Source organism: Camelus dromedarius, chromosome 32 (assembly GCF_036321535.1).
Source record: "Camelus dromedarius isolate mCamDro1 chromosome 32, mCamDro1.pat, whole genome shotgun sequence".
Classification (NCBI taxonomy): domain Eukaryota; kingdom Metazoa; phylum Chordata; class Mammalia; order Artiodactyla; family Camelidae; genus Camelus; species Camelus dromedarius.
In genome coordinates, this window is record NC_087467.1 from 21,645,446 (window position 1) to 21,933,803 (window position 288,358).

General features: G+C 42.2%; 5 protein-coding genes and 1 long non-coding RNA gene across 19 annotated transcripts; 4 read left to right on the plus strand and 2 right to left on the minus strand.

The window, feature by feature from the left end:
• Positions 1-335: 335 nt before the first annotated feature.
• NDUFV2 (NADH:ubiquinone oxidoreductase core subunit V2) lies at positions 336-22,687 on the plus strand. The gene is made up of 8 exons (XM_031439177.2): positions 336-478; positions 7,680-7,745; positions 9,170-9,232; positions 9,319-9,435; positions 12,690-12,858; positions 14,116-14,225; positions 17,399-17,475; positions 22,532-22,687. Exons 1-8 carry the CDS (start codon positions 425-427, stop codon positions 22,623-22,625), a joined length of 750 nt encoding a protein of 249 aa, XP_031295037.1. The 5' UTR covers positions 336-424; the 3' UTR covers positions 22,626-22,687.
• Positions 22,688-26,512: 3,825 nt separating this feature from the next.
• Positions 26,513-133,332, plus strand: ANKRD12 (ankyrin repeat domain 12). 4 transcript variants are annotated; one of them, XM_031439178.2, is made up of 13 exons: positions 26,514-26,814; positions 54,469-54,606; positions 64,961-65,108; positions 72,475-72,543; positions 76,553-76,699; positions 80,051-80,251; positions 82,714-82,856; positions 92,676-92,823; positions 113,939-118,647; positions 124,620-124,718; positions 128,863-129,006; positions 130,667-130,762; positions 131,381-133,332. In XM_031439178.2, the coding sequence occupies exons 2-13, from the start codon at positions 54,520-54,522 to the stop codon at positions 131,564-131,566; spliced, it is 6,177 nt and encodes a 2,058-aa protein (XP_031295038.2). In that variant the 5' UTR covers positions 26,514-26,814; positions 54,469-54,519; the 3' UTR covers positions 131,567-133,332. The 4 variants fall into 4 exon arrangements, with proteins under 4 accessions (XP_031295043.2, XP_031295038.2, XP_031295039.2 ...); XM_031439179.2 differs by having other exon boundaries at positions 26,514-26,688; XM_031439181.2 differs by having other exon boundaries at positions 26,518-26,658.
• An 11,177-nt stretch (positions 133,333-144,509) lies between these two features.
• On the plus strand, positions 144,510-165,587 carry TWSG1 (twisted gastrulation BMP signaling modulator 1). 2 transcript variants are annotated; one of them, XM_064481607.1, is made up of 5 exons: positions 144,510-144,645; positions 146,063-146,219; positions 159,871-159,970; positions 160,996-161,262; positions 162,571-165,587. In XM_064481607.1, exons 2-5 carry the CDS (start codon positions 146,097-146,099, stop codon positions 162,750-162,752), a joined length of 672 nt encoding a protein of 223 aa, XP_064337677.1. In that variant the 5' UTR covers positions 144,510-144,645; positions 146,063-146,096; the 3' UTR covers positions 162,753-165,587. The 2 variants fall into 2 exon arrangements, with proteins under 2 accessions (XP_064337677.1, XP_031295044.1); XM_031439184.2 differs by lacking the exon at positions 144,510-144,645 and adding an exon at positions 144,959-144,978.
• A 9,321-nt stretch (positions 165,588-174,908) lies between these two features.
• On the plus strand, positions 174,909-212,875 carry RALBP1 (ralA binding protein 1). 5 transcript variants are annotated; one of them, XR_010378713.1, is made up of 11 exons: positions 174,909-175,063; positions 194,660-194,956; positions 196,736-197,164; positions 200,132-200,481; positions 202,075-202,236; positions 202,939-203,070; positions 207,637-207,744; positions 209,814-209,935; positions 210,029-210,149; positions 210,353-210,730; positions 211,238-211,378. XR_010378713.1 is itself a non-coding variant. In XM_064481609.1 (11 exons), the coding sequence occupies exons 3-11, from the start codon at positions 194,713-194,715 to the stop codon at positions 211,445-211,447; spliced, it is 1,878 nt and encodes a 625-aa protein (XP_064337679.1). In that variant the 5' UTR covers positions 174,925-175,063; positions 186,677-186,928; positions 194,660-194,712; the 3' UTR covers positions 211,448-212,875. The 5 variants fall into 5 exon arrangements, 4 of the variants coding, with proteins under 4 accessions (XP_064337678.1, XP_064337681.1, XP_064337679.1 ...); XM_064481609.1 differs by lacking the exon at positions 210,353-210,730 and adding an exon at positions 186,677-186,928 and having other exon boundaries at positions 174,925-175,063; positions 211,238-212,875; XM_064481608.1 differs by lacking the exon at positions 210,353-210,730 and having other exon boundaries at positions 211,238-212,875.
• Positions 202,114-219,386, minus strand: LOC116148805 (uncharacterized). 3 transcript variants are annotated; one of them, XR_010378715.1, is made up of 4 exons: positions 218,781-219,386; positions 213,110-218,213; positions 207,229-207,348; positions 202,114-206,217 (listed from the first exon to the last, which is right to left on the minus strand). It is a non-coding gene; the product is annotated as an uncharacterized LOC116148805 (long non-coding RNA). The 3 variants fall into 3 exon arrangements; XR_004132392.2 differs by having other exon boundaries at positions 213,110-214,564; positions 215,670-219,386; XR_010378714.1 differs by having other exon boundaries at positions 213,110-219,386.
• Positions 219,387-221,654: 2,268 nt separating this feature from the next.
• On the minus strand, positions 221,655-269,201 carry PPP4R1 (protein phosphatase 4 regulatory subunit 1). 4 transcript variants are annotated; one of them, XM_031439186.2, is made up of 20 exons: positions 269,114-269,192; positions 268,976-269,020; positions 252,936-253,071; positions 252,038-252,144; positions 247,020-247,162; positions 246,442-246,588; positions 245,788-245,895; positions 245,595-245,660; positions 244,770-244,928; positions 244,177-244,304; positions 237,426-237,928; positions 232,279-232,451; positions 230,938-231,033; positions 230,017-230,202; positions 228,186-228,347; positions 225,927-226,027; positions 223,965-224,085; positions 223,750-223,884; positions 223,332-223,473; positions 221,655-222,698 (listed from the first exon to the last, which is right to left on the minus strand). In XM_031439186.2, exons 1-20 carry the CDS (start codon positions 269,118-269,120, stop codon positions 222,535-222,537), a joined length of 2,829 nt encoding a protein of 942 aa, XP_031295046.2. In that variant the 5' UTR covers positions 269,121-269,192; the 3' UTR covers positions 221,655-222,534. The 4 variants fall into 4 exon arrangements, with proteins under 4 accessions (XP_031295046.2, XP_031295047.2, XP_064337682.1 ...); XM_031439187.2 differs by having other exon boundaries at positions 252,936-253,020; positions 269,114-269,181; XM_064481612.1 differs by lacking the exons at positions 268,976-269,020; positions 269,114-269,192 and adding an exon at positions 253,563-253,802 and having other exon boundaries at positions 252,936-253,020.
• Positions 269,202-288,358: the final 19,157 nt, after the last annotated feature.

Below are 288,358 nucleotides of genomic sequence, written 5' to 3' on the forward strand. Positions count from 1 at the left end.
AGCTTCAATCCTGCCATTCATTAAATACGAGTTACAGGGGGTTGCAACGGAATTTTTTTTATAAGCAACCATAATTAAAAAGGAGGTGGTTAAATAAGGTTCTCCTCATAAGGCTCTCCAGGAGGGACGCTCCCCTCATAAATCCAGGTCGGCAGAGCCCCAGGCGCTTCCCGGGACAACGCCCTTCAAGGCGGGGACCCCAGGCACCGTCCATGGGACCCGGCCTTCTAGGGCGCGGGCAGCTCCTCGCCCCGCCCCGCCGCGCCCCGCCCCGCCCCGCTCCGGGAGTCTCCGCCCACCCCGCCCTCGCGCGCCCCCGCCGCCCTGGGCTCGAGGGCTGGGCTCCGGAGCGCGCACGCCGTGCGTCCCGGCCGCTCGGGATTGTCGCCCGGCGCGCCCCGGAAGGCCCGCAGTTCGGCCCGCCATGTTCGTCTCCGCGGCGCTCCGGGCCCGGGCGGCGGGCCTCACCGCCCAGTGGGTAAGGAGGCTCGAATGAGCGCGGGCGCTGCCGCCGCCCTCCCCTTCTCTCTGTGCCTCCTCTGGCGGCGGGCACCCTGGAGCCCGGGGCTCCAGACTGGCCTGCGGGCGGCGGCAAGGACACCGCGGCCTTCGACCGCTCCTCAGGGAGGGTCGGCCGTGCGGGTGCGAGGCCTTCCCTCGGCCGGGAGTGCGCTCTCAGGGCGGTCATCGGCCGGAGGGCTGGCGCCGGGCGAGCTCTGTCCCGGGGCAGCGCCGAGCGTGGGTCCGGCCGGCGGGGGAGTCCGCGGGCGTGTCCTTGGGCCGTGGAGGGGCGACCCCGGCGTCCCGGTGCCCGCGTTGCCCGCACTTGCCTTGTGTGCCAGGGGCTCGGCGAACAGCTGTGTCGCTCGGCACCCGAGGACGCAGAGCCCGCGTGGGCCGCTGAGCTCCAAGCTCACCTCGCTGGAGGCAAGGACGTAGACTCTCAGGTGGAAACACTCGTCCTCCTTGACTTAAAAATGCACATTCCAGAAATGACGGAGGGCCCACGGGGCATTTACCAGAAAGAAAGAAGCCTTTCCCCCAGCGGTAAAATAGAAAGCTTGAGTCAGTTCTCAGCAGGGGCGAGGGAGGCGGTGTGAGCTCACGGCTCTGCAGTTAGACCTGAGTTTGGATGCTGTCTTCACCACCTTTTTGAGTTTTGTGACTTAGGGCTTTTATGTTTCTCTGTTTCCTCAGTTGCAAAATGGGGATATTCCGCTTTGCAAAGTTTAGTCTTCCAATGAACATATGAGGTTCTGTTACCTGCTGGGCTCCAGGTAGCAACGTGGATAATAATAATGATAGGTAACATTCTGCGACTGCTTTCTAAGTGCCAAGCACTGCGGTAGGTAGTAACATTTTAAATCTAGTTTATGAGGCTTGTACTATTACTTCCCCATATTACAGTTAAGAAACGTATTTAGATGATCCCTGTTCTTGTGGAGTTGATAGTCGTAATAGGACCTTAAAATTAAATTAGTGAACAGTGTGAAAGTACAGTTGGCCCTTGAACGGGTTTGTGCTGAGTGGATTCACTCAGAGGCGGGGTTTTTTTCCCAACAGTAAATAAGTACAATACTACAGGATCCGTGGTTGGTACAGAGGATATGGAGGAAGCTCATATTGGGAGGTCCGGCTGTTGTAAGTTATATTCGGATTTTCAACTACTCAAAGGGTCCATGCCCCTAGCCGCTGGTGTTCAAAGGTTCAACCGTACAGTGTTAGAGATATGAATAGGGTCATCCGATTTGGTTTGGAGGTAGTGTAAGATTTTTCCTGGGAACAGTTATGAACCGACTGGGGATGGGGTCAGATGAACTTGGGAGACGGTATTCTAGGTGGAAAGGACGAAATAAGAAAAACATTAGGAACAGCAAATAGAGTAAGTTTAAAAAATAGAAAACCCATAGTTTTATCAAACTAGAAATGACCATAATGTTGACATTTTAATGTCTGCAGTTAAAAGACCTTACAGAATTTTTTTTGGTAAAAATCAGGTGGTATTGTTCACACTGCTGTTTTGTAGCCTGTTTTTTTTCCCCCATTGTACATTTTGAGCAGCTTTCCTTAGTAAACGTTTCTACACTGTCATTTTAAATGCTGCATAGCATTCCATTGTGAGGAATATTCTATAACTTCTATAACCAGGCCCTTCTAACCTTTTACAAACAGTGGGAAATCACAATGATTTAGCAAAAATAAGGAAAAATGTGAGTAGAGGTATCCCTAATAAAGTTCCTTTCCTGAAGGAGAAATCTTCAAGGAAATTATTTACATTTTCAAAGAAATTGCTTATTTTGTCATAATTTCTGCTTTATTAAGCTAGCTGCCAATTTCTTCAGCCACAGGGTTTTCAGCTCATCGTTGCTTAAAAAAACCCAGAATTTAGTGCTGTGCCTGGAAGACACTAATTGTGTGACTTAGAACCATATTTCTTAATCTCCTTAAACCTCATTTTTCTTTTCTGTAAAGTGCAGTGATACCTTATTGAGTGTCAAAGAATTGCCTAAAAATTGTGAAATACAAAGCAATAGATACCCAGAAAAGGTTTACTTCTCTCAGTGGTTGCCATGACTTTCTGTAAGGTTGACCCCACTTTACAACCCATCGCTGCCTCACTCCCTAGCCACTGTAATTAAATACAGTGTTTTAAGGGGTTGAGAGTGGTATTTTCAAGGATTGTGTTTTCAGTTTTAGAATTTTTTTTTTAATTTATAGTTTTTATTTCTATCTTTTCATTCATTGAAGCTATTTTTCTTTATGTCTTTAAGCCTGGTTGTAGTAGCTTTGAAATTATTGTCTGGTAATCTCCATTGATTGTCTTTTTTCTTCAAAATGGGTTGTTTTCCTTTTTAATTTTTTTTGGGGGGCTATATCGGGTAATTTTGGATTATATCCTAGATGTTGTGAATGATGTCAGTGACGCTCTAGATTTTGTTAATTTCTCCAGAGTGTTAACGTTGTTGCAGGCAGTTAACTTAATTGAACTCACACTGCAGTCCAGCTTCCTTATGGGCAGCAGCTCAAGTATTGGTTCAGTTCATTTAGCTAGGCTGCTTTGAGTGTGCATACATGTTTTGGGGTCAGCCACGGAATTGGGCATTTCTCCCAATTTGGCCAAAATTTACTTGTTAATTCTTTCATAATGTTAGTAAAATCTCTTATATTTCTTTAATCCTAACTGACACTTTTAATTAAATTATTGATGGAAATTTCTTTGGAGAATATTTGTAAAACCTCCATATGTATATTTGAAAGTATAACAAAACTTAATTTTAGTGGTTAAGGCATGTCCTCAAGTCAGGAAAACCTATGTTTGATTTTTCATATATTTAGCTGTGTGATCTAAGGAAAGTTTTTTCCTTCCTTTGAGCCGTAGTTTCCTGTAAAACAAGGGGTGATAATAATACCTATGTGGGGGTTGTTGTGAGGAGTAAATGAGTTACAATATTTGTTAAGTTTGTAGTACAGTATTTGACAGAGAGGTAATAAGCATTTTTATTTATTATCATTATCCTTGAAATAGATTGCACAGTTACTATTAACTCATCACCTACTTTATTAAACTGAATGCATTGAAAATCTTATTTCCCAAGGATTTTTGAAGTTGTAAAAATACCTACTCTGAGTGTGCCATGGGCAGAGACTGGGAGGAGCCTTTGGTTTCCTCTGCATGCCTTTGCTCTAGACAGTAGGAACAAGTGGCCTTTGCTTGAGCTGGCAGTGGAGGAGGCTAAGGTAATAAGCTAGTAGGTATTGGTGAACAGTGAGAAGAAAGTACAGAGGGAGCCGACATCACTTTTTCTTCACTAGGAGATATTTCACGCGTGAGTTGTGACCCCCTGTGCAGTTGCACACATTTATTGTGGATTTAATCTAAATGTTTGGGGTAGTATCAAAGGTATATTTCTTTTCTGAGTTGGTTGCTAATAAAGAAAAAGTGTTTTTCAATAGCTTGTCCTTAGTTCTTTCTTACTAATTAGATTACTGATTCTGTCAGTTTTGTTTTACAGCTTCCTTGTCTTTTATTAAGGTGCCCTGTCTGGATGTGGCCTTTTATAATGCACATGTCTGATAGAACTGAAAAGTGAACAGAGTTAGATACTTCTAATGTTTGAGCAACTCAAGAAACTTAAAAAAGAAAAAAAAAAGAGTAGAGCCCGTGAAAGGTCCTATTCTTGGGGAGTGGGTAATAGAATGTAAAATTGTAATTTCTGTCATTTTTGAGCTATTAGTATTGTAAATGATGATAAAAGACAAGGGCTGGTAGAAAACAGAGGACTTAGATTCAAAAGGCTTGGGCTCAGAATGCATCTCTGTTGCAAATTGTGTAATGTAGTGCAAATTTCTGTTTCTGAGCCTAAGTTTCTTTAAAAGCAAAGTGGAAATACATAATAGTAACTAACTGTAGATTTTTGAGGAGTCAGTGAAAAAAATGTGTTAAGTACTTAACACAAAGCCAAAGCCACTCAAGGTTATTTGAATCCAAAGAAAGCAGTGGCACTATTTGCCTGCTGTAAGTCTTCTCCCTTCCTTCTGAAACATTCTGAAAAAGGAGTAAGCTAGAATTGCATCCCACTATTAATTCTTCACTATCAGATTATATTCTTGTTTGTGAAAAAAAAAATTACTTGAATTTTCTTTTGGAGTTCACTGAACTCAATTGGAATTCACTGAACTGTAGACATTTTCAGAGTCTAATGAGAAATGACTTTAGTCTAATGAAAAGCCTAGATCTAGTCTAAGGGGGAAAACTCAGCTTACCCTTCAAATCGGTCACGCCTAGCTAAGCTGTTCTTTTCCAGTTCTAAGACCAATTGGTTCTGGAATGCCTTTTTATTCCAAAGTGAAACTGAATTCAAATGGCCCATTAACTAGGGTAAAGACTACTTACATTCAGACTTTTCTTTTTAAATTGAAGTATAGTTGATTTACAATATTTTATTAGTTTCAGGAGTACAACAAGGTGATTCAGTATTTTTTATAGACTATACTCCATTTAAAGTTATAAAATATTGGCTGTATTCCCTGTGCTGTACAATACATGCTTGTAGCTTATTTATTTTGTAAATAGTCGTTTGTATCTCTTAATCCCCTACCCCTGTCCTGCCCCTCCCCTTCCCTCTATAATTCAAACTTTTAATGTCTTATTTATTCCTTTGCTGAAAATGCCTGATGTTGAAAGTACAATGAGTGTGGTAAGATAGGTGACGTTCTTAAAGATATCGAAAAGCAGGGCAGCTTTGAAAATGACCACATGCTAACTTGCTATGAATAACAGTGTATGCCAGTTGAAAAGAAAAAGAGGGCTAATACTTATCAGTTTACCATCACTATTTTGCTTACTTTTGTTTTATAAACAAATTGAGCCCTTTTTCTACTATTTTGAAGAGGTTGACTTTAGACATTGAAATTAAGTTGCTGAAATGCTGTGCTAATGTATATATATTTAGGTTTTCTGTAGGAACTGTTTTGTTCCATTTTGTTTTTTAGAACAGTTTAAAAGAAAACACCAGTAAATAGCTTGTTTGAAATAGGGAACATACATGCACCCTCTCTCTAAGTAAGAACTCTGTGTGCGGCAGGCTTTTTCATTTCTAGCCTGTCTCCCTGTCTGGTTTTCTTCATTAAACTCTGCTTTCCTAGATATACTCTGGTTTCTTCTCAGAGCTGCTTCTAGAGCTCTGATATCATCAAATAGTTTAATTCAAGTGGCTAATAATGTCATGACTTTTGTAGTCATTAGCTGTAAGAGCTAATGAGAGTTCTCCCACATTAGACATGTGACCTTGAGAGGTTTTTTTTTTTTTAATCTATTTTCTGGAAATAATACCCACTTTTCATGCAAGTTGTATAAACTAAACAACATGTAAAAAGCTTAGTGCCTGTCACATAGTACTTGTAATAATAATAGCTGATGGTAGGTAATAGCTGATGTAGTTCTTACTACTATCCAGGCAGCACACTAAACACTACATGAATTATCTCTTCTAATCCTTACAACAACCCTTTGTGGTATCTGGGGTTGTTATTCCAATTTTGCAAATGAAGTAGCTCTAGAGCTGGGCTTTTAACCACTTTGCTGTGTTGTGTCTCTGCACATGGGGTATTTATGAAATATTAGATATCAGTGATACATTCCAATTTCTGAGATGTTAGAATGTGAAAAATGCGGTTTTTAGGAATGATGAAATCGACATTCTTATTTGGTGTTGGTCCTTTTTCGTATCACACCCACCATCAGAAGGACAGTGTTTCTAAGATTAGTTTGGTTGCATTAGACAGCATGGTTTGGATTGGGGAAGGGTCAGCTGGAGAACGGTAAATGTCCCGCCATGAGAGAGTGGGTAAATGGCCAGTAAAGTAAACAGAGAATACTAGGGTTCAGAAGTTTGAAGGATTGAGTACTTCCCTACAGTTGAGTTAATGCTTCCTTACTTTATTATGAAATCCTTTGTTTTCTGTCAGAATTTAGTTAAGTAACAACTCACTAATGTTAACTCAATAAAAATTATTCTTTGATTTAAAAAATGTATCTTCTCAGCTAAAGCGGTGGCAGGGACTGACTTGTAACTTTCAGTTTCAGTTAATTTTTTAAAACTTTATGCTGATATTGTTCTTATAGTGTTATTTGGGAATTGTGGCTTTAATTTTTTGGTTATCCCAGTCCATGTTCTGGATGGGCAAATTAGGGATACAGTCATGACCTTGTATTTAGTCACAGGTTGACTCTGAGGCAATTTAGGAGACATTGAATAAAAGTATAAGAACATAAACTATGTCCTTTGTAAGTGTTGCACTTATTTTAAGGAAAATTTATAATATATCTCAGACACAAGAAAGCAAAAAGAATATAATAAACACTGTATCCATAACTTGCTGCCTGAGAAAGAAAGCAAAACCAGCGCAGTTGGAGCCCCTGATGCACCGCAGCTGGTCAGATGCCCCCTCCCCCTTATCCTGGCGCGTATTTTACACCTGTGTTTCCCATTCTGTGCCTGGGTCTTTTCTTGATGAAAGCAAGTGTTCTGTATAAACCTATTTCCTCAACTGAAATGCTATTTGGATCTAGGGAAAAGTTACATCTATGACTGTGTTGTGTTACCGCTTTTATGTCCTTCTCTGCTATGTTTGCCTGTGAACGGTCTAGCTTTCTGCCAGTTCCGTGCTTGGTTTAATCCAGTGTTCTCCCGTCTGTAGTTGGTAGAACTCAGAGCGTTTCTGAACAATAGTTCACTTGCTTTTCAGGAAGGGTAGTAGAGAAGGTAGGAATGGGGGAGCAGCTACAGGGCAAAGAGAAATTAATGCGATTGGAGAGAGTAATCAAATGGATTCCTTCCCAAACAACTGAGTTTGGTCAGTCTGCATAGCATCATAAGCAGCTTTCTGAAAGTACTTTTATGGCTGGAGTTTCTAAACTAATTTAGTAAAGAATTATAAAGGGAGATACAGTTGATTCAGTTGCACATAGTATATGACTCATTTGTATAGAATGAAAACATGTTTATGAAGATCCACATTAAACGAGAGCTGGCAACCAGCTTGTTTCAGACAGAAGTGAAAGGCAGTAAGTTTATGGTACATTAGCTCTGCAATTGCCTGCCAAAAGCATGTAGTAGAAAGGATACCCTTCTTCCATTGACTCTTGTGTGTGACTTTAAACTTTCTTAAAATTTTAGGGAAGACATATAAGAAATTTGCATAAGACTGCTGTGCAAAATGGAGCTGGAGGAGCCTTATTTGTGGTAAGTAATTAGATTTCTTCAGAATGGAAAGACTTGGAAGTTTGGGTAAATACAACGTATCTTAAACACCAGTGTCTTTGGTATTTGCTGGCCATTGTGGTAATTTAAATATAGCTAATTGAATTCACTGCATTTCAGAAGGTTTTAGCTGAACATCTCAAGTTTAAATTGGGACCAGGGTATCTTTGGAAGTGAGAATTTAGGTTATTCCTTGGTGAAATAACAGCCCTGACCTGATTTCTGGTCACACTCGGTTCTTACAAACCATTCACGTTGTCTTACTGAAGATGCTGAGGCTAGAACTTGGGGAAATCCCCAAATGGCACTAGTTTGAAACTAATGGATTTTAGTAATACAGTGAATATTGGCAGTTGGCCTTTGTGGTTTTGGTTTCCAGGGTTTAACTGCAGGTAGAGGTCAACGAATTCCCCAGTTTGGTTGCATAATTCAGAAAAGCTAAGATAACGTATCCCTTCTCTGCGACAAGATACATTTCTCAGGATTTAATCTAGTGTTTAAAGGCAATTTAGTGGACTTGTACAATGATTCAGTTTGTGATACAGTTTTGGAAAATGAAATTCCTAGGCTGAATCTTAATAAATGAATTAGCCATACTATTAATAAGTAGATTTCTGCTTTGTATTTTATCATCTTCATCTAAAAACATGAAATTTGCCACCTATTTGAGATCATTGCCCAAAGTTTCTGTTTTCTTTCCTCTTTTATGTCCTTGAAAAAGCAGAACTCTGAGACTTAACATATTAAGGGGTTCAGTTCTGTGTTTACCATACATACAAAACATTGATTGATGTAGGTGTTAATCTCAGTGTGACTCATTTGATTTCCTGTTGACGTGCCATTTCTTGTCAGTATTTGAAGAGGGCATGCTCTTTTTGGAGAAGAAATGAAGCTAGCTGTTGGCTAGTTTCATTTGTGCAGGGAAGAGATGGTGCTTTTGTACCTTTCGTAAGGTAGTAGTTTGTTTGACAATCTGATACACTCCTTAGGAAATGCACATATTTTCACACTCAAAATTTCATGTCTTAGTTTCATAAGGCTTCCAATAATTGGTAATTTTTGTAATTAAATTATATTGGAAGATCCTATTCTCTAATCAAGTTGGATAATGCTTTTTTGGTTTTTTGATCCTAAAATTACTTCTTATAACCTATAAAGGGTGATTTCAAAAACTTTTCTAAATTTTTTAGTTCTGCTAACATTTTGGTAATCATGCTGATCAAATGTGTATTTATTTAATAATGAGTTTAGCTATTCGTTTTGATGGAGGGGTAGGTTGATACAGATCATGTTGGATTAAAGTGAAGAGGTTAAACAACTGGTAGTGGTACAGTAAAGTACAAAGTTTTCCACACTTTTGAGGGGACTTTGGTAACTTTGGAAAACATTTTTTTCCCTTTATAAAGCACAGAGATACGCCTGAGAATAACCCAGATACTCCATTTGATTTCACACCAGAAAACTATAAGGTATGACTAAATTAACATTATAATTAATTACAAAATACTTAGTGTCTTCCAGATATATAAAAGCAGGTGCTTTTTCTTTGATACAGAGGATAGAGGCAATTGTGAAAAGCTATCCAGAAGGGCATAAAGCAGCAGCTGTGCTTCCAGTCCTGGATTTAGCCCAAAGACAGAATGGATGGCTGCCCATCTCTGCCATGAACAAGGTACTTCATTTTTGCGGTAGTTTGAAAAGAGGAGAGATTGTGTATGGTAACTCCCTTATGTAGAAGTTCCTCTGACAGTCCTTAATGTCATAATCTAGGAGTGTGAAGCCCTTGAATCATTTATATGTTTCAGGCCTCAATTACGCTTATGTTTTGTTGGTTCCCGTAATAATGCAGAGAAGAGGAGGGTAGAGCTTTTATCCTTGCAGGAAATAGTAAAGGCGTTACAGTGGAAGAGGTTTTCTTTTTTTTCAGTCTTTGAGAGAAATGGCCATAATAGTAAGATAAAATATTCCAAATATGTATAATTTGCTGTAAATATACCCTGAAAATGAATGTACTGTTTAAACTAAAATTAGAGAAAAGGATCTGCTCACAGCTAACGTGAGTCTTTTAAATATTTTGGCTACAGTCTTTAACAAAAATCTATATAATACATGATATCTACAACACTTGATTATGGCACCTTGCAGTCAACAACCTACAGAAATCTCATGGGTGATGCATTTAAATAAAGTTAGTATATTCATGCATATTTTAGGATTCATTTTTTTAATAGTGTTTTTCAGCAGTGATCCAAATTTCAAGTTTATTCATATCCTATTACTATAATTACAGTTGTGTATGGTGTTACATGTTATAGTGTATTATTTACAAAGTAGTGTACAGAACCTTTTGTTACTTGATTCTTTGGAGAATCACACAAGTAATAAGCCAGTGTGATATAATGGGAAGTATATTTGGTTTTGAAGTAAGAGAGCTGGTTTTTCTCTGGACTGACTCCCCGTCTGCTGTGAAGATCTTGAACTAGAAGAGCTCTTGCAGTTACTATGTTGTAATTTCTAAGTGGCAGAGCTGAGACTAAGTCATTCCAATTCTGTGCATTTTTTACTTGACTGTTGCAGAGATTCTGCTATACTCTTTGTTTCTTTTCATTTTCTAAATTTTATTTAGTCTGTTATGTTAGACCATTATTATCTTTCTTGGAGTATAAGAGTGTCCTCAGTTTATCTAATGGAATCCCAGATGCAGATTTGAGGTACAGCTCGTTGACCTCTTACTTGCTTTGTATAGGACTCTAACACCGTTGTGGACCCATAGTGTTTTTTTGATTATGGAAAATGGTATAAAGCAAGTGTAGTTACTACAATACTTAGTAAACATAGGTGCTTTCTTTGTTTTCAATTAATCACATGTATGTTTGGGAGTTTTCTAAATTACATTGTTTTTATAATAGCCAACTTTCTAAATAATGATTTAGATTATGTTTCTAATCATAGATACTGTTTTTGCAAAAATTTATGTTTTTAATAATGGCAAGCTTGTTGAAAGTCTTGCTGAGTGGAAAGCTTAGTAGAGCAAAATAAAATAAATGAAGAAACTAACGTGAGAACATTTCAAAAATACTGTCCTGTTCTGTCTAGAATTACGTGTGTGTGTGAGAGGCAGGAAATAGCTTATAGAGAATAGAACCAAGAGTCTTTTCACTTTACATTTGAAACTTCTAATGTTACTGTTTCTTTGCTCCAACCTCTCTCACCCCTTAAAGAAAAGCCCAACCTTAACAACAAAAGCAAAATCCAGAAGCTCATGCATCATTTCTTTAACCATCACTAAGGCGTAGGGAGGTATGCAGCAGCATCCTGGGGGAGCTTTTTCAAGTTAGACATCTGGCTCTTACAAGCTATTCCAGTGGTAGGGCCCCAGCGTGTATTTTGAGAGAGCTCCCCAGATTCCGAAGTATAAGCCTGGTTTATATCACCAAATTAAATTCATCACATTTACTTTATCTTTCACAAGTCAGCCATGATTAGATGTCTTTTGAGAATACATTTCCTTTAGAAATCTTGATATGAGAAGGTTTAATATATTTCTCATTGGAAATGCCATTCAGTGAGTTATTTTTTTATGTCAAAACCTGGATATGTGTATAATTTTTAAGAATGCCAAATAACAAATCTTAAAACCTGATAGGTTAATGATATTAGATCACCTAAAAGATGGTAGCCTGGATTATAGTCATGATAGACAGTGTGTGGACCAGTCTGAGCAAACAGCTAAAAAACCTCGCTTTCTTTAACAGACTTGCCCTGACCAAGAAAATTGTACTCAGATAGAATCTTCCTTGGTCCTGAATTTCAATATGTCAAAACAAATATTTTCTGTAAATAACTTGACATGAAGGGTTGGGAAGTACTAGTCTAAGATCCAGCTTTTGTAAAGAGCATTGTGATAGGAAATAGAAGTAGTCTTTTGGATTGTTCTGGAGAGCTGTGTGTGGGGGTGTGTGTGTGGGTGTGTAAGCACGTAGGTGTATAAACCAGTACAGGCTCATAGGTGAGCTTTGATTCTCAACCCTCGTTGTGTCGCCGTATTATCTGCGTGCACTGTACGTCACCAGTAACATCAGGGACTTTTTGAAAAAAATTGATAAAAGCTTAAAAAGGTATAGTTGTTTAATATTGCCATTTTTTGCCATTTAGAAATTTTAAATTACAAAATATGAGTTGAAATGATCAAAGTAGAAATTCTTAATAGTGAAAGACAAATGTTTACTAGAGAAAAAGAAGATCCTTTTGCAGAAACGACGAGTGGGGTAGAAAGAGGAGAAGAAAGTGCTATAACCATGAGCTTCTAGGCTGTGTGTGATTTAGGTGTAAAAGTTAAAGGATGATACATTTTATGTTACATGTATCTATTATAATTAGTACTTCATTTAGTGATGTGTGCTTATTTCTCTAGTAAGGAAATCTCCAATTCCCTTAATTCAGAACAGTTTCATTTCACTTTCACTCCTGCAGTAGAATTCGTCTTCCACTCCAGAGCCTGTGAGGATTGTACAGATAAGAACACAATTGTAGATCAGGTTCAAGCATATCAAATTGTTTATTACATTGCAAATGGAGAAAGGGTTGAAGTGGGAAAACTTTTCCTATAGGAGATGGAATTGGGAGATGCTGCTTAGTGGCAAGGAGGAATCTGGGCAAGAGACAGATTAGGAAATATGGGAGTGTCCATATGAAATATATCACCTTTAAAAAACAAAATCTGGAAAAGAAACAAAAACAAAACAAAAAGCGTTGAAGGATTTATACCTTGCAAATATCAAATACAGATATAGTTTCTGCTTTTGTAGAACTTTTCTAGTTTTTACCAAATTGAAGCAGTGTTGAAATTAGGCTTTTTACAATATACATAAAGCTCAATTAATAAACATTGTAATCATAGTATTTTAAAATTTCCTAATATTTTAGGTTGCAGAAATTTTACGGGTACCTCCAATGAGAGTCTATGAAGTAGCAACTTTTTATACAATGTATAATCGGAAGCCAGTGGGAAAGTATCACATTCAAGTCTGCACTACCACGCCTTGCATGCTTCGAAACTCTGACAGCATACTGGAGGCCATTCAGAAAAAGCTTGGTATGAGACATTATAACTTTTATGAAAAACAGAAGTGACTTTCTAGATTTGGCTTATTTCTGTGTACATTTTCCAAGTTTTACCATCATTCTGGATCTGTATTTCACAGGTAAATTTTTGCCTTACTGTGTTTACCCACCATTATTTCTTCTTATTTTTAGTTTTTCTTTGGTTCTTAAGTTTCTAAGCTGAGTTTTCACCTTTTCTAATCATTGAGTATGTCTGAGAAGCTTCTAGAAGTTTTAAAGCTTTCATTGTTTATACAATTAAGTTTCACTCATTGTATGGTAGCATGTGGCACATAAAGAAGTGACCGTATTGTCCTTGTCTTCTTCCAAACAAGACTTAGGAGAAATAAGATATAAGAATAGCAGGAATGCTTGAGGAAGGAAATGTGGAATAAGGCGTTTTTCTATATGAAACTGCCTTTGCTGCATTTATCACTCTACAATATCAAATGAAGTAAAAGGAAGTGTCTTAATTTTGTTGTCTCTGAATATAAAGTACTTGCATGTTGTAAAAATAGTTGGGCATTATAGAAATACATAAAACAGAAAGCTGAAGTCTGCTCAAAGTCCCATCCCCCAAATCTGTATTGTTCTTCCTGAAACACAGCACAGATTAACATTAAACTTAAATAAAACAAACTTAAATTAAAAATGCCCCCTAAAAGGTACAAATTCTGGTAATAGTTGAGTATATTAGTTTTAGGTTTGTATTTAGTATTGCCTCAATTTTTCTGTTGTTAAGTTATTCTGCAGTTACTTTCACGTATACCTATCTTTGCACACGGGTCCAGTTGTATACTAAGGTTGTTTACAAGAAGTAGAATTGCTGGGTCAGACTTTACTGTATTTTGTCAAAATACTTTTCCTAAAGATACGGGAGTATGCATTTCCCTCACATTCTTAATGACCTTTGATATTAGCAGTTTTCAAAGTCTTTGCCAATCTGATAGTATGACTGATTTCAGTAGGTTGCTTTTCACAATCAGAATGAAGATAATCGTCTCACGCGCTGCTGTGTATCAGTAAACGGCAGTGAGTCCCCTGAAATTTGATTGTTTTTAAGGAAACCACTTAAGAAATCTTTGAATGTCCTATGATAATTATACAGAGTTTTGTTTAATTTAACAAATTTAATGCCTTAAATACATTTTATGTATCTCTGTAGTATGTTGGGGATTTTTTTTTCTTCTTAAACTGTATTGCTATTAAAATACAATCTGGGCCTTACAGTGATTATTTATATTCTTAGGGATAAAGGTTGGGGAGACTACACCTGACAAACTCTTCACTCTTATAGAGGTGGAATGTTTAGGGGCCTGTGTAAATGCACCAATGGTTCAAATAAATGACAACTACTATGTGAGTATTTCACTTCTACAAATTAAAGTTGTATGATGTCATATGTAAAATATTTTAACTATTTGGTTTCCTGTCCTCTGGATGTTGGTTTCTGAATTATTTAGAAGAAACTGTTGGCTTAAATATCTAGAAGGTTTTTTCTGGTTTCCAAAGTTTATTAAAAATCATAATAGAAAAACTTTACATAAAAATATGTCAGTTTTAGCTTCCACACTGTTACCTACCAGCAGGTTTTTTAAAAAATCATTAAGTATTTTTGCACTTTTCTCCAGGGCATAATGACATATTTTTAAACCTTTTAAATAATGAAAAATTTAATAATTTACATATAAGTACAAAAAGTAACCACTAAGACTTAATATGTAATAGCATTTTGTCACACTTATTTCAGGTATTATTTTTATCATTATTATTACATGTAAAAATAAGGTATAGATGTGGGTATACCATCTCTACATCCATCTAAAATCCCATTCCTTTCCTTTCCTTTCCTTCCCAGAGATAACCACTATCATAAGTTTAGTGTGTATACTTCCTATGTTTTTTAAACTTTTACAATCTATGTATCCAGGCATACTAATACAAAATACTATATTGCCTGTTTCAAAAATTTTGTAAAGATGATATCATACCTCTAAGAATTGGTTTAGCTGGATCTCACAAGTTTTGATATGTCATATTTTTGTCATTTAGTTCTAAATATTTTTAAATTTCTGTTTTGATTTCTTCTTTGACCTGTTTTTTGAAAGCGTTCTTAATATCTAAGTGTGTGGAGTTTCCTAGTTATCTTTTTAAATTGCTTGCTACCCTAATATCATGGTTTTGATTCATAATATCTTGTTAGCTCACAGTTCTTGGAAATCTGTTTTTGGAAAGTCTTTTAGGCCTGCACTGAAGGTGGATCCTTCAAGAAGGGATTCACTTTGCTTCTCTCTTGCTCCTGGAAATATTACTAGCCCCTAGAAAAGCTCCTTTACCTACACCCTCCTCTCTTCCCTCAGTGTGTAAGGTTCTGGAATAGCAGGGGTTTTTTTTTTGAGAGAGAGTCTTAATTTCTAGTTTACCATTATATTGAGGGTATAGCTTTTTGGGGTCTTAACTTCACGTGGTTTGGATGATCTCCTGTGGCCTGGGCATTGTCCCTTTCCCCTCTAGGCTATGAAACCTTGAAGCCAAATTTGTTTTGGTCGTTCCACTTGTCTCCCTGGGTTTTCTTTGCGTTTTTGGCCTCTGGGTATTTTATTCTTGTCAATGTCTTGATGGTGATAAAATTTTTAAGTTTTTGTTTTTTATCTTACCATTTTTAGTCGCTACAGCAGGACATTTAGTCAGGATAGCTAGCCTGCCATAATGCCTAAAATGGAAATCTACAATTTTTTTTTAAATGAAGATGAAATTTTATTTCTTTGGCCTTTTAGATTTCTAGGATTTTTCATTAACTATAGTGATTTTCTTCATTTTAATGATCAGTGATTGAAATTTCTTACCTTCTCTATTTCTCATGCTTTTAAAAAAGGTCCTTTAAAAATATGGCAACAATCTTCTCTTTTCCCGCTTTTCTGCATTTTACTCATAATCATGAGGCTCTTGATTTAAGCAGGAATTAGACAGTCAGGGCTTTGTATTCAGCATTGTAAGTTTAAGTATAGTAGCCTATGGATTTATGCAAGAGATTCTTTTAGTTAGCAGTGGTATGGTCTCTGGCAAGGCAGTTAACTTTCCGAATCTCAGTTGACCAGTGAATAAAATGAAGTAGTCGCATAAATGTTGACTGGATCCTGATTAGGAAAAAATATCAAACACATTTTGAGGATGGTTGAGTAGATTTGAATATGGACTTGACATTTGATCTTATGAAGGAAGTATTATTGTTTAGTTAATTGGGTGTGGTAATGGCATTGTGTTATTTAAGAAAATGTTCTTGTTCTTCGGAGATGCCTGCTGCAGTATTGGGGTGAAGTGTCATAATGTCTGCAACTTGCTTTTAAATGATATGGCAAAAAAAAAAAAAAAAAAACCAACCCAAGAGACATCTGTATACATAATTGAAATATGGCAAAGAATACGGTTATTCATGCATAGTTTTCAAATTTTCGTAATAAAAGAGTTGGGGGATAAAATCATTAGATGAGTTTGAAGATTCCAGTTTTGAGATTCTGAATGTCTGTTGAACCCTAAGCAGTTTGAAGCAGCTTATTTTTATAAATGTTTAATTATTAAACAAACATTAAAGCCTGTGTGGCTAGGGACTGGAGATACCGTATTGAATCACGATTCCTCTAGCATGGTACCAGGGTCCTAGAAACATTTTCTTAAGGACTTAACTGTTTTGGAGGGGGAGAGGGGATATAATGTAATTTAGGCATTGTTTTCTCTTACTTTAATCTTGCCCTATTCTGTTTTGTCTATCTTTTGATTAAACCTAGGGTGCAGCTCGGTGCACAAATGTGTTTTAATTGTATTATTTTAAATAACAGAACACTTGCTTGAGGTAAGAATTTTACACAGGTGAGCAGTTTACCAAATACAGAGCTTCCCTGGTTGAAATGGGGATTGTAGGGTCAAGATCACTAAAAGAAATGTGTCAAAAAAGATTTTTTTTTCCTTTTCCGTTTGAAAATTAAGTGAAGTTTGAAACAGGGTGAATTTCACCTGGGAAAGAAAGAGGGTATCACTGGGGTATTAGATGTTTAGCCTAGGGATAGATAATTCGGCATCTGTGTTTAAGTTCTGTGACTGCTGCTGCTAATTACTGTTTGACCCTCACTGTTTCTTCAAGGACATAGGATTTGTTGAGCATGTGCATGGCACTGTTCTTTTTTATGTATTTTCTCTTTTAATCCTCCAAACACTCTGAAGTAGGTTTACCAATGAAGAAACAAACTTGGGGAAGCTGAGTAACTTCTAGGATTACTAGTTAGTAAGTGTTGGAACTTGAACTCAAATGCAGCGCTCTTTCCTGTCAAAGCACTGCTCTGTATTGCCTCTTCAGCTGCAGCTCCTACGGCACACTGCAGTTAGCAGTATATACCATATATGGGGGTGACTCTGTTGCTGCTTCCTTGGTAACTAACTTGTGAGCTGAGACAGACAATAAACTGATACTAGGGATTTACACTGATTTCAATAGTAGGATGTAGTTTTAATGTGACTATTGTACTTTTCTCTGGTAGGAGGATCTGACACCAAAGGATATTGAAGAAATTATTGATGAACTCAAGGCTGGCAAAATCCCAAAACCTGGGCCAAGGTATCCTTTTATTTCTTTTTAATAAATTTTAATGACTTAACCTAAATTAGTCTTTCATGTAAACTTAATTAAAAAATTTTTATACCCTAAGTTTGCAGATGTTTTCAGGAGCCTTGAGTAATACCTAAACCAATTTGTCATCTAAAGTAAGGATTTTTTTCCCCCTCCCAAACCCTATTAGATAATCATCTGCTATGTACATGAGTATTTATAGAGAAGGGAAATTTACTACAATAGAAATCTGTTCCATTGTTTAAAAGTTCATACTGCCAGAAGCTTGACCCAAAATCTGTCTTCCTTCTAATTTCCACCTAAAGGCCCAAAGGTTCTATGCTTTGAACAAACAGAAGATAATTTTTATACCTCTTCCAAATGCTCTTTATTACATGAAATAGCTGTCTCATCTTCCCCTCTTCTTTTTCTCAGATTTAATATCCACAGTTGCTTCATTGTTTTTCCTTATGTGACACAGTTTTGGTCTCCTTCCTTTATAAGTCTTCTGGTTGGCTAATGGCTTTCTTAATGTGGTGTTTAAACTAATCATCATATATGAGATCCGTACTGAGCAGTGCAGAGCATTGTGGGACTGTCTTCTTTTTCCAGACATCATGCTTGTAATGCAGCCTAATTACATCGATTCTCACTTCACATGCATTACACCATTAAATTGTACTTATAGTCATTTAGAATGCCTAGATCTTTTTCAACTTGAACACTGTTTATCCAGGCGGCTCCATCCTGCAGTTGTGTTAAACTAATTACTTTTCTTTCAATTATGAACCTGAACTTTTACTGCTAAACGATCCCTCCCATTCCTTATCTAAGTGTTCACATTACTTAAAATTCTTAATACTAGCAAATATTTGCATGGTTTTATACAGTTTTAATCCCTTAGTGTTTTTTCCTGCTTATGTCATATAAAATTGTCCTTCTCAACATATTTGTAAGTTTTAAAGGCCATATAGTATTCCAGTGTATTGAGAGAACCATAACAGGCTGTTTATTCCCGTTTTAAAATATGTTTTCCTGCTTTCTGTTATGAACAACAATTCCCTGAGGCTGAATTGCTGGGTCAAGAGGGTATGCATGGTTCTGTAGTCTGCATTCTAGAAGTACTCGCTCATTGCTCTGGCCAACGAATAACTCTTCCTGATCAGAAAGAGAGGTCAGTTCAGGATGACGTAAGTTTAGTAAAAGGCAAGCTGGACCCTACTGACTATTAATTTCTTTTCTAAGAAACATGTACTTCTTTCAGCACTTGAATTGAATTTGCTTAAAGAGGTTTGGCATTCTCTTCCTAGTTTCTCACTTTATTGGGCTACCCTTAAAACATTTTTAGGAGTAAAACATTTCCATTGTGAAGATCATTCTCCTTTATGGAGGCTATTGAAGTGAAGCCTTTCGTCATTTAATATTACAGTATCTATCCCTTACTTATTCTTGCTTCAGTTGTAGCTTCTCTCCACCCCACTCCCGAAAAAGAAAATGTTCATAATATTTTCTACCAACTTCAAGTTGTTTTTAGGCCCTAAATGTTTTTGAATAAGTTCATGTCACTCTTGTGTTTGTTCTTAAACCCTTAACTTCTTTCAACTTTGGGGACTTGTTTTCATATCTTAGATGCAAATTTCCTTGCGAAATCCACTTGGTTTCTTTAAAAGTCTTCATTTCTTCTGATTAGGTGCCGTTTATAATTCTGTAGTCATACTTTTGCTATCTAGAACCTCCTCTTTCCCTTCTGAACTTTGTGATGTATCAGTGACAACAGTAATTCAGCATATCTCTTGCCACACAAATAGACAGATAGTTGCTTTGTCTGTTGCATTCCCTCAGCATTCATTTATTTCAGAAACATTTCTGGACGTGTGCTTTGTACTTGGCACTATTTTAGGTTATGCCTGCAAATTATGAACAAGGTAAAGTTGTCATATATTTTATAGTCTACTGATAGAGATAGACAACTAATGTAATATCTGAGTAGTAAATACTATGAAGAAAACATAAACATAGAGAATGACTGGAGGTAATTAAGTCAGGAGAAGTCTTTCTGAGGTGGTGACTTAAAGTGACCTGAATGATACGCCCAAAGGAACCATGTACAGATCTGGAGGAACAGTGTTCAAGAGGGGGAGGAGAGGGTGAGTTAAGATCCTGGAGAAAAAGTAAGATGATAGTATGGTTGCAGTAAGGTGATCAAGGAAGAAACTGGTGGGAGGAATCAGAGAGTTAGGGGCCTAGTAATTTGGGTTGAGTCCTAAGAACAGAAAGCTGTTTGGAGTGTTTTCAGTAGGGGATGATTTTGCTGATATTATTGTCCTACTTGCTGTGTAAAGAATAGCTTAAAATTTAGTGGATGTTGTGGGACAGAGGAATTATGAGTGATTTCTAGCTTTTTGATCTGAGCACCTCAGTGATTCCTTAAAAATGGGGATTTGGGGTAGAGCAGGTTTGGGGAATAAGTCACTTTGTTTTGGACGTGCGAAGCTTGAGGTGCTACTTAGACATCCGTGATAGTGTGCTGAGAGGTAGGTAGGAGACTGGGACTTAGCCAGTAGATTAGGGCTAGCAATCTGAATTGGGGATTCATCAGTTATCATAGGCGGTATTTAAAGCCACGAATCTGGATGAGATTATCAGGGGTGAAATTAGAGTTTGTTGTTGTTTTTAATCTGGGAGATACTATAACATCATTGTAGTTTAACATTAATAAACAGGAACTAAGCACAGTTAAGCATTTTCAACATCTAATAATAATAGGGATGCTGCTTATCAGTAATTGTAAATAGTTCTTCAGTAAGATTTTTTTAACAGTGTTCTAGACTTAAGCCAAAGACTTTTGAATTATTGGTCTCTCAACCTATTTTTATTTCCTACTTAGCTCCTCTTATTTAAAAAGCTGAGATAAATCTACTTGGTTTTCAGTAATTGCGGAGCATCCATCAGTGGTGTCATGTAAAGACTGTATTTGCACATGGTAGTTCTAGGCTTTCTCCCCAGCGTAGGAAATCAAGAACTTTCCCTCTTCTTCCCCAAGTTAATTTCTTGGATAGTGAGAGAGATTTTGATTACAGTAATAACCAAAACACAGTTTTAGTTATTCTTTAAATTAACCAAAGCTGGTTAGTTCTTTTCATTAGTATTTTTATAGTAAAGCTCTGTGCTTAAATATTGACAGAGGTGCTAGTTTTGAGTCTTTGAGTGATGAGAGAAATTAAACTGGTTCAACAGTAACTGATTTTTGAGTACCTCTATCAGGTATACACTGGCCAAAATTAGTAAAGATTGCTATCTCTATATAGTAGATTAAATTAAGTTTGTAGGCTTTACTGCAGGATTTTACAGCCTTTGTAGTATTTTAATGTGCATTTTGTGAATGGTGGGGGCTGGAGAAAGTTTGCAGACAGGCATAACAGAGGACTGGAACCCCACTTTTTCCCCTAAAGTATGTTAGACACTGTAATTTCATGGAACAAACTTTAGGAAACTGGACCAGATTATTCTTCAAATGACTTTCCTATATAAAATTCCATATTCTTGTGGCAAGCTCACGTAGTATATGTGATTAATTCTTTTTATTGTTCCAGAAACTTAAGTTTTTTAAATCTTCCTAAAATTGGTCCTTTGTGTTGGTAAAGATGGTAGCTGAGCTTAATGCACAAGAGGGGAATCTAGTAAAGGAGAAGAAAAGTCCTCCAAAAGTGATTAATTGTATTATTTTATCAGCAGTCAGAGAGCAGCAGGTGTACCTCTTACCACTTAACATTTAAAAAAATTTACAAAGCCAAATACTGGTTTTTTTTTTTTTAAACTTAAATATTATTTTGCCACTTACCTTACAACTTTAATTTTAGGCTCTGACAATACGTGGTGACTGCTTTTTTTGATCTGTTTTTCATAGTGAATTTGTAATGCAAATATGTTAATTTCTGACTTTGTAGGTATTCTTTGTCGTAATACACTACTTAGTTTCTTACATTATGTAATGCAATAGTTTGAAAGATCTTATAGATGATTTTGTGGTATCATTTTCCTGTCCCCTCAACAAATGATTTCCTAGGGCTCTAAAAATAGACTTATAAAGATTGATGACAGAATGTGAGAGGCAAAGCCAGAAGGAGTAAAGAGATTTAATTGAACAAATTCTTCAGCTAAAATCTGCGGCAGGAACCAGGTAAATGAACAAAGCCAGGGAATAAGAGGGTGAAACAGGAGTAGGTGCCGAGTTGGGCTCCAGCAGCAGAGGTCAGACAGGGCAGAGGCTGAACTTGAACGATGACCTGGGAAAGTATGTGTGGGAGTGAAAAAAAGACAGACAGGTTTGTCCACCTCTGCACTGCCTCTCTTCACAGAACGACACGGAGACCTGTTCATGTTTTCTTTGTGGCTGTGGTAGCCACCCTGGTCTAGAACCTGTTTTTGAAAAATTAATACTAATAATTTAGCCTTTAAAAACATATATAGTCTTCACTACTTATAAGGGACAGCTTCCAGTTTCTCAAGGAATCCAGTTTCTGTTTCCAAATACAATGTATAAGTGTGTGTCCCTGTGACAGTGGATCTCAGTCAAGATAAAATTCAAATATAAAAAGAATAAATGTAGTGCTCTGGTTTATTAAAACATGATTTAAAAACGTGCCCCCTGGGGTTGGGCATTCTGCTGTGGTTCTTCGCCCTGATGTTGGGCACACGCTGACTCTCCCAAGCCTTGGTTCTGCATCTGTGAAACACTGTGGTCAGTTATCACTTGTCTCATGGTGCTGTTGTAAAGATGTAATGAGCTAGTGATGTATGTACGCTGTTTAATATGGGGGGACTAGTATTACTGTTATTTTTCTATTTTTCATATTTCATATTTTTATGTCTGTTTCCATGTTTAACTTTAGGAAGAAAAATCTTGCAGCAGTTGTAACGTTTGGATTAAGTAACCCATGCTAGTTCTTGGGTGAAAAATGTTTACTTAACTGGATTGTTGTGAGATAACAAGTATAATTTTTTTAAGCAAAGATTTATAAATGGTAATCATTAATAGTCAATTTAATGTTACTTTTCCTTTTAGGAGTGGACGCTTCTCTTGTGAGCCAGCTGGAGGTCTTACCTCTCTGACTGAACCACCTAAAGGACCTGGCTTTGGTGTGCAAGCAGGCCTTTAATTTATATTCACCTGTAAATATGTCACTGGAGAAATAAAATATGAATCTCCTATCTGCATAAACTTTTTATATTTGTTCATTTCCATCTGTCTACACCTTGGTGATAACCTAGCAACTTGCAGCTGTAAGTACCCTGTTAGAACTTCAGAGCATCATTTTAGTCTTCTGCTATCTTTGGCTAACTATGAAGACATTATTCCGTAATCTAGTTAACAGTTATTCCAACATCACCCATTTTCAACTGCCCTGCCACTTTTATCAATAATACAAGATTATTATGAAGTAAAAATTCTGTCCAATTTCTAATTCCTTTTGCGTTCCCATCTTTAGCCATAGCCAAGTCTTAAGTTAGTGTGATCTTTCTATAAACCTTATTTGTCAGTACTCTTTTAACATTTTTATATTTACAGCATGTAATTGTTACTTTATTTTCCACTGGTAAGTGGCAGGTCAAGCAGACTGTAGGAGTAAGGAGGATAAGGGAGTTGGCTCTAGAAGTACTATTTATCGTCTTCATAAAGACGGTATGAAACACTTTGACATTATCCTTGGCTATTCTGACCCTGCAGGTATACAAAAACTCATCGGGGGAAGAACCTGGAAGTGAGATTTGAGTTGGAAAGATCAGTGGCTACGCAGAGTATACTCAGTTGACTGCATATTACAACTTAGAAGTGGAATGCAAATAATAACTTAGAAGAAATAAAACCTCTCATTATTGTACCTAGTTGAAGAAACTAGCTATGAGTTTTGTAAGCTGGGAAAAAAAATAGCTTTAAGGCAGGGATAAATCTAAACTAATCCAGTTGTTTCAGGATTTCTCAAAGTCACTGTTTGGCCCTGGTCTTGTGACAGACTAGTAGTTACGATGGTTAAAAACATTATTTTTTAAGACAGCGTTTAAAAATTAGTTTTTGTTTTTCACCTGAGAAAGTAAACAGTAACAGTAATTCTTCAAGTGGCACAAAAAGGTAACAAGGAAAATGCCTCCCTTCCATCCTAGAGCCCTCAGACCTTCCCAAAGTCAACTACTTCTACCATTATTTTTCTCTCTTAAAAAAATAGTCTATCTTATCTTTGTTTAGCTGTTAAGTTTTTTATTTAAAATTATGAAAAAATACAGGTATTCCTTTAAATGAAAGCTACTACTGACTTGTAAAAAATGCCTTACACTTTGGTATTATTATTATTATTTTTAACTAGACAAAAAGTTAGGAGTGAGGAGCCTTCAGATACTGGGTGAAAAGAACAAGTCATGTTTAAAGGGTGGGCACTGGTGATTAATTTATGTACCATTTTAGAAATAGAAAATTAATTTTAGGTTGTTTGAGAGGAAATCTTCCTACTGCTATTTAAATTTTATTTCTATTGCAAAAATAAACCAACAAATAATTCAACTTTTCATTCTTCTTATTGGGCAAAGAATCTAATAACCTAGCTTCCGTTGTTTTTGGAGCGGCTACAGAACTTTGCTAGGGGAAGCTACCGATTGCTTACAATTACTTGCTGTAACTGGATGGAGCCATTGTTCTAGTAAATCCCACAGCACATAATAGCCGTAAGAGTATTCACTGCAAAGGCGCTACATGTATGAAGACTAAGTCATAAAAGCCACGACCTCAGATTATATTTTTCATTTATTACATTCACCTTCTTTAAATATGGCAGGATTTAATTTAGCAAAACATAATAGTAGTTGATTCGAAAGCTGAGAACTAAGTTGGAAAGAAATTTTGCAGATGGCTTCTAGTTCAGATATCAGATATACACATTTTAAGTGTCTGCTAGTAATAAACCTAAATAAATGTGATAAAACTTAGCTTTGGCTAAGAGTGATGTTTAATCCTTGGGGTCCCTGACCTACTGGTACTGCTAAGAAAACAGGTATTTTGCCCACTTGCTGAAGATGGGTTCCAAGACTTGAGCCAATGAAAGATGGGGCTATACAATTAAAAGCCTTCGCAACTTACTATTCAGCTAGCTGTGGATATAAACTAATTTTCTTCAGCTTTTTTTGAGGCCCTTATCCATAATAATTATTAATTTCTTGACTTACACTTCCGGTTTCACATTGAAAAGGAAAATTAGTTCCTTTTCCCTTCATAAGTTTCACTTGAACCTTTCCACTAACAGAATGTATCTGATTTATAATTTGCCACATATAATTTAATAGGAGCTTCATTAAAATTTTTCTTTGCAATATGATTAATTCTGCAGTGAATTTTGTGTTTCTATTCAAACACAGTCAATACAGTGCCCTGGATCACAACTGCCTTGTAGGTCTTCGATATATTCAGTGATTTTTAAGTAATAAGGTTATGCATACAGTTACTGCCATAAATTACGGTTATTTCGGCAAATTCAAGATAAGCTACCTTTCCGTTTTGACAGCAAATTCAAGATGAGCTACCTTTCCGTTTTGAAGTGAGGCTCTTACTGCTATGGAAATAGGTATTGCCGCTGCCATCCAGACTCCCTGTGACAGTGAGTCAAATGAGAACCAACTCAACGACCTCAAGTCAGGATTGTCAAATTCCATGCCATAAATATCCAAATTAAAGGTAATGGTGTTCCACTTCTAGCCACAAATGCTCTCTTACTATTCACTTTGAACCTAACGTTTTAAAGGTGGGAGAAATCAGGAACCTAGGAAAGGAACAAGTGGTGATCTTTAATGCAAGTTTATAAGCCTTATGTCGCTACGTGCTGGTTTTTGGCTTTCTCAAAGTCAAATACACCATCTGCTGATTAATGACGTAAATTGTAACTACACTCATTAAGTCACAAATGCGTGCTGTAGTTGAGGTCACGATGGGAGAGATGATTTCCCTCCAGTTACATAGCCCCTTTGGTGGTTAAATAAAGGCACGCACAAATTGTCGCGGATTCATCTCGATGTAAATGAAAGCGTCCAGAAGGAACTCAGAATAAAATGGTTTCCTCCGATTATGTAATCCCTTCGGTGCTTAAATAAGGGCATGCACAAACTGTCGCGGGGTAACCTCGATGTAAATAAGAGCGTCCGGGGGAAGTGCGTGCCGGCAGCCGGGCCGCCGGGCGGGAAATGCTCCACACGCACTCCTCCAGCTGGACGGCTCCCTGCGAAACCGTCTCGGATGTGGATAACGCGCTTAGATTTGCCTAAAAGGGTCATCCGGCGGTGCGGCTGTGGGCGGGCCTGTCGTGGGTCCGGGCCGTTCCGCGGCAGGTGCTCGTCGCTGTGCTCTCGGGGGCCGGGCATGGGCCCGCCTGGCGAGGGAAGGGCGCGCCGGGTCCCGATCCCGGTCGCCGTCCCACAGGTGCGGCCAGCCGGCGCGCAGGCGCACTGCGGCGGACACGCGCCCCGCCTCTCCGGACACGCCGGAGCCGCGCCCGCCGCCCGAGCTGGGCGCACGCCCGTCTGTGCCTGCGGCCGGGCCGCGCCGTCGTCCTCCGGTCCGAGCTCGCAAACTGGCCCACCCGCGCCCGCAAAAGTAGCGTGTGGATACCCTCTGTACACAGAGCCTCTTCTTCACCGCCGCCGCCATTTCTAGAAGTTTCCAGTCACGGCCACGGTCGCCACAGAGCGCGACTGCAGAACCTGCCGGCCGCCTGCGCCGCTCCGCCAGGGGCTCCGCTCCCCCAGGGGCTCCCCTCCCTCTGGGGCCGGTGACGGCGGAGGGAGGCGCGACTGCGGGCGGGGTGGAGTTCCGGCCCGCTCCCCCGCCCCCACTTGGTACGCGCCGACTCCCCCGCCCGCGGCTCGGGAAGCTTCTCGCGGAGCCGCCAAAGCGGCGGGCCGCGGGGGGGCGGGCGGAAGGGGCGCCGGGCGCCGGGGGCGGGGCGGTCACGCCGCCCGTCCCGTGCCCGCCGCGTCACGTGCCCGCGCCGCGGCCAATCGCCGGGCGGCGCCGTCCTGGGAGCGAGCAGGCTGTGGCGAGGGACGGCGGAGACCGGAGATGTTTTCGAGCCCAGCCTTGGCGGCGTTCGTGGCGGTTGCGGCGGCGGCGAGGACCACGACAGCGGCGGCGGCGCCGAGGCCCTCCCTCAGGGGGTAAACCCTCCTGCGCCGGCCGTGCCTCGGGTCCGTGAGGGCGAGGGGGGCGTGGCGACAGGCGAGGAGGAAGGAGGGGCGCGGTTTCGAGCCCTGGCCCCGGCGCCCGGGAGGAGCCCCTCAGTCGCGCCCGCTCCGTCCCCTCCCCAGAGCGAGGTAGGGACGCGCCCCGCCGCCCCGCCCCGCGGCGCCGAGCTGACAGGACGGGCGGTTGTGGCCCCGGCGCGGGCCGCCCCGCCGGGAGCCGCGGTGCGGCGGGAGCTGCCGGGCGGGGGCCGCGCCGCTCCCGGAACATGGCGGGGCCGGGGAGCGTGTGCGTGCGAGTGTGCGCGGCCGGGAGGGCGCCGCGGCCGGACCGCGGGCGGGCGGGGTGGGGGCGGGGCGGGGGCGCGCCCGGTCCGCGGTGGGGTGGGGACGGGGGGCGGCGGTCGCGTCGCGGGCGGGCCGAGCGGGCGGCGGCCCCGGCGTTCTGCGAGCGCCGGTTCGGGCCGCGTTCGCGCACCCTCGGGGCCGTCGGGTTCTTAGAGCCCGTTCGAGGGGAACCCGGTGTGACGCATCCTCGAGGATCCCAAAGCGTTGAGTAAACGGTTGTACAAAGAGGTTGCCGAAGCCCAGCTGACAGCTGCGTTAGCAATAACAGTAAGGGACGGTTTGGGACGGGAAGTTGACGCGCTCGCGCCGGTGGCAGCGTAGGAGACGTTTTAGGCGCGGCAGTCATCGGAGTATAAGGTCCACCGGGCACCCGCGCCTCCCCGGCGAGCGCGGCTGGATCGGCTGCGGGTCCTCTAATCCCGAAGTTGAAGTGAACCTGTTCTCAATCATGTATTCTGCCATATTTTAAAACGGTTTATGTAAGTTATAAAAGAAGGCGAACTAGGAAAGCAGCTATTTTAGAATAAATCGACTGTTTATTAAAAACATATGTTCAAGTAGGCTCTTAAAAATCTTGGGCACTGATCTGTTTCAGTTTCTTCAATCGTTGTACAAAGGCTTTCCTGGAGATTAGCTCAGAACTGGCAGAACATATGCTGTATTGATGCCAAGTGGCTTAAAAACAAAATGAAATAGTGTCGACTTTGTAAAATCAAGTCGTTATATTAACTAAACTTGTTGGGAAGTCTTGAATTTGGGCTAAACGCAGAACCTTGTAAACATTCGAAGTGTTTCCCCAGGAGATTATAGGCAAGCAGGGGAAGGTTTTATTACTTAAAAGATCTTTTATAAATGACACAAGCACTGACTAAATTTCTGAAGGTCTGCAGACGGTTGACTGAGGTCAAGCTTAACTATTCAGGCTGTGTGTTCTATTTTCGGGACAGACAAGGTGTTAAAATAAAGTGGAACCTAAATGTTAAGTGGTAATCATGGAAGGAAAAGAGTAAAAACGCAGCATGCCTGTAATGTTCTTAATCTCTGTGGTTTCCATAGTTATTGTTAGAATGGTTTTGTGAACAAACGGAGCTGGAAAAGTGAAAATCTCTCGGTGTGTAGTCATGAAGAGTATTTGAGGAACAGTAGAGAGAAAAAAATCAGATGACGAAAGAACTTAGTAGATGAAAATGTGTTGTGCTGTCTTTTGGATTTAATTCTTTAATATCAGGAAAGGGGAGAAAAGCTTCAGTTTTGTTTGGAGACAAGTGTTCAAATGGAATTAATTTAAAAGGAAGATGTTTTTATCAAATGCTTATATGTTACTTTTTTTCCCTGTAGAACTTGTTGAGAAATGTGACTGATACTCTTCTGAGGTAGACTGGAGAAATAGTAGTTAGTAGGAATATTTGGAAAATGCTTCACTGGAAAAGAGATTTTTATTCTAAAGAATAATAGTGATAATGTTCAGTTTCTTGGTGTTGGTTGACTAGTAGTTAAATTTTCTTTAAAGCATTCTTGTCTTTTAAGGGCATTATTTCAGTTTAAAAAAAATGATTAATGAGATTTATTATTTCCATCATAGTCTGTAAGAGGTGTAGACAGCTTTCTGTATGTAAACTTGATGCTACTGAAGCAGTATCTATCAGATGAAGAATTTATGCTGTAATTGCAGTAGGTTGCTTAAGAGCCATTGACACTACCTTCTGACTTGGAACTTGTTCCTGAGGCTGACATCAACAGGTATTTGTAAAATGCTCCTACTTTGTAAAGGGTACTGTCTTGGATATTTTTCTTGAACTGGAAAGGCCTCAAATTTTCTAATCAGTTTCCCTCATTTTACAGATGAAAATATAAAGATCTGGTAAGGGGAAATGACTTACCAAAGTCAGCACAGCTAGTTAAAATAGTCTGTGGTTTGGCCTAGAGATTTCTTTTTGTGAAGATACTAATTTGCCTCTTTAAGAAGTAGCTTTATGGAGTAGTGGAAAGAAGGTGGAAATGTAAGTGAGAACGTGGAGTTTAAAGTCTTCATTTGTCGCTTCCTAACAGTGATTTTTGACAAATCATATTAACTTTCAGAACCTTGCCTTTGTAATATGCAAAAAATAATTTTTCTGTATAATTTATAGGGTTGTTTGGTGGAACAAATGTGATTACATGTAGAAAACACATTACATATTATAAACTTCTATACATATAAAAAGTAACTATGTTATTTTTAAAATAAATGCAGTTCTTACTATATTATCTAAGGTGTTTAGATCCCTAGGTTTTTGCTTAGCCTTAGCTTCATTGTCTGGAGCACCTGCTGTTTTACAGATTATAACTCCCTGTAGATGCATTTTCTGATCCCTACTTAGTTCTAATCTTAGTAAAGCCTCTTACGAACATTTTAAATATTGCAGTTGTTAGAGCCTGACTTCCTTTGGAGAACATGAAGTTTCTTCATACAGCATTTAAAAGCATTCTTATATACACTGATGCATGCATAATCTGTTTCTTTAACAGAGTGGCTTTTTTAAAGTAATAGTGAAAGTATCTTAGTAGCAGTGTTAATTTGTCTGTTGCTAGTTTCCAGATAGGGCAATAATAGGAGGTAATTTCCTTTATAAACTCTGCTTCTGAGTAGTTCATGTTGAGGTTATCTTCTGGATCTAAAATATACGTGTAGAAATGTTAAGACAGAGTTTTTGTTGACTTTTGCTGTTAGATTTAAAGACCTCTTCTCCTAGTGCTTTAAATTGATAATACTAGGAACCAGTACATCAGTATTGTAGAATTGTATTATTACAAGCTAAAGGTTATGATAAACATTTGTTGAGCACTTAGAATACGCTCATATCTGTGTTCAAACTTTTAAGTGAAATATTTCAGATAATTTTCTTAACAACACTGTAAAACAGATACTATTATTATTCTAACATGTGGCTAATGAAGATGAGGCTTTGAACTGTTACATGATGTGTAGATAGTCACAGATGTAAAAAAGTAACAGACTTTGCTGTCCCCATTCTTAACCATTTCTATCTCTAAATAAGTGTTTAGCTGGTTTTGATAATTTTAAGGCTGTATTTCTTAAATTTCAGACTTCGTGAAAAATATGTGGGACCAGCATTCTACCTTCTACTGTGTTGGTTAAAAAAGAAAAAGAAAAAGAAAGAAAAGAAAATACCTTATGAGAATTGTGGAAGATAGGCTGGCAAGCCTTTTTATACAATGCTGATATCATTGTTGGGTTTTTTTATGTTGTCAACCAAATCATTCTCACCAGGTACAGAAGAACTACAGTTGTTACATTATAAGAGGCTGTCCTAACAGATTCCACCTGCTTTTAATGTTCATTGTTCTAAGGAAACATACTTTAAACAGAGTGACTGAAGAAAAAAGATAACCAAACTCATTTATGATTTTTATAAAGGAATAGATCCAGTAATAGTAAATAAGAGTTTGTCCAGGTTAGAAAATGGCAACCAAAACTAGGTTTTCTGAGTATTGAGACACTCCAAAATTCTAAGAAACACAAATTCAAACTTAAGTTCTTAGAAAATTAGGTTTAAACACAGAAATGCTTCCAAATTGAGGTAAGTAGAAGAGGTAAATTATGAATCTTCAAGTTACAGGGCGGAAATCATTTCTTTTTCTTCGACAATTAAAAATTGCGTCTTTGGCCAATCCCTTAGTATTTGTTTATTGCACTAAAATCATTTCAAAATATGTAGTAGTTAACATTTCTGGTTATCAGTTGGTATTTGGGCCACAATTAGGGGAAGTGTCACAAGTATTAGTGATAAGTACTGTATTTTTGAACTACCTTATTGCTTGAAAGAGTTGTTAGTCTTGCATCCTTTTACATTTCAAGTTGTTGTTCTTTGTACATAAGGAGTTTTGCTGGCAGTCTGACTTAATAGAAAACAAAAATCGTGCATGCTTGGCTCTGTCTTCCTAGAAATAGCTATATTAACTCACAGTAAAAGGTAATAATGGTACGTAAAAAATTATGGTGCTTTGTAGTTCATGAAGTACTTTTTATCCCATCTCTTGAATTTCAGAACTACTCAGATCAGCAAAACATCCACTAATCTGATGATATTGAGCCATGGATAGGATCCAGGTTGAAATTCTCTGGAGTAATGCTAGACTCCTTTGAAATTCACTCATGAAAGAGAAGCATTAGCAAATCTAAAGGAAGAGGAAAGAAACACCTACTTTTATTCTCTCTTCCGCCAAAGCCACATTGTACACAGCTTTCTTTCCACTCTATTTTACTACTTCTGAAACTTAAATAATTAGGGTAGAGGTAAATGCTAAAAGCATCCTTTATACCACCTTGCTAATTAATGGTGGTGGTTAGTGATGTCAGTTAGATGAGAGATTTAAAGTTTTACAGAATATTTCCTACCATAATTTGCACAAAAATATTATAACTAGGAATAAAGCCTTGGCTTGCATTCCAGTGTTACATACTAAAGTCTTGCATCCTGTGAGTTAAAATAAGTCCTTATTAGAGTTTAATTCTGATTATTTGGAAATTACTTGGTGGTCAAAGTAAAGAACTTTTGTACTCTAGGTAGTGTTAGATACTTTCATATGTGTTATTTTAATATATGATGTGAGTAGGCATTTTACATATCCAATTACCAAAAAACTTCAAAAAGTTGTCACTGAAATGTCTCCAACTCTAGGTGCTATTACTCAAGAACTAACTTGAAATTTGTGTTATATATATATTTTCCTATTACTTTGAAATTTTTTCTTAAGATCAACCCAATCCATTTATAAACTGATAGTTTAGGTGATCACTCAATAGTGGTTATTCAACTTTCAGAAATTAATCCGTCTTCCAGGATTCATAAAAACATCCCAAGAATGAAGACGAGTGTTCTCTTTAGGCTGCAATTGAACAGGACAAAAAGTACCTCTTTACCAAGCTTCTGTTTGTCCTCATGCTATTGAAAGTAAACAGGAATGTTTGAAAGCAAATTGGCTCACGCACTCTTCCGTTCCTCTGTCCTTTCCGCTCCTTGGCCCCACCTCCCCCTTTGAGCACTGTTGCTCTCTAGCTTTGCGAACACCCAGTGGAATTAAGTCTGTACTGTTGTTGGCTAACAATTTAACTTCGTGAGGTTATATTACCTACTTTTATTTTACATCCTAAAGGCTTTCATCTGTAATTATGGTGTGACCGTATTTGATTTTAGCTGTAGAACTTCGATCATTAGCTAATACATGGGGAAAATAATCATTTATATTTTCTCTTCTGTGAACTGATACTTCTTCATATCCTTTGGTCAGAGGAGTAATTACAAATGTTCTGTGATTCGTAATGGGCTCTCCACATAGCTTTTCATTCACTCCTTATCGTGACCTTGTTAAGTTTATCATAGTCCCATCGTATAGTTGAGTTTAAATCAGTGACTGTATTGCTCCCTTACAAAACTGCACCTTCAAAGAGGTTGGTATTAAGAGAAAAAAGAAGGATAAAATGATAAATTTTGAGCCTTTGGGGTGAAAATAGTTATTTTGGATTATGGATTATGGATTTTTATAAGGAATGAAAGGTCTTGAGTGATCCATTTTGACAAAGTGATAGATTATTTCTCGGTATGGAATATGAAAGTAACTGGATTTTTTTTTCTGAAAATAACTGGAATTTTTATCTTTTTTGTCTTTTCAAGTTTTGCTACAATGAACAAGTATTATGGGTGTATAATCAAGAAGGTTTTAAATACTGCCTGTTTATTTAACAAGTTTTAAATAAATGTTTCTATGAATGGTATTGCTTTTAGTGTTGTTGAAGTAGAAGTTTAGGAAAATACAAGTGAAGACAGTGTTATAGTCTTTTTTTTTTTTTTTAAAGAGTTTACACTCAATGGACAAAACATAGGCATGTGAAATAGAGGGACAGTATTATTCTTTAATCATCCAAATTGCTTTCTGGTTGGTGTAGAAAGGAACATGGTGAGCCCTGCAAGCATGTAGATCATGTCTGCCTTGTTCACTGTTTACCCCAGATTCCATCGCACAGTAAAGGATTGCCCAGTGCTAATAAGGGAGAATGGTCTGACTGGCGTAAGAGGATGAACTCGGACTAAGGGAGAAAAGATGGATAGCAGATGAGAAAAGCCATGATTGCGAGGATGAAGGGCTTAATAAAAATGAATTTCTAAGATGGGGAATGATGTAATACAGATTTTCTTAGAAAATAATTCAAGAGGTTGTATGAAATTCATATAGGAGACTTTTTTCAACATTTTTTATTGACTTATAATCATTGTACAATGTTGTGTCAATGGAGACTTTTTTTTTTAAGCACATAAGTTAACTTATTAATTTTTGTTTTAAGAGGCAGGGACCAGTGATTTATATATCTCTCGTACTATTAAAAGTGGGTGGAAAGGAAAATATTATTAAACTGAAAAATAGAAAGTATAAAAACCGCATTTTATAGTATTTTACTCTTTCATTTAGAAAGTCAGATGTAAATCATTTCCAGAAATAAGACTTACCACTCCTAGAATCTGGAGTCTAGGTAAATAAACACAAACTTCATCTATAAAATGTGCTGAGGGCAATGTTGTCAGCAAATTGCGTGGAGGGGCTGGGGGTTTTGAGGGGCAGGACCCTGCCTGATGGGGCAGCCCGCCTGGGTGTCCTGAAGACCCTTCTTTGTGGCTGCTGGAGCCTGTGCTTGAAAAGGTGCTTAGGTTTTAAGGTTTTAGGTGCCAGTGCTAAGCACATATCTGAAGACTTTCTCTGCTTGTATGGAGCTTAAAATTGAGCTGAAAGAGATAATTACTTAGAATAAGGATCCATAATTACAGAGAGGTTCTGTAAACATTTTGAAGTTACGTTGCAAGTTCTTTAGTGAATATGTGCTCAGGGGAATGGACCTATGGCTTTTAGGCTCTGAGATACGTCTGTCCGAAATAGACTAAGAATCACTGACTTGAAAATTTGAGTTCAGTTTTTGATGTATAACTGTTACATTCTTAAATAGTCATAAATTCGTGTTTTTAGGGATTTATTTTTTGTAGTATATTTCCTTTGATAGATAAAGCTCTTTAGTTTTGGTATCATCAGTGAGATTTGCCTTTTTACCCCCCGGTTCTTAACATTTGTGTGGTTATATATCAGGAAATGTTTCACTTCTAAAATAAAACCAAATATACATGTATTCTTTGCCTTTGGGGTTGGAGTTTTCACAGTACCATCCCATTCCTGTTTCTGACTTACAGCTATGAGAACACGGTGAATTTACTGTGCTGTAATCCCCTGTACCGTATTTCTCATCATTCTCCTCAGCGTACTTTGGCAGGGAGACAGTTCTAATTCTAAATTGCCCTGACTAAAAGAGCTACCAGTGATACCGAATGCTGCCAGTTCTGAGCTTATTTTCTTTTGAATGCCCTATATGCGGTTATCCTTCTTTTTTAAAATTGAAATATAGTTGGTTTACAATATTAGTGTTAGTCTCAGGTATACAACATAGTGACTCAATATTTTTATAGATTGTGCTCCATTTAAAGTTTGCAGTTAGCCTAGTTCTTGTGTGTAGTATAGTAAGTGGGCTTATGCTGGGGAGTGCACAGCATGCTGACTGAGGTTGCAGCTCAGGACTAAAGTAAGGCTCGGGCAGTCCAGGCCTGGTGTGAAGTTGTATGGAAGCTATAGTTTTGGCTACAGTTGACGTAGTGTTAATAGCTCGCGCTATTGTTGGGTCAGAGTGGAAATGGTGTGTGATGTGGATTGGAAATCACTTCCACAAGCATTGCTTTCTTGTGGGGTACTACTGATTTCAGCTACCTCTAACTCCATAGAGGATTTGGCTGTAAAGATGGTTTTCAGGATCTCAGGCTTATGTTTCAGAAGCCATGATTATTGTAGATTGTTCTGGATTTTTATGCCATGTCCTTTACCCCAAATCTTTTATATTTTTATGTGCTGCTGTTCAAACTACACCCAGCTATCTAAGCAATTAAAAGTCCTTTCCTTTCACTTAAAGCTAAAGCATGTGCCTGTCTTTTTTAAAGAAAGCGGTAAACGTGTGTTAGGACACTGTGTAGGATGAAACTGTGAGTGACACTGGGAATGGCACCAGACGTGTAGTATGTTGCATGTGTCGGCTGCTTGTCTTGTGAGGGGCAGAGTTAAAACACCAAAAATTTGTTTTATTGTGAAGTAGTTCAGATAGTTTAAACGGTCCAGAAATAGCATAGTCAGCATCTGCTGCCTATCACTGGCTTTAAGAATTCAACATCACAGATTCAGTGCAGCCCCCTGGATACCTTTCCTTGTTCTGTTTCCCCACTCCCCCAGGGTAATTCCTATCTCCCGCTTGGCACAAACTTTTCCCAACTGTGGCTTTTCCCTTTCCCTAGACCTGTAAAATTTGTTTCTTTCCTCAAAGTTCACTACAGTGACCTTTGCCATTTTAACTCTGTTGCATATTGTGTATAACAGTAAGAGGGGTATGACTAGGAGAGTTGAAAATAAGATTGTAAACCTGAGGTAGAAATCTACCTTAAAATCTAGTCAAAGGAAAGTTAGACTTAAGAACTGCGTTATATGCAGAACAGAATTTTCAAAGTAGGTGTCAGTGTAACCTAATGAAGTAATTTTAAGATTAGTCTGGTAGCAGTAGTGTGGAGCAGTGGTCGGGAAGGAAGTGTAAATTGCTTTTGTTTTGGCTGTTGTTTTGGCTGCCTTTTCCCCCTTCTAAGTACTCTGTTAGTGAGATTTTGTTCTGCTTCCAAACACTTGACTATTTTGCAAGAAGAGAAAGGAGCTGGTGGCAAAATGGTTAATTACGAGTGTTTCTAGTTTTCCGGAATTGAGAGATTACTCCTGCCCCCTTTTAGAATCTGTTGACAGTGAAGTAAATACATAGTGGCTATTAGATTTCTACTTTCTGTATTGGTAATTTTTCCACTTCCCAGTGCCAGAGATGCAAGTAAAGCCACCTGACCATTTTCTCTGGGCTGTTGCAGCCCTCTGCTGGTCTACGGAAGTTGCACAGTTTAGAACCCTGTAGGGCTAGAAAGAGGGTTAGTACAGCCAGCAACTCATTTTTAGCATCTTAAAGCCTTAAAAGTCACTTGCGGCAACTCTCTCCATTACAGATGAGTATTGTGTATATCAACCTTAACAATTCTGGAAAGAAATGTATATATGGCTATACTTAGATATCCAGGGCAAATAGATAATTGTAAACACAACTGCCTGTATTACTTTCTTTAAAAACTCTAAATGTATTGTTAGAATGTGGTCTTTTATGGCCCATCTTGACAATGTCAGAAAATCTTTTTGCTATCTCAAATGGTAGAGCACATGCTTAGCATGCATGAGGTCCTGGGTTCAGTCCCCAGTACCTTCTCTAAAGAAATAAATAAACCTAATTACCTATCCCCAAAAAATAAAAAGAAAAAAAAATAGAAAATCTTTTTGCAACTATTTTGTAAATAGTACCTAATGAAGTAATGAGAATTTTATTTTTTAAAAATTTGAGATATGGTTTAGTCATTACTGTTAAATTACTACTAGAAGGTACAAGCAACAGGTAAATGCTAATTGCTTCTTTTAAATTATTTTCAAAGCATTTTCACTTCTTGTTGCTGGTGCCAGACAGTTAGTTGTCATTCTGGCCTCCTTGCTCTTGTTTACTGTTCCTTCCCGCCTCCCAGTCTGGTCATTATACTTGAAGTGGTCTCCTTGTCTCTCATATAATTCCTCATTAGTCTGTTCTCCAGAGCTTCACCAACGACACCTTTGTAAACATGCTGTTTGAAATTGTGTCACTACCTTTTTTGAAAGCCTTAAATTGCTTTTGTTACCATGAAGATCAAACAGCACAGTGACAGGGTGCTTGTGGTGATCCCTTGCTCTTGTCTTTCCTCATTTTCTACCCTACTGTGCTTCTGTTTTTGCTGTCCATTCAGTGTTGCCTGCTCTCTTGTGTGCACTTGTGTGATTTCTTGGTCTGGAATACAAGCATCATTTTCCTGTAGGTAAATGTTACAGAATAGCTGCTAGAGAACGTGCTAAAAATCTACCATGGCTCACTTTGGGAAGGCGTGATAAAGCAAGCGTGAACTCTTGATTGTTTATATTTCAAGCAATTGAACTGTCTAAATATTGCTCTGTTTTATACCGTAGGTTTACCTTTGTGGAATTTTGGGAGTAATACACACATATAGGTAAACCGAATTGACCGTTTACAATGTATTTACTTGGTACAGCCTTCTGAATTCACTGCCGTGCTCAGATTCCTGAAGGGTATAATACACAGCAGCACCAACCTGAAGTGCAGGCTGGATTGAGCTTCTGTCCTGAATCTTTTGCTTCCTTTTTTATTCTGGTGGCTGGGTTAGAAAATGTAACACAAATAAAAGTACCTTTTACCTCTCTCCCTCTCCCTCTGTCTGGAGCAGTTCTCTCACCTCTCATCTCATTATTTTTTCCCCTTGGGTTCTAACCAGAACACTAGTTCTCCAGAGCAAACCAAGTGGAAGTCGACCTATTTTATTATTTTTAAAATGTTTATTTGCAGATTATACAAGTAGTACATGTTCATTATAAAAATTAATATAGAACTGTATAAAATAGATCATAAACATTCCTTAAGGACTTTAAAAAATAATTGTCTTAAAAACAATGTTGAAGACCAGTTTATTTTAAAGAATGTAGATGGTTTTCATCTCTTTAATGCTGTTGGCTAAATTTGTGATTTTTATGATACTGATTTCTGGGTCTGCATACAACCATTATATTCTTGAGGGAAAATGTTATGGAATAGCTGCCAAAAACCATTGTGGTGAAAATCTACCATGGCTCACTTTAGGAAGGTGCGCTAGAACAAACTCAGCCCTTTCCATAGAGAGATGTCTCACTTGAATTGTTTAAGTAGTTAAGGTGGGCATGGGGGTCCAGTCAGTATCCCAGAAACATTGCTATTTGCTTTGAGGTCTTCTCCATTATTTTTGTAAGATAACTTAATTTTTTTTGATTGAAGTACAGTCAGTTACAGTGTGTCAGTTTCTGGTGTACAGCACAATGTCCCAGTCATGCATATGCATATACATATATTTGTTTTCATATTCTTCTTTGTTAAAGGTTATTATAAGATATTCAGTGTACTTCCCTGTGTTTTACAGAAGAAACTTTTCTTAAAATCTATTTTTTATATATCGTGGCTAACATTTGTAAATCTCAAACTCCCAGGTTTACCCCTTCCCACTCCCTTTCCCCGGTAACAAGATTGTTTACTATAAGGCCACTTTTTAAATTTGAGGAAATTAAGCTTTTGGCCTTTGTTTAAGTAGGAAATACTTAGTTATTTATGTCTAATTTTTTTTTGCATGAGGAAACACAGAAATAAGAATGTCATAATTGTTTAGTAATTTAGGCTGTCATTTTTGTATTTGTATAAAAATAGAATGGAATGAAATAGTTCTAAACCTCTTATTCTGGAATCAGAATTTTGGGAAAATAAGAGATCTTCAGTGTTATCTAGCCTAACGTTACTTTCAAGAAGAAACAGAAATACTGAAAAGTGATGAAGGTCAACCAAAAAGTCAGTGGTAGATCTCAGAATAGAATGTTGGACTTCAGGTTCCCAGATCAAATCACAGATAAAATAAAGGTCACTTTCTTAACTGAATGACTCTAGTATCATTGAATCATTGCTGTGATTTAGTCTTTTGCTAGTTGTCTTTTTTTCTCAAAACAATTTTGGAGGAAGCATGCTTACCCCTAGCATAGCTCCAGCCCAGTGAAAGCTGGAACAGGAAGAAAAATGAGGAATTCTCATCCCATGCTACGGTTCTGTCTTTAGGTAGAATGTAAAGTGGGTGATAAATTTAGAAGGCAGCATTTTACTATTTTATATGCACCAACGACTATTCTAAGGTACCATTTTATTTACTTCTCGTAGCCTTATTATTTGAGCTTTATCACTTTATGATATAAATGAAGAAATTAAGTAATTTGGACTTTGTTTTCCATTGTATTTAAAGTACATTTTCTGAGGACTTCTGGAATACATGGCAGACTGGGGAATGCTCCCTTCTTTTTCAGTAACACATGAAAATGCTAGATAAAAATAAAACATTTAAAAAACACAGCTGAGCTTCAAAGCAAGAAAGAGGAATCTGCAGGTGCCTGAAATGGAAAAAGAACTCATAATCGGAGACAGAAATTGAAGCTCTGTCCTGTAAGGAAAATAGATAAGTTGTTAGTGTGCGAGCTTTAATGTGGCACTGTAATCCGTGGGCCCAGGGGTGGCAGGGAGCGGTACCCAGACCAGGAAGGGCTGAATTATTTATGCGTGGGGCCTACAGAAAAGCCTGTCTGCCAGCCTGGGGTTGTGTTTCCTGCTGTGTCTTCTGCTCTTTTGTTTTCGACCTTTCTGGTGTCCTTTTCTGGTCTCTTTACAAAGTGTGTTACTGAGTCTTGTTTTTGTCTAGCCTCAGAGTCCCTTATCTTTTAATTAATGAATTTAATTCATTTTCATTTATTGTAATAAATTTATTGTAATAATACATATGTTGGCAATTATTTACATTCTTTTTACTGTATTTCTGTTCATTTTCCATAGTTTCTTAACATATATATAACATTTTCTTTCCTTCAAACAAGACAAGTACTTTAACCATTTTCTCACTTTTCTCTAGTCTCCTCCACCCCATCTCCAACCCCTGCAGTGTCCTAGCAACCATCTTGATGTTTTGTAGAATTTTAGTTCTGAATTATTAGGGGTATTCTTAAAGCACCCATCCATCATTTTTCTTTTTATATGAAATACTAGGTTTATTAGGTTATTTACTCTAATTCCCATATATCACATAGTGTTCTCATAGATTGACTTCAGTTCTTATTTGAGTACCTACTTAAAAGCAATTTTCAAACAGAGTGTTTTGGGGAGGGAAATAGCTCAGTGGTAGAACACATGCTTAGCATGCACGAAGTCCTGGGTTCAGTTCTGCAGTACCTCCATTAAAAAAATGTATAGACGTAATTTAGATGTATAAACAATAGCAACAATAAGCAAACTTTTAAAAAATCCTTGCACTTTCTTTGTCTAGGGTGACTCAAACAGGATGTATACATTCTAAGGCCTTTTTATGCCTGAAAATATTGTTAATCCTCACCCTTAAGTTATAACTTCCTTTGATTAAAGATTTTTGGTTTGAAATTCTTTACCTTTAACATTTTGAAATATTACCACATTCTTGCCTCTGATGTTGCTTTTAGGAAGTTCTGATGTCAGATTGATTTCTTTTCCTGGGTGTGTGACCTGTAGTTCCTCTCTAGAAGATTTTGACTTTTTTTGTTTATCTTTTTCAGTTTGTAGTGTATCTGAGTGTAGTTCTTTTCTGTCTTGTTTGGCACTTGGATTCATAATCATTCATCCATCCTTTCATTCAATAAATACTTACTTATTGGGAGTCTGCTGTATGCCAGGTTGTGTTCCAGATACTTTAATCTGAAATCTTTGATCTTTCCTCATTTCTGGAAAGTTATTGGTCATTTTTTCAAATATATTGTTTTCTTCATTTTTTCTTTCTTTCTGGGAATTCTGTTACATGGATTCTGTCACTTCTAACTTCTCCATATCTCTTAACTTTAATATTTTCCTTTAAAAAAAAAAATCCCTTCCTGTTGCCTTCTGCAACTATCTTCTACCTGATCTCCTAGCTTACTAACTCATTCTTGACTTATCCATTGTATTATTTATCTAATCTGTAGGTTCTTTATTTTCGGTCACTTGTACTTTAATATTCTGTATCTCTTCTTGATTCTGTTTACTCCTGCTGCATGTTATCAATCTTTTCTTACTTCTTTGAGGATTTTATATGCTTTAAAAAATTCTTATGTCTATTCCATTAATTCTGCTTCATATAGTATATAGATGGTTTAGTTTGAGTTTAGATCCAGATGCCAACATTTTTTAGCTTATCAAAGTTAATCTGAAATTTATTTGGTGAGAACTGGCAAGATAATTTTGAAAACGAAAAATGATGAGACACTAAAATTTATTATAAAGCTATACAAAAAAGTCTAAAAAATAAAATATTCAAATGCAAAAAAAATCCAAAGCAAAATGGTATAATATTGGTATAAGAATGAAAGACAGAGTAGAGAAACAGACTGGAATGCCTAGAAACTGATTTCAGTATATAAAGAAATAAGATTGTTATTAAAAACTGGCATTACAGATAGATGAGAAGAGTTAAATGTAAAAAGAAGTTAAAGGGAATAAAAGTGAATACATTTTGTAATCTTGGAGTAAAGATGGTATAAGCCTAAAAATGAAGAAAGGATTTATGAAGAAAATATAGGCATAAAATGTATTTTTGATTGTACATTGTACAATCCATTGTACCCTTATGTTCATAGCATTGTTTGCTGTGGTCAAAAGGTGGAAGCAACCCACGTGTCCATCAGTGGCTAAGTGGATAAGTAAAATATGGTATTTACATGCAGTGGAAGGTATATTATTCAGCCTATGAAAGGAAGGACACATACTACCGTATGGGTGATCCTTGAAGACAGGCTTAGTGAAATAAGCCAGTATGAAAGGACAAATGTTAAGTAATTCCACTTATATGAGGTACCTAGAGTAGTCAAATTCATGGAGACAGAAAGTGAAATGGTGGTTACCAGGGACTCAGAAGAGTGGGAAATTATTTAATGGGTAGAGTTTCAGTTGGGGTAGATGAAAAAGTTCTGAAGATGGATAGTGATGACGGGTGCACAACAGTGTGAATGTATTTAATGCCACAGAACTATACACTTAGAAGAAATAACAAGTGTTGGCAAGGATATGGAGAAAAAGGAACCCATGTGCACTGTTGGTAGGAATGTAAATTGGTTCAGCCCCTGTAGAAAACAGTACGGAGATTCCTCAAAATATTAAAAATAGAATTCCTTATGATCCAGCAGTTCCACTTCTGGATATTTATCTGGAAGAAAATGAAAACACTAATGTGAAAAGATATTATTTATAATAACCAAGATATGGAAACAGCGCAAGTGCCCATTGATGGATAAATGGATAAAGAAAATGTGATGTGTAGCTCTATCTATATATGTATGTGTACACACGTGTGTACACACACACACACACACACAAAATGGAATATTATTCAGCTATAAAAAGAGTGAAATCTTGCTGTTTGTGACAGCATGGATGGACCTCAAAGTGCATTATGCTAAGTGAAATAAGTTAGACAATGGAAGACAAATAACATCTGATTTCTCTTATAGAAGGGATTTTTTTAAAAAAAGTTCGTAGGTACAGAGAACAGATTTGTGGTTGCCAGAGTGAGGGAGGGGTGGGATAGAAATGGGTGAGAGAGGACAAAATATATTTTTTTTAATTGTGGAGAAAAAATCATGGGGATGTGAAGTACAGCATGGTGACTATAGTTAATAATACTGTATTGCATATTTGAAAGTTGCTAAGAGACTAAATCTTTAAAAGTTCGCATCACAAGAATAAAGGTTTGTAACTGCACGGTGATAAATGTTAACTAGACTTATTGTGGTGATTATTTTGCAATATACATATGCCAGATCATTATATTGTACACCTGAAACTGATATAATGTTACATGTCAGTTATGCCTCAAAGCATGATTAAAATGGTAAATTCTGTGTACGTATATTTAACTACATTTTATGTGTGTGTATGTGTGTGCAACAAAAATGACAGCATAGTTTTTCTTTTACAAATCAATAGAAAAATGATGATTTCCACAGTAGAAAAATGGCTAAGGATCCTAGCAAAATTCGGAAGAGGAAAAACGGAGAATAAGTTGTTGAAGTAGGGTATAAAGTTTTTTGATAATGAGAAGTCACCTAAGGGATCAGAGCACGGAATGGAATATGGACATGAACTCTGAAGAAAGCCAGGATGGGGCCAGGATTTTGATGTAGAGATAAAGGCTGTAAGTGACAAAGTTAGTATTTAGTGAAGTGACTGGCAGGTGTGTGGGTGCTTGCTGTGAAAAGGGTAGGGGCAAATGTTGCTTAATGGTTCCCAAGCCATTAAAATTACCTGGGAACTTTTTTTTTAAATAACCTATTTACTTCAGAATAGTACTAGATTTAGAGAACAATTGCAAAGGTAGCACAGAGTTCCTGTATACTTTACCCCAGGTTCTTCTGTTTTCAGTGTCTTAACTTTAGCATGGTACATTTGCCATAACTGATAGACCAATATTGATACATTATTATCAAGTAAGTCCGTACTTTATTCAGATTTCTGTAGTTTTCACCAAATGTCATTTCTTTGTTCCAGAATCCTATTCATAATACCACATTACATTTAGTCATCATGTCTCCTTAAGCTCTTCTTGACTGATAATTTCTCAGATTTTCTTTGTTTTTGATGACTTGACAGTTTTAAAGAGTGCTGGTCAGGTCGTTTTGTAGGGTGTCCCACTCCTGGAATTTGTCATGTTTTTCTTATGATTAGACTGGGATTATGCAATTTGGGAGGAAGATTACAGAGGTAAAATGCCATTTTCACCACATCTTATCAAGGCTACGTATTATCCACATGATTCATTACTGTTGATGCTAACTTTGACCACCTTGCTGAGATATTACTTGCTGAGCTTTTCACGTTCTTGTTTTCCCCACCTTGTTCCATGTTGTGTTCTTTGGTAGAAAATCACTCTGTGGCTTACACTTAGAGAGTGGGGAGTTATGCTCCACCGCCTTGAGAGCAGAACGTCTACATAAACTGCCTAAAATTCATGAAAATTTGTCTTCTCTCTTATTTTTTAATTTGTTCAATCACTTATTTACATCAGTATGGACACATGGATATTTATACCTTGGATTGTAACCCAACCCTCTTTTACTTACTCTGTTGCTCAGAGTAGTCTGACTTTGCCAGTGGGGACCTCTTTCAGTTGATACCTGGTATCCCTTTGACATATTCCCATTGTTGAGTTTATATATTTATGTATATTTTTTGAGCACTTTCTTACTCTGGCAGTACAAGAGTCTCCAGACTCACATATATTTTCTGCCTTAGAATCAGCCATTTCTCTAAGGAACTCAGGTTCCTTTCACTGGAGTAAGGTACTCGTAACCAAGACCTTGGTGTTAGGTGTGCTCCTTGTTACTGACGTCTGTTGCTTCTGGGCTTTGAGCTGACAGGAAGGAAATATATGTATGTATACTAATTCTGTATATACATATCTATAAATACTTCTGTATGTAACCATCTGCACCAAGCAAGACATGAGTTCATACTGATGTCTCAAACAGTGATCCATTCCCACATTGCAGCCTCCTCCTGACTTGCCCGTCTGTAACCTCCTACTCCAACGGTGAGAACTGGCGCCCACCATCCACTGTTCATTTACCCAGGTGTCTGTTTCCAGAATGCACGTATGCTGATTTCAGAATTGTTAATGTGTACCACTAGGGAGCTTTTTTCTTGAAATAAAATTCACATAACATAATTCACCATTTTAACCACTTTAAAATGTACAATTCACTGGTTTTAAGTATATTCACAGTGTTTTGCAACCATCATCACTGTATAATTCCAGAATATTTTCATCATCCAAAAAGAAACCTTGTTCCCATTGAGCAGCCAGTCCCTGTTTGCCTCTCCCCCAGCACCTGGCAGCCACTATGGGGGCTTTTAAAAAAGTGGTATTTATGTTACCTCCAGGTACACTGATTTAGTAGCTCTAAAGTTGAAGCTAGAATATGTATCTTTAAAAAAAAGGATTCTGCTTTGCTTTTGATAAGGAAGTTTGAATTACCAAGTGGCATGAGCCTAAAAGAACAGCATATTTCAAGTAAATTGAAATGTTGTAGAAGCAATAGTGTCAATCAAGGAGCACCTCATCAAAGCTAAAAGCAAGGCCAACACGGGTGATTTTTAATTTAAAAGTCAACTTAGGGTTAAAGTTGGGGAAAGAAATCATTTTATAAACTGTCAGTTTGTCACATCTGTGTTTATATTTCAGTTCGGTTTTAATCTGTGTAGTCTGTTTCATCTATTACCAAGTTTGGTGTCAGTAACTTTGTTCTGCCTGTTTTCTCTTGGGGGTTTTGTTCTATTTTGTGATTTTATTTTAAATTTCTGCTTAGCCTAATCATAGAAAGCTACCTTCTTCCTCTCCCCACTCCCTTGGTAAAAATGCACTCTTAAAGGAGGAGTACGAATTGCCAAGTAGCTCTGGAGCTGTGGTAAAGCCAGGTATATCTGATAACTGAGTTGGGAGACTTGCTGACACACTAAGTTTGCTCTCTTGGTTTGTAGGTGGAAGCTAAAGACAAGTACTTAGTGTTTTGTGATCCCCTATGCAGAACTTTTAAGACAAACTTACAGTTCGAAGATAGAGTGACTAGAGCAAACAGAATAAAATCACATTTAAAGCATTGATTCTGAGGGTCCAGTGCTTACTAAATGCTGAAAGACTATGAAGTGATCTCAAAATACAGACTTTCCCTAATTCTTTTTTTTTTCATTTTTCAGTTTTATTAGGTAGAATTGTTACAATTTGATTCACATACAATATATTGCTTGTAAATACATACGTACAATATACTACACATTCTTTTAGTTAACATATATGTACTGATTATTGTTTCTAATGACAGTTTAGAGCTTTAGCTTTTTAAACTTAACATGGTTACCAAAGGAATAAAGCCAACCACAAAATAAGAATCAACAGGAGACTTTTCCTAATTCTAAGAGGAACATTTCTGGAGATTTTCACCATAGCATACAGCTTCACAAATTTATCTATTTCTATTCTCCAAAGTTCTCTAGCTATATAGTCAACTAGAGGTATTTTTTCCTCTCATTCCCATCTTGCAAATAGTCTACCAGAGTCTTCTCTCCTTTGTTTCCCTTAACCCTCTCTCCTTTTGCCACATTGGGTAGTTATTCCCAAAAGGCATGGTCCCAAGGCTTATTTCCTTCTTGAGTAGCTCTCCAAGGTTTCTTCTTAACACAGTGTGGCCTCTCCTAGTGCGCAGTTTTGTACTCTCTACTAAGAAGATAAAATTTTCTCCAAATTGTTAGCCTTAGGATAAGTAGTAATTCATAAACAACAACAAAAATTAGCATATTAATGTTTCCTGAAGAGTCAATTTAGTTACTGTACTAAGAAGTCTGACCTGCAAGCAAGACCTGGCATCCTTGCAGTACCTTAGCTTTTAAGAAGGATGCTTACCTGTGTATGTCACCATTCTTGTCTTGAGTTAGTTGTGTTCCTTGAGTTTGCTGTTCTTGCTATTAAATTATAATTTAGCATTAGTTTAGTGGCATTTAGTGACATCATTAAATTTGTTATACTTATTTGGTTAAACTTTATATTGTAGGGTGGTGATGTACATTTTTATCAACAGTAGTATTTGGCACATTTCCAGTGCCTGGACTTCTTGGGCATACATGCATTGCCCCCCACCCCCAAATGAATTGTATATTGTGTCTCAAAAATGAGTTGGTCAGGCTCCATTTGCTAAAGCAAGTGCATGTATAATCCATGAGAATTTGCTTGTAGAATGATTTTTTTCCTCTAGTGGAAAGAAGGATATGGTAAGGTAAATAGACAGTGGGGTCTTTTTCACCACCTTACACAAGTGAAGAGATTTGAGATACAGTAGTTTTCTTCCAGTTGTGATTACCTCCTCCCCCAGTGTCAAAAGTAGTTTCTGGAGATCCCAATAAAGGAGGCTTTGAAAAATCAGTTTAGAAAATACCGTTTAAAGTTGTATTTAATTGTAAAGAACTGGTAAAACTTAAAACATTTTCTACTTAATAATATGAAAGAAAAAGAAATACAAACACTGGTTTACAAGCTTCTATTGAGACTGTTTCAAACTTAAAACCCTACAGAAGACAGTAACTAAGAAAATTTTTCTGTCTAGAGTGGAAGAGAAAATAAACTTCCAGAGAAGCCAGTGTTAAAGGTTGTAATTAATAGGCCGTGGCATGAAACTAATAGTTGTTCTGTATACTTCCCAGAAAAAAAGGAAACATAAATCTAAAAGAAAACTATGGCGTATTTATGGCGTATCTGTCAGTAGAGTGACAGACTAAATGTGAGACCAGTGTTTGCTCTTGAGGATCCTTTTCATTGTCAGTGAAAGTATTCTCCCAAAGAGTTACTGTCCTGTGAAGATAGGAAGTGACAGTAAAATGTTTTGTTTTGTTTTTAATAAGACTCTTAGGCTGCCTAATGTGGTTATTTTCAAATGAGTTGATACCCCACATACCCACACACATGTACGTTGTGCTTAACGTGGTAGGGAAATCCCGTATTAATAAAGTGGCTGTGCTACTTTGCATTTCTTCCTAACCCTTGGCAGTGTATCAGAGTTCCAGTTCCTCTACATCACCAATACTTGATCTTCCTTACTTGTTCTGATTTTAGCTGTTCTTGTGGGTGTATAGTAGCATCTCATTATTATTTTCCTGATGACTAACAACTAACTTTTTCTGTGCTTATTTGCCACTTACTATATATTCTTTGATGAACTATCTGTTGAAGTCTTTTGTTCCTTTTAAAGTTGGATTATCTTCTTATTGATTTGTGGGAGTTATTTATATATTCTGGGTATAAGTCATTTATAAAGATATAATTTGCAAGTATTTTCTCCCTGTGTGGCTTGCTTTGCGTTTTCTTAACAATGTCATTTAAAGAGCAAAAGTGCTTTGTGAAGTTCAATTTATCCATATTTTTCCTTTTATAGTTTCTGCTTTTCATAGCTTATTTAAGAAGTCTTTGTTTAACCCAAGGTCATACAGTTGTTCTAACACTATTTGTATCTTTATAATGTACTATATCTTTATGATGAAATCAGGTAACGTATGTAAGTCCATGAATTTGGTTTTATTCTCAAAGTTATTTGGACTTTTTTAGGTCCTTACCATTTTTATATCCATTCTAGAGACAGTTAGTCAGTTTCTATTAAAAAAAGAAGCATCCTGAGATTTTGACAAGGACTGCATTACCTTAGAGATCAGTCTGGGGGAGAACTGACATTTTACTGAGACTTCTGATCCATATGAACATAGTATATCTCTTTATTTTGGTCTTTAATTTCTTTCAGCAGTGTTTTTTATTTGTCAGTATGTAGTCTTACACATATTTTGTTATATTTATTCCTAAGAATTTAGTATTTTTGATGCTATTATAAGTTGTGTTTTTAATTTCAATGTCAAACTTTTTGTTGTTAGTATATAGAAATATTAATTTTCATATATTGACCATGTATCCTTTGTCCTTCCTGTGCTTGCTTATAAGTTCTAGTAACCTCTTTGTAGATACTTTGCCTTTGTTTCCATAGGCAATCATTTCATCCTGAAATAAGACCAGTTTACTTCTTCCTTTCCAAGCTATATACCTTTTATTTCTTTTTCTTGCTTTATTTTACTACTTAGGGCTACCAGTAAGTATAATTTTGAATACAAGTGGTGATATCATCTCAAAAGATGCAGAAAAAGCATTTGACAAAATTCAACATCCTTTCATGATAAAAAAACTCTTTAACAACTTAGGTATAGAAGGAATATACTGAAACATAATAAAGGCTATATGTAACAAGCCCACAGCTAACATCATACTCAACAGTGAAAAGCTTTTAGCTTTTCCTCTAAGGTCAGGAACAAGACAAGGATGCCCACTCTCACCACTTCTGTTCAACATAGTACTAGAAGTCCTAACCAGAGAATTTAGGCAAAAGAAATAAAAGACATCCAAATCAAAAAGAAAGAAGTTAAATTGTCTCTGCAGATGGCATGATCTTATATATAAAAAGCCCTAAAGATTCTACAAAAACTGTTGAGCTAATAATTTCAGTAGAGTTTCCAGATACAAAATCATCATTCAAAAAGCAATTGCATTTATCTACACTAACAGTGAACTCTCTGAAAAAGAACTTTTTAAAATCCCGTTTATAATAGCATGACAGAGAATAATATACTTAGAAATACTTTAACCAAGTAGGTAAAAGATCTGTACACTGAAACATGTAAATGACTTTGATGAAAGAAGTTAGACATGAATAAATGGAAAGATACCCTGTGTTCGATAGGGAAGAGTTATTATTAAAATGACAGTACTACCGAAAGTGCTCTACAGATTCAGTGCAGTCTTTATCAAAATTACAGTGGTGTTTTTCACAGCAGTAGAAAAAACAATTCTAAAATTCATGTAGAACCAGAAAAGACTCTGAATAGCCAAAGCAATCTTGAGAAAGAATAACAAAGCTGGAGGCATCACACTGTCAGATTTCAAACTGTACTGCAAAGCTATAGTAATCAAAACAGTAGGGTACTAGCATAAAAAGAGACACACAGACCAATAGAACAGAATAAAAAGCCCAGAAACAAACCCACACATACAGTCAACTAATCTTTGACAAGAATGCCAAGAACTCAAAATGGGAAAAAGATATTTTTTCAGTAAGTGGTGTTGGGAAAAGTGGATATCCACGTGCAAAAGAATGAAATTGGCCTCATATATGTCATATACAAAAATTAACTTGAAATAGATTAATAAATGCAAGGCCTGAAACCATAAAATTCCTACAAAAAAAATACAAGGAAAAAGCTCCTTGGCATTAGTCTTAACAGTGGTTTCACGGACATGACACCAAAAGCACAGACAACAAGAGCAAAAGTAAGTGGGACTATATCAGATAAAAAATATTCTGCCCAACGAAGGAAACAAAATGAAAAGGCAGCCTATGAAATGGGAGAAAAATATTTGCGAACCATACATCTGAGAAGCGGGTAATATCAAAATATGTAAGGAAACTCATACAGTTCAAGCAAAACCAAAACAAAACAACAGCAACAACAAAGAAACGGTTAAAAAATGGGCAAAGGACCTGAACAGGCGTTGTTTTGAAAGAGGACATACATATATGTAAAGGTACATATAGCATCACTAATCATAAGGGAAACACAAATCAAACCACTAGGAGATAACACCACATACCTCTTAGGATGGCTGTTACCAAAAAGACAGGAGATAGTAAGCGTTGGTGAGGGTGTGACAAAAAGGGTCCCTTGCACACTGTTGGTAAGAATGTAAATTGGTGCAGCCACTTTGGAAAACAGGATGGAGATTCCTCAAAAAATTAGAAGTAGTACTGCTGTCTGATCCAGCAATCCTACTTTCAGGTATATGTTCAGAGGGAATGAAAGTAGTATTCTCTGTATGAACATTACCCCATGTTCATTGCAGCATTATTCACAGTAGCCAAAGTATAGAATCAACCTGTTGATGGATAAATGGATAAAGAAAATGTTGACCCTTGAACTGGGTGGGGGTTATGGACACCAGTCCTCTGTGCAATCAAAAATCTGTGTATAACTTTGCAGTTGGCTCTCTCTATCTGCAGTTCTACATTCTCTGATTCAACCAACCCTGGATAGTGTAGTATGTATTTATTGGAAAAAAAAAACCCACGTATAAATGGACCTTCACAGTTCAAACCTGTGTGTGTTACTCAAGGGTCAACTGTGTATATTTACAGTGGCATTTATTCAGCCATTAAAAACATGTATCCTGCTGTTTGCCACAACAGGGTTGAACCTGGAAGACATGCTATATAAGTGAAATAAACCGACAGATAAATACGCTATGATCTTACTTAGCTGTGGAATCTAAAAATGTTGAAATCACAGAGCCAGGGAGTAGGGTGGTGGTTGCCAGAGGCTGGGGAGTGGGTGAAATGGAGATGATGGTCAAAGGACGTAAACTTTCACTTGTAAGATGAATAAGTTCTGGGGATCTAATGTACAGTCAATAATGCTGTATTGTATCCTTGAAATTTGCTGAGAGTAGATTTTAAGTGTTCTCACTGCACATGCACAGAAAATGCTAACTATGTAAAGAGATGCATATGTTAATTAGCTTGATTGTGCTAATCATTTCACATAAATCATCTCATTGTACACCTTAAATATATACAATTTTCATTTGTCAATTATACATTAGTAAAGCTGTGGGTGAAAAGTGACAAGAGCAGACATCCTTGCCTCATTGTTGATCTTAGGAGAAAAAGAAAATACTCAAATTCTGTTTGCTGAGTTTCGTCCATTAATGGGAATATTAAATTTTATCAAAAAGCTTTTCCTGTGGTGTTGAAATGGTTATTTATTTATTTATTGCTTTTAGTCTTTTAATACTGTGAATTATATAGATTGATTTTCAGACATTAAGCTGACCTTGAATTCCTGGTATAAATCCCACTTGGTCATTATGTAACATCTTTTTTACGTTGGTGGATTTGGTTTGCTAATACTTTGTTGAGGATTTTTTGTTATATGATTATGAGGTATATTGGTCTATAATTTTTTTGTAAAAGACTATTCTGGTTTGGTATCAGGGTGTTGATGGTGTCATAAAATAGGTTCCTTTCTCTTTTCTTTTTCAGGAGAGTTTGTGTAGAAATTGGCGTTATTTCTTACTTACGTGTTATATAGAATTCACCATTGATGCCTTCTGGGCCTGGAGTTTTCTCTGTTTTTAAATGTGAAATCAATTTCTTTAGTGAGTTTCAAGTTGTTGAGATTCTGTTTTGTCTATTTCATTTAATTTGTTGAATTTATTTGTATAAAGTTTATAATATTTCTTTATTATCCTTTATGTATTTATGGAATCTGTAGTGATGTTCCCTCTTTCATTGTTGGTTTTGGTTATGTAGGGCTCCTCTATTTTATTTCTAAAAGATCTGGCTGAGAGATGTATATGTTTTATTGATTTTTTTTTTAAAGAACCACTTTTCATTTTCATTGATTTTTCTTTTTTTTAATTTGGATATATTCATACTATATTTCTATAATTGGTTCTGGTTTAACTTCTTTATTGTGTGAGAACAAACTCTGTATGATTTTAATTATTTTAACTTTATTAACATTTGTTTATGATCCGTGATGTGGCCTATCTTGCTGAATATTCTATGTGCCCTTGAAAAGAATGAGTATTCTGTTTGTTGTGTAGATTTTTCTATAAATGTCAATTAGATCCAGTCAATCTGAATCACTGGCATTTTTTTTAGTTCGTTTATAACCTTGTTGGTTTCTGTCTTACTGAGAGAGTAATTGAAGCTTCCAAGTCTTACCAGTTTGTTTATTTCTCCTGTCAGTTCTGTCTGGTTTTGCTTCCTGTACTTGAAGCTATGCTGCTAGTTGCATACACATTTAGTGAACTGATCCTTTTATCAGTGTATGGTGTGTTCCTCTTGGCTTTGAGATCTCTTTTGTCTGATGTTAATATAGTCCCTCCAGCTCTCCTCTGATTATGCTTGCATGGCATATCTTTTTCCATTCTTTTACTTTTAACCTACTCATACCATTATATTTGAAGTGAATTTCTTATTAGTAGTAGCATATAGTTTTGTCATTTTTTTTTTGACAGTCTCTAGCTTTTAATTGGTGTGTTTAAAGTATTTGCATTTTATATAATTATTGCTGTTTGCATTAGTTCTATCATTTTATTGCTGTTTTGTTTCTTCTGTTTTTTATTCCTCAGTATTTCTTTTCCTGCCTTCTGTTGGGTTATTTATACATTTTTAAATATTCAGGTTTAATTTACCTAATGTGATTTTGATTATCTCTTTGTGTATTGATTGTTCCAGTGATTACAGTATATATCATGGGCCCAGAACCTAATTATATACTAAATGCTTCCTTGACTGAAGTTATAGTTTTAAAATCCAATTGCGATTTCTGTTGTTAGTGCTGAAATTTTCCAAATAAACTCATTGAAAAATAATACAAGCTTTTTAAAACATACAGCCCATTAATATAAATTTATTGTCATGTATAATTTTCTGACGAAATACAACACGTCTTCATTCACCGATAACTTTTTTGCTTAATCTACAGAAGATAATGCTTTATCTTCATAGTCTCACCTAGGTTAATGCCTGTTGATAGTATGCAGCTCAGTTTTGCTTTTGAGTCTGAACTTTTGTGTTTATATATGACTTGTAACTCTAACTCTGTAAGCTAGCTCTGAGGACAGTGCTAAGTTTAAGTGATTCTGTTTATATGGTAATAGCCGAATCCGTTAAGTGGCTGTCAGGGAAACTTTGCCTTTTGTGTGTAGTGTCAAAAATTTCCCTTTGTTTCCTTGTTTCCTTATCTATAAATGGAAGATTTGAATTATTTAAAGTCTGGCAGCTTTTTTTTGTTGAAATATACTCTAATTTGGCTATATCCAGGTTAATTTAACCTACTAGTTTTTTTTATATTTTATCAATTAATTCAGTTTAGTTAAGGGATTTTGGTTTTGTTTCTGTTGAAACCAAACTAATTTTAAAGCACCAGTAGAACAATTTGAAGAGCATAGATTTTACTGGTTTTTTGTTCAAGATACCTGAGTTTTAATAATTCATATAGATACTAGAATGTAGCTTACTTAAGTCTGTAATACCCATTTATAGGAAATTTATAGCATGAAATAGTTAAAATTAGGCTTGCCAGTTACTCTGCTTGTGATTGTGGCTCATGTCACAGTCCCATTGGCCAACATCCTCAGTTTAGCCCAGTGCTGTGCTGTAGAGCGTTCTGGGGTAATAGAAATATGTGTCTGCACTGTATCATTTGGTAGCAACTTTAATTTAACTTTCAGCAACCACATGTGGCTAATAGGTCATCAGACAGCAACACAGGTATAGTCTCATGGCTTCCCCTTTCTTATGTAAAAGTCCCTTTTGGGAATTTTTTCTGGATCTCTCAAGCAAAACCTTCCAAGAAGTTCTTTGGCCTATTAAATCAGCTTGCAGAGCAGGAGACAGAAGGCTGAATAAGTTGGAAAGAAAATGATACATGAAGTGGTAACTATAGTACAGTATGATAAGGATTAAATCAACAGATAGGCCAGTAGAGTGACTGGATACCTGGGGATAGATGTCTGGGAGTTCGGTGAATGAAAATAAACCACTCTGGGGATTTTAAGTAGTAAGGACTTAATTAATTTAATTTAAAATAGAATTAGATGTTATAAAATTACTGATCAAACCTATCAAGTTACTGGTTGGGTCTTCAGAAATAATTTCCAGACCAGTGCAGAACTACTGCAGAATCTGTTAGGAGCTCCTGGCATTGAAACCATGCTGGAATGGCAAACACTTTGCTTACTTGGACTGCTGCTCGTTATCCAGGAAACTGATGTTAGATATTAGTCTGGAGAAGATGGGAAGAAATATGGAAGTTCTCTTTTCTTCTTTTCAGTGGCAAACTGAATGGACTTGAACAAGGAAGCTTTAATTAGAAGCTCAAATTGTTAAATGAAAATTTATTTTAGGCTTGATTAGCCTCTCTGAGAAAATTAATTATTTTATAGAGACATAGAGGAAATTACACTAATTGTGGTGCATAAACTTTAAGTAGGTTTTATTGCATATGTATACAAATAACCCTTCTATATCCATTCTTTACAGATCCAGGATGAGAAGACTGATAAAGGTGGAAGCTAGCTGAACAGCTGTAAGATGCCCAAATCTGGGTTCACAAAACCAGTTCAAAGTGAAAATTCTGACAGTGACAGCAATATGGTAGAAAAACCGTATGGAAGAAAGGTACATGAGTATGCTAAAGATCTGTTTACTCTTTGGAAATTATGAAAAAGACTCCTGATTAGTATTTGTGGTAATTACTCACAAAATAAAAAGCAGTATGGATGCCAGATCAATTCAGACTGTTTATCTAAGCCCCTTAGAGGTAAATTGGATTCCTAGGGATGAGATTGTTTTCCTTTCCCTAAGATAACATGATTATTAATATCGCACAATTACTTGAGAAGTAATCATTGAGCCAGGGGGCAGTGGGGGGGTGGGGGATCCAAGTCCTTAGTCATTTCTTCTCTGACCCCTGGTGGTGAAACACATATACAGTAGCTATTCAGTTTTCCATATCTGTAACTTCGGATAAATTTACACGAACACTTTCAACTTCAGTGTATCTCTCTATTAATAGACAGTAGAGCTTTATAGAATTGTTGTGACAGTGAAATGACTTAAGTATTGTACTTAATGCAATGCTTGATACATAGTAAGTGCCCAATAAATGTTAACTATTTTGTTGTTTTATCATTAGTCATTGCTAGTGACCCGTGATTCTCTCCTTTTACATCTATCTTTCTTCATTCCTACTCAATTTAGTACCTCAGAACCTTTATTTAGACTTTTGCAACTGTCTCCTAACTAGTCTCACTATCCCTAGTCTCTCCTTATCTAGTTAGTTTTATACATTACCTTTGAATTTTTCTTTTTGTTTTGTTTTCTTCCTTTTAAGTCCTTTTCCTCCCCTAAGCTATTTTCTTGTTGAAGGACATCTGAAATGTTTCCAGTTTGGGAAATATGAATAAAGCTGCTATGAACATCTGTGTACAAATCTTTTTTTTTTAATAGCTTTATGGAGGTATAATTTATTTACCATAAAATTCACCACCCATTTAAATTTGCAATTCAGTGATTTTTAGTAAGTTTATAGAATTGCATAGCCATCATCATAATCCAGTTTAGACCATTTCCATCATTGCTAAAAGATCCTTTTGCCCATTTGCTGTGTTTTCCCGTTGCCACCCCAAACCCCAGACAACCCCAAATCTGCTTTCATAATCAGGAAACATAAGTTTTCAACTTTGTTCTTTTCAAAAATCCTTTTGGCTATTCAGGGTCTTTTGCATTTCCATATAAATTTTAGAATTAGCTTGTCAGTTTTCACAAAAAAACTTGCCGGAATTTTTATAGAGATTGTATTGAATCTGTAAATTAAATCTGTAGATCACTTTGAATAGTATTGGCATCTTAACAATATGTTTTCCAATCCATCACCACAGAATCTCTCTCCATTTATTTAGATTTCCAGTTTTCTTGAGCAATGCTTTATAGTTGTCAGTGTACAAATCTTGTGCTTCTGTTGTTAAATTATTAGTATTTTATTCTTTTGGATGCTGTTGTGGATAATTTCTTTTTGGCTTTTTCATTGCTAGTATATAGAAACAAATATTTTTGTATCATGGTTGTTTATCCTTAGACCTTGCTGAACTCATTTATTGGTTCAAAAAGTTTGAGGATTCCTTAGGATTTTCTACATGTGGAATTATGTCTTCTGGTTGTGAAGATAATTGAACTTTTTTTCCAGTATAAATACTTTCATTTTTTTTTTCTTGCTTGATTGCACTGGCAGTCTCTGCTTTTGATTACAATGTTTAATCCACTCACGTTTAATGTAATTATGGCTAAGGTTGGTTTTTATCTCCCATTTTACTCTGTTCTTAGGTATCTCATGTCTTTTTTCTCTCCCATCTTTGCTGCCTTTATTTAAAAAATATTTTTCAGTATACTGTTTAAATTTTTCTGATTTTTTTAAACTATGTTTCTTGAATGATAATCTTAAAATGTTGATCTAGGGATTATAATGTGCATGCTAATTACCCAGGTTAATGTTGACTTAATTCCAGTAAAATATAGCAATCTTGCTCCAGTATAGCTACATTTCATTCCTGTCCTTTGTGTTACCTATGTAATATAGATTACATCTACATTTGTTATTCACCCCAAAACAGAATGTTATAATTACTGTTTTATACAGTCTTCCTAAGGAATAAGAGAAGAAAAGAGAAATATATATTTATACAGTGTTTTGTTTTTACCTATAAATTTATCAATTTTGGCACTCTTAATTTCTTCCTGTGAATTCAGAGTACTCTTGTGTCATTTCCTTACAGTCTATAAGAATTTTTCTTATTATTTACTATAAGACAGATCTTCAGCTGTGATTTCTCTTAGTCTTCATTGATTTAGGAATATCTTGATTTTGCCATTTTTAAAAAACAGCTTTATTGAGATATAATTCACATACCATACAATTTACTCATTTAAAATGAATAATCCAGTAGTTTTTAGTGTATGTTTACAGAGTTGTGCAGTCATCACCTCTTTCAATTTTAGAACATTTTCACCTGAAAAAGAAACCCTATGTACTCACTCCCCATTCTGTCCCCAAATCCCACAGCCCTAGACACCACTAAATCTCTTTCTGTCTCTATAGATACAGAATTCTTATTTGACTTTTCCCTTTTAGTGGATTGTCATCCCACTTCTTTCTCGCTTTAACTGTTTCTATGAGAATTCAGCTGTTAATTGTGATGATTTTTTTCGTTACTCTTCTCTTTTGCCTTTAAACAATTTGACTGTAATGTGTTCAGGATCCCTTTGTGTTTATCCTGCCTATGGTTTGTTGAGTTTCTTGTAGATCATTTGTTTTCATGAAATTTGAGGTGTTTAATTTACTGATTCTGTTTTTTTTGTTGTTTTTTTGCCATCTCATACCTGCTGTTGAACATACCTGATGCATTTTCAGTCACTCTGCTTTTCAGATCTTCTCTGTGTAATTTTTCTTTATTGATAGTCTCTATTTGATTAGTCATTATTGTCATACTTTAATTCTTTAAATATTATTTTCTTTCTTTCCTTTCTTTCTAATAGCTGCTCTCTTGACCCACTCAGAGAAGTTTCTGTTAAATACTTTTTTCCCTTGCTTTTCTGTCTTAATTTTTATTGAAAATTGGACAGTTTAGGTCAAACTATAGCAGCTCTGGATTTTCATTATTTCCCCCCTTAGAATTGTAATTGTTGCTAGTTTGTTTGTTTTTAGTAAAATGTCAGGCATTTTTCTGCAGATATTTGTCATTTTGTCATGACCACTGGTGTCCATTTTAGGGGGAGTTGTCTGTTTGCTTTTAGCCTTGCTTTCTAGGGGTTGCCCTGGGTCTGCATAGGTCAGTTAGCAGCCATCAGTTGGTCCAAGGTTGTGCACAAACACCATGAGCTGGTAAGACTTCCACCTTCCACTGACATACTTGCATGTGTGTTGGGGAGTGTGTTCAGTGTTCAGGCATTTTTCAAATCTGCCCTAATATTTACTTTCTTTTGGGCTTACCCAGGTCTTCCCTTCTGTGTGCGGCCTCCTAGTCAACTAAGGATGGTGTAGAGAGCTTGGACCTCACAGGTCTTCCCTGCACGTGCACACAGCGTCCCAGTGAGTGAGGGGTGGGTGCCGAGCTTAGTGTGAACACAACCTTAAGCTGGTAGAACTGTGGTTTTTTCCCCTCCATCCCTTTCCTACCCTCTTTGCTATTTTTAGCAACAGTGTAGCTGGGTGGTAGGTTTTTGGCCTCCTTTACCAGTTCATGTCGACTCTCTGGCAGCAAAGAAAGATGCTGGTTTTCATTGCCAGCCCCACCCTGGTACCACTTCATGCAAATTAAGCGTTGGTGAGGGAATGAGAACCACCCCAGGCAAGAATTCCAAATTCACTCACTGTTCTTACCTGTAGTTCACCAGCTTTTCTTGAAGAAAATGCTTCTCAGTTTGTTGTTTGCTTTTGTTCAATTTCTAGAGCCTTGAAATGGTTGTTTTTGACAGCTTTGTTCAGGTTTATGATTGTTTTCTTGGGGAGATAAGTAGCCAATATCTTTACTCCACCATAGGCAGAAGTTCTCCCCAGATGTATTTTAATATGCCAAATCTTAAGGAGAGTGATTCCGTTGACCTATTCACCTTATCCAGCAAACCTTATATGGGATGCCTGTTGTGTTATGTGCGTCTCCTGTGGCCCTTGGAATAAAACAATGAATGATCAAGTCCTAGCCTAAATCTTTTTTTGAGGACATGTAACTGATTACTCTACCAGTGTGTCTGGAATGTTTTGCTCTCAGGACCCTTTGATACTCTTCAACGTAACTGAGGAGCCCAAAGGGTTTTTTTATATGTGGACATGTCTGCTGATATTTACAATCCCAGACATTAAAACAAAAAATTTAAATGTTCACTAATTGCTTTAAAAAACAATAAAACTATTACACGTTAACACAAGTAATGTATTTCTTTGAAAAGCAACTATATATATATATATATATATACACCAACACAAAAAAAAATAAGTTAGAAGAGGGTTGTTGTTTTGAAGATATCTTCTATGTGTAGCTTAACAGAAGGTAGCCAGATTCTCATCTACTTCTGCAGTCCATATGTTCTGATACCACGTGTCATGTGATCGCTAGAAAACTCAAATGTACATTCTTTAGAGAATGGGAAAGATACACTAACATCTTAATATTATTGGGAGCAGATTTCTGACCTTGCAGATCCCCTGAAATGTTCTCAGGAACCATACTTTGTGGATGTCTGTGCTGTCGTCAGAAGCACACTAATGAAAGTATTCGAGTGAAAAGGAGAGAAGCAGTCAGTTCTAGGGTGTTCAGGGGTAGGAAAGGTGCTTAATCTGGATTCTCAAGGATAAATAAGTACGTGACCAGCAGAAAAATGGGGTTAAAGGGGCAGTCTAAACGGGGGCTGTGAAAAAGACAGGAGTGTGTTAAACTAGTGCATAAAGTTAGGACGGTTCATTATGGCCTTGTGTGCCTTGCTGAAGATCTTGAATTTTATCCTCAAGCCATTGAGCAGAAGGGAAGGGCCATGGTGGAGTCCAGAGACAGTGTTATTTAAAACCCTAAGGAAAAGGGAGTGTGGGCCGTGGCTGTGGGGATGCAAAGAAACTGGCAGATCTAAAAGACACTGAATTAATTAACCTTACTTGGGTCTGTAGAAAAAGTAGTCTGGGTCTACTCAGAGGTTGATTGGACTATTCCGAGAGGGCATTCAGAAAAAGGAACAGATTGTTTCGAGAAGAATGTTTGGTTTGTACTTGTTGAATTAAGTTGCCTTTGGAACATTCAAGTAGAAGTGTCAGTAGGCAGTTAGATATGAGTCTAGAGCTTGAAACAGCTAGACTAGAAGTAAATCCATGAGGATTTGTGGGAGAATGAGCCATAGGTGTGGAGGTGTCACCCAGAGGGAGTAGGACAAGAGTGGAGAAGAGTGTACCCTAAGGAACTCAAAGGTTTCAGGTGGAGTCGGGAGGGGAGGAGCAAGGAGAACAGAGAGAGAAGCCGGAGAAGTTACCCAGAGAAGTCAGAGTGGGTGTCTGTTGCCAGACGCCCCAGAAGCTAATAGGGAAGACGGGGCCATTGGATTTTATCCAGTGAGACTCCTTACAGTGACCTTGATAAAGGTCAGTTCAGTAGAGTTGTTAGAATACAATGTTGTTAGATTTGAGGAAAGAATTAAAATGTTTATTTCTAAATGTTTAAATGTAGTGAAGGTTGCATTTGTGAAATTACATCTGAGCTACTTGATGTCAGTTTTTTGGATTTGAATTTACAAGGCTAAGGTTGTTGAAGCTTTTATTCTTCCTAGGTACTTTGTATATTTTTGAAAATTGTCACTAAATATACAGTAGTCCTGAGCATTGCCATCATAAAAATGTGATTTCTTTAAAGTGTACAGGCAAGCAAAAAGCAAACTTTTTACTACTGTATTTCTATTAAAAACATTGCTTAGGAAAGTTAAGAATACTTATTAATCATTAGATATATAAAATAAACACGAAGAATAAATGCAAACTATTAAATTCCTCATTTATTAACATTTGGCCTATGTAAAAGGATATATTCAACTGTTCTCAGTCTCAATCATTCAGTAATTTTTCAAGACTACGTTTGTTTGGGTAAGAGTCAGAAGCTCTTCCAAGGCAACATGCGTGGTGCTTCCTGACATGCTTTGGGGTTTCCGAGCAGCTTACCATCAGAAGCTGTTGTTAGAAATAATTTTCTTCAGTTTTAAATAGATTTTTTGACTGCCTGTTTGCACCTTAAAGAGGACCATAATTTCCATTCCAAATTTCCTGCTTATAGACCATGTTATTACTGCTTCTTATGACAAAATATGGTTAGAAGGGACAGTAGGAGAGAAGGTAGCATGACTATTACTCATTTATTTGCAAAGCATATTTTTAGGATTGTCTTTTCTTAGTGAGTGAGTGGCCTTGAAGCCAGCCTCTAGCTTCTGCTGAGTTTTTTCTTCCATAAAATTTTTAGAAATGAATATATAGTTCTGTTAAGTAAATAGAGACCTTATTTACAGTTTAATGTGATACAGACATTGCTGTTATGAGATTTTAAATTAATAAGTTAAGCTGAACCAAAATTTAATTTCTTAAATGCATTTAAATAGACCATAGTTTTAAATAATAATTACATGCTATAGCAATATACTTTTTATATAAAGTGCTTTCATTACCTCATTAAATACTATAGTGGTCAGCGTTCATCAAAAATGTCTGCTCAAAATTCTTCAAATATTTGTCTTTTAACTGCTAATCTGTGGGGGTTTTACCTATTGGTTTTAGTTTGAAATTCTTTCCACTGAAGTTTTTAGCTATGAATTAGTATTCATAATTTGTGAAACAAAATCTTATAAAACCTCTTCTGATAATGTAAAATCTGGGTTAAACTCATAAACTATGAGAGTGGATCTTACTTATCTTTCTAAATAGCTTTGTCCTGTCCTTTTCATCATCAGTATAGTTCAGACCTTCATTAGCTTTTCTCCACATGATAATCAAGAAATTTTCTTTTATTATTTAAGTAATACGATACATGTTCATTGTAGAAAAATTAGAAAACATATGTAAGAATAATGAAAAAAGAAATTGCCTTACCAAAAACCACGAAGGCTCTTTTACCCTACCCTACTTGCACGCTAATTAGTTTCATGGATTCTGGCAGAAGACATGAGACTCCTGAGTCAGATAAAGGAAAGTTTTGTCATAGCAACAGCAGTAACCGTACATCAGCATTTGTGCCTGGTCTATGAGCTCTGTTTCTCACAGAGGGTCCCAAAGAGGGCCAAGTGACAACTACATATACAGCAGATTGTGTTACAGGAAAGGAACCCCAAATCTTTTATAATGGGCGATAAGTCTACCTGACCTTTGCCCTAATGGGAGAAATTATTTATTATAAAAAACAAAACAGATCTGATCTCCCTCTGCTCCAGAGGGAGACACTATCTGTGTCTTCCAAGGCTGTTCTCTATACAGATACCCTTGAAAAGACAGTCCAGAATAAAAGGATTTAGAGCATTTGCTTGCAGGACATGTGGAAATGCAGGGGAGCCATGAAGCGTTGTCCCCCAACACTGGTAACGCCGTTGCCGCAGACAGCCAGCAACGTTTGTTTTATATCCCTCTAGAGTTGTATGTGTTTTTTAAAATTTTCTTTTTTTCTAGGTAATTTTTTACCTCTTCATTTTTCTATCTTGCTGAGTTGATAAAGGCCACTAGCACATCATTTGATACCAGCAGTGATAGGAGGTCATTCTTGTCTTGCCATTGAAAGAAAAACATTAATATAAGTGAAAAAGACAGAGTACTTCAAAATTAAAAAGTGTGACTCTGTTAGGCATATTATGTCATCGATATGAAAGAAGAATGTGCCAGTGATTCCTGAATTGTCAGAGTATTTGTACCATTTGATAATACAGAAATTTCCAGACAACCACAAGTAACTATTTCCTTTGAAAGTTACTTTCTCTGGATCTGAAAATAATTTTTAAAGTGGCAAAAATCTCAACAAAAACACTTTGTTCAAGTAACACTTTCAAGGATAATTTTATTTTAGAGAACAGAGTAAGTTGGTAGCGGGTATGGATGCTCACACTGATCACCATATTCGATATTGCACAGGAGAGCATGATGAATATATTCTTGTGAACATTTTTCACTTAATATACTCTCAAGTTGATTTCTTTTATGGCCCAGAACAGTATCTTTATGTATGCAGGTGCAAGGCAGAAGGGACATCTTTATGTTTTTATTAGATTCTTTCGTTAATAACAAAGACTCATATTTCTAAGGCAAATCTCTAGAACCTTGCTGGTTAACCTTTTTATTAATCATGCCTTTTTATTTCTGATGCTTCGACATCTGGGGCCTTGCTGACCCTGGGGAGACTGCCCTTCCCAGGACTAGTCAGTTCTCAGAGACAGTGAACAACTCAGTTGGTACTACACCTTTCATATGCAAACGGACCTGTCTGGAGTCCATCTTATCCAGCTCTCACACTCTGGGCCACTGTCCCACTGCTCTAATAATCGTCTCAGAGCCAGTTACCAGACAACTGGAAAAACAACACCTAACCCCAGAGCCTGCTGAAATTATTCAAACTAGCCAATCCTAAACCTGCTTACTCTGCCTTGCCTTTTCCTTCCTGTGAAAACCACAGTGTAAGCTTTTGTTCATATTTCCTTCTTCTCCCTCTGCCTCCTGACCCTGCATGGTGCTTCCCCGTGTGGCATTGCCTCCTCTTCTTTGGAACTCTTGAATGACAGACTGTCTTCAGTGGCAGTGGTCTCTGATCTGTTGGCCTCACCATTCCAGAATAATAAAATCTACATTTTACAACAACCTTATAAGCAAAGGCATGCCAGTTAAGCTCCATTTTTATTAGCAAAACTGAAAAAACAAAGATTTTCATTTATAACTAGGAAATAAATTATATGAGGCTTTTATTCTTCAGTAATCTGTACCAGTTAAGATACATGGCAATCACGTTCTCTTCCTAATTTGCTAATAGATTTATCAAGAATGAATGTAGATCGATTCAGTTGTTATTGTCAACCTATTAAGATCATCATACGATTTTTCCTTAGTCCTTTGATACAATGAATTGTTGTAAGAGATTTTCTGATAATGAACTATTTTTATATTCTTTGGGTGAACCCTGCTTGGTTATGATGTATTATCTTTCTAAGACACTAAATTTGATTGAAGTTTATTTTTGCACTTACTTCATAAGGAATTTACGTGTACTCTTCTTTGGTGTTTGTTTTATTTTGCACTTGTAAAATGGATTGAGTAGCTTCTAATCTTATTTTTATGTTTTAGTATTGTTTATATGAAATGGGAAATATCTGTTCCCTGAATTTTTTATTAAAAATCTCTTGTAAAATCTTCTGGAATAGGTACCTTTTTAAACATAGTATCTATGGCTATTGCGTTTATTGTCTTCTGTGATCACTGATCTGTTCGGTTTTCTATTTTTTCATGACCAGTGTTTAGTAATGCATGTTTTCCAAGAAAATAATCCATTTTCCAGGCCTTAAGTTATTAATGGTCTAAAAATGAATACAGTATTCTTTAGTAACTTTAAAAAAATTTTGGCTATTTTTTTTAATATCCCTCTGGAATTGTATTTAAGTCTCAATCCCAGTCTTTTTTTTTTCTTGTTTTTTTCCTCTTCTCTCACATCTTCGTGATGAGACTCACTAAAAGTTGAATTCCATTGCTCGTTTTGAATCACCTTTTGGTTGATAAATTCTACTTAAAAAAAAATTCAGTATTTTTAATGCTCCTCCCCACTCTTCCTTCCTTTTATTTACTTTCTGTCCTCGATCAAAAGCTTAGTATCTTCTGCAGTCTGAGTCTACTTCTAGTTTGCTTTTGAAAAGTCTCTATAATTATGGTATCTGTCATTTATTATCACAGTTTTTAAACTCAACAGCTAAGGTTCTGTTGCTTAGTTCTTAGTATCTAGCATGTTTTTCCAAAGGGTTATCATAGCTCGATTAAATATGCTGTACCAATTTGGGTGCTGGATTCTAAGAGTGAGTTAGTAATTACTGTAGACCGTGAGGGTAGGATACGTTGTCTACATGAGTGGGCACGTGGTGTTAATAAAATGCAATCTGCTTATTGATTAAATCCAGAATTGCTTTTTCAGATTTAAATATTTGTTCACTGGTGATGTCTGTCTTATACTTAGACATAGATTTCTGGTATATTAAAGATACATTGTTTTATTGTTATTTTAAAATTATTAAGTAAAAGGGAATATGAAACAAGTTAGAAAAAAATGTTATAGTTGTTGAAAGTAGGTCTTGAGGACATTGAGGACAATGACGGTTTGTAATAAAATACCCTTTCTGCTTTTGTGTACATTTGAAAATTTCCTTCATGAAGTATTTTTCATACCGTATGGCTTGGCTAATATTGTTATAACTTTATTCATATTTGATTTTTTAATAGAGTAAAGACAAGATTGCATCCTATAGCAAAACTCCAAAAATTGATCGAAGTGATGTGGGCAAGGAGATGAAAGAGAAATCGTCCATGAAGCGTAAACTTCCTTTTACCATCAGCCCATCAAGAAATGAAGATCGAGATTCAGACACAGGTAGGGTAATTTGTTGTTTTCTGGTAAATTTTCAGTCATTCTTTTACTGAGATTTTCGTTATCATTCCTCTTGTACCCCATTTTATAGAATAACATTTGTATTTCAGGTTTATCATTTTGGGGTGGAAATTCATATATTCCTCACCCAAACATGATTTCTAATTGTAGATGAAAACAATTTGCTTTTTTTTCTTATTCTCATTGTTTATTAAAAACCTCTTACCATTTTCAGAACTAAATTTTTTGGGAAGCATTTCAATGATGAAAGTTTTACTCAGTGATATGGAGCATAGAATATGGTAGATTTGAGAAAAAGTTGTTGAGTTTTTGTGGCCAGATTATTGAAACCACCAAATAAAAAAGTTTAGCCACTTTAGATTCAGAAATGAGTCAGAAATACGTCCCTTCCAAAAACAAAAAAAATAATGAGGCTGCCTAAGCTCAATTTATAGTCCTTTTTTTCTCAAAACTCTTATACGTCAGGGATACTTGATATCAGTCAATCCCAGTTATGCATAATAGATCAGAACCTTATTACTACCGCTATCTAATAAATTACTAGACTGTATTTTAGCCCTGAACTACTCATTTCTGGAAACTAATATGAACTTGAATGTTTGTTATATATTTATCAAAATTATTTTATTCCCTGAATGAAATATTATTAATGAACTGTTTTTAAGAATGTTTTAGCGACACTCACAGAAAGTCAGTGTTACAGTCTAAGTTTATGTACAAAGATCATATCCCCCTTTTATCTTTCTAGCCATCTTAATGATCAGTATGGAAATAATCTTGACTCCAGAATTTGTGAAAATACTCTCAAGTCTTTTGAAATCCCCTGTGTTGACATAGCTTTAGAAATGCTTTATTTTAGTGTACACTTTTATTAGGTAGGTTTCCTTTTGTGTGTTTGGCTCTCTCTTAGCTTGAACTAGAAATTGTTCTTAAACACTCATGACATTTTTAAACCTTGAAAATTGCTTATTTGTAGTGATTAAGAAACTATGTGCTTTGTTCATTTTATGTTACACAGACTTCTTCTAACGGTTCAGAATCTTGTTTTTTTTGAAGCCTTACTCTCCTTGTCCCTAAGCATTGTTCTCCAGCTGTCACTAGGTCACTTGGCTGAGAAGAAGGTGCTTATGTGCCTTTAGCTTTGCAAGATTTAACTTTTCTCATGCTTTCTCCTTGGAAGTCCTTTTGTTCGTCATTTCTAAAGCAGTTATATTAACCAGGTTTTGTTTCCCAATGACAATGATATTCCTACTAGTAGTTTGAAGAAGGGACTTAGAAAAATTCAAAGAATATTTTTAGAAATAGGTAAGGTTTTAAAATAATGTACTTCTCATTGGAAGTTTTATTATTGGATCAGGTGGATTATTTGTCTTTTATTTTGCATGAAATAATGGAGAAAGGTTTAGTGACATGTGAACTTTAGGCAGTGAATAAACAAATCTAATTTATATTTTATTAATGGGATTATATGCTTTTCCCCCCGCTACAGTTTTTCCACTATTTGAATTTAATGGGATTTTTTTGCAGCTCTGTCTCTTTAAGACTGTTTCATAAAACAAGCTCTTATTTTTCTTTTGGAACGGTTACATGCTAACCTTAAATGAGACTTTGATGGACTTGAGCATATGTTTATATTTTTGGTAGTCTGAATTTATAACTTTTAGTAAATCACAGATGAAGGCTTTATTTTTGCACACGCACACATCCACACACACATACAAAGCATTAAGAATTTCACCAGGCCCAAAGCAAAATGTTTTATTTATAGTCAAGCTGTCTTATTTTCATAATTAAAAGAATAAAATAGAATCCAGAGTACTATTAAGTGATACTTTTCATATGAAAGATAATTATAGCTTTGGACCTCATATTTAACATTGGTTTTCATATGGAATGTATTATATTTTAAACAGTGAGCTAAAACTATAAAGAATAAACTTATAGAAGGGAGAAATATTTACAACATATATGGCAACCCTTATTTTTATTAGTGGTTAAAGTTCTTTTAACGTGAAGAGAAAAACATAAAAATGGGAGAATGAACAAAAGATAAAGGCAAGTAGTTCAGAGTAACCAAAGTATAGTTACCAAAGAAATATATGAAAAAAGTATATTAATAGTAGTCAAAGAAATACAGTTTATAATGATTAACACAATTGTCATTGGCCTAACTTAAAAACTGGTCCCTGGTTTGAAATAAGAACTTGCTTTTAGTTGGTCTGAATTACAGGAATACCTTGTTGGAGGTAAATATAACAACATATATTAAAAACTAAAAGTTTATTAACATTTGACTTATTCTTTTGGCATTTATTTTATACAGACAATTACTGATGAGAGTAAAAATCATCTTCAAGTATGTTTATCTCAGTTTTCTTTATAATAACAAAAAAAAGGAACATAGTTCAAGTAGTATAGAATTTGTTAAATTATAGTAAATTCAATGAAGAAATGATTTTTTACCCTTAAAAATAACACTGTGGAAGAATATGCAGTATGACATGGAAAGATGTTTGTAGTATACAAAGTGAAAAAGTAGGTTATGAAATGCTATGTGCTATTTGATGTTAAGTCGTATTCTTTACCTAAATGCATATTCACACAAGGTGTATATAAACACACATACAGAAAGATAAGATTATTTAAATACAAAGACTGTTTCCTTGTAGAACTAAGCCTAAACCTAATGGGCTTATTATGGCTTCTGGACAAAAAATGTAAACATTGGAAACCCTGACTTAGTGAAGAATACAAGAACAAAGAGGGAGGAATAAGGAAAAAATACTAATAGTGCTACCCAGCTTGACATCTCTTGTAGCAAGGGATTAACTGATAGTGTTTAAAACTGAAATAACATGGTTTTTTAAAAATTATTACTTAAAATTTTTTATCTTTCCTTATTTAAAATGCTTTTATCTGTATGTTTATATATATGTGTGTGTATATATTTTAGTATGTGATGTCTCTTATAGAGAAGCATTTCCTCTAGTTTTTTTTCATGTTGGATTAAACTAAAATTAATCTTACACATTTTTATTTAAAGATAGCACATATATATGATATTTTCTTATTGTTACTTAAATTGATTTCTCTTTCCCTCTGCTAGTTCATCTGTCATATATATACATATACATATACATATATATATAGAGAGAGAGAGGCTTTGAATGATGCTCACGAGATGTTTACATTTTATTTCCAGGATTTGGGAATGATTTGTTACTTTCTTCTTTGTATTCTTTTATATGCCTTGAATTTTTAAAGTAATAAGCATACATTATTTTTATAAAACACAGTCATTTCTTTTTTAAAATGACATTTATATTGTCCAAGGAGGGCTCAGTGGTCCTCAGAATCAGCAGTGCCATCAACTGGACGAGTCACTCCTAGTCTTCATTTTGAGATACCCCAGTGTATCTTCAACTTCCTAAATTCTTAATTTAATATTTTTTAATTTTTTGAAAGGTAAGACTTTCTAGAAAAGTAATTACTTGACTAGACAGATAAAATTTGGGGGAAAATTGCAGTGTAATTTTGAACTCATGCCAATGGGTCCTTATAGCTATATCATAATACTATACATTTCAACAAATCTCCAGTATATCTACTTATATCATTCCAGTATCTATCCCACATTGTCCTGTCCTGTCAGAATTCCCATAAACTTTGTCCATGAAATGTTGAGAGGCTAGTGTATACAGGGACTCATTGAGCCCATGGATGCATCTACATCTTACCTAGAAGACAAATTACTTCTTACACCTACTGCGTCAGCTTGTTTTATCACTTATTTTTAGCCTTTATTTTCAGTCTTCCCTCATGCAGAATCCTGACAGGATAAATTGCTGTAGCTGTAACAGAGGTAATTTATAGCATCATGTTTATTATCAGAGGCTTTGGAGCCTGACAGCCCAGTGTTGACTCCCTGCTCAGCCCCCTGCTAGCGCTGGCCAGGTAAACTGAGTTCATTATGAGTCCCAATTTTCTCATCTGTTAAAGTGCATATAATACCAGCTTCAGAAAATTCTGACCTTTGAGTGATATAACGTGAAAATCAGTTTGCAGTACGTTAATTAAAACAGAAACCTGGCTAGCACTGACTTAGAGGTTTTTAGTCTAATGCGGTGAGACCAAGCAGAGGCAGGCCGGAGTTGGTATAGCAGTTCAGTAATGCCTTCAGGGCCTGGGCTTTTCTCATGTTTCTGCTCTGCACCCTTAGCTCATCATAGGCTTTGTCCTTAAATATTTTGTCTTACAGTCACAAGATACCCTTCCTGGGCAGAAAGTAAGAGAGGAAGGACCAAGTAGAGAAGTCTCTCTCTCCCAGTGAGACTTGGCCTTTTTGCTGGTGAGACAGCCTTCCTAGGAACTTCAGCCCGTACCTCACGTTGGTTAGGCCTCTCTAGTTGCAGGGGAGTCTGAAAAGTCACATACTCGGAGCTGGGCGAGTTGTCACCCTGATCAGAGGTGGAGTATTCCTGGTGGGAGAAGGGGAGAGTGCATATTGAGTGGACACCTTACAGTACTGCTGCTCTATAGCACACTTTAGCGCAGTAAGTAATAACTGATAACTACTGTTACCTCGAATAGTTATTAAAATTTTACCTAAGTGAACTTTATTCCTGCACTATCACTCTTAAAATCATATTTATTTTCTTTCCTGATCTAATAGCATCAAGAGAAAGCCACAGTCCCTTGACGAGAAAGCACTGAACAGCTGTCTTGAGGCTGTACGTGAGGGAGTCTCTTCTTGGCCTCCAAACTAGACTTGCAATTATTTTGTTAAGAGCATCTTAGCAGATTGTATCTTTATTATACCCTGAATTATTTATTTTTTATTCATTCATAGGAGTAGGGTTACAGGGTTAAAAGGGTTAAAATTTCTGTGATGTTTCTCCAAAATGATTATACCTAGGTATAAAGCCTCCAGGAGTGTACCACTGTTCTTCAGCCTCAGATAACATCGGGGCACGTTTTCCTTTAGATGTGATAGATCTAACGTTCTTCAGGGTTAAACCAGTAGTACTTCATTTTAGTTTGCCTGTTTAAATAAGCAGAAAAATACAACATTCTTTACTTTTTAAAAATATTTGTTTCCTCTTAGTAAGCATTATTTATTTACTAATTTTTCTTTTGGCATATGTAAGTAAGCGTGGTATGAGAAAATCCACAGGGGCACAGTACGATCTGTTCCCAAAGTCCACGGTGGCGGTTGTTGAACACGTTCAAATGTTTTAAACTAAATTTCTACTGGCCAGCCTTAAAAGTTCTGTTTTCCTGAGGCTTCAGATGCCATTAAAGGATTTACCCTATTTAATATGACTCAAGCAAATTTGGAAAGGGAAACTTATATAAAAAAGGAAACATGATTTTTCTGGTAACTGTGTTAAAGTAGGAGATAAAATCAGTGCTTTGCTTAATAAGGATAGTCATCTTTTGGTGATTTTCATGGAGATTACTTATTATAGATTTAATCCCATCTATTCCCCCCTGTGTTTTATTATAAAAATTTTGAAATACCCAGTGCAAACTTTTAAAAATCATTCTTGATATTTTTCTTGTTCTCTTGCAATCCAAAACAGAATATTACCTTAAAATAATGGCTTTTACAAGAAGGATTTACTGTATATGGAACTATATTCAATATCTGTAATAGCCTATTATGGACAATAATCTGAAATATATATATACATATATATAAAACTGAGTCACTTTGCTGTACACCTGACGTCAGCACAATGTTGTAAACCAGCTATACTTCAATTAAAAAAAAAGATGGCTTTTAAAATACAAATATTGCTCGTCTTGCCTTGCTGCCAAGAACTTACTGGGGAGAGAGAATTGCTCTACTTAGTACTCAGTGTTTTACAAAAACCTCATAGGTAGCAATAATCTCATTGTGGTCTGGTCTCAGTAGAGCACTGAAGGAAGAAGTGGTTGAGTAAAAGGACAGGATATGGAAGTTTTAAATTTTCTAGCTTCTTAATTAAATTTTTATAGAATACACATTCAGATGCTCCAAATATAAACATACTTATTTGAGTAAGAGCCAGAGAGTGTTAAGGAGTCAGAGTGGATTAATTACTGCCAAAGGAAGGTTTGGATGAACTGTTAAACTACTTTCTTATATTAATGAATATAACCGAGAGTTCATTTTATCCCTCATTCTTCTATCTGTCACAGTAATATCTGCTCCAATAATCCATTTGATTCAGTTTGTTGGTGTAGCTTATTGATTGCCACTTTTTCTTTGCTTTCCAGTCTATGGAGGCCTTTTTAAATTTTTACTTGTCTTTAAACGAAATGTCAAATATTCTTCATGATATTCTTCTAGTTGCTGACTTAATGTGTTAATTTTGAAATACAAGTATTTATTGAAAGGCTTGTAATTCAGTTCATTTACCCATTTGCTCTAGAATTGGTCTAAATGTTATTAATGATTTCTCTTTCAGTTGAATGATCCTTATTACTAAACTTTTAGGCTTATCTTTAAATTTTTCAAATACTGTGTTTAGGGGTTACTTGTTCTCTAAATTGATTTTCTCCCAACATTTTTATTTCCTTACACCTAAAAAATGAATAATGTCTATAATAATGATCCTGGAGAGAAAAGTGTAAGCCAGTAGATTGAAAATGTGAAGATCAGAATAATATTGAGTTAAGATAGCTTATTGCTTGAAAGTAAAAGTATTTGCTCTGGCCTTATTGCCAAAAGTCAGTTCTCCATATTGTTGTTTGTCGTCTTCGTTGAGTTCTTAGCTGATAAATGTTTTGATTTAGACAGCTTTTTTTCTAAGAGGTCTTTAGTAGTGGTCAGTGTAGTAATTTCATACCATTTGAAATGTATATCATTTATAGAAAGGTTTGTGATCTGGAATGATGCTCTGGTCTGAAATGTTCTGTTGTCTTGTGAGTAGTTTTGGTATTCATAGAACAAAAAAGGATGATGTAAGTCCATTATTCAAAAGTCATTTCTAAAGACAAATTCTAAACAAAAAAACAGTGATGGAGTACTGGCTCTTTCATCATTATTCAGAGATTGAAAAAAAATATATCCTCAAAAGAGATGATATGTTTTAATAAGCAGCACCAGTGACAACTGTTATCGCAAGGTACATGGTTGACTTTCTCAACTTTAATATTCCAGTTAAAGAAACTGAAATCTTAGTTATTGGCCAAACCTGTGATTTAAATGTACTTTTGGCTTTACCTTTAAAATATAATCTTTTGGGAAAACCATGATACATCATTGACTAACTAGTGATCTTTTGAAAAATGTTGGTTTGTTGAATTCTGCATTTCCCTTCGTATGCTTTTTTCTTTTCTCCTGTCTCTTCTCATTCTGTAGATTCAGAACCAGGACATACAAGTGAAAATTGGGGGGAGAGACTTATATCTTCTTACAGGACATACTCAGGTAATTAGATTATCAGGGGCTCCTGTTTAGCCAGTGGTTTCTGTCACATTTAAAATTAATTATTGTGCTATAAACAACTTATTTTCAAACCAGTGTATAGATGTCTTTGTTTGGATAAGTGAACTATATGTGAATGACACGAAATTTTCCAGTTTTCTTTTGAGCTATCCGGTGCATCATACTCAAGACATGCCCTGTATGAACATTAAGCAGGACTACTGCATACTGCCACTAAGGTGTTGTGCAGTGCACTGTGGGGGCGCCACTCACCTAGAAAAGCGTGCAAGTCAGCTCCTTGGAGTTGTGCGGTGCAGTGACCCCTGTGGGAAGGTACCCGAGGGCCTTAGTTTCTTTGCTGTACTCCCCGACAAGGTATACCATGTGTATGGATTGTGGTAGGCAGTGTTGTCTTACTCTTAAATCATGCAGTGTTTTTTGTTTTTGTTTTTTTTAAAAACACACTTAAAAACTTTTTTGGTTGACCTTCTTAGTCTGTTGACTTCGCTGCCCATGTTGAATTTCAAAGTGGATCAAAACACTAGGTTTCTTGGAAAAATGCCATTAAAGAGTAAATATATTCTCTGGTATGTGTAAACTAATTAATTGTTTTGATTGTCTTTTTTTCCTTTTTAATGAGCTTACATTCTTGTCTCTGACTGTTTTTAATGTAAAATATTGTTTAGTCCTTGATTGTCCAGTTTTTAGCATATGACATTTAAGTCTAAAAACTGAAATAAATTTTCTGTTTCTGATGTACTTTGTATTTATTTTATAGATTTGTAGGGTTGGTATAAAACCAAATAGTTATTCGTAAAATTATCTTAAAAGCTGTTAAATTGAGCTCATAAGTCAATAATACTTAGTTATCAAAATTTAGGGGTGGGAATCATGTTTACAATAAGCATTAAATTGAAAAGACCTACTCTTGTGGAGTTCAGCGTTCTTTCCTAAAATGAGGCTCCTAAGTACCAGGATGCACCTAAAAGAGCTGTATGTGACGAAGCCATCCACGATCTGAGTATGACTGCTGGAAGTCAGAACAGGAAAGCCCCCAGCTGTTAGAGATTGTGTAGATATTTCAGAACGAAATAGTATTTGACAGCATTTTTCCTCAGAATTGAAGTATATACATTCTAAATGTGATTGATTTAACTATGTTCCTCTGTATTTGAGTTTTAGCTCCGTTGCTTCATTCTTTATACAGTGACTACTTTGTGGAAAACATTATATTCTTTAGTTTTTGAGATACTGATATATTTATGAACCAGATCCCCAAGAAAAACAGTTTTGTCTCTTCTCCTTAATATGCTTAATTGGGATGTGACATTGTTGAGCTTTCTATTTCTTCTGACATGACCTGGAAAGAAGGCACTGATTTTTGAGATTATAAGACTGAGACATCTCTGTTATTCTAAAGATCCTCTGAACCTTGAAAGAAAGAATGTTGGATTCTTGAAAAGTCCAAATATCTTTTTCTTTAGTCTTAAGTGAATCACTTGGATTTTTCTTTAAAAATCTCTTAAGGTGGCTGAGTGGAATTTCAAGTCTATAGTAGATTGTGCTGAATGAGTATGTGTGTCAGTGTTTCTGTGTTTAAATTTTAAAATTCTGACCCATTAATCAAATAAATAAATACATATTTCAATTACTAAAATTTGAAAAAGTACCTAACCTTTTCTAGTATATATAGTATATGATCATTCTTTACTTATGACAGGTCAGAGGAAACAAGTTCTTCACTGGATAGATCCCAGATTGTCAGAATTTTGTTGAATGCTTTAAACTTGAAAAGGCAAACTTTGCAACATGGTAGCCTAACATTTATGTTTTTGAAGAATGGTATATGGTTATCTCTAGTCTAGCTGTTCACTTATCTTCTTTTCCTATCTCATGTAAAGCATGAACTCAGATAACTAAAGTAACTCAGTTAAAGAAAAAAGTTCATTTTGGATGCTGATATCTAATTGAAATTTTTGCTTGAATATTTGGAGTATATCCAGTTAGTTTATTCTTCTCCAGAATGTAATAATTATCTCTTTGCTCATTGGCAGCATGGAATTCTAATAATGAATTTATAATTGTCTTACTATTTTCTATAAACAGTATATATCACTGTAGAGCATATTTTTTAAAACATTGTATTAAAATGCAGTCAATACCAAAAAATAATTATTTTGCAAATGAGAAAGTAAAAGACAAAATTTTTTCCAAAATTTTAGAAAATCTTTTAAGGATAGAGGTATTATGTGTTTTTTATTTTGCTTCCTCTAATTACTGAACTTATTTTCCTGAAAATAACTTTTCTCCTTTCTATAAAATTGTCACACTTAAATATTTAATTCTGGGTGAGAAGTACATTCATTACATTTAAAGATTTGTTATTCAAATAGAAAAGTATTAAAACAACAGCAATCATGGTTCTTCATTAAATATGAAGCATACAGAACATTATTAGGAGGAAGTACATGTTTCTGGAAAAAATAGGCCTGTTCAAAAGACCTGTTAAGGGCTTTGTGATTTAGTAGGCTAGGTGAAACACTGTGCTGAAACTGGATTTATACTAATTGGATCATTAATGATAATAAAATGAGAAACATGAAAATAAAAGAATATATTAGAACTATTAATATAGACTGACTTTTAAAGTGTTGAAATTTTTAATGTAAAATCAAATATCAACTAAATGGATATTTTAGGAACTATTGAATTTTGAGTGATTTGTGGGCAGCAGAGTTTAAATATTAAGACCTTCGATTTTTCTAGGCCATTAAGACTCCAGTTTATCCAGTTTATCCTAAATTAACTGATACATTGGAAGTGTTTATGCCTTAAATAATAATACAATAATACTTAAATAATATCAAACTTTTATTAGTTTCTTGAATCTTGCTAGATCAATAAATAATGACCTACTAGAGTAATCTAGCTGCTGGCCGTGTCTGTCTGGAAAAATACCCAGTATTGACTACTGAGCCGTCCCTTCTCCCACTCATTTTTGCTGTTTTACAGGGAGCTTCAAACCTGGATCAGTAAAGCCCAGATGTTGGTATAGGATTTCCCAGGAAATAGATGCCTAGACAGTTAATAATAGGCAGATCCTCTCAGGGGACTACCTGAATTAATTCTCAGGAAGTCCTAGAGGAAGAACAGACACCTGTGTGTCTTTGAGCTGTGAAGTCCACTTCCATCTGAATTTTCCAGCACTTAATGGGGAATTCTAGCTGCATTGCCAGAAGTTTTCCCAAATAGCTAAATCTGAGAGCTGACTTTTTGATGGATCTTTGAAAAACTCCTTAGACTTTTTTGAATCTTCGCAGATTCTCTGTTAACTTCCTCCTCCACCCCTACACACACACACACACACACACACACACACACACACACACACACACACACACACACACACACACACACACACACACACAATCTTTAATTTGCTCTGTTTTAACTTTGACTGATACTATGCCTTGTTCAACTATTCCTATGACTGGAATGAAGTGATCTGCTGCTTTTTTTCAGTAATTATTCTTTGTGATGTGACTTGTCTTAAATATTTGTCTCCTTAGAAGATTGTACAAATATTCAGTGGAATTAGGGAGGTAATATGAAGGAACATGGCTATTTAGGCTTAGCAGTAATTAAGAAGAATAAAATTATAATGAATGAAAGAGAAGTTTCGAAGATGCAAAACTAAGGAATGTTTGAAATATTGAAGAAGTTAAATATTAGTAGAATCATTAAAATACAAATTTTACACTGGCTGAATTTCCAAATGTTTCTAATTTTCTGAAAATTATACAATTAAAAGTATTTTTCAAAGCATTCACGAAGAAAATTGCTCATGTAATGGAAGCCTGGTGCTCTCTCGTCTGCCTACTGCTAGTTTGTTTGTTACACACGTTTCTCGTGTACACGTATAGCATCTGTTTTTAAAAAGTCTTTTTATGTTTTACTTTTGAGTGCTTAAATTTCTTTCAGAATCTTACACTTTTTTTTTTAATCATTCCAGAGAAAGAAGGTCCAGAAAAGAAGAAAACAAAAAAGGAAGCAGGAAATAAGAAGTCCACCCCAGTGAGCATTCTTTTTGGTTATCCACTCTCGGAGCGAAAGCAGATGGCACTTCTTATGCAGATGACAGCAAGGGACAACAGTCCAGGTGACACTTACCGTCACTGAGTCCATGTGTGTCCTTAGTTTTCCTCTCAGTGTGGCCTTATCTTACCAATTATTTTTAAGTACTTCAAATTTTTTTAGTTCTTTTCTGGATTTAATCAGAATTTTTTATAAGTTTGTAACTTTACATTTATTTGTGTGACAGTTGTTTATTGTCTGTATCCTCCACTAGATGAAAGACTGTACAAGAGTGGACATTCAGTAAATACTTGTCAAGTAGAATGCATACAGTTGACCCTTGAACAGCACAGTTTGAACTGTGCGGGTCCACTTTGTGCAGCTTTATTCAGTAGTAAATACAAAGTACTACACGATCCATAGTTGGTTGAATCTGCAGATGTGTGACTGAGAATACAGAGCCAACTGTAAATTGCACCCGGATTTTCAGATGCAGGGAGGGTAGGTACCCCTCCCTAATCCCCAAGTTGTTCTGAGGTCAACTATAATTTAGAAATGGTCAGCCAACTTGAGAAATCTGTTGCAGGACTGTGTGCTTTTACCTTGCTCCAAAGTTTTTACCCCAGGTTCTGCAAAGCTGCTTCTAGGTTTATAGTTTACTTTTCAGTTCATTAGCACCCTGCTGAAGGCTGATAATCTTATCACATGCATTTAGAAGCAAGGGTATAATCCATGTTTTATTAAGATCTACTAAAATTTATTTTAAAAGGAAAAATATCTACAGTATACTATGTAAGTTTATTTCATATTTCATTTCATGCTTCCAGTTAAGGTGTGGTTCTACGTGTGTGTGTGTGTGTGTGTGTGTGTATGTGTTTATTCAAGTACTTTACCTTCCATAAATAATTGAAAATGGCTCACCAGCGGGACCAAAACGAAGAGGGAACAAACATACCAACCTAATTTATTAAAAGGGCTTTAAAAGGTAGATAAAATTAAGAGAGCTGGGCCGAGATAGTAATTACTATTGAGCGTTGAATTTAGCTATACATTCTGATAGCTAACAACACAAAAGAAAAATTTTAAGTTTTATAGTTCTCATTGACCAATACAAGAAGAAGGTAAATCAGTTTTGTCTAGAGAAGAAAATTTTCTCTTTTGGCGCTGAATCGAAGGCCTCTTTATGTAAGACTTTGGGTAAATAAAAGACCCTGTTTAAATGCATTGAAAAGGACACAATTTTTCTAGTGAACTTTTCCTGTGTTGGTTCTTTTTAAAACAATGGGACAAATTAATAAAATTCTTACAGTTTCTTTGTATCATAGTTTCCATCAAAGCATTGAGTGTGTCTTACACCTTTCACTAATAAAAACATGTTAGGGCTTCCTGCTTTTTTACGTAGAGCATGTTGGTTTGGTTATTCTCCTGCCTTTTGACCCACAGTTTGGGAAAGATTGTGGCCAAATTAAAGATATTAACAGTGTTGAACTTTAAATTTTCTGTAAAATCTTGACCTTGAGTTGTATTTAAAGTTAGATGGGAAGACTTTTATTTTTCAAAACTGGTTTTTTAATACTCTGAACCTCTATCCTTAGAATAAAGTAAAAGAATTAATACAGTAAGGCAAAAAGCTAAAATCCTCTCCCATTTCCAGTAACCTCCCCCCTTGAGAGGTACCCACTATTAACAGTTTATCTTCTAGAGATTTTCTAGGTACAGACATGCAAATATATATCTTTTGTTGGAGTTTGTTTTAAATATAAATAAGATTACTATAATACTGTTCTGCAGTTGGTTCTTTTCATTAAGGGTACATCTCAATCATCTTTATCAACATATATAAAACTAGAGTGGAAAGCTTTTGAAATAAATATCAAGCTGTCTGCCAGCTTGTAAGATATACTTGGAGTTTAGGGTTCATCATTTTATCCATTACATAATTAATTTTCCATGTTTTGTTATGTTTATCTGGATTGCCATTATGGATAGCACTGTTATTTTGTGTGAACATTACTTTGGTATGGCGAACAAAATTTTGTATGAATTAATTCCTTTGAGTTGTGTGAGTTTAAAAATATGTCCTTTTTGCTTTTAAGAAGTTAAACTGCTAATTTTCTAAAGAAATAATTTGACTATGGAGATTATAATAAAAATCATGTATTCGTTCAACAAATATTACGTGAGTATCATTATGTACCAAGAAGTCTTCTGAACAGTCCTCACTGTTGTAAGAGTAAATCCTTCTAAGTCTTCTCGCTCCTCTGGAGTGTGCATTATAGAAATACATAGATAAGAGATGGTTACTGACACAATGTACTTTAAAATCCAAAAGGTAAATTTTAAACTTTTCTTATTGAGAAAAGGATGATAATACTTTAGCACTCTAATTATGTCAGTTTGCAAGGAAATTATTATATGACACTAGAAAATTATTTTTCATAGACTTTTTTCTCTTAGAGCTGTTATTTCTTTTAAATAGTTTAAAATTTTCAGAATTAATTATAAGCTCTGTACATATGTCTTGAATCCTTGATTGACTAAGAAACCAGTTTTTTTGTTTGTTTGTTTGTTTTCCCAGTTCTGAAACGGGGAGGGAGAGCACTTAGGGCATCATCTGGTTAACTGTCTTGCTTTTGATAGAAAATTGGAACAAAAGTCAAATGATGGGAATCAAAAAATTTTTTTCTCTTTTAGCGGTCCATTTTTTTTATATTGAAGTACAGCTTATTTACAGTGTTGTGTTACTTCCAGGTATACAGTTGTACATAACTGAAGAATAAGAATATGTCTCTATTCTTTTTCAGACTCTTTTCCTGTAGATTATTACAGGATACTGAATATAGTTCCCTGTGCTGTACAGTGGGACCTTGCTGTTTATCTGTTTTGTGTCTGTATCAGCCCACTTTTTAAGGACCTTTTTCCAGACTGTCCTTATTTCTTACAGAGGTTAACCTTCTTTTCATACTAACATCATCTATGACCTTAAATTGCACCTAATATCACAATAGAACTCCAGTACGTTGAGTTGGCGGTGTAAACTCTAGCCTTCAGTGTGATTTCATCTAGGTCTTAAAATAATATAACATGCCCTGAAAAGTACCTTTTGTTCGCAGTTTATCAAATTATTCATTGAGCAAACACTTACAGGGTATATATACTTGATACTTTATTATTGTTTTAAACCAACTTTCTGCATTGACAGAATAAAACTTTTTTTCTTAATTGGCTCATTCAATATTTGATAATCCTAAAGGAAGATCTACTCCATGTAATTGGGGCAAATTATTAATTTATCATCCAAGTCAAGTTTCAGATTGTTAGGTTAAGAAGATATTCCCCCTGTTCCAGGAAGTTAGCACATTACTTGTAAAAACCTTTAAATGAATATATAAAATATTCGGACTGGAACTTCTGTTAACTTTCTTCTTTCTTATAGAGTCCACACCAAATCATCCATCACAGACAACACCAGCCCAAAAGAAAACTCCCAGTTCCTCATCTCGACAAAAAGATAAAGTTAATAAAAGAAATGAACGTGGTGAAACTCCTTTACACATGGCAGCTATTCGAGGAGATGTGAAACAAGTCAAAGAATTAATAAGTTTAGGGGCAAATGTGAATGTAAAAGATTTTGCAGGTAAGAGTAATAATTAAAGATTATTAGTCAGAACTAAAATTTTGAATTTCTCATCTAACTAGATTCTGGTTACAATTTAATCTACATTCCTCATTCCTAAAGGTATACTTGACTACAAATCTATTTTTGGAGTGTGTATGTAAAACTGTGATCTCTGCTACAATTCCATGTCAGTAGTTACTCATATTTTTAAATATTAAACTTATATTTTAGTTGATATATTACCGTATAAATTTTTATCCAATGTAGGTTCTAGGTGAATTCAAGTTATATAATGTTTTCACAGTAGTTAGTTTATTTGTCTTCCAGGAACATGTATTAGCTTTTACATGAGGACTATAAGAGCGGCGATGCTTGTTTCACTTCGATTATTCAACTGTCATAGCAGTACATTCTCACCATAAAGAGATCAGACAGTGGAAGTGTTCAGGGGACAATACCGAAGTTCCCTTTAGTCTGACGTACTACATACCCTACCCACCCACCCCCCAGTTTCTTTCTTTTCCACAGAACTGTTAACAGTTTGGAGGTTATCCTTTCCGTGCACTTCGATTATCACTTATATTTTAAATGAATATTTATTTATATATAGACTTAAAAAAAAATCCCACATCACTCCTGTGTCTGTCAGCCCGTAGTCTGCAGTCTGCCTTTTGTGCCTGGAGTCCTGCAGACATTTCCGTCAGTGCATAGGGGCGGTTCTGCTTCACTTACCGCGGCAGCTGTGGGGTGCTGGGCTGCACGGACCGCACGGGCATGCTCCGGGGGCGCTCCTGTGCAGATGTGTCTGTGCGCAGTTCCAGAAGGCTTTCAGGGCTTCAGCAGAACAGAAACTGTTACATTAAAAGCTGTGTGTATTTAAAAAATTTTGAAATAGAGGCAGAAGGCCCTCCAGGAAAACTTTCATCAATTTACAGTCTCTGCAAGAATATATAAAAGAGCCTTTTCCCTTACACCTTCACTAAAACTGAGTATTACCAGTTTAATGATTAAAAGTCTGACAGATGAAGAAAAGAACTTATGTTAATCTGGATCTTCTTAATCAGTAGTGACAGTGGATATTTCTTTTTCGTACAGAGTGTAAATTTCTGCATGACCTGTGAATTGCTATACCCGGTCCCATGCCCATTTTTGTTACGGTTTGGTAGTATTATCAGTATGTAAGAGGGTAGATTGTAATTCTCTGTCAGATATGTAAAGATTTTCACTGTGGCAGTGTTTGAATTTGCATTACAGCATTGTTTATTATACGAAAGCTTTAATTTTTAATGTAATCATATCAGTTAATCTTTTCATTTGTGGGTTCTTTGGTCTTCTATTCAAGAAAGCCTTTTTTTGGCCTTTATATCATAAAACGATTCCTTGTTTTCTCTCATTTCCGAATTCTTTGTTTTATTTTTACATATGGCCCTATTAGAATACACCTGGAATTTATTTATCTTATTTGGTGTGAATGGGAAAAGGGAGACATACAGGATCTTTTTCAAAATTGAGACTTAAAATGCACAGCATTATTTATTCTAGAGGAAAACTTTATTTTATCTACCAGAAACTCCCCAAAAAATTACTTTCCCTTTTATCTAACAATTCCACTTTTAAGTTCTTACCTTAAATATTTAATCATGGATATGCATGATGATTTAGTTGATGATTTAGTTGTAAGGATATTTGTTGCAGCATTGTTTCTTTCTTTCTTTTTTTTTAATCGAAGTGCGGTTGATTATAATGTGTCAGTTTCTGGTGTACAGTACAATGTCCCAGTCATTCACTTACATACATATAAGCGTTTTCATTTTTTTCATTATAGATTCTTACAAGATACTGAACATACTTCCCTATACTAAACAGCAGAAACTTTTTAAAATCTACTTTTATATATTGTGACTAGCATTTAATATTTAAAAATTAGAAATAACCTAAATGCCTAATAATAGGATCTTGTTTAAATAAATTATATTATACCCAATCAGTGAAATCCTATTTTGAAGAAATGTAATGACATGCGGAATTACTTTAATTGTAATAAGTAGAAGAAGCAAATTAATTTATAAAAGTAATTGAAATGATAAATTTATTTCAGTTAAAATAAGTATTAAGTTCGGAAGAGGTTTTGACTTAACAGATGAAAGCCTTCAGCTTATTTTGCCTCCTTTTCCGATTCCTTTTCCGTAGTTCAGATGATTATTACAAATTATATGAAGTTTGTATATATTGGATAACCTTAAATGTTTAATACTTTTGTCAAATAATTTAGCCCCAGTGGAAATAATATTGCGAGTGACCTTCTTGTAAAATTGATGGTGTTCTTAGTTCTTATTTCCAGGAGCTTGCTTGTTACTCCTTTTTCCTTCTGTATCATGTGCATTTAGAATCAATATGTCACACATGGTTATGTATATAAAAAGCATATGTATTAAATTAGTAGAAGTGAACCATATGTTTAATTAATATTCTGACTTTAGGTTGGACACCACTGCATGAAGCTTGCAACGTTGGATATTATGATGTTGCTAAGATACTTATAGCAGCTGGAGCAGATGTTAACACGCAAGGATTAGATGATGACACTCCACTTCACGATTCTGCTAGTAGTGGGCACAAAGATGTAAGTATGACGGAAATACCAGTGAACATTTTCAAAATGTAAATTTAACCTGGAATAATTTAATTCACTGCTTTGTCATCTGATCTTATATCATATTTCACTCGTTGCCTGATTAGCTTATCTGTATTTTATTTTCTCTATTTTTGCCTTTTAACTGCTAATTCCTAACATAGATTTAGCATTATCTTCTTACAAAATCTACTTAATTTGATAATTGAGCCAACTTGTCAAATTTTTTTATTTCAAAGGCCATTCTACTGTCAGGTAGTTACTTGTAGCGGATAAATCAGATTTCACTTTTAATAAAAATTGTACATTGTCATGCTGCCTTTTCTTTTTAAGACTTACTAATACTTAATGATCCCTTTATACACAACATCTGTTTCCGAATTTTAGCTGACATGTATTTAATGTATTCAGATTTATGTGCAGAATAATAAAATGATTTAATCAAGCATGATTATATATGCTTATGAATTAATAGCATCTTTAAACATCATGTTTAACTTGTTTTGATGTAATATTATAAACCATGCTGGGTTTCAAATTCTGTTTGCATATTTCAGTCTCTGGCATGTTGATATCAAAGTCGAACCAGTCTTTGTTAGTGTAATGTTTGTGTAATGATGCTTGTGTCTTAAGTGTGTTTTTAATGCTTAAGTCCATTGCTGTCACTTCCTTGTGGCCAGAGCAGATCAACTTGGGGCACTGTTAGCAGTGGTTCTAAAACAGGATTTTGTTTATCAAATAAATAGTTTTTCTCTTTTACTTAATTTTTACTTTGATCAAAAAATATATACAGAGTCTTAAAAAGTTGAAAAGCACTGTTCAGCTTATCAAGATAACTGCAGGCTCCCTCCCAGCCCTCCCCACTTCCTAGTACCTTTCACCGAAAGCAGCCATTGTAGATGTTTCTTCTACTATTTACCTCTGTATTTCTAACAAGATGCAAAGCCATTTTGCTTTTTTAATTCTTAATCACTAGTTATTGATCTCCTGCGAAGGATTTTAATAAATACTGCTGCTCAAAGACTCATGGAGTATACTGTAATTGTATTTAGTTTTCTGTGCATCCATTTCATACTTCTTTACTCTCTCTGACATAACTCTAAAATGCCTGAGTAAGGTCAAACACAGTGGTCAGTTTATTATTTTTGACAGTACCCTCATGCACAGGATAGCTAGCTTGTGTCCTGCTCGAACTGGGACTGGCTGCTCTCTAGATCTGTAGCACAGGTGCTGTCCAGGGAGCTCTGCCGTTAACCCACGTGGCGTTCTCACAGTCTCTCCATGGAGATTCCCAGTCTCCGGGTGCCCATCTGAACTCTCTGAGAGTATTAATGAAATGGTTTGTTCTACTTCCTGCTTGGTCATGGATTTTCCTAAGATCCTTCTAATTGCTCTGTTTTGATACATTTTTCGAGTTAGAGATCTTCTGCTAACCTCTGTCATTCATGATTGAATGAAGCTCTAAAAAGCCTGGTTGACAAGTTGTGTGATGTCTGGAGCTGATTGACTGGTGGGCTTCTCTGTACTGTGTCTGGAAGACAGGGTGGCTCTTTTGTCAGAAGCCTCGTAAGTGTCAGTATTTGTAGATCCTTCCCTTGGATGGACAGTTTCTCCAAAAGTAAACACTCTGCTTTCCTGTCTGGGTGGCATAGGAGTGTTTTCCAGCATCCTAGAAGCCTAGAAGAGTTTCTGTGTGACAGTGGTGAGGGGAGACTGTGAACTCATTCTGTCCCACAGAAACTTCTGCTTCGTCCTCCTGATCTGGGTAAAGTACCATAGAACTGTTCTCCACTGTGTTGCTGTCTAAACCTAGAAACTTACTCTTACAATGAGAATAAATCTCTGTTATTCAGGGATAGAGAGGGTGCATTCAGCTGGCTTTGAGGGCATAAGCAGAGAATCATACTCATTATAACTGTTACCTCCCTGCGCCTCTCAAAGGCTTCTGAGTTTGAACAGTTACACGACTGCTGTGTGCCATGGCTCTCAGGACTCCATCTCATGGCCAGCCATCATGTCGTCTAGCTCAGAAATCCTGTTTTAAAATTTTTAGAGTTTGTTTCTAGGACCACTGTCAGTAGCATCTACCATAGGTTGGGTACCTTGGGATTCCAAAACAGAAATCTGCAGGTGATTGCAGAGACTGGTGGAGCGGGGACGTGATCTGAGGAACAACACCCGTAGGTATGTGACAGCAGCAGGAGAGGACAGGGAGAAGCTGAGCTGCCGTGCCGCTGCAGCAGTGGCCTCGGCCCATCTCGCACGGGGTTCCTGCTCCTGGGGTGCCCTTCCACCATAGTCTGATTTGAGGTCGGGGGCTAGGTCTTTGGGGCTCCAGTTATTGGATGCAAGCTGCTGACATTAACCCTTAATTGATGCTGTTTTGTTTGGCTGTGGCTGTACCTGGTAAGGAACTTAGCTACACATTATTAGCCAGCAGTACTCCCAGCTCTTGGGAGAATAAGTTGGTCCAGAAGAGGAGAATCTGAACAATTCACAATATCCATTGTACACTTCCACTGGAAGCATCTGCACTGGACCGTTGCCTCGCCCTGTGGGTCCATTTGCAGGTGCCTGTCAGCTCCAGTCCGCCATGTAGGCTCGGCCCAGGAAACACACCATTTCCCACCACCAGTGAACACGCACATGTGCTTCCATGACCATCCTCCTTCCTTGCTTTGGTATCAGTACCAAACCCAGTTAACTTTTCACTCTCAGGTTTCTCCAGGCAAGAGTCAAACACTGGCCTTTGTGAGCCCCCAAATCCAGACACTCAGGTAACACTTTATTTTCATGGTGACCTCAAGCCCAAGTGTCCATTATTTGGCATAAGGTCAGGAAATCCCCTTTAAAAATTTCCTCGTACGTTATTTTCCTGTTGAGCGGACCAGCGGTGGTGGCAGGAGAAGAGAAGAGGTGGATTTGGACACCTTTCAGCACGGCTGGCAGTGCATGCAACCTTTTTAAACCGAACAGAGTCTTCACTCACTTCCATCACATTTATCATCTCGTTACACTCTGAGTTCATGAGGTCAGCCGTTTCCGCAGCTTAAAACTTTGGCTGTGAATGGTGTTTTCTTTGAGAAATATTTGCACAGTCTGCGTGGAAGTGAACACAGCTCTTACTTTACATCTTCATTGCAAGTGAAGATGTACCTGCTTATTGATCTAAATACCTTTTGGAATTACTAAGATTTTTCATAGTAAGAAAGACCTAGTGGTGGAGCATCACATAAATTATTTTATTTACTGAGGTTCTTGTTCTTTTGGATTTTCAGGTAGTTGCATTTGTCTTACCTTCTTTCAGTCAATAAGCTTCAGTGAGTATCCCCCAAAGTTAAGTAACTTAACATGAAAAGTCAGCAGGTGACAATAATGGAAATTAGTTTCCACAGTAAGAAGAATCCTCAGTATTCACATGATAATACAATGACAGAGTATGAAGCTAAATGCTATGAGTTAATTGCTCTTTGTGATAATTTATTTTGTGTTTGTGTGTTGTGAACTTTATTAATTTCTCACAGCAATATTTGTGTTTTCACTATGGGGTGAGAAGTGTGGTAAATGCCTTATATGTATTAATTATTTTAATCATCACAGTAACTGAACAGCCTTCTTGTAACTCTTGTTGAAACCGTATGAGCCATTGCATTACAGTACCTCAGCCTCTCCCAGAGCACGGAGAAGCAGGGACACAGGAGGACCACTGGTCTGGGATACTCCCAAGTTCATCAGACGACCATGAGTCCAAAGTAAGGGACTGGACAGGATAAATAGCAGTGTTTTTTTTATGACAAAGTGAGGCAGTGATTCATTAATTTGAAAGAGCTGTTATTCACTCTCTGGTGCATAGCTTAGGACATGCTTTGTAATGTCCTGCATGGGATTTTGATAGCATCTCATACCTTTTTGCTGGAAAAATCCCCTTTTTCCCTCTCATTAGCAGCAAACATTCTCTGCCTTATTTTCTTTCTTCCCTTTACTTTTTTTTTTTTGCATTTTATTTTTTTTTTTACTGAAGTATAGTTGATCTTATTTTCTTTTTTTTGACACAATAAAAATTTCAGTGTCACACTGACAGTCTTTCAAAAGGCATTTTACTTTAGTTGAGAAAAAAATGGGATTTGGAGTGAAAATAGATATTAATTCAATTCTGGACTAGCGAGATTGCCACCTGTGTGATCTCAAACAGGTTACTTTTTTTTCTCTGAACCTACAATTTTTTATCTTTAAATTACATAATAAATAAATAGTATCTATCAAAAGGGGATATTTTGAAGGAGGAAAAAAAGACACTGTGCATGTAAACATACCTTGAAATTTAAAATGTTACAGAAATGTTGGAGGTAAAAGACTGAAAGGCTACTTCTGTATTGCTGTTTTTCATATATACTCAAATATTTTAGAAACTAAAATTTGAAAATTAAAAATGCCATTTTTCTCGTTAACATTTTTTCTATAAGGTATTTTTCATAATTCTCAAGCAAGTTCTAGTTTTGAAGGAAAATGTAGCCCATGATGTTACTTTTCCTAAACTGGTCCTTGCCGACTGTCAGACCAGTCTTCTCTGCTCCCTTGACAGCTCACACATACCTGGGTGACAGCACTTAACTATGTTATTTTCTTACGGATGTACTTGTGTGTTTCTTGCACTGTATTTTGAGCACCATGCATGCAAGCTTTTTGTACTGTTTTTGTGTTTGTGACGCTGGAACCACTTGTCATACAAGAAGCACATAAAAATTCTGTATGGATGTGTGTGTAGGTACATGGATGAATGGGTGAATACATACCTGACTCAGGCAGCAGAATGCCAAAACTTAACCCACAAGGCTTGACGTTTTCCCTTTCCACTGAATTTATCATAAACCGGTTTAATTCTGGCTGTGATACTTTAAATGCTGTACTTATTTCCCTTTTTTAAAGTATTACTGAGTTTGTCAGAGGTGAATAGTTTTCCTCTAAATGTTGTATTAAAAAATTTCCTGATTTCTAAATGTGATGTTAAAGAATTATGCCTTATGAGTAAGACGTGGTTCTGTGAACACAAGTTTCTAAATGTGCACACAGCTGCAGAATATTTCCAGAAGCTGACCTTTGAGCTCGTGTACTTACAGGGACTCAAACACTATTTCCAGTCTCTTTCCAGAGGGAGACTGGCATGCTATTTTCAAGGGAACTTTGCTTTTCCTCCTACCAGCATGCCCAGGATAGTAGGAGTCACAATTCAAAGCTGTTGAGGGCTGTTTTCTCCTTGTTCTTTTACTTGTCCCCAGGGAGGAGGAGAGAGATGAGAGCCACCAAGACCTCTCATTTGTATATGTCTGTACCACAGGTTATGAGTCTCTACCAAAGGCTTGGATTTCTCTCACTCAGTTATACTCAGGACAGCTTCAGTCATCCATAAGACGTTTCTAAGGTGGGAGAAGCAGTAGCCTGTTAAAAATTTTTTAGAATAAGAGAAAATTAACATAGCTTACTAAGAACCTAATCTCTGGCCTGCCTTTAACAAGTGTATAGTAACTTCTAATACACATTTTTATAATAGCCTTATTTCTAGTCTATTTTAGATACTACCTATCTTCATTCTTGTCTCATCATTTTTACTTACTTCTCATTTGCTGCCTGCTGTATTTTAAGTAACTTTAAGTTACTTTACATTCTTTCCAGAATAAATGATTTTTTTTGCACATGAGGATGGTCTGTGAAGCGTTGATTATTTCTGTTAGGATTTTTGTAGCATGCTTGGAAGAACCAGTTGTCTCTGACTCATCACAGGTGTATAATAAATACTTGTTGATTATTTGCTGCTGGGTATAGAATGCTTTCCTCACTACCAAGATCCTTTGTTCTGTGTTCTCATTGTAGGACTCTAGCCTAAGGAAATAAGCCTACAAATGAAAAAATTTTCAACTTCTAAAGATGTTCACTACAGCATTATTTATAATAAAGTGTTTTCAGTAACCTTATCAAACCCCTAAAATGATAGTAAGGGGAGATTTTAAAGGACATAGACCCACAAGGACAAAGAACAGGGGAAATAAGAAAACCAGTATTTGGGGAGATAGAAATTTGAGGAAAGAGTGGTTACTGACATGGAATAGGGTTTGGCAAACTTTCTGTCAAGGGCCAGATAGTAAGTACTTTGGGCTTTACAGGCCACATGCCACTTCCATCGCCCCTCTTCCATCTTCTCTCTCCTTCCTCTCTCTTCAGTGCTTCTCCTTTATCCATTTTTTAAAAAGTATATTATAAGAATATAGAAACTACTCTTAGCAGGCCAGATTTGGCCTACATACCAAATTTGCCATCTCCTAATTTAGAAAATGCAAGAATATTGAAACCAAAGCCATTTCAACACAGAAACCCAGAAAAACTAGAGCCCAGCAGTTGGTGGCCAGGTACATCTGGAAGTGCCTGTTCAGTAAGACTGAAAACAAGACAATTAGATCAAACTGTTTTTGACCTTCCTGTTCCCTTCCTAACCCTTCATAGGTAGATGCTACACCTCTCCCATCCTGGCAGATGATTGAAGATTTATTTCCTGACAAGTATAAACCATATGTTGTGGACTGACTTTCCACAAGGGTAGTTGGGAGTAAGGATTAAGTTGTAAGTTAATTAAGTAGAACATACTGAATGTTAAGACCCCCGTCTCCTTTCAGCAACCAGAATGCTGACTGTAAGGCTTATCGTTCTAGGCGTGAGTTGAAAGGTTTCCCCACAGGAAGCTGAACTAGCCAAGAGGGGTTCTGATGAAGTGGCCCAGCCATACCACACTAGCACAAAGTCCATCTGTCAGCAAGTCCTACCAATACCTAAAAAACTTGCAGTAAGTCTTTTAGTGCCTTATTCTTAAATGTGGACAGCCAATGATAATCTGACCCTTGAGAAAAGTCTCTAGTATAGAAGGCACATATCAAAACAAGCAAACAGAAAAGTAGGAATCTGGAGGACACAGTAGTGCCAAGAGAAACGTAAAAAACCCAACTCATTACCTTCCCCAAAGAGATATGAGACTTTGTTGTAGCCATGAAACAAGAACTGGAGGCACTAAGCAAGGAAGAGTTAACAAATTTAAAACCAAAAACAAAAGAGGCTCTTGAATATTAATAATACGGTAGCAGAAATGAAAAAATGGAGTATTAAGGGGTAAAGAGAAAATTGAGGAAATCTAGAAATTAGGAGACAAGAAGACATAGATGGAGGAGGAGAAATGAGAAAGAAGGAAGATTAATTCGGAAGATTCAGTGTCTTAACAAGGGTTCTTAGAAGATGGAACAGTGAGAACATAGGATATACAAAACAAATAAAACCAGAAATTTCCCCAGAACCAAAGGAACACGGGTCTTCAGATTGAAAGGGCAGTGGACTGCTCAGTACAATGAATGTTAAAAGATCAAGACCAAAATTCATTATCCTGGAGTTTCGGAACAATAGGAGCAAAGAATGTCCTCAAACTTACAGAGAGAAAAGGCAAGTCACATGTAAAGGCAGAAAGTGAGAATGGCATCAGAATTATCAGGAACAACACTAGAAACTAGAAGATAATGGTGAGGCCTTCAAAATTGTGGGGGAAATTATTCTATATCCAGTGTAAGGATTAAGTGAGAATAGGATAAAGGTATTTTCTGACATGTAAAACTCTAAGAATATTTACTCTTTCTTAAGAATCTCCTGGGGTTGGTATTTCAAGAAAATGAGGGGAGTAAACCAAGAAAAAAGATAGCAGCTAAAGAATTCGACACAGAACTGAAGGAAGGGTATTTCTGGGACTGTAGGATGAAGAGAGATGGCAGGAAGACAACGGGAAACAGATCCAGAGATCTGCCAGTCCTTTCGGGGCAAGTTAGGAGGCCTGGAGAAGGGAATCTAACCAGAAAGATGGTTGCATATTGAATGGACGAGATCTGTGCTTGTAACAGCATGGGGGATAAATTGAAGATGAGTGTCTAGAAAACTGAGCAAATGAAAAACCAAGATAATTAACTCTGGGGGGTAAAATAAAGTTGTGTAGGAATGGAAATTTAGTCATACTGTACTACTTGGCTCAACACTCATATTAATCATAGTACACACAAAAAATATATTGGAAAGTTGTGGTGGTGGGGTGTCTGTGTCTGGGAAGAGAGGAATGAGAGTTGGTAAAAGCGCTGAATCCCCGTTTTCCATTGCAACACAGTAGACAATGCCTAAAACTGAAAACTACCGATGCAGCAAGCTGAGTACATGACTGAAGTATCCAGAGATACGTATAGGCACAGTCCTTCACCAGCAGCCTTCAAAAGCTGGTTGATCTTTTAAAATCATAAGCATGTGTAATTTGATAAAAAATAAGTAAACAGAAGGGGAATTAAATATTAACAGTTGGGATCACGAGTAATTTGTTTTCTTTATTCTTTGCAAATTTTATGTATTGATAGTTTATTCTTTCATAGTCTGGACAATTGTTTTCATTTTTTAATTTGCTGTGTATCTTTATTGTTCTTAATACTTTTCATTTGTTAGAAGTTCCTAATTTACAACATCTTGTTTAATATTGTTTCTTTAAAAAGATACAATGTATTTCCTTAGTACCAGGAAGCACCATAGTTGTGTGTTGAGAATAGAAAGGCAAAAAAAGACTTGATGTCATACGAAGTTTATGGTTTAGGATAGGGGAGAAATGTGTTAATAAATTACAGTATAGATTTACCTACCAGAGAAGACACTAATGCCATGGAAGTGGAAACTCAAAACAAGAAGAGATGATAAGGAAACAGGATTAGAGTATGAGACATGGAATCGTGCGCAGAGCCCAGGGAAATGAGCTATTGCTTAGGTATTCACAGATCTTAGAAGACTCATTTCATTGGCCTTATGGTGGCATCATTGTAGGTAGAAGAGTGAAGGGCCAGTTTATCAAGTCATGGCTCAAGGGTAACATCTTTTCAGGAGCTTGACTGTAGAGGAAAGAGATTTAGCTGGAAGAGGGGAATGTAGGTTTGAACAATTTCTGTTTTTTAATCTTGTGTTTTATTTCTTTATTGCCATTATTGTTTTAAAGTGAAAGAGACGTGAACTGGAAAGATTGGTTTCTAAAAAGGAGCCAATCAAAAAAGGTTAGAAATATAGAAAGGAAGAGGAATAAGAAGCAACGAACAAAAGAAGTGATGACTAATTAGGCAGATCTTAGTTTTGTGGAGTTCAAAACTTACATAATTGGGGATGGGGTTTCTTTAAGAAATGAATAAAAAAAATTAGATTTAGGGCCATGTAAGGGAACCATAAAAATGAGGGGCCTTGACGTTTAAGCTTCATTAGTTTTTCCTAAACGCATGTCAGTTAATGATAGTTCAAGTTCCTGGGAGATGCGGAAAAGAAGATGATTAAGAGTGTTGGTAGTGATAGGAGCCTTCAACAGAGGGGAGATACTTCGGAGACTTGCTCTAGCCTCTACCTTCCGAGAGGCAGGGATCCTGTTATTCTTGGTCATATATTTATCTGCAGAACTTGGAGCAGTGATTGTTAACAGATACTCAGTAAACATTTGTCAAATGTGTGATGAAAGAGGAAGAAAAATGATGAGACTCAGTGCTAAAGTAAATTTCAGCTTAAATTTTAAGGAGCACACTTCTTTGTAGTAGATACGATCATCAGAAGAGGGTTGGCAGTCAAAATGGAACTTGAGAGTAATCACGATTTAGAGGAGACACTGAGGAATGGAGGCGGAGTAGATGAGGAGGAAGGATATTACGAGTGTCATCAAGAGAATGGTTGGAATGATGCTGTCTGCAAAAGGACTAAATCTCCTTCCGTTTACTCTTGCAGATCGTGAAACTCTTACTTCGTCATGGTGGAAATCCATTTCAAGCTAACAAACATGGGGAGCGTCCAGTGGATGTAGCAGAAACAGAGGAGTTGGAATTGCTGCTAAAAAGAGAGGTGCCTTTATCTGATGGTGATGAGAGTTACACAGGTTTGTTGCAGATCATCTCCACTCACCTGTTTTTTTGACATGATATTTAGTAAAGTACTTGTACTTTATAATAACCAAAATGTTTGAGTATGTTACACAGTGCTATCTAGCTATTAAGAGTGGTAAATTTGTTAACCTAAATTTAGGCATTTGCCACAAGTCCTCTGTGTAAATGTACTTTCCCCGTTAGTAGCTACCAACACTAGCTATACCACTTCTGACATCTTTTAATTCTTTTATAAACTAGAGAGCTAGTAACCAAACCCTTCCTGTCTTCCTGGCATTAATGAGCCATCTTTGCATTTTTATTTTTGTGATTTAGGTGGCTGAACTGTGGTTACTGTTGCAAAATAGGTGCGTAATTTTACAAATACGGTTTTAAAAAGGAAAGGTCCAAAAGAATATTTCAGAAAACTTTTGGCATACTCCCAAAGAGTTTTTTTTAAAAGCATAAATCATTAAAAATAAAAGAGAAAATTTTTCCTGTATTGAAGAAAGGTCTTTAGTGTACAGACTGGAAGGGTTCATCATGTTTCAGGGAAAAATCAATGGAAAAGAATTTAGAAAGTCTCATGTCCTCACAAAATCTTAAACAATTCCTATAAACAGTTACATGATACTGCTATTGTATTGTTATATGTAAGGAAATAGAAATCAAACCACACGCATTTAATCCCAGTCATTGCCAGAAGGCAGTAGAACAACATCTGTACTTTTAAAAGAGAGAGATCCGTCGTTTACTCTCTTTCCTGTTGAGGCGTTATGACATAATATGAAACTTGTACTAGTTTCACGTGTACAACATAGTAATTTGGTATTTATATACACTGCAAAATGGTCACTACATGAAGTCTAGTTGATAACTGTCACCATACATAGTTACAAAGTTTTTTTTCTTTCCTTGTGTTGAGGACTTACGATCTATTCTCTTAGCAACTTTTAAATGTGTGATATAGTATTAATTACAATCGCCATTTACAGCACATCGTCCTGACTGACTGACTTTACACCTGCAAGTTTGTACCTTGTGACCCCCGTCACCTATTTCACCCAGCCCTCATCTCTAACGACCGCCAGTCTGTTGTCTCTGTCAATGAGCTTGGTTTTTGTTTTGTTTGCTTTTTAGACTACACATACAAGCGAGATCATATGGTATTTGTCTTTACCTGTCTTATTTAACTCAGCATAATGTCCTCAAGGTCCGTACATGTCCCAAATGGCAAGATTTTTTTCTTTTTTATGGCTGAATAATATTCCATTGTGTATGTAACACATCTTCTTTATCCTTTAATCCATGGGTGGACTTAGGTTGTTTCCGTATCTTGGCTTTTGTATGTGAGACTCAGTGAACAAGGGACTGCATATATCTTCAAATTAGTGTTCTCATTTTCCTTGGACGAATAAACAGAGGTAGAGTTGCTGTATCACTTTTTTTAATTTTTTAAGGACCGTCCATACTGTTTTTTTATAGTGATTGAGCCAATTTACATTCCCACCAACAATGTACAAGAGTTCCTTTTTCTCTACATCCTCAAGCAAACACTTGTAATTTCTTGTCTATTTTGATAATAGTCATTCTGACAGGTATGAGGTGATACCTCATTGTGGTTTTGATTTGCATTTCCCTGATGATTAATGATGTTGAACATCTTTTCATATGTCTTCTTTGGAAAAATGTTTTTTCAGATCCTCTGTCCATTTTTAAAGTTGGATTTTTTATTTGTTTGCTGTTGACTTGTATGAGTCTTCTTTTAAAATATATTTTGGATATTAACCCTTTATCAGATACATGATTTGCGAAGATTTTCTCCTATTCAGTAGATTGCCTTTTTATTTTGTTGATGATTTTCCTTGCTGTGCAGAAGTTAAAATCCCAGTATTTTATTATGAAAATGTTCAAACATATAGCAAAGTTCAAAGAATTATACAGTGAACACCCTGTATCCACAATGTTTTGTGATTGTTAACTATTTGCTGTATTTCCTTTATTATGTTATCACTTACCTACCACCTACCCATCAGTCCATTTTATTTTTTGATGTTTCAGAATAAGTTGCACACACCTCTAAATAAGTCAGGTCAGCTTGCATTTCATTATGACTGGAGTTCAAATTTGTATATAGTTTTTTAGGTAATATTTGTATTTGTGAAACTAGTAATTATTTAATAATACTTTCAGTGAGTTTTGAGAAATGCATAGACCTGTGTAATCCAGCCTTATCAAGATATAGAATATCTCCGTTACTCCAGAAAGTTCCTTATACCCCTTCCTAGTCCATTCCCACCCCTACCTGATGACTTACACCCTCCACGGTAAAGATGATTAGGCAGGAATCACTAATGACTGATAGATCTAGGGGGAGTTTTTTGATAAGATCAGGTATTTATGTGGGCTTTTCATATTGCAAAAGAGGAGAGGGGAAAAAAACAATGATTCTATAGTGCAGAAATCCAGCAGCACCTGAACTGAGTGACTGTAACTAATATCATCCAGGGAGGGACAAACGCATGTCCTGTGACTCTAGATGTGCTGCCTTGAGAAGGATAAACATCCCTTGTAGCATTCTGGCTGAGGATGCATAACCATGAGGAATGTTCTGTTTCTTTTTAAAAGCCAACGTCATTGGAGATTAAGAAGTGTCAGTGTTATGAAAACCAGTACAGGCAATAGGAATGTCCCACGCTGTCCAAAGAGAAAACAGGGCAATGCCTGTTCCTGTCTGGGCCCCTGTCCTGGGGAGGGAGCATGGCTGTAAGGGACGTTATTAGACCATTTAACAAGGAGTACGGTAGTAGATTGGCATTGTACCAGCTTACATTTATGAAGTTGACGACTGTACTGTGGGGACAAGAGAACATCCTTAGGTCTCAGGAAGTACTTACTCCCTACGTATCCCTGAAGTGTGTCGGGATAGTGAGCCATGGTGTCTGTAATACCCTCATATAGTTCAGGGAAAAAAATGTGTCTGCACATGTGTGTGTAGAAAGAGAAAGTAAATTGTAAAGCAAGAGAGTAAAACATTAACAGTAGACAGATCTGGGTAAAGGATATTTAGTGTTTAGTGTTTACTTTTCTAACTTTTTGTGAGTTTGAAATTATTGCCAGGTAAAATTAAAATACATACAAATACATAAAAATTTTTTGTTTGTCCACTGAAAAGATCTGAAAGAGTGAGTCGTACAGTAGCAGTAATCATTCCTAGTACCCAGATTATAATCCTGAAGTATTTTCTCCTAAAGGAAAACCAGAGCTTCTTGGGAAAAATGGATGATGCTAAGTCTGGGGCAGGAAATCTGTAAGATGAACTCAGAACATCTTGTCATTGCAGATTTCAGGTCTTGTCAGAAGGCCGTAAGAGGCAACTTGGAACCCTTCCCCACTGGCCAAAGATAGATAGTTTGAGCTTCAATAAGGTGTTAACTGCAAAGATTTGAAACTCAGAAAATGTTTAAATCCATAAGTAATGATAAATTTTTAATATAAATTTTTAAATTAATTCATTATCATCAGAGAAACACTGTTATCTCAAAATTAGGCAAAAAGGAGGGAAAAATCAGTCATGTATCTTGCCGCTCCTATATGAACTCTATCACTGTGGGCGAGGAGAAGTGTTTTTTAGAAAATCCAGAAAATAATGAAAAGGTTGGCCATTTTGCAAACCCCAATTAGTTAATATATCAGAGCACTGAGAATCAGCAGGTAGAGCTGGACACAATCATGTGATGGTGTTTCTGTACACAGAAATACATAAGGCTCAACAGATCTTCTCTTGCTTCTGTGCTGTTTATTTAATCCCCGTGCCCTTCCTTCACAGCTAAGCTTCTTAGAGTGCATTGCGGTGCACTTGGAGAACCTTTCATCCAGTCCGTGTTTACCGACATCACACTTGACCTTCTAACAGCCAGGTCCTTCTGCTGTCTCTTCAGTCTCTCTGTAGGATTTGACAGTGTTGACTGTGTTCTTCCTTAAAATTGTCCTGTCTAGATTTCAGAGCTATAATTCTGGCTTTTATCCAGCTTCTCAGACTGTTCCTTCTCAGTTTCCTTCTAGAACCTCTCTTTCTTCCTCATTCTCTTTGCATACACCCGTGTGCTGATTTTTCCAAAGCTTTTACTTTCTGGACCCTCTTCTCATACCACATAATCTCCCAAATAAAGTTCATCCAGACTTACTGTTTTAACTACCATCTGTATGGTGACATCTTTTACATCTCTCTTTAATTCCATACCTTTCACTTATGCTTCATGCATATATATTTAGCTGCCCTCTGGATACTACTGCCACTTAGAATTCCCACAGAAATCAGTGTGCCTGAATGCAACTTCTTTTTTCCCATTTACACTCTTCTTGTTTTTCCTATCTCGACTTCATGACAGCATCACTCAGCTCTGCGTGTATCGTGAGCTTGGTAGTCATCCTAAATCCCTCTTCCTTCTTTTCCTTCAGCTCAGTTATTCAACAGCTATTTTTGTGCACACATCGTGTGTTAGGCATTGTTTAAGCACTGAGGATATAGCTGATTAAGAAAATGTAGATACTAACATAATTATCCCTGTCACTTCCTATTTTCAAAATATTTGTAAATCCATCTACCAGTTACAAGCTGAAAGTCATTTGAACGTCTCTGTGCTGGGTGAAATCAGGATTATGATAGCGGAATTCCTGTTGGCTTCTGTAGAAAGTAAGAAAATAAGATTTGAAAAGTAGAAAACTTCTATATAGCATGTTAATTCTTCCATGTATTATGGCTATGAACTCTAATCCTGGTCTCGTCAGAAAACAGTGGCTGTGAAAAGCAGCTTTGGTTTAAAAGCTTTCTGTTAGGAAGAAGTGCTGCAGCAAGCTTCCCTGTGAAGAATTTAGGTGTCTTATTTGAACTTCAGTGTTTCATTAGAGTGAAACATGTCTTCTAGGAGCTTTTTTGATTTTCACTGATATTGATTGTTTAATGTGTTCATCAGCTATGTGTTGATTTTTCAGCATATTCATTTCCACATGGTGAATGTGCCTGAATTATTGTTTGATCAAAGTCCCTCAAGGAATGATGCAAAATCATCAGTAAAAATCGTCCGTAAGTATCATACAGAGATTTTGGAGTTACTGAAAAAGACTGATGAAAATACCCAAACATTTTGCTTAATTTACATGAGGTCCTTGTTACACTAAACTTCACCTAATCTAAATTCAGAATGTGTTAATACTCAATCGAGTATTAATTTTACTGCCCACAAGATGTTTGTACAGATAAAGCCAAATGATAGGATTGTTACTCATCTTGTATGTTGTGTCATCCATGTGACAGATACACTTTAAGTGTTAACAGAGTTAGAGAATGTAACTATGGATTTCAGTACTTCATAAATTTGGAGTAGATTAGAAAGGTGTTAATTATTTATGTACCATTTTAAAATATGGTTTATTCCATTAGGCATTGTGCCTTATAAGAGGGCTACTGAGAGCAGCCATTCTGCAGACTGTTACTAGCTCTCACAATAAGGAGCTTGTGCCAGAATTTACACCAGTGCACTGCTTCCGTCATCAAAAAGGGAAAATGCTGTGAGAAAAACGTCAGCTTATCTTACAGTGTGCTGGTGGCATAACTGATTTCCATTTCTGGTACAAGCCTCCTGTTTCATCAAGGGTTAGTAGTAAACAGTTTACAGACTGGCCTAAGTTCATGGACCACACTGAGTAGCAGTTTTATGTCCTGCATATATCAGACATGAGGATATTGTTGCAGGAATAATGTCCTGTTCAGTATAGCATTTGTATACAAATGTGTGGCCCTTTTAAATTTGCATAGTTCTTCTAGTCTTTTTCGCCTCTAACTTCTACCCTTATCCCGCAGTCTTATTCCACATTAGCCTCTTCACAGAAATTCTATCTAACAAGAGCATTTGCTGCAAATAATTGCTTCTTGCCTACCCTGCTGGAAACTCAGTCATATTTGGAGAGCCAGATAATGCTCAGAAAACATGATTATGGTAACGGAGAAGTGGGTGACTCTGTGTCACATAGTGCCCCCCCCCCCAGTGCTTTCTGACACTCATTAATTACCAAAGTAGATAATCTGCTACAAGTTTGTAGACCCTGGTTTTATTACTTAAGCAGAGTGTCCAGTAGACAAAGTTGAAAATGACAGTCATTGTTAAAAGAACTTTTCACCTTGTTGTTACCTTTCTTTGACTGCCAGCAGTCTGGCCATGTTTATTAAACAGCTGCTATAAACTTTCCTCACTTGTATACTTCAGCTTAAGCAAGGGCATTCTCCATCATAATAAACAGACCAGCTACCTTTAGAGTCTACTGTAAAGCAGATTAGGAGCTTTCAAAAAGACAGTGATATATTGTTACCCTCTGGTGTGTGCTGAGTGTATTTTTGTGTCATAAAATACACAAAATGACCAGTATTTTGAAGTTTTATTTTCTTAATGTTAAAATAGTAAATTGTAACTATTCTAAATATATTCTCATATTTGTTAAACTCATTTCCTCGGATTATATTTCAGGAGCTATGAAAATACTACCATTGACACATGCATATATGAAATTATAACAATGAATAAATCAAGAGATCCAAAAAACAGTTATTTAAGTCCAAATACACCAGAAATTTTTATTAAATGAATTATGTGATGCTAACAGTTGAATTGTAAGTAGGAAGCAGCATCACCTTAGGAAGCTTTAGAGCAAGCCTTTTAACCTCAGAAGCATAGACTGCAGGTAGACGGTACATAGGGCTTTTTTAAAGTGTCAAAATATTTATCAACATGTTTGATCATTAGGAATTTAGATTTGATAGAACATTTTATACAGGGCAAAGGAGTTTGCATATTAGTATACCTAAAATAAAGATGATTTCTCCATTTAACACATAAAGAGTATTTTATTTTCTTGCTTTCCAAATGGCATTTTAAATTCACTTCTAGCATATACATTCGATAACAGCTTAGGCCTCGCATGGAAAATTGTGATTCATTTTATAAGCGAAGAGCCTTGGCCAGGGCTGGCAGCAGCTTCTGTGGCTGAAGCTGTTTCTGAAGCTGTTGAGCAGCAGCAAGCACTGTGTTTGGTGTTCAGCGCCCTTTGTTTGTCACGTGTCCCTGGGGTATAGGTGCTTAGAAGAAATGAAAGGCACCTGGGTGTCCACAGTGTGCAGGGAGCTGAGCACACAGCATGATAGGCAATAAATAGGCAAAAAATGGAGAAGTTCTTTTACTTAATGACCAGTTAAAAATAGTTTCATCATAGTGTTTTGCATACTTGGCCTTTTCTCCTGTGTTTTTTAACATACGTATATGGGACACTTCACACACACAGTTCTGTTACTAAGTTTTCAAACTTTTTTCTAAATATCATCAGCTACTTCTACCTGAATCTTAAACAAAACCTCTACAATTTTTCTATTTAAAAATCAATACTTCTAAATCAATACAGATTTTATTTTGTGTTTTATTTGGATTAATTATTATCAGCCTAATTCTAAAGTTTAAGAATTTTTAATTGCATATTAAATGCTTTTTTTAAGAAAAATATATATGCAAATTTTGTTAAGTGGAGAAAAGGAAAGAAATTTTGAATACTTAAATTACCATATACTGTGTATGTTCAGTCTTTAGCAGTGTCTATAAAAATTACATAATTCTGTATCTTTTCCTTGCTTATATATCAGAAAAATAAATGGGAAATTGTGACTGTAGCTGAGATGTTCTATGGATATCTGCAAATGAATATGTCTTTCAATTTTTATACTACAAAAAAATAATAGTCTGCTAAATATCTTTGAAGTTCATGCAAATACAGTAGCCAAGAAATTTTAAATGTATTTGCCCCAAATATGTAAAACTGTTTATTGCAAATAGAAACACTAATAGATTTTTTGTTAAAAATATGTTAGCTTGATGGTTTTCCTTAAAAATTGAATTTCTACTAGTTCCTATTCTAACAACTTAAAGTGAGTCTGTCACGAGATACTGATGATATTTAAGAGTAAAATTCTATAAAGGGTACATTTGGGCAGAACCCTGAAAAAAGATCTTTGACTTTAAAATATTATATATGCATTTATTTAAATGAGTTCAGCCTTAGCTATCTCATCCTGTCCACAAAAAAATATTTTACCTAATCATGGCTTAAAGGACCTTCATGTAAATATATATATATAGAGAGAGGGAGTGAGAAAGAGAGAGAGAGATGTAACAGCTGAGACTGGGTGATTTTTATCAGTTTCCTTTAGTGACATCAAAATTTTTGTAGTGATACCAGTCATTTTCAGAGAGTAATATCTTGATTAACTTATACTTGATAGAATCTTTTTCTGTGTTACTGACATTCTGGTGGAAAGGCAATGTATAACTAACTGACGGAGTATGAGAAGTGGTGTGGCCCTTGATTTTACTTCTTATATAAATTTTGCTTTTAGACTTTGTGTTTTCAAGTATTGATTATATCCTTTTCCCTCCCCAGCTCACCACTAAATTCTTCACTGTAACTCCCCCGTCAGTATCTGTTACTTTAGAAACACACCAAACATGTGTTCTCATGTGGCACACTTACTTCCAAGGGAATGCACGACTGCTTTTCTCCTATGTAGTAGAACTAAGACACCTGACCTTTACTTAGGAAATCTGAGGTTTAGAAATGGAGATTTAGAAGAGATTGTATAAAATCACCTGATATTTCTCAGTCAATTTAGGGATATGGAAGCTGTAAAGATTTGTTTCCTAAAATTCAGGGTCTTTTTCTACTGTTACTTCTTTCACTGGGTAACGTAAATAAGTTATATCTGTGTCATTAATTGTTAGGCATATTAGTTGTGGTTAGTGAACTATTGCAGAGCAAAGGAGCAACTCAAATAGACAAAAGGGAAGCCTGCATCAGTTGTGAAATACCCGTCCCAGTGAAGCCCCAGAGACTCTGAAACTCAGGAGTCGGCTTGTTGAGGGAACGGTCTCAGCAAAAGACTGATCAGAGAGAACCAGGATCACTCCCGCAGGGGAAGCCTGCGGTAGGGGTCTTCCACAGAATCGCTGAAGGAACAGGGTTTTCCCTTTATCGGTTTGAAAAGAAGTCCGGAGATTTGAGGAAAATCGACAGAATGAAAGACAAGAGGGCCAAAACGAACAAAGAAGATAGTTGATCTGGAGAATGTATATTACATGGGAAGCAGAAGGGTAAGTTCTTAGTGTATTTGGAGGAAGGTGGGGGCAGGCAGTCGGTCCACTAACCATAACAAAGGCCACCGTGGAAAAAGTTGACAAGGAAAAGGCAAGATGTTTATCGTTACTGGAAGTAAATATTCCATATAGGACTAAGGAATAGTCTGGACGTGGCTGAAGATCTAATTTGAGATCTAAAAGAAGGACAACATACAAAACTCTTTTTCTAAATGGTGGAAATAGAAAAAGAATGATAAAAAGACAGACAAAAAGCCATACCCAGGATATACGATTCTCATCTTACAAAAAAGAGCAAACGTCAGGAAGAAAATAATTATTTAATTCAAGAAAGTATCCCTTAACTGAAAAAAAAATTTATATTTATAGATCAAAGGGGAATGTAAAACAAAACAAACAAGGAAAGGGAAAATACACATCTGGACACCTCACAACTTCAAGGGTGAAGGTTTTTTTTAATCTTACAAGCTCCCCGAATCAGAGACTGAATCTGATTCCCGTTCTTAAAGGTGTGTAAGAAGACAGGTGCGGCTACACTTAGGATGCCCGTGACGTCCTGCGAACATCGTTCTGTCCCCAGCACTCCATTCCCAGCTGACCACCAGTCACGTGCAAGGGCTCACGAAAAACAGCACTGCATGTAATTTCTGTTCTCTTCCTGAAAAAATTATTTGAATATGTTATTTTCATTAACATAAAATACAAGTCTAAAAGGAAAATGTGAAGACTCAAAATTTTGATGAGAAATCCCCAGTGACGATAGTGAGCAGTTGGCATATTTTAGAGCAAAATGTCACAGCTTTGTGAAGAGTATTATCAAGAAAAGAGTGGATGACAACACATTGTGTGAATGAGATACCGAGAATTCACTGTGTCATGCTGTCAGTGATATGAAGGCGTGTTGTCTGATCTGATGAACAAGAAAAAAGGCAAAAACTCCAGGAAAAATAAACTATATGTACAAGCCACAGGCTAGAATGGAAAGCAAATACAATTTGACATGATTTGGGGCTGCTCATGGAGTGTGAGTGTGCTTTCTGAAATGACGATAATAGGTCTGCCTTGGTCTGGTAATTTAGAAGAGCCAAGAGGACAGACTTGAGGTTCAGGAATTCTGTTCACTTTACTATTTCTAAATAAAATCAAATATAATACTTTAAGTTGTGAAGAAGGATTCCCTTGGGTAGTGGGCTCATATTATGGGTGGCTTTTCTTTACTCATCTCTGTTTTCCTGGTTTCCTAACATAAACTGTTCTTTTATAATAAAAGAATAATAAATGCTAATTGAAAATAAATGAAACTAAAAGAGTCTTAATGAATAAAGATTACTAAAGTTTAGCTTAGGACTTTTTTATGCATTCACTTATCTCTGAATAAAAATTGCATGTATAAACAAAAACACCATTTCAATTTTTTTTTGAAGTATTCCTAGCGTAAAAAGAATACTTAATCCTGGTTGAGTACATTAGATGGGGAAAAAAGGGCTTTTGACATTGTAGGGCTTTTGACATTGTAGAGATTTTGACAATGGAAATCAAGCCAAAACCCATCATTTTTTCCCACTCTTATCTTCAGAGTGGCTACATTAACTATAAGAGCTCAGGATTCAATACTCCTGCACTGTTACCTCGGTTTAGTCTCTGGATCTCAAACTGTGGGCGAGTTAGTTGAGCTGTCCATGCTCAGGTTCCACATCTGTGAAACAGGGACATGGCGGTGAATGAAGGTTAAGTGAGCTCATACTTGAAGCACAGAGAACGCTGACTGGCCCAGAGTAAGCGCTTGTTACATGTTTGCTTTACAAATGGTGAAGATCTGAAAGACGGTGATCACGTTAGACAGGTATCATTTGCTTTTACCATCGTGACGTTGGAAAATCTAAGTTCACTGACTTGTTATATAGTCATTTAAGATAGTCAAGACATGGCTTTTTAAATTAGCTAACTTAGAAATAGTAAAGTGAACAGAACTTCTGACCTTCAAGTCTGTCCTCTTGGCTCTTCTAAGTTACCTTTATATTTTGCCTAGCTTTATTGAAATATGACATATAACATTGTATATGTTTAAGGTGTGCAGTGTAATAATTTGATATCTGTATATATTATAAAATTACTACCACAGTAAGGTTAGTTGACACATCTGTCACCTAACATTACAAATTTGTGTGTGTGTCGTAAGTACTTTTAAAACCAACGTTTAGCAATTTTAGATATACAGTACAGTATCGTTAACTATAGACACCATGCTGTACATTACATCCTGAGGACGTATTCATCTTATAAATGGAAGTTTGTACCCTTTGACCACCTTCAACCATTTTCCCAATCCCCTGACTTTTTTCCTTTATAAATTGTATTACTTAACAGTAATGAATGAGATGTTTTTAATCTATCTTATTTTGTGTACTTATGGAATATATAAATCAAGATGTATGTCTTAACATGGTGACGATCACAAAATGAAGCAAAGAGTAGACAAGCAGGAAGTTCCTATTTGAAATTCCGCTTTAACCTCAGGTGGGTATGTTTAATAGCTCTGTGTCATTGCTTATATTTTTTAAAGTATTTTATGTGTAAATTAGCAGTAAATCTCATTTAATATTCTACTTTATCTTAGAGCCTGTGTTTTTGTAGCAGAGTTGTTTCCTCAGTATGCTCCATCGTGAAATAAACATTGACTAGAAGGTATTCATTTAAACGCTTGTGGGAAGATCACAGGTTGTGGCATCGTTTTTCTGGGTGCTGGTGTAGTTCATACTGACTATCGTTAGTGCCTTTTATGTACCGAGAAGTAACAGAGCATGATGGTTGTGAGTACTGGCTCCTAGAGTAATGGAAATAAAAGAAAAAACAAACAAATGGGACCTAATTAAATCTAAAAGCTTTTGCACAACTAAGGATACCATCAACAAAATGAAAAGACAACCTACAGAATGGGAGAAAATACTCACAAATGATTCAACTGACAAGGGACTAATTTCCAAAATATACAAACATCTCATACACCTTAATATCAAAAACAAGCAACCCAATAAAATGGGCAGAAGACCTAAACAGACATCTCTCCAAAGAAGACGGACGGATGGCCAACAAGCACATGAAAAGATGCTCAGCATCACTAATTGTTAGAGAAATGCAAATCAAAACTACAGTGAGGTATCACCTCACAGCAGCCAGAATGGTCATCATTAAAAATTCTTCAAACGATGAATGCCGGAGAGGGTGTGGAGAAAAGGGAGCCCTTCTGCACTGCTGGTGGGAATGCAGTTTGCTGCAGCCATTATGGAAAACAGTACAGAGATTCCTCAAAAAACTAAAAACAGACTTACCATGTGATCCAGTGATCCCGCTCCTGGGCATATACTCAGAAAAAATATAATTCAAAAAGACACCTGTTTACAGTAGCCAAGGCCAGGAAACACCTCATGTCCGTGGACAGACGACTGGGCAGAGCTGCGGTGTTTGCTCACCACAGAGCACGGTTCAGCCATGGACAGAGTGAAATGACGCCATGTGCAGCAGCGTGGTGGACCTGGGGGCTGTCGTACTGAGTGAAGTCAGCCAGATGGAGAAAGAAAAACGTGATATTGTTTATGTGTGGAATCTGAAAAACAAAGACACAAATGAGCTTACCTACAAAACAGAAAGTGGCTCATAGACACAGAGAACAAACTTATGGTTAGGGATAAAGGGGGTGGGAAGGGATAAATTTGGAATTCAAGATTTGCACCTCTTGGGGAGTGATGGAAATGTTAGCTGTCTTGATTGTGGTGGTGGTTTCATGGGCATATGCATCTGTCAGAATTCATCCAATTGTACATCTGGAATGTATGTAGTTTACTGTACAGGAGCCATACCACAGTAAAAGTGTTAAAAAATAACCATAATATTATCATACCTAAATTAGCTAAATTATGTTACTATTAAATACTTGGTTATTGTTCCAAGTTCTGATTACCTCGTACAATCCTAAATTTTTTCTTTTAACTTTTTCAAAGTCAGAATCCAAATAAAGACCACATACTACAATTGGGTGATATATCTGAGAATCTTTTAATCTATAGAACCCCCTTCTGTTGTTATGTTCTTGCATTTTTGTTGTTGTTGAAATAATCTGATCATTTTCCCTGGTAATTTTTCCCAAAGTCTGGATTTTGCTAATTGTGTCTCCATGATTTCAGTTAAGGAAAACTATTTTCCAAGTATTTTCTTATCTCAATTTCAAATTTTCTTTGTTTAACGACAATGAGTTAAATGGTAAACTGACTTTAATGTCAGAAAGAGTTGCTTGTGATTTTAAAGGAATTTTGCCAGTGGTTGAGCAGAAGATTAATGATTCTAATCAATTTTCTTAATTTCTGTCAAGACAGAGGTGAACATTAGGCTTCCTTTGAAACTAATTTCTAGCACTTAGTATTGACATAAACTGTTTGTATATATTATTTAAATACTTTACATGCTGATTTTGCCCATAACTTAAAAATCTTATTTTTCATCACTGCTTTTCAAAATGTTGACACACTCTAATAGATATACTATTATCTTGGTTCTCTAATTTTCCTTTCCTTTACAGTTGAATAGTCTTCATTTCAGTGAGATTCTAAAGGAGGCTATAGATTTGCTGCTTTTACTACATCTAGCAGTTTCCATCTTTAGTATCTTAATTGTGTTACTGGTGTCAGCCATTTATCCATTTTCATAAAATACAAACAAAATACATATGTACTCAAATAATTGTATGAACTTCACTAATGGTGCTATTGTTTAAAAATAAATTTCTGGGGAGAGGGTATATATAGCTCAACTGGTAGAGTGCATGCCTAGCATGCATGAGGTCCTGCGTTCAATCCCCAGCACTTCCATGAAAAAAACAAATAAGTAAACCTAATTACCTCCCCTGCAAAATAAATAAATAAAAATAAAATGTTTGGCTTACTGAAAAAGGGAAACACAGTAGCTGATGTGCGGGAGCAAGCTCTCAGTATAGAAGGGACTCTGCGGAGCGGTAGCGCACCAGGTGTGATGCTGCAGGCTGTAGGAAGGCTGGCGGTGGCGTGAAGCATCTCAGGTGACGGACCAGTGATAACAGGGACCGCTGCCGTGTGAGTGACATGCCTGCCACCTCCTCCAGGCACCAGGTTTAAAGGAGACATCAGCAGTATGTTAGCCAGGCAGAAGTCAGTGGCAATAGTATTTCCCACTTGGGTACCGTGCAGAATTGTAAAGTGGGTAACTATGTGTTTCATGTTTATCTCCCTTCTGCGGGCCTCCCGTCCCACAGTAAGCACCCCTGCTTGACTTCTTGATGTCTTAGTCCAGCTCGGAAACTCACTATTTGTACATTTATTCTGCATTTGTTAGGCATCTACTACATGTTGTGTATTAAGAAAGTCCCCAAGTACAAGTCACAGGCTTCCATTTGAATTATCTGTTGGATAATATGGAAAACAGAAACAGAATATTACAGCTGCCTCGCTGGTGGTTACCTTCCCACCAGGGACCCCTAGGTTCCATACGTAGACTCTTCCTCTCAGTGAGCACACTACCACGCCTGCCGTCCTCTGTCCCATGAACAGACGATACCTGGTTTTCATTTTCTGAGGTGCTATAATCTAGGCAGGTGCTGTTGATACAGATACCTTTATAAGTGCACAAGAAGCTGTGTGTGTGTGTGTGTGTGTGTGTGTACACGTACATGTCCGCATGCACTTAAGCTCTTGCTCATCCAGGATGCACTCGGGACATAGTGGAACAGATAGCCTTCCATTTGCCTGTTGCCTTTTCTGGGAAACAGACAATGTATAATCATTGATTTAATTCAGACCTTTTTAAAAGCCCAGAGTCTTTTGGCTTTATTAATCAGGAGTGTGAAATGTACCTGCTTTGTCAGATGCATGCTGGTTGTTTTGGAGAGATTTTGCAGGAGGAAGGGTTTACTTTATGTACTGTCGTCTCCCTACTTTGGTCACATATGTTCCTTTTGGATTCCATACAAGAAAAAATACAAATTTACAGTAGCTTCAGTATGGAAAAAGTCAAGCCTGAGGATAATAGTGATCTCAGATAACATTTAGCTGTTCTTTAAATGTCACTAGTATTAGTTGCAAATGTCTGAAAGTGCCTTGAGATGTACAAGAGCAAGTTTCAAGTGTATTTAAGTGTTTTTAATCAGTTACGCTTCATTTTGTTGTTTGTAACACTTTTTCATGGGGAAGAAAAATGCTTTAATGAAAAATTTAATATTTTAATGATTGCTTAACCCATTTCTCATGTTACTTCCTAGTTTCCCAAATAAAATTGCTGAGATGGTAAACATTAAAATTTTTAAAGGGTTCTTTGTCAGAAATAATTTCATCAAATGTTTTAAATACAAGTTCTAATGTAGTGACTAAATATATATTAAAGACTAAAAAAGTTGGAACAAAATGCAAAATAACGTAGTACAGTGATAACCATGGCTATTTTCAGTTCATGAATTTGAAGATTTGGATCCTAGGTGAATTTCTCACTATAAGCAGTCATTTGCTAAGAAAGGCAGAGCAAGCTTTTTTTTTTTTTTTTTAAGTTACTTCTGCACTAGAGTTCCAAGACCAGCTTGATCTGTATTCCTGGGTGAAGTAAATCAAAAAGGTTTCAGGCTGCTTAGGGAAGAAGGGGGATTTCAGCCTGGCCTGCCAGTGGAAGTGGTGTCATTGAGATGTAGTACCTTGCTGAGATCACAGACTAGGCTAGGTAGCTTCCTGAGAGCCACTCAGGGTTGTTGCTGCTGGTGCTCAGAGCCAGCGTGCAGCTCAGCGCGCAGAGCGACCCTCCCGGGGTGACTCCACACACTCATCATGGGCATTAGTTAGCATCAGCTTGACTGACTCACTTGAGAACTGGTACTTTTTTACCTTTTAAAAAAGTAGGAGTCTTTTCACGGACATAGAAAACAAACCATGGTTACCAAAGGGGAAAGAGTGGGGAGGAATAAATTGTGGTTGCGGATTAACAGACACACATCACTATATATAAAATAGATAAACAACAAGGACCTACTGTATAGCACAGGGAATTGTCAATTTCCTGTGATACAATGGTAAAGAATCTGAAAAGAAAATATATATGTGTATGTGTATGTATAACTGAATCACTTTGCTGTACATCTGACACTAACGTAAATCAACTACACTTCAGTAAAATTTTTTTTAAAGTAGGAGTCTTTTTAATCTTTTATTGAGGTATGGTTGATGTACAATATTATGTAAATTACAGGTGTGCAACAGTGATTCACAATTTTTAAAGGTTATGCTTCATTTATAGTTATAAAGTATTGGCTGTGTTCCCCATGTTGTACAATGTATCTTTGTAGATAATTTTATACCTAGTAATTCATACCTCTTAATTTCCTACCCCTGTATTGCCCCTCCCACCTCCCCTCTCCCCACTGGTAACCACTAGTTTGTTCTCTACATCTGTGAGTTACTTTTTTGTTATGTTCACTAGTTTGGTGTTTTTCAGATTCCACATAAAAATGATATCATACAGCATTTGTCTTTAACTATTTCATTTAGCATGATACCCTCCAAGTCCATCCATGTTGTTGCAGATGGCAGTATGTCATCCTTTTTATGGCTGAGTAGTATTCTATTGTATATGTATACCATATCTTCTTTATCCATTCATCTGTTTTTCCCCCTTGCTATTTTTTAATTTTATTTTTTGTGATGCCATTATAAATGATGTTCATAGCAAACTTTTTTTTTAATTTTTAAATTTTTTATACAATCTTAAAGGTTGCTTTCTACTTAAAGTTATTACAAAATATTGGCTGTATTCCCTGTGTTGTACAATACACCCTTGAGCCTGTCTTACACCCACTAGTTTGTACCTCCCCCTCCCCCACCCCTATATTGCCCACCTGCATTGGTAGCCACTAGTTTTGTTTTCTGTAGCTGTTAGTCTGTTTCTTTTTTGTTGTATTTACTAGTTTGCTATATATTTTTTAGATTCCACATATAAGTGATAATCATACAGTATTTGTCTTTCTCTGATTTATTTCACTTAGCATAATGCCCTCCAAGTCCATCCATGTTGCTGCAAGTGGCAAAACTTCATCCTTTTTTATGACTAATACTCCACTGTACATACACACCACATCTTCTTTATCCATTCATCTGTTGATGGACACTTAGATTGTTTACATATCTTGGCTGTTGTAAATAATGCTGCTGTGGACATTGGGGTGCATGTATCTTTTTGAATTAATGTGCTTGCTTTTTTTCAGATTATGTACCCACGAGTGGTCATATAGTAGTCCTGTTTTTAGTTTTTTAAGGAACCTCCATACTGTCATCCATAGTGGCTGCACCAATTTACATTCCCACTAATGGTGTAGGAGGGTTCCCTTTTCTCCACAGCCTTGCCAATATTTGTTATTTGTGTTCTCTTTGATGAAAACTGTTCTGCCAGAAGTGTGATGGTATCTCACTGTGGTTTTGATTTGCATTTCCCTGATGATTAGCAGTGTTAAGCATCTTTTCCATGTGCCTGTTGACCATCTGCATTTCCTCTTTGGAAAAATGTCTATTTAGTTCTTCTACCCATTTATTAATCGGGTTGTTTGGTTTTTTTGACGTTGAGTTATATGCGCTGTTTATTTATGTTGGATGTTAACCCCTTACCTGTCATACCACTTGCAAATATTTTCTCCCTGTCCATAGGTTGTCTTTTCATTTTGTTTATGGTTTCCTTTGCTGTACAAAAGCTTTTAAGTTTATTTAGGTCCCATTTGTTTATTTTTGCTTTCATTTTCTTTGATTTACAAGATAGATCTGGAAAAATACTGCTACAATTTATGTCAAAGAGCGTTGTGCCTGTGTTTTCCTCCAAGAGTTTTATGGTTTCTAGTCTTACATTGAGGTCTTTAAACCATTTTGACTTTAGTTTTATGTACGGTGTTAGTAATTTCATTCTTTTACCTGTAGGTGTCCAGTTTTCCCAGGACCACTGCCTTTTCTCCATTGTGTATTCTTGCCTCCTTTGTCATAGATTAATTGACCACAACTTTGTGGGTTTATTTCTGGGCCCTCTCTTCTGTTCCATTGATATGTGTGTCAGTTTTTGTGCCAGTACTAGACTGTTTTGATTACTGTAGCTTTGTCATACAGTGTGAAGTCAGGGAGCATGATTTAGAAAAAAAAAAAAAAAAAGGAGTCTTTTTAAAAGGACCATAGGGGAAAAAGCATATCTGTGCTGGAGAGCATTCCTTAATTACCTTCAGTTGATGAATCAGGAACACAGATGACAAACCTTGCATCTCTCAGGTACACACACATGTGTAACTCCCTTGGAGAATTTGCATTTGACCTTTAATGTCTATATTCAGATGGGAAGCACTATGGTGTAATAAGTGAAACATACACAAAAGTAAGTGTGTGGTATAATCTAAATAATGTATTAATATACATGAGCAAAAAAAGACCAGAAGAAAGTAAGATGAAGAAATTATGAAGTGACATTAATCAGGAAGAAACACAAACATGGCAAATGAGCCACACAAGTAATCAAAAAATCAAACTCTGATATCATTTTATACCTATTAATGAACTTTTTAGAAGTATTTTTTTCTGATGATAAAAGTAATATAATCTGTTATGCTGGGAATTTGGAAAATACAGCAAAACTTGAAAATAAAAATCACCCATAATTCCTCCAGCCAGAGTTTAATACAGATACTATTTTAATATATTTCTCTAGTTTTTTTTCCCTACACACACAAAGACAAATTTGTATACTGCTGTTTTCACCTACAAGATACACAAAAATTTTACAAACTATTAAATATCTGTGCTATCGTTAATTACGAGCAACCTGAATGTCCCTCAGTAGAAGAATCCATTTAAATTATTACATATTAACTCCATGTAATATGCAGCCGTTAAAAATAGTAATAAAAGAAATACAACTTCAAAAGAAAATCTACAGCCTGTTCAATTTTTAAAAAGCCATACATAAAACGGGGCATGCTGTGGTTTCAGCTGCTTCGTGACTTAATAGTTGTCTTCTTGAACCCTGCCTGAAATTCCTGCGCGCCCTTCCTCTCAGTTCTGTGCGCTGCTCTGAGAAGCCCGCTTCCCTTCCGTTCTCCCAGCGTGCTGACTGTCCCAGGTGCACCCTTTGCCCTAGCGCCCGCTGCTGCGGTTACAAGGCAGGACTGTATTCGTCTATCCTGGCATCCCTAGCCAGTAGCATTCTGTGCCTGGCGGGGCACGCAGTATATATTAAGACCGATTTGCAGTGCAGAACTGAGGTTTTATGAGATATGCAAAGGAAAAAAATCATTCCCAGTTTCCAATAAAACTTACCTAATGAGAAACAATACAAATAGAATAGTTAAATATAAACCCTTGGAAGCTGCAAGGGGAGAAAAGTCCTCAAGAACAAGTTATAATAAGGTGCTAACGAGGGAAAATAATACCTGTGGTGCAAGTGCATGTTCTGTACTCATTTAATCAAGTGCCGAAATAAATATTGCTTCCAGAACAAGTGTTCCTCTTTTGCAGCATGAAGTTCTGTAGCTTGATACTCTGTATTGCAGTATTGATAACTGGGAATGGAGTTCTGCTTACAAGCAGTTGTAATTCCAGAGTGTTCTTTTTTATACCACGTCAGTATAACTATTTTACTCATTGGCATTTAATAATATTGTTTTAGAATATTAACATATCTTCTCCAGAGCTCCCCATACAGTGCCCAGGACCTTAGAGACACCCCACAATGCTTCTGGAATTTGAATTCCCATGTGAAGAGAATATATGGGTGCTAGATCACTTTAAACGGAGCTTAGTGTACTAAAATAAATTTATAACTACAGTATTATTAAATAGCAAAAAGATCTGTTTAGTTATTTTTTATGAGTTTGGTTTTTTTCCTCCCTTGGTCAGAGGCCTGGGTTTTCTCTTCAGTTAGAGGCCCCATGTATACAACATACATTTCAGCTAAGAAAAGATGTCATCAAAGAAGAAAAACAATTTTTTCTTAAAAATTATGTAATGAAATAGAATTTAGCAGTGCTTTGACTGTATTTATACAACAGCTTGTACACAAGTACATTTTTGTGTACTTAAAATAAATGTTAATGTCCTTAAAAACATACAGGGATTGAGCACATTATTTCCCCTTTTGTACTGAAGTACAGTTGCTGTCAAGTTTAAATTATAAAGAAGAAAGCTAAGAAATAAAGTGGCTTTTTTCAAATTACATATCAATTCAGTTTATCTGTTATGATCTTAATGATGTAATGGGAGGATTTTTTTTTTTTTTAACGAAATAGTCATGTTTCTTGTATGGTCAAAACCACCTTTGTTCAAGTTTCTGTCCTTTATGGAAATCAACTAATCCTTTATGCTTTTAGTAATAAAAAATTCTAAAACAACCTTTTACATTAGTGGTTCTTAATCTTTTTTGCATCAAAGAGTCTTACATAAATTAAATATTCTCTCTCCAGGAAAAATAAACATACATGTATGTAAAATTTTACATATCATTAGTAGCCAGTGTTTCCCCTGAATCCAGCCCCCTAGGTTATGAACCTCATCATTATATTATACATACATTTTAATATTGTGTGTGTGTGTGTGTGTGTGTGTGTATATATATATATATATATATATATATATATATATATATATATATAGCTATATATGTTGTGAATGCAGTATACTGTATGCTTTTAGAAGTGTCAAGGAATCTCATCCTGAAGCAAGTTGTCTGTAAAGCTCTTCCACAAAACTGTGGCAGAGTTGTTGCATATTTCTATTGCATTATTTGCACATAAATCTGAGGTGTTTTTCCTGAATTGTTTCAAATATTTGCTGTATATCTATATTTTTCTCTCAGTCTTATTTTTCTGACAATTGTTTCTTGACTAAGAACAGATTTTCTTTTCTTACCCTAGATTCTGAGGAGGCTCGGTCTGTCAATCCTTCCAGTGTTGATGAAAATATTGACTCTGAGACAGAGAAAGACTCTCTCATCTCTGAAAGTAAACAGATAATTCCCAGTAAAGCGCCTCTTCCATCTGCCCTTGATGAGTATGAGTTCAAAGATGATGATGATGAAGAAATAAATAAAATGATTGATGACAGGCATATTCTTAGGAAAGAGCTACGAAAAGACAACGAATCTGAAGTAGAAAAGAATAGTTTATTTGCAAAACAGGAAAAGGCCTTCTATCCTAAACCATTTAAAACTAAAAAACAAAAGCCATCTAGGGTTTTGTATTCAAGTTCTGAAAGTTCAGATGAAGAAATTCTTCAGAACAAAAAGTGTCCTGTTCCATGTTCTGTCCCTGAAGCATCCAATTCTGATACACAAACCAAAAAGGAGTATGGAGTTTCAAATGAACACAAACAGAAAGGCAAAGTGAAAAGAAAATTAAAGAACCAGAACAAAAATAAAGAGAACCAAGAGCTGAAGCAAGAAAAAGAGGGGAAAGAAAATACCAGAGTAACAAACTTGACGGTTAATCCTGCCCTAGATTGTTCAGAAAAGACCAGGGAGGAGGGGAATTTTAGGAAATCTTTTAGCCCAAAAGATGATACTTCATTACATTTGTTTCATATTTCTACCAGCAAGTCTCCCAAACATGCTTGTGGACTAAGTGAAAAGCAGTCAACACCACTAAAACAAGAACATTCTAAGGCATGTTTATCACCAGGAAGTTCAGAAATGTCATTGCAGTCTGACCTTGTTCGGTATGATAATACAGAATCTGAATTTTTGCCAGAAAGTTCAAGTGTAAAATCTTGTAAGCATAAGGAAAAAAATAAACATCAGAAAGATTTCCACTTAGAGTTTGGTGAAAAGTCAAATGCCAAAATAAAGGATGAAGATCATAGTCCAACATTTGAAAATTCAGATTGCACACTGAAAAAAATGGATAAAGAGGGTAAAACATTAAAAAAGCATAAATTGAAACATAAAGATAGAGAAAAAGAAAAGCATAAAAAAGAAATTGAAGGTGAAAAGGAAAAGTACAAAAATAGGGATGGTACTAAAGAGCTTCAGCGGAGTGTGGAATTTGATAGAGAATTTTGGAAAGAGAATTTTTTTAAAAGCGATGAAACTGAAGATCTGTTTTTAAATACGGAACATGAAGCCTTAACGTTAGAAAAAAAATCAAAGTTGGAAAAAAACATAAAAGATGATAAATCAACCAAGGAAAAGCATGCCTCAAAAGAGAGGAGTTTTAAAGAAGAACGAGAAAAAATTAAAAGTGAGAAATCTTTTAGGGAGGAAAAAATAAAAGATTTAAAAGAAGAGAGAGAGAATGCACCTACAGATAAAGAAACAGAATTCAGTTCTTTAGGTGTAAGTGCCAGTGAAGAATCTGTAGGGTTACATTCAGTGGAAAAGGAAATAGAAATTGAAAAACAAGAAAAGCATATAAAAGAAAGTAGGGAAAAATCTGACAAACGATTTCAAACTAAAGAAAAGGATGCTGAGAAGGCTGAAAGAAAAAATTCTGAAAAAGAGAAGAAGATAAAACATGAGCATAAGTCAGAGAAAGACAGATTAGATTTTAGTGAATGTGTTGACAGAATAAAAGAAAAAGACAGGCTGTACTCACACCACACAGAAAAATGCCATAAAGAAGGTGAGAAGGTAAAAAACATTACTACCATTAAGAAAACTGATGACAGAGAGAAAAGTAGAGAAAAAATGGACAGGAAACATGACAAAGAAAAACCTGAAAAAGAGAGACATCTAGCCGAGAGCAAGGAGAAACACTCAATGGAAAAAAAAACCAAACAGTCAGATATTAGTGACTATGCTAAGTCAGAGAAAAGCAAAAATAAAGAAAAAGACAGAGATGTAGATAAAAAGGAAAAAGCCAGAGATAGTGTGAATATAACTAACTTCAGACACTTCCAGGAAGAGAAGAAGTCAACTATAGCAGACGGTAATAAAGCGCATGAAAAAACTTTACCCCTTAAAGAGAAATCTAGAGATGAGCCTTTGAAAACTCCTGATGGAAAAGAGAAAGATAAAAAGGATAAAGATATAGATAGATACAAAGAGCGAGACAAACATAAGGATAAAATTCAACTAAGTAGTGCACTCAGACTGAAATCTGAAGCAGAGAAGCCTAAACCTAAGTCACCACCAGCATCAAAAGATGCTCGACCCAGAGAAAAGAGGCTGGTGAACGACGACTTAATGCAGACAAGCTTTGAACGAATGCTAAGTCTGAAAGACCTGGAGATAGAGCAGTGGCACAGAAAACACAAGGAAAAAATTAAGCAGAAAGAAAAGGAACGGTTGAGAAATCGTAACTGTTTAGAATTTAAGGTAAAAGATAAAGAAAAAACAAAGCATGCCCTAGCTGAGTCCAAAAATAAAGAACTTACCAGGTCGAAGAGTTCAGAGTTGACTGATGCTTCTACCAAGGAGAAGCAGTCTAAAGATGCTGTAAGTAACAGATCACAGTCTGTCGACACCAAAAATACAGTGAATTTAGGGAAGTCACCCTTCATTTCAGATGGTAGCTTAAATAGATCTCCTAGGTCAGAAAGTGAAAAGCCCGGTCTCAGCTCCAGGTCTGTGTCCATGATTTCAGTTGCCAGCTCAGAAGATTCCTGCCATACTACCGTGACAACACCAAGGCCACCAGTTGAGTATGACTCAGACTTTATGTTGGAGGGTTCAGATTCCCAAATGTCCTTTTCCCAGTCACCATTTCTGCCAGTTGCCAAATCTCCGGCCCTTCATGAGAGGGAGCCAGACAGCCTGGCTGAGCTGCCAGAGCGGGTTAAAGCACCACATACGAGCCGGCTTCCAGCATCCCACCTCCGCTCATCCTCTGCAGAGGACGTTAAACTAGTTCTAAGTGAGGGGAGACCAGCTGTGGAAGTTCGAAGATGTAGCATGCCATCTGTTATTTGTGAACATACAAAACAATTCCAAACAATATCAGAAGAAAGCAACCAAGACGGCTTAGCTGTGCCAAGAGTTACTTGTCCTTCTCCCCAAACCGAGGTGTCCTCACCTGTGCCTGAACGAGAACTTTCAAATGTGTCTAACGTGCATTCCAGCTTTGCGGCCTCTCCAACTAGATCTGTAAACGGCAAATACACTTCAGCGGATGTAAATGTTGTCAAGAGTACTGCTCCAGTGGGCCCTTTGACGGACAGTCCTGTGCATTTAGAGCCATCTAATCAGGTTGATGTAATTCAAAATAAATCATGGGAGATAGCTGTTGAGAGACTGGAGTCGTTAAGCACCAGTGACTTTATCTGCCCAAGTTCTCGTATGCCTGATCAAGATTCTTCTGTTCAGGGTTTTTGTAATTCTGAAAACAAAATATTGAAAGAACAAAATACTGACTTTTTATCCCTGCATCAGACTGAATTGCCAGGAAACACTTGTGCTCAGGACCCAGCGTCCTTTCTGCCTTCACAGCAGCCTTGCTCTTTTCACAGCCAATCACTTTCAGATGCTGAATCTATTTCTAAACATCTGTCTTTGTCATATGTTGCCAATCAAGAGCCAGGTATTTTACAACAGAAAAATGCTATTCAGATTATCAGTTCCGTTTTAGATACCGATAATGAACCTACAAAAGATATGGAGGGTACTTTTGTCCTGACAGATGTTCAGAAGACAGACACCTTTGTCTCAGTGTGCCCTGAAAGCACTGTTCAAGAAGCATCACCAAATTTTGAGAAAGCTAACACTTTGCCTGTATTACCATCAGAAAGGGACTTTAATGGAAGTGATGCCTCTTCCCAGCCAAATACACATTATGCACTTAGCAAACTAATGTACAAGTCTTCCGGTGACCACGAGGCTGAAAATAGCACTTCTGACATTCAGGTTGTTTCACATGAAAAAGAAGGTAAACTGGAGAGTTCAGTTCTGACTCACTTGAATGATAAGTGTGATTCTGATTTATGTGACATGAATGCAGGGATGCCAAAAGGAAATCTGAATGAACAAAATAATCCAAAACACTGTCCTGAAGGTGAGAAGTGTTTGCTTTCCATCGAAGATGAAGAGTCACAACAAAGCACTTTATCAAGTCTGGAAAACCATTCGCAACAATCAGCTCCCCCAGAAATGCATAAATACAGTCACTTAGTTAAAGTGGAATTGGAAGAAAATGCTGAAGATGATAAAACTGAAAACCAGATCCCTCCAAGGATGACTAGGAACAAAGCAAATACGACAGCAAACCCAAGCAAACAGGTTCTGGCTGGCTGTGCGCTGTTAGCAGAAAAAGACGGGGAGTCTTCCTCCCCTCGAGGAAGAATCAGGTTAACCGAGGACGACGACCCTCAGATCCACCACCCTCGGAAAAGGAAGGTGTCGCGTGTGCCGCAGCCTGTGCAGGTGAGCCCGTCCCTGCTGCAGGCCAAGGAGAAGACGCAGCAGTCGCTGGCGGCGCTCGTGGACTCGCTGAAGCTCGACGAGATCCAGCCGTACAGTTCAGAGAGAGCAAATCCGTATTTTGAATACCTGCACATACGGAAAAAAATTGAAGAAAAGCGCAAGCTGTTGTGTAGTGTTATCCCTCAAGCACCTCAGTATTACGATGAGTATGTGACGTTCAATGGATCGTATCTGCTGGATGGGAACCCCTTAAGCAAGATCTGCATCCCCACAGTAAGTAGCGCCGCGCGGCGCGCGCCTGCGCTTCAGCGGAAACATGACGCACGTCGCACGCGTAGTTCTCAGTTTTCTAGGAGCCACATTTTAAAAAGTAAAAGGAAACGGGAAATTAATATTAATACTGTATTTAACCCAGTATATCCAGAATTTTATTTCAAAATATAAACAGTATAGAGAAGTTATTGATAAGACATTCTGTAATTTTTTTGTACTAAGAATTTGAAATCCGCTGGGCTTTCAAGTTGGAACTCGCCACGTCAGTGCCCAGTAGCCACGTGTAGCCGGGGCTACCTTACTGAACAGCACTGATGCACAGTATTTTTTCTCTTACCTGTTTTTCCTTTCGTCCCAAAGCAGTTGTGTTTTCACTTCTGTGAAGGGTAATTCCACCACCCGTGTGCGCTTTTGATCCCAGTCTCTGCAGTGTTCTCTGGCACTTTCCTCTATTAAAACACTTCTCGCTAGTACACTTTTTAACTCTCTCTCTCTATTGGCCCTTCTCCCTCCACTCCTTCATCCTGGGGAGAACGCGGTTCTCCCTGGACTGTGCTAGCCTGCCGGCCGCCCCCTCTAGCTGCCACGCCCTTGGAGGGCGGTCTGTGCCCGATGTTTTCCCTGCGGCACGTGCTGTTCGCCCCTTCACCATCTCGTGCCCTGGCAGTCGTCACCAGTGAGCTCGAATTGCCTGGTTCATTGGCCTCTTCCTTTTTCTTTCTACTTGGCCTGTGTCACATTTGACACTGTGACCATCTCTTTCTTCATAAAATTTTCCCCTCCCTGGTCTTTCCCGAGGATGCACTCTTCTGGTTCTCCTGCCTCACTAACTAATCTTTTTCTATCTTTTAATGACTCCGCTACGCACCCCTGAAACATCAGCATTCTCTAGGAGTTAATTCGTCTTTTGGTCCCCGTAGTCCCGTCTGTCCCTATGGTTTCAGCAGTCTTCTGTGTGCCAGGTAGTCCCTCACCATTCTCTCTAGCCACAGCATCCTTGCTGACCTCCAGAGTCACATACCAGTGCCTCCTGGGCATCAGTCACTGCATGAGCTCAGACACCTCTCACTGGTTTGGTTCCTCAGGAAGGTTCCCCAGGACTCTGAGATTGTGTGCAAGAGGTTTGTTCCTGAGTGCCGCCAGGAGCAGTACCTGTAAGTGTGTGAGGGGAGTGGAGTCGGGCAGAGCGAGAAGTTGGACTGAAACGCAGGTGCAGCAGTGACCTCAGTGGAAGCTGCTGGAGCTCTGGAGTGGGATGGCCCCTCCGCTAGGTGGCCTCCACTCGGGGGAGGGGACCTGGGGGCACACCAGCTCTCTCCCCTGAAACAGAGATCACAGAGAGTAACTCCAGGGAGAGCTGTGGGCCACCTCGCTCCTCGTGCCTGACAGGAGAGTCTGACCACGCACCATGGCATCCTCTCTGACTTCACACTTCACACAGACCCAAGGGGATGATTTATCCCTCACTCCCTTAAAAACAAACTCCATTCATTAGTGAGGACAGCAAAGTAGAAACCTGTCAGTCCCCAAGCTCTAAACATGCTACCTTAGCACGCCTTCCAGAATCTGTACCTCAGCACAGCCTTGGTTTCGGGCCCTCATCATTACCTCTCACTTTCAGCTTTGCAGCAGTTTTTCACTTCTTTTTCCTCCCAGTTTCCTTCTGCTGGACCATTCTCTTTTGTTGTTAAATTTATGTCCCTTTAAAAACAATGGAAAGCTATTTCCCTCTTTAAGTATCTCAGCTGTGATTGGCTGGCTTCCCATTGCCGGCAGCATGAACCCCACACCTCAGCCTAGTCCGTTTCACAGTCTGCCCCTCTTGCTTCAGCCCCTCACACTCGTCCAGATCACCCGGTAGTTCAGCAGGCGAACCCTTCTGGGGTTCTTTGGCTGTACCGCCCCTCTGCCTGCAGCGTTGTTCTCACCAGGCCCCCTTTCTCCTCCCTGCTCTGTGCACAATCCTGTCGAAGCAGAATTGCTTGTGTCTTCCTTATACCTCACCTGCAACGTCGTGGTTAGCTGTCCACGTGGCTGCTCTGCCTCTGAGCTGTAATCTGATTAAGGGCTAGGACACTGCTGTCTCTTGTGGAAGGAGTCCTGCATCTGGGTCAGCCCTGCGTGCACTGTTTGTCTCCGTAACTGTGTTTCTAGCTGCTTCAGGTCCTCTCCTGAACGTCCCACGATATCCTTAGAATCATTGTGTCCAATACCATACCCGTTTGTCTTCCTCACTAGTGCTGTTTTTGCTCTCTGTTTCAGACCACCGTGTCTGCTGTCTCATCTTAGGCTGGGAACCCAGAACTCAGCCTTGCCCCTGGTCTCCCTGTCACAGCAGCCACTAAGCGGTGTAAATATGTCTGTCGTTCTTTCAGATTCTTTCAGCAAAATAATTTGTTAATGATTCAAAGAATATAAAGCTAGTAATTTCCTTGTTTCTTTTATTTCTCCTTAAGGGGTAGGAACTTTGAGCTGAACTATGTTATATCTTAGGCTTGAAATATAGATAAAACTAAAAGGAACACATTTAAATTAGAAGTTCGTACAAACTGTTTCACTAAAAGCAACTTCTCATAAGCCATGTTAGCTTGCCCTTTTAGCACAGTCTGCCTGTTGATCCTGTTGCTGTGTGTGTGTGTGCGCGTGTGGTCAGCATGACACACACTTGTGTGGATGCTCTGCAAGCCCATCTTGACTGTCACCTTCGCGTATTCCTGCAAAGATGAGGTAGTACGGGTTCTGGGGACGTAACTTTAATTACGTTAGAGTTTAATTGTAATTGAGTATCGTCTCAGAAGGGGCTGTAAGCAGAGCTGAGAATTATTTCTGGATGTAGTGGAGAATTTTTTCCTTGTTTTGAATGACAGTTACTAAAGTAGAGAAGCAACATAAGACAGCAGGAAGACTAGACGTTCCCAGGGAGCACATGTGAATTCGTCTAGATCTCACCGCACCCAGCTGTGTGTCCTGCGTTTTCACATCTGTCCTTTGAAAACGGTAACACCTGCCCTACCTCGGAGCAGGTTGGACAGTGTCAGCCGTAGCCATTGACACTGTGACAACACTGCAGCTGTAAGGGGCCACCATGATTTTATCCAGCTCCAAATGACTCTGAGGGCATATTCACTAGCACTAGTATGGAGACCTGCCGCCTTTGCCCATAAAAGGCTGTGTTCTTGAGTTTATTGGACTGGACTTGTTTATTTGAAACTTAGTTTCAAAAAATAAAAAAAGACCCCAATAATAAAAATCACTTATTTACAGTACTTTTGTATTTTTCAATATTTTATCCATTGGTGTCCTCTCAGTCAGCTAAGTGCCACTTCGTCGAAGTGCTCTCGTCACAATTACGTGATATGGGTATAGAGCCCACTGGAAGTGTGTTGAGATGTCTCTGGAGTCCGCTTCGTGTTTATTCTTCTGTAACATGTGTTTCTCATAATTAACCGTAATGCTGCCATTTTTCCAGAGGAAATAAAGGGAAGAAAAATAAAACAATGTCAAGTTCCTGAAAATCAAATAAACAGGGGAAAAAAAGAAAAAGACTTGACAAGCTGGTGTCTGCCAACAGCCAAGAACCCCCACCAAGGGGTCCGGGAGTGGGTGATGAGAAGAAGGGCACCTATGAAGGTTGTCGGGGGTTTTTACTCTGGAGACCCGTGAGACTCAGTAAAAGACAGACTGTCCAGGCCTGATTTGTTAGAGGAAGATGAGGGAAACAGCGAAGGGCAGGTTTCCTCAGAAAGTCTCCTCCATCTGCTCTTTTGTGATTTTACCACTTTTCTATGCATTGATGTACGTTGAGAATTCCAAGATTTAGACATTCCACCCAAACCCCTCTCCTCAGCTTTTTTGGTAACTCACGCCTCCACAGATTCAACATTTCAGCACTGAACTTGACTCTCCCCGCTTCCCCTCCTGTGCTCTGTTACTGGCCCCCTGGCCGTCATGCTAAAAGATTGAACAAGCCCTCGGGGCTCCTCTTTCTTACCCGGAATCATTGAGCCATCCGCATTTTCAGACCCCTGGTCTCTTCCACTCCCTTGTGCATCTCACACCACTGGAGCAGTGACCTGCTCCCCTAGTTCCTTGCCTGCAGTCTTGTCCCCCTGATGTCTGTTCTCCAAACAGCAATGGGCTGTTAAGACCTTTTAGTGGTTCCCCATCACATACAGATTTTACCCTGATGTGTTAGCGTAATGGCTGTTCCACAGTGTATTAATTAAATACCTTCCTCGGGGCGGGGAGAGACGGGGGTCTTTCATGATCAAATAAGTTTGGGAAACACCATTAATTTAAACATACATAGATTTCTTCACTGTAGGACCTCTTAGAACCATTAAAATTTAATTTGCTAATTATGAGTTGCCTAAGTAAGCACATGAGTGCAGTTTTTCCCAAACTTCCTTATTCTTGGAACCATTTCCTGTATGTCATCTCTGTGGCTCAGTTTTCCGTGCATCATACTTTAAGGAAAGCAGTTTTCCAGGCTAGACAACAGCCTTTATTATTTCGCCCGTGCTGATCTCTTGTGTCCTCACATCCCACCACTCTTTCCCTCAACTTTGATGTCCGGGAGTTCGGGACTGCTCATGGCTGCCTCCAGACGCCAGCCTGTTTCTTTGTTCTCATGCAGAGGACCATGCTCTCCTTTCTTGTGTGTGGGATTGTCTCCCTCCTTCTTTCCCTTTTTTTTCCCCCCCGCAGCTCGTTTCTCTTAACTCTTTACTCTGGCCCTTCCTTGAAGATGCAGCCTTGGCATTCCACCCTCAAAGAAGTCTTCTCTGACACCCTGTCTCAAAGGAGTAGATATTTCCCTCAGTTCTGCTCAAAGGATGCTTGTGTGACTTTGCAAAACTAAAATAACAGCTCCAAATGCTACTCTTACATCTTCTTAGTAAATTTCAAAAAGCTTACAGGCACAGAAATCAAAGATGATATTGCAGTTAGAGACCTGAAAAATGATCAGCCCCAGTAAGTTATGTGTATTGTAGAATTTTCTCATTGATTCAGCTGAATATTGTGATGTTATTTAACATGTTTTTCAGTCCCTCGTAAATTCTATAAGCTGTTTGCTGTTTATGAAGTGCCGATTAGATCCAGGTTTGATTCTTTGGCAAGAGTGTTTCATGTAACAGTACAGGATGCACATAGCATCTGCTTGTTCCCCTTGGGAAGAGTCCACAGAGTTGTTACACTGTGCCCTTCACTCTAATATGCTGACAGGAGCTGAAAGCTGGGGCGGGGTGGGGGCTGTAGAGGGAGCACGTTCAGGGCTCACAGGCAGTTACCACCCTACGTCGATGCCCTGTATTAGCACTAGAGTGTGTGCACAGACCGAGTCAGCTTTCTTAACCTCCATCATCTGCCAGAAAGCGCAGGCCACTGTAATGATCAACTTAGAGGTGAGCCAACCATTAGCTTTTTGGAGTGTGGATAGCCAAAGTGAGTTATCACATGTAACATGTAACAAATCTATTAGAAGACAGTTTCATCTATTTTTATAACAGACGTAATTCACTAAACGTGCAACCTCAGTGCCTTGGTGTTTGGTTTTTGTCATGTCTACAAAAACACTTCACTTACTGTCACTCACACTGTTCCAGTCTTTAGGACCGTTTGCTCGGGGCTTTTTGTGTTTCTGTTACTCCTTCCTCCCTGTCTGTGAACTATCACTTACTGATGCTCTAAAATGTGTCTCTCTGTGGTAAATAACTCCCTTAGTCCTCTGGTTTGCTCTTTGAAACTTGCTGTGGCCTCAGAATTAAAACATCTTAAGTTTTCGGGAATGCTCTGCTTTGTTTCAAATAGTTCAAATTGAGAAGTACCAACCATTACTATATTATTTAATTCAAAGAACATTAGAATTTATATTTTCATTAAGTTTTGTACTAAAAAGGTTTAATTTTATAAGAATAGCCAATTATTGTAAATAAAATTAGTATTTTAACTCTATGTTTTTCAAAAACTAGATTACACCACCACCTTCACTGTCAGATCCACTTAAAGAGCTTTTTCGACAACAGGAAGTTGTAAGGATGAAACTACGTTTGCAACACAGTATTGAAAGGGTGAGAAATGTTTAAATTTACATTTATGCCAAAAATAACTGTATTTTAACAATAGATTATAATGGCCTGCAGTTTTTTATTAGTGAATTTTCCTTATTTAGAATCATTTTGGGGAATGGTTTGATTTTATCTTGTGCTTATACAAAAAGATGGAGAATTTTCAAGCCTGTTTTAGGAAAGCTCCCATGTTACAAGTCATGTTGGGTATATATTTGGTACGTAAAAATCTCTAATATTATCATTTGTTGAATTTGCAGAACTATAGCAGTGAATTCCTCTCTGGACATTGAATTTCCAGGTTTTGGAATTGTTGCCTGCTACCAGATACTGTAGTGCAGGATCTTACAGAGGCGATGCTCATTGGAACTTAGAGGTCTGCCTTAGTACTCCAGTTTCCAGTGGTTAGTTTTGGCATGAAATAACAGGGCAAAATACCTGTCTCACTGTTTATAGAAATCATCAAAGTAACTTGAACTGACGAAAATAATAATGTCTTCATCTTTTAGGAGGGTCATGGACTTTCTGAAAATGTGCTCTAAGCTGAGATCCTTCTTTACAGACATATACATGTTGTCTTACACAAACAAAACCTTGTATGATTGATTTCCTAGGTTCACCTAGATTCACCTAGAGGTTTTTAACCTTTTTTTGTCCCATGGTTTCCTGTAAAAACCTGGTAAATATAAAACCTTCCCTCAGAATAATGTCCTTAAATGAACAAAATAAATTTATAGCATTACAGAGAGAAAAACAGATAAAAGACAGAAGCACTGATACGGAACTTACAACACTGTCCATGACTCGTGTCAGTGAACAATTGTTGGCAGTAAGAAGTTAGGTCATATAACACACACCAGTAGTTGTTTGAGCCACCAGGCATGTTTGAAGTCACCTGATATATATTCATCTGTGCCTTTAACCATGTTACAGAAGCCATGCTACCTTACAGACAGTGAAGAATTCTCATTTCAACTGTGCAATTAGCAAAACTTTAATAGCAAAACTGACTCATACCTTTCTGCACATTGACCAACGAACAATTGAGAATTATAAAATACTAGAAAGCAACTGAAAAGTCTGACCAGTGTGAGAACAAACAACTCTACCCTTTGGCGGCTGGATGAGCTTCCACTGTAGGACTGCATGATGGTTGACCAGCCGTGTCACGCAGGAGTCTGCACAGAAAAGCTACATCACATGTTGTGTAGCAGCAGGTCCAGTAACTACTGAAAACTCAAGAAAAAATCAGTATAAAGTTTTGGGGCAATACCTGCAACAACTATAATGGGGATGGAAGATATCTGATTTCTGTGGGCAGCAGAGTTGCAGATACCTCTGGCATTACTGTGGTTTGCCGCCTACATTCATAATTGAAAGAAATGCCAGTTGGAGATTAGCAAAAATACAATTTTTCCCCCTTGAGGTTCACAGATAACCTTTGCCTATTTCTGTCCTCTCTCCGCTTCCTGGAAGTGGGAATTTTTTTTAACTAATTAAGAAAAGATTTTTTTTTTTTTGAAACTAGTTAAAAATTTATTCTTTAATTAGCAACGTTTGAGGGTGGGGGGAAGTCACATCAGGACTTCGAGGCAAAGGCAGAAACCCCAGACTAGTTGTTCCCAGGCTAAGGAACTCTGTTCTAGGGTCATTTTTCCCATAGAGAATGATAGCATTTGAATGTGGTGCTGAACGCAGCCAGAGCCCCGACTCCTCACTGCAGAAGCACCACATGTCCTGTCCACCTCCCCAGGAGCTAAGACGAACCCGTTCTCAGAAGACATTGTTTGAGAGGCTCTGCTGTAGAAGTTCAAAGTCACAGCATTAAGAATGATCTCAGGTGTAATGTGTTGGCTGTCACTTCAGCAGCATGTCTCTGTTAATTATCTTAGGGGAAGAGGTCTGACTTTAAGAAATACATTTCTTTCTCATATGGTGAGAGGGATTTTTGATTATTGTTCATTATCTCTACAACCAACTTTTTAGGAAGACTTTCTTCTAGCTGTTTTTTCTTAGTATCTGATCCAGTGTTTGAATATTTGTCACAAAGTCCCACCTTAAACTTGTACTTAAACTGATAAGTCATAAGTATTAGATTTATCTTCTCTCTCTCTTTTTTTTTTTTTTTTTGAATAAAGGTAGATTTATTAAGAGAGATACATACTCCATAGACAGTGTAGGCTGTTTTAGAGGCAAGAGGAAAGCCAAGAGGTGTGGGGGTTTAAAATAAAAGTAGATACACACGCCATAGACCGAGTGTGGGCTGCCTTGGAAGGCGAGGTGGCAGGAGGCCTTAGTTCTTCTCTTCTGAGTATCATTTGTCACATGAGAATTTGCAACAGGTTAAATAAGACCACGTCTCTTTGTCTTTTCACTAAATTATAAATACAGTGGAACGCTAGTCATGCCCATTTGGATATAATGTGGCCTGCATCTGCTGCAGGGGAAGGATGAGTTTCTTGTCAGTTGAGGGGGGAGTAGGGACCATGGTGGGGAGAAGACCAGCCGCATTTGTAGTATTCTCCCGGCCCAGCCTTCCAGATGGGCCAACAGACCCTGCAGCTGGATCCCAGGAATTCACCGTCTGCTAAATGCAGATGGTTGCCTAGATCGTTTCAGTAATCTTCTGATAGAGGGACTCTGCAGAATACATAATTGGAAGTTTTGGATCCCACGTAACACATTAAAGCAGGATTATACTGTGATTGTCAGAGGTTTACAAGTGCAGTTGACTTGTAACAACATGGGTTGCACAGTCGAAAGGTGGCATGTAACTTCACAGTTGGCCCCCTCATATCCACACTTCCACATCCATGGATTTAGTTAACCATGGACCATGTAGTACTGCATATTTACTGAAAGAAATCTATGTGTAAGTGGACCTGCACAAGTCAGACCCATGTTGTTCCAGGGTCAGTGTGGTTAGCATTACAGTACAGTGTGTTTGTTTCTGTGAAAATACGCATAAAAGAGCCACTTCCACCACAATGGCGTTCCACCTCAGAGTGTTAGAATGGCTGTAGCAAAAAAGACAAGTAATAACAAATGCTGGCAAGAATGTGCAAAAACTGGCACCCTACACATGGCTGGTGGGAATATAAAATGATGCAACTGCTGTTGAGAACATGTCTGCAGTTTGTGAATAAGTTAAGCATAACACTGCCACATGACACAGCAGCTCAATCCTGGTGTTTACGCGGAGAAGTGCATTCAAACAAGAATTGAGCGTGAGTGTCCACAGCAGCCTTAGTCACGACAGCCCAAAGGAAGAGACAGCCCAAAAGACCATCAGCTGATGAGTGGATAAATAAAATGCGGTGTATTCATACAATGGAATATTACTCAGCCATTAAAAAGGAATGAAATACTGATACCTGCTACAGCACAGGTGAACCTTGAAAACACGTGACGAGAAGAAGCCAGTCACAAAAGACCACATACTTTATGATTCCATTTATGTGAAATGTTGATAATAGGTCAGTCTGTAGAGACAGAAAGTAGAGTAGTGGTTGTCAGGGGAAGAGGAGGATGGAGAGTGACTGATGGGTGTGGGGCTTCTGTTTGGAGTGACAGAAATGTTCTGGAATTAGTAGTGATGGTTGAAATCTTGGTAAGTATAATTGGTCCTCTGTATCTGCAGATTCCATATCCATGGAGTCAGCCAACCATGGATCAAAAATACTCAAGAAAAAAAATTCCAGAAAGTTCCAAAAAGCAGAACTTGAATTTGCCAAACAACAGCAATGATTTATATAGCATTTACATTGTATTAGGTATTACAGGTAGTCTAGAGATGATTTAAAAGTATATGGGAATATGTGCATAGATTATATGCAAATATTATATAAGGGACTTGCACATCCATGGATTTTGGTGTCCACAGGGGTCCTGGAACCAATCCCCTGGAAATACTAAGGGACAACTATACTAAAAGCAATAATTTTACACTTTATAATTTTTAAAAAGAGACTGCCAGTTTTGAAAAGAAAATTTACTTTCAGAATGCTTGGAGTTCTCTAATTTCTCAAGCTTACTATGAAGTAAAAGCTACTCTGAGATTCAGGTTCTTGAGCACGTTAAGTAACTTTATTTCATTAGGAAAACAAGTGGTTGAAGAACTGTTGTTTTTAATTCTTCATTCAACTAGGAAAAACTCATTGTATCCAATGAGCAGGAGGTCCTTCGAGTTCATTACAGAGCTGCAAGAACACTGGCCAATCAGACGCTGCCGTTTAGCGCGTGCACGGTCCTCCTGGACGCGGAGGTGTACAGCGTGCCGCTGGACGCGCAGGTGAGTGCGCCGAGTGCAGCCCGCGGCTCCCGCGCTGCTTCCTTAGACAGCGCACCGTCGGCCGGGCCCAGAGGGGCACGCGACTCTTTCAGACCGGACTACTTCCAGGTCACCTGCCCTCTGTTTTCTAATAGCCTCTGAACATTAGGTCTATATTAACACAGCAGGTGATTGTGGAACAGGTATGTATGTGTTCAGGGTAATGTCAGTTTATAGGTAACTTGTAACTTGTTTCTGAAGTGGAGTTTAGACGTTCTGACCTTGGAATGACTGGGAAGCTGCTCGTGCAGAGGGAGGCTCAGTGTGACAGGGCTGGAGTCAGGCCAGGCTGCTGTGTGAATCTCGGACACTGTGCGGATAAATTAACATAATTGTGAAAAACTGTTGCTGTATCTTGAAAAAAGTTTATTGCCATTTATAAATTACCTGAATTCAGAACCAGACATCAGTTGTCAGAATTTTGTTGTGCCTCATAAACCAGAATGAAAATATTGGTCATAAGAATACAAAACTAAACACAGACAATGAAGGATTATCGCCGGAAAAAAAAAAAAAAAGACGAGGGAATGCTGTTTTAAATTAGATAATGTATAGAAACACAAAGGATTTGGAAATATTACAGACAAAGTTACTTAGTTCTTTCTGTGCTTTATTTTTCTCATCTGCAAAAAAAAAAAGAGAGTCCCAGGTGGGTTATAAAGAAAATTTCTAACAGCTAGTGAATTTTGCCAGTAAATGTCAGAATGATCCCCAAGTTAGAGACTAAAGAGGATCAGGCCACAATCGACCTAATAGTTGAGCAGGAAGACTTGTCAACCTCTTGAGGACAGCTGTGGAACCGTTACCCATCCTTGTCCAGCAGGCTTTAGAGTTTCAGTAATAAAATTGAAAATAGTCAAAACATCTTACGTGAGGACCAAGGAGGAAGTGATAACAGCTAAAAATGTGAGTGGTGTGATTGTGGGGCTGTGTGCTGCCTGTCTGTCGCTTGGACAGCACTGGCGGGCGTAGCTGTAGCGTATGTTTATTGGATCCGGTGCTTCCCACGTGTCCCTGTGCTAGAACAGGGCTGTAGACACTCTTAATTCTCAAAACAGGATTAAAAGAAATGCTCTTATCCCATTTTACAGACTAGAAAATTGAAAGGGTACATAATTAGTTCAAAATTGCACAGTAAGATAGAAAGCTGACATTTGAACATAGCCTGTCTTAAGAGAATACCGAAGTGTTAGTCCTGAAAACGATGGCAACTTCAGAGGCCTGTCTCCCACCTCAATGCTTTTTCTCCCTGCATGTGGTGAAGTGTAACATTAAAATTAATTTTGTAATCAATTATACTTTAAGAAGAATGTCATGGGCATAATGCTTCATATGACATGCTTTTTTGAGAAACAGTTTTGACTCACAGAGAGGTAGGATTCTATTTAATTAATAACGAAACCCAGCATCCTAATAATTCCAGTAACTAATCTGTCTACTTAATATGGAAATAAGTGCTTATCAAAATTTTTAAATATTCAAATTATATTTTACCCTTTTTTTGAAATATATTTCCATCATTCCTTAAAAGGAGAATATACTATAAAAAGACATAATGGCATATATAGAGTGTAAAGTGAGTTATTTATAATATCCAACTACTTTTAATGTTCTCTTTCAGTCTGATGACAGTAAAACTTCTGTGAGGGATCGCTTTAATGCAAGACAGTTCATGTCTTGGTTACAAGATGTGGATGATAAATTTGACAAACTAAAGGTATGTATGTTTACAAGTTCACTTTGGAGGCTTCCCCTCCATGAACAGAAATCGCACTGTGTTAGGGAGCAATGCTTAGGGAAGGATATGCTGGTTAGTCGTAATCTTCACTCTGCGCGCCACACTGCGGAAGATAAAAAGAAAGCCTGCCCGTTTCTCAGGTCCAGTTTAGTGTAAAAGGTGCATTGCCACAGAGAACGCAGTTTCTAATGGGGACCTTCGCATATGAGACTGGTTACGTCCCAACATGGGAAAGAGCGGGCAGACAAGAGGAGAAGGAATATGTTTGTAAATAATCTATAAAGAAAATTACTTGGTTTGAGGTTTTGAATCATTTCAGAAATAACTTCTTCTTAGATTTTCATGATTTTTCTGATAATTTGAAATGTTACTGTTTGAAAGCACAGTTTCAAATTAGAGCTTGGGGGTAAGTGCAGTTGCAGATCCAGAAATATTTGGTTTAGAGACAGAGGGAAAAACAGAAATGGATGTGTAACTCAGCTGTAAATACCCCTGGAATATCCATCTGACGCCCTCCAGTAACAGTGCTTGAGATTCATTTTTAAACAAAGCAAATCTAATAGAATAATCAGTTAATTTTCCTCTTCTTTTAAATAGACCTGTCTTTTAATGAGGCAACAACACGAAGCTGCAGCTTTAAATGCCGTCCAGAGATTAGAATGGCAGCTCAAACTCCAGGAACTTGACCCTGCCACCTACAAATCTCTCAGCATTTATGAGATTCAGGAGTTTTACGTTCCCCTCGTTGATGTTAATGATGACTTTGAATTGACCCCCATATAGCAGCCGTTGCTTCCTGGCGGCTGTGGTAAACGGGTGAGGCTCAAGAGTGTTATACTGTGGAATACTGCCTTTGACAAAAATACAATATTATGCCTTCACAATTATTAGTAAAGTTCAGCAAAAGTTGGTTATGTAGTAAACACTGTCATTTTATTAAAAATGAAAAGAAGTATTTCGGATCTTAGATCCAGTTTCTAATTGAAAACTATTATTTATATTGGTGAAAGGTCACTATCACGTTAGAGCACATTGGCAGACTGTGGTAGGTATTTAAGAAGCTGAGAACCTGCTAACGGCGCTGGAAGTTGTTAGCACTCTTAAGTACAGGATAACCACTAGCATTCAAATTGCTTTCAAGTTTTATTATAATGTATCAGTAAACTAAAAGGTTCAATTCCTACCAAATAGTTTCTAATGTGGAAGAAAAACTTGGCACAGAATTTCTTCAGTTTTATTATATCTGTAAGTTAATTGTATAGCTTTCTTTTTGAAAGTTTTAATATTGTCTTCCTTTTTAATAACTTATTTTATACATATTGTGCAGATGTAAATCTTGTAATTAATGGTCAAAATATATACAAAGGGATTGGTAGTCAAAATATACAAAGAAATAATTGTAAAACTGTTCCGTCTGATGTTTTATTGGACCAAAGTGTAGTTTGTATGGAGTGTAGTGATCGTGTGTTCAGGTAGCGGAACTTTTAAATAAGGCATGCGTGTTTGAGTTAGCTTGTTTCCATCCCCACAACCATAGAGGGTGGCTTAGCTGTACTGCATGCTTCCTGTAACTTAACTCTCCACAGCGACGCCCGAGGTAGTGTGAGGTGTTCCATGCTGGTCTCCCGGGGTAGTACTGACTTACTGTGTTGGCCATTTTATTTAGAATTAGTCATGCAAAAAAATAGCTCGTTTTTCATCTCACAGTAGAGCCTGTTCTCCTCCCCCCCCCCAAAATGCCTTTGAATGAAAATTGTGAAATTGTAAATGTTTATTTTAATACTCAAGTATGAAAGAATCTGTGAATATATGTAAATATGTTTAATAAATTTTATTGGTCATGTTAAATCATTGTAAAACTTTTTTACATTGCTTAAATATAATGTTTTAAGCTTAATAACCTTTGCACTTTTAAAATAAACACTGAGTACTCAAAAAAGATATTTGGTAGTCAAAAAAAGTAAAAGAAATAGGCATATTCTAATTGATGTCTGCAATGTTTATGAAAAATTAATATGTTGTACATTTCTTTCCTTGTGTCAAGATGCAAAACATAATTTTCAGAATTTTATAATTAAAATAAGATTTGGTATGCTGTTTTTAATAAAATAATTAGCAATATACTTAGACCAGCTTCTCCTATAACATGATATAAATTAAATATTCAGGAATATTTCAGATCTGAAACCTGCTGCTAAACTTATTAAATATTTTTCAAAGGAAAATTAAGATATATGTAAAATTCATCGTAAGTATATGAGATAAAATTTTCAGAACTTTCCACAATACTTTTTTCAGTTATAAAATAATACTGGATGTTTTTTATTCTGATACAGAAAAATAAAAAGAATAAATGAGGAATAAAGTGATTTAAATTCAGTTTACAAGTTGAAAATCCCACCTAATGGGAAAGACAGAAGTTTTTGAGTGCAAAGGTATATATTAAGCTTAGGGATTTTTGAATTTTTATGTCAATTTATATTTTAATTCATACTGTACTTGGCATGCGCAATAAAACAGCACATGTGAAAAAGACACAGTGCAAGGACTTTATTATAAAGATTGGATGTAGTAGTCTTTAGAAATTTAGATGAAAGATTTTGGCCTTTTTTATTGGATAAACGGGGCCAAGAAAGGCAGGGTAGATTTTGAAGCACTGGTTTTGTTGAAGTTAAGTTTATTAAGGCTGGGAGCATTAAGATAATTTATAAAAGCAATACTTTTTAATATGAAAAACTTAGTGCAAATTTTGTTTATACTTTTGCCTAAAATAAAAAAACCAGATTATTGAGCATTGAAGTCATAGAAAATATGAGAAGGGTAAGTTTATACAGCATTTTGTTCTAATGGTTCAGCCAGGGAAGGCGGTGGGTGGTGGGGGTGCTGGGAAGAAAAATCACTGGCCAAACAGAACAAGCTACAGAAGAGAAAAAGCAAGCAAGCAGAAACCTGGCATTTCAGTCATCCCAGCTTTGCAGTGCTGACCTCTGTCCTCACCCTCTTCCATGGCACCTCCCATTGCTGGAACCCGTCTGCTGCGATTCTGCTTCTGCAGAGTTCCTTTGTAAAGTGGCTCAGAGCTAATCGGACATCTCGACCGAAAAGCGAATGCCTTCTCCGTGGGAACTGGTACTTAAGTAAGTAAGTTAAGGGCTCTTGATATTTCAAAGATGTTCTAAAGCTCTGAAATGGCTGAAAAAACTTAGAATGGCGTATGTGCCTAAATGATAGAGGATTCTAAAAGAAAAATAAAGGATGACTAGTTTAATCAGTGAATTTTTTAAAAACTATTCAAATACCATGAACAAGATACTAAATTGTACCTAAGGATTTGTATTTCTTTAAATCTTGTTCTAAATCATATCTGTTTAATAAATGACTAGTTGATATTTGTGCATGTTATTTAATAAAGAGTTATATTTTTATAGAAAAAATAAGAGTGAAATGTGTGATAAGTGTTGTTTTTTTTATTTTCCAATCCTACATGACTCTAAACCAAACACTAGTGTTCACCTGGGCAGCTAGCAAAATTGCAGAAATACTCATTTTAGGGAAACAACCTCTGAAGGAACTGGCCTTTCAAACCCAAGTCTATTCAGTAATGAGGTCTCAAAAATGAGTTTTAAGTATTAGACATGCTGCAGTCTTAGCTGCAGAAATCTCAAGCAAAGACCCCTTGAAGCTAATTTTAATAGACTTAAGAATTATAGTTATTCTAGGAGCTGAGAATGCTAAATACATATTTTTCTTTATCCAAAACAGTTATTCAAATAGTTAGCAATACTTTTTATTCTATCTCTAATACATAAAACCCCAAAATTCTATATAGAGGAAATTGATTATTTCAAATTCATAAGGTAGTTTTATCTTAATGTATTTTAAAAGAAGCATTGTCACAATTTTTAAACCTTAAAAATGAATTTTAAATAATTTCATTAGTCAAGTAACTAAAAAAGTTAAATCACATAATTACATAAGTATTAGCATTTAAACAGTGAAAAGTACATCTAGAAAGATTGGCTTTTCCAATGATTAAATGTTAATGCTATACAACATCTGCAAATAATAAAAAATTGTACCGGATGTGCAGTATCTCCATAAGAAAGTGGGATAGAAACTGTTTACCTAAAGATAAAGCCTTTTCTTGCTTGAGGGTTCAGTTTTCTTAGGTAGATTACATAGAGAATTTAAGATTATATATGAAGCATATTTATTTAAACTCCATTGAGTTTTTAAATGCTAATTTTTAAAAACTGTGTCATACCTAAATATCTGAGTGACCAATTAAAAGCTCTTAGGTAACCATCTTTTCCCCCTACTCTTAAGGAAAATTTTGTTGTTGATACACAGAGTGAACATGTACAGTGTATGTCTACAGGTTAAAAACACCACCTGTGTGCCCATCACTCGGCTTAAGAGCAGTACCAGTTTTTTTAACTGTGTAATTTGTATCCAGTAGAAGTGCCCACATCTTCCTGGGAGGTCCCAACAGATGCCTACACTGACATTTCTGTCACCCGGGGAGTTTCCTCCTGCCCTTGCAGAGGGCTCTGTCCCAGAGGCCACCACACTGAGTCCTGTCCCAGTATTACCTATACCTGTTTTTGAACCTCACGTACATGGGATCAGATGGTGTACACCTGCCTGCCACTTTTAGCTTAAGGTTTTGCAGTTCATCCTGTTGTGTATATCAGTAGTCTTTTCTTTTTTATTAATGAGTAGTAGTATGTTGTACAAACTGGTTTATTTTCTCTCTTGTTGGTAGGCATTTGAATCGTTCCATTTGGGGCTGTTGTGAATAAAACTGCTCTGAACACCAGTCTCTTTGTGAACACCTTTTTTCACCGCCCTTGGGCCCCTGCCTTGGAGTGCCGTCACTAGGTCCTAGAGTGTATGTGTATGTCTGACTTCATTAGAAACTGACAGGTCTCCACGGTGGTTGCACCAGATTGTACCCCTGCTGGGAACTGGGAGAGGCCCCGTCGCTCTGAATCCTCATCGGTATTTGGTGGTGTCAGTCTTCAGTCTTAGCGCTGGTGGTGGGATGTGTAGTTTTATCTTACTGTGCTTTTAACTTGCATTTCTCTGATGACTGAAGAGGCTGAGTGTATCTTTTACTATGCTTAGTGGCCATCTGCACATCTTCCTTTGCGACATGCCCTCAGGTGCTTTGCTCATTTTCCATTGGGTTGTCTTTTTGTTACTGATCATTCTGCACACGAGTCCTTTGTCAGAGGTCTGTCATGAATGTTTTCGCCTGGTCTGTGGCCTGCCTTTCCATTTTTCTTCCTGACTAGTTTCCCCGCTTTTTAGTAAAGCTGTTACACTGTCATGACTTTTCAGAATATTTAGTAGATTTCGTATCACCTCCCCTCCAAAATTGTCCCCTTAAATAGCAGCCATATGGATGTACAACCATAGCTTTCAGTTTCTTGGAAACACCACCTGTGTTTAATTTTAGAGCCATTAGTATTTGAATGTAAGGAGCTTTAAAAATCCTTTCCTGAATTAACCTCTTCATTTCTTGACACCCTTCACATGTCGTCTGGGCTGTGGAACTACTCTCAGTGCAGTTTTTGACACTGTTTGCTTGCTTGCTTGTTACTTAAACTGTGTGGTGTGGATGGTCTTGAAGAAGCACGGTGTCATCGGTGGGCCTTTAGGAAGCAGGGGGCTCGTCTGAACTGTGTCCGGTGGGCGTGGTGTCCAGCTCCTCTGCCGGTTCACACTTACCTGTCCACGGACTCAACCAGCGCACATCTAGTAGGTGGCTGTGCTGTGCCGGGACTGTGCCCCTTGACAATTCACACAGCATTTACCTGGGTCATCAGTTCTCAAACTTTGATCCCAGAACCCCTCTGAGCCCTTAAAAGTAACTGTGAGCTTTCATTTCTGTAAGCTGTTGGCTGATATTTACCACTGTTGAAATAAAAACAAATTTAAAGAATTTATTAATAAATGCATTTCATGCTTATTTTTATGAAAAACGTATTTCCAAAAATAAAAATGAAAAAAACGAATTATTTTAAAGTTCTGCAAATCTCAAGATCTGGCCAAAAAGAAGAAAGCTAGAATTACCTATTTGCTTTCTGCAGTGTACCTGTAATTTGTTCTGTTTTGGGTTGGATTGGGTTTGGTTTGGTTGGTTTACTTGATTTGGACTTATAAATCCGTAATAGGAAAAGGGAGTATGTTAATAGATTTTCAGATAATTGTCATTATTCTTGGATTCCACATCAAAACAGGACAAGGAGTAGTTTCTGAAAGGTAAGTTGCCTTGTGGAATCTGACTGCATCAATGAACTCTACCTAACTCTTACTACCTTGAAATCCATCGGCCTATCTTGCATGTTGAATGGGTTTTCCAGCAATGCATAGATTTTGTAACATCATGTATTGGTCATTTGAAAAATACTGATTCACTGAATTACATGATTCTTCCAAATGTTGACACAGTTCATTACACAGTCCAAACACTCAGCTTGTTAATATCACCACTGATTTCATCAGAGACGTCTTTTTAAGTATGAAAGCTGCAAAGCTCTTAAGTGATAGAAATTATCCAAAATTCTGGTTTTCGCTCAAAAGCCTGAACACCACTGACAACAAACACTGCCGGCTGTTTTCCTTAAAGTCACAGGCTCACTTTACTTATAGTTGAGACTAAATGCCAAAGAGCTAGATCTGAGTAACCACAGTTTGTCTTTTTTTTTCAAGTAAAATTGTTGTTCCATGGAAAAGGTCGGTTTGGCTAGAAACTCGGTCAAGTGCTTTTTCTCTGATTATTTTTCTTGGGTATGCCACAAAAGTATAGCACGCATTCTCCCCTTTAGTTACACAACGTTAAATAGACATGTACCCCAGGTTGAGATTTGATAAAATCACTGATCTTTACTGCTTTATTGAGAACATACTTAAGTGAAGTTGGCTTCTTTTTTTGTTTTTAACTGTGTGTGTTTGGCAGTGGCTCCTAGTGTAGGTGGGCCAGTAATAAAACCAACATTCATTAAACACTCACTATGTATATTCATGTACATTATCCCATTGAAGCCTGCGAAGTCCCAGAAAGAAAGAACACAGCTTTGGTAAAAAGGACTAGGTGGACACCAACACAAACACACATTTTAAAGGTTGGAGCCAATTTTTAAAAATTCAGTGATATCCTGGTGTCATTCATCTAAAAGCCGGCAGGGGGAGAGGAGAGGAAGTCCCGTGACCCCTGTGTGCACCATACTTTTTGGTCTTTAATAACTTCCCTAAGAATCTGAGGTATGCGTGACTATCCACGCATTTAGGTTTTAGTGAAAAGGATTCTTGGCAAAGAATTCTATTATTGCAAACATTCTCCATATAAGCACTGTTTGCTAAAATCAATTATAGTAGCATATTTTAAATTACCCATCTCAAAATGCTTTAGTTAAACTACTTCTGTAACTGTCCCAATTGGAATATTTCAAGAGCACAAAAATTCTATTTTTAAAAAAAGGGAAGAGAATCGCAGCAACATGCTTTGGTGAATGTGACATCCATATTTTAACAAGCATGAAGAGAAGAAAGAAAACTCAGAACCTGTGAGTCTAACAGGCTTAAAGGCAAAAGGCTGAAGTCATTGATTAAGGGCAAAAGAATAGAAAATCTGGACAGGTGCAATCTAACCAGGCGCACTTACGATGGAAACCGTGTTTAAGCCGTCTTTTTCCCTAAATTAATGACACAGGAGGCTGGGGATGGGGAATGAGTAGTTTGTCCTACAGAGAGCACAAAGACTCCAGCTGTCTGAAATAAGTTAGCACCAGGAGGAAACATTCACTGAGCAAAGTATCCGCTCAACATAGAGGCAGACAAAAGCCAAGTCCAAAGACAGCTCTGCACCCGAGGGAGTTGGCAACGGACACAGGCCAACAGGTAGAGAGCAGCAAACCAGCTGCCTTTGTGCGGTGTTGTGTTTGATTTTGGTTTGTTGCTTTGTTGTGTTTAGCCCTCCCCAACTTAATCCTGAAACAACTCTTGCTTCAGAACTGCTCTGTCTTCCGATGGGATAAAAGCTCGGCCAGCTCTGCTCCAGTCCTGTGCCCCTCCCACCTGTCCTGGTGTCTCTCCGCTCTGGGTTCACACCCATGAGTTCCAGCGGATGCAAGGTCACCACGCTGAAGACTCCGGAGGGTGGGACCCAGTTTCACAGAACTTTGAAAATCCAGCGGAGAGGGGGTTAAGGTTCTCAAACGAGTAACTCATAGGGCTTGGATTCCACTGGTGGGTAATTTGCAGGGGACAGAGACTGGTTTACTGCTGACTGCAGGGCCTGGGGCATTGGCCGCGCACCCCTGCAGGCGCTCCCTTTCTGGTCTGTCTTTCTTTCTGGCCTTTCTTTCTTTCTTTCTTTCTTTCTTTCTTTCTTTCTTTCCTTCCTTCCTTCCTTCCTTCCTTCCTTCCTTCCTTTTTTAAATATTAATGAAAAATAAAAGGAAGTAATGTGGCAATGTAAGCTATCCAGGGTTCCTTATTTTGAATAGATTTTCTTCTTCCTTATTTTTGCATTTTCTGTCCCTTGAAAGGAAAACTACATTATAGTAGTTTTATATAGTATAGTAACCTTTCAAAGAAACAGTTAAAAGTCAACAGTCTTTAAATTTGTGTATCTTTAGTACTTTGTTTTAAAAAAGAATTGCAGTATTTAGGAGCAGTGAACAAACTGATTAGTAGCTGAGTTTGTGGGTGAGGGAGACCTTTGTGAAGGTTATTTCTCAGAGTTGCACAGGGATAATGCAAACCCTTAGAGACAGAAAATAGGCTAGTGGTTGCTCAGGGGTGGGAGTGTCGTGTGACTGCTTAATGGCTGCCGAGTTTCCTTTTGGGGTGATAAAAATGTCCAGGAATTTGACAGTGATGATGGCTGCTGAACATTGTGACTGTTCTAAATGCCACTGAATTGTACACTTTAGAATGGTATTTCATGTTACGTGAATTTTAACACACACGCGTGCATGTGAGCCTGCGATGTTAAGTTCCTGGGGTACCAAGAGCACCTCTCCCGTCACCCGGGTGCAGCTCCGCCCTCAGGGACTGGGAGCCGTCCTGCGTGGTGTGCTGTTGGGACCCTCCTCCTCCAGCTGGCCATCCTCTGTCCCTCTGCCTCACCCTGGGTCTCCCTCTCCTCTGCTTCGTCAATCTGACCTCCCCGTCAGCCCAAGCCTCCAGGAACCCTTCCGATTATTTTAGGCCCACTGATTTCTGCTTTTCCTAGTCTCTCGAAGTATCCAGGCTCTACGCAGCCTTATCTTTTTCACGAATTGTTTCACCTCTTCATTACTGCTGTCATTTGGCCAGTTCAGCTTGAGCCCACACATTCTAGTCTTTGAGAGTGTTCCAAGAGCCTCCAAGTCCCTGTACACAGTCAAATGATACATTCATGACACGATTCCTGCCCTGAGGAAGTCTCCGAAATTAGTTGAATATACATACACGAATAGTGAAAGGTTCATGCAAATAAATGCTTTAGGAGCTCAGAGGCTGCCAGGGACATCAGCTGGGCAAGTCATTCATCTAACCAATTCCTTTGATGAGCATTGGTTGGGCACCTACTGTGCGCAAGGCACTGTGTTGTCATGTGAGGTGATACCTGATATTTGAATAGGGTGTAAAGAGAGGACGGGGGGGGGGGGGGGGAGGGTGTAGCTCAGTGGTAGAGCACAGGCTTAGCACGCACCAGGTTCTGGGTTCAACCCCCAGTACCTCCAGTAAAGAAGAAATAATAATAGTAAAGATTGGACAGGGTTTAAGAAGCCCAAAATAAATAAATCCTGTCCCAAGCAAAAAGAAAAATGTGCAGAATACTGGAGTGGAAAGTAGGAAGCATGAAAACAGAGCATCTTGGCTTTCTGGGGAGGATTTGTGTAACATGAAAAAGAGACCTGCGTCTACTGGTGTGGAGAGGTGTTCTAGACACACCAGGTGGGAAGAGGGCAAGTTGCAGTAAAGCGTTCTTTGCATAATTTCATTTTTTTCAAACATATGTTAATATATGTGACTAAAAAAGACAAAGAATGTTCATGAAACGAGGGGCAATCTCCAGGGGCTCTCATAAAGTTCTGTAGTTTTTCAGTTCTCTGTGATCAGAAGAAAGGGAAAAGCTGAAATGAAAAGAAAGGACTAAACATTTTAAATAAGTCACGAAGTTTGGACTTAATTTGGTCAGCAGCAGTGAGCTGTGAGTCAATATTGGATTTTGAGAAGCCTTAGAAACCTTTGAGAACGATCTGTAAATACCTCAATAGCCCTGGATTTGTAAATATCTCAGTGCAAACATCTTCTGCTGAAATAGCACTTTCTCCCCGTAGGCGGGGCTGCCCGCCTCCCCAGAGGTCCGCTGGGCTCTGAGCCTCAGAAAAGGCTGCCTGAGTGTTACCTTTGCCTGGTGGATTAACGATCGTTCACTGCGGAGGGAATTACAGAGATCCTGAGAACTCAAAATAAAGCCAAACAAAACAGAAATATCCTCCAGGTCTTCTCCATTTCTTTTTGCTTACAGCAGGAAGAGCTGGAGGCCTGCGGAAGTTATTCTTTCCGCATTCTTTTGATGGTTTGCAGTAATTCCCATGACCCAGCCCGGAGGGAAGAAGGAAGGTGAGAGAGCAGAGAAAGGTTTCTCCTCCGGGGGACCTTCGTCCCCAGTTCTGAATGGGAGACAGCGGTGCCCCACCTGCCAGGCCCGAGCTTCCCGCCTGCCTCCTGCAGGCTGGTCCGGGCTCAGCCCAGGCTCCTGTAAGGGACCAGTGGCTGGAGCTCCGAAGTGGAGAATCCAGACCAAACTGGAGTGACTTGGGCTCCCCTTTTCTCCCTCTCTCCTGGGGTGCATTGGCTTGGGGGAGGGGAAGCCCGGAGGTGAGGAGTGTATAACTCACCACCTACAGGAGTGAGTCCTCGGGTGTGAGGTGCTCACAAACTACATACAGTTGTCCTTGTTATCCTTCTATGCTGAGCACATAGTGCCTCCTCCCCAAGCTCTCTTACCCACCGCCCAGCCCTCAAAGATGTCCGCACCCTAATCCCTAACATCTGTGGGTGTTACCGTACGTGGAGAAAGGGCCTTGGAGATGTGATTAAATGAAGGCGCTCGCGATGGGAGGTGATCCTGGATTATCTGGGTGGGCCCCGTGTCACCACAAGGGTCCTTATAAGAGGAGGCAGGAGGGTCAGGGTCAAAGAGCCAGTGTGTGTGGGGGGGGTGGGGGTGGACGAGGTGCAGAGGAGGAGAGGGGATATGGGTTTGAAGGCTTTGCTGCTGGCCGTGCATCTGAGGACTGGGGACAGGACGAGGAAGGCAGTGGCTTCCGGAAGTGCTTTCTCCCCTAGAACCTCCAGAGGGAATACAGCTCTTCTGACTGACCCTGGTTTTAGGACTTCTGACTTCCAGATAATACACTTGTGTTGCTTTAGGGCAGTAAATTTATAGCAATTTGTTAGCTGCAAAAGAAAATGAGTCACGTCTGTACTGTGCTTCCGTGAGAGTCAATCACTGACATGTCTTTATCTGACTGAGGGTTAGGTGACTCAGTGACATTTGACCTTTTCATCAAGGGGCTTTATTGCATTGATGATAATGGCTTCTGGTAAGATAAAAAGGCCACTACAATAACCCCTGCAGTTCTCAAATTCCCAAATAGCCAGCCACAGATCCAGAACCACTGGACAGCCGTCAGGGCTCAGCCGCCAGGGCTCAGCCGCCACTGGACCTCCTAAGGCCTATCAAAGAGGTTCTTTGGATTAAAAATAGCTGTATCTTTTTTCTTACTACCAAAGTAATACAGGCAAAGACACCAGAAAATGCAGGCAAGCCGAAAGAAAAAACAAAAGTCATTTGTAATCTCCCCAAGAGATAAGCACTCCTCACACCATGGTTCTCTTTCCAGGCCTTTAAAAATAACTGTACACAGTTTTTAATATTAGCCATTTAAAAATATATACACCACTTTAAATGTTGACATACCATGATTATGTTTCCATGTCAATGGTATTTATCTACAAGACTAGTTCTCAAAATGTGCCCTGGGAAGATGCTGGAGGTCCCAAGATCTTTTCAGGTAGTTCCTGAGCTCAAAACTATTCTTATTTTAATCCCAATACATTATTTGCCTTCTCATTCTCTCACAGTATGGTTTTTTAAGAGTACATAATACATGATATTGCAACAGTTTGAATGCGAAAGCAGATATGAAAATCTAGCTGCTTTCTATTACTTGACATTAAATACACAAATGTAAAACAATGCCACTCTTTTTTTTGTCTTGGAATATATCTTTTTCATAAAATATGTATTCATGTTACTATGTAATGAGGTCTATTTTTATTTTTTGGAGTCTTATTTTTAAATGAAATATTAAGAATTTGTTTAATTTCTCAGTTTTAATTTCAAAAGTTTTGCTAAGTGTAGCACACATAAGCAAAACCTCTTCGGAGCCCTCATTAATTTTCAAGAGGGTAAAGGGGTGCCGAGACTACAGTTTGAGAACCTCTGCCCTACGGCATAATTTTTTAATAGTTGATTTAGCCCATGGCACTGGAGTATTATAATTCATTTAACCAGTAAGTAATGCCAAGAATAAGTTCGTTAAATGTGTGTACACTCAATTATTTCTTTAGGATAATTTTCAGGGATGATTTAAAAAATATAGCCTAATTTACTTACACAAAAACGGACTAACATCAATGATGCAGTTTACCCCCGTAGCCAATCAGCCTTTTCCATTCTTCCTCTTTTTTTCCAGTCAACCAAGGGGAATACAGGCATTTAAGGCTCTTTCTAGCTCAAGACTTTAGCACTAGGTCACCATTTCCAAGGCTAAAGTACCTTGTGGATCGTCTCACCCAGCGGGCTCCAACTTCGTCCGTATGGAATCGTCTTAAAAAGCAAATTCCCAGAGTTGTGGGGAAGAACTGCCGTTCTCAACGGCCTTTATCTACCTGCTGGCGGTGGAAAGAGCGCATCTTCCTAACACACAGGCTGAAGTGAGTGCTGGCCTCACATGCTCGGGCAGCCCTCTCCAGCCACTAGTCCGGGCGTGCGTCCGTCGGTCCTCTCCCCGGCCCGTGACCGTCTGCGCCAGCCCCACGGCGCCCCCTGCCCTTTTCCGCCGCTGTGGGTAGGGCCGGGCGCCCACCGAGCGCGCAGCGTTCAGTGACCAGCGGGACGGGGGTTTTCCCTTGGAGAGCCTCGTTCAGCGGGTCTGAGGCAGGTCCCAGAAGCCTGCATTTTTATTAAATCCTGCCTCCGACGTCCAAGGACGGGGTTCAGGTGTCAGCTGCGCTGGGTAAGGGCTGGGCTCGCCGAGCACTCGGTGCCTCCGTTTTGCATCCCCATAACCGGGCCAAGAACATCTCCCTCCCGGGGTTGCCGTCAGGAGCCGGGGAGCTCGTGCGCGTCACGGTCCCGGCTCCGGGACCAGCGCAGGATAAGGCCACAGAAAGGTGTGCGGGAGCCAGGGGCAGGCGGGAGAAGGCCTGGGAGACCCGGGCGCGGGAGACTGAGGACAGAAAGCGCGCGCGGGGCCAGGAGGGGGCGGGGCCTTCGTGCGGGGGCGGGGCCACGGCCGAGGGCGGGGTCGGCTGGGGGCGGGCCGGGGTCGCGCGCTGACAGGAGCGCGGGGAGTGAGAGACGCCTCCTGGCGGGAGCTGGCGGCGGCGGGAGCCGAGGAAGGGCGGGGGAAAGCGGGGGCGCGGGGGCGGTGGCGGCGGGCCTGTCTCTGTCTCTTTAAGGCCCAGGCTCACGGGCGGTGCGCGGAGGACGGCGCGGAGGCGCGGCCTGCCTCCCTCGGCCGACGCGCGGGGAACGAGGGCCCGGCGGCCTGGCGGCGCCGCGGCGCACGGTGAGCGGGGGCGGGCGGGCGAGGCGCCGAACTCGGGGTCTGCAGGCCGCGGCCCGCGGCTCTCGGCCGGGGAGCGGGCCCGCGCGGCCCCGGCCGCCTCGGCGGAGGACGCAGTGGGGCGGCGGGCGCGGGCCCCGGAGCGCGGAGACCCAGCGGGCCTGGGAGGCGGCGGCGGCGGCGCCGTCGGGTCGTTCTCAAGCTGCTGGGTCCCCGCCGCGTTTACCTGAGCGCTGGCTCCGGGAAGGTCGGGGGTGGGACGGGACGGCGGCCGGGCGCGGAAATCCCACGCGGGGGTCGCAGGGAGCAGGCTGATCCGGGCGAGTCCGCTCTCAGGTGCCTCCTCGCGGCGGCCCCGGGAGCTCCGACGCGGGCCGCGCGGGGGTGGGGAGCGGGCGGGGTCACTAACGGGCCCCGGAGCGCGGCTCGCGGGCCTCGGCCACGTCCGGGGCCCTCAGGACCGAGCCACGCCCGGCGCGGAGCCCTTTCTGCTCTGCTTTACTGTGCTTCCTAGTAGTTAGAATAAAGGTTTACGGTCACCATAGAGGCCCCGTACGCTCGCCTTTTACCCGTCTTGCGTCAGTGCGCTTTTATTTGATTCCATTTTGGGGGTGTGTTTTAAACCCCAAGAAGTCACAGCTTCTTTCAGAAAGCCTAATGGCCATCCTGGTCGTTGAACACCGTCACAGCCTGTGCTGGTCGTTTTCTCCATTTTCTTTTTGGACCGTCGCATCTCCTGAAATAACTTTGAGAAACAGAATTTAAAGACCTTCACGCTTTAATAAATTAGAGTTCTAAATACAGTTAATAATTTAGTGTTCCTTTTATTAGCTAAATTATTTATGGAACAGCTATCCACTCCTTCCCTTGAGCTCCTTCATTCTGGCTAATTATGGTAACAGACAAAATGAGATAGTAATAAATAACCCCTAGTATAATTTGCATTTAAAAAATTTAATTGTAAGAATTAAAATGTTGTTAAATGTTTTTAAAGTTATGGTAAAATATTAATAGTTTTTATACTGGCTTAAAGCTGAATAATGGGCCTGAAGCTAAAGTTGAAAAGTAGCAGCGCAGTATTCAGACTAGGTATTTGCTTTGTATCCTTTCAGGTTACTGACGGTTTGTGTATATATATATTTACTCGCTTTAACTTTCACAGTCACCATTTCTGGATAGTCTGGGGAATTTCAGAATCCTGTCTTTGAAGATAGCTAACAAGATATTATTGTATAAAACCGTAGCTTTTTTTTTAATTTTGGCGTGTTTAAGTAATCTTTAATTGAGAATAATCTTTAAAAGATCACTCAAGTCTTTTAACACAAATAATGAGTCTTGGTTTATTTATTTGTTCTTTGTATTTATTACCCTAGCATGCTTGCCATTGAATTAAAGTTTTTTTTTCTTTTTGTTTGTTTAGCTTCCTGGGAGTTACTGATTGTCTTTGAAGAAACATGAAGTCACACTGTGTTGTTACGCTTACTCTTCCCCTCCTGGTGTTCCTGACCTGGGTCCCTGTGTCGCTGAGTTGTAATAAGGCGCTCTGTGCCAGCGATGTGAGCAAATGCCTCATTCAGGTAGGACTGCGTCCTCTCTCACGCATGTTAAAGTGCACCGTAGAGCGGGTACGGAGCACAGACGTGCAGGTGGTGTCTGTGTAACACAGTGTGAAGCCGGAGTATTAGGTCAGGGCCTGAGGTGCTGAACAGGGACCCGCTGGTCTGCATTTTTGCCTCTGTAATTCTCTTGCATACAAGCGAGGTCAGACTGAAGAAATTCTGTACCGAAAATAATATCCAGCTTTATAAACATACCATTATAAGGTGATGAGCACTCCTTTCGGATGAAATTAAAGCATTCCTTGTTTAATGTAGTTCACATAGCAAAGAGGCTCATGTGCTATATTTAGAAAAAAAAATTTTAGCTCATCAAATCATAGACAAACTGCCCTAAATATAATGTCCTAGTGGTCTGTTCTGTGTAACCAGTTTCCTCAGAGAGCAGCTTCATGCAGTAAACACTTAATTCCCGCGGTTTCCGAGGGTGAGCATCTGGGAGCAGCTGAGCCGGGTGGTTCTGGGTCATGGCTTCTCAAGGCTGCAGGCACTGAGAGTCTGCTTCCTCAGGATGGCTGACAGTGATCTCTCTGTCAGTCGTCAAGGCCAGCCTACTGATGTAGCTACCACTCTCATTTCGTTGAAGAGAAAAGTGGCGTTAAGTAATTTGGCCAGGTTCGTATAGCTAGTAAGTGGCTATGGAATGTGGTCTGTGTTTGACCCCGAAGCCCATGGCTTTTCCACCATGCAGACTGGTTATTACTCTCCATATAGTTGCGTTAATTAGTGGTGAACTTCACATCTCTTTTCCACCCTGTTAGACCATCAGCAGGCGTATGTCTTTTGTGTCGGTGTTCATTAGCTTCCCTTCTAGCTCTTGGCTGTTGGCTAAGGAATTCAGTAACTACACATATTAGAATTCTGCATGGAGTGTGACTCACCCACCTCTTGGCTGTAATCCTGACATGAGAGCCATTGTGTTGAGGTGATAATGATTTTTATAGATGAGAGGCATTTTATGTTATTAATAGAATTATAGGAAGCCTGGCCTTTGTGTAAGTGTGGACGCTGCCCTGTCATACTGTTTACCTTCACTTTGCCCAAATATTTGCTTCACTGAATCCAAAACATTTAACTAGCGGAGTTTGTTGGTTGGTTTTAATTTTTTTTTCCTATGGATGTTTTTAAGCATGAAAAGAGAAGAGTGTAAGAAGAGCAGTTGCAATCAGCAGTGCCAGCAGTTACTAACTCAGGGCTGCCCTGGTTTCATCTGTATCCCCTGCACTGTCCACCCCAGCTCTGTTTAGTTTCAAGCAAATCCCTGATACTTTGTTAATCATAATTCTAATGTCTGTCTCTTAAAGATAAAACATAGCTATTAGCAGTTTTAAAATCAGCAGTAATCCATTAATGTCATCTGATTTGATACATGGAAGCTTTGGTACCACAAAAGCACCCTTGCTTCAGCATGTGCTGTTGGAACTCTGTAGTATTCCCGTGAAGTCCAGCTGTGCCCTGTGGTCGGAGGGGAACCTGGGCCACTTCCCATGTTGTTTCAATGTAGCTTCATTATTCATTTATAGAAATACAGTGTCATAATAATTGCTGCATTCATGTTTAGGTAGAAATTCACTTATATCTCAAATTATTTTTTGACTCTCCAAGTCTACAATTTCCGTTATGTCAAATAATTAAAAATTGGATTTTATTTAAAATACCTTACTTGGTAAGGAAGTATTAAAAACAAAAATTTTGGTTACTGTTGCTAAACACTCTGAAAAGTTTTTGTTTTGCTTTTTAATGAAAAACTCCGTAGTACTTAAAAAAATGCTTCAAAAAGAAGAGTAAAAATCTAAGTATAAAAACTGGAAAAAAGGTGAAGCTTCACCTGTTAAATGGTGGTTCTAGTAAGCTCATTGGAAAGAGTTTTGTTTTTTTTTTTTTACCATGAACTCACTGGTATTTCTGAAGCCATTTCAGACTTCAGAATCATCAAATCTTTCTGGAATAGTAGAGACAGTGCTTCTGGTGCTTAGTTGGAGGGTATTTGAGGTTAAAAATATTGAGGCCTCGAGTATTGAGGATTTTTCTTGTTCATTTATGGGTAAGTGCTTATTGGATGTTGCAGCAACTTGTGATTGGTTCTGCCATCTGCCTAGTTTTGTGAACAGCAGCCGGTCATTTGTTTCACACTCTGACCTTGGCTCTGCTTGTATGCCTCTCACCGTGGCTGTGTGACAAACCACCTCAAAGGTCAGTGGCTGGAAACGACACCACGCTTATTCTGAACGTGAATATGCATCCTGAGTGGCACTCGGGGACAGTGCACCTTCACCACACAGCGTTACCGTTAGCAGCGTAGCCTGAAGGCTGGTGCCTGAAATTACCTGACGCAGCGCTGTCCGCTAGAACTTTCTGCGATGATAAAAGTGGTCTACATCTGACCTGTCTGGTGCAGTAGTCTACTGAGCATTTGAACTGTGGCTAGTAGGTCGAGAGACAGATTTTAAAATTCAGTGATTTTAATTCATTTAAACAGCTGCGTGTGACTAGTGGCTACTGTATTGAAGAGTCACAAAGCTGAAGGCTCACTCATCTAACATCTGGGCTGGGAAGATTCTTCATCTCCCGCCTCCCTCCCTCTCAGGGCTCTCTGTGTCTGACCTCTCAGCACGCTGGCTGAAGTCTAGCCAGATTTCTTACCTGTTGGCTCAGGGGCTTGCAGGACCACGTGCCTCATGAAACAGAGCTGGGGAAGCTGTTTTGCCTTTCATGGCCTCTCCATCGAGGCTACAGTGCTACTTCCACTGTAGTTGCAGGCCCACCTGGATTTAGGTGGAGGGAACACCGACCGCACCCTGACGTAGAAGCGTGAGTGTCACACAGTGAGGGGAGCGTGGGGGTAATGGCGTGGCCGTCTTTGGAAAATACAGCCTGCCACAGCTTCACTGTACAGTGACTTAGTCCGCTGGGTGATCTCCAAGTCTCCCTCTAATTCAAAGTAATTCTAAAGAAAGAAACCAACTATTAGGTGTTAAGTATTTTTACAGTCAGAATAATAAAGCCCTCTTTTAAAAAGTCAGATTGTTAGGATAATCCCTTGGCTAATTCTTCCTCCTCATTTTGTTGCCCAGGGAGAAGCACTTTTAATCTAGTAACTGCTTCTGTTTTTGCTTCAGTTAGTGATTTGCAAGCCATATTGCTAAGTAATACACTACTGCTTCTTCAGTTATCACTTATAGATATTATGTGTCTAAAACTGCCTCTCTGCTCTGTTAGATTAGGAAACTCGCTCAGCATCCTGTCCTCCCCTACCCCAGCCCTGTCATAATCCTTTCATGGTTTTGGTTTCTCTGTCAGTCATCTTCTCAATTTCTGCATTATAGTTAAGCCTTTCTGTTCTGTCCTATGAACTAGAAATACTATCTCTTGATTGCTGATACAAGAGGAGAATATTAGTAGCCCTACTCTTTCCCTTTAAAATTTTATTTGCTTTTTAATTTTTTAAGTAGTAAACAGAGTATAATTAAGTTTTAAGAAGAGCTGTGCGTTTCTTTCGGGATCTGGAAAAGGGAGGGCCCATTGAAACTCAGAACAGTCTTGGAGATCACGTGCCTCTGCCACCGATGGCCATGCTTCACATCATAGAGAGCAGAGCGGTCAGTTTCCTTGTACTTGTGAATGCGCCCTCAGAATTTCCTGCCTTCGGAATGCCTTCTGATGGGCTGTATCAGAGTCTGTGGGGATGGGCGTAACCTCTTCTTGTACGCTGTCGAGCTTGACAGCGTGTGTGTTCTGAGTGGTGTCGCAGGGTGATGCTCAAGAACGTGAACTTTGGAACCAGACTGTCTGAATTTGAGTCTACTTCTGCCGTGGACTTGACCTTGGACCGGTTAATCTTTCAGTCCCTCAGTTTCCTTACATATGAAACGAATGATAACCATGCCTGCTGTGTGCGGTTACCGTGAGGGTTAGGTATGAAGCACTTAGATCAGCTCCTAGCGCATGCGTGCTCTGTCAGCAAGTAACACTAACCTAATTTCTCTGTTGTATAACTGTATTTGAATTTTCCATGTTTTATTTACAGGTATATTCTAAAGTTGACAATAAACAATTTCTGTTGCAATGCTTATGTAAATATTGTTGACTGAATAGTGACATAGGGTACTATGATTACATTTCCTGTCTTGAACAACTGTGTTTTTCTTGAGTTTCTGATTGTCTTTCTTGATCTTGCAGCATCAGTCATTAGCACTTTATGTTGTCTTAAATTCTTAATCTGTTTTCCCCTCAGTAGAGCCTTCAGTCTTGTTTCCAGACCTAACTGACTGCTCGCTGGGTGTGAAGCACGCTGTTACATAGGCGTTTTCCCAGGGTGACTTTCCTCAGTTGGTTCCACTATTTCTTTGATTCCATATCTTGGTCTTTCTTAATTTACTCTCATTTTGTTGTAACATGCCCTGAAGTTTCTTCCCAAAAAGGCTGTGTTGGAAATAAACTCTCTGTATCCTGCATATCTTAAAAATGTATTTATTCGCATCTTACACCTGATTTGGTGGTTTACCTGAGCACAGAATTCTATGTTAAATTCTTTTCACTGGTAACTTGGCAGACGTTTCACAAATGTCTTCGTGCTACTGGATTCCATGATGCTGGTGAGACGTCTCGTGCCTGTGCGTTTCTCGTTGTCTGTAGGTGACATTGTTAGTTTCTTTCTTCTCTCTGAAAACTGTTGGTTTCATCTCCTTATCCTTGGTGTGGGTCTTTTTGTACAGGCATTGTGATGGGCACCTTGTGAATCTTTTGGGGCAAAAGGGGGTTTATTTTGAGCTCCAGAATGGAGTATTTCCTTTTATGATTATTTTTATATATAATATCCTCCTCTTTTTTCTGGAACTATAATTAGTAGCCATTCTTATATCATCTTTGGAGAACTGTCTATTCAGAACCAATGCCCATTTTTTAAATTGGCTTATTTGTCTCTTTATTGTTGGGTTATGAGAGTTCTTTATATATTCTGGATACAAGACCCTTGTCAGGTACATGACACACAAGTAATTTCTCGCATTCCTTCGGTTGTCTTTTCAGTCTACACATAAACTTCTTTTCTTAAATTTATTCGTAGGTATTTTATTTTTGATGTTGTGATAAATGGAAGTATTTTCTTAATTTTATTTCCAGATTGTCATTGCTTGTATGTAGTGCTGTAGATCTTAAATCTATTTTCACCTTACTCTGAGAAAGTTCCTTGACTTTACCTTTGAACTCTTTCTGCTGAATTTTCAAATTTTAGCAGTAGTTTTTAAGTTTCACCTCTCATTTTCTGCTTGTTAGTTTTTCATATTAACACTTTTACTCGGTTTTAAATCCACTATTTTCTGAGATGTCTCTGAGGATACTTACTGGAAGTTTTATTGATGGAGATGGAGGTGAGTCCCTCCCTCACCACCTCATTCTGTTACCTGGATTTCTCTTCTGAGATTTTTTTCTTTTAATTTCTATCTCTTCCACGTGGGAGGCTTTCCTCAGATGTCTAATGCTCCTTGTTCGTCCATTATAGTTAAGAATGAGGCAGTAAAGCCATGTTTGTGAGCGGGGCTGGCGGGACTGAGGCACAGACTGGAGGGTGTCACCTGAGGGGCAGGGAAGCCCTTGATGCTTTAAAGTGTTCTCTGCTCTGAGGCTGATCATTTTCCTGAACAGAAGGGCTTGGCTTGGTCATTCTGAATGGCTGGTTTTCTTGCTGTGGTTAAGGTGGGTGGTGGGTTGGTAGCTGCCTCATTCTTGTCTTTGCAGCCTGGCACTGGGGGATCAGGGGGGTGACTGCTCTGTTAGAAACTTGCACTCTGATGCCCTCTTTTATTCCTGTTCTCTACAGGTGGAGAGCAGATTGGCTGTTGGGTTTCATGTGTCAGGAATTGTTAACTGGGGTCCTTGGACCTCTTAAAGGGGATCCCCAGAATTATATTCAAGTTTGCACATGTACAGTTTTCTGGGAGAGAAGTCCATACCTTTCAGGAGGGTCTCAAAGTGGTCGGTGCCCTTGAAACAGTGAAGAATTGCCAGGCTTTGCTTCCCATCACACATACTGAGTTCTCACAACTCTGCCTCCACATTCAGCAGAATACACGGCACGCTGGCATTTTGGATGCCAGTAATAGCTCTTCTCCTTAAACTTACAGGAGAGCATGCACGGAGGTGAAGGTGGGGGACGGGTGCCTGGAGAAGGCAGTGCCGGAGAGGTGTGAAGGGAGTTTGGGTTTCCTTCCTGCTCAGAACATCCATGGTGTAGAAACGATGTACTGTGAGGATAAGTTAGAACATGTTTACGTGGAGCCCTCGGCAACTCATGAAATATCTAAATTTAAAACATTTTCCCTGGAAGCTCGTGGTTGTGTAAATATTTTTTACCAGCGTGGTCGCAAGGCAGCACAGTCATCCCTGCCACTCAGACAAGTTGCTACGTGTAAGGGTGGTCCCTATGTGAATATTTATTTTGTGCTTCTGACAGGAAAGAAACCTAATTTTAAACATCAGGAAAGTAAAATTGTCACCCTGGTGTATTCCTTTGCTCATATAACATGTGGTTTAGCTGTCCTGTTCCAGGGGAAAATGGGAATGTAGGACTTCACTTTTAAGAAGACCTTCACTTGTTTTTTTCTTCTGCTTCTGTGAAAAGAACATTTAAAATTTGGATCAATATTATGCTTACACCCCAGAAATCTCAAGACCCACTTTGTATTAGGAACTGAAAAACCCCTTATTGACTCGTAAGTACTTTTAGCTAATGTTTATGGTCTTGTTTAGGATGATATAAATGTTATGTTTCATGAAAATATTCAAAGTTAGGTTCAGAGATCATTGATGCATTCTTCTAGCACTGCACTGGTTATCTGAATATCTAGTGCTTTTATGTACTAAATCAACAGTCTGCTTTTTTATTCTAGAAGTCAATTTAACTATTAAATAAATCTTAGATTATCTGAGATAAGCTGGGATTTCAAAATAATTTCTCATTAATACTAGTTTTTTTTAAAATTTATTTTGCTTTAAGTTAAAACTATAGTTCAGATAACTTCAGGGCTTTCTTAACCACAGTAAACTAAAAAATTAACTTTTTCTTCCTTTTTCCTTGATCAGTGCTAATTAAATTCCACATTAGTTTCTTGCTGCAGGTAGCATGATTGGTCACTAGCCTAGTGATATTGTGCTGTATAATACACAGTGTTCCCTCTTTCCTCTTACAAACGTTGCCTCATTTTCCGGTAGAGTTTTTCCTCTTCTTTCTACTTCCCTGCTCTTAAAATTGTGGCTCTAACTTACTCTCGTCCTGTTTTGCTTCAGTTAACACCTTATGAAAATCTTTGAGATTAATGTCCAGAAGTAGTGAGTCAGAGCTGATACAGTTTAAGGGAAGAGTAAGTCGTTTCCCTTCAGGTGTCAGCTGTTGAAATAGCTAGAAGAACAGAGGGCTAGAATAGAAGTGTGTAAGTGGGGACTGAAATGTGCTTTCGCTGGCTATTTCACCTGCTGAATTATTATATGAAAACAAAGATGAGGATTTCATTTGGACACTTGGAAGTTTTCAGATACGTGTTTTAATAGGGAGGATAGTAGAATAGCTCCCCATTTGCCCATCGCTCCGTGTCAACAGTGATCAGCGTGTGGCCAGTCCAGTCTCACCCATGCCTACCCTCACTTCACCCCGCGTGGCATATTGTAAAGAAACGCGCTGGTGCGCTTTGACAGGAAGCAGAGTTAAAATCTTGTTCCTAGGTTTCTATGAGAAATGGGTGCCATTTGATGTATTTTAGTAGTACCTGGGTATACGTGAACTTGTATGCTGCTTTATGTAGCTAAAAGGATAAATTCTGTTTTCCATGATGTCAGTGTGTTTCACTTAAATTTATTTTGTTTTCAAGGCAAAAGTTTGCCAGTTAGTTAGAATTCATAAAGAATGACATGGTGATAAAATTCAGTTTAGGTATTTCTGTCCCGAGTTTGAAAGTCTGTCTTATGTCCTCCTTAAAGAGCATGAATGTATCAAAACAGATTCGTTGTAACTAACATAATTATAGTTTTGTTTATTCTTTTGAATAAAGGCTGATTGAGGATGTGTTGTTTCATATATTTGTTTTTAAACAGCCATTTGACCTAAGTAAGGGTTGTGAAAGCAGTGTCAGCGCAGTAATGCCTTGCTGGTTGTGGATTCTCACACAGTGTTCATTTTCATAGTTACCTGTATTCTTACATTCCTGGGGTTTTAGGTCAAGATATTATAAATACTTACAGTTTGTTTCATTTAATGTATAAGGGCCTCAGTTTGTGTTTTTGAGTGTCTTATCTTTTTTCTTGTACAAAGTTAAAGTGGATCTTAAGAAGTCCTTCTACCTAAATATTTAAATATTTATTTGCCATTAAAAATTTTTTTGTATTCAGAGGGAATCCACAAAATACCTAGAAGTAAAAAAAGGAAAGCACATCATTTATAGTCCTATTTTCCAAACACAGACTGCTCATACTATTTGACACAGTCCTGTCTAGATTTTTATTCTATGTTTAGGTGTTAAAAGTCACCTAAACATAGAATAAAAGTTGTATGTTATTTATTTTTCACTAGCATTGTTTTGTTTCTTTGCTTTAAAAAAAGTATTTTTGTTAGTTTAGAGAAGTTTAGTTTTAGCTTGAAAATAGAAAAGAGAAATATATTTTCATAATTAGAAGAACTATCTCTGCATTACTTTCTTTAATACCAGTTTACATTTATAGAAAGCTTTGTATTTTTCAGTTCAGGTTTGTTGAAATAATAGATTTATGGACCACGGTGTACCGTACTGGTCTTTCAAAGATGAGATAAGGTAGTCCCTGATCTCCCAAAGCGTTTTTGGGGTCAGATTTATTGAGGTGTAATTCACATACAATACCTTTCACTCTTTTTAGGTGTACAGTTCGGTGGTTTTTAACAAACACATGCCTGTGTAACTACCACCACGTTCAAGACAGGGAACATTCTCTTCACGCTGGGAAGTGCCTTCCTGCCCCAGGGTAGTCAGGGGCAGCCTTCTCCCCAGCCTGCCTCCTCTCCACCACTGCCTGATCTTTGTCTCTGTAATTTCACCCTTTGCAGAATGTCTTACAGCAGAATCGTACAGGGTCTGGCTGGCTTCTTCCAGTGAGGGTAAGGCTTCTGAGCCTGACCCGCGTGGCGGTGTGTGTCGGGAGTGGCTGAGCAGCGTTCTGTTGTGTGCGTGTGCCACGTTGCTTCCTCTCTTCACCAGCTGATGGACACGGCTTGCTTCCAGATTTTGATGATTATGAATGAAATTATTTACTTTCGTGTGTAGGTCTTTGTGTGGGGGGATGTCTTCATTTCTTCTGGGTGAATAACCAGGAGTGGGATTGCTGGGCCACCAAGCGTCCGAAAAGCTGAGGCCTGGTGTGATGTGCCGCAGTTCATGGGCTTAGACTTGATTCCACATCCTTTAAATCCAAGTCACCTGCTGGCTGCTAGGCTGTATATTGTTTTCAGTGATGGTATTTCCCTGTTTTAACAACAGTGCTGACAAAGATCTCCCAGATTTTGGCAACAGTTAAAGAATGGAAATATTTATCAGTAACTAAAAATCAGAATACAAATACAATTTTTCCTCAAGATGTTAGTTTCTGTCTCTGGCCTGGAAATTTGAAAGTTTGTAAAATTTATTTTGACTCTTACAATCTAGGCTTAGTCTTAGATGAATAATAGCTCCCCCCTCCCGATTTATTTTGTGTAGAGAAGTAAGATCGCACCAGGACCATAGTCATATAGAGAATAAGATTTTTGATTAAAGTTGACTGAAAATTATATAAAATCTATCTTCTGGTGTAAAAAAATTTGAAAATCTGTTATATTCAAGATTTTCACTAATACAAATATAGTAAAATACATTTTAAATGATAAGACTCTTCCCACAAGTTTTCATCCTGCCAGGTTTTCATTTCCTACAAGCTTTCTAAGCAGATTGTCAAGGTATCCCTGAGCACTCGTGCTGGTCAACGCAGGACAGCCCGAGTGTACACGTTTCTGTTTTCCATTTAGTGTGGTTTTAATTTTTCCCGTCATAGATTTGCTGAGCGGTGTGACGACCACGCTGTAAGAACGTCTAGCGTGGTCTTCGCCCGGGAGCGGGTGTCTCGGTCTGTGTTCCTCTGGCTCTAACCCACAGAAGCGGTGGGGGCAGGAACAGCCTTGAGTCAGAAGACCTGACGCTGGAGCCCAGCTGAGTGACCGCTGACGCGTCGCGGACCCGCTCCTTCCAGCCTGTCCTCTGTACCAGGAGCAACTCCCGCACTATTCCCTGAGACTTGCAGACTAGGGAGGCAGATGACACGGCCATTAACTGGCTGAAGCGAAGGAAGAATTAAGGATTAAATTCCGACTCACTGGTTTGGCAGCTCGTAGCCCGTGATACTTACTTTACCTTTGCAAACAGTGGTTAGACTTGGGCCGTAGCACTTGTGGTTATGTTGAGGCGCTGAGAGTGAAAGACATCATGATGCCTTTGGTGAACAGCCTGAAAGAGTAGCTCTGTTTAAGTATAGTAATAACTATGATTATTGAAATGCTACCCTAATAAGAAATCAGCTTTATATTCCTCATTTCGGTGTTTCAAAAGCAGGAATGTCTATCCAAAACTGGGGTCAAATCTCAAGCACTTACTAACTGAGTGTGTATGAACTTCATAACCTTATATGAAGATGAATATAAACAATGCCTTGATAAAGGCTTTATGAGCTTCAAGATAATGCATATAAAACACTTACCATGGTGCCTGTTAGTATTAAATAAAACCCGCTTAGGACGTCTCGGGGAGGTGGCGGCAGGGAGTCAGCGGAGACCCTGGGTCGATCTTTCTTTTGCGCTCTGCGAGCTTTGTGTTTGGCTGTGACCACACGCTCATCCGACTGAGCAGTCCTCAAGGTGAGTCGTGGGGAGGCTGGTGCAATGAATAGCCCGTCCACACCGGAATCCCATGCCTCAGCACAACCCTTTCAGATAAGAAGGGAGGCTTTGAAGTAATAGTAAAATGGAAGGTAGTGATGTTGACGAAGAATGGAAACACGGACGAGGTGTGAGGGAGTTGAAGAACTGAAAACCTGCTTCTGAATTTTGGCGCACAGGATGTTCTGTTACGCAGCTGTTAAGTTATGTTGGCAGATGTTCACAACGGGGCAATGCTTGCTTTTTAAGTCAGGAGGGCATGCGGTCATTCTGTTAGGAATGCGCAGGAACATACCGAGCGGGCGGGGTTGGGGTGTTTTCTCCTTTTACTCCAGTTGATGTTCTTCAAAGTCTTTTATAATTAAAAGAAAACCTTTAAAAAATTTAAAGCATCCCTTTTATCTTGACTGTAGTGTCTTTAGCAAAGCTATTCTAGTTATAGAAGATTCATTTTATCCTTATAACTAAAACAACTAAAGTAAAGGTTTCTTTTTAAGTGTCTTGAAGAAAAGATTCTACTTAATTTAAATGGAGTGATTTTTTATGTTCTTCTGTGATCCTTGATTCTTCACAATTACATTTTTTTCTGTTGCATTTTCTGTACTTGAGTTCAAATCACCTTGAAATGTTTTTTTATATTTAGAAACAATCATCCCAACCACAGGATGCTTGCTGTCAAAAAAATTAAAGTATACATTTCCAAATGTGTTTATGACCAAACATTATTCAGTAGTGTGATTCTGAAAGACATATAAAGGGAATAGAAAAGAATGGATTGCTTGGTGAGCTACACATGGTTGTTATAATTTATAATTATTTACACATAAAAATTCATTGTTTCCTAGAAACAAAGCAAATCCTTTCCACACATTTTTGTTCGCTAGATTTGCAATGAAGTTTTTGAGATCCTAAATGCCATCTCTTAACTTTGCCTGTGTATTGTTTTTCTCCTGGAAAGTAAGAAGTTTAACGTGTAATGCTGACGGAAAGGTTGGTTTGAGGATCTCATTTGCATTATTTTCCAGTGTCCTGGAAAGAATGCTAGCATGAATTTTGAAGAATGCAAGTAATTTGATACATTTTGAGACTTAATTACTCTAAAATTTCATAGTTTATGAGATCAAATTTGTTTGATTGAGACAAAAATTCTTCCATCTATTCTGTAGTAGTAAGATGAAAAGAAAATATTAGGTAGCATATTATTCGTTGGCATTCAACCAGTTTTAGCAGTAGTTTTTACCAATAAAGTCTTTGCCCTGGATTTTTGTCTAATAGTATAGTAATAAAGCCCGTCTTTAAGTCGCTTCTCCCTGTCTCTGCTGCCTGCAGCTGCTCGCTTTGTATTCCATCAGTAAATTAAAAATCATTAATTTTTGTTACTGAGTGCACTCTTCTGTCACACTGCCATGTGAAGGTTCAGCTCAGGCATCTGTTAAGAGGGTGTGAAATATATTTAATCTTGAGGGCTGGATGATCCAGGCAACTTCAAGCAACTTTTAATAGCCTTGGTGTTAACCTTCCATTAGTCAGCAGTAACGTGATGTCATCATCCGCCCTTTCATTCCAGTTTAAAGCACTGCACAAAGACCTGACAGTAAAAGGCATAATAAACACTTTAAAGATGGAAGCCATTAAACTGACATGCATTTATTTAGCATAATATACAGTAATTTATTTAACAAGCTACCATTTGAAAGGTGTGATAGGAAAAAGGAGAGACATATTCTTTGACTAAATGTGTTACTTTCCTAATTTGTTTCTCCTGAGCTACGTGGATAATGTAAATATACACAACCAGGATAGCAAAAGGATATTTTCTGTGGGTAATGTAATTAAAATTTGCTTCTGTGGGTCGGCAGTTTGGGCCTGTATCCTCTGGGTGGGTTTTCTGGGCTCATTCCTGCATCTATTGGCTGGAGGCTGGCTGAGCTGGTATGGCTTCAGATGGACCAACTTGTCTCCGTGGCCTTCTCCTAGGCTTCACATGACAGCTGGCCAAAGTTCTAGGAGAAAGAGTGGAAACTAGACCTCTTGAAGCCCAGACTCAGAACTGACACAAAATCACTTCCACCGAATTCTGTTAATCAAAGCAAGTTTCAAGATCACTTCTATTCAAGGGGTCTGGAAATAGACCCTACTCTTGATCAGAGGAGCTGCAAAGTGACATTGCAAAGAGGGTGACATGTGGAGGGGAGTATTTGCCACCTTCTTTATAAATAGGCTGCCACACCAAGACACTGTTCTAATGTACTATAGATCAATAAGAAGAGTTTTTAAAAGGTGCTTTATTCACATTTTACATATTGAGAAACCACAGCTCCCACACTACAAGTTGGTTGGCTGTGAATTGAGATTAATTTGGACAGTGAATATAAAAGCTGGAAAGTAGGTTTTGTTCTTGTGCTGGGTTATTTTTTGAGGTAGTAGAGGGGTCAAGTTATGGGTTATAAAGTAAATGTTTAAAATAAGAGAAAAGAATCCAAAATACATTCCCTGAAAGTGTCCAAAATATAAATTTTTTTGGCATTGTTGATATTTATGTTTCTGCAAATAGTCAGTGATGAATTGAAAATTGTGCCAAGAGTAAATTACTATGAATGCAAATATTATGGAGGGTTTTACTGCAAAAATGTAACAATTTTGAATACAGTTATTTGGAATTTTAAGTTTGAACTTCTGTCTCATTTCTAGGAGCTCTGCCAGTGCCGACCTGGAGAAGGAAATTGTTCCTGCTGTAAGGAGTGTATGCTGTGTCTTGGGACCCTTTGGGATGAGTGCTGTGATTGCGTCGGTAAGTTGACGTATGATAAAGTTTTCTAATATTTCTTATCACGGAATCCTTGACTTTAAAGAGACTGTAAAGAACATAAATGTGTTTATCTGTGTCTAAGATAGAGTAGGTGTATAGATTACATTTGCTTGTACTGAATACTGTTTACATATGTATATATATTTTTTATTTCTATAGAAAAGTTCTGAGAGGAAATTAAAAGTGCTTATTCTTGGGAAGTAGGAGTGGAGGAACACACAGAGGGCTTTGCTCCTTATATTTAAGGAGTGCTGCTGATTGTTTTCCTTTTCCAGTTTTATTAAGTAGAATCACTAGTGTGCCTGTGCAAATACATTATATCACATGTAAATACGTGTGTACAATACGCTGTGCACAGTTTTTTCAGTTTGCATGTGTGTGCTGATCATTGTTTCTAAGAACAGATTAATGCGGTAATCCAATCATAAGGGACTCATAAAAAAGTTCCTGTTTTATTCACAGGGTGGTAATCCCAGTACTGTCATTTATTTTAGTGTTAAAGTCATCAGTTTGGCCAGTGGGAGCCCCTTCGGGTTGCTCCTGTGTCTTTTCAACATGTCCTCTCGCTCACTGATCACTTCCTTCCTTTCTGGTACAGATAAGTGTTCTGGGGTCATTTTGTGCTTTCCCTGTCCCAGCCCTGGAGTCAGTCTTTTCTCCGAGGAGCTCTGTTCCTCTTAGCCAAGGATAGGCATTTGGAAAACAAAGCCTGGGCACTTGGTGTGCTTGATGCTGCTACAGTGTCACCAACTCCAAGTCCTCTCAGCGAAAAAGCTAGGAAGGTATCTGTGTAATGTTAGAAGGCACCTGGTTTTATATGTGTCTATATATTTTTTATTGAAGTGTAGTCAGTTTACAATGTTGTGTCGATTTCTGGTGTACGTCATGTTTGAGAAGGCACCTGATTTTAATGTGTTGGGGCTTGGGTTGCAGGCCAGCCCCTAACAACATCTCATGACATTTAAGTTGTGAGAAAAACCTTGATTCTCTTTGCCCCTCCCCCGCAGGTATGTGTAATCCTCGAAATTACAGTGACACACCTCCGACTTCAAAGAGCACCGTGGAGGAGCTTCACGAGCCGATCCCTTCTCTCTTCCGGGCGCTCACAGAAGGAGACACTCAGCTGAACTGGAACATCGTCTCCTTCCCTGTTGCAGAAGAACTTTCACATCATGAGAATCTGGTTTCCTTTTTAGAAACTGTGAACCAGCCACACCATCAAAATGTGTCTGTTCCCAGCAATAATGTCCACGCACCTTATTCTAGTGACAAAGGTAACTGCGGCAGCTGACTTCTCCTCCCTTGCCCCCTTGCTTTCTGCATGGCCTGTGAAGCGTGCATTAGCGTTACCTTTTAGAGCAGTGTCTGTGGTCTTAGGGAAGTTCTAGACTTTCATGCCCCCAGCGCCTGAGTAGACGAGGAGTTGTCCCAGTGCCCTCAGACTCTTGGCAACAGAGGCTGTGTTGGAAAATAGATAACCAGGTTCTAATTCTGATATTTATTTGCATTAGGCTTTGATGATTCTTTTCATGAGGTAGCAACAGGGCTGCTCACCTAGCGCAGAGTTGCTTGCCGTCAGGTAACGTTCAGAGTGTCAGAGGAGGTCAGGCTTCTGTGACAGCGTTGCTGCCACCAGTGATGCCAGGCCAGCAGGTACTCCTCAGTGGGCACGTTGGGGTTACAGACTCCTGATTTCAGGTAGTAGACTCGCCCCAGCCAGCTCTCTGAAGGTGAGTCCTGTGGTCAGAAGGGAGCCTCCGTGGAGAGTGGCGGGTGCTTCATGCTTCTCCGAGTCGCACTAAGGAACACTTATTAGTGAGGGCAGGTCACACCTTAACTCTGGAATGTGAAAGGCATGTAACTTTTGTAAGGTCTCTGATGTTTCCAAATGAAAGGCCCCGCACAATTTTACTCTGGAAGGATAAGGCAGCTGTGAAAATTGCAGTTACTTCCTAACATATGAGGTGAACTACGCATAAACTGTATAATTTGTACTCTTTTTTATTTGGCTTTTTTGTCGTGCTCCCCATTACAGTCCTGTCTATCTAAAATAGTATGAGCTTTGGCCATAAGTAGTAAAAAGCAAACAGCTTTTGTTAATAAAGAGTAAGAATTCTTAATTCCTCTTAGGCTAAAGTACTTTATAAGACAAATTCTAGATCTTGGAAAACATCAGAAATGTATGGAATGTGTCTTGCTACCATTTTCCCATTATTAACATGTAAATAATCATCATATTAAATAATTGATAAATTTTTCTCAAAGATTATTCATAGTCATGAATTAATAAGCAGGAAGCTAATTCCTGAAAACACCAGCTAGGGCATTTTCTAACAGCTAATGCTGAATTGTGCTAGCATTGTTAACCACATTGTGTCATTTGAATTACTTAAGGTTATTTTATTTTGTTGTATTCTCAGTATAGCTTTAGAACAGTATTTTTCAAACTTCTTTTAGCTGGAGAATTCCTTCCTCATAGGAATCTTATCAGAAATGAACTGTTAATAGTATTCAGCGAGATATTAAAGCATTTCCTGCTTTTCCTACTTCCTGTGCTGAAGTCTTCATCTTTTATTTTTCAGAACACATGTGTACGGTGGTTTACTTTGACGACTGCATGTCCATACATCAGTGTAAAATATCCTGCGAGTCCATGGGGGCCTCCAAGTACCGCTGGTTCCACAACGCCTGCTGTGAGTGCGTTGGCCCGGAGTGCATCGACTACGGCAGTAAAACCGTCAAGTGTATGAACTGCATGTTTTAACGAAGGAAAGAAATGAGAACCAAAACGATGTCATCAGAGGTATGAAAAGCTGCTCAGTGATGTCTCCTGCTTGCATCCAAATGCCCGCAGGTTGAGAAGATGTAAAGAATCCAGACTGAGTTACTTTTAAAGTATGACGGATGCAGGATTGTGCTACATGACGATCGTGACTGCTCTCACTGATATTTCTGCCTGCTGCTGGCGGTCAGCCCTTTCTTCTAAAAGCACGCACAGCGTTGGTCACGGGACAAGTGAGTGCGCAGAGAGTGCCTTGAGGGTGTGGGGTTTCTAACCCCGAAGCCTGCTGTCCCTTCCTTGTTGCACTCCAGAAGCCTCTGGGTTTGGAGGTTTAGAGCATGTTAACAGAGTTACTGCTTCGGCACGTTGTCCTGCTCCAAGGGCACTGCGTTTTTGCCGTCTTTTGCCATTCTTCACTATGCCTGGTATTGTTTATCTGTAATATGAGTAGGGTAGCTATTCAGGTATATCCCCATGAGAACGCACAAAAAGTCACCACGAAAAGCTTGATGTCAAACCTCTTTATGTTGGTTTTAGAAAGTAAACACTTTCTGTATTTTACAATTTAACTCTTACCTGGTGGAATTCATCCTGTACTACACATACTGACAGCTTTGGGGAGAGTTTCTCCTCGTCCTCCACCCCTGTCCAAAGTGCTGATCAAGGTAGTAATGAAGCGTCTTTACCAAGAATTTCAGGGCACACCTGTGAGACGTGTGAAGTTCGCTAGCCAGGGGCAGATAGGTAGGATGACTTAGGTACCAGCTGGAAGAGCACCAGGAATGGGAAACATTGCCAGACAGGGCTCCACACACAGCACCGGGGAAACAGTGCCCCCATCACGGAAGTGGTGGAGCTGTGCTCGTGGACGGTGAGGGTGAGTCCACTCAGCCTCAGCGCACGGTGGTCGGAGGGGCAGAGCAGCGAGCTACGGGTCTGAACAGGGAGGGCCGAAAATGCCGGGGGTCCTAGCGGAAACAAACTTAGAACTATGTACATTAATTATTTTGTTATTTTACAGTCTTTATGTTTATAATATCTAGATCAGACACTCTTGTTAAACAAGTATAATCACATAGTAAGAGGTTAAGATTATGAATCCAAAAAAGATTTCTGTTCAAGATCATGTTCACTCTAAATATACTACCGGACATCTCGTCAGCTTTTAATGCTGTTTCAATGGCAGTAAGATAAGATACTGTGTGCCCTTCATAGTAATAAATCCTGATCTTCAAGCATGGACCTAAAACGTAAATGTTTATATGCAGAGACTCTTAACTTTACAAAATTACTGATTTCTCAAATAGTGCATATTTGAATTACAAGTAACTTTTTAGGAACACCTCTTTGTATATGTAAATACTTCAGCATATACAGACAGATAATGCTCTTAGACACTTTGTAATCATTATCTGAACAGTAGTTACAAGATCGTGTGTAATATTATGATTAACTGTCATAAAGTGTAAAGACTTGATACCTTTTCTCTCTCAGATAACTCTAATGAACACTCAAGGTACTTTATTTAGCCTTTTAGAAAGTTGAAATTTAGCTCATGGATATATTTTTTTTTATAGGAAAACATTGGGATATCCTTTTCTTACTTTTACCTAGAATGCCTCTGTTTATGAGTGCCTGGAAAACAAATTAGCTCCCTTTCTTCATTATTACCTATAAAGCTGAGGATTTTCTAGAACTTAAGAGAAAGTTTTAAAGGAGTCTGCAGCCAGCTGCTTCATTTCCACTTTGCTGTTTTCCAGAGTCATTCATACCTATGAATGGAGGAATGCTTTTATGTTTATTGACAACACGCTTAATGTTTCCATAAATATGTTAACAAACCTTTTTTTAGCTGCATTTATCATCTGTTTTAGGTCTTCATTATTAAATTTGAAAATGTAATATCTCTTATTGGGAGAATAATTACGTTTTCACTGATTTTTTTTTTTAACCTGTTTCTCCCAATAGAAATTAGCCCTAAATGTACTGGTAAGTTTTGTATTCAAATTTTACTTAATTTTTATGGCTTATGAAGGGGTTAAAAGAAAGAGTTCACCTAAAAGATTCCATTTCCAGTTCTATAATATATTTTAGGTTTTGAATCACAATATTTTTCCAAATTAAAAGTATAACATTTGGGAAACTGATAGCCCCGCTACAGTGTAGTCCTTCTGTTACCATTCTAAGCAAAATCCACTTCTGTATTAAAGCTGTGCTTTAAAAAAAAAATTACGTAAAAAATTAGGTGGTTATCTTTTTTATAACTAGATCAAAAGATACTAAATCTTAAATCAGTATGTATTATAATAAGCCGTATACAAAGGGTTCTTTCCTTTAGTAGGACATGTTCTTGCTTGGTGGTTTTTCATCCCCCAACCCCATAACATCTAATTATTACTGAAACTGTACTTGGTGGCACCAAATCAATTGATGATTCAGACACAGCAAGTCTTTGTTTACATAGATGCTATAAAACAGAGACCTTCATTTAGAAATAGGATTTCTAAAGTGTCAGAAAACAAAACAGATAAAATACTAGAATATTTGAACAATTATTTATAAGTCAAAGTAGCATCAAAACAGAGAAAAGAAACTAAGACGTCTGAAAAATGAGGTAAATATAAATAAGCCACATATTTAAAGTTTGTTATTATGAAAGCTTCTTTGAAGAGTTTTAGAATCTCTTATGCATTCCCAAGAGTTTTATGTTTGTTTTATTTTACACGCTCCTACAACATACAAAATTATGTATTTTTTTCTTTGGTTGTCCCTATAAACAAAAAAATATTTTAATAAAAAATCAAGATGAGAGCGTCATGTTTTTTGTTAATTTCAAGCATAGGAAAACAAAATAAGTTTGCCATTTCTGTCTGGTGAAGTTATAGTTGAAGGTGTCAGCCAAGTGTGTCCCCTTCTCTCTGGAAGTCCCTGCACACTCTGTTGAAACAAGGAGTCTTTAACAGTCTGCTTTCTCGTGTGCTTTATTCCAATATGGGGAGGCTTTGAGATGAAATACTTACATTCTCCTTGCCCTGTGGTGCCCAACCAGCCTCCCAGGAACCTCCTCATGGTTGGAAGGAGTTACCGACAGATGAAGGTAGGAAGATGGCTGCCAGCTCTCCCGCAGCAAGCTCACAGGCTGCTGTTGGAATTGAGACCCGTAGGCTGTACGCTCTTCGTGAAATCAGTGTTATTTCACAGAATCTGTGTTTTGACTGCTTAGTGGAGAGGGGGGTGGGGAGGAGTCAAGAGGACAGGTCGCAGCCGGAGGGACTTCGGGGATGGTGGACCTGAGGTGCTGAATTGGTTTCAAGAAAGAGAGTACATTTGGTTAGGCGAGCTGTTCTGTGGCTGACGGCGTCTGATGGCAGGCAGTGGTGTGGAGCTGAGAGGCAGTCGTCCGGGGCTGGGAGGGAATACCTCTCAGCTCGAGGAATCAGCAGGGACCGGACGGCGGGCAGGCTGGTGCTGGTGTGCCACCCCCTCCACACGCCGTGCATCTTAGGTTCACGAAGCCCGTGGGTGTTAGTCCTTTGAGGTGTTTCCTAGCCAGTGAAAAATAAATTCACTTTACGTCCTTTTCTTTCGAAGCCTGTGCTGGAAGGATGGAGTCAGCAACAAGTCCAAGGTCTGACTTCTGAGATGAAAATTCTCAGTGCAGAGCAGAGAGGAAGGCGATCTCTGCCCTCCTCCGCGGTCCGCGACTCCCAGAACAAAGCCTGGAAAGTGCACTTGATGGAGGGCGGCCACTGAAGTTAGACACGGGAGCCACTGCGGTATCTCTACGGCAAAGGGATTCTGTTTCCTGCTCTCCTCACTCCTGCTTCACGCTGAAGCCAGAGTAAGCCTCCTAAAATTGCCACCCGACCTCCGGCCCAGTCCCGGGCAAGTAGCAAGGCCTTTGTGCTCCTTTGTCTCTGAGGGTTGAGTCCCTCAGAAGAAGCAGGAGCCAGGCAGACAGCCTGCTTTGGTTTTCTGGACTTCCTCACCTGCCCCTGGGGGTTCAGCTGGGGGCAGGGGAGAGAAGAGAAGGCCTCTGGGCCTGCAGTTCCTTCCTTCTAGTGGTTTCCACTCATGAGCGTTAACAGCGCAGCCCTCACCCAGGGCCCCCCCACCATCTCTACGGCTCAGTGAGGCCCAGGACGGTGACAGAAACTCTTGGACAGACGATGGATGAGATGGGGCTCAGAGTCAGGCTTGACTTGACTTAAAGAAAGTAAGGAGACAAGACACCTGGGTTTATGGCATCTTTGCTCCCAGCCTCTCACTGGCAGCCTCGCTACTCACAGCCCCTCTCCTCTCCACTCTGGATGCCGGCCGACCCTCACTCCAGGCCTCCCCGCGCCCCGGGGTGACAGGACTTGTTGCCTCTGCTGCTTCTGTTCTTTGTGCCCATTTGGATTCCTGTTCTCACTCAGGTCTCAGCTCAAATACCACCCCCACCACCCCTTCTGCAGCAGCAGCCCCTAGCGGGCCCCCATCCCCTTATTCTGTGTCATTTTTAATAGCCCCCCCCAACCGGCAAAATGTCTGTCTATTACAAAGGATGCTTAGGGATACAAGTCAACTGCCAGGTAGAGATCACAGGGCAAGGGCCAGAGGTCTGGAGCGCAAGGGCTTCTCCCCAGTAGAGTTTGGGGAGCACCAGGCTCCTGGCACCCAGGTGCCTTCTTGTTCTCAACTTGGAAGCCCTCTGAACCCTGTCCTTTGGGGGTTTAATGGAGTCTTTACCACATAAGCATGGTTGCTTAAATCACTGACCACTGATAATGGAATCCAATCTCTAGCCCCTCTCCTCTCTCTAGAGGTTGTGGGGTGGGGCTGAAAGTTTCAGCACAAGGTTGAAAATCTAATCACAATGTTGGTTCCCCTGGCAAATAGGCCCCATCCTTAGGTGCCCTCCAAAAGTCATCCTATTATCATAAACTGGTTGAAAGGGGCCTTTTTGTTTGTTTTCATATTCTTTTTCACCATAAGTTACTGCAAGACATCAAATATAGTTCCCTGTGCTCTACAATATGAACTTGTTTATCCGTTTTATATTTATCAGTTAGTACCTGCAAATCTCTAACTTCCAATTTATCCTCTCCTACCCACCTCCCCCCTGGTAACCACAAGTTTGTTCTCTATGTCTGAGAGTCTGTTTCTGTTTTGCAAGTAAGTTTGTTTTTCTTTTTCTTTAGATTCCACATATAAGTAATATCATACGGTATTTTTCTTTCTCTTTCTGGCTTATTTCACTTAGAATGACAATCTCCAGGTCCATCCATGTTGCTGCAGATGGCATTATTTTATTTTTTATGGCTGAGTAGTATTCCATTGTATAAATACACCACAAGTTCTTTATCCAGTCATCTGTCCATGGACGTTTAGGTTGTTTCCATATCTTGGCTAATGTAAATAGTGCTGCTGTGAACGTTGGGGTGCATGTATCTTTTTGAATTGAGGTTCCCTCTGGATATATGCCCAGGAGTGAGATTGCTGGATCATATGGTAAGTTTATCTTAGTTTTTTGAGGCATCTCCATACTGTTTTCCATAATGGCTGCACCAAACTACATTCCCATCAGCAGTTTAGGAGGGTTCCCTTTTCTCCACACCCTCTCCAGCATTTGTCGTTGATAGACTTTTTAATGACGGCCATTCTGACTGGTGTGAGGTGATACCTCATTGTAGTTTTGATTTGAATTTCTCTGATAATTAGTGATACAGAGCATTTTTTCATATGACTATTGGCCATCAGTATGTCTTCATTGGAGAATTGCTTGTTTAGGTCTTCTGGCCATTTTTGGATTGGGTTTTTTGTTTTTTTCTTATTAAGTTGTATGAGCTGTTTGTATATTCTTGAAATTAAGCCCTTGTCAGTCTCATCTTTTGCAAATATTGTCTCCCATTCCATAGGTTATCTTTTTGTTTTGCTAATGGTTTCCTTTGCTGTGCAAAAGCTGTTAAGCTTAATTAGGTCCCATTTGTTTATTTTTGCTTTTATTTCTGTTGCCTGGGTAGACTGCCCTAGGAGAACATGGCAGAGAATTATGTCAGAGAATGTTTTGCCTCTGTTTTTGTCTAAGAGGTTTATAGTGTCTTATGCTTAAGTCTTTAAGCCATTTTGAGTTTATTTTTGTGTATGGTGTGAGGGAGTGTTCTGTCTTCACTGATTTACATGCAGCTGTCCGGCTTTCCCAGCACTATTTGCTGAAGAGGAAAGAGGCTTGTTATGAAGACACCTTTATCACTCTTATCACTCTGGAAATTCCGAGGATTTTAAGACCAAATATGTATTTCTTACTATAAATCACAACATCACAACCCTGCTTTGTGATGTTGTTGTGCAAACTACATCTTTATACTTGGCATGCCTATCAACACAGATTTATAATTATTCCTTTATGCAGTTGTCTTTTAAATCAGGACATTAGGAAAATGAGTTATAAATGAAAAAATACATTTATGCTGTTTTTTATATTTACCTCTTTGGTTCCCTTTACTAATGTCCTTTATTTCTTCATGTGGATTCAAGTAACTGTCTAGTGTCCTTTCGGTTCAGCCTAAAGGACTCCCTTCATCAGATTAAGTTGCAAGTGGAACTCAATTTAAACTAGCTCAAGCAAAGGAAGAAAAAGGGCGGGCTTGGGGACTCACATACCTGAAAAGCTCGGGGATAGGGCGTCAGGCCTGGGGACCCCTGGTTCCCCCTCAGCAGACTCACTCCTCCTGCTGCTCTTGGCTCCAGGTGCCCCAGAAAAGTCCCAGGTCAGGCTCACACTGGTCCAGGGGAGTCCTCCCAAATCACATGGGCACAGCGGGGGAGTGGAGGGTCTCCAGAGAAATAGAGAGGAACCCACAAAGGGGACCTTGGGTGAAGCGCCAGTCCAAACCAAAGGTCTGCCCTGGGCCGGCTTGAGGACGAGTTCCAGCTTCCTTCAGTTGTTCCCCTGCCAACGTCACTTCTATACAAGGCCAACTCTCAAACTGGAAATCTGCATGTTAGAACATGCAGATACCTGGAATTTTTCATTCTGTGTCTAGCAATTTCGTTCCTTGCCTGACAGGCTAAAAATTCTTGCTAGTGTAATCTGATAAGCCAGTCAAGAAGTACTCCGCGAGCTAAAGTATGAAAGACCCTCCCTGAAAGCCCACTTGACTCCCAGCTATGGGATGTATTTTCTGAGGTTTAAAAAATGTGCCTTGAGTTGTAATAAAGGGGATTATGAATACTCATCAGCAGCGACTTGCTCCTCCACTGCTGCATGTCCTGACTATTATTTCAGGCTTATTCATGACTCACAAAGGGGGAACACAGCAACACTTTGTCACGATGTCTAATTTCCTGTATCCAGATAGACAGTAGATACTAAGTATGAGCGGCCAAAAACTTCAGGAGTTTTGTCAGATCCAGTACTTCAGCTCCGGGAACCCAGGCAAACAGTTTACTTACTTCTAAGCCCTCAGTGCCGTGCAGGCACCTGGGTTGAATGTTCCTTCCCTCGGGTTAGCCTTGTTGTTTTATCCCCTGCCTTCGGACATAGTCCAGGACCACGTTCTGTGTGTTTCCTAATGACTTTGAATTCGCCTCTTGTTTAAGTGGCTTTTCCCCCTGGATTGTCACTGAGATCTTCTTCCAGATACTGCTAATAAAGTTTAGGGTATAAATTGGGGCATTGGTAATTAAACTTTTACAACTCAGGCCTGTCGGTGTTTGGGGAATAAAGCATGCACAGATAGCTAACCCTCACTGACAGCAGGTGGCGGTGTCTCAGGGGGTTTGCTCTGGGGGGCCTCTCAGCGTGTGCGTGTGCGCGCGCGTGCTGGATGGTCCAGGAAGAGGACCGCGAGCAGGCGGTAGTGACACAAGTGGCCATAGTAGCTAGAGCATTCCCATGCGTTTAGACGTTTCATGTCTGGTTCGCTCGCGGTGGCCCATTTCCACATGCGTTTTACCCTTTTGGAGGGCGAGCTTGTGGCCATTCCCAGGACACCTCGGTTGCAGACAGAGATTTTCTGGGAAGCTTTTTGTTTGCTTCTGGAGCTGCTCCAGGAGGCTGCCAACCCCAAAACCCTAGAGCTACGTATGGTATTCAACAAGTTGTTTAAAATAGTAAAAATTTATGTTCACCTTATTTTATACACGTGAGATCTCTGGACGGGATTCACAAGGAACTGAGAACCTCGGCTGTCTCCAGGGTGGGACCCTCTCCTGCCTTGAATTGTGAGCCACCCACATGCATTCCCTTTTCAAGAAATAAATGACTAAAATTCTTCAATTTTAAAAAGATACGGGCTTTTTAAAGAAAAAGTAAAGAAAGTATTTAGAGACACTTTTCCTTAAAAAACTCAATTTGGTAGCATCTTCCCCCAAACCCTGGATCCCTCTGGGTGACTAGCCACCCAGTCTCTAAAACATGTAACACGCGACAGGGGCCGAATTCTGTGTTACCAAGAGTCTGATCGTAACTGAAAATCCACAAAATGTTGATCTAGTCACATGTCTGTTGATGGACAGTGGGGTATATTCAGTTCTCACATTCTAATAGGTCCAAACAGGAGCTAAGATTTGAGCAGTTAGATTTTGGGACAGATAGTCCTGTGGTTTGCGCTTCTACCTACCCTGAGATTTACTTCTTTGTCCTTCTAAAGGAGTTTAATAGCATAAAGTCAGGCCACAGAACTCATTTAAACAGCCACTTTTCAACTTCCTTAAACTAATCAGAACCAATAAAAACACCAGCAAGAAAGTCCCGCGTGAGCGATCTTTAAGAAGACTGTATCTGATCAAGTAAACTACAGACTCAGTTTTGTCGCTGGCATCGTTGTCCGTGGAACTGCAGGCTTCACGGCTTTCGTCCGTCCCCAGTTCCTCCCACCCTGATAGCAAGGCCTGTACTACATTCTTGAGTTGGAATTTCCTTGCTCCTGCCAGTTTTATAAAAGCACTCCATGCACTTGGCAGGACCAGGGCCCTGGGAGGGAGGAGGAAGCACCAGAGTGTAACCATTCTAAGGGAATGTTGATTTGTTAAAGCAAACCTTGTCTCTCAGAGTGTTTACAGCTTTCCCTTTTGTGAGTTGTTCTGAATCTAATACCAGATTTCCTCCGAGGACCTTCTGACACAAGTATGACCCCTGGAACAAAGAGCTCGTTGCAGGAGGGCCCCGAGCACAGACTCTTCAGTGACTCCTGAGCTGGGGCCGCTGCCAGGCAGGCTCCTGCTCTGGGCCCCAGAAACAAATCTGACCCCTTGAAAGAACACGTTCTCTTTCTGCTAGGAATCTTGAGTGAATTCAAGAGGGCAGGTGTTCAGCAATTCTGGAGATGAAATTCAAACAGGAGAGCCCCTGCCTCCCGTGTCACTGCCCAGAGGCGTGGGCCGCTGGAAGGAGGGCCTGGCACCCACGCATGGATCACCCAACATCTGTGTCTCCGTGTCAGAGATGCACCTGTTCCTTTTCTCTCTTTGATCTCTAGAAAAATAGAGAAACAAACATCCACTGAAAGTAGGGGAAAGAAGAAAGCTATTATTCATTTAATGCTTGTTTTTTTCTGATAATGATGGATTATAATGGATTCACAATAGATGGGGGGGCATGATTCAGTCATTTCTCAAATTCAGAGATTTCTCCTGAGAAATGGGGGCTCTGAGCACACAGGCCTCAGGCCTAGCAGTCAGGGCCTGGCAGTGGGGGTCTTCTGGATACTTAAAGGGCAGACTCAAGGCAGAGCAAGGCAGTGGTGTAAATGAAACTTACAGTTTAAATGAAAATTACAGTAGTCATACTTGGCCTACATTTAACCAACTGTCAAAGCAAAACATCTTCCGAACATGAACAAAACCTGGTAAGAAAATTTTTAGTGGGGTTGTTGAAAATAGTTTCTAAATGTTAAGTACGTCTAGGGTCTGGCCTGAGATGGTTGAAGTATTTTGAAGATGGAGATGGTGATTCTAATGGAGATAGTAAGAATCATCTGGATACAGAATTCTATCAGTGAGTCTGTGCTTTGCCCTCTATGTACCTGTCCTTTCTGAGTTATCAGAATATGGTTCTTTTAGCTATGCGCCTTTATTCTACAGTTTTTTTAAATTCCAATTTTATTTCCAAGAAAGAAAATACCAACATTTCACAGTACAAACTTAAAAAGATTAAATATTCTACTGACTTTGTCATGTAATAAGATCAGAAATTATACCATATAATTTTATTTTTAAGCACCTTTATGATGGTATGATTCCTGTGTAGTAAACTATATGTATGTCAGATATACAATTTGATGAATTTTGATAGACGTAGACACCCATGAAACCACCACACAATCAAGATAGCTAACATTTCCTTCACTCCCCAAGAGGTACAAATTTCAAATTCCCAATTTATCCTTTCCCATCCCCTTTCCCCCTGGTGACCATAAGTTTGTTTTCTATGTCTGTGAGTCTGTTTCTGTTTTGTAAATAAATTCGTTCGTGTCTTTTTTTTAAGATTCCACATATAAGTGATATGTGGTATTTTTCTTTCTGGCCTCACTTAGAATGATCTCTAGATCTATCCATGTTGCAGCAAATGACATTCATTTATTATTTTTTATGGCTGAGTAGTATTCCATTGTGTGTGTGTGTGTGTGTGTGTGTGTGTGTGTGTGTGTGTGTGTGTGTGTGTGTGTGTGTGTGTGTACATATATTGTATGTATACAAGTTGTATGTATACCACAACTACTTCTTTATCCAATCATCTGTCAATGGACATTTAGGTTTTTTCCATGTCCTGGCTATTGGAAATAGTGCTGCTATGAACATTGGGGTGCATGCATAGTGATTCAAGTTTTTTTTTTTTATTTATTTATGCATTTATTTTACACTTTTTTTTTTTAAATTGAAGTATAGTTTATGTACAATATTATGTTACAGGTATACAATATACTAATAATTTTTAAAGGTTATACTCCATTTATGGTCATTACAAAATATTGGCTACATACCCCATGTTGTACATACATCCTTGTAGCTTATGTTATACCTGATAGTTTGTACCTCTTAATCCTCCATCTCATCTTGCCCCTCCCCCTTCCCTCTGTGATTCTAAAAAGTCTTTTACCCCGATATATAGCTATTCAGATTTTCTCCTTTTTTCTTGGGTTAGTTTTGGTAATTAGTTCTAAGAATGCCGCCATTTTCATCTACTTTTAAAATTATTAGAACTGAGAGAGTATTGGACGAAGGAATGGAAGTGATTGGGAAGGACTGTCTACCCCCAATTTTATCATTCTCCTGATGTAAACTGCCAAACTTTATGAAAGAGCACCTAAAAAAACCCGTGACTTTCAGCCACGCATCAGAACTATTCTTTGAGCCTTTGGGAAGGATTTCTGGAGCAAATGAGGCTATTTCCAGTCTTCCTCTAGATCTCGCTAACGCGAGGCTGGGCAGCTCTGAGTCAGGAGCTCCTCTGGGGACGCTGAGCCAGAGGGCGGTGGAGGCCGGCGGCCCCGCTGAGCCCCAAGAATCCAGGGTGGCCCTTGTCAACGCCCGTTTCAGGAATTCTGAGGCTGGCCCCAACACGGAGTTCTACACAAGCTTCTCCTCCGAGGCCCACGGCGCTTCCCGTGTCCAAACCCCGAGTCAGTCTCCACCCCAGGCCCAAATTTCCCCACCCAGGCCGGCCGGGAGATGCCCCACCCAGCGGCAGGCCAGGCCGGCCTCCGGGCCGGTTTAACTGGTTAGGACTGAACCCGCCGGCGCAGAAGGTCTGTGCCTCGACAGCTAGAGAACAGGCTGCGCAGAGCGTGGAAAGGAGAGCGCTCGCCCCCAAGACGGCGACCTGCGCCGCCACAACCTTCTCCGCGACCTCGCCCGGGATAAGTCCGCGTCCCACCCCGTCGCCCACCACCCGGCACTGCGCAGGCGCCGGCGGAGCCCCAGCGCGGCGCGTCCTCTCGCGCGCTCTCCGACCTCCCGGGCGAGTTCCCGGGCAGGGCAGGCGCGGTGCTTCCTGGGTGTTGTAGTACGGTTCCCGACGAAGCGCCGCTTGCGGACCGGGCGCTGGGTTACCAGGACTACTTCTTCCAGCGTGCTCCGCGCGGGGTCAGCGCCGAGAGGCGGATCCGAGAAGCCGGCCGCGGCGAGAGGAGGGGGTGCGCTTGCGCGCTGGGCCGGCTGATCCAGTTCCGTCCCAATCATTGTAAACAGGCGGAGGTTGGGGCGGGGTGGGAATGGGGCGCCCGAGGCCGGCCAGGGGTGCAGCGCAGGAGGCAGCTGCGGCGGCGGCGTGAGCGGAGGTGGCGGCGGCTGCGGCGTGGCGGGCGCAGGTCAGTGGCGGGCCGGGGCGGGCGGGGGTCTCAGCGGCGCCGGCTTCCCGGCGTCTGTCAGGTCGGGCGGCGTGCGGGCCGGCGCTGGGGGCGCGGGGCAAACGCGGGTGGGGGCGTGGCCGCCCCTGTGCGGCGGGTCCCGGCGGCCGGGCCTCCCCGCGTGCGGTCGGGCCCCCGGGGGCGGGAGGAGGTCGGGCGCCGGCCCCCAGCGCGGGGCTCCGGGCCTCGGGGCAGCTCGCGGGCGCCCCGTGCTTCACGTCGCCGCGCCCGGGATGTTGCCTGCTCCCCGTGCGCGCCCGGTGGTCTGGGAGGCTCCGCGGAGCCGCGGGGAGAATTCCTTCCACAACTCCTTTTCGAGTACGCTGGTGCCGACATGCTCTAATTGAGGTCAGCTTGGTGTTTTTTTTTGTTTGTTTGTTGATTTATTGTCGTGATAGTGAAACAGGTTTTACAAAATAGTCCACCTCAGCCTTACCTGAAGTTGTTATGCGGTTTCAAGTTTGGGGGATTCTCGACCTCAGAGCCTCCCTCGTGAGCAAGCAGCCTGTTTCCTTTAGAGGCCTAGTAGAGTTCTTGAAGATAATTAAATGTTACCTCGAGATGCTGTGAACGTGCAGGTGAAAGACGTCCAGTCGCTTGAACACACCGGTAGCCCCCCTAGGAGGCTTCCCCGAGCTTTTTTGTCGTGTGGGCATGTGCCAGTGCCGGCACTTTGGGTTGCATTCCCTCATACTTGGCAGTTATTCACGGAATATTCAAATAGTGACAAGGAGCAGGGCCCCTTCTGGTTTGGTGGTCCTGGAAGCAGCACTTCTAAGTGAGTAGATGGGCCTGTGAATGAGAAAGGTTAACTTCACTTTCTGCCTTTTGAATTGTCTGGGTGATGTGATAATTCCTTTCTGAGTGTCTTCCTGAGAATGAGTGATTGCTATACAAACTGTACTGGCAAGTGTAGAGGCGGGAAGAAGTTGGTGCAGGGGTTTCCACTTTTCACAGTGACCCACAGATGTCAGGGAGGTGGGCTGGTTTAACAGTCACCGTCAGGAACTAATTCTTCAAAGTATCTTGGAGCAATGTGACATAATTTACCATCTCTTCAAAACAGTATTTCTCATTTTAGGTCTTTCAGGGACCGTTTCTCCCCTAATTCAGAAAAAATAAAAGTGGTATCAGAAAGTGCATATTCACTTGACTTCGTACACTTGTTTTTGCGTCGTGGTTTGCTTGGCAAGGAGAAACTGGGCCTACAGCATAACCTGGAAGTTATGCTCTTTCAGAAAACGTCCGGGAACTTACGTTAGCATTTGGGGGGGAATAAGGAAAAATGAGATCATTTAGTGTAGAGGAATTTCCATGTAGCAGGAACTGTGAAGACAATTTACAGATGGATAAGGCACTGCCCCTGTCTTTGGGGTGGTAAGACTTTCTCTCTTTCTTGAGCTGTCTGCAAGGATGGGCAGTATGTTTTTCAGTTGGCTTTGACTTGAGAAAGGATGGGGGGTGCAATGGATGTACAAAGGAGATAGTGGCCAGTTTCTTAAGGGAGAAGAGGGAGAGACTGAGGAAGGGGGTGGTGGTAAGGAAAAGTGTATACAGGAGAGTATGCAAACACAGAAAGGACCAGCGTCTAGATGGGAGAACAGTGCGAGCAGAAGTTCAGAGGCCGAACTAGCAATGAGTTGTGGGATCTGCAGGTGAAGCTGGCAGAGAGTCTAGGGTGGTGGCAGGTCGTGCAACTGGGAAGGAGGGCAGAAGCTGAATTGTGCATAGTCTTGTAGACAGGGGAAGTAGTTTCCGCTTGATCTGGAAAGTGAGCAGGAGTCATTGAGACAGTGAAGAAGAGAGGCCTAAGTCAGCCTAACCCATTAAAAAAGTTTATTTAACTGAGGTCTAGTTGATTTACAGTGGTGTGTTAATTTCAGGTGTACAGCAAAGTGATTCAGTTATACATATAATACACATATATTCTTTTTCATATTCTTTTTTGTTATTGGTTATTACAAGCTACTGAATATAGTTCCCTGTGCAATACTTGGTTGTAGGACCTTGCTGTTTATGTGTTCTGTCTATAGTAGTTTGTATCTGCTAATCCCAAACTCCCAATTTATATCTGTCTCCCCTCTGCTTCTCTGGCAACCATAAGTTTGTTTTCTATGTCTGTGAGTGTGTTTCTGTTTTGTAAATAAGTACATTTGTGCCATTTTTTAAGATTCCACAGGTAAGTGATACCGTGTGGTGTCTGTCTTTCTGACTTCCTCAACCCGTTTTACCTCCTTGTTTCGTGTGAAGCATTGTATTAGGTCCTTTATATTTCATGTCGTTAAACTTAAAGAAGGCTTAGGCTCAGCTGAGGCAGAAGTCACGGGGAAGGAAATTGAGGCCAAGGGAAAGCTGGGCCTGATGAGAGGGAGCGTGGGAGCCTTGTAAGACTGAAGCCTGTTCCCTGCAGCTGTCCCATGGGGGTCGTGGTGCTGAGTACCAGAGGCGAGGCTGCACAGATTGATCCTCCAGGATCATGCACCGTTCCAAGGATTCTGGAGGTTTTTTCCTACAGGTAATAATAGAGACTATGGGTTTTAATCAGGAAAGAGTCATGATAAGGTTTTCATTTTAGAAAGATCATTCTGGTATTGTAGAGTGTAGATTTCAGAAGGGATGCAGAGAAGATAAGACTGAATGCAGAAGGACTGTGAGGCACTTTTGTAGTAATTGAGGTGACAGATAAGGGACTAAACTAAGGTGGGGTCAGTGGAGATATAGGACTAGGTTAATAGCACGAATATTTAGAAGGTAGAATTAATAGGATTCAGTGACAGTTGGATTTGGGGAGTGAGAGAGAAATAATAGAATAAGATGACTAGGATTTTAACTTGGGTGATTGAATAGATAACAGTGAAGTATGATGAGACAGGGAATTCAGGAACAGGAGCACATTTGGGGAGGAGCAGTACTGTAGCTTTTGAATACACCGGGCCGTCATTATCCAGAGACATGCGGGTGGAGACGTCTGCTGCACAGTTGGGTGTGTGGGTTTGGAGTGCAAGGGGGAAGTCTTGATCCGACAGTCTTGGGGCTGTACTGTAGGTGGTGCCTAAAGCCTTGGATTTAGGGACGAGGACATAGGGATAGAGTGATGGAAGGTAGTTCTGGAAATAAGCCTGGAGAACAACAGCATTTTAAGCCAGATGGAGGCAGAAGAACTGAAAAGGGAATTCTGTGTGTTTAGAGACGTCAAGAAATCATATGAAATGGTAGGAACCCAAATGGGATTGTTTCAAAAGGAAGCTGTTCTTCAAAACTGACTCCTCAGAAAAAAGAAAAATGAAGGAAGCTATACTCCAAATACTTTGAGAACTTGAGTAAAACACGTTTTCCTAGGAGACTGTTGAATTTGATAACTCGGTGAGAGCCGTTTTGTAGCATTTAGTCATTGCTGCCATTTGAGGACGGAGCTCAGTTTGATTGACGTGAGTTAATGGGAGGTCGGCGTGGAGAAAGCACAGGTAGATTATTTCAAAAATGAGCGCGTCTTCGCTGTGAAGGAGGAGCAGAGGAGGTGCCAGCAGAGGGGGACAAGCGTTAAGGGATTTTGTTTTTTTTAACCTGGCAAAGACTTGAGCCTGCTTTTTTCTTGTAACAGCCATATTGAGATATTCATGTATCGTAAGTTGATCCTTTTAGAGTATACAATTCAGTGGTTTTTAGTACATTCAGAGTCATACAACCAGCTCTAGATGAATTTTAGAACATCTTCATTACCTCTTATTCATCATCAGCTACTCCCGTTCCCCCCGCTCCCACCCGCTAGCAACCTCTCAGCCACTTTCCATCTCTGCCGATCTGCCTGTTCTGGACATTTCAGGGACGTGGAGTTGCATATGTGATCACTTGTGAACGACTTCCTGGACTTAGTGTGTTGTTTTGGGGGTCCGTCCACATTGTGGCATGTGTGGGGCTCCATTCCTTTTTATTGCTGAGTACTGTCCCCCTGTCTGGCTACACCACATTTTGTTTATCTGTGCATGGGTTGATGATCATTTAGGTTGTTTCTGCTTTGTGGCTATTGTGAATAATGCTGGTGTGAATATTCCTAGGCCAGCCTTTGTGCAGGTACGTGTTTTCATTGTTCCTGGGTATTTACCTAGAGTCATATGGCGACTTTTACGTTGAACAATTTGAGGAGTTGCCCGGCTGTTTCCCAAAGCAGTTGTACTGTTTCACTCTCCAGGGTAAGGATTCTAATTTCTCCAAGTCTTTACCAACACTTGCTGTTTTCTGGTTTTTAAGATGTTAGCTGTGCTGCTGGGTGTGAGGTGGTGTCTCACTGTGGGTTTGATGTGCGTTTCTCTGGGGGCTGGTGATGCTTGTTGGGCAGTTGTGTGCCTTCTTTGGAGAAATATCTGTTCAAGTCCTTTGCCTACTTTAAAATTGGGTTGTTGGTCTCTGCTGAGTTGTAAGAGTTCCTTTGTATATCCTGGGTCCTGGACCCTCACCAGTATATGTGATCTGCAAACGTTTTCTTCCATTCTCTGGGCAGTCTTTTTTATGTTCTTGATATAATGCCCTCTGATGTATAGAAGTTTTCAATTTTGATGAACCAGTTTAGCCGGTTTTTTTCTTTTGTTACTCATGATTTTGGTGTCCTGTCTGAAAACCCATTGCCAAATCCGAGGGTGAAGATGTACACTGTGCTTTCTTCTAAGAGTTTTATGGTTTTAGTTCCTATGTTTAGGTGTTGATTCATTTGAGTGAATTTTTGTGTTTGGTCTTAGTGAGATGGGGGTCCGTTTTTGTGTGTGTGGAAACCTAATAGTTCTGTCCTCATCTGTTGGAGAGATCATTCTTTCCCCATTGAGTAGTCTTGATGCCATGGTTGAAAATCAGTTGACCGCGGCTGTTCGGGTTTATTTTCGGACTCTCCCATCAGTTGCGTAAGTCTGTGTGTTTATCCTATGCCAGCGCCACATCGTTTCAGTTCCCTTCGTTCTGTAGTAGGTTTTGAAAGCAGGGAGTGTGAGTCTTCCAACTTTGTTCTCTTTCTTTCTTTCTTTTTTGTGGCTATTCAGGGCCCGTTGCAATTCCATATTAAACTAAGGGTCAGATTTCCATTTCTGCAAAAAAGGCTGTTAAAATTTTGATAGAGTTTGCCCTGAATCTATAGATCACTGTGAATTACAAGAAAACTTAATAATACTGAGTCTTCCAGTCCATTAGGAAGGTGTGTTTTTTTCCCATTTACTTAGGTTTACTTTAGTTTCTGTCGGCAGTGTTTGTAGTTGTCAGTGTATAAGTCTTTCACCTCCTTGGTTGCATTTTAATATATTTTTATTGAAGTATAGTCAGTTTACAATGCTGTGTCAATTTCCGGTGTACAGCACAATGCTTCAGTCATATATAGACATATATTTGTTTTCATATTCTTTTTCACCATAAGTTACTAGAAGATACTGAATATAGTTCTCTGTGCTGTACAGTATGCTGTACAGTTGTTTTATCTATTTTATATGTATTAGTTAGTGTATGCAAATCTCTAACTCCCAATTTATCCCTTCCCACCCTCTGCCACCCTGGTAACCGTAGTTTTTCTTCTATGTCTATGAGTCTGTTTCTGTTTTGTAAATAAGTTCATTTGTCTTTTTTTTTTTTAAGATTCCACATATAAATGGTCTCATATGGTATTTTTCTTTCTCTTTCTGGCTTACTTCACTTAGTATGACAATCTCCAGGTCCATCCATGTTGCTGCAAATGGTATTATCTTACTATTTTTATGACTGTATAGTATTCCATTGTGTTCATTCCTGTTTTCTTCTTTTGGCTGCTAATGTCCCATCACTAGCTGACCAGTAAGCCAACAGAACAGAGTGTTCAGCTAAAGATGGGACAGAGACTTCCTTAAACACTTGGTGCCAAAAGCATCTTCCAGTGTTTTCAGAGCGTGCTGTGCATCTGTGGGGGGGGGTACCTTCAGCACACACCCACTTTGAGTCTGTCTTAGCCTTCATGCCTCGCAGAGGTTAAGGGCATCCAGAGGTGAGCGTGGAGGGTGTTCTCAGGCAGGAGAAACTCAGTGAGATCCATCTGGGACACATCTTAATCAACTAGGTTAAAGACGAAGAGAGGGTCTTGAAAGTAGCAGGAGAGAAGTGGCTTGTCAAGTACAAGGGGCCTCAGTATAGTGAGAGTTGATTCTCATCAGAAACCATAGACGCCAGAGGCAGTGGGGTGACACCAAATACTGGGGGAAAAAAAAAAAAAAACGCCAACCAAGAATTCTTTGTCTGCAAAATTCCCGAGCACGTCATAGCCCTGGGCGCACGCATTTCTCCTAGATTTCCAGCAGCTTGTTGACGTTGTTCTGGTCCTTATCCCCCAAACACCTCACTGCTCAGCCTTTGCTCTCAGGATTTTTGGTCCTTGCCTTTGCCCTAGTGTTGCCTGTGGCTTCAGGCAGCATCGGGAAGACATCTGCCTGCCCCTGGGGGCGTTAGCCAGGGGTTCTGAGATCCCAGCCCTCCGGGAGACAAGGGAGCCTGGAATGATGACTTGAGGTCATCCTGCTGTGAGCGCTGGAACCTGGGCTGTTATTTTCCAGGTGGCCACTGATGCGGGAAGCCCAGGGTGGGACTAGAGTGAGTTAAATACCACAGAGCTCTATGTTCTTAGGAAGATTCAGCTGTTTTTCTTGAGTAAGCGCTCCCTGGATGGCTGCAAGCCGTTGGTTTGTTTCCAGTGTTGTGAGAAAGTTGGTTCTGACCGATTTTAGTTGCTTCTATGGAGGGTGGGCTTCGGGAGTTCCTTCAGCCATCATTTTACCAACATCACTCCCCGTTTGCCACTCCTTTATTTTTAGGCTGCCCCTGTCACTCCAGTTCAGGTGAATTTTTTGTAGACAGCGAATAGTTGGGTTAGTATTTTCTCTTTGTTCTTTGCTTTATCTCGAAAGAATTTTTAGCTGCTTGTAGAGATCAACATAATAAAGAGCTTTTGGCCGTCAGAAGCAGTGCTGTGCTTACTTCTGTGATTTGGGAGATAGGGTTTCTAACAGTGACCTGCTCGGTCAGAATACTAATTACTGATGGGTGCTGCTAATTTGCCCTTTTAACTGTATCGTTTTACACTTTTACCAGTAGTGTATGAAGGTGTCTCTTCAGACCCCCCCCCCAGTGTTGGATTTCATATTTGTTCATCTTTAGGAAATTGGTGGTGGGGGAAGAGCACCTTTTATGTTCCCTATTCTTTGTGTACTTCAAGTTCATGTCTTCTACCATTTTCCTGTTTTCCTTTTTAAAAAATTTTGTAAAATATTTGTCCTGTCCAATGCTAGTATTTTTCCCCAAGTTTCTTCTTGGCCTCTTACATTTGTTTACGGTCTTTTAAAAATGTACCTGTGACTTTTTGAAGGTCTTTCTTTAAAAATGGGAGTCAAAGAAAGAAAAAGCAGTAAAACCGGTCCTTTTTCACACTCCTACTTATGGGGCGGCTAATTTATTAAATCTCAAGTTTTTTGTCCAGGTATTTTTGTAGTGTTGCTTTTTTGCTCTTGTACAGTTAATAGCCCAATTAAATGTTGACTAATAATTATTCTTGCTGTTTACTGAGTACCTCCTGAAGGCCAGGAACACCGTGTGGTTTAATCTGGGCAGCAGCTTGCCAGATGGATGGGAGTGTCCGTTTCACAGGGAAGGAAGCTGGTCTGTGAAGGGTGACGGCACCCAGGCTTCTTCACCTGGCTGCCTCCCCATCGAGGTGGTTCCCAGCTTCTTCACTGGGGGATGGGGCCCCTGGGTGACACGCACGTCGAATGCTTGTGTTTTCCTCAGCCGCTAAAGTTATGCTGAAGAGATCACAGCCAAACATTTTCTTGTATATCTGTCCGGAGATGATTTATACATGTACCAGCAAAGACTGCATAAACACATGTGCGTTCTGTCCTAAACAGTCACACTATAAAAGCATGGTGCACTGACGGTGACCCAGACACTCCACCTGTCTCTGTGTATTTGAGTGAAGTCCTTCCAGCCTATCACCTGGAAAGGCTGCACGAATACTCAGATGGGAAGCTTTTGCCCAAAAGGTCATTGAAAAGAAAAATACCAGTAGAACTCATCGCGAATGGCTTTCTGGGCTGATACCATGACGTCATGAAGCATGACCGTTAATCAATTGCAGGTAAAATTAATCCAAAAGCTCTGCAGATTGAGAGCCAGGTATTGTGACAGGTTGCGACTAAAACTGCATACTATTGCCATGGTTTAAAAATTGGGTGTGTTTGTCAGTTACAAAAACTGTTTCTGTGTGATTGGGACTTCCTCCTTAATCTTTCTACGAATGGAGCTCCTTCACCAACCTGCCAGTGAGAGGTGCCTTTAGATAAATCCATTTGGTTAAGGAACTACTGTGGAGAAAAAGGCTCCCCTCCCCCATCCTGGGAAGAAAGCTTCTTAAGGAAAATTCGTAAGTGGAAGATGTTAGCAGTTCTCAGCAGTTCCTTCTAAAGCAGAAATAGTGAATCTACAACGTTGACTTTGTGCTTAGGAAAATTAGGGGAAAAGAAAGTAGATACAGACTGAAGAAAAGCTCACTGAAGTCTGTTTCATCCCACAAGTAAGGTAATGGTTACAAAGCAGCAGGCACTGTACTCCGTTTTCAAGTAAGTTTAACAGTTTAAGAAAACAAGCATATTATGACATTAGATTCCTCAGGCTTTTTTTTTTTTTAATTGAGACTTTGTTTTTTGAGAGCAGTTTTAGGCTCACAACAAAATAGGAAGGAAGGACAGAGGTTTCCATATGCCCCCGGTCCACCACGTGCACAGCCTCCCCTGTTACCCTCATCCCCCACCAGATGGGATGGTCATTACGAGAGGACCTGACAGTGACACATTGTTGTCACCCAAGTCTGTAGTTTACATTACAGTTCACGCTTGGTGCTGTACATTCTGTGGGTTTGGACAGATGACATGTGTCCATCACTGTGGTGTCATAATACAGTGTTTTCACTGCCCCCAAATCCTCTGTGTTCTGCCTGTTCATCCCTCCCCCTTCCCCTCCCCCGGCCCCTGAACCACCGATCTTCTTTACTTACTCTCCACAGTTTTGCTTTTCCCAGAATGTCATATAGTTGGAGTCGTACAGTCGGTAGCCTTTTCAGGTTGGCTTCTTTTACTTAGTAGCATGCATTTAAGTTTTCTCCATGGCTTTTCGTGGTTTGGTAGCTTATTTCTTTTTAGTGCTGAATAATATTCCACTGTCTGAACTCTAACACAGTTTATTTGTCCATTTACCTACCAGAGGACACCTTGGTTGCTTCTAAGTTTTGGCAACCGTGAATAAATGTAATCCTAAAGGTAGCTGCTGTAAACATCCATGTGTAGGTTTTTGTATGTACCTAAGTTCTCAGCTGATTTGGGCAAATATCAAAAGTGCCACAGATATGATTGCTGGATTGTATGGTAAAAGTACAATTAGTTTCATAAGAAGCTGCCAAACTGTATTCCAAAGCGGCCGCACCACCAGCACTGGGTGAGAGTTCCTGTGGCCCCACATCCTTGCCAGCGTTTGGTGTTGTCAGTGTTGTGGATTTTGGCCATTCTAACAGGCGTACAGTGGTATCTCATTTCTTTTTTAAGGTCACTTTTAAAAAAAATTGAAGTATAATTGACATATAACGTTATATTGGTCAGGTGTGCAGCATGATGATTCTATATTTGCATATATTACGAAGCAATCACAATACATATAGTTAACATATGTCAGCATGCATACGGGATTTTTAAAAAATCCAGATTTATTTTAATCATGGTCACCGTTGTTTTAATTTGCAGTTCCCTGGTGACATGATGCGGTGCATCTTTTCCGGTGCTTGTTTGTGGTTTGTGTGTCTATTTTGGTGAGGCGTCTGTTCTGGTCTTTTGTCCATTTTAAAATTGGTTTGTTTGTTTTCTTACTGTTGAGTTTTGAGAGTTGTTTGTGCATTTTGGATAACAGTCCTGTATCTGATGGGTCTTTTACAAACACTTTCTCCTGGTCTGTGGCTTGTCTTCTCATTCTTGTTCTTACGTCTCTTTAATTTTTTAAAATATGTTTTTAATTTTATTTATTTAATTTTATTTTTTCTTCCACTTTTATTGATATAATTGACATACAGCACTGTATAAGTTTAAGGTGTATGTTGTGATGATTTTTTTCTTTTTTAAAAAATTTTATTTTTTTATTGAGTTATAGTCAGTTTACAATGTTGTGTCAGTTGCCAGTGTAGAGCACAATTTTTCAGTTATACATAAACATACTGATATTCATTGTCGCATTCTTTTTCGCTGGGAGCTGCCACAAGATCTTGTATATATTTCCATGTGCTGTGAAGTATAATCTTGTTTGTCTGTTCTACACATGCCTGTCATCTACAAATTTCGAACAGAGACTCAGACATAGAATACAAACTTGTGGTTGCCGGGGGTGGGGGGGAGAGGGGTCGAAAGGGACAGACTAGAAGTCTCTTTAATTTTTATCTTCACCCTCCCACTCTTCTTTGTTCCCCCTTCTTTTTTTGCAAAGCATTAACTAAAGAAACTAAGTTGTATGTCCTGTAGATTTTAAGGCTTACTCAGATTAAGGTTTGATTCGTTTGTTGATTTTTGCAAAGCTGGTGTGATTTTTCTCTCCTGTGTGTGTGATGTTAGCAGCCATTGATCATTATTGCCAGCATCTATTTTTAAATTGCCTATTGAGTGATGATAGTCTTTTGTTTCTTTATTTATTAGCTAGAATATTTTGATAAAAAGAAACTTGGCTTAACACTTTGTATAGGAAATTCAGGGCAAATGCTTTTGCCCTCCTTTATTTACCAGTTACTCCAAATAATGAGATGGTTCTCTAGTGCCCTCCAAAATGACCAATGAATTTTACTTTTGAGTATCATTGTGAACGCACGGATTTAAATATACTTGGTAATTTAGTTCATGGCAGTTAACTAATTTTATTGGCGTTCATATGGTCCCATCTTTGGCCAGTGGGACCTTCTTCTAGTTGACTTCTGAGTCCTTTTGACTTGACTCCAAGCATCTTTCATAACTCCTCTTTTTTCTGTCTGTATATTTTTTTTTTATTGAAGTATGGTCAGTTTACAGTGTTTTGTCAATCTCTGGTGTACACACAGTGCTTCAGTCATAACATGAACATACATATATTTATTTTCATTTTCTTATTCATAAGTTACTACAAGGTATTGAGTATAGTTTCCTGTGCTATACAGTATGAACTTGTTTATCTAAATAACGTCTTTCTTTTGACACAATATTTTGGCATCATCTTGTACACATCCTGCTCTTAGACCTGGCGTCAGCCCAACGGTAATGCTCAGTAGTATGCTGTGTTACATTATTAGGTTCACACAACTTAATACATTTACGTCTTGGCAATTTAGTAGCCATGTGAAAAAATAATACACGTAGGTTGAAAGAGAAAATAATATTTTATTTCACTCTTAAATAACGAAAGTTAATGTTTTGTATGCACCTGCTGGACACTGCACAACTTGACAATACTTTGCAGTCAGATTGGACATCACCACCCTTATTTCTTGTACCATGTTGATTTTTTTCTTTTAAATCACAGCTTCCCGAGAAAACCCAGCCTCACAGAAGTATGTTGTTCAAAGGAAATGTGCACCGTCTGCCGTTGAAGCTGATCCTCTTCCAGCTGGTGGTTTTTTGCACGGTGTCTGACAGATATTGAGGACTGCTCTGTCTCCCCTCAAATTTCTGCTGCCCCGGGAGCCCGGAGGAGCTTTTTCACAGCGCTCCAGGAGCCTCAGCACACTGGGACCCGTGGACCACGTACTTCACCCTGTCTCTGTTGTGAGCGGTGGTGTGCATTTTTAAAATTATTAAATAACCTTTGTTGGTCTCACCCCCGCCCTAGTTCTGGTTTAAGATCTCCCTGAGAACAGAGTATATGAGTATGAAATGCCGTCGGAAAGACACTGTCCTCCCCTCCAGCCAAAGGATATGCCATTACTTTTAAAATGTGCTGTTGTTCTGTTAAGTACCACATACTTACTGTGATTTTTCTTTTTTCGGTCCTCCGTGTTAGATTGGCTGCTGATGATAGCACTTCTGATTTTGTTTAAAGGCAGGGTGGGCTCTCCTCCCGTACTTGCTACATGTACACACGCTTTGGGTGGGGCAGCTGTGTGTCGGGCTGAACCGTGCCCTCCCTGGCCTTTCTCCCCGCGGGCGGGAGGCGGGCTGGCTTCTGGCTGCTGCATCCTGTGTGTTTTGGCTGCTCACTTTCCAGCCCCGGACACGCTGACCCCCGGAGTCTGAACGTTCACTCTGAGTGATGGACAGAGCTGCACTCCTCACACTTGTTTCATCCGGCGTTGACTTCACATACTGCATTATATCCGTTTCCTCGAATAACTTGTGAGCTTTTCTGTTTTCTTGTTACTAGTCCTGTAACGGTTGTTGTCAGCATTAAAAAGTCATCCATACACGCATATTCATTATGATGAACTTCGGAATGTCACATCTTTTAAACCAGTTTTACACACATATCTTGTCTTAGGCATACTGTGTTAATCAGTGACACTGATGGAAAACATTAAATCACTGTCATTCAGTACGTTCCTTTGAGTGGCATATGGGACGCTAATTCAGAGTTTGAATAGGCAGCTTCGGGTAGGGGAGAAACTGAAATAAAGCCTAAGTTTGACTGATGAGATTTAAGAAGGAACAGATAACTCAAGAATAAAATCTCTAATGTGCAGATTCATATTACTGTATATAAAATAGATAAGTTTCTGCTGTACAGCAAGGGAACTATGTTCAATACCTTGCAGAAACCTATAAAGAAAAAGAATATGAAAAGGAATATGTGTATGTGTACGTATGACTGAAACGTGTTGCTGTGCACCAGAAATGGAAGCAACATTGTCAACTGACTATACTTCAACTAAAAAAAAAAAAAAAAAAAAAGTAAAATCTCTGTTAAAGTCCAGGCCTGAACACCTGTTAGAAGACTTGGAAGGACTGATTATGTAACAGCTGAGCGGGCTGGCAGTTGGTCTGGGGGTGTGCGTGAGAGGTTGTCGTCAGTCCCGTACATGGGAATACTGTTTTGCGTACAGGGCACAGGCCGTAAACCTCGCACACGTGGTGACGTCCGGGATTTCACTGTGGACGATGTGAAACCCTCTAAACCTTACTGGCCTCGTCTGAAGGCCTATTTCTGTCCTATCTCAGTTTATAAACTTAGAAAATTTCTTTCTTGCATAGTGATCGTGTTCTAAGCAAAATCCCTGGACTGGTAAAGTTCCCTGCGGGATGTAAAACTTGCCCTGAGCGGGAGGAGTGGCTCACTGCGCTGGAAGTCTCTGTGCACAGTGTGGTTTGCACCCAGCCCCTGCTTCCTGTCCGGGAGCCTGGGGTTCAGGGCCCCGCTCCACTGAGTGTGCTCCAGTGGCCAGGCTCTGCCAGGACCTGGGGCTCCGAGTCTGAGAGGCTGCCTGGCCCACAGTGTCCCTGCGGCTGCACTGCCAGAGGGCCTTGGGGAGCTTGTGCCTGGTCCCCTCTGGCATTCGCCGCGTGTGCCTTTTGCGTCCTGTGACTGTGATGAGTCTCAGCCATGAGCATGACTGTGCGCTGGTTTAGTGAGTCCTTCTCAAGACTCTGACCCTGGGGCTGGGCTCGGGGACCCCCGCCCAGGACTAAGAGACTTACAGTGCCAAACGCTGCTCCCTGCCCCATGCCTGCACCTGTCTGTCATAGTTTTTTCCTTTTAGCGCTTTGTCTTGGTGTTTCTTTCCTTATTTCTAAGTAATGGACTTGAACTGCTGTTTGTTTAGATGCCAGTGTTTGTCAGTGTCTGGTAACCAGGTGTTGGAGCGGATGAGGGTTTAGGTCTCCCAGGCCCTCCCGGGCCCCCGGCCCCTGGCGTGTGTGCCCGCACAGCGTGTAATGGACTTGGGGGCCTGGGTTTCCTTGTGACAGTTAGACAAATAGCGTGGACTGCTGAGCCGGCCGGAGATCACACTTCATTTTCTCATCTACCTTTCTCTTCTGCTTTGAGTTGACGGTTATCTTGTGTGTTTATCTGCGTTTGTACTCTGCTCCCATGCCGGATTTACCCCATGGCTCTCCCCTGCATCCTACCGTTCCCTCCGTGTGGTCAGGCGCCTGCGACTCGCACTGCCCTTGGAGCCCCTCTTCCTGCCGGCTCGCTGGGCATGTCACCGGCTGGTCACAGACCTGCTGTCCCTGGGCTTGTCTGTGCCCGTGAGGACGCTGGGGAAAACATGTGGAAGTTCCTTCCTGGTCACTGTGCATCTGGAAGCCTTTATTCCCCCCATGCGCTTGAATGGTCATTGGAACTAGTTTTCAGAGTTTTGAAGATAGTCCTTTAGTGTCTTTGAGTGTCCAGTGTTCCTGCTGGCATGTTGACCGTGCTCCCTTGTATGTCTGCCCTGGTCCCCGCCCAGCGGGGGTCTTTCAAGATCATCTTCCTGTCCCCTCGTGCTCTGAACTCCATGTACACCTGGGCCTCTGCATCCATCGTGTGGGCGCTCAGTGTTCCCCTGTGATCTACATGCTCTTGTTCTTTAAGGCTGAGAAAATTTCTTTCCACACCATTTGGAAAACAAGAATGTATTGTGCATGCAAATACTGCTTACAAAATTGGCCATTCCCGAATCCTAGGTTAATACTGGGTAGTGTTCAGTAGGGAACGAATTCATGAGTCAGTATTTGGATTCCCTTGTACAGATTTAGGTTAGAGACTTTTAATTTACAGATTTTTTAAATTTTAATTTTCTTTCTTTCTTTTTTTTTTTTTTTTTTGGCAGAGAGAATTAGGTTTACTTATGTGTTTATTCTTAGAGGAGGTGCTGGGGGTTGCACCCAGGACTTCGTGCGTGCTAAACAGAGCATGTGCTCTACCACTGAGCTACACCCTCCCCCCTGATTTACAGGTTATTTTCAAAAAACATAAGAATGAGGGAGAGCTGCTTCTAGTGAATTTTAGCATGGTTTTATTAATAGAGACCATTTACAAAATACTGATTTTGCTTACCTTGTAAGTTAGTGAAGCACACTGTTTGTTTTCTGGAAAAGACCTTTTTCTGTGTAGATATGATCAAGTTTACTAAATCATTGGAGTCATCCTCAAAAGCTCATTTCAGGAGACTTTGGTTTAGTAATCTGTCTGTCTTCCCGGCTTACATTGCTTTGTCCTTTTGCATGGGTGAGTGATTCTCCCTATATGCGCTGACTAATAGGGTACGTGAACAGGAAAGACTATTTTAAGAACAGTGTATATCCTAGTTCTTTGGAGGGGTGAATGTTTTTAAGCCCTTGTTTAGTTAAGTATGAGTCTAGTTTTATGAAGGTTTTTTGTTGTTGCTTTACCTCAGTTTTAGCTGTCATAACTGTTCTTTTTACATGAAATATTGTTTCAAATGTATAATTTTGGGGGTTCTAAAGTAAAATTCTAAATGTATGGTTATTGCTTTATACTTTTAATACTTTTTGTTAGATATTCTGGAAGTAACATTTTTTACCTTCAGTTCTCTCTGGAGAGAAGTTTTGCGCTGGTGCCAGCCACAGGCTTTCAGTCGGGAGAGACTGGAAGTGGACATTCCCGATGTAGTGATTCTGGGTCTGGGCTGGTGGGATGCTGATGGTAGAGGTGGGAGTAGCAGCACTTGAAAAGGCGGGTTTGCGTTTTTTAAAGGCTCACGATCATCTCCATATAGCATCTGTGGCTTTCCCCCCAGTCTGAGGGGGTTTACTGAGGTATAATTTATGTTCAGTGATAGGCACGGCTTAGTGGGTTTTTTTTTTTTTTTTTGACAACATGGGAGGATCTAGAGGGCATTATGCTAAGTGAAGTAAGTCAGAGAAAGACAGATACTATATGATCTCAGTTATATGTAGAATCTAAAAAAAACAAAACAAAATGAAGATTAGACTCATAGATACAGAGAACACATGGGTGGCTGCCAGAAGGGAGGTGGGTGGGTGTGGGTGAAATAGGTGAAGGGGATTAAGAGGCACGGAGCTCCTGTTGTGAAAAAAACCAGCCGCGGGGGTGGAGCTTGCGGTATGAATATGGTCAGTGATAGTGAAGTAACTTCCAGGGCAGATGGTCACTAGGCTTGTCACGGTCATCATTTCACAGTGTATGTGACTGTTCACCTGAAACTAACATAATATTGTATGTTGACTGTATTTCAATTTAAAAAAAAGTTTTAACAAATTTCTACATACATGTGGCCCGCATGCCTGTCAAGATACAGAACAGCGCCATCAACCCGGCCGGTTCTGTCTCGGTCCCTGCCGCTTCCCCACCCCGCAGCCCCAGGTCTGCATTGTTTGGACAGAGATGAGTCTGCCTGTTGGAGAACATCATGTAGACAGCAGCACGTATTCTGTAATCCCCTGTGTCTGCTGTGCTGTCTTTGAAGTTCACCGGCTTGGTTGTGTCTGAGTAGTTTGTTCCTTTTACGTGCATGTATGTTTATCCAGTCTCGTTGCTGGAAATGTAGGTGTTCCTAGTTTTTATCTGTTATGAATAAAGTTACTCTAGTCATGGCTTTTTGTGAATATATGTTTCCATTTCTTGGGTGAATACTCAGGAGAGGAATTGCTGGGTCAAATGTTAAGGGTTTGACTGAAAGAACTGCCACATACTTTTCCAAAGTGGTTAAATGTTAGGAATTGTAGTTCTGGTTAAATTTTAGCTGTTCTAGATGGTGTCGCATTGATAGCTCATTGTGGTTTTAATTTCTATTTCTTTGATGTTTTTCTTTGATGTGGAGCTTTTTTCTGGGCTTATTAACCAGTCATATATTTTCCTTTGTAAATTGTTTGCTCAACTCTTTGGCCCATTTTCATTTTGGCCTGTCTGTTGCTGAGTTGCAGGCGTTCTTCATGCATTCTGGGTGTCTTTGTGAGATACGCACACAGTAAATGTGTTCTCCAAGTCTTTGCCTTCACTGTTCATTTTCTTCACGATGTCTTTTGATGCAGAAGTTTTTACTTTGGATACAAAAGTCCAATTTGTCAGTTTTTAATTTTATAGTTAATTAGTTAATGTTTTCTGGTTCTGTCTGGGAAAATCTTCGCCCAAGGGCTCAAAAATGTTTTGTTTTAGAAGTTTTATGGGTTTTAGCTGTTTTGTGTCTGTGATGTGTCATGAGTTATGTTTTGTGGGTAACGTGAGGGGCTGCCCCTCCCTGTTTCCTGTGTGGTCATCCGTCTCCCCTTGTTGAAGACCTTCCTCCCCCGTGAGTCCCTTTGGAGCCTTTGCTGACGTTCAGCTGACTGTCCATGGAAGTCTCTTTGAGTTTTCTGTTTTGTCCCTCTGATCTGTCTGTCCCTCTGGCCTGTCTGTCCTGACTCTAGTGCCGGCCTGCCTGGACTGCTCTCCTGTGTGTCTGGCTGGAGTGGACCATTATCATCCAGAAGCTCTCTGTCCTGCAGGGCAGGCCCCCGGCCCGCAGGCTGCAGAGAGCAGGCTTTGTCACCACCTTTGCACCCATCATTGTTTCGGCCTCCTCTGCTCCGAGTGTGCGGTGTAGAGGCAGACAGAACTCCGGGAACCGTGCTGGCCCTTGGGCCCGAGTCCCTGACCTGTCTGCCTTCAGCCTGTCCATCTGTTGTTGTTGTTTTTTTTTAATCTGAAGAATCCAGGACTTTTCTTTGTGCCTCCTGGGAGGCACAGGGATGAGTGTTCCCTCCTAAGTGCTTGCAGATTTACATCCGTTGTCCTCTTGCCTCAGAAGCAGGAACTTCTCGTTGTTCATTGTTTTACCTTGGCCTATTTATGCTTAAATTCGCAGTGGACTGTTTGAGGCCTCTCTCTTCTGCCCCTTCATTCGGTGAAGTTCAGGCTTGCTGTGGCTCCCCAGGGCTGGAAGCTCTGTCCCTGGGCAGCACGGGGTTTCCGGGTCCTCATCCTCTGCTGGGGCCTCATCCGTCACGGGCGCCAGGGCAGTCAGGCCAGCAGTGATAATAGTAATAAAAGCAATAAAAACAGGCATGGTGAGGCTCAGACTGCGTGAAGGGGTAAAGTAAGAAATAAAAACATCTTCCTCTCCCTCGTCTTTCACAGCTCCCAAGGGTGAGCTGCGGTCGGCTATTTCAGAAATCGCCCGTGTGACTTCATGTTCCAGTATTTGGATAAGTCATGATTTACCTGATCTTCTTTTGGTAGCCACTTAGGTGGTTTTGGTTTTGCTTTCACAGCGCTAAAATCGGTATTTTCAGGTGTGCAACTTTGAATGCATGTAAAAGTGTATCAGGAGGATAAGGTTCTAAAAAGAGGAATTCCTCGCTCCGAGAGACACACTTGGAACTTCCATAGATATTACCAAAATGGTTTTCAGAAAAGCCTGTGCTTGTGCTGGTCTGTGCTTCTGCTGTTGGCAGGTTTTCTCCAGGCACCTGTTTGCTCACGTCCTCACAGCACTGGGTGCCGTACGCCTTCTTTGTTCTTTGCCAGAATGATGTTGGGAAAATGGTGACTGATTGTTTTAATTTCTGTTTTTAAAATTGTAGGTGTACTTGAACCTTATTTTCATATGGATATTAGTCATTTTTCTATGAACTGCTTCACATTCTTTGTGTAGTTCTCTTGATTTGTTTCTGTTTTCATTGATGTGTGAGAGTACTTTTTAAAGAAATCAGCTGTCACAGTTTACAAACTTTCACATTTGCTTGTCTTTAGACTTTGTTTATGGTCAGATTTATCAGTCTTGTCACTCGTGCTTCTGGATTCTTAAAGCTGCAAACTTAAAAGTGAGTGTAAACAGAAACAAGTGATTCTAATAGTTTTTCTAATGAATATCACAAAGACATGAAAGAGGATGAAGAATAATTCCAAGTGACTTTGGACATAGCTTAGACATACTTAGACCATGTACCATCCGTCTAATGAGGAAAAAAATGCGAACAAATCTTGACCTCTTCTTACATTTGTCCTTTGAGTGTCCAGTCTATTTTGTGTGTATTGTAGGATTGAGCAAATGAGGGGTCCTTTGTTTCCTCCAGCACAGCTCCAGTGCGAGATGAAGTAGCTGTCCTCAGCCATGAGCTGTCCAGCGCAGGGCTCTGCTGCAGCTAGTGTGGCCTGTCGTTGCGTGAGCCAGGACGCTGATCACCTTAACTCTGTTGTAGATTTTAGTTATGATGCTGAACTCTTCATGTGTAGTTGTAGAAATAGCCTTCTTAATTTATTATTCACCATTGTTTGGTCATAACTTTAAAAAAAATTAAGATTTTATGTTGGAAAGCAATCAGAACGAAGCCCCTTTCAATGGTGGGTTCTTGTTAGAGAGGACTCTGTGTTCTACTTTGAGAACTCTAATTTTCATTTGGTTCGTCTTTTTAATACTTGGAGATCCAGCGTTTCCAACTCTCTGAGACCCAAAGCGTGTGATGCCGAACGTAACTGGAGGTGGCGGAATGAAAGAGCCCTTTTATAGGGGGTTGTGAAGAATGTTTCTGATGTGTAAACGTGGGATGGATTGCGTGTCGTGTGTGTCTGGTGCTCTTGTGCGTGGCCCTGTCGGGTGACGTGACGCTCTCTGTCCCCGTGCAGGTGAGATGGACAGGTAACAGACAAGCCCCCGCACGGTCTGTCCCGGTGGCAGCATGACCGAGTGCTTCCTGCCCCCGACCAGCAGCCCCAGCGAACACCGCAGGGCAGAGCACAGCGGAGGGCTCCCCCGCACCCCCAGCTCGGAGGAGATCAGCCCCACCAAGTTCCCCGGCCTCTACCGCACGGGCGAGCCCTCGCCTCCCCACGACGGCCTCCACGAGCCTCCTGACATCGTGTCCGATGACGAGAAGGACCATGGAAAGAAAAAAGGGAAATTTAAGAAAAAGGAAAAAAGGAGTAAGTGTCGTTTTCTCCTTGCTGTGGCTCTGTTTTAGGTAAACCTCTCGTCACAGGTGCCTGCTCTGCTATAGAAACAAATCCAGTCAAAGACTCCTGTGTTATATTTTCTTAATTTTTCTGGGTCTCAGTTTTTGCATTTTAGGGTCTTACTCTCACAAATAGAAATAACGAATTTCTGGAAATGGTAAAGATTTCTGCTGGAAGTTTCGTAAACAGAGCATTTAAAATAATGTATGAAAAGTAGACAGCGAGTTTTGTCCTTGTAGAATCTTGCTGTGTTGGCGAGGCTGTATGGGCCAGCTGGGGCACACTTTATTGGAACTGAGAAAAGTATGTATTCACGTGTCTTAAGCAAATGCCACGATGCGTTCCATTTATGATTCTTGTTCTGTAGGGAGGGTGAGCTGCCTAGACATAGCTTTTCAGTTGTTAAAAGCAAATCAGGTGAGTTAAGTATTGCCTTATTTTGAGTTGCATGGTATCTTTCAGTTGATTTCTCCTTGAAGCATAGCGTGTGGATAGAAGGCACAAGTGGTGTGCCGCCTGCCGAGTCAGCACAGAGCGGCCGCGCCGCGGGATTAGCCCGAGGCTGCAGGTGGAGGGCCTTCGCAGCACCCTGAAATCCCGTCACTGCCCCTTCAGAGGGAGTCCACCTGATTTTGGGATTTCGTCCATGGAAGTAGATTTCTGTTTGTGTGTGGTTTCTTTTGCCCACTGTTGTGTTGGCTGGATTCCTCCTGGTTTTCCGTGTGGCAGCGGTTGGTTTGTTTTTCTTGCTGGATTTTGTCTCATCGCACTGACAGACTGGAATTCATTGTTCCCCTCTACCACTGCTGGTCATCTGGGTTGTTTCCAGTGTCTGACTGTCAGGGACAGTGCTTCCATCACGTCACCGTACATGGTTCTGCATGTCTGTCGTGTGTTCCTGGGAGTGGAATTGCTGGCTCACAGGCCAGGCTCGCTTCAGCCTCAGTAGATGCTGCAGAACATTCCCGGAGCGGCCGTTCCAGTGGACAGCCCACCAGCAGTGTCTGAGGGCCCCAGTTATGCCGTGGTATCAGGCCCTTAGCACCGCTGCCATTCTGGTTGGTGTGGGGCTCATGGTATTTTAATTTAGAGGGACGTTGATGCAGAATCTTTCATCTTTGTGGTAAAATAGCCTGTGAGGTGGCTGGCTGAAGAAGAGGATAGGTGAGTTACAGGTGTGCAGAAGGGGAAACCTGTGTAGGGTAACTGGCGTGAGCGCCGGGCCATCCCGGCGCTGTCCTCCCCGCCGGCGCCCGCGGGCCCGGCGGCCGGCTCCGGAAGGGGCTGCGCGGCCGGAGCCGGGGCCAAGTGGGAGGGGCGGCTCGGGGCGTGGTTGGACACTGCTCCCAGGGACAGGGAGCAAGCCTGGAAAAATCTAAGCTAAGTAAAGTAAGCTAGGGGGTGTCACTGGGATGATGAAAGAAGACTGTTTTACAGAATTCTCTCCATTAGCCTCTGTGCAGGTAATAAAGTAATAGCTAGATGATTCCTTATGGTAATTTGGTTCGCGGAAGTTCCAGTTACGCGGTGTGAAAGCCAGTCGCAGGGCCAGCCCTGCGTGTCGCTGCCCTGTGTCAGGACCCGTCAGGGCGGCGCCCGCCTTCCCGGGGTCCGGCCGGCGCGGGCGGGCCGGCCGCGGGGTGAGCAGCCCTGTGGCGGCCGGGCGGTGCCCCGTCCTCTTCTCAGGCACTGAGAGGGGACGCCTGGCGCCCGCAGACATGTCACTCACTCCCTGCGTCTCTTCGGCAGCTGAAGGCTACGCCGCCTTCCAGGAAGACAGCTCTGGAGATGAGGCCGAGAGTCCCTCCAAAATGAAGCGCTCCAAGGGGATCCACGTCTTCAAGAAGCCCAGCTTTTCTAAGAAGAAAGAGAAGGATTTTAAAATCAAAGAGAAACCCAAAGAGGAGAAGCACAAGGAGAAGAAGTCCAAGGACCTGACGGCGGCGGACGTGGTGAAGCAGTGGAAGGAGAAGAAGAAGAAGAAGAAGCCCGTCCCCGAGCCCGAGGCGCCGCCGGCCGACGCGCCGAGCCTGCGGCCTGTGTTCGGGGCGCCGCTGGCGGACGCGGCCGAGCGCACCATGCTGTGCGACGGCGTGCGGCTGCCCGCCGTGTTCCGCGAGTGCGTGGACCAGGTGGAGCGGCGCGGGATGCGGTGCGAGGGCATCTACCGGGTGTCAGGTGCGCGCCCCGATGGGGGCGGGGCGGGGGGGGGCCCGCAGACACGGAGGACCCGGGGCGCAGCCGGGCCGCGCGGGCGGCTCTGACCCCCCTGCGGGAGGGCGAGGTCGCGTTCCTCCTCGCCCGTGTCTGCGGCACTGCTGCTCACACAGAGCTCACGAGTCAGACCATACACGTTCAGAACAGACGGAGACTAGACTGACTTTTTCAGTTTAATTGCACGTTCATGCACGTTTGTAGAAGGTTTGATATTTACGCTTTTTAAAAAAGGATAGGCATGTTTGATGAGATAAAGGGAGACCTGTAAAGCAACTATACTTCCTAAAAAAGGAGGGGAAGTGAGGGAGACCTTTACAGGAGCCCACGGATAATATGTTCTCACTGAAGACATTCTGGCTAAAATGCTATTTTATAGAAAATAAAGTGAACGAACTAGGAACTGAATATGAATTTGTAAGTCCTTAGTAACATAAAAATAAACACATTTAAATGACTTTGAAATTTCAACTTTTAAGAAAAATTTATGATGACAGGATTTTTAAAGAGCTAAACAGTCCGGGGGGGAGAGTACAGCTCAGTGGTAGAGCGTGTGCCTAGCGTGCGCGAGGTCCTGGGCTCAATCCCCAGCACCTCCATTAAATACATCAATAAGTAAGCAAACCTGATTACCCCCCTCCAAAAAAAGAAAAACAAAGAGCTAAACAGTTCTGAGATAGCTGCTTCTCTCAAGTGCATTTGACAGGCACAGAGAAATTTTAGGTGAAAGTGTCTCCAGAGAGTTCTTCCAGCTTTGCTCAAAGGGTTCTTTTGTCTGTGACCTGTTTTGATGTTTGTGTTCTTAGGGAGTCAGTGTTGTGTACTGCTTGTGTGTGTGTGTGTGTGTGCGCGCGCGCACTCAAACTGAGGTGCTCTCCTGGGTGGTGGCCCCTGGGAGGCCCAGCTCCTGCCTTGATCAGTTTTGTGTTATTTTGGGGGCCCTGGCAGTGCGCTGCCTTCAGCACTCTGTGGGTCAGAGTTTATGGCTGTGGTTTTTCTTTCTGAATGCTAATAATACTGTTTTCTGCTGGAGAATTTTGGTTCTCACTTACTCATATATAAGCTCCAGTTTCAAATCTTACTCTGCACATAATATTTCTGTACCTTGGATGCTTTATTTGAAGTGTCCAACTTTTAAAAAGAAAACATTTTGAGAACAATTTCCAAGTAACCAAACAATCAAACATGAATTCTAATTGTTCACTTGTGCAGTTTTCTGGGTAGGCTCTGTTGAGGGAAAATTAGTTCCCTATAAAACATGCATGAGAGAGAGGATCACCTTGTCAAGAGTTTCAGGTAAAGTTATCACTCATCGTATTTTGCTCATGAAAGTAGGAACATAGGGATTATTTCTAACTCTTTTGCCTCAAGATAAGGATGGTGCAGAAGCAAGATTCATGTTGTCACTTTCCTATTTGGAGCTGCTGCTTTCATTTTGTCAGTGCTGGACAGATTCCTGGCTGACTGTGATGCCTCTGACAGGTTTTTACAGAAGATCAGGAACGTCAGACCCCAGGTGTCAGCACTGTTGATTGTAAAATGCTGCTCAGATTAGGTGACATTGTTTGCATTTACCATTAAATCTGTCAGCCTTAATTTGTAGCTTGTTTCCAATAATTGGCCTGAAGTTATTTTATTTCTTTATTTTTTGAGGCACAGTTGATGTACAGTATTATGTAAGTTTCAGGTGTACAACACAGTGGTTCAGTTTTTAGAGGTTATGCTCCATGTACAGTCATTATAAACTGCCCTCTCTTCCCCGCGTTGCACAGTGCGTCCTTGCAGCTCGTGTGTCTTACACAGGCAGCCTGTGCCTCCAGTTCCCGACCCTTGCCATGCCCCTCCCCCGCCCCACAGGCAACCACACCACTTTGTTCTCTATATCTGTGGGTCTGTTTTTTTGTTGTATTTACTAGTTTGTTGTATTTTTTAGATTCAGTACATAAGCAATATATACAGTATTTGTCTTTGTCTGACTGACTTCGCTTAGCATAATACCCTCCATCCAGCCATGTTGTTGCAAATGGCAGAATTTCATTATTTTTTATGGCTGAGGAGTAGTCTGCTGTAGATATATATCCCATATCTCGGCCGAAAGTTTTAAGTATTAAAAACCGGTGAAAGCAACTTTATATTCTCAAGAACAATCACTGTCACTGAATTAGTAACTAAGTCTTTAGTCCAGTCTGCACTTATCATGTCTGAAAAACATGTTTGTGTTTCTGTCCAGTAACAAAGGCAAAACAATTTGATGTCAGTAACCTAGATTTCACTTTTGTTCTAGCCCTCTTTCAGATAAAGAAAACATGTAAAGAATTTAAGGTTAAAAATAGAAATTAGAAGGGTATTTAATGGGGAATAATTTTCAAAGTTTGTTCAGATAGTGAACTCACCTGTTGCATTTATGATACAGTTTTTACTTATAAAAAAGTAATTATCCATGACTTTCTGGAAGGTGCTTATGTGTAATGAGCTGCATTTTATGTTGTCAGTCTTGTGACTGTTAGAAGAAGCTGTTGGCGGCTCATGGAGAGCAAGTCTTACGCTTGAGTTGTAGTTTAATTTTTACCTACCTAGCTTTAAACTAAAAAAAAGATTTTTTTTTTTCCGTGAATCGATTGGCTTATTTGCTTGATGTATCTGTGGTTGCTCTTTTGTTCTGAGTATTGAGTTTTTCCATTATCACTTAGCTTTGGTTAAATTCATCCCGAGAGTAGTTTTTTATATTATCTTCTATACGGAGGAACCGTGTGAAGCCTGTGCAGGTGAATGCTTCATGAGCAGAGGTTTGTCACTGTCGGATTGACTCTTCCCAGATCTCCCGCAGGGGCGAGGGCAGTGGGGAAGAAAGCTGTGTGTTTGATTTTTTTTCTCTTTCATACATTTTCATTTTTTTCATACTTCTTTTCTTCTGAATTGGAATATTGTAAGGAATTAAATCCAAGGTGGATGAGCTGAAGGCAGCCTATGACAGAGAGGAGCCCCCGAACTTGGAGGAGTACGACGCGAACACGGTGGCCAGTTTGCTGAAGCAGTACCTGCGGGACCTGCCGGAGAACCTGCTCACCAGGGAGCTGCTGCCGCGCTTCGAGGAGGCCTGTGCGAGGAGCACCGAGGGCGAGAAGGTGCAGGAGTTCCAGCGCCTGCTGAGGGAGCTGCCCGAGTGTAACCAGCTCCTCATCTCCTGGCTCATCGTGCACATGGACCACGTCATCGCCAAGGAGCTGGAAACCAAGATGAACATCCAGAACATCTCCATAGTGCTCAGCCCGACCGTCCAGGTACCTGGCCCTCCCCGCGCACCCGCTCTCTGGTTGGCCCTGGGGGGCCCGGGGACATTGTCGCTGTCACAGCCAGAGCAGTGAATGGCAGAAAGCAGACGACGGGTCAGCCTGAACGTCGGTCTCTTTCTTTCCTGCTGTGGACAGTGAGTGCCGACTTGCAGGTCAGAGCACGTTAGCCTCGTAGCTGGAGCCGTAGAGTCTGGGCGCTGTCCAGGCGCTGAGTCGCCATTCCTGATGACGTGACCTGCCATTGGTAGAGGAGGGGCGACAGTTCACCTGTAGATTGACTGATTGAGTATTTTAAAAATGTTATGTATTTTGTGGGGGGAGGAAATTAGGTTTGTTTATTTCTAGAGGAGGTACTGGGGACCGAACCCGGGATCTCGTGGCTGCTAAGCCTGCGCCCTACACTGAGCTCTGCTCTCCCCTCTAGAATTTTTTTTGAATTGAATAATCAGTTGACAGTGTTGTGTCAGTTTCTGGTGCACAGCATCACGTTTCAGTCATACATACACATATTCTTTTTCATATTCTTCTTCATTATGTTACTCAGGTTACTGAATATCATCTGTAGAATTTTAAAGATTTCAGTTATTTCATCAAATAGCATTACTGCTTAATTATATCACACAGACACGTGGGGCGCAGGCACAAAGGGCCTCACGGCGCTTGTCTGCTCGGGGGTTAGCCTGGGGGGGGGTGACTTCAGGGATCGGAGGTTACTTCTTGTCCTTCATTTATTGCTGTTCGCTTGGTGCTGGCGGAGAGCACGTGCTTTCCTTTAATTATTCATGTTTCACTCAGGCCAGAAACAAAGGGCGGGAAAGTGAGACAGTGGTTATGTTTTTTACTTTGAGCCCTCTTTTTGGCCCATGTAACGATGACCGATACTAACCTGGTATAACACCGTTACATATACGAGTGTATTTTCTTTTACTGAAGATTCTTTCATGGCTCATCGATTATATTTTGTAAGCAAAATGTTCCTCAAATTTCATATTAGTTAGGTTTTCAGAATTTGGTAAACATTACATTCTTACTTGGTGTCATGGTCACAGGGATGATGGTATCACAGAGGTTCAGGTGTGTCGTAAAATTAAGTTTTAGGTAGGAAGTCATTTCTTTTCCTGGCTTTTCAGCTAGCCTGGCGTCCTGGTCTCTTGGCACCTGAGTCGTATTTAAACAAGTGTGTGCCTGGAGGGTGGTGCTTCCTCATTCAGCCGCTCTGACACCTCCCTGTTCCTCAGTAGATCCTTGTGTGTGTTAAAGCGTCTCACAATAATTGGGAAGCAAAGAACACGAGATTTTTGAACCTTATTTAATGTTACATAGCGTTCTAGGGCTAAAACGGGACAAACTGATGACCATCGACCACTGCGTCCTTTTCTTGGCTTTCCCCCCTAGTTCATAGGCTCGAGCTCGTGACTTAACTCACACTTTCCCCTTCTCTTCTGTAAACCGCCCACTGATTAGCAGGCGTGTCTAGTCACTACCAGGGATTAAAGGATATGCCCTTAGTCAGGAGGCGCAGGTTAAGTGAAGGGAAACGATGATGCTAACAGTCTCCTCCCAAATCTCTCTTCTCCTTAGATTAGCAACCGTGTACTGTATGTGTTTTTCACACACGTGCAAGAGCTCTTTGGGAACGTGACGCTGAAGCAGGTGACGAAGCCTCTTCGCTGGTCCAACATGGCCACGATGCCCACGCTGCCCGAAGCCCAGGAGAGCATCAAGGAGGAGATCCGGAGGCAGGTGCGCGGCCGCCTGCGCCGGGGGGCCCGTTCCCCAGCCCTTCCTGTGTGTCGGGGGCCGTGCCGGGGCCCCGTACGAAGGTGGTGCCGGGTTCCTGGGAGCAGCCCGGAAGTGTTAGCTTACCTGGACTGGCAGCGTTGTCGGCCCTGTGCTACAGATAAGAATACTGAAATCTGGGGGAGCTACGGAGCTCTGCTGGCTGCTTGCTAAGCCGCAGACCCCGGATTTGACTGTGTCCTGTGCTTCCCACTCTGCCGCTGGAACAGTGCCACGTGGTTGTGTGTGTGTGTGTGTGTGTGTGTGTGTGTGTCTGCCGAGCTGAATGAGGAATTCAAGACTAAGAAATTTACTTACATCTGATCATTTTTACACCTTTTGTTTGGGTACCAGTTTCAGATCCCTGCTTGTTTTTCTTTTATCTGTTCTGAGCTCCCGTTTCCTATCAGTTGATGATGGGTTGAGGGAAGGGGGTGAATTAACTGCCCCTGAACCAGTGTAAACTGATGGATTAGGACCCCCTGCTCAGGCAGAACAAAAATGATTTTTCAGTCGTGTCCTTAAGAAACAGTTGGTGCTACCACGTCGTTTCTTTAATGATAAGTGCGAGGTAGTTGCTTCTCCGTCTTTAGAAACTGCATGTGGTTTTATTTTAAGATGGTAAGACGTGGAATGCTATTCAGTGTGTGGTGTACGGTTTTCTAGGAGTTTCTTTTGAATTGTTTACATCGAGACCTGCAGGGCGGGATAAAGGACTTGTCTAAAGAGGAGCGCCTGTGGGAAGTGCAGAGGATCCTGACAGCCCTCAAAAGAAAACTGAGAGAGGCTAAGAGACAGGTGAGTAGTTCGCTGCTGCTGCATCGCGCTCATAGCAAAACGGAGAGAGAATGCGCCGGGGTCTTCTGTCTACCGCTGTGAGTTACTTTTTAGAAAGTACATGATATAAATGTCTTTTGAAGGGAAGTTCGCTCAAGTCCCCAGTCCTGGGTTATTGATCAGCTTGCTATCAGGGAGATGCTTCGTTGAATTTAGAAAGCTGTTTGGTTTATTAAAGACTGTTTCACTGAGAGATGTTTTGCCATTTCCTGCTTGGCTGTACCTGTGAGCAGCTTCCCAAGCATGAGCAGTAGTCAGGCGATGATCCACTGCAGAATCTGAGGCCTCTGAGTGCCCTCTGGAAGCACGCGGAGGCACTGACGACCCGGAGGGACGGTCTTTACCTGGTGATAGGCAGGTGGCACGTGACTGCCGATGTCCTGGGTCCGCGAGCTGGACGTTGGTGCCCTGGCCACGGCAAGGCTGAGATCCTGAGTCCCTGGAGCGTCTTACAGCCGCGTGCGGAGTCCACGGCAGGATCCAGAGGGCGCATCCAAGGAGCATGAGTCGGCAGGTGTGAGGGCGGGACGGCGTGATGGCTGGGGGGCGCACGTGTGCTCCTGCTACAGGACAGGCAGCCCACAGGCTTCTGTTGCTTTGAGGGTGACGGTTCACACTTGTGTGGAGATGGAGATGCTTTGTGGGAAGGAGACGCTGCTCAGACCGTTAGACGTGTGCTGCAGGACTAGCCGGTGGCCTCTGTGTTTTTCTTTCTTCTTTCCTGCCTACCACGCTATCTTCTGCTTCCAATGTCTGTTTTTAACTAATTTTTCCCTTCATGATCCAGCCTGGGATCAGGTTTAGTGACTAACCAGCTGGGCCTCCTGGTGGTGGTTGTCAGCCATGTGGTGTTGCCCACCAGCCTCTAAATGAAGGGTCTCTGACCCAGGACAGGGCGCAGGCAGGGGAGTTGACGGCAAACCAGAGCCAGTGCAGAAAGGGATGGCTCATCTCGCCTTCACCGGTTCTACTCCTTCACTCGCAAAGTGCTCAAGAGGGTCTATCCAGGTGATTTCAACTTTGAGGAGTAAATGACTTTTAAAGATAGAAGTAATACAGTTCATTATGTTAACAGACTAAACATAAGAAAACCCACAAGATCATTTGGCAGAATTTGACATTTAACTCCTGATAAAAACTTTCAGTCACCACCTTCTTAGCATGATAAAGGGCATTTACCAAAAACAAAAACAAAAACAAAAAACCTATGGTTTACATTGCACTTAATGGTGAAAGTCTGAAGGCTTTCCTCTAGGATTGGGTGTACAAGTGGAGATTTCTGATCTCACCTCTTCTGTTCAGCATGGATGAGGCCGTTCTAGCCAGTGTGATAAAACAAGGGAAAAAAGGCACACGGATTGGAGAGAAATCAGTCTTTATAAAGGTGATATAACTGTCTATATATAAAAGCCTAAGGAATTTATAAAAAATGGGATGAGTTTAGCAACATTGTAGTTATACAGGGTCAGATACACACGTCTATTGTATTTGTGTATTAGCAATGAACTATTGATACTGAACCTGAAAAGAAAAAAGACCTAAATAATTTGGTAAATATCTCAATATTGTTAATATGTTAGGTTTTCCCAAACTGATCTGTGGAGTCAGTTCCAATCAAAATCTAAACAGGCGATTTTGGTAGAAATTAACAAGCTCTTCTAAAATCTGTATGGAAACACAAATGTCCTAGAATAGCCTGAACAATTTTGAAAAAGGACAGCTGATATGAGACTTAAAATAAAGCTGAAGGAATCGAGACAGGAGATACAGGGTGAGGAAAGAAAGTGCAGAAACAGGCCAGCACATATGTGAGCAGTTAATTGTCAGTTTCTGTTGTACAGCACAATGCTTCAGTCACTGACACATACATTAAACGTTTTTCAAACTTCTTCACCGTAAGTTACTACAGGATATTGAATACAGTTCCCTGTGCTCTACAGCATAAACTTGTTGATCTGCTTTTTATATTATTATCTGCAAATCTCGAACTCCCAACTTCTCCCTTCCCCCCACCCCTCGGTGACCACAGGTTTGTTTTCTATGTGAGTCTCTTTCTAAGTAAGTTCGTCTGTCTTTTTTTCTTTTTTAGATTCCTCATGTAAGTGATCTCATGTGGTATTTATTTCTCTTTCTGGCTTGCTTCTCTTAGAATGACAATCTCCAGGTCCATCTGTGTTGCTGCAAATGGCATTTTATTATGGCTGAGTAGTATTCCATTGTATCAGTGTACCACAACTTCTTTATCCAGTCACCTGTCGATGGACGTTCAGGTTGTTTCCATGTCTTGGCTACTGTAAGTAGTGCTGCTGTGAGCGTTGGGGTGCATGTATCGTTTTGAATGAAGGTTCCTTCTGGATATATGCTCAGGAGTGGGATTGCTGGATAAATGGTAAGTCTGTTTTTAGTTTTTTGAGGCATCTCCATACTGTTTTCCACAACGGCTGCAGCAAACTGCATTCCCCCCAGCAGTGTAGGAGGGCTCCCTTTTCTCCACACCCTCCCCAGGATTTATCATTCATGGATTTTGAATGATGTCTATTCTGACTGGTGTGAGGTGATACCTCATTGTAGTTTTGATTTGCGTTTCTCTGATAATTAGTGATATTGAGCATTTTTTCATGTGCCTCTTGGCCATGCATATGTCATTGGAGAATTGCTTGTTTAGGTCTTCTGGCCATTTTTGGATTGGGTTGTTTGTTTTTTTCCTATTAAGTTGTATGAGCTGCTTATATATTCTGGCAAATAAGCCCCTGTCAGTCTCATCTTTTGCAAATATTTTCTCGCATTCTGTAGGTTGTCTTTGTTTTGGTTGTGGTTTCCTTTGCTGTGCAGAAGCTTGTAAGTTTAATCAGGTCCCATTTGTTTATTTTTGCTTTTATTTCTGTTGCTTGAGTAGATGCCCTAGGAGAATGCTGCTGAGATTTATGTCAGAATGTTTTGCCTGTGTTTTCTTCTGAGAGGTTTACTGTGTCTTATGCTGAAGTCTTTAAGCCACTTTGAGTTTGCCTTTGTGTGTGGCGTGGGCAGGTAATTTTCAACAAAGATGCCAAGACAGTTGAATAGGGAAGGGTCTTCTTTTCAGCAAATGGTGCTGGAACAACTGGATATCTATGTGCAAAAAAAAAAGAGCCTGAGTCCAATAACATATACAAAAATTAGCTCAAAATGAATCATACGCAGAGACCTAAAAAAAACCTCCAGAAGAAAGCGCCAGAGAAGGTTTTACTGACTTTGGCTTAGGCAGTGATTTCTTAATAGGACTCAAAACCCATGAACTATAAAAGGAGAATTTGGAAAATTACATTTCATCACAACATACTTTTCAAACGACACTGTTAAATTAAGACAAACATGCAAACCAGAGGCTGTGACAATATTTGTAAAAACCACACACCTACCTGATAAAGGACTTGGACTGAAATATATTAAAAAACACAACAAGACAAACCAATTTTTTTCTTCCTATATCTTTAGAGCAGTTTTAAGTTCGCAGCAGAATTCAGGGAAAGGTAGAGATTTCCCACCTACCCTTCCCCCCACGTGCACAGCCTCCCTCATTATCAACCCCCAGAGGGTCATTTGTTACAGTAACAACTCAGGGTTAAGGCAGACATTTGAGCGGGCCCTTTACCAAAGGCGACACACAGATGGTGAACAAGCACTGAGAAGGCGCTCAGCAGCGTCAGTCACAACGGAGGTGGCACCAGGACAGCCAAAGTCACACAGCGAGTGTTGACAAGAGCGGAGCAGCCGGACCTCTGGTACCGCTCTTGGTACAGACATTTTGGAAAACAGTTTCTTTTCAAGTTAAGCATAAGGTTCCCATGTGACCCAGCAGTCCCACCACCCCAGGTGGTTACCTGACAGAAGAAGACATACACGCACACAAAGCAAGCAGAGCTCACGCCAGGTCTGGTCAGAGTGGCTCAGGGCTCAGGAGGACCAAGTGCCCATCCGCCGATGAATGGGTGCACCACTCGGCACCCATTCATACAAGCAACAAAACTGATGAATTGCAAAGTTAGCAGTGTGCCAGAGAAAAAAAGACTACCGACTGATTAATTCAGTTTATATGGAACAAAAGGCAAAAACCACAGCGGAAAGCAGGTTCGTGCTCACCTGGGCCAACAGCTGGCAGACAAGCCCGGGGCACTTTGTGTGACGATGGAAATGTTCTGAATTGGGGTTGGTGGTGGTTCCTTGACTGCATACTTTTGTCAAAACTAGTTTACCTGTATGCTTAAAATAAAAAAAAAAAAATCACAGAAGGTGATTTATGTGGAAGGTTCCAGAAATGGTGAGATTAATGAGAAATGAACATTTTCCTCACAGTGCAGCCGGACTGAGAGCCACGGGCTACTTTCAAAGCCCAGTTAACAGAGGCCCATCTGTCCAGACGGTTCCTCTGCCTGCCCCTCGGTGCACGTCTAGGAAGGGAGGCGGCGGTGGCGTCCGGAGTGGTGAGGGGTGACTTTGCAGGATGTGAGCTACACGAGGCTGACCAGCTCGCTCTCTCTTACCCCACAGGAGTGCGAGAGCAAGATTGCACAAGAGATAGCCAGTCTTTCTAAAGAGGACGTTTCCAAAGAAGAAATGAATGAGAATGAAGAAGTCATAAATATTCTTCTTGCCCAGGTAAGCTAAGATTCTTTTTTAGTTAAAAATTGTGGGGCTTGGGGGTAGAGCTCAGTGGTAGAGTGCGTGCTCGGTGCGCAGGCGTTCCACCCCCAGTGCCTCTGTCAAGGAGGGGAAAAGCACAAATAAAAAACATGCATATAAAATAAAAGTTTATACTTGGGGTGCACGCCCTGACAAGCCGGTTTTCCTGCACAGCGAGATGACCGCTGCGCTCAGGCCAGTCAGCGTCGCGCTCCACGCGGGCGCCTTCCGTGTCTCGGTGCTCCGTGCAGTGCTGCTAACCGGCGTGCAGCACAGGTGTGCCCCCTGCCCGCCAGGCCCGGGAACCGCCGTTCTGTTCTCTGCTTCTGTGACTTGACTTTTTTAGACTCCACAAGTGCGGGAGAGCGTGTGGGCACTCGCCTTTCCTGTCTGGCTCAGCTCACTTGGCGTGAGGTCTGCCGGGTCCAGCCGTGCTGCCCTGAACGGCAGGACTGGCTGTCTCGTGGCTGAATGATGATGTCGCAAGGCTCCTAGTGGTCAGCTTACAGTCTGAGCAGCTCCGCGGCAGGGGGTGTGAGTCTTCCAGCCAGCCTTCTCAGACGGCTTGGAGGGTGCAGAGGGACGGCCTTGCGCTTGGCGTTCCCTTCTGTGCTGCTTGGCCGCTTCTGCCCGGACACGGTTCTGGACGCCCCCCTTCTCTCCTTTCCCTCCCCCCAGGGCTGAGTTAGAGGTGTTTTTCCTAAGTTACAATTTAGTTGTGCGTGTTCCATATTAATGAGATTGGACTTACATTTTACAACGTCCTTCCTGACGGCACAAAGTTTGAGGTCCTTGAAATGTGATGATGGAGATTTTAGCTGGTGGTGGTTGCTGGTAACACCTTTCAGGCATTCTGACTTTATTCTTTGCAGATCAGTCAGTTGTCGGACGTGAGTTGCTTTACCGCCCACTCGCGGACTTGGCGCACAGCTCTCGAGGGCCTCCTGTGTTCCTGGCCAGGAGCTGAGGAGGAGCTCCTTTCTTTCTGAATCTCAGTCGGCCTTACTCTGTTCTGGAAATTCCCCGAGTTTAGCCCGAAAGAAATGAAGTTCTAGGCTCTGACAGCATCGTCTGTGCTTCCAGAAACTCATGTACGTGGGTACCTGGAGCCTTACAAGCCTCAGTCCTTTCCTGTCACTCCTGAGAAATACATGATTTTGCTGCCGGGGCCCGAGAACTCCTCTCCTCTGAAGAGAGGCTGGAGGCCCAGACAGGCCTGTGTTTCAGAGTTCTCAGTCACGGAACGTGCGCTTCTGTAGGTACACTGAGGGCGCAGGACAGGCATCTCTGTAGAAGCACGTAGGGAGTACGCCTGCCACGTCCAGGAGGCTCCGAGTAGGTCGCTTCAGAACGCGATCACAGCGGCTTTTGAGTTTCATCACAGGCTCTCCTCTGCATCCCTGTTGCTTAGAAAGAAACGCTCTAGACCTTTGCTGCTTCCAGCTCGTTCCTGTAGCGTCCCCGTCTCACCTCCTAGGTTCCGTCTGCTTCGAGTCTTTCTCTCGGTTGGGGGGCGGCTGGATCCCGGGCAGGTAGGGATTCTTCCCTTTAGGTAATTCCAGTTTAGAAATATGCACACAGTATTTACTGTTTAAGTATTCTCTCTGGGGACAGGAGGTGAGGACGGTGGCTTGTGGCGAGGAGGAAGGACTCTCTTGCAAACGTCTCCCCCTCACTGGGTCTGCTGCTAGATGACGCTGACGCCAGCTGCACCTCTCCTGGGCCCTCACATAGGCCCTCCCTTTCCTGCGCGGTGGGGAGGTGCTCAGAAGGGTCTGGGGCAGAGACAGACGACGACACCTGGACCGTGTGTCCGGTGTGCTCGCCTCGGAGGGAGCCTCTGCAGGATGAGGACGGGGAGCTCCCAAGAGGCATTTTGCGTCTTGAGGAAAATCTCGTCATTCCTCCCAGACAGCTGAGCGCACCTTCTGCTGACGTCAAGTCTCCGGGTGTTTTCGGGTGTGCGGCTCCGCGAGCTTTCCCGGAACTTGGTGTCGGGCGTCCCTAGACTTGGTCTCAGCCGTGCTTACAGGGGTGCTTTTCAGGAGAACGAGATCCTGACCGAGCAGGAGGAGCTCCTCGCCATGGAGCAGTTTCTGCGCCGACAGATCGCCTCGGAGAAGGAGGAGATCGAGCGGCTCCGAGCTGAGATCGCCGAGATACAGAGGTAACGCAGGGCAGCAGGGACCCTTGTCAAGAAGAGGGAGCGGCGCCAGCGGGCCAGGGCGCCTGCTGACCCTGGGGTCGCGTCTCCCCCCAGCCGGCAGCAGGGCCGCAGTGAGACGGAGGAGTGCTCCTCGGAGAGTGAGAGCGAGAGCGAGGACGAGGACGAGCTGCAGGCCATCCTGGAGGAGCTGCAGAGGCAGAACGAGGAGCTGGAGGTGAGGCGGGCCCGGCGTCCTGCTGGGGACGTGACGGAGGAAGGGGCTTTGGGGTGGGGCGTGGAGCAGCGCTTCAGGGTGAGGGCCCCGGGCCCCTGGGGGGGGGGGCAGGCGGGGCTTGTCCTGGTTCTCCACCGGAGAGCAGGTGAAGGGGGCCCCAGCCCGATGAAGCCAGTTGAGCAGGACGCCCCTTCTTACTCCAGACAAGATGACGTAGCGCTGGGTGTCGGGGGCCGTGCTCGCCGCAGAAAGGAGCCCACGCCCCGAGCGGCAGAGAAAAGCTGAATTCCACACACAGGACCACCCCCCCCCAACATCCTCCCACAGAACTGAGCAGAGACGTTGGCAAGGCCAGCCCCCCACCTGGGCCAGGGGTTGGGGTGGTGACCTGGGCTCCCCGCGGCTTCCTCCCCTTAGCGAGGTCTCATGGTTGCCCCTTGGCCTCTTTGTGTTTTTCAAGCATGTTTCAGACTCTAAGTAGGAGAGCATCTTCCAGAATCACAGTCCTGGGGATGGAACAAGGTCCAAACAGGAGAGCCCTCCCCCCAGCAGATGCTTGGGCCTGCCGTCCTGTGCCCCGGGTTGGTTCCCCTTGGGGTCCAGGATGGTCCCTCTGGGTCTGGCTCACTCAGTTTGCAGGCAGGGGAAGAGGAGGGTCAGGGCTGAGGTCGGGTGCGCAGGCAGCAGGGCGGCTGGGAGGAGGGAAGCCAGGGCTGGAGGGGTTTTGTGCTGCCTCGACTGCTGGAAGGGTGCAGGCATTATAAAGCTGCTGGCGGTCTCCTATCGTCTGAGCAGGTGGCACAGGTCAGGGGTAAGCAGGGCCATGCACAGAAGAGGAAGGACATCACTTCTGAGACAGAGCTCAGGTTTTACACTAATAACACTGTCATTAAAGCCTGTTTTCTGTGGGTGGTTTTGTCTCCCAGGGGCGTTTGCTCCTCTGTGATTTAAGCAGTTGGTACCTTGATCCATTCTGTGCTCGTGTTTTCTCTCACAACCAGCTGGACCAGAACAAAAGCAGGTTCTTGGGTGGGTGGCTGGCCCCTCTCCGCCGTCCTTTCGGTGAGTGCCACCCTCCTTTCCTCCAGATCAAGAACAATCACCTGAACCAGGCGGTTCACGAGGAGCGCGAGGCCATCATTGAGCTGCGGGTGCAGCTCCGCCTGCTCCAGCTGCAGCGGGCCCGGCCCGAGCCCCCCAGCGACCCCGAGCCCGGCGCCGCCAAGGAGCCGCCCCCGGCGGGCAGGGAGCCGGCCCGGCCGTCGCCCAGCAGGGACAGGAAGGAGACGCCCATCTGAGCCGCGCGGGCCGCCGGCCTGTGCACCTGACTGGGCCCCAGCCAGGGCCCCGCCGTACCTGCTGTAAAGGCGTCTCCCTCCTCCCTCAACGGAGGACGCACGCGTCGGGCTCGGGGCCCCCGGGGAGGACGGGCGGGCGCGGGCGGCCGGCGGGGCACAGAGGCTTCCAGATGCTGTCTGCTTCTCTGAAGATTTTCTTTGTTAACTTAAAATAACTATTTTCACCCTTGAGTGGCTTCTTTTTAAACCAAAAATCGTCTTTCTTTGCTTTTTTATTATGGCAGAATGAGGATTTTTCTCTCGTTCAAGGGGGATCCCGGACACGGCGGACAGCGCCCGCCTCTGTGCGGCCCGTGGTCCCCTCCAGGGTCCCCGCTCACCTGTCACTCCTGCTTGTGCCTTTCACACCTCTCTGGTGCAGATTCTATGCTGGGAGCTGCCTCCCCTTTCCTGAGGGGCCAGAATGGCTCTCACTGGGGTTCCCTCCCTGCCCCCCCAACACCCCCCTTGGGACAGGCCCCCGTCACAGTCCCTGAGCCCGAGTCACCACCACGGCCTCGTTAGTCAGAGCCGTCCTGGGGCAGCGGCCACCTCTCTCCGGCTCCTGCGGCCACTGGTCAGCAGACGCTCTCCACGGGCTCGGTGGGAGGTGGCCGCCCGGACCGGAGGCTCTAGCTCTCAGACCTCCCCTCAGAACAGGACGTCATCGTAGGCTGCTCGCCTGGGCTAGAATGTAAGTGTCTCTCTGCCTGAATAAGCCATATCGATAGACACGCTCTGACCTGAGTCCACACCGTCTCACCGAGCCGCTGCCAGACTCCCAGCTGACCAGACTGAGCAATAGGAAACGGCTTTGCTCGGGGGGCAGCCGTGTCCCGACCCCCACCACCCCGCTGCCCTGGGGCCCTGGGGCGTCTGGGGGGCCGCTCTGTCCATGTGCACGGCTGTGAAGACGGCCCCTCACCCAGGGTGATGGAGACCCCCCCCCCGGGGCTCTGTTCTCTCCTCCTGGTTTGTATTTATTTTCAGCACCTCTTCTATGCGGTTTTTACCCTCTACCTATTGCACTGTTGTGACTTGTTGGCCATTATTTGATTTTTGTACGAAAAAAGCTTTGTTATAGAAATCAGCATACTATTTTTTTAAATCTGGAGAGAAGATATTATGGTGACTGAAAATATGGTCAGGTGTCAAATGTAAGTGTATAAAGCCTTCCAGCTGTCCTGTCGGTCCTGTTACATTCATTTCACATTTGCTGGCAATGTTGAAGGTTTCTTTTTTGTGTAAACTCTTAATTTCTATCAAGGTGTCATGAATTTTTTAAATTAGTATTTCATTACAGCTGTCTCAGCGTTGATTAACTAATTTTTGCCAGGACCCATTGTTGATCAAGCAAATAAATTCAACAGCCATTTGAGGAAAAAGGGACTGCTCGCTTTTTTGTACATGTCCTTTGAAATGGTGGCACCCTGTGCCTGGCAAGGACTTGGTTTCACTGCTAGGCCCGGGAGCGACAGCGCCGAGTCCCTCCCTGGGCCCCCTCCTGCCCTGGCCACCGTGTCCGCTGCCCTCCCTGTGTGAGCCAGTGGGCCTGCTGTGGCAGAAAGGTTTGTTGTGGTCACTTCCCTAGAGGGGACGGCAGGGGTCTCGGGGGTCACCTACCTGGTGCTGGTCAGGCCAGTCCCGAGTCCCGGTTTAAGATTCCATTCCTGAGGGAGCCGGTGCCGTCCTCAAGTCTGAGTTTGGTGACGTGGGGGCTTCGCAGAAGCGACTCTGTGTGGGGCTCACTGTCATGGTTTTTAACGAGTCTTCCCTTTTGAGCAGACGCTCAGCCTGAGAGACATGCCCGGGATTTTAAGGCATCGGAGCTGCTCCCACCACCGTCTGGGAGTTGGCCCTGAGTCCGTGCTGTGTTCACGGGTCACTGCGGTCACAGTTTTTACGTCGCTCGTTCTTGGTCCTTCTCTGAGGCTCCAGCCTCAAAGAGGTCGCTTGATGGCTGGTTAGCAGCTGCAAATGTGCTTTTAAAGCTTCTGCAAGGACACCGTGCCCAGCAAGACGACCGCTTCCTACCAGCAGGGTCACCCCCAGGGTCTGTAGTCCCCAAGACCCAAACCAGAGTCAGACAGGTCAAAGAAAAGCTCTGATGAAGGAGTCACTTTCTTTAGCCAAGTGGCTTGTTCAGTGACCTCAGGAGCTGAGTTCCCACTTTTCCAGGAGGTGGGCCAATCCTAGCAGACCCTGTCTGCTCACCTGCAAGGCAGCCACGGGCTGTCCTCTGATCAGAACAACTTTGGCCACAGAGCCTGGGCTGGTGGCTGCAGCAGATTCTGCAGTGTCTTCACGAGCTGAGAGGTTCCTGGTCACGGCCGCGTGGCACATCCTCCTGGCCCGGAGAAGAGTCGCTGAGAATTGAGACTTCTGGTGATTCGTTTTGAGTGTGGCTCAGGTGACTCGTTTTGAGTGTGGCATCCTCGTTTTGAGTATGGCCACGGAGGCCAATAAAGCTGCAGGGTCTGTAGACGGGACGGTGGTTTTGTTCTGGTCACCTGTCTGCGTCCCTTTCTTTGCACAGAACCTGGATGCGGTCGCCCCTGGGTTTGGGGTTGTTGACCAGAGATGTACCCCCAGGGCCCTGGACATCGGCGAGAAGGTGGGATGGACAGAGGAGCCACAGGACCATCAGCTTCATGGCAAGTCCAGCAGTCATGGGGGTTAGATGACCCACCTGCATGATGGCCTGAGACAATGGCGCTGTCCTTCCAGGCCCGAGCAAGACAAAAGGTGGACAGGAGAATCCAGAAGGCCTTCACGGGGAACGAGGGAAAGGATGGCCGGAGTGGGAGGGAGTGGAAAGAAACATCCTCGGTCCTCCTGGTCTGACGACTTGGGAGGACGCAGTCCCGGTCCCCAGCGTCTGCACAGGACCAGGCGTCCGGTGGGGCCTCCAGCTCTGAAATACACATGCGAGGGTCAACACCTTGTCCCCTGGCAGCGGGGTCAGTGGCCGAGACCCTGGTAGGGTCCTTCCCATGAATCTCACTTACGCAGAAGCACCAGAAAAATAGTAACTGTCTGTAAATGATGAACGACTTGAAAAGGCCCGTGGTCACAGAGCTGGTGAGAGTTCATTTGGGAAGGAAGGAAACAGTTATTTCTGTGGCATGCAATACTTCAGGATGATAACTGAACAGCAAGAGTGCTGGTAAATTTCTAGAAACTTAAGGCAATGTCTGGAATACCTGTATTAGAAATATATGATTCATACATACATAACCTAAGAATGTTTATCATTTCTTATTCAACAGTTTCCCCCACATATTTTAACGTACCAAATAAACATAATCGAACATCTCTCTTTTACAAGATGAGAGGCAAATGCTTTGGGATTTTCCAGGAGCCCCGTGGGAAACCTCAAAGTTACTCTGAGGTTAAAAAGACTATTTAATTTTATTTTGAGACAATGTCAAGAAGGTTGAACATTTGAATGGAATAATACTTAATTGTCTCACCAAAGTGACAGCAGCAGATACTAAAGGCACATACAGAAGGGAAGCAGAAGTCAGTGCTCTTAACACTGAGAAGACCGGATGTCCTTGAGTCATCAAAGGCTGATAGAGCGTGAAGCAGTTATTGTGGTAACACACAAAGTTTTGCTGTCCAGATTTGAAAAGTAAAACAAAAACTACAACGCCTTATTAAGAGCAGACCAATAACCTAAGAGAACTTTGTCTGTTTAACAGAACAGTTAACAGTTTTAATCACACGGAGATTAGAACCCTTAATCCCCGGTTAACACCAGCATTCTGTGGGCTGGAGAGTCTATAAACACATTTTGATTTCTGGAAGCATATTTATCCTGATTAAGCTTTCCAGTGGCACAAAACGTATTAACTAACAGACTCCAGTATCTCTGGTTTCTCTATACAAGGAAGCCGAAGGTGGAGAAACGTGTGGTGATGAAGGTCTCAGCACCCGTCTTACTTGGAAATGATCTGGATATTCAGTGAATACCTGTCACTCAACTTATCTCAGTGTAACTTACAGGCTTCACGTTACCAAAAAAGTTTTGGAAACGGTTTTTAAGTGGACATACCATAAAGTATCATTGTTGAAAAGTTAAAGTAAACTTTTATCTTACGTCTATTTAATTCACTGTTCTTAACAATCATGTTTAGTCATGAAAATTTCACAAGACAAACAACTAATAATCTGAAGTTACCTTTCTTGCTGACAAATCCTGTGAGAGAGAACGTGAGCGCATCTGACTTTCAGTAAACCTAGGCAGAAGAAAAGCATTGTACTTTACAATGATAACTTTAAAGACATGCCTCTTGTAACTGAACTACAGACTTAAGCTAGCGTTTACTTACTGAAGCTCGGCCTAGAGCACCCGAACCGGGAAGGCACTTGGGTTAGTTTCCGTATTTCTGAGAGTGAACTTGTTTCTCTATTTCATTGGCTTAAATTGAACTCTTTACAAAATAACTTCAGCAATACCATTTTGAGGTAGGAAAAAAAGTCACATCTATAACATATACATAAATATACACACAGGTATTTTATAGCGTCTGTTTTAAAATTTTAGGGTGAGACGTACAATTGTGCAAAAGTCATTACTTTGTAAACGAACAGTTGGATCCAAATTGTGTTTCTGGCACATGGAGTAAGTCTCCTGGCTCAGACGGCTACAAGTTTTCACTGATGCCTGGCGAAGACTTTAAAGACACTTCAGAGCCCGAGTTTTCGGCAGCCTCTCCTTTGTCTCGGGCGAGCACCGCCTGGAGAGGTGCGGGGAGGGCGCCTCCACAGCAGAAGGCACCGCGACCTCTGTCCCCTAAGCCCAGACCTCGTATGGCACCAGCAAGGCTTCTGAGACGAGCAGAGGCGGTCTGGAGGGGGGTGTGAAAAGCACAGCTGGGGGCTGGGCTGTTTCCAGGGCCGCGTGACTGTTCTGTGAGACGAGACAGTCGCCTCAATCCCTCAGAGACCCGGGTGGCAGCCGCCCAGCTGCCCACCACACTACCTTCCGTCGGCTCCTCTGTATCAGCGGGAAGGTTTCCAACTAAGACGGACGTCAGGAGTCCTGTGTTCCAGACAGAGCTGTGTGTCTCTGGAACGTTTTAGTAAGTCCTCCTGCGAAGCCTTCACAGTGTTTCTCTTTCTGTCTGGGAACGTAGTTTCACCTAAGCTTTGGAGAGAAGGCCTCACGAAAGTCCCCATCGGGCTCTGAGTATCAGCCTCTAACTCGGCCAACTTCTGACCACAGAGCGTCTTTGAAACCAACAAAGCCTCCAAGCATCGTGTCAGGTTTCAGCCAGGACACTCGGTGCATGCGCCGGGGGCACTCAGCACCCCGGCGGTGCAGGCGATGTAGGCGGCGCCTCCGAGAGCCGCCGCCGCCGTCCGCAGGGCCCCAGCGTGTCCTGGGGGCCTCCAACCCGACGGCTGCCAAGCTCTCAGATGCAGAACGAGACCAGCACTGCGGCAGGAGCCGTCCCTGGGAGAGACAGGTCGACAGCCCGCGGGGACCGGAAGCGGGGCCACGCGTCACACTGCAAGGACCTGTGGTCTGATCTCCCCTTCCTCCCCATCGCAGTGGGGGCCCGGCAGAGCTGACTCCGGCGAGAACGCTCACCCTCGGCGGCCTTTCCGTTTTCTCAGGAGCCTGCCGGCAGGCTCTGCAGTGACACCCTGGGGTGTCCGGGGGGTGTCTTCCTGTTCCCCAGAAACTGCTGAGGAGGAAAAACCAGTGTCCCTCTACCCTTCACGTGAGTGCCTGGCTGAGGCCCTTTCTCCCTAGGACACCACATAAGCGGATCAGCTTATCCAGGTTAGGAGCTCTCCTCTGTAGCCACTGTAATTAGGATTATCTTCGGTGAGTAACCTGCTTGTTTAACCTAAACATTTTATTTGCCTGAGGTCGCAAGGACCCAGACCAGCTGAAGTCAGACCTGGTTCGATGGCAGACCCAGTCAGGCAGACCCAGTCTGACTCCAGCCAATTGCCAGACCCCGTCCAGAAAAAGAAAAGTTCCGATAAAGTCTGAAAGCTCATGAGGTGAAGGGCGCGGAGTCAGAACCCGGAGAGGAGGTGCCAAGCCCGGGGGGCCTGGCTGCTCACCGCCCCTGGGGCCGTCGAGGTTCGAACACCAGGACTGTTCAAAGAGAAACTAGGGACTGTTAAGTCTTTTCAGTGTATTTGAGCAAAACTGGATTTGAACTGGGCAGCGTCTAACCCAGCAGATAAAAGGAGTTCCAAGGAGCTGCGCAAAATGAAAGACTTTCACAGGAGCATGGAGGGACCACAGCAGTTACCCTTGGCAAACGAGTGAGCTACTACGGTCACAGGCAGACCTTGGAGACACCGGCTTCAGCTCCACTGCAGTGAAGCGAGTATTACAGTAAAACAAGGCACACAGATTTTCTGGTTCCCCAGTGCGTAGAAAAGTTATGTTTTACACTGTACTGTAGTCCATTAAGTGTGCGACAGAACTGTGTTAAAAAATACATACCTTAATAATTGCTGTTGGAAAAATGGCACCAGTAGACTTGCTTTACTCCAGTTGCCACAAACCTTCAATTTGTCTTAAAAAAAAAAAAAGCCTCTACGAAGCACAGCAGAACGAGGGATGTCTGTACCTGCCTTTGGGGAGGCAGGGACCTTTCAGTCAGGCGGCCTTACGAGTGTTCATCAGGCGACTCCTGGCTGGTTCAGGGCCTGAGTCCTGGCTTGGTGACGTGGGGCTTAGCGCAAAGGGCTCCGTCTGCAGGACAGACAGGAGACGGGGTCAGACCCCTGCACTGGCACCGCGCACCCCGGGACAGGAGGGAAGGACGTGGCATCTGCAGGCAACCTGGGCCCCCAAGTTCCGATGGGGTCCAAGTACATGGACCAGGGAGGAGAAACAGGCATGGTTCTCGTCTGACCGAGCACCCCAAGTCCAACAACAGGCAAGAAGCTGCTGAAAATTCCAGCTACAAGGGGGGGACACAAGAGCCGCCTCTTGGTGGGGAGGTGCCTGCAGCCTCCTGAAGGTCTTCACATGGGGATAAGAAGTGCGCCCAGGGCCCCCTGCGGAGTGGTGTGGCTTAGGCTGGCCTTCCTGGGAGGCTGCCACGTAGGACAGACGCCCTGCACACCTGAGCTTCAGATCAGTGACTGACTTGCATATAAGGTGTCCACGCAATCCATACTTAATTCGGTGTCCTGGTGGGTTGTTTTGGTGGTGGCTGTTTTTAGCCCTTTTGCCTAAAGCAGTGACCTCGATAACACCGTTTCCTGGCTTTTCTCTCCTTTTCTGTATTTTCATTTTCAGTCTGCCCACCCTTACCTTAGCATCTCAATGAGCGAACAGCTGGTTATGCACAGTGCAGTCGGTTCCAGTGGTCCTAAGCCACGCTGTGCAGACTGGCCACTGGTACTTCTGGGAGACGGGAGGGCCTGATGTAGTGACTGAACGCACAACACGGGCCATACAGCGTCCTCTGCACCCGTATCTTCCTTCCCAAACGTGGGCCTCCTCCAGGTGCCAGGCTGGCAGGGGCATCGAGTGAAGGGGGCCCCCACCACTCTTGGTGGGAAACCTCGTGGGGGTCAGCGCGGCACAGCCCCCCAGCCTGCACGGCCGCCCAGCTGGGGAACCTCCAGGAGCTCCTCCCAGCCTTCTCATGAATCGTTTGAAAGTATGACCCAGGAGGTGTTTGTATCCAGTTGACAGCAACCATCGGCATCATGAACACAGCGCAGCCGATCGGAGTAAAACTCATATGGTAAAATTATGTGCTAGAAACTCCAAGTGTCAAACCTTGCCAAATTTAAATCAGCAAAACCCAAGTTTAAATCGGCATAATGTGACCTCGACAAGACTTGGCAGAGATCAGCCTCTAACAGCTGTAAAACGCCACACGGATGGAAACCTACCACTGCATGGAAGGCTTGGCAAGCTTTCGAGGGAAAGAATTTTTAAGGAAAATAATTTCTGTATAATAAAATTGAAACAGTCTATTAGTTCTCTATGGAAAACGATGCAGGAATTCAGCTGATTTAGTGGAGTTCCTAACCAAATGTATCGCCTTTGGAATTCTGCGTTTACAAATAAAATAGAATTTTCTCCAGGTCAGACCTCCATGGGATGAAACAGTCACGTTCCCAGGATCACGCAACCCCCCAGTTCTGGAGCACCCGGGGGAGGACCGGGGAGCCAGCGTCCCGCCCCAGCGTCCTCTGAAACACCATCGGGCTTCTGGAGGGGAGGAGATGCCAGCTGGGGGGGGGGGGGCTGACCCGCGTAGGCCACTGGGGAACGTCCCTCTGTGCGCACCCTCCCAGGCCCCGCTCTCCGCGTGCTCACAGGACGGAGGCCAGGGACAGCCGTCTCCGCTCACCTCCAGCCCTGGTCTGAGTGGGAGCGTCACCTCAGGGCTGCTGTGGGCTTCCTTCTCCTCCTCCTTGGCTCACGGCAGACGCTCCCGCCCACGAAAGCAGCACGTGCATCTGGAGCCCAGGACGCCGCTCTTCTCCTGTGGGTCAAGGTCACCTCCTCCGAGCTTCCAGGACACACCAAGCCTGGCTACCGACGTCCAGGCACCCGCCCCCTGGAGACCGGGGCAGTGGGACCCGCACCAGGCAGGCGTGCAGACCCGCAGGGACGGTGGCTTCTAGGGATCAGCCATCACCAACCTGGAGGGTTCTAGAAAACCTGCACGGGCCCAGCGTCACAGGATTGTCTCCAAGGCTGATGGACACAGCTCACAGGCAGAAGGTGACCCCCAAGCCCCTGAGAGTCCAGGAGTGCGGCTGGAGGCCTGGGGCTGGCATGGTTCAGAGAGGGAGGGATGGCGGGGACGGTGTGGGTTCCAGGGGGAGGAGGAGGGAGAGGCAGGCAGGCAAGGAGGGGGCTGCGGGGGACACAACAGCTGAGCAGGAAGCTCCAATTTTTGAAAAATACAGCCTCCTCTTCATCTTGGTCACTCCCAAGTCCCCAGACCCGTGAGATCAGAGCACAGTGTTACATACCCTGAGGACACAGCACAGTGCATCTTCTGCTGTGGAACTGACAGAGCGGGTACTGACTGTCAGCAGTGTCTCTGCCTCCGGTGGGTGGAAGGACCCGGTTTTCTCTGTATGAGGAGGCTGCACCTTAGACGGGCTCCGACCCCCTCGCCATCCTCAGGACTTGGCGGCCGCTGCTCTGCCCACACCCAAGGGAGGGCACGCAGCCCGGCAGCCTCCTGCGGGGCGACCTCAGGTGTGCAGTCGCCACTCAGTGAAGAGCTGAGATCAGGAGGTGATGGTCCACCTTGTGTTCGTTTGAATGCCACTCGGGAGTACTCAGACTGGGACCACCTCGGCCACTGACCAAGCAGGTGCCTTCCCGTGTCCACTGCTGGGAGAGAACCAGCCTCCAGATCCACGTCCACGGCGGCTCCTCTGGAGACACCTGCGCGGGGATGGCCAGTGCATCTAAGCTCACAGGTGCGCCTGCACACCTGACATTCCAGTTCTTCACCCCAAAACGTACCGTTGCCGCCACTGCTTTTAAAAAAAATGCAGCTACTAGTACATAATTCTAATTAACTTACAGAACTGAAACTCCGGGGGTCGAAGAGTCACAACCTAACAGCAGAGACTGCGCCTCAAAAATTGGACTGAATGCAATAAAAAAGGTCACGCCCTCCTTCAAGCTTGGCTCTGAGGCTGCTTCACAGCCAGCCTCCCCCAGCCCCCCTGCCCCCACAGCCCCGCCCATTACCTGCGTGTGGCCTGATTCGCTTGTCCTGGTGGGATGGTGCACACAGAAGCACACAGAAATCCGGGCTGTGGAGAAGGATGAGGAACCAGAGGGTTCTCTGTCATAATTTACACACGAAGCAGCATGTGCGTTCCCAAACCCACCCAAGGTCCAAGGGGTCCTGCTCCCTTACAAACCTGGGACGTCCCCACTAGCCGGGGAGACAAACCAACGCCACAGAAGCACCAGGGCGGGCGCCTTCCAAGCTGGGCTCAGAGGAGCAGCCGGCATCGCCCACAGCTCCTCCCGAAAGCACGTTCCCGCGGCCCCGCCAGCTCCCCTGTCACAGCCAGACAGAGGGCGGGGCCCAGGCTCGGAAGCATCTCCCATAAGAAGACCTCAGGGCAAGGCCTGGGCTTGCCAAGGGCAGAACCCGCCCAGGGGCAGACGCAGATTTCAAAGAAATGACTAAACTAGGTAAAAGACAAATATTTTAATCTAGTTCTCCCACTTTATACTAAAATCATTAATACAGGTCACGAATTGCATTTATTCGCAGGTATCTAGAAAACAGTCAAAGGGGCAGCGCTCTCTGTGTAGACCTTAGGAATAAATTTTCTCTGGACAGGAGAACTTGTGCACAACAGCATGATTGGAGCGCGCCCTCCCCGGAGGGTCGCAGGCGTGTGCAGCACGCAGAGAGACACACACAGTGCACCCAGGGCCGGGCGTGGTCCAGCTCAGGACGCCCGACACCCTGCACACCTGCTCACAAGTTTCCTTCAGGTCATGGCCCAGCATGAGAGACAACAGGATACAGGCGCTCGGCCACGCTCCGTCACCGTGTGCAGCCGGGTGCTGCGTAGGAGTTAAGGTCAGACTCTAGTGCCAGCATCAAGCCCCAGGAGAAACCCAGACAGACGCTCCTGCCCCGTTCACACACGCTGGAAACTATTCACATGCCGGCTGGCCGGGCGCACCCCCGCAGCTCCTCGCCTGCACTGAGGGCGCTCACGGCGGTCCTTCAGTAAAGCCAGCAGAAAGCCACGCGGGCCCCGGGACTCCCGTCCCCTCCACGAGGGACACGCCTGACCAATTCAAGGTCTACTCAGTCAGGAAGACGGAAGGGTTTAAGGCTTCGGTGACGATTATAATCCTCTGAGAAATTACTTTCCCTTCAAGTCAAGACAAGATCATAGTGTTTACTGTACTTTCTCTCGACTCTGAAAATCCCTGGTGCGGCGCAGGCGACTTGCACCTGCCATTCAGTCCGCGGGCGGAGCCCGGGCCGGCCGGGCGAGTGGGGCGCGGCGGGACCCTGGCCCTCGGCACGCGGGCCCCGCGGCCGCGGCGACTAGTAGGTGGAGGAGGCCGTGCTCAAGGCGTCTTCGGAGATCCTGGTGCCGGCGGGGTGGGTGCTGGCGAAGTACTTGACGTCACTGTCGCGGTCCATCTGCAGGGCCACAATGGTCTGCTCCACCGCCTCCTGGTGGCAGCTGGCCGAGGCCGAGAAGTACTCTGGGGACGGGAAGCGCAGATCACGTGAACCCGGTGCAGCGCCTCCCGTCCGCCAGGAACACGGTCAACACGGGCGCTTCCGGCTGACGTGCGCTCTGACAGCATTACAAGACTGTCCTTGTTTATAACAGACTAAGCCTCACGGCGCTCACCGCGGTGACACTAACATATGGCACCGCACTTGTTACAGCCGCTCGGCAGCGCGGTGCAAGGAACAAGCTTCCGGATACAAACCACACACACAGAAAACCAGTCTTCTCCAGCCCTTCATTCTAACTGCTACTAAAAAATTTTAAATGAACTCCGAAGGAGAAAAAAGCAGCAATATTCATTTACCTACATTGAAATCCACAAATTTCTTTTTCTGCTTCATTCATGAATTCAAGTGATATTAACCGGCATTCTGGGGTGATTACAGTAAGTAAAACAACCCGAAATTTGAGGAGCTTATAATTTGCAGCCAAGCAAACAGAATAAAAACAAATCCATCTGGAACAGAAGGGTGATGATTACAGCCCCTCCTTCGGCAGGAATGACCGTAACAACTCATTAGACCCCGTCTGCGAGCGCCTGTCCACCTGCGGGTCTGTGAGCTCCCGGCCTGACACCTCTCCCCAGCCAACTGCTACCTACCTTTTTCTAGTAGAGTCTGTCTTAGCGTCTTGGCGAGCAGCACTCGAACGTTGGGGACTCTGTCGTTGGCCAAGGTCAGCAGGTGCGGCATGAGGTGCAGCGCAAACTGGTCCATGGGGAGGCAGTCGTCCTCGATGACCGTCTGGGGACAGAGGAGACCACCTCAGACCGGCTGGTCTGCCCAGCGGTTTAACCAAGTCTCCCAGAAACAAGTTAAGGGCTTCTGATTTTAGTTACTGCTTTTTAAGCCAACACTCCAGGCACTTGGGACCTCAACACAGGACGCCAAGTCCCCACAGAGCTGCTCATGGTCACCCGCCCCTCGGAGGCCGGGATCACGCTCTGCTGCCTCGGGGACTTGGGGACAGAAGGGACGAAGGCCAGCACAGGGAACACGCGGTCCTGGCTGGGCGCTCACCTGGCAGACGAAGACGAAGGCCTGGCGCCCGGACCAGCGTGGGCAGCGGCCGAAATTCTCCACCAGCTCGTGGATCAGGTCCACCCCGAAGGAGGGCGGCGCCGCGCGGTGCAGCTTCCGCACCATTTCGCTGACCTGCGAGGACATGCTCGGTGGGCATTGCTGGCTGCTGCCCGTTGCCTGCCCCGCCCACTGCCCAGAGCCGGCAGCCATACCAGCTTGTAGGAGATCCAGCGGACGGAGGAGACCTTGTCCGCGCACAGGCTCAGGGCGATGGGGCGCAGGTAGTCGTAGACGTCCCTGGGGCTGTACAGCTCCAGGAGCAAGATCAGCTGCCTGCAGATGAACCAGAGAGGGAGGGGAAGCACCCTGTAACCATGGACACGTATAACGAGCAGGCTGCTCCTCTCAGCAGCAGCGCCTGGTCCCCGCTGTCTGTAACACACACAGAGCCGCCTGCTCCCTGCACGTCCGTCAGCTTGGGAACCCCAGGCACGGTCAGAAGTCCCTCTTCCTCTCAGGACGCGGGCAAGACAAATGCTGCCGAATTCTGCGTCCATGGGATGGAGACGGCGGAGCATCTCCTGCTGTGCTCAGTGGGGCCGCAGACACGGGCTCCCACGGGGACCGGGATGTGCCGAGACACTTCGTCTGCACATCGGTTGTCTATGGAATAAAGTGCTGGCAGCATCAGGCAGCCCGGCATGTGTCAGAGCTCCGGGACCAGCAGCAGCGCCTGGCGGTCTGAGCAGAGGCGGCCGCGCCCGTGAGGGAGGACCCTGGATACGGAAGACTTTCACCTCCCAGCTCTGTGTCTGAGGTCACCGACACCTGCGGGCAGCAGGCAGTGCCCGGTGGGGCAATGCAGGGCTAAGCAATGGCCGGGGGCACCGCAGACCCCACCAGCCCTGTGCCGGTGCCTGGGGTCAGGAAACGGGCAGGGGCCTTCCTCTCACCCTCGACAGGCCAGGGCAGTGCGCAGCGGGGGCCGAGGGGAGGACACTGCCTGAGACCAAGCACGGGTCCAAGGCAGTGAGGGGGCTGGAGGGGTCCCAAAGACTGAGGCCAAATGGAAGGAGCAGAGAGCCCCCTCCCTGGTGGGCCTCCACGTGGAGGCTGAGATCTAGGGCTGGGAGGGACCTGGAGACGACAGCGGGCCCCAGGCCCCCAGCCACCCACCTCCCCCCAACTGGCCGGAAGACGTGTGTTCAGGCGGCACCGAAGTCCCACGCGAGCACGGAACCCAGCCCTGCGGGCGAGGGGCAGGCAGGACGGACCCGAGGGGTGACCTCCTCGAGGCTCTGAAGGAAGCGCCGTCAGCCCCAATCCCCTAGCCGGCACGCGCGCCGCTCCTGAAAATGCTGGGGAGGTCCAGAACATTCTGTGAAGCACTCTTACAATTCAACAGCCCAATTTAAGACACACAACCCAGTTACAAAACAGGCAAGAACTTGAAGACGTTTCTCCAGAGAAGCATCTGAACCGTCAACAGCACCAAGGGGCTGAGCCTCCCTGCTCGCTCCCTGCTCGCTCAGGAAACGCAATCAGACCGAGACGGGGTGCTGCTCTGCACCCATGGTGAGAGGGGCGTGGGGGCCGGGAGCCCCAGCCACGCTGGCAGGGGGGGTCCCTCTACACGGCCTCACAAATCCACCTCAGAGACGCTGAAACAGGAACTAGTGTGTGAGTGTTCATGGCAGTGCCGCCCACATCAGCCAAGAGGGAGAAGCAACCCACGCGAGTGGACCAGGACGCTGCACGACCGCGCGGGGCGGCACCGCCCAGCCGAGGGCACGACAGGTGCGCCGGCAGCGCACGCAGGGACTGGAGAGGGGGCCCCACAAAAGCCTGCGTGGGACGTGACTCCACTTATGCGCAGGGCCCAGAACAGCAACGGACACAGAGCAGATCGACCGCGGAGGGAGGGGGAGCGACCACCTAAAGGGCGAGGGTCTCCCTTTGGGGTGACAGGATGTTCCAGAACCCCCGCGGTGCTGTTGCGCGGCCGAATGCCCTGAGTGTGAGCAGGGGCAGGGGCGGCTGTGTGCACGTGAGGCTGCAGCACAGCGAGTGTCAGAGGGACAGGACCCGCATGGGCCTGGAGCCACACCGAGCGAGGACAGAGCCGGGAAGGCCAAATGCAGGGGCCGCCCCCCGCCCCCCGCAGCAGCACTCACTCAGCCAGCTCCGCCCGGAAGCGCCAGTTCCTGCTGTTGTCCGTCACCAGAAACTCCTGCAGCTGGTACAGGTACTCTCGTCTCTTGTCAACATGAAGGAGCTGAAGGGACAACACGAGAGCTGTCACTGGGCAAGGCACAGATGCTTCTCTCCCAGGCTGCTCAGAAGTGACGGCAAACCACACGGCTCTTCTGCAGGACAATGGCTGCAGTAGGTACATGTGCTTGTTTTAAAAACTGGTATTAAGTTCGCTTTCCCCCGATAGTCCCGGCATTATCCGCTTTGACGCATTTGCTTCCTGGGCCGCTGTGTGTCCCCTGGACTCTACTGTCCCCAGCCCTTGGGCACAGCTTGGCCAGAACCCGCGTCCTCTTCGCTCCCGCAGCGTACGAGCCATCAGACTCTGGACACGGCGGCCGTGCTCTTGCTCGGACACGCGAGCCCAGCAGACGGCACCGCGAAGGCACACAGTAGGTGCTCAGCGGTTACTGAGTGAAGAAAACAGAAAGGAATTTACCCCTCTAATTCGCTGTTCTACAAACACTTAAAAGTAGGTTTAAGTCGACGGGGAGGGGGCCCCAAAAGCTGATATACACAGGATCCATCAAACAGGTAAGATCACACAGGAAAAAGTCTAAGTCCGAACTCGCTGTTCTGAGCACACGTCTTCATGGAACACGTTCTAACGGCAGGAAGTGCAGGAGGGAACCTGGAGCATTCGTGCTCTCATGTCAGAGTCGTTCCTGGTGGAGGAGTTCGGAACCTGTTCCATGTGTGCTGCGTAAGAGCTGAGCAAATGACCACATGAGCTAATGCTGTTAAAAACAGAGTTTTTACCACAAGAGAAAAAAGGAGAGGAAATGGTACTGGATCAGAAGTGGAAATATCAATATGAACTCAATAATTAAAAAAAAAATCAGTAATTAAAAAAAAAAAAGATCCAAACCCCAAATCCCCTCCTCCTGTCCGTCTCTGGAAAAGCACAGGAGGAGTGGCACCTGGGGGGCTGCCCGGTGCCTGGATCCTGGCTTCCCCGAAGGTCTCGGGCCTCCGGCCGGGGCGGAGCAGGAGGGGCGTGCTAGAAACCAGGGGCAGAGCGAAGGGACGCAGGAGCTGGCTTTCAGGGGCTCCTACTCGCCAAATTTGATGTGCAAAACAAACGACACAAATGGATTAAAAAAGTAAATCTAAAGTCCACACTGATACTAAAAACACTTCTAAAAAGGTAGAGGGAGAGAGGGGAAAGGTTATCTTTACATGAGACACCAACTAATAGATACAGGAGTTACGAACCCAGAAAATCAGTATTTTACAACCTACAAGGTAACAACCGACTCAGGAAAGAAACAGGTACAAACACAAAAGCACTGGGCGAAGGACTCAGGGGGGAGCCGTTCACACGGTCTGAAAGCATTGCCCACCGAGGGGTCGTGAGCCTGGACGGAGACAGTGGGCGAGGCCACTGCCACGGGGCCGCTCCGCGCCGCCCGCCGCCAGGAGTGGACATCGTCACCCTAACGCCACCCATCCAGGAAACAGCTGCCACCTGTTTCCGGAAGCAGTGTTCCGGAGAAGAACTCCTGCTTCACCTGAACTCTGCGCGTAACAGAGCAGGTGATTTCAAATGGGGGTGGGGAGCACTCCGCAGAACTGGCCAGACCTCCTCAAAACGCCCATGACGTTAAAGACGGGAGCCAGGGGCCTGCTCCAGGTGCAGGAGGATCACAGAGACGTGACTGGTTTCACATTCAACGTGCAGCTCTGAGTCCAGGGGACACTCCTCGGGCAGTGAGAGAAAGCAGATCTTTGCAAAGTGTAACCACATGGTAACTACAGCGGTGTTCCAGGATTAAACAGTCTGCAAAATCAGAGCTGTCCGCCTCAGACCCCACGCCACAGGGGCGAGGGCGACTCAGCAGCATAAGCACAGCAAACTGTGAAGCGCCAGGCCCGTAAAACCTCTCACGTGCATTCAGTTCAGTGACTGTGGGGAAACACGCAAATATTGGTGCTCACGATCTAACGTCATTTAGAAATGAAATTCAGGGTGACTGTTTTTAAATTAAACATTAAAGTGACACCACTGAAACAAAAAAAACAACCAGTCCCCTTCTAGTCAAAGTGAATCTCAACCAAACTCACAGCTACATTTCCCTACACAGACCACACAGAAACCTATCTCGATGGTGACACAAAGCCAAATTTTTAGATCTACAGTGGAATTTTAGTGTTTATCATGCAAAGAACTTAAGGGTTACCTTTAGAAAATCATGCAGGTGTTTGAGGACACCTATCCTGACTTCATCGAGGTCTTTCAAGAATCCATTGAAAATTGGAACCAGATCTGCTGCCGTCAGCTGATCCCCCAGGATGACAGCGAGCTCATGGATGGAGAAGGCCAGGGTTCTCCGAACTTTCCACTGCAGGAGAGAGACAGCAGGGAGTAAGCGGACACAGTCTGGGTGCCTTCGCTTTTACAGGGTACACATGGCTAATTTACATCTCAATGTTACTAATCTCAAGTCAAATCAGAATAAAAGTAGTAACAAAGGCCAAGTTCTAAATGCCTACTTTGTATCAAAAACTGGCAGAAAAAATTAAAATCCCTGCACAGAATGTCTGCCTTCCTTTCTGGAAGGAGGACAGCCAGGGGATCATGTGGAGAGGTCTGCGAAGCTCTCAGCACTGGGCGCCAAGCTCCTCGCTGCCCTGGCTCCTCCCACTGCCCCCTCCCCACCCCAGCACAGACCACCCTGGGTTAAAAACAACAACAAAGCTTGTTTTCAAGGAACTGAAAATCAAAGAAATACAAGAACAGGATAGTTTCTTGCAGACCGCCCTGGGAAAGAACCCCTGAACAGAAATGCATTGCGTTCACAGGAAACTTGATGTCAAAACCATCTTTTTCTTCTCATGCCCTGAATTCTTAATATTTTACTCTGTTAGTTAGCTTAAAACTTTACTGGTGGAGAAGCTGTTTAGGACAAAGGCTTTCTCTTTCTTCCTGCCCCCAAGCACAAGAACCTGTTCTTGAAACAAAATGCTCTCCCACGTCCAGGGAAAAGCCCTGCTGGCCACTCGGAGTCCCAGGAACCTGAGTAGGGACGGAAAACGCTAACGGAATCTGGAGCCCAGATGGACGTCAGGCCAGTGGGTCCCACGCCCCATCCCACCCAGGGGGCCGAGCCGGCGTAAAGTCCTCCGAGCTCAGAGGAGGGGTGAGACTGTGCGCCCGGGGTTACCCTCCACTTTTCACTTGCTCAGTCAACTAATACATTTAGGGGGTGATCCGTCAAGGCTCCGTATAGATTAGTCTAAGCGGCCCGCTTTCCAGTAACCGAGAGGTGAAGGTCACCGAGGTGAGAGGGACAGCATTCTGGAGCGTGGTGACCAGATCTAAGGGCAGGGACGGGAAGCTGGCCACATCAAGGAGGAGCCGCAAAAAGGCCACGGCCCGAACGACCCAGGGTCAACGTTTCACACTTCTTGTCTCTCAGAGGTGGTGGCAGTGGGGACACACGTGTGCGCACACACATGCACACCCTGTGACACCAGAGCGTGGCAGGCTCACACGACTGCAGTTGCACTAAAGTTTGAAAGTGTCACTGAAGAAGCATTTCCGACACTGTTTCGGGGGGAAACTAAATCCCACACTCTCAAGAATGAATCTATACTTAAACTCCAAACAGCAGCACATCCATGAGTTAGGAACGCAGGCCTGCCAACATGATGGTCATTTCCAGACAAAAAAAAAGAAGGCAGGATGCTGGGGTGGGGAAGGGACAGGAGAACTGTGGGCCGTGGCCTTGCAGGGAGAATTCCCTGCTGTCAGCTCGGAGCCCAGGCTGGAGCTGGACCATGAGCAGAAACGCTGCCAGGTTCGGGGAGGCAGACGTGCGCCTACCCCGTGGCCCTGGGGCCCGGCCGTCCCTTCACCTGCATGTCCGAGGCCAGCGTCTCGTAGGTCCCCCGGGCCTGCCCCCCCACCTGCATGTCCGAGGCCAGCGTCTCGTAGGTCCCCCGGGCCTGCCCCCCCACCTGCATGTCCGAGGCCAGGGTCTCGTAGGTCCTCCGGGCCTGCCCCCCCACCTGCATGTCCGAGGCCAGGGTCTCGTAGGTCTCCCGCAGGCAGTGCCAGTTCTGCCGGCCCAGGGTCAGGGCCACGCCCGGCAGGCTGTAGGCGCAGTGCTTGGCGATCTCCGTGTCGACTGTCTGGGCCCGGGAAGGGTCGGTCATGGACAGGTACTGGTCCAGCAGAGCCTGAGGCACCACATCCTAGGGGAGGGGCGGTGGGGACACAAGTTAGGGTCACTCATCTTCAGCACAGAGTTAACACAGCATCTCAAACAGCAGAGAAAAACCAATCTCAGTCTCAGGAATCCAGTCACTGAAAGAAACCAGGCGGACGGAAATACCCCCGTCAGCAAACAGAAGCACCTCCAGGAGAAGGACGGCAAGTAGCACCTGGAACGGAAGCGCTCCGAGGACGGTCAGCAGGGCTGACGCAAGCCCGCACCTACAGCCGGGGCGGAGGGCGGAGCCGACGAGCCCCAGCGGCAGCGGGACAACGCGCTATCACCTCTGCGCGATCACCAGCAAGGATTCTAAAACCACCGCCGCCACCGCCTTGAGAGGGAGACTGAGCAGTTCTCTACGGAACGTGAAGTGCACGTGCATCTAACCATCTGCACGAACACGAGGACACACACGGTCTCACTCACGCAGGCGGAACACAGCAAGGAAGGAGCTGCACTCACGGCACAGCTGGGGAAAGGGCAAGTGGGAGGAGAAACTGAGCAGGAAGCTGAATCCTGGGCTCTGTAAACGCATTATTTAAAAAATAAATAAAGCAGAGCTTCATTAAAGGGTTGAGACTATACGTATTGGCTTGAAGATACGTTTACAAGTAAGTGGTGAAAAGCCTATTTGAAGCAGGGCCAAACCTGGTAAGAAACGGGTTTAAACATGGAAACGACCAGCCACACAGGACACGGCGTCCCGGCTGCTCACCTGGACTCTGGGTCTCCTCTCCTCGTCGGGGCTGAAACCGCCGTCGCTGCCCAAGTCCGGATCGTGGTGCATGTAGCAGAGGGCGGAGTCCACGTCCTGTCGGGACACACAGGCACTAAAGGACCATCCTGTCGGCTTCCTGCCTCCAAACTACCCCACTCAGTCACTCACCTTTCAAGACAGCCAGGAGATACAAATACGTACAAATTCTTTGTGCTTTTAAACATTTGAAACACACCTAAGACCTCATAAAAATGTCCCCTTCCTTCAAACACGCACAATAAGTTGCTAAATACATGAAAATAAATTCCAAAATGAATGTAATTCAAAACTAAACTCAGAAGTAATTTTGAAAAGGCCTCAAAATCTAAAATTGTTCATTAACAAAACAGCATTTAGCCAGAGACAGTCAACCGCTCTAACAGCCGCACAGCACCTGCAGTTCCTATTCTGTTCTTTTCTACCCCGGCTACCACCAATCGCACAAATACATTTTATTAACAGCCCCTGCACCCCCCAAAAAACCTCAAATGAACACAAAACACCTTCTAAAACACAGAGGCATTGCAGTCATATTTGCAACGACACTCAGTGGCCAGGGTTTCCTCTGCAGCCCTGTTATCACACGAGCCCTCTAACTGCACCACATGTCATCTGACAGAAAACAAGCTCCAAATCCACCAACGCCCGGGGCCCTTGTGTGCCCCCACGCACACGTGGACACTGTCCCCTGAGCTGACTGCTCAAGCTGCCCTGACCTGCAGCCACCCGACTCTGGCAGCCAGCAGTGTGTTCCGTCTCCATTTACATCAACAAGGGATGAGAAGGGCCGAGACCCAGCGGTGCTGGCCTGGCGGGCGTGGGAGGAAGCTGGGGGACAGCCGTGCACAGGGAGGGGACGCTGGTAACAGTACCCACCCTCACACTCCAGAGTCCAGATAATCCCGCAACATGGCCTCAAGTCCCGATCTTCCGCTCAGAACACTGTTGCTCGCGGCAGTGAAATGGTCCACTCAGAAACAAAGCACCTCTCCAAAAAGAAAAGGGAAGAGTTAATGATTCTTGATAAAGGGCTTTGTTTCCAGGAAGACTATTTCACTGCAGTGAGCTACGTTAACACAGACCCGCTGACGTGGTCACGGAGACGGGCCCGGGATTTCTAGGACACCGGGGTCACAAAGGCGGGAGGTGGGGACGGTTACTTTTACTTTGTGTGAAGGGGGAACTGAGACAACTGCTGACAGACAGAGGACGTGCTAACTGGGAAGTGAGCCACTGCCGTTCCCCCCCAGAGCCTCCAACTCCAACCGTCTCACTGATGACCCCTGTGCCCCTCGTTACCTCAACAGCATCGCTGATCAAAGGCACGGAGGCTTCGTGGCTGAGTCCGCAGCCAGGGAGCTCGCCGGCGGCCGGCTCGTCCTGCACGGGGCTCCTCCTGGCCGCCTCGCCGGGCTCATCACAGGCATCCAGGCTGGAGGCGCGCAGGGCGGCGGCCAGCACGTCCACCTGCGCTGTGGGTGGGACGAGAGGGCCAGTGAGCGCCAGCCGGGGCGCTCGGTCCCCTCCCTCTGCAGGGTTATGGGATCAGTGGGATGCGATGCTTTGACACTGCCATCAAAAAGCTGGGGGAAAACTCTACTGCAGTGCAGCATTAGTTCCCCGAGAGAAAAAGTAGAGACTAATACGCTTTCGTGAGATTAAATGTGTTTATCCACTACTGTACATTATTCTGCGTTAGTAGGAAGAGAAACGCTATCTAGTGCTGGAGTCAATCTCGGTGAGTTAACTATGTCAGGTAGTGCGTGAACGGGCTGACAGGGCTACTTACTAAGCTATTTTAGCAGAAGAGCAGCCACCTGCCAACATAAAACAACGGTAATTACAAAGATTTCTGTGGCAGTTACATTTAAACATCTTATCCCAATTTGTTGTGTTTTCCTCTAGTTCTTCTTGAAAATGAAACTGGTGACCTGTCCCAAACACAGGGGACTGCCTTGCTCGAAGCAAACCAGAATGTCATCACCAAGCAGTTCTCAAGTCTGGCAAATGGTGCTGTCAGTGTTTTGAATGACACCTTCTTCATAACAGTGATTCAAGGCTAAAGTAAAACATTCTTCCTTCCCCCACAAAGAAAGGAGAAATTTAGCAAAAAATATTGTTTAGTGTTACTTGAAGTAACAATCCACCTGGATGCTCAAAATAAAGAATTTATAAATTTTAACTTCAAATGTATTTAGTACAAAGATTAGAAATAGAAAGTGTGCCCCCCCATACTTAAAGATTATTTTAGAAGCAATCAGAGTGAGTATTTTATTAGGATAACCTATTATGGTGCTGTAGCATTTTTAAAATTCTAATTCAGCACATGAGGTACCTGGAAGTAAAGACAAGAAACACAGGATGAGGTTCTTTCTATTCAATCAGGTCATTCTTTGTTAAATAAACTGAAGGTGTCAATCGTGAAAAGTTACCATGGAATGCGTCCTCATTCTTCAGAGAATTTAGCAGCAATCTGTACTAATCCTTTAATCATGCCAGCTCTCCCCTGTAGACTCCTTCACATTTCCACGGTGAAGGCGCAACAGCACCCGAGGAGACCGACCGCCCCAACGTGTGCAGGTTTGAGTGTCCTGTCCCACGTAAGTCACGGGGCGGTGGGGGGGGGGGGGCTGAAGCATCTCCACCCTTTCCCAGGAGAGACTAACGGGTCAGAGTCTGCAGTCACTCATCTGAGCAGACGACAGACTCTCCTCCTCCACATTAACCTTTGTCTTGAGGTCTGTACGTTCATAAAAGTTTAAAACGAGTACCTCTGGGAAGTCACCTCTTTCAAGAAAACGGGTACAGGATCATGGAGGTGGGCCTGAGCCGATTCCCAGGGGGCCTGGCTACGGCTGGGACTCCCACAGACCTACCACTGGGACCACGGGGGGAGCCACGGGCTCCATCCCTTCCGCACGCAGCACACTTACAACGCAGACACAAACCCTGGGTCAGAGCGCGTTTACCACAGGTCTGTGAGGACACGGCCCCTGCTGACCGCTGCTCAGAACAGGGTTGGCCGGGAACCCGGACTGCACTCCCCCCGACGAAGCTACACCTTCTATCTGCCCCACACTCTGCTCGTGGTTAGTCGCAACTCCGCAATGGTTTACTGCTTTCAATCAATGAACAATGTGACTTTTCTGGCCACAGCTGCTGAAAGGACCCAATTCTTCTGCTGGGCCCAAGCCCCCTGGGGAGAAGTCTGTCCTCCGTGGGCCCTGTCATCTCAGAACCGGTGCCGTGAACGCTACTCGGCCGCTCTCAGGTTCAATCCTGAATCAGCCCGGCCCCCGGACCTGCCAGCGATTTTCAGTGTCAGGACACACGCCCCACACTCCCTTGTACGGGGTCTGGAGGAGGGGCCTCCTACACCGGCTCCCTGTCTCACTCCCTCCATGTCGTAGGACCTTTTCCAGTTCTACAGCCGAGAACGGGCTTCCTTTTTCTGACAGGACCGTCTCACTCTAGTTCCCGGAAACACTTAACTTTCCTGACCAGAAACCCGCACCCAGCCATCAATCCGTCAGCGCTTGGAGGAGGGAGGAGGTCAGAGTTAGACTTCCCAGGACACCTCCCACCGAACGGCACAGAAAGGGACAGGGACAAGGCTCCGGAGGCCAAAATCCACCCGCCGAGGGGCCGGCTATGTCGCCCTGGGCGCCTCCCCGCGTCCTCAGGCCCAAGCGCCAGGAAAACACTTAGCCACACAACACGGCCACGTTAGTCCTGTCAGAACTCCATTTCCAATTCTGGGTCAAAGTTCTGCCTTTCAAAAAGGCAGACATTCTCTGCCAGTTTGAAGGAGATGGCTGCCCACAGTGGCAGGATTAGAAAAGAAAAATGCATCCCAAGTTAAGGGACACCCTTAAAAACTCAAAACACCTAACGGTCTGAAAAGCCTGGCAGTTACTAAAATTCACACGGGGTTCAACACGCCCTCGGATTTCAGCAAAATCAAGGCTCCAGAATCCTGCAGCCACACACCCAGCACCGATCCCATGTTTGGCGGCAGGACATCAGAACACAGACAGTTTGTGAAGTGAGTCTCACCCGCCATGCTCGCTGAGGCTGGGATTTTTGTCTGGTTTGTTCCTGGCGTGTATTTAGTGCCCAGGAGAGTGTCTGGCACTTAACAGCTGCCCGCTAAGTAATGCTGGATGAATCCACCAGTGGATGGATATGTTATCAAAGTATCATCATTATGGGCAGAAAGAACACGATGAATTTAAATCACAGCAGGTTTAAGAGCTGAATCAGAAAGAGAACTGATTGAATCATAGTTCGGTGTTACTACTAAAACCTCTCGTTTGCAGTCTGTAAACTTTCAGTACAATTTTAAGTCAAACCGTGTTAATTTCTCCAAAACACAAAGTCATATCTGAAACTCATACATCCATATGAGTCTTTTCAAAAAAGCAAACTATGCATATTACTTTTTAGCTCATTTGTTAAAAAAGAATTTAAAGTAGCATATTCAAGATTTCAATGAGTATTTATTAAGTGTGTACACCATGTGTCAGAGAACTGACCAGCCAGTGTGACCAGCGAGGGCTCCCAGAAACGCCAGCCAGCCATCTTTTCCCATGAAAATCAGGATTGTAAGAAAAATCACGAGAGCTACTTCAGTTTGATCAACTGAATAAAACTTAAGCTGATAAACGATGGCAGGCACTAAAACAGGAAGCAGAGGGCTGGGAAGGTGAGCACTGCTCGAGGGCTGACGGCCCTCAGACATGGACATCCTGGTCTGGGTGTGACTCCTCTCAGCTCTCCTAGTCTGGGCTGGGAGGACGGGATGGAGGGGCCACAAAGACTGGGTTCTGATCAAGATTCTCGTTTGTCAAGTGAAACCAAACCTCAGTATCTGCTAGATCATCAGATCATTATGAAGCGCAGAGTCCTGGGTTTCAGGGGTAAAAACCAACAGCCAGAGACACAACTGAGGAAAAAGCCAAGAAAGTCAAGCTGTAAGGTTTTCGTAGAAAAGAATCCACCGTGAGGAATAAAAACAGGATCTACTGAGAACACTCGTAAGGAGGAGAAGTGAACTCCTGGGACCCAGAACAGTGGGATAACCTCAAACACAGACTCAGGGCGCCCCCGCGCCTGACCCCACGGGCGCTTCTCTGGAGAAGGCGAACCACAGGGTCACGGAGCGGACTGCTGGCTGCTGGGGACGGAAGCTGGGGGCACCGCAAGGGACCCGACCCTTGCCAGTTAAAGAAAGATAACTTTCAACCATCAAGGGTATGAGTCTGCCTTTAATCAAGTCATTTAGTTTTCCTCTAAGTGCAGAATGACCACAGGAAATCTTTAAAAGTCTTGGTAAGTCAAAGCCAGATACAGGTGACGGCTGCCCTCACAACCACTGGTGAACCTGCCACAGTTCAAACATAACAAGGATTTTCGTGTTTTAGGAAGATCCTGAAGGTGTCACTTTGTCTACTTTAAAAATGGGCATTCCTAACACTGAGCTGACAGTTCAGTAATTTTAGCTTTTGCAAATAACAAGGCAAAAAAAAAAAACAAACAAAACAAAAAAACCCACAGTGATAAAAGAGCTGAAGACTTACAGTCTGGGGATTTTTCTAAATTCTCTTCTTTTAGGTAACAGTTCAGGTTTCACTGACTGGTCACAAGTGCACAGGCTCCCACCCAACGGACCTGGAATCCCTGGCCCCCGCACAGACCCAGGGCTCAGAACCTCACTTCCCACACTGACTGATCAGAGCATGAATTCCACTCAATGAGAGCAACTGCTTATTTTCACCCAAAACCACCTTTACAGCCATTATTCATAATGACAGAATCTGGGTGGGACATGAGTAACCCAACGGAACAAGTCAAAACTGGAGAACAAAGACGCCACAGTGACTCCTGCAGACGTCCCCAGCAATGAGAGCACCCACTGCACAGCAAGACACACCCTCTGTCCAGCACCCCCGTAACAACTCTGCAGCTGCCGGTTCATAAAAAGGCCAACGAGACCGAGAGCCGGACAGTGAAAGCAGGGCTCCAGACGGGAAACTGTGAATGTGAAACACTGGATGACTGACAACGTCAGCGCGTGTGAACCCGCACACCTGTAAACGCTACACTTAGGAGCGTGGGGACAAGCTTATCTCAAACTGATTTCCTGAATCAGACTGGGCATCTCTATGAAGACGATGGTCAAAAACTCTTCCCCTCTGAGGATGCCTGAGATTCCACCTTTTCTTGGTGGCGGTTGCTGTTTAGGCGGATGGGGGTAGTTTAGGTTTAGTTATTTAACAGAGGTGCTGGGGATGGAACCCAGGGCCTCGTGCATGCTAAGCATGCGCTCTACCACTGAGCTCTACCCTCCCCCAAAATAAGTTTTGAAAAGACAATTTTTCTGAGGGACAAAATCAGGCCATAATGTGTCCTGCCAGCTTCAGAGGAAGTGCGTGCCGGCCCCCTACCTCTGACGTCCGGGTCGTCGACGTGCGGCTCCAGGTTCTCGATCAGCTCCTCCAGCTCCTTCCTGGTGGCCATGGTGAGGCTTGCAGAGCCGGGCACGGAGACTTGGGGTGCTGCTCCCGGGCCCTCTGGGCCGAGGGGGCTCCCAGAGCCCTGCCCCAGCTCCATGTCAAGATCTATTTCGGGAAGAGGAGTCCTCCAGAAATGGAAGGAGTTGTACTCCTGGTCCAGGAGGCCTGGCTCCTCCAACCGCGACGCAGACCGGCCGTGCCCAGGCTTTCTGTCCTTCTCGTCGCCGGCCGCCTCCTGGGGGGGCTCTGAGGACCAAGCACAGAGCACAGAGCTGCCCACCAGAGCGGCTGCTTCGCCAGGAGGTCTCCGAGGGTTTTCAGTGCCGTCTTTCAGCGTGCCTTCCAGTTCAACACGGGGAGGACCAGCAGCTGGCTCCGTGGGGGCGTCCTCCGGCCTGATCTGGACATCCTCGGGGGCTTCCTGGTCTCTGGTCCTTTCATTGTTTTGTTTGGGAAAAAGAAAGTGAAAATTATAAAAAGAATTACTGAAAAAAATCAATGAAGGACACTACATAAAGCATTTAGACAAGATAAATATTAAAAATTACAAATTATTCATACAAACTGAGTAGTTTACATCTATTACTGATAATGCTTTTTTCCCAAAAATCAGGTGTTCTGTGTTCAGAGGTGTAGACACCTGTTAAGTCTAGACACCAAAGCCTTACGCATTAGCTGAAGAAGGCAACATTTAAGAATGTCAGGATTCGACAAAACGATGCTAATTTTAGTAGTACAAAGATTACAAAGAAATAGCAGGAAGACAGATTCGTACAATGCATTTAAAGCCAAACACATCTTAAAAATCATCCGCTTTTTAGGATTATAGTATTGCCCCTGTGCTCCAATGACATATCAAAAAGCTGAGAACTAAAACCTACCTGCTTACACAGAGAGAAACACTCCTCTACACAGCATTAGAAAAGACCTTTCCTGACTATCTCACAGGATACATTAAAATCCAAGTGTAAGTGATTTTCACTTCTTCCCCACTTTCCAGCTCCAGGGCCAGAAGTTTTCCCCAGAGCCATGACCTCACTGATTAGGACAGGGCAGCTCCCAAATTCAAGTCCACGGATCACTGCATCCATCACCTGAGCCAAAGCACTGCAGTAAGTTTTAATGTTTATTCCCTGTATCTCATTTGACTCAACTAAATGTAACAAACGTGTGTTGAGCACCTGCTGGGGCCAGGAAACAACCCCGGCAGGTACTGAGGATTCACATGTGAACAAGGGGCCGATCCTGCTCCTGAGGTTACACTGGAGGCAGAGAGGACGAAGACGAGAGCGGCCAGCTGGCAGCACAGTCTCAGTCCAGGTGTGTCCACGCGGGACTCGGCGGGCAGAGGTGGGAGGTGAACTTGAAGGCTTTAGAGGAAACAGTGTGAGCTGTGTTTGAAAGAATAAATAAACGTTTCTGAGGCTATGGGGAAGAAAACACACCCAAAGCAGCAGAGACGGCATGTGTGAAGGCAGGAGGGGTGGTCGAGGCCCAGCCACTGAGAAAACAGCCGCACTGGAGACGTCTGCAGGGATCACAGCATCCTGTACCACACAGCCCTGGAACAGCCCCTTGGGCCACAAGAAATAAGGGACAACTGAGAGCTGCTTTTCTGGATGTGGTATTTTTGGAAGAGAATTCTGGAAGCAGGAGAGAAAGTGGCTGGAGCTGAGGCAGGGCAAGGGCCTCAGGAGGGCAGGTGAGAGAGGTGCCCTGGATGACGGCGGTGCCAGGCCGGAGAAGGAACACGTGCCCGTCACGACAAAGCCCACAGTCTGCTCACTCACTGCGTGCTGGGGACAAGACCCCAAGGGAGGAAGCTGCGAGGACCTCGGCATGTCCGGCCAGGCCCTGAGCCGAGGCTGCAGCCCATGGAAAGTGGGAAATGCCAGCGCGGCCACTGATCTGCGCAGAGCCCCGGGTGTGCCTGCCCAGGCCTGGCCACAGGTGGCCCAGAGAGGCGGCGGGGCCCAGACAGACAGCGGGGAGGGAGGCCATGTCCTTGCACGAAGGGAGGCTCAGGAGCAGCATTTCTTAGGCTTAGAGGGAAAGGCCGGAAGAGAGGAAGGAACTGGAGCCACACGAAACGGACGGGGGAACTCCAGACCGATCTCCTTCTGAGGAAACAGGCTCGAGAACCCTGGGGCCACACGAAGTGGGGACAGGCACCTCGGCCTCAGAGTGCCGGGGACATGTGGGTGGACACCGCAGGTCAGTCTGTGAGGCGAGCACGGGAAATCTGGACCGCAGGCCTCATACAGGAGCTCACAAGGCCTGCGTCCTGGAAGGACACACACTGCCTGTGTGACATCCCAGTCACAGGCCCCACACAGCTCTCCTGAGGTGACCAACATCCCCGCTGTGGCTTCACCTCACAGTAATCTTCACATTGTCTTCAGAAACACGATTACTTCAAAAAAATTTTTTAAATACAGATAAAAATATCTAATAAGTCATCCAAAATCATCCCACACAGTGACAGCACAAAAATTCTGGTGTTTCTCTTCCATCTTTATAACCATAAAGTGCACACAGACTAATAAACTCCTGTTACAGCCGTGCAAGAACTCAGATGCCAGCCCCGCTGACTCCACACTTACTCTTTGCTCATAAAAATGCGGGACTTGCCTCGACGGCCGGTAAGATCCTTTCCCTCTCCGACTCCCCACCTGCCCCGCCGCCAAAACAGTCCTTGAAGCTGGTGCTATTATGCAAAAGAAATGTCTTCTGTATCTGTATGAATTACATATTTTTCAATCAAGTCTAAAGATTTTTTTTCCTTTGTTTTGGGTTAACTGGTGAAATCTGAATGACATCTCCAGATGACATATTGCGTGTTAATTTTTTAATTGTGGTAATTAGACTGTGGCTACGTATTACTGTCGTGTTCTGAGAAATGCACAGTGAAATATTTTAGGTAAAAAGAGTAAGTATAAATAAGCTTAAAACTTACCTCAAAGAATTCAGAGAGAAAATAAAATTAAAGCAAGTATGGTAAAGTGCAGGGAAATACATACAAGGTCTTGTGGCAGCTCACTTCGAAAAAAATGTGACATTGAATGTATGTATGTTCGTGTATAACTGAAAAATTGTGCTCCACACTGGAATTTGACACACTGTAAAATGACTATAACTCAATAAAAAAATGTTAAAAAAAATAAAGTATAAGATTTTTAACATTTGAAGAATCTGGATGAAGGGCCTATGGGATTCTGTGTGCTATTTCTACAGTTTTTCTGGTATCATGCAAATTAAATTTTAAAAATTAAAGTAACAGGATATTGTTCGGTGAGGGTGGGGAGCAAATGGTTAAATCCTACTTAAGACTTTATCTATCATCTGATGAATTTTAGAAACCTGCATTTAAAATACACAGAAAGAACCCAGTTAAAGGGCCATCTGGCATATAAAACTACTCCAAGGGCCCGACGTGCCTGGATCGCTGCCTTACTTCAGCATCAAATTAACTTTTGCTTTTCTTAGCAGGAAAAACAAAGAATAACTGGCCTACTCATTCTATTTGCCTAAGAAAAATTACCAGTTTGTCCCAACTTAAATCTCCTGGTATGGCTTCAAAGAGACAAAAAAAAAAAAAATCTTCTCTAGTATTAAATTCTTGGAAGTATCAAATTCTGTATGAGTAACAGCCACTTCAAACTGTTGAAAATATAAATTCTCTAATACTGATTTTTCCTAGAGCCAGATAATCGTCAGTGCTCGGTCAAGCTGCTAAACATGCCAAAATTCTGGTATCCCTGACCACCAGTCTTCCAAGTGCTGTTACACCAGCAGACGCTGTTCTGAGAACCAGGGAGACTTAAGGTTCTCCTAGCCAAGAGAACCCCCCGGCTCCTAAGCGCTGCAGGTGACGCGCACCAGCGTGAACCAGAAGCGTCCCTGTGAAAGAACCTGGCATTTCCTCTAGTGTCCACATAAGCTTACAGTTAGCATCCTTGAGCTCTGGTGACCAGAGACCACGGGCCCAGAAAAGGAGCACGTGTATTTCAAGGAGAAATGGACCCACAGGACTTCTGGTTACAGAAATGCTGTGTCCTGAGACGGAGGCGCTCAAGCCCCGAGACTAAGCCAGACGAGCTTTCAGTATCAGTGCAACTTCCAGGCTGGAACCAGCAACAATGTTACTTTCACACAGTTGCCATTCAGCTCAGCTGCCAAAGGCCAGCACTAGCCGTTCAGTTCCTTGCAGCTTTGGAGATGAAATCCATTACTTCTTACCGATTCATTCCTGGAGTGCTGTGTACCAAGCATGTGCCAGGCCTGGTGACACTGTCAGAACACTGACACAAAACCAGGCTGCTGCACGGATGGGCCTGTCTGCTGGAGGAAAAACGACGACTAACAATCAGCGTTCCTGTTCCCGTGACGGCCAGGACGCAGAAGCCCAGGACTTCTTCCCAGATGCTCGAGCCAGTTTGTCCCGAGACAGAAACGCACTGACACTCTCTGTTAAATGAGGTACGGATGGAACGGGGGCCTCCCAAACAGAAAGAGGGAGAAGCAAAAGAAGCCAGCGTACTCAGAGAACAAGACGGCAGCTGGTGTAACTCCACGGACAAGTTACTTTGTGCAACTTAAAAGTGCATATTTGAACGTTTAACTCTGCTCCTGGAAGCAGCTTTTATTAACACCTTCAAAGAACCATGACCAGTTTGATCCAGGGAGAGTGAAAGTTAAGTCTGGTGTTTTATAAAGTCAGAGCTTAATGATCAACAAATGCTTCGAAGAGTTAAGTGATATTAAGTGTTTCCCGGATCAGAGGAAACACCATATGTAAGAAATAAATATTAGGAGAAACATATTGCCAAACATTCGCTTGCTTTGTGAGGTATTTGTTTGAGAAGTCTGAATTCTAGGAAACCAAGAGGACCTTGAGAACAGGAACCAAGGTCTCTGTGTCTGTCTACAGTAGCTGGTCCACAGTAGGTGCTCAGTTAACTCCCGCATAATTAATCAACCACCCCAACAACCGTAAATAACAGAACAAGTTTTAAGACAGCTTAGAACAAAAACCAGGGCAGTATTTAAGACAAGGCCAGCCCGCGAATGGTTCTGAGATTAATAATACACAAGGCTACTCTTTTTGATGCTAGGAAGTAAAACTACACACTTTCACAATATTTAACAGAAGTCCTTCCTTAGCCAGGAACTATCTCCTCCCTCCCCTACACCATTAATACAATTCAGTAAAGGCTAAAAATAAAGTGAAAATCTAATGCTACAAATAGTACCGACTTGGCCTTAAGACATACCTCACTATAGTGGAAGAGGAACTGAGGTTCGCAGCTACAAGAAAACTCGCTGACTTTACACAGCTCCCCCAGCGACGGCCCACGCTGGCAGTTGGCAAACTAGGGGCCACACCAACTAGTGCCGTCTGTCCAGTTTTACCGGAGCACAGCCAAGCCCAAGCCCTGCACCGTCTCCGGCTGCGTTGGCTGCGCAGGTGGGGCCGGGGGCTCTCAGAGACCAAGAGCTCTCAGCAAAGCCTGCAGACCCGTCCTAGACACGCCTCTGTGCACTTTCACTCACTAGTCTCCCTCCAGACATGCCGGCGTCTCTCTACCGCCAGCGGGTGAAAGGTGCACTGGCTGCAGACACGGAGAGAGCAGGTACCACCCGTCCTCGCTGCGGCACTCAAGGCAGTGGCTGTTCTCCCAAGAGCTCACAGCCTCTGGTCGCTAGGAACACAGGTTTAGCCTGAGTCTTCTTCCTTCACTAAACACAGTACCACAGGTGTGTGTGGCTATTCGGCAGGACACGAGGAGAACTGGCAAAAGGGGACGACAAGGCAGCAGAGAAAGGAGGACTGCCAAATCAACACACCGAGCACCGGGTCCCACAGTGCCAAGACCCACAGGAGCACCACCCCCGTCAGCATCACAGCAGGGGGGTCGGGCACTGAGCAGGGACCGTTTCAGGACAGGCACCGAGCGAGCTCCCCACGCACTAAGTTAGGTCTCAACCCTTTTCCCCTGAGGATGTACAACAGCACATTTAAAGACTAAAACTCAAAATACTTTAATGAACAAAAAATTAGAAGTATAAATCAGAATTGTCCTCTTTAAGCTTTATTTTATAATTTGGCTGCTTTAGTCATAAATACACTTAAAAACTTATATTCCAGTTAATAAGTACACTAACTTGGTGCTAATCATTAAAACACTTTCCCCTCGATTGAGAGATTACCATCATTATTCTGAAGACAGAGAACCCAAGATCCACAACTGCATTCATTAACTGAAAAGGAAAACAACCGCACGATAGACTATGTTGTGACACAGTCCCGAGTTAGGCTTTACTCCCTAAGGAAACAAACCCTTTAAACTGTACAACCATTAGGCTGTATATTCTAAATGTTAACCGTTTACTAGGTAAATAATCTATTAAATAAACTTATAAAAAATTATCATCGAATCTAGCATTAGTTTTCTGTGTGCCCAGCACCAAGCTGCATTACCTGCATCTTCTTCTCAGTTAAACGTGTAACTAACCAGAGATGTTTAACAAACGTACTTAAAATAAAACTACAAAAATATCTACCAATTTTTCTAATCAAAAGAAAAAGAAAATGCTCCAAAAAGAACATTATAAAAATAGTGAAAATGAAAAAAATATTCACAAGCAGGGAAACTGGAAAGCAAAGTTTAAAAAATTATACCTATTTTTGTCTTCCACTGATGCATCTTCTGAACTTTTGCTTTCTTCTTTAAAGTACTGGCCTGAGCTAGATGGATTAGCAAAAGTAGATATGAAAGGTCCCAGAGACTGAAAAGCTGCCTGGCGAACCTAGGAAGAAAAAAAGGACAGGTATAAAACATAAGTCCGTCTTCAGCTAGGATTCATCATTCCTCATCAATTATTTCCTCCTTTTAAATTTTTCATCCTGCTTGAACAGTTACAACACGAGAACACGAATATGAGACCCTATAAAACATCCAAGTGGAACAGAAATTACGTGCAGGTTAAGTGGAGGGAGGGTGTAGCTCAGTGGTAGAGTGTGTGCCTAGCATGCACAAGGTCATGGGTTTAATCCCCAGTACTGCCATAGAAATAAATTAAAAAATAACCTAATACCCACCCCCACAAAAAAAATTAAAAGAAAGAAAACAGTTACTATAGTAGTCTACTGTCTACTAAAAGCATTAGCAATAACATGCCTTAAATGATCAATTATTCTTAAATTATGAAATCAAATCATGTTTTCTATAAACTGTATTATTTTATAAAAATGATAATTAAGCGAAACCCTACCCAACGTGAAGGATCACTGATCAAATTAATAAACAGTGCAGATAATTTAGTCCGTCGGATTTCTTGACACGTTGCACAGGAAACCGCCATGAAGCACTCGGCACAGGCCTTCCGGACGCCCCACACGTTATCAGAGCAAAGCTGGAAAAACCTAGGCAGCTAGCGACAGGGATGGGGCCCGTCAGGCAACAGACACCAGCCTCCAGGGCTTACTTTCATTTCATTTTCTGCTTTCACAGCATTTCAAACATTAGATTTCTCTTAATAAAATTCAGAAGGCCTATTTACTATTAGAAGTTAGCAGTTCTAAGTAAGCTCACGCCTGATTCAGACCAGTACTGACTACGGAGAAGGAAGAACACCCCAACATGCAAAGCTGGAGCGCCACCCAGGAGCTTGTCCTTCCTCATTGCGGCGATGGGCGGACTCAGGCTCTTCAAGCATGCTAACTTCTACATCAAGCGTTTGTATCCCGTAAACTCACCATTTAAAAATCACCTGCTATAAATCTGCCACTAGAATACTTGAGGGTTGCAATAAAAGTAAAAACTCGTTTGAATAAATAAGAATTGATTTTATAGAAATGTGAGAGTTAAACAGGGATTGATGGTTCTTACACATACCTGCATTTTTAACAAACTGTCCTTAACAAAACACAGTTCAGCCTACAGAAATTTAAACTCCCAAACTCAAAGTGGTACTATCTTCCTGGTTTAGCTCCAGGGGACTGCGTTATGAAATCTGGGGGTGACCGTCAGTGTTTCAAACTTAATGTGCTACTTTGTAACACGCTGCTCCTCCGTAATTCCTTTCTGTAATACTTACCAACATCTCCTCAGTAGCCTGCTGGCCAACTACACTGCAAATGTCTCCAAAGTTGGCAGCACACACCTGACGAGAAAAGCATCGGTGGCATTTCACAATATTGCAGAGTTCTTTAAAAATAACCTTTTGAGTTTCACAGAGCAATACAGTGACCACCAGAACCACCTTTTCTTAAACAACAGCAGCAAAATACCTTTCGAACATGAAACATTCTGCAGTCACAGCACATCTCACAGAACCGGGGGAGGATAAGGCGCTCGGTGATGTCCTTCCCAACCATGGGGGCCATTCTGCACATTATCTGAAACAAGAACGAACAAAAACACACTGAAAACATCTTCAAACTAAGACTTTTCCAGCTTGCTGATTTATTAACAGCCTAAAGTTTAAGGAAACGTAAAACACTTCCTCAGTCCACACGGGGCTTGGGTTTCCCAGCTGCACTGGCAATTTTTCCAGTCTTTTCTCCCAAGACAGTAAACTGAGGCTGTATGAAGTGGCAGGACGCTCTCCAGGGGAGAGTGCCATCTCTTCTTCCCACCTTATCTTCCCATCTGCTATAATGAATTTACAGTTACTTCATTACTTTCTTGCTGTACTTCTTGCTTTCTCAGAGCCCAGTGACGCAGCCATCGAACTCACAGGTGCTCTGCACAGCACGGGGCACAGAAAGCACCTTTTCCCCAGACGGCTATGTCCCTTCCGGGCCCAGCATCGTATCTCAAATGCAATGACCTGTGGCTACTCGGACACCCTACAGTATGGATGCAGTGAAACGTGTAACGAGCACCTCCTGCCTGTCAACACAGGACACTTTTTCCCTAAACAGAGAAGCAGTTCCACTTACGGCCACCGCTTCCGTCTTCACGTCGTCGGTGCTGTCGGGGGCGGTCAGCCCCACGAGGACGGGGCACACTTTGGTCTCCACGTCGAACCGTTCAATCAGCTCCTGCTCCAGCAGAGCCAGCAGGGCCGCCTGGCTGGTCTTCCTCACCTGGGAGAGAATGGGCCCGAGCACCTGGGACTCACTCACGGTAACCACAGGCTAACACCCGAATCCCACACGTCTGAAGACCTCTCATCCCAACTTAAAGGGGCTCACAACCGGCAGAACCTTGCAAATAAAAGTCAGTGGCTATTTTCTTCAACTAAGGCTAAAACAGAACTCTGCAGGTGGTGCTGTAACAGACAAGGGGGAGCAGAAGCGCTGTTCTTGTACACTAGCTCTCAAAGTGACAGACTTCCTGAGGGATACCAGCAGGGCACCAGGTAAGGATGCAGCCCGACTGGCATGAAAGACACCTCCAGGGACACGCGGGTGTTTTGAAAAATAGAGAAACCAAGTGGCAGAGGAAGGAACACCCCAATGAGACCACCTGGGGGCCAGTGAACACCCAAGAGACCATGCGGAGAGGGCACACTCACCTGGTTATTCTGATCTGCCAGGTACCTCACCACGATAGGCAGCAGGTATTTGGAGAAAGCATAGGGGATGGCGGGCCGGTTTTCTTGACAGAACAAGGCGATGTGGGGCACCTGCTCCATCAGCTCTGCTCTCACCGTTGGTTCTGGTGAAATGGGAGCGCGTGAACGACGTCCTCCCACAGGAGCACCACCGGGTCTGGTGGGAGGCCAGTGAGGAAGTGCCAGACCCCTCCTCCACCCAGAGCGCCTGCGACTCTTCTCTTGGCCCGAGGGGGGCTGACCCCGTGGGCGAGGGCCCTGCCCCGTCCCAGTGTCTGTCTCACTGTGTGCACGGGGACTGCACCTGCTCACCACCCGCCCTGCGCCAAACATCCCACCCACCAACTACAAGAAGCTGCCATCCGTCCGCTCTGCTACCAGCACCTCCCAGCACAAGCCAGAAGGACTGGCGCCTAGCGCAAAGGCAGCCAGCTAGCAGAGGGCACACAGTCGGACTCAAGTAAGATGAGGGGCGAGTGAGTATAAAGGAGACCAGTGGACGTAAAAAAACCAAAACAAAGCCCGACAAGACCCAAGCAGACGTGGCAGGTTTACGTGTGGCAGACACAGCGTCGCAAACCTCCGGGTTTCCAAAAGAGGAACCGTCCAGCAAGCACTGGTCGGAAAGTCAGCAGGTCACGTGAGAAACAAGGCAGGATTCCTAGGCTGCTCACCACACACAAACTTGACGTGAACCACAGGGCCAATTTTTCTTTTTAAAGATCAAAAGCCCTTTCAAGGCAAAATGAGAAACTAAGATGAGCTAATTTCACTTTATAAAGAAAAACTTCATTATACACCACAGATGCCACACTCAGTAAAAGACAGAACTTTTGGGAGGAAATACATGTATAATGAAGTGTTAATAAATAAATGCATAAAGAACCCCTTGTTCACATGAACAGAAGAGAGAAACTAAGGCTACGAATGGGCAGTTCACAGAAGAAACGAAGTGGCTGAGCCTTGGCAGACGTGCGGAGTCCCCAGCACAGCCCGCTGCACCAGCCCTCCTCAGTGCCCTGGCACCGATCAACGACTCTGTTCCCACAGCTACGTTACTGTACAAATGCGTCCAGAGGAAATTTAACTTTCAACAAACAGAAATTAATGAAACTATCAGGAGAGTATGTCCTAGCACTGCACAAAGCTAAAAATTTTATCAACAACCTGACATTTGTAATTTCCACTGCACGGCGGTGCCATGTGAAGTCAGACGGTACTTGAACAGAATAGTGCACTTCTGTTTTGAGAAATAAAAACTAATTTTTAAAAAAGGTACTTTTCCTGACTGAATTTGCGAACGCTGGCGTAATACACCTATTTTTCAAGCAAAAGAAGGACACAAGTTCCAGTCTTAGTTAAGAATGAAATCAGTAACTTTTCTTTCCTCAAAGCCCTGCTTAGGCAAACAGACCAACAGAACAAAACAGAGTCCAGGCGCGGACTAGACAGAGAGACAACTGGTAACTGAGGTCTAGCAGGGAAGACAGTCTCTTAAATACACATGCTGTGTCCACACATTTACAAAGAAACAGAACGGGATGCAGCCCCTGCTGCACACTGTACGCAGGAGCCAAGTCCAGCCGGGATGTAACCTGAGTCAGGGGTACGATCAGTGCGGCTTCCAGGTCAGATAACGTGGGCAACAGCCACGACTCTGGGCTGAGGAAAGGGGTCACAGGCGGCCCTGCCCGTGAGAGGGAGAACTGCCCTCCCAGAGCGGGCGCCGTTCCAAGGGTGGACAGAGAGGAAAATACACCTCAAAGTACAAACTCCGCTGGGTGACACAGGGCTCGTACCCGGAATACGGAATCCTGCCAATCTATAAGAAAAAAGACTGCCAACTTTAAAAAGGGGAAGGGACTTGAACAGGTATTTCCAAAAAGAAGATTCCCAGACAGCCAGTAAGCATGTGACCAGGTGCCCAGCCTTTCTGGTCAGTAGGAAATGTCAATGAAAACGACAGTGAGATGCAAAGGCAAACCACTACCCCTCTGGCAAAATTTTAAATAAACAAAAAAGAGCTGGTGAAGACGGGAAGCAACAGGGACTCTCAGACACCGCTGCTGCTGCTGCTGCTACAAACTGTGTGTCACTTTGGAAACCTCAACGGAGCGTCAAAAACGAGCACAGGCATAACCTCTGACCTCGGGGCTCCCCTCCCGAGCAGCCGCCCGGGGACGTGCACACATGTGGCTGACGGTCCACGGACAGAACGGTGGGTGAACAGGCTGCAGAATATTCAGACTGAAATCCCTGGGTGGTAATTTTTAAAAAACTTTAAATAGCTACATGCACAGGCATGAGCTTCAGCAGTTCAGAGAGGAGCACAAAAGAATACATCCAGGATGACAGCCAGGGTGACTCTACGTAAGGTTCAAACTGATCTGTGTGTTCAGGGGTCGCTCACTACCCGTGAGCGAGGAGGATGCGCAGAGAACAAAAGCACCAAGGCCCCTGAGAAGGAACACCAGTGTCAGCGGCATCAAACACTCAAGTCGGTGCAGGTTAGGACCTGGCAGCGAGCGCTCTGCCGGGGGACAAAGGACTGGACAGTGAGAACCTGGAAAATATGCTGCTCGAGCAGGACTTCTGTCTTCTGAACCACGTACAAAAGTTTAGAAAACTTCTAGGTGGAGGAGAGGTAATATTCAAAAAGTTAAAGGCTGAGAAGTTCCCGTATCTGATGCAGAGACAGGAATCCTCGTCATGGAAGGCACCGTCCTGAGAGGAATAAATGAAAGTAAACCTGCACCTGAGCAGGGGGCAGTGACACTGCACAGGTCAAGGAGCAGCAGTCTTGGAGCAGTCAGGAGCACCCAGGTCTCCTCAACGATGGCGTCGGGCCAGCTGACTTCACAGCAAGAGCAGAGTGGGTAAGCACAACAGTGCCAGCTAGATCGTCCCACTCGGCTACGTGCTCACTTGACAGTAACGGTGCGGGGCAGGGCACAGCTCAGGGCTGGAGCACGTCCTCAGCATGCACGGTGTCCTGGGTTCCGTCCCCAGTCCCTCCTCCAAAAATAAACACGTAAACCTAACTACCTCTCCCCGCAAAAAAAGTAATGGGGAAACTGAAACATCTCCAGACAAAGGAAAGGGCGCGCCACTCCCAGACCCCCAGCAATCCGTGTTCCTGTGGCGGGGGGGGGGGGGGGCAGAAGGGCTAGGCAAGAGGCCCACCAACGCGGGGCACGGGGACAGACTCAGCGGCGAGTCTGCACAAGCGCTCGCTGTACAGCCACCTCCAAAAGACGAACAAATTCAGGGGAACAAAGGAACACAGGTGAAAGCTGAAACAGAAAAGGCAGCGTGCAGGGTTCTAAGCGCCTTGCTGGTTTGGGAGGGGGTTCCACACATTATAAGTTCAAGCCGCGGCGGTCTCAGCGGCGTTCCCGACCACCGCGGCCGGCCGGCCCTCTTCGCTGGCTCCCTCCGAGCACACGGCAGCCATGGCGTCGCCCCAGCTGGCCCTCCGTCACCCCCGCTGCTGCTCTGCTCTCACTCACAGAAGTGCGAGCTCCCGGGCGCGGGGGCCGTGGGAACCTCCGCAGCCGCCCCACTGCAGTCTCCTCTCTCCCGGCAGGCACAGTTAACCCACTGCGGACCCACCTCTGGCCTGTCCTCCCCTCTGCGAGTACCCCGGCCCTCCACCCCCACGGTCCCCACCAAACCAACTCCAACTCCCTGACTCTGAAGCCAGCCAATCCTCCCGTGACAACTTAACGTTAGTGTGTCGGCTGCATTCGTTACTTAATTTGATGACAAGAGTTCTTCCTCATCTTAGTAATAGTTCTAGCATGTAACCCAGAACCTTGCGTCAAGTATGCACTGTTTTATGTTTACTGAACAAAGTGCAAGTGTAAATGTCGATAGAGATACTTATCAGAAACTCAACTTAGGAACATATTTAAAACCACACACAGAATATACAGATAGAAGGAACAGCACTATAGTTGGTAAACAGGTAGAAGAAAACAAATACAAATTCCTCCTTAAAGAATAAGTCTCTCCTAACAAAGGGGTAAGCGCAATGGGCTCAACAGTGCCGGAAGTGGAAGGTGACGTGTCTGCCTCTGCCAGACCGAAACAGACGGTGGGTAAGGTCACCATCCACCAGACGCCCCCAAACCGCTCCGGAAGCAGCACAGACGCGAGCAGCTATGAACACAGACCATCACAGCGAGACAGAACATCAGTACGCTTACAGACGGTGTCTTCTACAAGGTGATAAAAATATTTAAAGCTTATGTAAATAGTAAACACAGTCCCAGAAAAGGGAGTTACCAAAAGATGAACTCATCTAAAACTTAAGATGAGAACTGCTGATATGCCAAAAAGTTTGATGGAAACTGAAAAACATTTTAATAAAGAGATCATGAATTAAAAAAATTATTTTTGATTGTTTCTAAAGTCAAATACAAAAATATGCTTAATAAAGTATTAGGTTAAAATGGTAAATTTTATGTGTGTTTTACCACAATAAAAATATTCTTTAAAAAAAACTTAATAAACTGTATTCTAAGCGTCAAATCAAGTTCACCTCTTCCTTAAGCAGACTCTCCACTTACCTCCACTTCACACACAAGGCAGCTTTGGTGTTACAAGGGGTGGTTAACTTTTTTTTAATACAAGTAATGCATCTGACATTCACCTAAGAACCTTACAGCCCACTCCATCCTTTTTAATTTATTCAAAATTATTTTCAAGGTTTTTATCAATCCTAAAATACTATTAATGTACATGATGCAAAACAACGTTCTTAGACTTTTCTGATGAGAAATTTCCAGACTTAAGCTGAGTGGGCCTGCTGCAGAATGCGCAGGCCTTAGTAACAGGTTCTTATTTTCTTCTTACTGATAGGTTTGATGATTCTCTTAGGAAATCTTTTAAAGAGATCTCATGTCACACTAGGTTTTTCAGTAGGTTTTAGAAACATGAATTCAGTAAAAGAAACCTTTCTCCACATAAATATATACCTGAGTCATCAGCTAATCTGCTAATTCTTTCCAAAACGGCAATACAATCTCTTTCATCATCGCAGACTTCCCTCAGTGTATCCAGCAAACTCCGGGCCACCATTTGTCTACACAGGAAAAGAAAATGACATGGTGTTCAGTGACTTCGACAGCTAACATTTGGCATTTGAAAGGGCAGAATCCATATTAGTTTACAAGAAATGTGTTATTATAAAATACATTAAGGAAAAATTAAGTCACTAATTTCCTACATGACAAATGCCAGTGTGGACTTTATTTTAACAAGATGAGAGTGAATATTTACCAAAATATTCTTCAACTATCTGACAAATATCTAAGGTCATTGAAAATGTGTTTCAAATAGCTACCTTTAATTGTCATAATGGAAAAATATCTCTATTCTTCATTATATAAAACATTATCTTGACATATTTTAGTCACTGAGTTTTATACATGTCTACGCAAAACATTTAAGCAAAGACCAAGGTTTCCCAGGAAAGTGTCATATGGGGTCTGGGGACACAGCTGGGTAAACAGCGCATTAGGAAGAGCCTGGGCCCAGTTGCCGCTGGGGCCCTGGCGGCCGCCCGCGCACAGTAGGCAGACAGCACCATCTGCTGGAAGAATCAGACTCCTCGGCAGGCACCTTATGTGACTGTCAGGATCATGCCTAACAACAAAAAGACAGTGTTTCTTGGGTTTGTTTTGCGGAAAAGCCGAGAAGCAGCGCAGCTGGCTCACCAGGACCGGGGCACAGACAGCGGGACCGGCGGCCGTGCTCAGGGACAGCTGGCGGCCCGGGGGCACCCGTAACCTGGGTCCTTTTATCTTCCCTCCTGTAACTCTGGTCATAAACCCTCCCTCTGCTTCCCCTTTAACGACGGGGACGTGCACGTACCTGTTAAACACGTTGTCGCTCGCAGCATACTTGTCCAACCTCCCCAGCGGCGTCAACATTTCATCTTGTGAGACAAAGTCCAGGGCTGAAGGTACAACAACCACATCAGACTCTGAGCTGCAGGCATCCACACCAACTATCAGAGACATTAGAAACACTCCTCGTAACACTGGGAGACCAAGCGCTGCCCCGTGCCTGCCGCAGCAGAAGCCAACGGCCCTCTGATGCGTCTCGAGTGGTACCAGCACGCACAGGAGACTCAGAACCAGCCCAGAGGCCACGGGTGCCTGAGGACATGCCCTCTCCTTCTCCTACAGACATGTTCCAACTGCCCCCGGAAGCACCGGGGGCAGAAATTCAGTCACGGGGCTCAGAGAACGGAGGCATCAGAACAGAGGGGTGGCAGGGACCTGAATGCTCACATATCCATCAGAACACCAACACCTTGTCAACAAGTCAAGTGCCAAACGCTGACAGTAAATTCTGCAACGCAGAGAACAATTCTCTTTATATACAGACAGAGGGACCAAGACAAGAATTACACAGACTTCTCACCAGAAAGAACACAAGCTAGAGACAAGAGAGCAGCATCTTTAAAGGACTGAAAGGAAAGAGGTCAACCCACACCTCTACATCCAGTGAACAGAAAGCGCTCAAATATCTTTGAAATTCATGTCTTTCAAACACAAAGGTGAAATAAAGACTCTCTCTGACATACAAAAGCTGGCAACCATCACCAGCAGCAGACCTGCACTACAAGAAATACGAAAGAAAGTCTTTCAAGCAAAACGAAAGTGATACCAGACGGAAGTCAGGATCTACACAAAGGGACGAAGACCGTCAGAAACGGAGACGTCTGCGGAAACACAAAAGCCTCTTCCTATTTAACAGACATCTCTAAGAGATAATTGACTGTTTAAAGAAAATGATGTACTGTAAAATAAAGAGGCGAAGAATGCCCTGTGCGGTTTATAACACGTGAGAGGGTAAAACGTGTAACTACAATAGCACAAGGGCAGAGAAAGAGCGGAGCATATCGTCCTCAAGTTCTCACACACACAGACGGCAACAATCAGAGGGGCACGCTAACTGTAAACTCCACAGCAACGGCTACACGTCTAAAACCCGCCAACACACAGCAAGCCAAAAAGGCCGAAAATGGAATCATAAAAAATATTCAATCCAAAAGGGGGCAGGAGAAGATAAAAGGAAGAAGAGCTGGGGCAGGTGGGAAGCAGCTCGCAGAGGAAGGAAAACCAAACCACACCAGTAACCACACCAAGTGCAAAGGGGCTAAAGACCCCAATTAAAGGGCAGAGACTGTTAAACTGGATTAAAAGTAACACCTAACACGAAAAAATTCACTTACACAGTACCGAAAAGCTTTCACGTGTTACTCTGATCCACAATTCATAGCAAAGTACCTTACATATTATGAGCCAAAGAGTTGTAAAAACCACTCAGACACTCTCATCTGGCCTGTTTCCTCCTTTGTAACCTAAGACTGTGACCTCAAAGGCACCTGTATGCAGGCTCTAGAATTCTATGACTATGACCAAACTGTTTCATCAGCCTCACACTTGTTCATCTTAAAGATAAACATTAATAGCATTGAGTCCGGTCCACAGAAAGTCAGGGGCCGCAGGGAAGAGCCTGAGAGCAATGAGAGCCAGATACTGCTGCGTTTGAGACAAGCCTGGAGCACTTACCCTAAAACGCAGGCCCCAGATCTCCTATTCAGACCCTGGTCGTGCAGGTTTGGAGTGAGGTCCAGGAGCGATGATTTTTGGTAAACAGCCCCAAGTAGCTCAGTGCAGGCTGTTGAACCACAGTATCTGAGACACACACGCTGAGAGGGTGACAAACTGTATTTTGCTTCCACTTACGGCACCAGTCTATCAATCACGGTTGCCAATGATGCCTACACAGAAGGACAGAGGCACTGGGGACAAGGGAGCACTTCTGTTTCCCAGACCTGCAGCCTCCTGCCATACCTGTGGAATCATTCTGGCCTGAATCATCCTCTTCGAATTCAAGCTTTCCTCATCAATTCTTGATTGGACCAATGGGTTTGGATTTCATCTTTATGGAAGTGGCAAGGATATGATTATCATGGCTACAGATGGCACACTTAGTCTTACCCAGTCATCCAAATGCACCCCCCCCACATTATAAGAAGGAAAAACACAAAAATAATCAATAGAAAAAGTATTACCACTAAGGGAAAAAAAACCCTGCAACATGAGTGATGGTCCAGTCAGTAACATCCTTAGATAAGGTAGACAGAACAGAGGGAGTAAACGCAGCTGCACTGCTCTAAGGATCCTGTAGCTCATGCAAAGTAGTACATTAACTTTAAATAGGTCATGGTAAATTAAAGGTGCAAATTACAGTCCTCAGGAGTAATCTTAAACATGTCAGAAAGGACAGCTAGAAAACCAACAGAGAATTAAAATGGAATACTAAAAAAATATTCAGTTAACCCCAAAGAAAGCCAGGAAAGGAGCAACAGAGGGGGAAAAAAAGAGACAAGAAGAAACAAGCAACCAGATCAATAATTATATTATGTATAAATGGACTAAACATTTAAGTAAAAAGGTAGAGATTCCCAAACTAATAACAAGGTAACATTCAACTGCAGTCTGCCTACCAGAAACGTACCTTTAAAGTCAAATTTTCAATCAACAGATTGAAAAGCATAAAAAACAAACAAACAAACAAACAAACATGAAACAGCAAGCATAAGGAAGCTGGAGCGGCTACTTTATTATCAGACAGAACAGACGACGACAAGGCTATTACTAGAAATGGGACAGACCGCCCACCACCCTCCCTGCACCCAACCTGTGCCTTCCTTTCTAAATCGCTCCCTGAACTCTGGATTCTTGGGATTATGGCAGCAACAGCCCCTAACAGTGTTCACAGCTTTAAAACTCACTGATGAAGTGAAAAAAATCAAGTCAGCTTTTAACATTATGTGAAATTTCAAAATGACCAAAAGGCAGTGATTAATTACTCTGAAATGTTTTCTCAAATTGTATCTGTGTTCCCCTTGTTTCAATGTTCCCTCTTCTCCTGTAAATCTACTGTCCCAGGTGGCTGAAGGGGGAGCAGGATGGAAAAGCAAAAGGAAGATGATCTGAAAGGTCAACACGAGGCAGAATTCCCATCCTGACGTAGGCGACCTTCATTCTCCAAGACCTGGTACTTAATTATAAAGCAAAAACTTCCGGGAAGAGCTAAATGATGTATCTTTTAACAAAAAGTGTGGTTTATAGTGACTCCTAACAGAACAGAGTTCCTAATTGGAACAGAAACCTAGGATACAAACTGAAGCCCTGTCTTTACAGGTCAGTCAATCCATCCAGTCTCAAGGGCCCTGAACATAAATCAGACTCCGGCCCTTCTAGTTTCAAATCATGACAAAAGAGCCGAAAGCGTCACACGCAAACACAGAGGACATCAAGGAAAAGAGGACAAGAGAAAGAAACAATAAAACAAAGACATTTACCTCCGTTACTTATAAACTGCGTACTTCCCTCTGCACCAGCTGAGACACACGGAGCACCAGTCACCCCTGCAGTCTGCTCCCCCTGCACCTGCACCTGCACCAGCAGAAACCACCTCCCCCCAGTTTTCAGCTGTTTTAAATTTAACGAAAACTGTATAAAACGGAAAAGTTTAGAAGTTGGACTCATCTGAAAACTTGAGGATGGTTGATTTAATCACCAGCGTCAGCAAAAGTGCTGGGAAGAGGGCAGAGGTTCTTTCAAGTCACACAGATCTGGGTTCACCGTCGTGCTCTGCTCCACGTGCACCATCTACGTGGACTTAAGGCACGTATGTAGTTAACGTGGCTTCATTTCCTCATCTGTGAGATACTTGTTTGTTGTCAAAACTTGAAGACACACATGCGAAGGTAAGACATCTAACACGGCGGCAAGCAAGTGCATCAATGTTCCCTTACCCCACAACTCACTGGTTTCTGATACAGAATCTCAGTGTGGTTTTCCCGTGTTTTTAAATGTTTTCATTCACTTCATTCAACTGGTACGTAGCACAGCACACACGATGTGAGTGCCAGGCAGACAAGAAGTGTGCACACGTCACTGTACACGTACACATGTGTGCGCACATGCATGGACATGAACGCCCCCCTAAGAAAAGGCACGTGCAGTAAGAGCACACACACAAGACGTGATTAGCAGTGAGCTTCCAGCTTGGCCCTGGTGAGAGCAGCCTTCAAAGCCAAGCTGATTCTGGGGAGACACACTGAGGTTTGCCGGGCAGGACGGCGGGCAGGAGAGGGCACTGCAAGCGGCCAATCCCAACGACAGGGAGTCGAGGAACCCCGGCCATGTGGAGAGGACGACAAGTGACTCAGTACGTGTGGGGCACACGGCTCATACGGAAGGGGTGGGGGACCAGTCACAGTCAACTCAGCCCTCTAACTTTTAGAGTACCATTACTACCTTTGCAGACTCCTCTCCCCTGGCAGTTCAAGCCGCACTGCCGCCCTGTAACTGGGGATGGCATTTCAGATTTTCTAAGCAGCGACAAATTCAACAGTTATCTCCTTTGAACAACGGACAATTCCAGGCAGTGAACATACTTATACAACTATGTTATAATGAAATGTGATTTAAATGATCATTAACTAAAAACCATCAATTGTATTTTCAATTAAGAGAGAAGCAAAGATGGTGATGTCTTTTCCAAGCCGAACCACCTCTTGGTCTCCAGGTAGCATCCCCAGGGCAACAGCCTGGCCTCACCTCACTCCACTTCCCATCACACTGCTGTCCCAGCGGGCGGTGGGGGCGGGGAAGAGGCAGAAGCTGGCCCCTCAGGAGTAAACATTCGAATCCAGCTACCTGCATCCGCACCACAGCCTCTCCTCCCCTGCTGACGATGCCCAGACTACAGATTCATGCTAGTTTCTTGCTCACTCTGCAGGACTTTTGAATTTACTATTCTTAAAACTTACAATTGTCTCAGACACTCCAAATCTCTATTCCAAGTCCTTTGAACTACCCTCAAAAAGTAACCTTCCTCTTGTCCTTACTACCACACATGCATTTGATGCCAAGTCAGGGAAAGGAAAGTGCCCACAGCCACGAGGACAACAGCAGGATCTGGGCGGAGCACGTGACTGCCCGCTGCCCCACAACCACAGCCCTGCTCGAGCAGAGTGCCTGCCCACCCCGTCTACAGACCTGCCACCGTGGCCCAACGTCCACCCCATCCAGGACGCCAGTGCACAGATGAGGTGCTGACGGTGGAGGGAAGACACAGCTCTGAGACTCAAATGTACTCCACACCTGATGAGCGACACAGGACACACGGGGCCGTCCTGACCACACAGGCTGTTCCCAACACCGAGTCCGGGACTTCAGCTTGTTAGTCTCTATAATGGCTTTTCATCAGACTCCTTAAAGCTGAAGTCCACCTCCTCGTTGAGACAGATAGTCTGTCCTGTTTCTCTTCCACTCTGGTGACACTTTGCAAAGATTAGGGATACTCTGCCAAAGCTAGAGGCCCTTCCAGATCTACTGTCTTACTCCTCCACAGCCTCTGACGGGGCTGACTTCATCCCCCCATCCCAACCTCCTCCTCTGAAATTCTCTTTCCATGGGTTCTCTGGAAGTACACACTCAGTCCTGGGTATTTTCTATCTCAGACTATTCTTGCCTGCTTCCTTCTGTCCCTTCTGTGCAGGGAGTTCCCCTCCACTGCCGTCCTCACATACACACTACACACACACCTCTCCCCCCGTCAACGATCCGCGGCCTCCAGCACCCCTTACACCGCAAACGACCCCCACGCTCTCCTGCTCGAATCCCCACGTATCCGGGTCTGCAGGTGCTTCCTAGAGCCTCCACCTCCGGGTCACATGTGATCTGAAAATTAAAGTGTCCAAGCTAATCTTATAAAAACTCAGCTCCTCCCATGACTTTCTAACTACCATCATTTCCCCGTGACCTTGAGCTCTCTGACATGAGGTCCTCAGTCACTTTTTAAAGTACCTTTCTTGTCCCATTTCTAACCAGTTGCTAAGAACTGTAAATTCTACCTCCTTGAAGTAGCCCACACCACCACCCCTCAGTGTCCAACTCCCCAGCTCAGAGGCTCTGGTGTCTCCTGCTCAGAGAAAACCGGGGTGCTTGAACCCCACCAGGTACAAGAGACTTTCCAATAAAGCAGGCGGGTAACTTTGAGGGATGTCCTGGACCAACTCCCAGGAACTCCCCACCACAAAGTGGGCCTGAGGGTTGGCTAAGGCTCTGCCTTTCACAACGGCCCGCCTCCCACTACCTCAAGGCTGCGCTGCCCCCAGGCGGAAAACGCCCCATGCTAAGCAAAGGGACCCTTGAAATACTGATGGAAATGTTGCGATCAACTCTCTAAAGACTGCAGTACTCAGGTATTCACTCAATTCTTTGCTTAAAAAAAAAAAAAAAGGAAAGACTGATAAACTCATTAAAAATAATTAAAAAATTTTTGACACGTAAGTTGGAAGTTCAACGAAATCAGTGGCACTGCTGGTCAAATCCTTGCCATCCACTTATGACGTCAACAAAACCCCTCTGCGCTCAGAGCTCTCCTGATTCTACCACCCCACTTCTGCCCGCCTTGCCTCTCCTCCGTTTCAGTTCACCTACTTACGAACGCCACCCAGGGCGCATTTCCGACTGTAATCCAGGTCTCTCCCTCCCATGAACCCCCCTCCAGCCTGGGGCCTGGGCGCAGACCAGACAAGGCAGTGTTTGAGTTACCTTTTCTTCTTTTTCTCACTTTATCTCCCTCTCCCCACCCCAAACACATGAATTCCCTGAAGACAAAGTCTGTCTTGATAATCCTTTTACTACCTAAAAAAGCAAACAAACAAAAACAGGGTCTTATGCTTCTCCTGAAGGATGCGAACTCATTAAAACCTGTTCAGGAAAAGGCAGCCCAGAAAGCTGCCTGAGGGCACAGGGGTCTTAAGGGTACTTTCTCCTTCCTCAGACTCTCCCAAGGTCCATCAGCACATTAATATCCTTGAGAGCTGATTACTTTGTACAACCGACTTTCGCTGGGCTTGACTTAACATCCTTCCATTCTCCATGCCGCCTCTAGTAAAATCCTCTAAAACAGGAAAAAGCTAATGGTCCTTCTACAGTGTTTCCCTCATTAGTGCTAAGGTCACACTAAATGTGCCCAAGTCTTCACATCCTAGAAAACCAAAGATAACAAGACAGATCATAGAGATTTAATCATTTTTATGAGTTACCTTAACATTTGGGGCTTTAAGATGATATTTTAACAAATAAAACCAACAAACAGAAGGGTGAGCTGGTCCTTAGAGCAGAAAGCCAGGAAGGAAATGGAACCGATTCAGGTAAGAATCATCAACTCACTGATACGCAGGGGTGAATGTCTGGGAATGGGGTATTTCCCAGTGTCAAATTATTTCCCTTGCTAACAACAAAAGTGAATTGAAAAAGAGTCTTTAAGTGGAGACATCACACCTTAACCAAGTGGTTAAAATTAAATTAACCACCACCAGTAATGGAGGCCTGACATCAGGGGCCCTGTGAGATGAAGCACTGAGAAAATCACAGCATTCCTCACACAGCACTCCTGCCCCCACCCGAAAAGCATAACCTGAATTGAGTGAGGGAAAAGATAAGGCCAAATTTTCTCTTCAAAAATAGCAGTATCATGAAAGATAAAGGCTGTGAAGTTGTTCCAAACTGAAGAGACATGACAACTAAATGCAGCCTGGATTGGCAAGACGGTTGCTATAAAGGACATTAGTGGACAACTGATGAAATGTGAACACAAACTACGTATTATATACCTGATTCGTATCAATGTTACATTTTCTGGATTAGATGCTGACTGAGAGCAGCCTGGCTCTCAGGAGATACAGGCTGCGGTCATGATCTATACAACTTCTTACAAAGGTGCAACAAAGACGACTAAGAGTAATGTATACATTACATCCTGTGCGTGTCTGTAACTGTAACTGTTCAGAGAAAAACAGAGCAAATCGGCAGAACGTTCAATGTTGAATGCAGGTAAAGACTTAGGAGAATGAACTATGACACTGTGAGACTTATGGTTAGTCTGAAAGTTTTCAAGTATCATGTTTAATTCAAACAAATTATTTCATTATTTGACTCCAAATAGGCTTATGGCCTTATTTAGGTTGGCCTGAAAAGCAAGATTCATCTCAGCACGCGGTCACTGAAGGCCCACCGTGTGCCGAGCTCTCTGCTCCAGATGAAGAACACCCACGTCTCAGCCCTGGACTTGGGGCCCCGCACAGGCCACCGGCCGCGTGCGGCCGGCAGGTAAAGCCCCCCCACCCCACTCCGCTGTGTCCTGGTAACCGGTGTTACTGCGTACATTTGGCCTGAGCATCAGCTGTGTCGCTCGCCCCTCCGGCTGCTTCACCAGCACGGCAGAGGTGAGGAGCGGCAAGGGGGCCCACGGGGCCCACAGCTTGTGGCATGCTCACTGTCAGCCCTGCACGGGGACTTGCAGCCCCGGCTCTAGTGACCAGCAGGAACACAAGTCACTGCCTGGGGGAAAACTAACAGGCAGAGACAAGGAACAGACCTGCAGGCGCGGCTCAAGCGACTGGTAGGCCGGGTTTCAGTCTGTTCCTGTGACAAACTAAGAACGCTTATCAGAACTCTTTTCTTCAAACATAAGTATTAAGTTTAAATTCTTAGAAATGGTCTTTACTAATAAGTGTAAAACCGTCCTACAGTATATTTAATTTCACAACTGAACTTAAGCAGGAATAATTTGCTAAAGTTCACTCTATGAATAGTTCAAAAACCATTTCCCCAAAGTATATACGCACATAAAAGGGGCAGTTGTGTGTTTACCTACTTTCAAATTAGTCACCAAGATCATGTTTTCTACCCGGCACTGGACAGGCAGAGATGCAGCGTATCAGGGCACCTGCAGGCGCGGACTCCCATACATTATACATGTGCTGTTTGTCCCTCCAGAGAGCAAACACCTTCCTTACAGTCTTATTTACCCGATTACTTTGATTAGTAACTCTTTTTTCTACAGGTAACCCAAATATTGAATTTGAGCTAATCCAGGTCCAAATTAACACAAATCCCCTAGAAGTGAAGTACTGAATTTATCTGAAGTCTAAGTTATTTCTACCAAAAACTAAGTTGTGAAAGCGATTTATATCAAATCTGACTTTGAATATAAACTCAATGCAGTATATAAATTTAAGTATAAATTCAGCAGTAAGCTCTTGGACTCTGCACTCAGTAATTAGGTAGCGACAGGAACAAAAACACCAGATTAAATTAACGTTCTCAGCCACTTTCAGTCCAATGACTGGCTTCCCGATACATCAGTGTTTTAAAACACAAAGCAAAAGCATCTGTTTTGCTTCTAATGTTCCCACGACAGGAGCTACCCTAGACGGAATTACTTTACCCACCAGATGCTTGGAACGTGCTGTTACCCTCATATCCTCCAGAACCTTGAGGAGGGTAAACAACCGAAATAGGACGTAAATTAAAGGAGGCTGACCCTGGAAGGCAGTGAGAGCACAGTTAACACAGAGCAATAGACTAATCAAGCCTGTGTGGGACAACTCTAAGTTTAACCTAACACTTGCAAGAGGGGTAACTGCGTGAGTAACTGTTTAGATTAAGTCTCATCCGGTTGGCCGTAAATTTGTGGGACTGCCAACCTCACAGGGGACTAGTATGAGTCAACTTACAGCACACTGCCTGACACACAGTATGACAACAAGTGGTGATTTTAAAAATGAACAAAATCTAGAAATTCCTCCCACTTCCCTTCTGCCCTTCTGCAGTGAGTTAAAGAGCTATGTCAGATGATATCTTGAAAAAGAACATTAAAATCTAACCAGTCTGAATTGTACTCCAGCCTCTGCCTCCAAGCCATCTTTATCCGTAGGTCCTTGGGCCCAAACAGTTTCATGCTTCATGAAAAGGATGACTATATCATGTCCTCTGGCTCCTGATTCCTGTAATTCTGGAATCGATGGCTCCCCAGAGGCACAGTACAACTCACATTTTTAAAGTTCATGTGACCCTCTAGATGACACAGCAAACCAATTTAATATATAAAACCCAACTTCTATTTACCAACGGTCTTGTGTTACATTGAGGCTGAGCTGAAAGGGTGAAACGTGCTTAGCGTGGTAACGAGCTAGATGCTGCTTCTCTTAATCTGAATTAAGCAACATTAAGAGAAAAGTGAATTTAGTAATTACACACACGGACTTTATTATAGTAGCACAAGCAAGGAAAAGGTCTCAAGAATTTAATCACTTAAACTTTCATAAATGGCCAGACTTTGCAAGAATCTTAGATGGCCTTCCATTCACAGATTAGAACATCACACTTCAGTTATATGCCTTGGGAAATATTTATCGTTAAAATAAGTGACCCCTGAGATGTCTCTAAAGTACTCTGATTGTGTTCTCCTGCCCCACAGAAGTTCAGGTGTTAGAGCGGATAAATGGAAGTTGACACTAAGTGGTGTGTGTATGGTGGCTCATTTGCTTTTGTGTATTTCTGAAATTTCCCATTAAAAAAAAGTACTGACTTAAAAAAAAATCAATGTAATTTATTGAATTAAAAAACTGAAAAAGAAAAAAAATCATAAACGCAGAAAAAGCATTTGACACAAAATCCAACACTCATTCCTAACTTCAAGAAAGGTCTCAGTCAACTCAGGGAGCTTTCTCAACCTGAGAAAAGGGCATCTGCAGAAAAAAATGAACAGAACATCAGAATTCAGAACTTCTGCTCTTCGAAACACACTACTAGGACAATGAAAAGAAAGTCAAAGAATGGAAAATAATATTTGCAAATCACCTATCTGAGAAAGGATCAATTATCTGGAATATATAAAGAACTCTCTAAACTTAGCAAGAAAACAAATAACACAATTTAAAAACGGGCAAAAGGTCTGAACAGACACTTGACCAAAGAAGACATACAGATGATAAATGAGCACAGAAAAAGATGAGCATTATCCATCTTTAAGGAAATGTAAATTCAAACCACAAAGAAAAACACACATACTAGATGAGCTAAAATGAAGCCCGCCCACACCAAGTGTTGGCAAAGGTTGGAGGACCTGGACTCTGACCTACTGCTGGCAGGACCATGAAACCTCCAGCCACTCTGGAAAGTCTGGTGCTTTTTAAAAAGCTACACAGCCACACCACTCTCAGGTCTACACCCAAGAGAAAGAACATACACAAGCACACAGATCTGTTCTGCAACAGCCGAACACTGACAACAACCCCAAGCCCACCAATGTTTTAAAGACAGAACCTCTCAGAAAAGTAAAGTAACTTGCTCAGGGTCACACGGTGAACCCTGGTCCAGAGGGTGGTGGGCCAGAGCTCTTTTCCCAATGCAAACCCACACTGGGATGTACCCCAGAACTGTAGCACGACAGACGACCCAACACCGGCCCAACTGGCATCAACTGGGCCAGGCCAGAAAACGCATCTGCTCCAAAAGCCACAGAGAAGAGGACTAAGGAGACTGACTTAGGAGAGTCAGGGGATGGACAAGGAGGGGGGACCCCAGGAAGTCTGTGCAGAAGCCCCCGAAAAGGTCCAGGGAGCACGGCCTTTTCAACCAATGCCTGAATCCCACAGGGGCCACCCTCCCTTCTTCCCAAAATGTTATGTTAGTTTTATTTTCAGAGCCAAGTTAAAAGCAAAACCACGCCCTAACTCAAGTGCAGGAACTGCCCACCCTGTCATGAAGCGGATGGCAAAAATTATTTGTCATCAAGAGAGGAAAATCCGAAATTCCAGAATATAAGGCAAATACAGGGGTGAAGTAACAATAGCCCAATCAACAATTATACATTCTCTGTTTTGATGAGAGGAGGAACTCTCACAAAAGGATCAGAAATGAAACCATGATCAACAAACTAGTGATCTTTCCCCAGCCAGGGCCAGCTCTTCTCCACAGGCAGGCAGGACAAAGCAACCTGAGGCACTGAGGTGTCTGCTGTTCCCCCGAGTCACGCAGCTACAAGCCCACGCAGCGGACATGCATACTTACAGAGGACTCTCCCTTTTTCTTAAAGAAATTCAGTACGGGGAGTTGTGACCCAAGGCATCATTAACTGATTCTGTACGCATGCGGGCACCACCAGGGCCACTGTGAAGCACTCTTTTCTAGGACACCAACTATGCTGCCTGCAAAGAAAGATTCCGCCTGTCCAGTCTTGCTGGTAGCAATCCGAACATGCTACAAGTCCCATGACTCACTCTCCCAAGTCCCTATTTAACAACATGTCTAACTATGAAGACTTCCAAGGGCAACTTCCTGGGGTTCTGACTGATTCCTTGGCCACCACGGGGTACAGCCCCAATGTTGCAGGTCTCACCTCCCCAGGTGGCTCTAAGAAGCTTATCAAACCCAGTTTTCAAAAGTCGTGGAGGGCCCAGAGACTCTCTGAAAGGAGCACAATCCGGGCAGTTACACCCAATTTCTTCCAGATACATCGTTAATTCACTATTTCAGCAGTGCCCTCAAACCTGAAGAACAGTACAGCATGAAAGGATTCCAAAACTGTAACAAGAAAAAGCCTGTGCTACGGATGTTCCGCAACACAGCTCCTGAAGCCCTTCCACGTCCCGCAGGTGACAGCTCCACAAGGAGCTAACGCACAGCTAAGTCAACTCCTCTGCACCCGAGCCTCGTTCGAATCCCCTCTCCGAGTCAAGCTAAGCCTTGTGGAACTTGGAGGTTAACCTACGCACAGGTACAAGTAAGTCACCTACACGAGCCTGGATGTTGTAAGTTGTACGTAAAATACGACATTCAGAATCAGGAGGCCTTAAAATTCTGGCTGGTACTTAGGAGTTTTGTCCCTGAGAGAATAACTCAGTCCCTCTTTATTAACGTCTGAACACTGGCGCCTACACGTCACATGACTGCTGGGTGTGAGAGCTACTGTAAACCCGTATTATGCTATCTTCCTTTCAAAACAATTTTCTTCAACGTATTACTGTGACAAATTAAAATTTTAATCAAACTCCCCCCAGTGAAATTATTTTTACAAGTGTCAATTCATTAATCTTACTGTATCTCAACTCCCATCTCACCTCTTCCAGAAATCCAGCAACTTCAAGAATTGCCGTCTTTGAAGAAGTGACAACAGAAATTTAAAATCTCCTTCTCTGAAAGCCTTTCTGTAATTCTGTGCGGCCTCCCACCATTCAAAGAAAAGGAAGGGTGCACCTGACTGTGAAGTCACTCTGCTGACACGCCTGTGCACACAGCACGTCACCTGTCTGCTTTCACTTTGAAAGTCAAAGTGCGTTTCATCAGACGGTATTGGAAGTGTCGCCTTGAAGCACAAACAAATTTACACTTTTCCAATGCACTGTTCTCCTAAACTTAACTCTCATGGTACCTTATGATGATTGTATTTACTTACTTTTCTGAGAATTATACACAAGGCACCATTTTTACACATTAGGATTTTGTCTCTTTTTCTCCAAGAGCACCAGTCAGGTCGGTCTCTGAGCAATCCTCTTCCCCAACCTACCCGCTTTCTACTGACTCTACACAGAGACCTAAGGGCTTAACACAAGTTAAACGCATGAGCTGAGACCCTTAGGCAGGTCTGGTAAAGCCCCCCTTTCAGCATCCAGACCCCGCCCGGGTCCTCCCACAGGACCCCTGGCTGCTCACAATGTGTACAATGGTATTTACTCTCTCTTCTGTCTCAGTTTAGCTCCGCATTTTGGAAAGGCAACCACAATCCTAGAGCTTGAGCAGATCCTGATTTCCCCCTCCTCTCCAGGGCTGACTTGGGCCTGGCGTGACCAAGAGGCAGGACTAGGGCAGGAGGATTCCGGAGCAGCCGGCACCAGTGCTGCCAACAGAAGATGGACTCAGAGGACACAGTCTGGCTGCGAGGGCAGCCCAAGCTCCAGTCTCCACCATCTCTAGTCCTGTCCCTTCCCAGCTTCTCCAGGATGTGACAAGCTTCTCCACTCCCTCACCACATCCTGCCCTGGCCTGATGCCCCCCTCATCTCTCCTCCCTCCACGGCAGACACCAAGTGGTCCTTCTACTGGCCACAGGTTCCAAGCTCTCTCATTCCAAATATTCTGGGTAAAGATCCCACCTGTAAAAACTGTAGCCACTAAGAAAAATAAGCCATCATTCTAACAAAGCCTTCAAATTATGAATATGCAAATAGACTATTTACACCTTCAAATGGCTCGTTTAATCCTAAATTAAAATGCACTGGCAACTAACGGGACCTTTAAAAAGCTAACTGCAAGCATTAGCAGCATTTGTAAATATACAAAGCCAGTGGTGTAAGGTTCAAGACCCAGGCTCCCTTCCGTGCACTTTCCTCCAATATTCCCTCATTCCTTACTCGTGACAACAAACGCGTAACAGTCACTACTTACCAGTACATAGTCTAGGTGCTGCACATGCGTTAACTTTTGTTAACAACTAAACAACTCTGTAAGATGGGTAATGTTCATCGTGCCTATTTACAAGTCACAAAACTCAGTCATCAAGAGGCTAAGTGAGCCTTGTGAGTCTGTCCACAGTGACGATGCCAAGACGGGAACAAAGCAGCCTGGCTCCTGCATCCTGTCTATTAACCACTGTTCTATGGTGCCTCTGACATCTGCATTATCACACCTGCGTGAAAACTGCTTGTAAACCACTAGAGGGCATGGATCGTGGCCATCCTTCTCAATGCTACATCCTGCGTGCCCAGCAGAAGTCTTGAGGGTCATGAATAAATCATTGCTGAGTTCTTCCCAGGTGTGCCTTCCCTTCTACACTGTGCTCCTTAAGGGTCAAGGACACTACAGCTCATCCTTTAACCTTTAAGAGTGCAGGGCATCTAAGTGACCATAAATGAAGACACAGAAGGTCTTGCTCAGGACACTCAACACCTGCGGAAGGCATGTATCTTCTACCCACAAAGCCTTGGACGTAAGTATAAGCATGAGAAGCACCCGAGCCACCTCTCCAGCCCTAACTAAGCAGGGAATCAAAAGATGCCTAACATTTCAAACTTACCAGTAGGCAGATGAGGGTCCTAGGGTAAAACTCTAAATGAACTGGAAAAGCCAGGCTTCAACACGCAAGCACTCCTCCCTTAAGAGGGCTCTTTACTTAAAAAAACGAAAACAAAGCCCGGCCTCGCTAGAGGCAAGTTTACGTATGGTCCGTCGCCTTTAAGAATACTTACTCTCCTTAGAGAATCCTTCTGAAGAGGAAATTCCCCTCACTTCACTCAAAACACCCAGTAATTTAAAAACTGGGCCTAATTAGAGCAAGGGAGACCACAGGAGAGATGCTGAGGATTCACCACACAGATCTAAAGGCGCGACCCGGGGCTGCAGCCATCTGTGAACCGCCCGCCCAGACATGAGCCACAGCAAATCTCAGCATCGGGCAGCCGTGCCCCCAGATACACCGCGGAGTGCACCTCGGTTATCACTTCGGCTCCAGAACAATTTCCCAGTTACCTGCCCGAGTTAGCACACACAGAACCAGCGATACCCTTCCGACACTATTCTGGAAACAATGTTCAACTTTGTGGGGTTTTTTGACCTCGAGCAAACGAATCAACTCAGAACTTCACCATCTCCGGGAGAGCTGGGGCCGAGACATGGGAGAGGCCTGGCGGATCCCGAGCCTCCGCGCGGACGAAACGCGGAGGGCCGGGCCGGGCCGGCCCCGCTGGGTCACACCGCCCACCTTCCCAGTCCGGTCGGCTCCCGGGGAGCGCGGGGCGGGCGCGTGGGGTCCCCGCTCGGCCGCGGCCGCCCGGACCGGACACGCCTTCCCCGGGACCCGCCCGGGCCGCTCCCAGCTTCTGCCCGCCTTGCTGCGTCCCCAGGCCGCGGGCCGCTCCCGAGACGGCAGAGCGGGCCCCGCGACCCCCGCGCAGCCCCCGCCGCCCCTCCCTAAGCGCGGCCTCCGCACCCGCCCGCCCGGCCGCCCCGCGGGCCAGGCCCCGCCACTCACATCCGTCCGCGTCCTCCTGCAGGTCCTCCTGGAGCAGCGACAGGTCTGGCCGAGGGGAGAGAAGACAGGCCGTCAGCCCGCCGCCCGCCGCCCGGCCCGCCCCGCGCCCCCGCCCGCCGCCCGCCGCGGGGCCCGTACCCGCCATCTTGGGCGCCCCCTCCTCCTGCGCGCCCGGGCTCCGGCTCCAGGGGCGGCGCGAGCGGCGGCCGGTGGACGCGCGCGGGAGGGGCGGGCCGCGGGCGGGGGGCGGGCCGGGCGGCCGCGCCCCGCCCCTCTGCGCGCCGCTCCGCCTCCCGCCTGGCTCGCTCAGGCCCGCCCGCCGGCGCGCTGGCTGCTCGGCCCCGGGGCTGCGCCGAGAGCGGACTGGGCGCCCGCTGCCGCCGCCGGAAGCCGCGGAGTGTGCCGGCCGGGCCGGGCGGGGCCGCGTCGCCCGCGCGCTTTATTGGGTCACCGGCGCCAGCTCGGCGCGGGGCTCGCGCCCACCTCCGGGCGGGGAAGCGCCGCCTCCGCCGGGAACAAAGCCGCTGCGCGCCGGGCCCCGCCGGCCCCGGGTACAGATCCGCGCCGCGGGGGGCGCGCCCCCCAGTGGTAGCGGGGAGGGGGATGCCGCCCCTCGGGGTCAGCGAACGTGGGGGACCGAGACCGGCTCCTGGACATCCCCGCGGTGCTGGAGGAACGGTGCCTGACGTTAGCTTTCTTCCCCTTGCAATTATTAGCAGCACTTGAGGTGCTCCACGGAAATGTGTATCACAGATTATGTGTATTATTCCCGGTTTTTACCCTCTGTTAAGTAATTAAGGCAAAGTCCCAAGTGTAAAGTGGGGACTGAACCCAGGTTTTCTGACTCCATTTCACACCGTCCTGGCTCCTTGACTCCAGTCCACCTCCATGTCTACCCCAGGCCTCCAAAGTGGTAACCTCCTCAGTAGACGACAAAACAAGGACTTGTTTCATTGATGCCACGTTGGGGGTCTGGGCTCTTGGGGAGGAGAGGGAATTGTAAATAGTATGTACTGTGGTCTTAACCAAAGACTATTACATTTAATGCCCTTAAGGAATCAGGTCTTGGGGGTAGGGTAGAGCATGTGCTTGGCATGCAGAAGGTCCTGGGTTCAAACCCCAGTACCTTCATAAAATAAAATAAAATCCAACCCCAAAAACCTTTTTTAAAAGAGTAAAGAATAGCAAAGTATTCTTTCAAAAAGAAAACTCAGGCCCTCTGAAATTCATAAGTCTGTAATAAAATAGGTTCTACATAGCTGTTCTGAAAACTTCGCTCTCCGATGTTACAAGACGGAACATATTGTATAGTACGTATTAAGCTATATTGTGTAGTACATATTCAGTTTCTGAGAGAGAGAAAAACTGGAATAGCATCTGTAGCTATAGGTGTGTGTCCCATTTTCTCCAATGTAGAATAATTACAACTAAAAGCCAAACTGTCACAACCTGTTTCTCCCCTCCCTTGCAGAACACCCTTATGTGAATTCAGCTGACACTCTCAAAATGAGAAGGAGTTGGAAACTGAGAAACTGTCAGCTGATTGGATGGGTGGGAGCTGTGCCCTGTGGAGGCTGGGGGAGGGCAGGAGGCGGCGGCTGGGGGACTTGGTGGTCTATACTCACTGGTGATCTCCTTCCAGCAACACAGAACCTACAGAGTGCCAACTCCGCCTCGGCCCCTAGACATTCAAAGACCAAGAAAACTATCTGGACGACCTGCCCAGTAAAGTCGGGCTTATAATTCTCAGTGATCGTGATAAAACAGCGGTTGTGTACCAAATACTTGGTTTTGGTACGTACAAATACAAATAGGTACCTGCGGTACTGAAGGACTAAGTCCGACTACGTCTGCCTTGGGTAGGTAGGGTCACGGGAAGTCTGACCTCACTTTCCCTGGAAGGCAGCCAGGGAGGATGGGCCATGTGACTCTGCTTTGTTCAGGATTATCATACCTGTGACAGCAGGTCCCTGGAGGCAGCCTGGCTTTTAGATGTTTCGGATGAGGGAGTCCTAATTCACTGCGCAGCACAAACACGTTTCTGACATTTGATTTCTCTCTCCTCTCTAGTCCTTTCTCAAAGACACAATAAATGGTTTTACAAGCGTTATTTACTCTGTACAAAGCACTTTGTTTCCTCTTCTTAAAAAATGACACTTATTCCCTGATGTTAGTGATGTTGAGTAACTTTTCATGTTTCTGTTGGCCATCTGCATTTCCTCTTTTGGAAGAACGTCTGTTCAGTTCTTCTGCCCATATTTTAAATGAGTTGTTTGTTTGCTGTTAACTGAACTACAGTTGATCTATAATATTGTATTAGTTTCTGGTGTACAGCATGGATGGACTTAGAGGGCATCATACTAAGTGAAATGTCAGACAAAGACAAATACTATATGATATCGCTTACATGTGGAATCTAAAAAAATACAAGCTAGTGAATATAACCGGAAAGAAACAGATTCGCAGATGTAGAGAAGGAACGAGTGGTTACCAGTGGGGAGATGGGAGGGGGAGGGGCAATATGGAGGTGGAATATTAAGAGGTACAAACTATCAGGTATAAAATAAGCTACAAAGATGTATGTACAACATGGGGAATACAGCCAATATTATACAATAACTATAAATGGAGTATAACCTTTAAAATCTGTGAATTGCTAAATTGTATACTTGTAATATATAATATTGTACATCAGCTATACTTCAGTTTTAAAAATATATTGTAAAATATACAAATAAATTTTAAAATGCAAAAAATATTTAAACAAAGAACAGCAGTTATTATTCTGTGTACTCTTACCCCAACTTCACTTACATGGTAGCCCATGGATGCCAGGAATTGTGTGTCTGGTGGTCAGAACACAAAGTTTGAATAACCTGCTCTTCCACTACAATCTGCAAAATAGAGGGATTGTCACAAGTCACTATTTTCAAAAGTATTATCCAAATATGTGACTGCTAAGGCCTGAATTTTTCAGAATAAGTCCTCCTCCAAGTGATAATGAAAACTTTTCTTAGTAGCCAAGGAGTTTTGGAAATGGGTGAATTTGGCTCTTCAAACAAACATATTAAGTATCCTGGGGAAAATATTGCTAATAAACCCCAAAAAAACCCCGACCTGACATGGCTTGATGCTATCTCATTTATTAATTTTTGTATTGGTAATTCAACTGTTTACTTTTTTTCTGCAGAATGATCATTCCTGAAGCCGAATGTATATAAAAGGCAGATTAGTCATCATTTTGAATAAAAAATGAATCAAACTGAAAATGGAGAAATACTTATAGAGTAAATGCTTTTTAAACAAATGTTTTAACCTTTATTTTCATTTATCTCTGTGGGTTTTTTTTTTTTAGCCAGGTTGATGAGATGTCGTTCACAAACTGCCATTCGGCAGTAAAAAGAATATATGTATTTTTTTATTAGCCAATCTCTTACCTAAAGCCTCCTATACATATTTTGGTAAACTGTATAAAGGTAAGTATTTGTGTGGAATTTTTCTTATCTTTTCTCTCTGCTTCTTTTAGCCCCCTTTAAAGCTCCATGTCAAGATGACATTCCACCGTATGATCCAGCAATCCCACTACTGAGTGTATATCCGGAGAAAACTTTAATTCGAAAAGATACATGCACCCTAATGTTCACAGCAGTATTTACAATTGCCAAGACATGGAAACAACCTAAATATCCATCAACAGATGAGTGGATGAAGATGTGGTTTATATATCCAAAGGCACACAGCTGTAAAAAAGAATGAAATAATGCCATTTGCAGCAACATGGATGGACCCAGAAATGATCATACTAAGTGAAGTAAGTCAGACAGAGAAAGACAAGTATCACATGATGTCACTTATATGTGGAATCTTAAAAAACATACAATTTCTCTTTACAAACCAAAAACAGACTCACGGACATAGAAAACACACTATGGTTACCAAAGGGGAAAGGGCAGGGGAGGGATAAATTAGGAGTTTGGGAGTAACAAACACATCACTATACATAAAATAAACAACAAAGACCTACTGTATAGCACAGGGAACTATATTCAATTTCTTGTAATAACACATAATGGAAAAGAATCTGAAAAGATTATATATATATGGTAACTGAATTGCTTTGTTATACACCTGATATACATTGTAAGTCAACCACACTTCAATAAAAAAATAAAATAAAAAAGGATGACATTCCAAAATGTGAAATCTTAGCCTTTCCTAGAGGTTTCAGGGTTTGGTTTTGTTTTTCAAAGACACTGGATCCCTCTTTCTTTACATCAGCCAAAGATACACTTTCTCATGCTACCCTAGAAAAACAAGAAGAACAGAGGGAGAAAACAGTGACAGAACTGAGCCCTGTACAGAACTCTCTCTACTCAGGCTGCTCTCTCTCTGCTTCCAGGAGTTGAAGGCTGCCCTCAGGTGTAACAGAACTTCAGCTCTGTCCACGGTCAGCCCCAGTTGCACATTTCTTAAAACAGGCTTGTTCTGAGCAGAGTAGTGCAACCTGGAACCACCACTGTAAACTGAGTATAAAGGAAAACGCAGTCTGTCTCCTATCCACAGTGTCACCATCAGCCAAGCACTCCAGCGCTTCACACAGTCCTCCACATCAGTAGAGCCTAAAGGATTCTGCATTGAGGAATTCTGTAGTTACTCAATTTCCCAGCCAAGGTACGGTGTCCATCCAGTTTGTTCCACACATTTTTATTTCACTAGGAAAACCAAGATGTGAACATAGTGAGCATTCATGGATTCAAACGACACTGTTGGTTTTCTTCATGCCTTTCTCTTAAAATGTGGAAAGCGTTAGTTGTAATTACATTTAAAGCGACATGGAATACACTGCCCCCGTGGGTGGTGGTGGAGTTCGTGCCGAGGAAGCGCTTATTAGTCTGAATCTGAATGAATGAGTCAAGTTGAACCTGGAAAAAAAACCATAAGAAACCACATATTCAAACCCAGATAAGCTCAGTGATTAAGCTCTGCCTCACTCTAAAGTCCTTCCACATTACTGCTGCCCTCTGGTTCTATGATTCAGGAGAAAGGGCTTCCATGCCAACTTCATGTCTGGGTAACTCTCTGTGACAAAAAGTGCTTGCGTTCCTGGTCCTTGATCCTTCATTTGGTGAAAAAAAAAAAAATATTAGCATCATGACATGATACAATTCAAACAAAAGATAACTCACCTATCTTTTTAACTTTTGATTTTTAAATAATGACAGATTCACAGGAAGCTGCAAAAAATGTACAGGGAGTTCCTGTGTCCTCTTCACCCCACTCCCCCTAGTAACACGGTATGTTTTGAAACATTTTTGAGATAGGTGTACCAGGCCTTATGCTAGGTGCTTCTGTGTACTTCCAGATTTAATCATTAAAACAGCGTTGTGAAGCAGGTATTAGTATTTACATTTTTAAAATAAAGGAGACCCAACAAAGGCCTCTAGACACAGCCCTACCCACCAGAGGTCCAGGACCAAGCTTCACCCAGCAGTGGGCAGGCACTGGCTCCTCCTGCCAGGAAAGCTGCCTAAGCCTCTAGTCCAGCCTTATCCACCAGGGGCAGATACTAGAAACAAGAAAATAGTAATCCCAAAGCCTGTGGAAGGAATCCACAAACACACAGAAAGGTAGGTATGAGGCGGCACCAAGGAGTATCTCCCAGGTCAAGGCACAAGATAAAATCCCAGGAGAAGAAATAAGTGATGAGGAGATAGGTAATTTATCTGAGAAAGAGTTTAAAGTAATGATGGCCAAGACGTTCAGAGAACTCAAGAGGAGTATAGATGCACAGAGTGAAGTTTTTAGCGAAGAGTTGGAAAATATAAAGAATACCCAAACAGAGTTGAAGAATAAAATCACTGAAATGAACAATACACTAGAAGGAACCAAGAATAGACTAAATGAGGCAGAAGAGTGGATCAGTGGGCTTTTAAAAGACAGATTAGAGGAAATCACTACTTCAGAACAGAAAAAAAAAAAGAATAAATAGGAATGAGGATAGTTTAAGAGAACTCTGGGACAACATGAAGCACTCTAATATTCGCATTATAGGGGTCCTAGAAAGAGAAGAGAGAGAGAAAGGACCTGAGAAAATTTTTGGAGAGACAATAACTGAAAATTTCCCCAACTTGGGAAACGAAACAGTCACCCAAGTCCTGGAAGCACAGAGTTCCACACAGAATCAACCCAAAGAGGAACACACCGAGGCACATAGTCATCAAATTGATAACAATTAAGTATAAGGAGAAAATATTAAAATTAGCAAGAGAAAAGCAACAAATAACATACAAGGGACCTCCCATAAGGTTATCAGCTGATATTTTCAGCGGAAACTCCGCAGGCCAGAAGGGAGTGGCACAATACATTTAAAGCGATGCAAGGGGGAAACTTACAACCAAGAACACTGTCCAGCAGGGCTCTTGTTCAGACTTGATGGAGAAAGCAAAAGCTTCACAGATAAATGAAAGCTAAAAGATTTCAGCACCACCAAGCTAGCTTTACAACAAATGTTAAAGGACCTCCTCTAGTAATCAAACCATAAGAAAAGAGAACAAAAAGAAGCAAGAGAAAAAAAAAAAAAGAGACCTACAAAAGATTGCTTGGGCTGTTGGGGGTCTTTTGTGGTTTCTCATAAATTTTGGACTTGTTTGTTCTAGTTCTGTGAGGAGTATTGGGAGTATTTTGATGGGGGTTGTGCTGGATCTGTGGATTGCTTTGGGCAATGTGGCCAGTTTGACAGTGTTGATTCTTCCAACCCCGGAGCACAAGAAATCTTTCCATTGCTTTGTGTCATTTCGTTTTTCAGAGTATAGGTAATCTCCCTGGTTAAGTTTATTTCTAGGTATTTTGTTGTTTTTGATGTAATGGAAATGTCTCTGCCAGTTATAAAATTCTGGTTTTTGAAGTGGGAAAAAAAAAAAAGCGAATGAAGGGCCGCAAATGGCAAAATACCCTTCAATTTTATGGGTGAGTTGTATTCCTTTAGATACACACACACACACACACACACACACACACACACACTGCATCTCCATTATCTATTCAACTATTGATGTATACTTAGGGTGCTTCCATATCTTGGCAATTATAAATAATGTTGCTGTTAATAGCAAGGTGTATGTATCTTTTTGAGTTAAGTCTTATTTTGTGGTTGGCTTTATTCCTTTGATAAACACATAAGTTTAAAAAGCTAAAGCTCTAAACATTCTGAGAAACAATGAACAGTACACACATGTAAATTAAAAAATATAAGTGCAGTGAAAAAAAAAAGATCTATCAATCCATGAAAGACATGGAAGAAACTTAAAAGACACATTACTAAATGAAAGAAGCCAGACTGAAAAGGCTACAAACTGTATGATTCCAACCAAATGACCTTCTGGAAAAGGCACAGCTACAGAAACAATAAAAAGATCGTGGTTTCCAGGGGTTTGGGGAGAGGGATGGAGGGAGGGATGAACAGATAAAGCACAAGAGATTTTTAGGGCAACAAAATTATCCTGTATGATACTACAGTGGTGGCTACATGTCATTATACATTTGTCAAAACCCATAGAATGTACAACATCAAGAGTGAACCCTAATGTAAACTATGGACTTTGGTTGATAATAATGTGTCCATGTTGGTTCATCGATTGTACCAAATATGCCACACTGATGAGGGATGTTGAGGGTAGGGGAGTATATATGTCTGGGTGGAGAGGGATATGTGGGAACTCTGTATTTGCTGTTCAATTCTGCTGTAAACCTGAAACTGCTCTAAAAAAATAAAAGTTTATTAAAAAATTAAACAAAAATAAAGGAAACCCAAAAAGAGGTCAAGTATTTTAACAAAAGTCAGAGAGCAAACAGGGGGGCGGGAATTCAAGTGCTGGAATCCTGGTTCTAAGCGATGCTAGTGGGATTTGGAGAGCATCACGCTCAGAGTTGGCTCTGGCATCAGGAAAGCCTCTGTCCTTCCACGCATACGGTCTTGGTGTCACCTCAATTCCAACTAGGTCATCTCTCTGTTCCTTGCTGATTTGACCACTGAAACACTGAGAATCATTCTTTCACTCTGTTCTCACCTTAACACCCTGACCAAGATATTAACCACTTTAAAACCATACTAGCAACTTTCTAACTAGCCTTTTTCAATCTATTCTGTCCAAAAATGCAGAATGATAATTCTTGTGAAAAATTTTGCTCATTTATCAGTTCTGTGAAAATGCCACATGAGGAAACAATATAATGAACCTGATCCCTACCTCACTCCATGTACAAAAATCAATTCCAAAGGGACTGAGCTACAAACAGGACATGTAAAACAATAAAGCTTCAAAGTTAACAGAGGAGAATATCTTCCTGGCAATGGGATAGGGCGTGATTTCTTGAACAGACACCATCACGCTAACCATGTGGGAAAAAGATAACTTGGACCATGTTAGAAGTTCTGTTACCCAAAGACACTTATTAAGAGAGCAAAAACACAAGCTATAAAGTGGAAGATCATTGCAATCCACACAACTGAAAAGAGTTAATAGTCAGAACAAAGAACTATAAATCATTAAGAAAAGGACAGACAAGGGGCAATATATATGAACAGGCAGCTCATAAAAGAGCATAGCCACGTGGCAAAGAAACATATGAAATGGTGCTCCATCTCATTTCTTATCAAGGAAATGTAAATTAAAACCATAATGAGATACCACAAAACACCCATCAGAATAGCAAACAATTTAAGTCTCCTTTCATCTTCAAGGTCAGCAAAGTGGCATCTCTGTGACCATCCCTCCTCAGTCACATCTGACTTACTTCCTTTCTCTCCCACATTTAAGGACCCATGATGACATGAGCCCATCTGTGTCACTGGGGTCATCTCTGTCAATATCTGTAACTTAACCACAGCTGCAAAGCCCCTTTGTCACATAAGGTAACATATTCACAGGTTCTAGGAATAAAGAGATGGACATCTTTTTTGGGGGATTGGGTGGTGGTCATTATTCTCCCTACTCCACAGAGCAACACAACTTTTGTACAATGCGCTTGGGAATGTAAATTGGTACAACCACTTTAAAAAATTATTTGGCAATATTTACTGAAGCCAAACACATGCAGAGCCATTGATCCAGCAATTCCACCCCCAGAAGAAACGTACATACCATTGTTATCTTTAACAAAGCCCCCAAAGTAGGAAAAATCCAAGTGTCCCTCAACATTTAGAATGGATACATAGAACTGTGGTGTATTCATGTTACGGAATACCATACAGCAACAAAAATGAATGAACCACTGCAACACGCTGTAAAACGAATGCCTCTCACAGACATATGGTTAAATCAAAGCAGGCAGGCACTGAGGAGTACATTTTGTATGAACCCACCTGTTCAAAATTTTAAAATGGGCAAAATTCATCTTCCATCTGAGAAGTCAGTTTAGAGGCTCCCTTTGAGGGGTGGATAATGATTGGAAGAAAACTCGAGCAGGGCTTCTGGGTGTTGGTAACTTCTCCTTCCTAACCTGAGTGGAGGTTGCACGTGAGTGAGCTCTCTGTTCATTTTTCACACTGTCTTCTGAATTGGGCATTTGTTCCTCTAGGCATGTTTTACTTTTACAAGTTTAGTAAGCATGCAAACAGTGCGAATATACTGAACACTACAGAACTGTACACTTAACCATTTTAAGATGGTCAATTTCATAGTGCGTTTCCCCCCTCCCCAATTAAAAATAATTTATTAAGAAAAGAATTTTTTGCCTTTTCCAGAAAAAAATTTGGGTGACGAAAATGTAACCCAGCACCAGCACCTAAGAATTTTAAATACACTCAATTTTTCTTTATGCCATCTTTAGGGAGAAATGAAGTGGAGGAGGAGGAGGAGAGGGAGGGGAGACAAAGGAATGGGGAGGGGGAGGAAGGACAGTAGGAAAGAGGAGGAGGAGGAGGAAAAGAAAATGTTTATCTGACTTCACTTGATTGTTTAATAATAGTTTTGCTTTTGAAGCAGAGTGTCCCCAGGGCAGGTTAGAGGCACCTATTTTTTCCTACCCCACCCTGGGGTCTTCACCCTCCTCCCTGATGCTCAAACCCTCCCTCCTGGCCCCACCAGCCCCTCGCTTGGGCGCCTCCACCCTAAAACTGGAGAGAAGAAAGAGCTCCTGCCTCCACCCTTGGTCTGTGGATGATGAGTGGTCCCCTTGGCTCTTTCGGATGTGGTTTCCAGGTTTGTGAGGTGGAAATAATGAAACAGAAGCGCCTTTCTCACTGGCCAGCGTGAGGATGGGGGAGCTGACACCTGTTGTGGGGGTGGACAGCTGGCTCGAGGTGAGGCTCGCTAGTAAACTCCACGGAGGACAACGCAGTCATCACCTGTTGTGCGCACCCAAGTCACGGACGGAAGGAGCAGCGTTGGCACCTCCTGTTGAACTCCTTTTTATTTTTAGCTGTCGCTGCTCTTCAAACAGAGCGGACAGTCCCCTGATTTAACGGTGCTTCAGGGGGACTGGGTGCCAAGGCTCACACAGCTCTCACTCCATCTTTCTGCTGGTTTAGAAATAGACAATGCGTCTCTTAGGGACGCAAAGGAGTTGGACTCCAGCCTCGGTGATATTTAACTTCAGCCCAATTTCAGCTTGGGTGGCAGCCCCGCCGGTTCCATGTCATTCCCCGCATCCCTAACACTGCGCTGCTCAGTGACCACCTGTGCGCAAGGGTCCCCATTGCACCCAGTGTGACGGTGCCAATAATAACTGTGCTATGTCTCTGTTATTATCTTAAAGTACTCTTTCAAATATAATTAAGCAGTCTAAGTATAACTTGGAGGAACATCTCATGTGCTTCCTATGCTGAAATTCTGTCCAACAAAGTTCTACATAAGCTTACAATCACCAGAGCAGATGCCACAGTATCAGTAAGTGTTGTGAGAGCTGTTATTCACCACCTGATTTTTTTTTTTAAGGGCGGTACTGGGGATTGAACCCAGGACCTCACGCATGCTAAGCACTCACTCTACAACTGAGCTGTTATTTAAAAGTGTTTTAGATAGTTAATTTTAGAAAGAACTTTCAGAGCCAAATTTTTATTAATTTAATTGCTAACATAAAGTAATAGTGATTATATCAAGATTTCAAGCTTTTCAGAATTTTGTTGTACTCTGCAATTTTATCCTTAAACAACAACAAAAAAACAGTCTGTAAGAACTGCATTTGATTTTTAAGGTTTAAAAAATTCCCTTTAAACCTAGACTCTTTTGGCCAAAAGTCCTATTTGAAAGTACTGCACATCTCATGAGAGTGACAGTGAAATCACAATGACAACTCTGCCATCTCAATCGTACAAAGAGGAAAAAATCCAGAAGAACATACCGTAAATCCATAATGAACTACCTTTAATCCAAACAGATATGCTAAAGTGTCCAAACAGCAGGAAGAAAAGAAATAGAGAGCAAATGAAAGCTACAATGAGGTATCACCTCACATCAGTCAGAATGGCTGTCATTCAAAAGTCCACAAATGATAAGTGCTGGAGATGCTGTAGAGAAAGGAAACCCTCCTATTCTGCTGGTGGGAATGCAGTTTGCTGTAGCCATTATGGAAAACGGTACGGAGATTCCTCAAAAAACTAAAAATAGACTTACCATATGATCCAGCAAACCCACCCCTGAGCATATTATCTGGAGGGAACTAATTCAAAAAGATACATACATCCTAATGTTCATAGCAACACTATTTACAATAGCCAAGACATGGAAACAATCCAAGTGTCCATCTACAGATGACTGATAAAGAAGTTGTGGTGTATTTACACAATGGAATACTATTCAGCCATAAAAAATAATGCCATCTGCAGCAACATGAGTGGACCTAGAGATCGTCATTCTAAGTGAAGTAAGCCAGAAAGACAAAGAAAAATACCATATATCACATCACTCATATGTGGAATCTAAAAAAAAAAAAAAAAAAAAAAAAGGACACTAATGAACTCATTTACAAAACAGAAACAGACTCACAGACATAGTAAACAATCTTATGGTTACTGGGGGAAAGGGGGTGGGAAGGGATAAATTTGGGAGTTTGAGATTTCCAAATGTTAGCCACTATCTATCTATCTATCTATATATATATATATATAAATAGATTAAAAAAAAAACAAGTTTCTTCTGTATAGCACAGGGAACTATATTCAGTATCTTGCAATAACCTTTAATGAAAAAGAATATGGAAACAAAGATATGTATGTACATGCATAACTGGGATATTGTGTTGTACACCAGAAATTGACACAGTGAACTGATTGTACTTCACTTTAAAAATAGGAAGAGAAAAACTAGATATCCCAAATACATTTTGTTTCTTCTAATAAACTTAAAAATAGATGCCCAAGAATACTTCCAAGACTTTGATAACTATGTAAGTTAAAAAAGCTAAAGCTCTAAACTGTTCTTAGAAACAGTGAACAACAGTACATATGTGTAAATTTTTTAAAAACTTACATTTTTATAACAAAAAAAGATAATTCCAAGAAAACAATTCTTTATAGATTTGTACCCATAGAAATTACACATTAAAATAAAAAAGCTTATCAGAATGTTTGCTGTGGTCTGCCAAGCATGTTTTCTGTAACTGAAGGTATTTTTGTGATTTTCCTAAGTCCCCAGTTCCTTCAAGCAAATATGGTTCTGAAAATCATTTTCCCAAATTATATTCTGTTACGCACAGTTAGGTGCAGGTGACAATTTTGTCTCATTAATGTGCAGTAGAGTAACTGCAGAAGTGATTTCGCAGATGACAACATTGACAAATTTTGTTTCTGCACTAAAATGTCAAATTTTAAATATTGGTTACTAAAATATTTAAGGATAAAATTACAACCTAGTTAAATCTTTTATAACACATCATTTATTTTTGTACTCTCGAAGCTTAATCTGTGATGGTGAGATTCAGCTTCCACCTTAGCTCTGAATAAAGCTGGAATTCTCCCAGATTTGGCTGAATGTTGTTTTTAAGATCTGGCCATTTGGTGTTTGGCCATGATAGGTATTCAGTGCATTGCTCCAATGTACATAATGAATAAATATGGCTTATAAATGCATATTTACATGCATGTCGCATGATTATCTACAGTTTATTTTTCCTCAACATCTCCCAAATCAATGTGGATTGATGAGGGACATGAGTTTGGGATAAGATGAAAATATTTGTTACATATATATTAAAGAGCTATAAAAAAGGAGTTTTCTTGAGTGACAGTAAATCTTATCTTACATATTTGGTCAGCAGTGGACTTGAATAGACAATAGAAGATATACAAATGGCCAATAAGCACATGAAAAGATTCTCAATATCACTATCAAGGAAACGCAAATCAAAACCACAATGAGATACCATTTCACTCATTAAAATGGCTATTATTAAAAAAGAAAAGCAGAAAGAAAGAAATAACAGCCATCGACAAGGATGTGGAGAAACTGGAACCCTCACACATTGCTGGTGAGAATGTAAAATGGTGCAGCTGCTGTGGAAAACAATATGATGGTTTCTAAAGAAACTGAATGCAGGATCACCATAAAATCCAGCAATTTCACTTCTGGGTATAGACCCAAAAGAACTGAAAGCAAGGTCTCAAGCAGGTATTTGCACACCCATGTTCACAGCGGCCCTATTCACAAGAGCCAAAAGGTAGAAGCAACCCGAGTGTCCACTGACGGATGAATGGGCAAACACAATGTGGTCCATTCATACAATGGAGTATTATTTAGCCTTAAAAGGAAATTCTATCACATGCTACATCATGGATGGATCTTGAAGACATTCTACTAAGTGAAAGATGCCAGTAACACAAAAAATACTGTATGATTCCATTTATACGAGGTGCCTAGATTAGTCAAATTCCTAGAGAGTTTCAGTTGGGAAGATGTGCTGATGGTTGCTCAACAGTGTGAATGAACTTAATGCCACTGGACTGTATATTAAAAATGATAAACCATGCGGGGAGGGTATAGCTCAGTGGTAGAGCACGTACTTAGCATGCACGAGGTCCTGGGTTGGATCCTCCAATACCTCCACTGTCATAAGTCACAATCCACTATCACAAATCAATTAAGTTAGAATAACCCCTCACATCACACACAAAAATAAACACAAAATGGCTTAAAGACTTAATCATAAGACAAGACACTATAAACCTCTTAGAAGAAAATGTAGGTAAAATATTTTCTAACTTAAATCTTAGCAATGTTCTCCTAGGGCAGTCTACCTAGGTAATAGAAATAAAAGCAAAAATAAACAAATGGGACCCAATCAAACTTACAAGTTTTAGCACAGTAAAGGAAACCATAAGTAAAACGCAGACAACCTTGGGAATGGGAGAAAGTATTTGCAAATGATGCGACTGACAAAGGCTTAATTTCCAGAGTATATAAACAGCTCATACAACTTATTCACAACAACAAAAATACAACCCAATCCAAAAATGGGCAGAAGATGTAAACAAGAAATTCTCCAATGAAGACTCATAAATGGCCAATGGGCACGTGAAAAATGTTCAACATCCCTAATTATCAGAGAAATGCAAATCAAAACTACAGTGAGGTATCACCTCACATCGGTCAGAATGGCCATCATTCAAAAGTCCACAAATGATAAATGCTAGATGGGGTGTAGAGAAAAGGGAACCTTCCTACACTGCTGGTAGGAATGCAGTTTGGTGCAGCCATTAAGGAAAACAGTATGGATATGCCTCAAAAGACTAAAGATAGATTCACCATGTGATCTAGCAATCCCACTCCTGGGCATATATCCAAAGGGAACTCTAATTTGAAAAGATACATGCACCCCAGTATTCATAGCAGCACTATTTACAATAGGCGAGATATGGAAGCAACCTAAATATCCACTGACAGGTGACTAGATAAAGAAGTCGTGGTGTATACACACACACACACACACACACACACACACACACACACACACACACACACACAGAGAATGGAATACTACTCAGCCATAAAAAAGAATGTAATATTACCATTTGCAGCAACATGGATGGAACTGGAAATTGTCATACTAAGTAAAGTCAGTCAGGGAAAAAATACCATATGATACCACTCTTATGCGGAATCTACAAAAAAAAGAACACAAATGAACTTATTTATAAAACAGAAACAGATTCACAGACATAGAGAATAACACTGTGGTTACCGGGGGGAAAGGGGGGTGGGAGGGATAAATTGCGAGTCCAAGATTTGCAGATACTAACTCCAATATATACATAATAAACAAGTTTCTTCTGTTTAGCACAGGGAACTATATTCCATATCTTGTAGTAACCTATAATGTAAAAGAATATGAAGAGGAATGTATGTATCTGTATGACTGAAGCATCATGCTGTACACCAGAAATTGACACAACATTGTAAACTGACTATACTTCAATTTTAAAAATTAAAAAAATCTAATTATCCCCAAATAAGAAAATAATAAATCTTATGCATACTTTACTAATAAAATTATTTTATATTAAAAATGTATATGTAGTATATATATTTCTTTGACAAAATGGGCAGGGTGGGAACGAGGGGTTTCTGAAGAAGGGGGTAAAGAACAGAGACTGAGGGGCTCTGACTTTGGAGCTGAAGCTTTTTCCTTGTGCACCAGGTGCATAGAGTAGAAAGACATTTCTCTGAAAGTTTTCCTGTTTTTATTTTATTGAAGCACAGTCAGTTACAGTGTGTCAATTTCTGGTGTACAGCAGTGTCCCAGGTATGCATGTACATACATATGTTCTTTATCATATTCTCTTTTATTAAAGGTTATTACAAGATATTGAATACAGTTCCCTGTGCTATACAGAAGAAACTTAGTTTTTTCTTTAATCCATTTTTATACACAGTGGCTAACATTTCCAATTCTCAAACTCCCAAATTTATTCCTTCTCACCCCATTTCCTGGGTGACCATAAAGTTGTTTACTATGTCTGCAAGTCTGTTTTGTAGATGAGTTCATAGTGTCCTTTATAAAATTTTTTTAGATTCCACATATGAGTGATATCATACGGTATTTTTCTCTTTCCTGCTTACTTCTGGAAGATCTTAATGGCCCAGCACCAGCCAGCAGCTCAGAGCCCAGGGCTGAGATTCACGCTGAGACAGATAAGCCACTTTAGGTGGCCGGAGACCAGGAGGTCTTGTGGGGGTCCCACAGTGGGGCTTTCAGTGGGGGTTCCAAAGTGAAAAACTGGACCACGTGAGCGTTAATTGGATCAAGGGGAGGAGTTAAGCAGGGAACCGAGTGGGAGTGGTGGGTGAAGGGGTAACAAGGCCAACCACGTCTGCAGTATGTGATGGGGTGTGACTTCACTGTGGGACTTTCTCTTAATCCTAGGAACAGGGGAGACACCGAGGTCCATCCTGGCGGCACAGCAGCCACTCAAATGATTATGCACGTCAGAAAAGCTGTTTCATCTGGGCCATGGCCTGTATTCAGACGCGGTCCCCGCCAGTGGTGGTCAGAGCTGCTCAGTGGATCCACCTGACAGAAGATGTAACGCACCTGATGGAGGTTTGCAGGCAACACTGCTTTAGAGAGCAGTGCTGGGTCGGAGGCTTTATGAAGCCTGGCCTGTGTGGGATGAGCCTGCAAAGGGCCCAGTCTCCACCACCTGCTCGAAGGTTCTGTACCTCCTCTGGCCTCCCTGTCTCCACCCCCCAGCTCTAACTTGGAGTCTCCCTGACTTACCTCTGCCTGGTCTCCACGGCTCTGCAAGTCACCCCTCAAGGATGCTGCATCATGGGTCCCCGGAGCTCTCTGGAGTCGGGCCCTTAATCACCTCTCACTGAGCCGGACCCACATGCCCAGGATCCACTCATTCTTCTAGGGCAGGGCCAGCATCCTTCTTGTCAAAGTGCACCAGTGCTCACTGGAGATGTGGATGGACAAGTAAACCTTTCTCTCAATTTATTCTCAGGAAGTCCTAGCCTCAGATGGAGGCAAATGTCCAAGAACCAAGGCCACTACATAAATAATATCCATTCAGAAAAATCTTTACCAAGTGCCTTCCATATGCTTCAGGATGGGTGTTCTGTACCTCCCAGTCCAGAGATAATAAAGAGAAAAACAACTGTGATAAAATGAGTAATGTGTTCTCAGAGCACTCAGGGGAATCTGAAAAGACTGGGCAACAAAATACTTGCTCTGAGGTCCTAGGTGGAGCGTGCTCTGGGTGGGCAGCGCTGGGAGGGTCCGCCCTTGTGGACCTGGGCCACCTAGTAGCAGGCATCTGGGCCTCCGTTTGCTGCGTCTTCTGCGAGAGGGGAGGGGTGGAGACAGGGGGTGGGCTGGGCAGAAGGGATTGATGGGGAATGGGGCTGGGCAGAGAGGGAGTGGAGGTGGGGGAAGAACTGGGCGCTGGCCTCAGCTCTCTGTAGGTAGTGGGTTTAGGAGCAAGATGCCTGGAAGATGCGGTGACCTAAACCACCACCATCACCACCCTCCTCCTTTGGTCGCACCCAGAATCGTGCCTCTAGCCCCCACCCTCTGTGACCGAGGCCCAGGTCAGCTCACCACGGTTTCTGGAGACCAGCGAGCCTACCAGCCCTGCTCATCCCTGCGGCTTCCTCCTGAGATTCTCCTGAAACTCAAAACAGCTGCACTTCTAGAAGCAGTGAGGCCAGGCCTGTGGTTGTTCCCTGCTCCGGCTGAGGAAACTTAAGGACCGCTCGGAACTAGTCTTGGAGGCCGTCCGACCCCTTCTCAACTGCGGCTGGGACTGGTGGCGCCTCCTCCGAGCGCATGGCCGGCTCGTGTCAGAGAGCGTGGCTTCCTCCCGCCTCTCGCAATGAACAAGACGCTGAAAATACCAACCTTTCAGGTTCCCCCAAATCACAAGCCTGGAGGTCAACAGGGAGTGTAAGCGCATCATAAAGTTACTGGGGGCTGGGGTGCGGAGCTCAGTGTCAGCGCGCGCGCTCCGCGGGCCCGGGGCCCGGGGCCCCGTCCCCAGTGCCTCCGCAAGAAAAATAAAAGTTCTGCAATTTTTGGAGTCGCAGCCACCTGACATTTCCGAGCAGAGGAGGACGGGGCGGGAGCGGAGGACCCCAGCCAGCAGGACCACGGCTGGGTGAAGGCTGCGCAGGCCGGCTCTATCCGCGTGGGCGGGGCGGGCGGGGCAGCACGCAGAGCCGGCGCCCAATCCCCGCTCCCCACGCTCCGGCGCTGCATTTGGCTCAGCTGTGAAGCGGGACCGTGTGGTCAGTTGGCCTGATTAGCAAAAGCGCGGCCTGTAACCCGACACACAGTGAGTGCGAAATCAACGTCAGTTTGATTCCTTTGCTTCTATCCACACCGCCTGCCCGGGACACGGGGCAGCAGCCCGCTTACAAAGGACTACTGTTGGTCGCTGCTCCACATCCTCATTCGCTACTCCGGGTCACTACCTACAACGGACACTTAACTAACAGGACTCTGTACACCGGAGACTAACTCAACATTGTAAATCAACCATACTTTAATTCAAAGAGAACTCATAGGACTGCCTGAGTCCAGAGCAGCCAAGTGCCCAATAAAATAATCCTTTTTTCACTTCACAGTTGGTGAAGCCCCTGTGTAAGATCTCCGTGTTAATCCAAACAGCTTTGTGAGGCCAAAGGGCAGGTGTTAGCTCCAATTTACTGGGGACGGGCCCGACACTTGGAACCCGAGGAGACAGGTTAGGATGCGAGAGTGTCAGTGACTGAAACCCACTCCTTCTCAATCAGAGGTTTCAAAGTAGGTACAAACATTTGAAAGTAGGTATGTAGGCAACATTGAAGAAAAAAGGAACCCTGTAATTTTGAATTTTAAATAATCTAGTTTAGCAGGATGAACAGATTCCTTATAAACCTATTTCGGTTAATCTGTGACCACTGACCCACAGTCACAGCCTACTGTGAAAAGTCCATCAAAACAGCACACCTGGGGTTTGCCGGCAGGCCTGACCACGCGGTGAAAACACAGAGACTGTGCCAGTGGACTGTGTTTCCATGTCCAGTCCCACGTCTGCTGGTCACTCGACCCCTAACTCGTCCACCATGTCTGTCTCAGACTGGAGGACCAGCACAAGGATGTGTTAGCGATTTCCGGAGCATGTTTATTTCATTTGTATTTGTTGACTAAAGAGAAGATGCATCTTTAAGGACATGATGTATCTCAACAAGCAACACACTGAGATGACTATGTACCTGACGTGCTTGAGTTTACGAGGGACTCGGTCTCCAGCCAGGGAACTTAGCTGTCTGCTGAGTGCGTTGCAAGATTCTTCTGTCAGTGGATCTCATACTGTAGCTTCTGCAGAACCGCTGCTGGGCTTTCCAAAAGCACAGACAGCTGGGCCCCACCTCAGAGTTTCTGATTCAGCAGGTCGGGGGGGAGGGG

Coding starts and splice junctions, on each gene's coding strand:
- PPP4R1 (XM_031439186.2), bottom strand. Junction 245,661..245,787: donor GAATGTTTCATGTTCGAAAG/GTATTTTGCTGC, acceptor TTTTCTCGTCAG/GTGTGTGCTGCCAACTTTGG. Junction 230,203..230,937: donor AGAGGAGACCCAGAGTCCAG/GTGAGCAGCCGG, acceptor CCCCTCCCCTAG/GATGTGGTGCCTCAGGCTCT.
- RALBP1 (XM_064481608.1), top strand. CDS start 194,713: ATGACCGAGTGCTTCCTGCCCCCGACCAGCAGCCCCAGCGAACACCGC. Junction 203,071..207,636: donor TGAGAGAGGCTAAGAGACAG/GTGAGTAGTTCG, acceptor CTTACCCCACAG/GAGTGCGAGAGCAAGATTGC. Junction 207,745..209,813: donor TAAATATTCTTCTTGCCCAG/GTAAGCTAAGAT, acceptor GGTGCTTTTCAG/GAGAACGAGATCCTGACCGA.
- ANKRD12 (XM_031439178.2), top strand. CDS start 54,520: ATGCCCAAATCTGGGTTCACAAAACCAGTTCAAAGTGAAAATTCTGAC. Junction 72,544..76,552: donor TTCTTACAGGACATACTCAG/GTAATTAGATTA, acceptor TAATCATTCCAG/AGAAAGAAGGTCCAGAAAAG. Junction 129,007..130,666: donor GCGTGCCGCTGGACGCGCAG/GTGAGTGCGCCG, acceptor GTTCTCTTTCAG/TCTGATGACAGTAAAACTTC.
- TWSG1 (XM_064481607.1), top strand. CDS start 146,097: ATGAAGTCACACTGTGTTGTTACGCTTACTCTTCCCCTCCTGGTGTTC. Junction 159,971..160,995: donor TGAGTGCTGTGATTGCGTCG/GTAAGTTGACGT, acceptor CCTCCCCCGCAG/GTATGTGTAATCCTCGAAAT. Junction 161,263..162,570: donor ACCTTATTCTAGTGACAAAG/GTAACTGCGGCA, acceptor TTTATTTTTCAG/AACACATGTGTACGGTGGTT.
- NDUFV2 (XM_031439177.2), top strand. CDS start 425: ATGTTCGTCTCCGCGGCGCTCCGGGCCCGGGCGGCGGGCCTCACCGCC. Junction 479..7,679: donor CGGGCCTCACCGCCCAGTGG/GTAAGGAGGCTC, acceptor TTAAAATTTTAG/GGAAGACATATAAGAAATTT. Junction 7,746..9,169: donor CTGGAGGAGCCTTATTTGTG/GTAAGTAATTAG, acceptor CCCTTTATAAAG/CACAGAGATACGCCTGAGAA.